This window comes from Lissotriton helveticus, chromosome 1_1, assembly GCF_964261635.1.
Source record: "Lissotriton helveticus chromosome 1_1, aLisHel1.1, whole genome shotgun sequence".
Lineage (NCBI taxonomy): Eukaryota > Metazoa > Chordata > Amphibia > Caudata > Salamandridae > Lissotriton > Lissotriton helveticus.
Genome location: NC_136057.1, coordinates 1,769,076,740 through 1,769,365,097, shown reverse-complemented (window position 1 = coordinate 1,769,365,097; position 288,358 = coordinate 1,769,076,740). Strand labels below are relative to the sequence as shown.

General features: G+C 44.6%; 1 protein-coding gene across 1 annotated transcript; it reads left to right on the top strand.

Annotated features, from left to right (window-relative positions):
* Positions 1-81,062: 81,062 nt before the first annotated feature.
* Positions 81,063-287,651, top strand: ANGPTL6 (angiopoietin like 6). Its single transcript, XM_078640069.1, has 6 exons — positions 81,063-81,577; positions 114,244-114,908; positions 137,646-137,892; positions 200,338-200,531; positions 213,982-214,252; positions 284,808-287,651. The coding sequence occupies exons 2-6, from the start codon at positions 114,285-114,287 to the stop codon at positions 284,993-284,995; spliced, it is 1,524 nt and encodes a 507-aa protein (XP_078496195.1). The 5' UTR covers positions 81,063-81,577; positions 114,244-114,284; the 3' UTR covers positions 284,996-287,651.
* Positions 287,652-288,358: the final 707 nt, after the last annotated feature.

Genomic DNA, 288,358 nt, shown 5'->3' with positions numbered 1-288,358 from the left:
TACTTTCAATGGCAGGATTTTATTTAATTTGAGAACCCGAATGAATGAATTGCATCCCAGACCGAGAATAACGCAGTATGAGGCATTAGAGGAATGGGAGATTGAGGCTTTTGAAAGAGAGAAACCCCGGTTGGACAAAGGTCTGACCAAGTGGTACCCAAGGCTGAAACAAGAGACCAGGGACAAGAGGATGAAACAGTGGAGACAGAGCATGATTGTTGAGGGTCTGTTTCCCATGATGCCAGCGGGTGCCCCTTCTGCGGGAGAGAAAAAGACAGAAAAGAGTAAGCACTGGGGAGCGCTTGGGGAGTCAGACGATGAATTATTAGATGACATTTTTACGCGAAGCCCGCCCCCTTATAATGAGGGAGCCCGACCTTCCAGTGTAGGAGAGAATCCCCAGTGTCCATCTATTAAGGAGGAGGACAGATCCCTAATTAGAGGGGGAGGTGGCCAGGTACTGCCCTATTTTGAAAATCCCGGACCCGCGGAGGTACGAAATATATATCCTAGTATGCCCGTGAGCCCGGAGGAAAAATATTCCCGTGAAAGAGCCTTTTTCCCCAGACCTCTTTATGAAAACGAAGAAAAGCCATTAAGTTCAGGAATGCCCTTTTTGCAGCCTCCATATGGGGAGGAGCGCAGGTCATTTGGCACAGGAACTTTGTTCCCAAAACCAAATTATGGTGGGGGACCGAGTGAAACGCATCCTACTGCCCCGAGTTTTACCCCTCACCTGACCCCACAGATAATACCTGACCGAAGCGTAGGAAGAGTACTAGATGAAAGGGAACAAGAGGCCATAGCTAGACAGAGGACAGAAATAATTCAGAAGATCTCCCAGTTAAATGCCAGTCCTGAAGCTTTGACTATTCCGGTAACCATCGGACCAGTGGTTCCGTTGTATGGGAATAATCAAGGAAGTCCGAACCCTCCAGTTATGAACCCAATCATGGCCCCGCCGAGGCAGGAGCCCCTACTGATAGACGATCAGTCCAGTGAGTGCGAGTCCGAAGTCGTGTTCTTGGACCTGCCAAACAAACAGACCGGGAAGGGAGTGCAGAAGAGGCATAATCCTTTTAATGCGAAAGAAATTAAATTAGAATCAACGTCAGGTACTAGGAGTGTTTCTTTGGTAACTCCGGAAGAAATTGAAAATTGGAGTCGTGAATTAGAAAAACAGGCTCCGCAAACGAAACCTTTAGACCTCTACAAGCTGAGGGTAGAAATAGAGGAATTAATGGCAGGAAATGTGGGATTAGACAGATTAAACACCTATTCTGAAGAAGAGTTGCTGTTTATGTGTAAAAGCCTTACCAGAAGTACCAGAGTGCTCCACGAAAAACTGACAGACACCGCAGCTAGTATGGGGGTAGATATTTCCCGATCCAAGCCCTTGCAAAAGCCTTACAGAGCTGAATTCTCAGACAAGGATATAGAGAACTTGAATGTGTCAAGGAAAAAGTCGCAGATTAAAGAGTTGCTTGCAGTTTTGCAAAAATGGGGAGACGTGGAAAAATGGAGAAGCAGGTGGGCACGAAAGAAAGATGAGGCTCGATCCAGACAAGCCACCCCTGAGTTCCCTTTGAGAGAAGTAGACAAGCCCGAAACGTTATGCTCCATGCGTGAAGTACCAGGTGGGAGGTATGTGCACGTTCCATGGTCCAGACAGGATATTGTGTCCTTTACTAACGATTTCCCGAAATTACGCGAGAAGCCAGTTGACTGGTACCGGCAAGTGGAAAGGTTCGTAAAGGTGCAAAAATGCCTGTGGAAAGACCTGGATGGATTTTTCGACATTGTGGTTCCGGTAGATCTATGGACCGAGTGTAAAATTGCCATAGGCTGGCCTAGTGAGGAGTACCCGAGGGACTCTAGCACAGGGGAGCCGTCGATTGAAGTGATGAAAAAATACGAACAAGTAATGCTGCATCTGAAAAATAAGGTGCCAGCAAAGGAAACTGATTGGACCAGGATAGATAGAACAACGCAGGAGAGAGACGAGACAGTGCACTCCTATTATGAAAGGCTGTTGCAGGTGTTTAAAACTTACAGTGGTATAGATAACATCGAGATGAAGGATATGACGCATTTCATTTACAGGTTTGTAAACGGTTTAAGGCCTGAAATTTGTCAGTGGATAAAAGATAACAAAATCTGTTGGCACTCCAAAAAGATAGACGAGGTCCTGCGGTACGCAAAGTACTGCGAGGACGAGATGGCAGAAAAGAAAAAGGCTCTCAAGGAAAAGGTCATGTGGGCTCAAGTGAAGCTCGCAGAACAGCAGGAAAAACAGTTGAGTAACATGGTCAAAAACACTCAGAACCAAAGTCCTGGGGGTGGGGGAGGAGGTAAGCCCCGGCCCAAAATGAGCAGGGAAGAGGCTATGAAGAAATTTCCCTGTCATCAGTGCGGAGAAATTGGACACTGGCGTAACGAGTGTCCTTATTTGCCTGACGATAACCCCAAAACACCTGATTTAACTCCACAGACGCAGAAAGAAAGACCAAGAAAGACTCAACCACAGGTAAAAACGGTCCAGGTGCCCCGAGCTCCTAAGCAAGTACATAAGGGAAAAAGCGCAGAGGGTGATGAGATAGAAGTCTGGGAAAGCAATGAGAACAGAAATGCAGCAACTTCGCAGTATTTATTAAACGATACCTTTCTTTGTGATGACCAGTACTGACGGGGCCTGAGAGGGGAGGACGAGGAGTGCGTACTTGGCGCCTCCTTGCCGGTAGACCAGTCCGGACCATACATTGAAGGAAAGGTTGACGGAAATGATGTCACCTTTCTGTTGGACACTGGCGCTACCCGTTCTACTGTGAGAACAGTGGACGTTCCAAACCTACCCCTCTCGGGAGAAGCCATCCAAGTAGTGGGTGTATCTAATCAATTGATTAGTACTCCTGTTACCAAGCCCATGGAGATCTCAATTGGAAACTTTAAGGAAATGCATGGATTTATCGTTTGCGACACCAGTCCAGTAAACTTACTGGGACGTGATTTGCTGTGCAAAATGAACTGTACCATCTTTTGCACACCAAAGGGTGTTGAAATTCAGACCCCAGATGAAGACGGCATTTATAAATTAATGTTAATCAGACCTGACTCAGAAATTAAACGAATGACCATGCAGGATTTGCCCAAAGAACTCCAAGAAGCAGTGAAGCCAGAGGTATGGGACTTTACTGGGAAAGATGTAGGGTTAATGAAAAACATGGACCCCATGCAGATAGCAATCAAGGACAATGCAGTATACCCCAATACTAAACCCTACAGGATGAATGCAGAAGTGAGAGCAGGTGTCACTCTGGAAATACAGAAATTGCTAGAAGGAAACATCATACAGGAAGTAATGAGTAGCCCATGCAACTCACCGATTATGGGCATCAAGAAGCCTAGTGGCAAGTACAGAGTAGTGCAGGACCTACGAAAAGTCAACAAGATAGTAGTCCCCTGCTGCCCTATTGTCCCGAACCCAGCAGTGATTCTGTATCAGATTCCCTGGGATGCTGAGTGGTTCACTGTGATAGACCTATGTCATGCATTCTTTTCCATTCCCTTGCATCCAGATAGCAAATTTCTTTTCTCATTTGCCTTCAATGGTCACGTGTATGTCTGGAACCGGGTCCCTCAAGGGTACACAGAGAGCCCCTCTATCTTTAATCAGATCTTGAAGAAATGTTTGGAAACTTTGGTCTTACCTGGGAACTCTGTCCTAGTGCAATACATAGACGACCTCTTGGTGGCGTCTAAAAGTCATAGGGATTGTGTGATTGACACCATTGCCCTCCTGAATCACCTGAGTGAGAAGGGACATAAAGTGGCCCCTGACAAATTACAGTTCTGTGCAAAATCAGTGAAATATCTGGGGCACCAGATAGAGAAAGGGGTCAGGAAAGTGACATCAGAAAGAGTGAGAATAATACAAAAGATGCAGTTACCCCGTACTCAGAAAGAGATCAGAATGTTCCTGGGAGTGATAGGATACTGCAGGCAGTGGATTCTGGGATTTGCAGTCCTAGCTAGACCCTTGATAAAAATGACCAAGAGAGGAACACCAGATATTGTAGAATGGAATGATGAGAGCTTAACAGCCTTCACCAAGCTGCGAAATTGTCTGTGTACAGCCCCTGCATTAGGAATGCCAGACTATTCTAAAGAATTTGCCCTATTCTGTGACACTCGCGATAATTGCGCGTTGTCAGTCTTAACTCAAGAACATGGCACAACCAGAAGGCCTGTGGCATATTTCTCTGCCACCCTGGATCCAGTGGCTGCTGGATTACCAGGTTGTCTGAAAGCGGTAGCTGCTACCTGCGCAAGTTTAGAGCAGAGTGAGTCCATTGTCATGGGACATCCTGTAACTGTGTATGTCCCACATGGAGTGGTAATTTTACTGACCAGAACAAAGACTCAGTATCTCACCCCTAGTCGGCTGACTAAATACGAGAGGATTCTTGTGGGTGCTGCAAATGTAAACATTGTTAGGTGCAGTATTTTGAACCCTGCCACTTTACTCCCCGACCCAATGGATATGGAAGGTGGAGTGGATGATGAGCATGATTGCATTGATTTAACAGAATTCAATACCAAGCCACGTCCAGACATTAAAGAAACACCATTGCCTGAGCATGACAAGGAATTATTTGTAGATGGTTCATGTCTAAGACATGAACAAGGAGGCCTGAGTGCTGCCTATGCGGTAGTCTCCTTAACCAAAATTGAAGAAGCAGGTTATCTATTTGATATAAAGTCTGCACAAGTAGCCAAATTGATTGCTATGATAAAAGCCTGCAAAATTGGGAAAAACCTACGCATAACAGTGTATACTGACAGTGAGTACTGTTATGGGGTTGTGCATGACTTTGGCCAGTTGTGGCTACAGAGGGAGTTCCTGACTTCATCAGGTACCCCAATTCGAAATGGAAAAGTTGTTCAAGACCTTTTAGAGGCAATCCAGTTACCAAAGGAACTGGCAGTGGTGAAGTGTGTTGCTCATAAGAAGAGCATGGACACTGTATCACTGGGAAATGATTTTGCTGATCGAGTGGCCCAATGGTGCGCCAGAGATCGATATATCGTAAATCCAAAATGAGGGGGGCCAGGAACCAGCTGCCAACTTCAGGTGTTTGAAGAAGTGCCCACATGGGATGAAGTGAAAGAGTGGCAGCAGGCGACACCTTGGCAAGAGAGAGAGAAGTGGAAGGAGGATGGGTGTAGACCAAGACGTGTGGATGGTGTCATTTTAGGTCCAACTGGTATGCCTGTGTTACCTAGACACTTACTTAGCACAATGGCGAGGTTGATACATGAAGGATCACACATTGGTAGGGACGCCATGATTCTAGTGTTCCAACAGACTTGGTACAGTAAAAAGTTCAGGAAAGTAGCAGAGTCCCTCTGCCAGAGGTGCCTGTCATGTCAAAAGATGAACCCAGGGAAGAAGACTGTGGTGGAACTGGGAAAAATTGGGAGGTCAGGGGGTCCCTTTTTGAGAATACAGATTGATTTCATCACCATGCCCCGTTGTGAAGGGAAGCGATATGTCCTTGTCATGGTCTGTTTATTTTCGAAGTGGGTGGAAGCTTTCCCTACTCCCCAGAATGACGCCAAAACAGTAGCTAAGTGTTTACTGAAAGAACTGATACCTAGGTTCGGGGTCCCAGTCACTATTGAATCAGATAGAGGCAAACATTTTCAGAATGAGGTGATCGCCGAACTCTGTAAGGCCTTTGGAATATCACAAAAGCTTCACTGTGCATACCGTCCAGAGGCTTCTGGAATAGTGGAACAAATAAATGGAACTATCAAAAACAGACTAGCAAAACTGTGTGATGCATCTAAAATGACCTGGGTGAAGGCCCTGCCCCTGGTCCTGATGGGACTCAGAAGTGTTCCTGACCGCAAGACAGGCCTAAGTCCCCATGAAATCATTATGGGAAGAGTGATGAGACAAGCATGGGTGCCAGGAAGCAAACTGTTGAGTATTACTGATGATTTGGTGCTTGAATACTGCAAGAGATTGGGTGACCAAGTGCGTTCTATCTCTCGCCAGATCGGAGAAGACGCCATCCTCAATCCAACGACTCCTCTCCACAAACTGGTCCCGGGAGATTGGGTCAAGATAAAGAAGCATACTCGGAAGAGCTGCCTGGAGCCAAGGTGGGGAGAGAAACGTCAGGTGATCCTGGTAACTACCACAGCAGTAAAGTGTGCAGGGGTTCCACGCTGGGTACACGCAAGCCACACCCAGAAGGTATTACCAGACCGGGAGCCTGAAGAAGAAGGGCGTCCAGCGGAGGACTCTGCAGGAGCCAGACCAGAAGTAGCTGACGACGTACAGCCCAGTACCAGTCGAGCTGCAGAATCAGCAGACGTTGGCCTAAGAATAGTTGATAACGAACTACCAAGAGCCCAGCCTGCTGAAGGGGTCCAAGAAGCTGAGCCAGAAGTAGCTGAAGACGAACTGCCGAGCATATGGCCAGAGGAGTGGATTCCATTGATTGATCTCACTGAAGACCCCATTCGAACAAGTGAGAGACTTTGGGAAGGTAGAGAGTGGACTAGGGAGGAAAAGCAAGGCACAGGCGAAGAACCTCAGAATCTTGAGATTCACATCAAAACTGAGGAAGGAGAAGGTCAGACAGGGACAGAACAAGTGATTGATACAGAACAAGTGAATGATACAGAGCAAGTGCTCGATATTGAACAAGTGAAGGATACAGAGCAAGTGCTCGATACTGAACAAGTGAAGGATACAGAGCAAGTGATTGATACTCCTCCACTGACTCCTGATGTCGGGAAGGGACAGACTAGACATAGCGTAATAGTTCGAGCAGAAGAAAGTCCAGAGATCGAAGTGCTTGAACAGGATCAGATAGGATTAGAAGAACGTGTTCAGGAAACAGAAACAGAGACATTTGAAGAGCAAACTCAAGACTCTCCTGAACAAGGCCAGATTAGTAACCAGGCAGATGAAATAGATGCAAGTCCTGGAACTAGTGAGGTAGGAAGGGACGAAGTAGCAGAATTGCCACAAACTAATGAAAACAAGAGGGCAAGAGAAGAAAACGAAGTCCAAGTGCCAACTAAAAGACTTAAGAAAAGAAAGCACGTTGAGCCTGGATTTGTCAAGAAATTGAGGCTAAGGATAAAAACGGTAGAAGAAAAACGTGCAGAAGAAAGGAGAAGTGCTCGCATAGCTAAGCAACAAGAAGGTATCTCCAACAGAAGGAGTGATCGAATAAAGAGACAAAACAAAAAGTACAAGTCACCTGAATGGACACTTGTGTTGGAAGACTTTGAAGATCTTGATATAACTGACGAGAGCGACGGAGAACCCGTCCCTGAGTACTCTGCCGAAGAAGAAGACGAGCCACCGTGAATTTGCACAAAGTAAGCTACTCGTGTAAAGTCACAAAGAGGGGTCGAGAAACTTCTTCTGAGCCAAAATGTCTGATTCAAACGTGAGTGGTAGACCTAGTCGCAGCTGTTGCAAAACTTGCTGCAAGGTATGTGTCTGTAGTATAGTTGTCCTGATATTAGTTTGGATAGGACTAACAATTTTCATTCCCTTTGCTGTAAGCAAAAATACTAATATTGTCCCTACTGAAATTGTAAATACTGACAGTGAGGAGCTGACAACACAGAGTGTAGCAAGACATGAGAGAGCACTGAGACAAACAAAACAAGACTTAGAAGCATCAGATGAGGGAGGACTACATTTTCATGGAGTTAAGAACAGGACACACTTAAATGTTTTCGCAAACTTGTTAATACACTATGTAGAGACTATGGAAATTGAAGATTGCTATGTCTGCATGAAGCTACCTACTTCTGTAGCTGAAGGCGTGACATACCATCACTTGCCGCTGACATATGGAATCTCCTGTAGCATTTTAGCTAGTTTATTTTACAAAAGAGGACCGTTACAGTACTATTACTCTAACAATGACGTGATCTTTTCTGAACTTCCCATACGTGGGAACTTGAATCCTGTACATACCAAAAGTGACGTAATACGATATATGGGAGACTGCTTTCTGACTATAGGTAATATCGACATAGCTGACGCACACAGAGATAACTTGACTTGTTCTTTGCGTGAGCAGGAAAAGATGTTCCTGAACATGGCAGAGAAAAGGAGAATTAAAATACAAAAGAAGGCAAATGACGAAAGTCAGAAAAGACCAAGGTGGGCAGAGAACTTGGAAGGCACCTCAAATGGTGGGGCGGGTCCTGCTCTGTTGCTGGATTTTGAAAAGAAAGGCAAGCTATGTCTTCACCGCGAGAAGACTAGCTATTATAATAACATTTTCATTGGTTCCAGTGAATGCGAACATAATTACAAGGTAATTGGAGGTTGGGGTTTCAAAAATGGGTCAGAGTCTGTGTTTCCTGGAATTTATTATATTTGTGGGGACAAGGCTTATTTCAAATTGCCGGATCACTGGTATGGAAGCTGCTACTTTGGCATTGTCTTCCCGAAAATATACCATGTGAATGGAGTTGCTGGAAACAGTGAAAATACTAATGGCTTAGTGCGTAGTAAAAGAGAAAGTGTAGGTGAAATAATGGGTAGTATTTTCAGTGCACTGATACCTGGAGTGGGAGTGGTTCTGAACACTCACAGAATTTGCAAATTGTCCACTATAGTGGATGTGTTGTCTACTGACACAGCTCATGGATTTCTGCTGGTCAATACCGAAATGGTTGCGATCAGATCAATGGTTTTGCAGAACCGACTTGCTCTTGATACCTTATTAGCGAAAGAGGGCGGAGTCTGCCGGATGTTGAAGGCGCAACATTGTTGCACTTATATTCCGGACAAAAGTGTACAGCTCAAAAGATACGTGAAAAACATTACTAATTTGGCAAAGGAACTCAAACCACTCAAGGTTGACAGTGCCTGGAAGAGACTGGTAGATGGTCTCTCAAATGTAGGTCATTGGCTTGCTAGCGTAGGTAAAAGCTTATTGTTCAAGGTACTGATGCCAATTGGAATTATAGGTCTCATCCTATTCTTCATATTTGTCTGTTGCAAATGTCGTAAGCATACCAGAAAGCATGAAGTGAATGCCAGAGGAGTGAAACGAAGTGTGGATGAGCTTGAATTGGAGGAGATAAATAATCAGATCTACAAAAGGGTGAAGAATTCTCACCCTACAAAAGATGAGAAAGAGAAATTGAATCGTTTGCTGGAAGAAATAGAGCTGTATAAGGTGTGAGAAGTTGGCATCTGGTTCCATTTATTTTTGTGATGATAGTAAATATCATCAAAGAGGGGATTGATGAAGCAAAGCTTCGCATTCGCGACGTGCTTTATTCATGAACCTCGCCCGTGTGTAATCCAGTAATAAGTTGTACGTCTTACTAACATTTATTCTATGTTTAAACGAGGTTCCCCGACGCTTGCCTATGTGTTTTACTAAAATAATTAACTCGAGTCTTTTAAAATGGCCGCTGCTTGGAAGTAAGTGTCTGCGCATGCGTCAGTCACACGTGTCCTGATGTATTTGAAGAGTTGGAGGGAAATAGTTGCGCATGCGTAATGCATAGCTTTGCCAATAACGTGGTACTGCTCGTGCCACTGCTCTTGTATCTGTTTATATGTAGCTAACATTTAGACTGCATAAGTATATTTCTTAGTGATAAGTTGAAAGTACAAACGCTGTGATGTGTTTTCATAATGTTTTTTCTATGTAGTAATTTGTTCTCGCTTACTTTTCATGTACCGCGGGGAATGGGGGTCTGACTGAACTGAAAGCCATCTTGGAGGGTACTTGTGCGCAGACTCGCCGAAAAGTCATCACGGCATTGAATAGCTGCCAAAGAAGGTTGATACCAGAAGCAAGCCTGGGAAACAGCACCTTCGCCCCGCAACGTCATGATATTGTTCTAATATGTTGCAAAAATGTATTCTTTGCCTGTATTCTGCGCAACTTTCTCATGGGAACCCCAATCTTGCTAGGCGGTACCCAGAGATGTAAATAAGGCCTCCAAATAGTGGTGCCGCTTTGCCCCCTTGGCTGGGGGACAGGTGTGTGACATTGCTGAGGAGCTTGGAGCCGGGCGTGGGAGCGAGGCGCTGCGGGGCTGCGAGCGTGTGCAGGGACTCCATTGCCCAGGAGTCCCTGCGTGACCTGCAAGACCTTCCGGTCCGCTCTCCCCGTGGCCCGCCCACCGCCCACAGGAGGGTACTTTACCTTCTATCGCCCACTAGCTTCTTGGGACACCCATTGCCGCTGATAGCGCTGATCCAGGCGCCCTTGTTGGGAACTTTGCAGCCTTCTGTTTCCTGTGGCCACTGCTCGCCGCACCCGCTCCGCGGGTGCCGCTTCGCCTCCTTGGCTGGGGGACAGGTGTGTGACATTGCTGAGGAGCTTGGAGCCGGGCGTGGGAGCGAGGCGCTGCGGGGCTGCGAGCGTGTGCAGGGACTCCATTGCCCAGGAGTCCCTGCGTGACCTGCAAGACCTTCCGGTCCGCTCTCCCCGTGGCCCGCCCACCGCCCACAGGAGGGTACTTTACCTCCTATCGCCCACTAGCTTCTTGGGACACCCATTGCCGCTGATAGCGCTGATCCAGGCGCCCTTGTTGGGAACTTTGCAGCCTTCTGTTTCCTGTGGCCACTGCTCGCCTCCTTGGCTGGGGGACAGGTGTGTGACATTGCTGAGGAGCTTGGAGCCGGGCGTGGGAGCGAGGCGCTGCGGGGCTGCGAGCGTGTGCAGGGACTCCATTGCCCAGGAGTCCCTGCGTGACCTGCAAGACCTTCCGGTCCGCTCTCCCCGTGGCCCGCCCACCGCCCATAACGGTCTCTATATCCAGGTACGGGTCTCCCGCAGCGCGGGACGCAGCCCGGGGCGAAGACCGGGCTAAGAGCGGGCCGTTTGAGGCCGTTCGAGGTCTGAGTGCTCTGGTCTGGGCCCCTTCTCTTTCACCCTCTCCCCGTTACTTGGTTTTTGTTGGTATTTGTGATTGTTTTCCATTATTGTCCTGGTTGCTAGTCACTGTTAGTCCACATGTGTACTCGTGTAACTCGCAATAGGGCGGCCAAGGGGGGGCTGGCACAAAATGGGCCCATGGATGATTTCATTACACGGACGAACATTGCCATAGACCAAGAAATCACCAAATTGCAAACCAGAGTGTCTCTTGACCTAGAAGCTGCTAGGAAGCTGTCACTCGAATTTGCCACCCATAAGAAATCCTCCCTTGGGCACATTGCATCTGCTATCACTCCTACTCGCGCTCACAATACAGAGGGAGCCCAAACGAAGGCTGATGTTCATGATATTCCAGTCTCACTTATCCCCTCCGCACCTCTGTACCCATTTGTCTTGCCTGAGGGTCTGCCAACTGCTGTGGGTAGTCCTCCTGATCCCCTTATTTCTATCTCAAACTCCTCAGATATCTCTCTTGCCTCCACTTCCTATGGAGGACTAGATAGTATTCCAGCCAATCCAAACAAAAGAAAACGTTCCCCCAGTATAACTTCGCCACATATAAAGACCTTAAATCGGGGTGGTAACTTGTCCAACATTGGTAGTACAACAACAGCTGATGGTAGTACAGGAACGCTTTACACCGCCCCACAGGCTTCTTGGAGCGCTAACAACGTGGGGATAGCTCCTGTGGCATCTGGAAGTATTTTATCAACTGGGAGAATAGACCCTGTATCAAATGACCAAGAAGGGATGGAAAGGGAATTTATAGGAGTGGTTTGGGATACCTTAAAAAGTCTTTTGTCTCCCCTGGATTTAAGGCTCTCTCGAATAGAGAACAACCTCCTAGAGATGGAGAAAAGCATTATTGCTTTGGCCACCCTTGGCCTGAGAGGCCTTGAACACCAGGGTCTGATAGACAACAATACGGTTGTCCAGGCTGCTACCCCCTCTCCCACAGCCATGCCCGGTTTGTCGTCTAACCCTACTGTGCCTTGTTCCACCCAGCCCATCCCCAAACCACGGACTAAGAGAGTCGTTACTACAAACCCGGCTCTCCAGCCTAGGGCTAACACCTCAAACGCCCCCACCACTCAACCACATATTCGTACCAACTCGGCTGCTACGAGACCACAGAATTCCACTAGCTCTAGTCTCCGTCCTGCTCATACCTCCCAGAACAAACCTTTTACCCGTTCTTCTGGGGGTCCTAGCTCTAAGAGTAATTTCCGAGGGGGATATATCGATCTCCCTCCTGAAGCCAATGATTATGTGGTAGTTTTGACGGGTGTTCCGGAAATAGAGAATGGCCACCACGAACACCAGCATTCCCTTCATAACAAGGTCATGCATTGGCTCAATACCTACAGACCTATCCCTAATGGTAGGAGGAGCAGAGTTACAATGGTACGCAGAGTCCCGTGGGTGGGGACAACAAGGAAATTAATCCCAGGTGACTGCATAGTCGTAACTTTTGATGATGTCTTTACGGCCAACCACATCTGCTCCTGGGTGAGCCAAGATGGGGGCTCTTCTATTGCCCCGAGGCCTTTGTCATTTTTCTATCCACCTCGTATTGCACACTCTCAGGGGGGTAATTGGTCTATGGTCCCCCAACAGTTCAGCTGGGGGTTTGTCCCAAAGGAGTATAATCCAACTAGAGGCTGGCTTGGTATTACAACTTCTAACAGGTTTGCCAGCCTTGAGGATGTTGATTGACTCCTAATGTCTCCAGTGCCGGTACCATCAACTAAATCCAATACCTCGCAGGTGGAAGTTGAGTTCTCCCCACTGTTGACTACCTTGGACATGGGGAGCACTGTCCTTCCGATTCAGGCAACGTCCCAGGCTGCCCCTGCCCAGGGCTTGCTGCACTTTCCCTTGCCTAATGGCAATGCCAGTACTCCCACAGAAGCGAGCTTAATAGCCCATGATTCGTTGCCACCCTTGGCTCTTCCTCAGCCTTCCTGGCTTGACGGTATTCATGCTGTTTACCCAGCTACTGCCGTCCAACCCGGTAAAAGCTCGGTAGACAGTCCCTCGCTTAAGATTCTAAGCTGGAACGTGGCAGGGCTTGCGCGAAATTTCAATAAACCCGACTGGAATTCCTTTGTGGAGCCTTTTGGGATTTGTCTCTTACAAGAAACCTGGTGCTTGGAGCCTGTGCACAGGGTTGGTTTTGCGACGTATCATGTGCCGGCCTCCAAGTCCAAAGGCAGCAAAGGCCGCCCTTCTGGTGGCCTCCTTGTCTGGGTCAGTATCTCTCTGGGGCTCACCATAAAACACATAAACACCCAATCTCCAGATCTCTTGAGACTTACCATTCGGTGCCCGGGGGGTAGGATCTTAGAACTGTTTAATCTGTATCTTAGGGGGGGCCGGGTGGGGAACTCTTCTCCTCTATCTTCCACTGGAGTTGAAGAAGAGCTCAGTGGTTGTAACATTGACTCCCTTATTGTCTTGGCTGGTGATTTTAATTGTTGCTTCGAACCACTGGCCTGCGAAGACATTTTGGATACCTGGGAGGACGATGCCAAGAGAGGCATCCCTTTGCTTGCTCTTGACCCCATAAAAAAATGGTCACAGAATGCCATCGACATCAATTCTCTTTGTTTGGAATATGCCCTAAGAGCCACAAATGGCCGTTCCAAATCGGACACAAGGGGTGCGCACACCTTCAATAGGGTGGGCCACACCTCGAGAATAGATTATATATTGTTAAACCATAACCTGTGGGAGTATCTACTCGATATGGATGTCCAACAAACATCGGACAGTGACCACAACCCCTTGGTCTTATCACTCGCTCTCCCATGGGAGACAGGGGATCTAGTATCGCCCCGGCCCACTTGGAAATCATCTAATGAAGTTGTCCCATCCAATTGTGGGAGGCGTTTGAAATGGGCCAAAGTAGCTCTAGATGAATCAAGAATGGTCCAAGCAAGAACTATAATGATGGAAGCCATGGGTATATTAGGTACGTTGGACTCCGATGAAGCCGTTCTCACGACTTTTACCGAGACCATTGTATCACTTGGCAACCTGTTTCTAGTTCCCCAGGGGAGGGGCGGGGCTAAGCGGAGAACTGTCACCAGGGGTAGAGATCAATGGTACTCCCCCGCCTGTCGCCTGGCTAAAAGCAATCTTATCCGGGCAGTAGGCCTGAAAGACCCTGTTCTGATTTCCCTTGCTAGGATAGAATATAAAAAAGCCCAAGCGGTGGCAAGGGCTACTCATGAAACCAATTTCTGGAGTGAACTAATGGATGCTGGGTCCAGAAAGGATTCAAGGGCCTTCTGGGCCTTGCTTAGAGGCAGGGATAGGCCAGTCGACTCACTGTTGACATGCAACATCACAGGGGACGCCTGGCTGGCCCACTTTTCAAAACTTTATACCAATTCCCTGGGGGTTATGGGTCAGTGTAGGGGCGCTAGTTATATAGTTCCGGATAACAGCCCACACCGTGCCCCTACTTTTTTACCTAAGGAGGTGGAAGTAGCGATCAGGTGTATCGTGCCCAATAAGGCAGCGGGCCCAGATGGAGTCCCTGGGGACTTGCTACGGATCAATGTAGAGGAGTGGAGCTTACTTATTGCTAAACTCCTGAATGAGGCCTTGGAGGGCGGAGGATTTCCGGATTCATGGAGGGGCGCGGAAGTTGTCCCTATTTTTAAAAAAGGGTGTAGGGACGATCCTGCCAACTACCGACCTATAAGTCTGCTTGATTCCACTCAGAAGGTAGCAGGGAAGGTAGTTCTAGGGAGGATCCTGCAATGGGCCGAGGAAGCGCAGGTTTTGTCTGACTTTCAGGCCGGCTTCAGATCCGGTACTGGTACGATCGAGCAGACATTTCGCTTCCTCATGCTATATTGGAAAGTGGTCAAACTGGGCAAAGGCAGTCTGTACCTCGCCTTTATAGATCTACGGACTGCCTTTGACCTAGTCCCACGCAACCTATTGTGGGCTGTTCTTGAGGGTCTGGGTATGCCCGTTTACTTGTTGGCACTAATTATTAAATTCCACAAGAGTAATTTTGCCCAAATCAGATGGGGTGCGCAGGGCCAAAAAACACCTCGCATCTCTGTAGACAGGGGGGTCCGCCAGGGGTGTGTGCTAGCTCCCACTCTGTTTTCATTATATCTAAACGGAGTGGTGGAGCACCTGCTCCAGTTACCAGCAGATGCCCCCTCCCTGGCGGGCAGGAAGATACCAACACTCCTGTTTGCAGATGATACCCTCCTGATTTCGAAATCCCCGGTGGGCCTCCAAACCCTGCTAACGAGGTTCCAGGGCTTCTGTGCCACCAGGGGCTTGGTTATTAACATCAGCAAAACCAAGTTCCTGGTGTTGAATCCCCCCAGGAAGACAGTCCACCCTCCATCCTTGGACTCAGTTCCTTTAGAAAGGGTAAGGGAATTCGATTATTTAGGAATTCGACTCTGTGACAAGCTGTAAGTGCGGCACTGTATGGGGCGGAGCTGTGGGGCACCCAGAAATTTGATACTCTATCCCATCTTGAGAACAAATTCCACAAAGACCTAATGAGGCTTCCTCATAGCTCCCCTACTCTCCCTCTCCTATTCGACACAGGTACACGATCCATAGCCGAGCAGGCGAAGTTACGCCCCCTTCTCTTGTGGGCCCGTATATGGAATGTTCCTGAACTTTCAAGCTACGCAGATGCTCTACGCGAACTTCTCTCCACCCCGGGTTGGTGCAAGATCGGTTGGCTCTCGGAAGTAAAGCGTTTGCTTTGTGATCTAGGTCTGGATGACGCCTGGGCCAACAGATCATCACCACCCAAACAATTACTAAAGAAACTATTTTGGGCGTGGGTGGATAATGAGAGAGTGAAACAGTCCAATTTATGTAGATCTGCTGTGGAGTTTCTGTTGTTTAAAGGCCGCCCCTACAGAGAACCCTACTTGGATGTGATTTCCAACCCAACAGATAGGACGCTGTATTTTAAATTCAGGGTAGGTGTTCTGCCCCTTGGATCATGGACAGCAAATTGGAAATCTCCTTGGCAAACCATAACAACTTGCCCTTTTTGTACGAATAGTGATGAATCTATTTTCCATTTAATGTTTGTATGCCCCGCATATTTATTTATTTATTTATTTAGCGATTTCTAAAGCGCCTGGTGACCCAAGGGCATCCCCGCGCTGTGAGGGTTGTGATCCTGATGAGGGGGAGGGCGAGGGGAGAGATATTTAAGGGGGGATTCTATTTAGGGAATAGAAGTGCCTTCAATTTCTTGCGAAATGGCAGGTAGTTGGGTTCCAGTCTCAGGGAGCGGGGAAGAGCGTTCCATCCAGCGGCAGCTTGGACGGAAAATTGTCGTCGTCCTGTCCGAGATCGTTTGAATCTAGGAACGCTAGCCATGTTTTCATTCTGGGATCGTAAGGGTCTGGCTGCTGTATAGGGAGTGATCATTTTACTGAGGATCGCAGGGCCAGATCCGTTGATCAGCTTATGTGTAGTACACATTGCTTTAAATTGCACCCTTTGGCGCACAGGGAGCCAGTGCAGGGCCTTGAGGGCCGGCTTGGCGGACATTCTGGAGGGGGTATTGGTGAGCAGGCGCGCCGCCGCGTTCTGTGTCCGCTGGAGCTTCGTCAGTGTGGCCTCAGGGGCTCCCAGGTAGACCAGGTTGCTATAGTCCAGGCGGGACAATACCAGTCCCTGGATAAGTAGTTTCCTGGAGGTAGGTGGCAGTAGGGGGAGAATCTTGCGGGTCGTGCGCATCAGCCCGAAGCAGGTACCCGAGGTTTTGGTTGCTTGAGTTATCATAGTAAGTTCTGGCTCGAGCCACACACCAAGTGTCTTAATTTCACGTTTCGGGGGAGGGATTTCCCCAAACACGTCTGGCCAAAGTGCTGGAGGGATAGTCGTCCATTGTTTTCCTAGGAGCATCACCTCCGTTTTTGACCCATTTAGTTTTAAGGATGAGTGGTTCATCCAGTTATGGATTCCTGTAAGACAGTTGGTCAGGTTTTCTGGGTGGTCGATCAGTTGGGATAAAGAGACGACCAGCTGGGTGTCGTCGGCATAGTTTACCATTTTTATGTTGAATGGTGTTACCACATCCTCAAGAGGGGCCATGTATACATTGAAAAGCGTCGGGCTCAGGGAGGAGCCCTGAGGGACACCGCTTGTGAGTGGAAGGATGGATGAGTGGTGGTTTTCATCCCACACTTGGAATGTGCGCCCTGTAAGGAAGGACTTAATCCAACTGAGTGCCATCCCGGTGAGCCCTGCATCCGCCAGTCTGTTGAGAAGGACACGGTGGTTAACCGTGTCGAAGGCTGCGCTTAGGTCCAGGAGGATCACTGCCACTGATCCTCCTGAGTCCAATATGCGCCTTGTTTCTTCAATGACGGCGAGAAGTGCGGTATCTGTACCATGGCCCGGGCGGAAACCGGTTTGGGATTGTCTGAGCAGATTGTTGGTTTCAAGGAACTGGGATAATTGTGTGTTTACCAGCTTCTCTGTTATTTTGCTAATACCCGGGAGTAAGGATATTGGACGGTAGTTGGACATATCCGCTGGGTCCAGCTGAGGTTTTTTTAGAAGTGCTTTTACCACAGCTTTCTTCCAGTTGTCAGGGACAGATCAGTGGGCGAGCGAGCTGTTGATGAGTTCCGTGACAGTGGGTATGATGACTGAGGTTACGGTTTTAAGGAACCTGAGTGGTGCTGGGTCCAGAGGTGATCCGCTTTTTATTTTCGTGAAGGTTTGTTCAACTTCTAGGCTGGTTACTGGCCGGAAAGTTGATAGTATGGGTCGAGGGTTACTTTCTGCCTGGTCTAGGGGTAGGCGGCTTTCCATGTGACTGGTGGAACCGGAGGGGGGGAGGGATGTTAGGATACGAGTGATTTTGTCATTAAAGTAATTCGCTAGCTCATTACTTCTGTCGACTATAGGGGTAGTGGGAGAGGGTGTGATGGGGACTTTAAGCAGCTCCTTTACAATTAAAAAGGATTCTCTGGCTGAGTTAGCAGATTCCTGTATCCGCGTGTCGTAATGCGAGGTTTTAGCTTGTCTGATGGCCTCTTTGTAGAGTCTAACTGTGGTCTGATAGACTTTTTTGTCGGCATGCTGCCAGTTTCTCCTCCAGAGCCGCTCGGCTTTTTTGCAGTTTTTGCGTAGTATGCGGAGGTCCGCGGTGAACCATGGGGCTGACCCAGGTTTGCCATTTTTGTTTTCCCTAGTTCTAAGTGGGAGTACTAGGTCCAGGGAGGAAGTAATCCAGTCCCTGAACTTTTTGTCTGCGATGGCCGGGTCTTCTGTATAAGTAGGGGTAGTCCTTTCGAGGATATTGGCCCATTTTTCCGTGGAAAGTCTGGACCAGGTCCTGTCCTTGCTATAAGTGGGGAGTTTTTGGGGTTTCCTGAGAGTGTCAGGTAATTGGAAGAGGACTAGGAAGTGGTCTGTCCAGGGGAGGGGAAGGGCCTCCTTCGCTTGCATCGCGGGGGAGCTGGTGAACACCGGGTCCAGTAGGTGACCCCTGATGTGGGTGGCTCCGGAGTTGAGTAGGTGGATGTCAAGTGCCGCCAGATCAAGGATCAGGTCGTTCGCCATCGTGTCTACCGGGTCTTCCAGATGTATATTCAGGTCACCTACTATCATAAAGTTGGATAGGGAGTTAGCCTGGGTTGTGACAGAGTCCAGGAGGGAGCTAGCGAAGGGACCTGGGGGACCGGGAGGACGGTACACAAGTATTCCTATTAGTGAGTTAGTGGGGTTCAGTTTAATATTAAAGTGGAGGCTTTCTGAGTCCGTGATCTGCGCCTCACTGGATTTACAGTGGAGATAGTCTCGATGGATAATGGCGACGCCTCCGCCTCTGCCTAGCGGGCGGGGTAGGGACTGGATGCAGTAGCCCGGTGGGGTTGCTAGTGCCATGTCAGATTGTGAATGGGGGGTAATCCACGTTTCCGTGAGAAAGAGGACATCTATCTCAAGGTCTTCTATAAGATGGTTGATTTGTGTTGAATGTTTAGGAAGTGAGCGACAGTTTAGTGAGGCCAGTTTGAGGGCTGCGGGTTTGTAAGGTTTTGAAGGGAGCGAGAGCTGAACTGGCTTACATAGAGAGCAGCGGGTAAAAGGTCCGTTTAGATCATGGGTGTACTCGCAAGAGGGTGAAGGGGGTCTGAGACATAGGAGCTCTCTGCGTGAGTACCTTACTTTAGGATTGGCTGCTTTGGGCAGGGGTTCTGGCCCTGTGCCCGGTCGAGCGCGGACGGGCGCAGACGGGCTTACCCTGGGCGCGCCTTCGGCGCGCAAACGGCGCTCCCGCTGCGCTCGTCCGCTGCGCTGGTATGGGCGGCACATTAGTACTCGTTGGGAGGGGGCGTGGCCTCGCAGAGGGCGTGGCTACCGCCTTTGGGCGTGTCCCTGTTCAGCGCGGGGTCGCTGTCTCAGGAGTGGTCGTGGCGGGCTGTAAAGCGCCTTTAGATCGGGCTTTTTTGCAGGTGAGCTCAGCGAGGTTTAAGATCAAGGTAAAGTGACACAAGTGAAATATTTAAAATACACAGAGTTGAAATACGGTTCTCCGGCTTTCCGCCTCAGAGAATAACAACACACTAGAGAGCAGCACGTCACAGGGCACTCCTTGCGGTTTTCCAGTGTAAGTCGTAGAGGGGGGACCTCGTGCAGCGTCTCACAGTGCTCCTGTCCAGGTATTCTGTGTATTCGCTATGGGCAGTCGCCGCTGCAGAGTGCAAGCGTACAGCGGTCAGTTCAGAATGGGACTTCAACCAGCAGCCGCGTTGAGGTCCCCTCAGTTAAGTCGCCAGTAATGTCTCCTCGTGATCAAACACTACAGCCCTCTCTCCTCTGCCAACCAGTGCCTCCAATCAGTTCAGTATGCAAGTGTCTGCGCCACCAATGTGGAATTCACTATATCAGGTACAGGTCCCGATGCATGTAGAGCCAGTCCGCCATGTTCCTATGCAGATTATGCCCGGGGTCAGTGCTCAGTCCAATGCGCCACATCCAGCAGCAATCGTAGCCCTCCTCAGCCACTACATGCACCGCTAACGCCTGCCAGCAGCAAACGCGATCTTATGCATATGCTAGTCCTCGTCGCAGATGGCTGAAACCGCTTTGCCTGAGGCTGGGCACCCGGTCATATTTGGAGGCCCTACATCTGCTAAGATCAGACCCCCACCCCTTGCTTGCTTGTGGCTTGGCGAAATACTTGGGGTGGGCTTGGAGGATAAGATCCGCGAGGATGATGATCCTCCAGTAAGGGCTCCAATTCACATTCCATCGGCCCCCTTACCTATTGTTGTGTCCCATTCCTTCCCCTATGGATGACTAATTATGTGTCCGCATGAATGTTCTAAGATGGACGTTTTTTAGCGTTGTTGTATATTTTATCCTTCTTAATGACTTTTTGTCTTGATGCCTAAATTGTATAACTGTTTTTATTCTTGTATCTGTTTTTACTGCAATGCTTTTATGAAATGAAATATTTCGAAATAAAGCTATACAACAATCAATAAAGAGACACCTTGCATATGTTGATCTTTCCATGCTTTTGCTGAAATTATTGAAACGAAAAGTCATTTGCATATTTTCATGACATATTCCCATGTTACCTTACCTTTTAGAAATCATATTTTGCATTGTAGTTTGTCATTTTCTGATATGGTCTAGAACGGCCTTACTTAAACTGTCTAAAGAATTTTTGCCTTAAATTCATAACGTTTCCTGTTTCCATCTCATATTAGCATTTCCATGATTACCCTGACTTTATTTCTCTAAAGTTATGTACTTTTCATTATCTTGATTATTGATTGCCTTATTCTTGTAAACTTGATGCTTAATGAAAACGAACTTTAGATAAAGCTTTTAAAACTTCCAGTTGTCCGTGGTCATTTTACAACAGTATTGAATGTCATTTGAGTTGGTATTTTGCTGCCTTTCCTTTTACAGCTAGCTCCCTGATCCGTTGAGGTCATAGGTACCCGTGTCGGTGGATGGTAAGTCGGGTACACTGAGTAATAACAGTAGGGAATTCACACAAATTGGTAGCAGCCCGTGAAGTCACCCTGTCAATGAATAGTGTGAATTGAAAGTAAATGGGCCCGAAGCCGGAAACGGCGAAATTATTGGCTGGGTGACCTCGCGCGCTCTATCACTTCTGAGGTGGGTGAAATGGGTACCATTGAGTTAGAAAGTGATAGTTTTTCTATCATCATTTGAAGGCTATTTATTTAATGTTTGTTATCTTAGCGTAATTTGTATTATTAATTTGGCAACTCAATCTTTTTTTCCTTATTAAAGCTCTCCTATGTGATAGCTTAGTGATCCAAAGTATCGAGCCAGGGGTATAGAATCAAGTGATCAAATCTAAGAATCGCTTAAGCTATGATCTTTTTGAGGGTGGTAGGATTGAGTTCGATTAATTATGCCTTTATTAACAGTAGGTGTCGATTCGGTTTAGCATGATAATTTACCACAAGGATTGTTAGTATTTCTTTGGCGCTTCAATAAGTTGTGCATATAATAATGTAATATTGTTAATATATTATTTTTAGTGTGGTGTGTGATAACTAAGTAACTAAGTAGGCTAGAGCATCCCTTGCAGGGATCTGAAAACTGGTGGATCGAGGGATCAAATTCAGGCACGATCACAAAGCCTGATATGCTTTAGTGTGTGATAAAATAAGTGTCATTGAGGTGGCTAGTGAGCATGGCTGTTATCAAAGTTTAAACCTGATTAGTTGTATACACTGGCAAATTAAAGGTGAAAATTATGGTTTTATTGTGCCCTGAAAACCTGGCCTTATTTGTCCAAATTAAAGCATGGTACAGTTAGGCCCCTAATAAGAAGTCTATTGTGTGCGCATTACTGATCGACTAATGCCCCAAATAATAATTTTCAATGTGTGCCCTCATTATTTCAGTTTGTGCCCACGCTATTGGTCATACTGTGCCCAAAATAGCCAGGGTATGTGTTGGGTGCTGGATAAATTGTTGGATGACGACCTGGGTGAAAATCCCGCGTTTCTTCCTGGTCCTCAGCAAAGCACTTTATCGCTCTGTACCCTATTCCACTCCTGTCATAACATTTGAGGTGCCTCGACACAGGCTGTCCTGAAGGTGTCTTGAACATTATATACAAAACTGACACCCCAGGGGAGTAACACTGGTCACCTGCAGAGCGGCAGGCGCCACCCTTCAGGGGCCCACTAACCTTCATACGCCAAAGGACAAAGAGGCATGGGAGACTCGGGGGATTCTCTTCGCATTCTGGGGGGCCGGGGGGGGGGGGGGGGGCATTATTTGCGTTACATCACTGCATGCATCTGCCCAGCGGCATCATGACACGTGGAACACCTTCAGCTAGTCCTAACTTTTTTGGACCGCACTTTGCATGCTGTGACTTGCAGTTTTCTATCAACGATTTTCACTGTGGGTTCAAAATTCACAGCGGTCAGTGCTAATGGTCAAAAAGACTAGGCTGCCGGATGCCGTCACTTGTGGCATGAGACCAGTTGGCAATCAACGATTTTCACTGTGGGTTCAAAATTCACAGCGGTCAGTGCTAATGGTCAAAAAGACTAGGCTGCCGGATGCCGTCACTTGTGGCATGAGACCAGTTGGCAGCTGGAGATGTGGCGTGAAAACACTGCCGCGGCCATTATGAATCCTGCAGTGTCTTATCTCTCCCACCCCCATATTCTTTTCTTGGCTAATTTAAGCGCCTGTGTTTGTGCACGGAATGTGCACCCTTATCTCGGATGGAAACAGCTGTCCCAGACTTGTGCTCTGGGTCTGCTATGTCTCTCGATTGCCTTTTGTTTACATCGCCCCTGATTCTTCTGTACACAAATTGGGGGTCAGCGTCCCTCGGTCCAGTCCCACGGCCGGAGCTCCCGGGAAGGGTCAGCAGAGTCTCGTATCACGTGCTACATTACACTTTTCCGTGCGGAGATTCACAGGGAACGGTGGTCTAAGCGCTCTCTCCGCTTCAGTAAACCTGCGGCTCTGAATTTACTGGTGCTGGTACAAAGCGCTCCAATACCTGCGGGTCGAGATCGCGCTATATAAATCTGCAAAAAAGTAAGATATAACAAGTGCTTATTCATCAGGAGCCCTCAAGTTACACCGGAAAACGTGCTAAATGTACGTATTTTTAGGGATCTCAGACTACTCACCGTGTTTTACTGTTCAAGTCATCTTTAGTTAGGTTTCTCTATTTGTAATTGTGAAGGTTTTTTTGAACAGTTTTTAGCTCCCACCTACACAACCGTATGCTGTCTGCTATTGAAAGTCCTACTGTGAACCATTCCAAAACTTCCAGTGAGCTTTGGTCCAGACCATTTCTTATCCTAAGTTGGCTCTCTTATCACTCTCATTTTTATCGCTTCTTATTCAATTGCGTTCCTTCCACTTCTTCCGTTTGTCCCTCCCTTGGACCAGAGCTTCTTTACCATCGTTTTTATTAGTGAATGGGCTTGAATCCTGCCACTTCTCACAGCCAGGGAACGATTTTTTTAGTCTGGTGTCAGCCAAGAACCTTGATTTTACTAAAATGATATACCTAATATACTTATTTCCATGACTTCTCAGGCAGCCCTCTTCATCCATTGGTCTGCTTTTGTGTCATTCACATTTTTCTTCAATTCACGACAGAATATAGCATGAGGCCTCTTCAGCCACTTGATAACTTCACTCTGTGTGTCGTCACTCTGCTCGGTCACAAGGCTCACATCTCCACTCAAACTAACCCCCCCCCATTAAGCGCCAGGAACTACTACATTAGGTTTTAAAAAAAGGAGAATTATTTTTCCAATTTATTTAGAGGGCCTTGTAACTGCCATTTGCCGCAAGGCTGTTACATTTTAAAGACGTACTTTTGCTCAAGTTTAGAGCCATTTTTTTATTTTACCACTCCAAGTGGCGCCTGCTCTCTTGGAACAGGTGAATAAAAAAAGTAATAAAAATGACACGCACGTGGAATGCCTTATGAGTGAATATCTCACCACGCTGGGCCGTCATGATATGCATATGTCGCCATTCTGGGCCATCAATGCACATGCATGTGTATAGTTCCTCGTGCTATTTTTCTATACTTTTTCTTTGGCTAGTTCTGTACAGCATTTTCTGAAAACATTTCTCTAAAAACATTGGCAAAGCAATAGGTTGAAAGGCAAGGCCGATTCGATAGCTCCCTCTCACTCAGGGCGGCCAAAGCCTGGAATGCCCTTCCCTAAGAATTACGCAGCACTCAAGACCATAGGCTGTTTAAAAAGCAGCAAAAAACTTTGCTTTTTAATTAACATCCTCCACGTTCCACACCCTCCAGTCTCTGTACTACTGGCTTTCGCACCAGGACAATCTTGAGTGGATCACTGACACAATATCGATTGAAAAAATATCGACCTACAAAAAAATCGACGTTGGAATATCGGAGACAAGAATATCAACAGCCTATCTACAACATGGTAAATACAAAAATATCGAAACCAAAATATAGATGTTAAAAATATCGTAATTAAAAATATCGTTAAAAAAAAAGTGTAAAATAAAGTAAATAATAGTTATAAACCAAATAAACATAGTTAAAAATATTTAATAATGTTTATAATTAATAAATAATACATATACAATAATATAACATTAATTAAACATATACTTAAAAATTATAATGTATACTTACTTAATAATAGGTTTTAATAATTATTTTATTAACTTATAAATTATTAAAAAGTATTATAAATTACAAATACATCTACACACATAAAAATATAACATAAATAAAAAGTAAATAAGTATATTTAATAAATAGAAAATATATATACTTTCAATATTTTTCAAATTAATAATATACTACATTATCAAAAACAATAATAAACATATTAAATAGCTAAATAAATAAAACTACTATTCAGAATCCAAAAAAAACTACAGTAATGATAACATTGGATAGCATAACACTTAAAATTACTATTCCAACTTCAGAAAATGCAACAGTAGAGAAAGCGTTGGATAGCATAGGGGTTAAAATTACTATTCCAACTCCAGAGGGTGCAACAGTAGGGAAAGCATTGGATAGCATAGGGGTAAAAATTAATATTCCAACTCTAGAGGGTGCAACAGTAAGGAAAGCCTTGGATAGCGTAGGGGTAAAAATTTATATTCCATCTCCAGAGGGTGCTACAGTAGGGAAAGCGTTGGATAGCGTGGGGTAAAAATTAATATTCCAACTCTGGATAGGGCAACAGTAGGGAAAGCATTGGATAGTGTAGGGGTAAAAATTACTATTCCAACTCCAGAGGGTGCAACAGCAGGGAAAATGTTGGATAGCGTAGGGGTAAAAATTACTATTCCAACTCCAGAGGGGGCAGGAGTAGGGAAAGCGTTGGGTAGCGTAGGGGTAAACATTTCTATTCTAACTCCAGAGGGGACAACAGTAGGGAAATCATTGGATAGCGTAGGGGTAAAAATTACTATTCCAACTCCAAAGGGTGCTACAGTAGGGAAAGCGTTGGATAGCGTAGGGGTAAAAATTACTATTCCAACTCCAGAGGGTGCAACAGTAGGCAAAGCATTGGATAGCGTAAGGGTAAAAATTTATATTCCAACTCCAGAGGGTGCAACAGTAGGGAAAGCGTTGGATAGCGTAGGGGTAAAAATTACTATTCCAACTCCAGAGGGTGCAACAGTAGGGAAAGCGTTGGATAGCGTAGTAGTAAAAATTAATATTCGAACTCCAGAGGGTGCAACAGTAGGGAAAGCGTTGGATAGCGCAGAGGTAAAAATTAATATTCCAACTCCAGAGGGTGCTACAGTAGGGAAAGCGTTGGATAGCGTAGGGGTAAAAATTAATATTCCAACTCCAGATAGGGCAACAGTAGGAAAAGCATTGGATAGCGTAGGGGTAAAAATTACTATTCCAACTCCAGAGGGTGCAACAGTAGGGAAAATGTTGGATAGCGTTGGGGTAAAAATTACTATTCCAGCTCGAGAGGGTGCTACAGTAGGGAAAACGTTGGATAGCGTAGAATTTAAATATAACATACTTATAAATAATTTTTGTACTTAAAATAATAAAGAATTAAAATTTTTAATAACTCTACATCATTTACAAATAGCCATTAATAATTATTAAAAACATAATTACAATTGAATAATTAATTGACAATAAATTAACAATAAATACCAACAAATATTAATTATTAAATATTAGTCACCAAATAATACATATTGAACAATAAAATATTTTTCCTTACAAAAAAAGATGATTTATTTAAAATTAATTCACAATAAAAAAATTGTTAAACAATACAATTATTTTTCATACCAAATAATACTTTTTATGAAACATTGATTACCAATCAATGAAAAATATTTTCTAATTAATACAAATTAATTACCAATTAAGAATAGTAATTGCCAATTAACAAAGTTAAATACCAATTAAAAAAAGAATTACCAAGTACATTTTTTTGCCAATTAAAAACATTAATTACCAATTTTTTTTATCAATTAAAATAATTAATTGCCAATTAATAAAAAATTACAAATAAAGTAATTATCCATACCAATAAATTAAAATAAATCATTAATTCAAATTAAATTACTACCCGCCCAATTCCCCTATAAACCCACAACCCGCTATAGAAATAAACACAAAAATTAATTAAAATTAATTAATAATTTCTAAAAATTAATAATTCATTTATTATATTTAAATTACTTCCCACCCTATTTCCCTATAAACCCACAACCCGCTCCGGTACTAAAACATAACATTTACTTAAAAATAACATTATTAATATATAAAAATAATACACATATAATTTAAAACAAGTAAAATACTTAACAAAAAAAATATTACACATACATAATAAAATACATAACAATAATACAAATGTCTATATTAGTAATTTTGATATTACTTACATAGATATACAAAAAATCGATATTACTTACCTTAGGGTCGATATTCTGTCCAACGATATTCTTGACCTCGATATTCTGTACCTTAGATATTTCCAACTCGATATTTTTGTAGGTCGATATTTCAAACTCGATATTTTGACTGTGCACCTCTTGAGTATCCGTGCGTATTATAAATATATAATAACAATTTGTTAGCCTTTGTTTGAGGCTACCTCAGTCCTCATATTGTGACATTCTGCTGTGTACAGCTTCGCATCCCATTCTGATAAGATCGCTAAAATGAATACCCTTTCATTCTTCAGAATTACAAAACGGCGATAAGCTTGATGCATTACTCGCTAATACATGTATTCACTAAGATACACTTAATAAGTCAGTTATACAATGAAATTTACAAAAAAAACATCAATTTAGACACTTATTTACCCATTTATTCTTCCATCGACCTTTAGATATACATATATAAAAATATTTATTTTTCAGAAAGACACACATTCAGTGGATGATGTCATCAGTGATGTAATTTGAGATGTCATCAGTGATGTCATGAGTGATGTCACTGACCATGTCATGAGTGATGTTATATGTGACGTCATCAGCAGTGCATTGCGGGCCCGCAAGTTATAGTTAGCTGAGCTAACTATAACAGAGGAATTTCAAAGGTTTTGTATGAGAGAAATGTTCAGCTAACTATAACGTGTGAAAACTAGGGTTTTTTCAATGAATTTGCATGGTTTTTTAAATGCTAATTCCTAACTATTACGTGTGTGAAACCTATGGTTTTTTCAATGAATTTGCAAGGTTTTTTAAATGCTAATTCCTAACTATAACGTGTGTGAAACCTATGGTTTTTTAAATAAATTTGCAAGGTTTTTTAAATGCTAATTCCTAACTATAACGTTTGTGAAACCTATGGTTTTTTCAGTGAATTTCAAAGGTTTTGTAAATGATAAGTTATAAATGTGTTAATTATTATGTCTTTTTTTTTTTTTGGGCAGGAGCTACGCTAGCAACCAAGATGGCCGCATAAGTTCCCGGCTCCGCCAACCTCCGCCAGCTGCTCATAAATCCTGACGAATATCCTGATTTCGCACCGGACTCCCTTGCAGCTGAGGTGTTACTGACTCTAAAGGTGCAATCTCAGAATTTTTATCTGCTCGAATAACGAAGATACACCGTGTTCCATTCTCGGCCTAACCCAGAGTTGAAGCCGGGGCCTCGATTTCTAACCCAGCCGGGTTGGAGTTGAATAACATCGGCCGCAGGACGTGGGTACCGTCCGGTCTCCCGAAGTGGAGTGTTTCTTGACCGTTTTGGATGGTGGCTCGGTGGCAGTTTTATCTCGCAACTACAACGGTGCTACGCATCGATTGCTGTGGTCGGGGGTCCGTTGCCCGGAGGCCCCGTTGGGCTCCCGTGGTCGATGGGCTTGGATCCTCGCTGGCGGCGACGGTGTTGAGATCGCGCTTTTGAGAGTGCCCACAGTTGTCATCGGATTTGCCTGTGCCTGGTACCCCAGAGTAGTCGACCTCCGGGGTTCAAAGACCTGCTCGGTCGCTTCGTGAGAGGCGATGGAGCGGGTGGAATGTATACCGTCGCTGCATACTGTAATGGCCGCCATTGAGGAGCTCCACTCACAGGTCACCACCATCGTCCAGAGGATGGTCGTATCGGTTGATATCATCTGCCGGAGACCGGACTCCGACCCTTCGTTGATTCCGGAACAAGCTGTTTTACCCGCGGAACAAGATGTGTCTGAGAATGAGGGCCCCTCGCTGAAGCCAATCTTGGTATTTTTTGTCGACCCCCGAACGACGGCTAGCAAGCCCAGGACTATCGAAAGTATATCCTGCCCTATGCCGATACCGCCCCAGAAGGACATGGATGATCTTATATTTCAGGGCGAGTTCTCCAGTGTCTGTCGGATTGTTACCTAACCCCCTTTCTCCTGGATGGTTCGACAACGCTTTAGCGACCTATCTTTGGTGGACAGTGAACATCGTTTGACTTTTGGACTTTGTGTACTAATATCCTGGCTTCAATCCTTCCATACTGACTTTGAACTCTCTCAACATTTTGATTCTCTCATTGGGATGGCGGACAGAGCGGACGGGGCTTGCATGAAACATCGCAGTGGCCAGGGTTGACTTTGACTGGATGGGTTTGAAACATGACTTCATTTGATACGGGACTTTTAACCTATAATGGCGCGGGAGTTGGGTGGTTCTGATAAGCTCCCCCTTCGGATTTTAATCGTTGCATTGTATTATTCTGGATATGTGTGGGGGCGGTCTGCTAGGGAGACCGGGGGTCTGTTTGATATTTCCTCCTCCACTCTTTCTTTCCTACTTTTAGGTTTAGTTCCGGGGCGACAGGCACACTGCTAGTGGGGTTGGGCCGAAGCCATTGCAGGGGTGCAGGGTGGGGGGATAGGGGAGGGGTTTGTTATTTTGCCTTAGTTTAGTTCTATGGCCTTTTTCTCTTTCCTTTTTCCTTTTGCGAGAGATGATTATCCTGTATCGATTTTCTTATGTATCGGGGTGTCTAATTTGGTCTTCATTATCCTGAACTATGGGTGGGTGAGCCCTGCTGGCTGTTGCTTCGCTGGATTGTTGATCGTACTTTTCCTCATTAATGTACCTAACCAGGTTGACGTTGCATACTTCTGTTAATAGATTTTTCCACATTGGTTTTATTCGCTCACCTATCGCTATATTGTATTCTATGTATGATGCCCGATATATGTAAATTCTCTCTTGTTTCTTCAATAAAACCCTTTTACACAAATTTCTTATATTTTTAATATAAATATTTATATGTATTTAATTTTTTAGATTATATTTCATATTCTTATAAAATAATAACAAAACTAAATTGCAAAGTAATTTTTGGATTAATTATTGCTTGACTTCGGTTGCAAGTATAACACAACTCCAGCAATGCTCTGGGACCTTATGCTCACAAAGCTGTATCAATCCTTACACCTGCTTCAAGCAAGTGCAAGGTTTTGACGCAGCATAAGCTCAAAAGTGACTGAATGATATGTTTTACAGTCACTTTTAGGAGGCGTTGCTGCACCCCCTGCTGCACAGGAAAGCCTCTTCTGGTGCAGGGCTTTACAACGTAATGCACCCTCCAGATGCGTCACATTGTTAATAGCACACACCATGGCACATCTTTTGCACCACCGCTGTGTCACAAAAGTGACGCAATGGCTGTGTAAAAGAGGCACAAGGTGATTGTAAATCCGCCCCTAACACATAAAAATTCACCCAGGCAGTTTCACCAGCAGCGCAAATTGAAGCATAGACTTCTAACATATTTATGTACATATGTTACATTCAAGTGCTTCGCACATACTACAGTGTACTATAGGTAAACACCGTATAGATTTATGCTGTAGCACTTCCTTATAGCTCTGCACTTTCACATTCTCCATACACTAGTAATATATTCATTCATTCATTTATGAACTACACATTCATTCTGACAAACTTTTACACACTAACATAGAAATATAGTTCTTTCTTTGACCAGTGAAGGTAGTTCTAAAATGAACTGTTTTTTTTGTTTGGTATTTTTTTTGTGTTTTCTCAACAAATTCCAAGCGGAACAAACGAATGAAAAAAAGAACAACTAATGTCGAGGACAGCAATGATCCTGTATCCTGCGCTTCATCAAGTCTATAGACTGTTCCCCATAACACAAAAGTTTATCGCAATAAATGCAAAGAAATTTAACTTTAGCAAAGTCAGAATCAATATGTGGGTGTGGACTGCTTGCTGAAAATGCTGCCGCAGTTAATGTGCTTGGTGTAGCAGCAGGTGGGTTCTCGTGCAACCTCTGTCTTTCAGCTCGAGCAAAGTTCTTGGGATGCAAGTTCTTCACGTGTCGCACCATATTTGCTGTGCCAAAGGAGTATTTTTTACATGGATCACCCCTTGAAAGAGTTGTTTGGCAAAGTTTACAGGCTACTTTTGCAGCATTAACCTTTTTTTGACCTTCTGGAAAAGTGAAAACATTCCAAATTAGAGCTTCTTTCCTCTTCTTTGGAGCTTCATCAGGAATTAAATATTCCTCTGAAGAACTGCTGGAAGATGGCTCCATTGCTCCTATTATGGTGATCTTCCTTCTATTTGAGAAGATTCTCACAACAAATGCTTCTTCTTAGAAAGTCAAAGTCGAATAATTATAATGGGACGGAACTTTCAACACTCGCAATAGGAAAAGTTACGAACCAATCAAATCTCTACTTTTAAAGTCACATGGCTTTGCGTACGATTATGATGCGCTTGCCCAGCTCTTTCAGTACGAGTACGCATGATGTTCTACCGCGATTTGTGTAATTCTTTTTAAAAAATATAGGATTATTAAAAGTATTTTTTTTAAAATCATAGTTATCCCAAATGTCTGCCCTTAGTATCTACATTAAATACATACATGTTTTAAACCAAGTAGAAACATTGCCCCCTTTCGCGTACAGAACGCTGTACATGACGTCACACTGAAGCTTTAATGCGACGCGTAACGTCAAAGCATATTCGTACCGTATGCGCGGGTATACGCTGAGTATGATACGCAGTACAAACTATGGTGCGATTACCCTCTCAGTGACAAATCAGACCTCAGGGCGCGCTAAGGACAATGATTAGAAGTGCTGACTCATTGCAGATCCGATTCTGGGCCTGCCTCTGCGTACATTATAACACCGCCCCATCTCTCTCTGTTGTTAATTGTTGGTGCACACACGCATACTTGCACATGCGCTGTGCAGGCCCGCCCACACTACCCACATGCCACCACCAAGCATGCTTGCTATCATTTAGCCTGGAAACCAATACATTAGCCAATGTGATGTCCCCCAGGGCCATCATTCTTATAGACCACGAAAACGCTACCAATGACTGCCCTGGGCTTGGTTTGGTCAGCCCCCGCGGTTCCCATATAATGCGGGCACCGACGTGAGCACGCTCTCTTTTGCCTGCCTCTGCTGGGATGACAGACAGACTGTCGAAAACACCGCAGACTCAGCGAAACCACAGCCTTTCAAGACACGACAAAAGATGACAGAAACAAAGGTAAGAGAAGACGTCACAACATCAGCCTCCACGGTAAATTGTATATGCATAATACTATTTTTTTATCCTTAATATGGCTTTCCTACCCCTCAATGGTTTTAAATTGTTCTTACATAATTGAAATATTTATTTATAAGTCACGAGGTCCTATACACACACCTCTAATCTTAAAAATTGTGCGTGCATACATTTCTTTGTCGTATTTCTGTACTACGCCACGTGCTTAGGCCTCTATTATTATTAATTGTGCGTCCATGATAGTATTTTTTTTTCTGCGTCACGAGGCCGTCCCAGGCCTTTATTAACTTATTGATCTTCCTTTGTTTGCTGGAGCTGCAACAGTCTTAACTACGGAATATTAAGAACCCACATTAAAATTCACTTTTGATAGTAGTTACGCAACTCAGTTTCAATGACTAATCAAAATGTCCTTTTGTTTCCTTCACCAAACATCGTTCAGAAGCAACCACGGCCTATCGAGCAACAGCAATGGAATTCTCTGCAACTTATTGAATATACTTTGACGTATAGAAGCAGAGTTCAAGTCGAGTGGTGAACTCCGGTGGCCGCACTCTTTATACAAGGTAAGCACAGCAGCCTAGATCTACAAAGCCTTCATAGCAATGCATTAGAAATAAGTCGCCATAACGGGCGTCAGTAACGCAATAGGCACTTCCATATAGACACCACTTGAACGCGGCACTTTAACAGAACAGGACTATACGAGTCACACTGCACACGTAAAACTGTAGAGCTACCACAACTTTTAATGCTTCAACTCATTTACTCACATCTACATAATTCTAAACTCTAATTTTCTTTTTTATTTTGCAGATTACCAATCGGACACCTTTTGGAATCCATTTCACAATTTCTTTATAACATTGTTTAACTTATTTTGCCAGTTCTAATATAGTTATAATTGAGTTTCGTTTATATTTATTATTTACTAAAAGTTAATAAAAAAAACCTACATACTTCTTTTATTTTGAGGGGGAGGGGTATGACGGTCCACAATAAAAATTATGTTGAAATACTATAGTAAGATATTCAAGACTAGGATTGAAAACTACTGAGTTCTAACTAACTGATATAATAAATACAACGGTGAGAAACTACTAAAATGGCGGTGGACGTAATCAACGTTTGGTGCCTCGGCACTACCTGTCAAACAAATATATAAAAAATATGACTATTAATACTGAACAAAAGTACAGCACCGGATGAATCACACGAACCGGGAAAAGAAAGCGACAGATTTACTAACTGATATAAAGAAAGGTTTGCTTGTTGAACTTGAAGAAAAAAAGTGAACTTTGAAACGAAGCTGAGCATGCGAAGAGAGTACAACTGATACACCAAAAAAAAGGAAAGCTTTACATACAAAAGGTGATACATTATCGCCGCTTTTATCGACAGGAAACTGCCGATAAAGCGGCGATAATGTGCTTGATAATAGGCCCTTGTAACTTCCCATAGCAGCCCAGGTTCTGATCCTAACCTAGGCTGCTATGGTTATTCACAAGTACATATTATCAAGCCCATTATCACCGCTTTATCGGCAGTTTCCTGCCAATAAAAGCGACGATAATGTATCTCCTTTTGTTGATAATATGGCCCAGTGCTCTTTTTTTTGACCAGTAAACTTAGGTGCATATTATCAAGGACCGGTGTTAAAATTATCGCCGTTTTATTGGCAAGAAACTGCCGATAAAACGGCGATAATGAGCTTGATAATACGCCTTGTTATTTCCCATAGAACCCCATGTTAGCATCAGAACATAGGCTTCTAAGGGAATTAACAAGGACGTATTATCAAGCCCACCCTCCCAGCATTAATAAAAAACTCCAGACAATGCAGATACCCGGTGCTGGAAGGTCATTTTACATATAACTGCCCCAGAAAGGTGGCGTTCCCTGCGACGTATACGGGGAAAGAGAGAGAGAGCTCAAAACATATATATTTTTTAAAAGACCCGAGGGGTGCCGCTCCCAGAGACTGCGGGAAGTAGGACCGTAACCCCCCCCGCATACTTCAAAATAAAACCAGAGGAATGCCGTTCCCCAGTGTTCAAGGCACCTTACAAGCCCCCTTTATGTAGAAAAATTGCCCCCATAATTTACCCCAGGGACCTAATGAATAAAAATTGCCCCCGTAATTTACCCCCCGGGACCTAATGAATAAAACGGATTTCTACTTTTTTTTCACCTTTTCCACCACGTACAAGTACTGCACGAGTACCCCGCCATTTTTTTTATTTTTTATAAAAATTGACCCTAAAGATCCATGTACCACCCCCTGACCAAGACTATAGGCTCAGAATGTTTCTATCCACCCCCTTTCCTTATTTCTCAACTTTGTTTTACTGTTTTCTTGTGACTCTGCTCTTCCGACAAACGACATGGCTGCCAACACTTCCTGGTTTGGAGTATTGACACCCAATCAGCATGCAGCTCCTGTTCGTAATTGTAGGTATTTACATACGCGTATGCCGCAATTTTTCTTTAAAAAAAAAAAATAGAGCCTAAACATCCATGTACGACCCCCTGAGCAAGCCTAGAGGGTCAGAATATCTCTACTCTACCCCCTTCCCTTATTTCTCAACTTTGTTTTACTGTTTTCTTGTGACTCGGTTCTAGCGAGGCACAAGATTGCCGCCAACACTTCCTGGTTTCGAGTGTTGACAGACAGTTCACAGCCAATCAGCATGCAGCTCGCGCTCGTAATTGAACAGATTTCAGTACGCGTACTGAACTCCGACTCTAGATATCGCTATGATTTTAACTTGCAATTTTAACAAAAATCACAATCTGCGAACATAACTCTACCTCTCTGCCAAATTTCGTGCAATTCCGTTCAGCCGTTCGGGCTGCAGCCCTGGCTAAAGGTCCCTATGGAAAATTGCATGGGGGAAACACATTTTGGGACCCCCTTTTTTCTCGGCCCCCACTTGACGAATCACCCCCTAACTTTCAGGGAAGGAGCAGAACCGAGCAGGCAATTTTCTGGGATAAATTCACAAAGATTCGTCCACCGGCGCCAACGTTATTCCTAATAGAATGTTGTGGATTTCCTATGGAAACTAGGTCCTAACTATAACTACCTACTGGCGACCGCCAGTAGGTAATATATACATATATGTGCCTATGTGTGTACGCATAGAGAGAGGTAGAGAGAGGTAGAGGTAAAGAGGTAGAGAGAGAGGGAGAAGTAGAGAGTAGAGAGAGGAGTAGAGAGTAGAGAGAGGAGTAGAGAGTAGTAGAGTGAGTAGTAGAGACTGAGTAGTAGAGGTGAGTAGAGAGTTGTAGAGAGTGAGTAGTAGAGAGTGAATAGTAGAGCTGGAGTAGTAGATAGTAGTAGAGAGTGAGTAGTAGAGTAGTAGAGAGTACTAGAGTGAATAGTAGAGAGTGAGTAGTAGAGAGTGAGTAGAGAGTAGTAGAGAGTGAGTAGTAGAGAGTGAGTTGTAGAGAGTAGTAGAGTGAGCAGTAGAGATTAAGTATTAGAGAGTGAGTAGTAGAGAGTAAGTAGTAGAGAGAGTACTAGAGAGTAGTAGAGAGGAAGGAGTAGAGAGTGAGTACTATAGAGTAGAAGAGAGTACTAGAGTGAGTAGTAGAGAGTAGTAGAGAGTGAGTAGTAGAGAGTAGTAGAGTGAGTAATAGAGATTGAGCAGGAGAGAGTGAGTATTAGAGAGTGAGTAGTGAAGAGCAATAGAGAGTGAGTAGTAGAGTGAGTAGTAGAGAGTAGTAGAGAGTGAGTAGTAGAGAGTGATTAGTAGAGGGTAGTAGAGAGTGAGTAGTAAAGAGAGAGTAGTAAAGAGAGAGTAGTAGAGAGTGAGTAATAGAGAGTAGTAGAGAGTAGTAGAAAGTGAGTAGTAGAGTGAGTAGTAGAGAGTAGTGGAGAGTGAGTAGTAGAGAGTGAGTAGTAGAGAGTAGTAGAGAGTGAGTAGCAGAGAGTGAGTAGTGAAGAGAGTAGTAGAGTGGGTAGTAGAGTGTAGTAGAGTGAGTAGTAGAGTGAGTAGTAGTGAGTGAGTAGTAGAGAGAGAATAGTAGAGTAGTAGAGAGTGAGTAGAGAGTGCGTAGTAGAGAGTGGGTAGTAGAGAGTGAGTAGTAGAGAGTGAGTAGTAAAGAGTATTAGAGAGTGAGTAGCAGAGAGAGAGTAGTAGAGAGCAGTGGAGAGTGAGTAGTAGAGAGTAGTAGAGAGTGAGTAGTAGAGAGTGAGTAGTAGAGCATGAGTAGTAAAGAGTGAGTAGGAGAGAGTAGAGTAGTAGAGAGAGAGTAGAAGAGAGAGAGAGAGTAGTAGAGAGTAGTAGAGAGTGAGTAGAGAGTGAGTAGTAGAGAGTAGTAGAGAGTGAGTACTAAAGAGAGAGTAGTAGTGAGTAGTAGAGAGTGAGTAGTAGAGAGTGAGAAGTAGTAGAGTAGTCGAGAGTGTGTAGTAGAGAGTAGTAGAGAGTGAGTACTGGAGAGTAGTAGAGAGTGAGTAGTAGAGAGTAGTAGAGAGTGAGTACTAGAGAGTAGTAGAGAGTGAGTAGTAGAGAGTAAGTAGAGAGAGATATTAGTAGAGATAGAGTAGTAGAGAGTAGTAGAGAGAGAGTAGTAGAGAGTGAGTAGAGAGTTGTATAGAGTGAGTAGTAGAGAGCAGTAGAGTGAGTAGTAGAGAGTGAGTAGTAGAGAGTAGTAGAGAGTGAGTAGTAGAGAGTATTAGAGTGAATAGTAGAGAGTGAGTAGTAGAGAGTGAGTAGAGAGTAGTAGAGAGTGAATAGTAGAGAGTAGTAGAGTGAGTAGTAGAGATTGAGCATTAGAGAGTGAGTAGTAGAGAGTAGGTAGTAGAGAGAGTACTAGAGAGTAGTGGAGAGGAAGTAGTAGAGAGTGAGTAGTATAGAGTATAAGAGAGTAATAGAGTGAGTAGTAGAGACTAGTAGAGAGTGAGTAGTAGAGAGTAGTAGAGTGAGTAGTAGAGATTGAGTAGTAGAGAGTGAGTATTAGAGAGTGAGTAGTAGAGAGTAATAGAGAGTGAGTAGTAGAAAGTGAGTACAAGAGAGTGAGTAGTAGAGGGTAGTAGAGAGTGAGTAGTAAAGAGAGAGTAATAGAGAGAGAATAGCAGAGAGTGAGTAATAGAGAGTAGTAGAGAATAGTAGAACGTGAGTAGTAGAGAGTAGTGGAGGGTGAGTAGTAGAGAGTGAGTAGTAGAGAGTAGTAGAGAGTGAGTAGTAGAGAGTGAGTAGTAGAGTGAGGAGTAGAGAGAGTAGTAGAGTGGGTAGTAGAGAGTAGTAGAGTGAGTAGTAGAGTGAGTAGTAGAGAGAGAGTAGTAGAGTAGTAGAGAGTGAGTAGAGAGTGAGTAGTAGAGAGTGGGTAGTAGAGAGTGAGTAGTAGAGAGTGAGTAGAGAGTGAGTAGAAGAGAGAGAGTAGTACAGAGTGAGTAGTAAAGAGTATTAGAGAGTGAGTAGTAGAGAGAGAGTAGTAGAGCATGAGTAGAAAAGAGTGAGTAGGAGAGAGTAATAGAGAGTGCGTAGAGAGTGAGTAGTAGAGAGTAGTAGAGAGTGAGTACTAAAGAGAGAGTAGTAGTGAGTAGTAGAGAGTGAGTAGTAGAGAGTGAGTAGTAGAGAGAGAAGTAGTAGAGTAGTAGAGAGTGAGTAGTAGAGAGTAGTATAGAGTGAGTAGTAAAGAGTGAGTAGTAGAGAGTGAGTAGTAGAGAGTAGTAGAGAGTAAATAGAGAGAGATATTAGTAGAGATAGAGTAGTAGAAAGTAGTAGAGAGAGAGTAGTAGAGAGTGAGTAGTAGAAAGTAGTAGAGACCAGTAGAGTGAGTAGTAGAGAGTGAATAGTAGAGAGTGAGTAGTAGAGAGAGAGTAGTACAAAGTGAGTAGTAAAGAGTATTAGAGAGTGAGTAGTAGAGAGAGAGTAGTAGAGAGCAGTGGAGAGTGAGTAGTAGAGAGTACTAGAGAGTGAGTAGTAGAGAGTGAGTGGTAGAGCATGAGTAGTAAAGAGTGAGTAGTAGAGAGAGAGTAGAGTAGTAGAGAGAGAGTAGAAGAGAGAGAGAGTAGTAGAGAGTAGTAGAGAGTGAGTAGAGAGTGAGTAGTAGAGAGTAGTAGAGAGTGAGTACTAAAGAGAGAGTAGTAGTGAGTAGTAGAGAGTGAGTAGTAGAGAGTGAGAAGTAGTAGAGTAGTCGAGAGTGAGTAGTAGAGAGTAGTAGAGAGTGAGTACTAGAGAGTAGTAGAGAGTGAGTAGTAGAGAGTGAGTAGTAGAGAGTGAGTAGTAGAGAGTAGTAGAGAGAGAGTAGTAGAGAGTGAGTAGAGTTGTATAGAGTGAGTAGTAGAGAGCAGTAGAGTGAGTAGTAGAGAGTGAGTAGTAGAGACGGAGTAGTAGAGAGTAGTAGAGAGTGAGTAGTAGAGTAGTAGAGAGTATTAGAGTAAATAGTAGAGAGTGAGTAGTAGAGAGTGAGTAGAGAGTAGTAAAGAGTGAGTAGTAGAGAGTAGTAGAGTGAGTAGTAGAGATTGAGTAGTAGAGAGTGAGTAGTAGAGAGTAAGTAGTAGAGAGAGTACTAGAGAGTAGTACAGAGGAAGTAGTAGAGAGTGAGTAGTATAGAGTATAAGAGAGTACTAGAGTGAGTAGTAGAGAGTAGTAGAGAGTGAGTAGTAGAGAGTAGTAGAGTGAGTAGTAGAGATTGAGTAGTAGAGAGTGATTATTAGAGAGTGAGTCGTAGAAAGTAATAGAGAGTGGGTAGTAGAGTGAGTAGTAAAGAGTAGTAGAGAGTGAGTAGTAGAGAGTAGTAGAGAGTGAGTACTAAAGAGAGAGTAGTAGTGAGTAGTAGAGAGTGAGTAGTAGAGAGTGAGAAGTAGTAGAGTAGTCGAGAGTGAGTAGTAGAGAGTAGTAGAGAGTGAGTACTAGAGAGTAGTAGAGAGTGAGTAGTAGAGAGTGAGTAGTAGAGAGTGAGTAGTAGAGAGTAGTAGAGAGAGAGTAGTAGAGAGTGAGTAGAGTTGTATAGAGTGAGTAGTAGAGAGCAGTAGAGTGAGTAGTAGAGAGTGAGTAGTAGAGACGGAGTAGTAGAGAGTAGTAGAGAGTGAGTAGTAGAGTAGTAGAGAGTATTAGAGTAAATAGTAGAGAGTGAGTAGTAGAGAGTGAGTAGAGAGTAGTAGAGAGTGAGTAGTAGAGAGTAGTAGAGTGAGTAGTAGAGATTGAGTAGTAGAGAGTGAGTAGTAGAGAGTAAGTAGTAGAGAGAGTACTAGAGAGTAGTACAGAGGAAGTAGTAGAGAGTGAGTAGTATAGAGTATAAGAGAGTACTAGAGTGAGTAGTAGAGAGTAGTAGAGAGTGAGTAGTAGAGAGTAGTAGAGTGAGTAGTAGAGATTGAGTAGTAGAGAGTGATTATTAGAGAGGGAGTCGTAGAAAGTAATAGAGAGTGGGTAGTAGAGTGAGTAGTAAAGAGTAGTAGAGAGTGAGTAGTAGAGAGTGAGTAGAAGAGAGTGAGTTGTAGAGAGTAGTACAGAGTGAGTAGTAAAGAGAGAGTAATAGAGAGAGAGTAGCAGAGAGTGAGTAATAGAGAGTAGTAGAGAGTAGTAGAACATGAGTAGTAGAGAGTAGTGGAGAGTGAGTAGTAGAGAGTGAGTAGTAGAGAGTAGTAGAGAGTGAGTAGTAGAGACTGAGTAGTAGAGACTGAGTAGTAGAGAGAGTAGTAGAGTGGGTAGTAGAGAGTAGTAGAGTGAGTAGTAGAGTGAGTAGTAGAGATAGAGTAGTAGAGTAGTAGAGAGTGAGTAGAGAGTGAGTACTAGAGAGTGGGTAGTAGAGAGTGAGCAGTAGAGAGTGAGTAGAGAGTGAGTAGTAGAGAGAGAGTAGTACAGAGTGAGTAGTAAAGATTATTAGAGAGTGAGTAGTAGAGGGAGAGTAGTAGAGAGTAGTGGAGAGTGAGAAGTGGAGAGTGAGTAGTAGAGAGTAGTAGAGAGTGAGTATTAGAGAGTGAGTAGTAGAGCATGAGTAGTAAAGAGTGAGTAGGAGAGAGAGCGAGTAGAGTAGAGTAGTAGAGAGTAAGTAGAGAGAGATATTAGTAGAGATAGAGTAGTAGAGAGTAGTAGAGAGAGAGTAGTAGAGAGTGAGTAGTAGAGAGTAGTAGAGAGTGAATAGTAGAGTGAGTAGTAGAGAGTGGTAGAGAGAGAGTACTAAAGAGAGTAGTAGTGAGTAGTAGAGAGTGAGTTCTAGAGAGTGAGTAGTAGAGAGAGAGTAGTAGTGAGTGAGTAGAGAGTGAGTAGTAGAGAGTAGTAGAGTGAGTAGAGAGAGAGTAGTAGAGAGTGAGTACTAAAGAGAGAGTAGTCGTGAGTAGTAGAGAGTGAGTAGTAGAGAGTGAGTAGTAGAGAGAGAAGTAGTAGAGTAGTAAAGAGTGAGTAGTAGAGAGTAGTAGAGAGTGAGTACTAGAGAGTAGTAGAGAGTGAGTAGTAAAGAGTGAGTAGTAGAGAGTTAGTAGAGAGTAGTAGAGAGTAAGTAGAGAGAGATATTAGTAGAGATAGAGTAGTAGAGAGTAGTAGAGAGAGAGTAGTAGAGAGTGAGTCGTAGAGAGTAGTAGAGACTAGTAGAGTGAGTAGTAGAGAGTAGTAGAGAGTGAATAGTAGAGAGTGAGTAGTAGAGAGTGGTAGAGAGAGAGTAGTAGAGAGTAGTAGAAAGGGAGTAGTAGAGAGTAGTAGAGATTGAGTAGTAGAGAGTGAGTAGTAGAGAGTGAGTAGTAGAGAGAGAGTAGTAGAGTGTAGTAAAGAGTGAGTAATAGAGAGTAGTAGAGATTGAGTAGTAGAGAGTAGTAGAGAGTGAGTAGAAGAGAGTGAGTAGTAGAGAGTATTTGAGAGTGATAGAGATTGTGTAGTAGAGAGTGAGTAGTAGAGAGTAGTAGTGAATGAATAGGAGGGAGGGAGTGGTTGAGAGTGAGTAGTAGAGAATAGTAGAGAGTGAGTAGTAGAGTGAGTAGTAGAGTGAGTAGTAGAGAGAGTAGTAGAGAGAGAGTAGTAGAGAGTAGCAGAGAGTAGGAGAGAGTAGTAGAGAGTGAGTAGTAGAGAGTGATAGAGAGTAGTAGAGAGTGAGTAGTAGAGAGAATAATAGAGAGTGATAAAAATTGAGTAGTAGAGCGTGAGAAGTAGAGAGTGAGTAGTAGAGAGTAGTAGAGAGTGAGTAGTAGAGAGTATTTGAGAGTGATAGAGATTGTGTAGTAGAGAGTGAGTAGTAGAGAGTAGTAGTGAATGAATAGGAGGGAGGGAGTGGTTGAGAGTCAGTAGTAGAGAATAGTAGAGAGTGAGTAGTAGAGTGAGTAGTAGAGTGAGTAGTAGAGAGAGTAGTAGAGAGAGAGTAGTAGAGAGTAGCAGAGAGTAGGAGAGAGTAGTAGAGAGTGAGTAGTAGAGAGTGATAGAGAGTAGTAGAGAGTGAGTAGTAGAGAGAATAATAGAGAGTGATAAAAAGTGAGTAGTAGAGCGTGAGAAGTAGAGAGTGAGTAGTAGAGAGTAGTAGAGAGTGAGTAGTAGAGAGAGAGTAGTAGAGCAAACCTGTGTCAAAGAATCTGCAGATACTAACCGACTAATCACTCCTCCCCTTAATAAGTGGTCCTAGGAAGCCGCTCCCTCCCTCCGGGCTTCCACCCTTACTGGGAACACCACAAACACAAAGGATTGCCATTTCACATAACAGACACTTTTACACCATAGGCCCCCTAAATTGAAGACAGACTGAGGCGATCTAAATGTGTCCATGTGGATCTAAAAGAGTAATCCTTAAAGGACTTCTTGGCGACCCTGTGAATTAACAGCCAGGTATCCTGCGGCGATCCCAGCAACACTCAACAGGTCCATACACAGTCACATTTCAAAGACCTATGACAGTTGTATTATTCATACAACAGTCACAACATCCTCGAGAGTTAACAAGAACTCTGCGTCACAGGAGAAGCTTAAATATTGATTACAGTTGTACAGTGTTACATGAAAGCAAGCAACAGTAATTGCGCTTTGAGGTATAAAAAAACGTAATGTTTATGCACCTGTAAATATACCCTAATTTGGCAACAAGGCTCGTAATCATAACAAACCTAGAACGAAAGAAAAAAAACAGCACTGCACATTTCTACAAACCTAGAAACAAGGAAAAAAATAATAAACAACAGCATTAGGCATACAGTTAACAAAGTACCCCCTTCCTCTCCCACCATCTGCAGAGAGTAGTAGAGAGTGAGTAGTAGAGAGTGAGTAGCAGAGAGAGAGTAGTAGAGAGTGAGTGGTAGAGAGTGAGTAGCAGAGAGAGAGTAGTAGAGAGTGAGTAGTAGAGAGTGATAGAGAGTGTGTAGTAGAGAGTGATTAGTAGAGAGTGAGTAGTAGAGATTGAGTAGTAGAGTGTAGTAGAGACTGAGTAGTAGAGAGAGTAGTAGAGAGAGAGTAGTAGAGAGTAGCAGAGAGTGAGTAGTAGAGAATGATTAGTAGAGAGTAGTAGAGAGTGATAGAGAGTAGTAGAGAGTGAGTAGTAGAGAGTGATAGATAGAGTGAGTAGTAGAAAGTGAGTAGTAGGGAGTAGTAGAAAGTGGCAGAGAGTAGTAGAGAGTGAGTAGTAGAGAGTGGTAGAGACTGAGTAGTAGAGAGTGAGTAGTAGTAGAGAGTGATAGAGAGTAGTAGAGAGTGAGTAGTAGAGAGTGAGTAGTAGAGTGTGAGTAGAAGAGAGAGAGTAGTAGAGCAAACCTGTGTCAAAGAATCTGCAGATACTAACCCACTAATCACTCCTCCCCTTAATAAGTCGTCCTAGGAAGCTGCTTCCTCCCTCCAGGCCTCCACCCTTTCTGGGAACACCACAAACACAAAGGGTGGCCATTTCACATAACAGACACTTGGCATGCAGTGGAGGTAACAGAAAATGAGTTGTAATTATTTTTTCTTACACCTTAGGCCCCCTAAATTAAAGACAGACTGAGGCGATCTAAATGTGTCCACGTGGAGCTAAAGAGTTTTCCTTCAAGGACTTCTTGGCGACCCTGTGAATAAACAGCCAGGTATCCTGAGGTGATCCCAGCAACACTCAACAGGTCCATGCACAGTCACATTTCAAAGACCTATGACAGTTGTATTACTCATACAACAGTCACAACACCCTCAAGCGTTAAAAAGAACTCTGCGTCACAGGAGAAGTTAAATATTGATTACAGTTGTACAGTGTTACACAAAAGCAAGCAACAGTAATCGCGCTTTGAGGAATAAAAAAACATAATGTTTATGCACCCGTAAGTATACCCTAATTTGGCAACAAGGCTCGTAATCACAACAAACTTAGAAATAAATTAAAAAAAAACAGCAATGCACATTTCTACAAACCTAGAAACAAAGAAAAGAAAAATAAGCAACAGCATTAGGCATACAGTTACAAAATATCCCCTTACTCTCCCACCATCTGCACATTAAAAAAAAAGTGCAACAAGCAAACAAATAAACCTACTGTGTCACGCCGCAGGGCGTGGATAAAAGGAGACAGGGTGGCAACAATGAGGGAGTGACATGCCTTCAGTGCAATCATTGCACTGCCTTTGGCATAATTCGTGGCTCCAAACGACGCGCACGAATCATAGCTGAAGGCGGAGCTTGGACGAGGCTTCTGGTATTGTATCGATTCCAAGAAGCCTCATATGACGAGGGCAGCGCATGCGTTGCCTACGTCAGTCCGAGACTTTAAAAATAGTGTTCTAGCTTTAAGTTAGCTAGGACAGGATGTGCTTTATCTAAGCGGGAAAAGGTGGCACTGTCTCCAGCTGGGCTGCGACTTAACTAGAGTAACTTGAAATAATGTATAAGTTGTGAAACCTCTGTAACTAAATACATGTACATACATATGTGGCCTCGAATCACATTGGCCTCCTCCTCCTTCTGGTCCTCTGCTTCCATTCTTCTGGTCCTACTCCTCCTCTTCATCATTACCTTGCTGACCTTCCTGATTTTCCTGATCATCCTCATCTTCTCCTCGCCCAACCCCGGACCCAGGTCATGTTCCAATTCATTCAGGTCTTCATCTCCAAGCTCCAAGACTAGGTCCTTTGGGTCCTGGTCCTCCTGGCCCTCCTCCACCTCCTGTCCTCTTGTTTATGGTCTACGTCCCCCTCCTCTCCTCCTGCTAGTCTCCTGGCCCTCCTTTGCATACTTGTCCTCCTCCTGGTGCTCTACTGGTCTTCGTGCTCTTCTAGTTTCTCATCATTCTGGTCCTGGTTCTCATTGCATTTTTGATCATATTCCCCCAGTCTGCGTGGTCCTGGTCCTCGTGGTTTTGGTCCTCTTCCAGGTCCTGCCATTGGTACTTCTGCTCCTGCTACTTTTTCCCCTTGAACTGATCCATCTGCACCTAGTTGCTATACTCTTCATTCTTCTTGACTGTGTTTTCTGGGTCATTTTGGGCCTGTTCCTCCTGACTCTGATCATTTTCTCATTCTGGTTTTGATCCTCCAGGTCTTCATCTTCGAGGTTGTGGTTTTTCTGATCTTATTCTTGGTACTCTATGTACTGTATTTGGCGCTCAATGGCCTGGTACTTTTTCTTCTCCAATTGTTCCTCCTGGTCCTCTTCACACTTATCCTCTTGATGATGGATCACCTGGTGCTGGCCTCATGTATCGGTTCTTTCCAGCACTGGTCCAACTGCTTCTTGCCCACCTGATCTTCCTAGCTCTGGTCCTGCGCTCCTTCTGGTGTACTTTGTTGTCTAGTCCTAGTCCTTGAGGTTTTACTGGTTTCAATAATCCTGGTCAGACTTACCCCAATCCTCTTGATCATCTTTGCCATTACCCTCCTGGTTCTGATTCTCTTGTTTCTAGTTCTTTTGGTCACCTGGACTTTTTGGTGGTGCTGGTGTTTGTAGCGACATGAGTTACCCACTCTCCTTTTCCACTTCCACTTCGTACTAGGCCTCAAAGCAAGTAATTCAGGTTTTAATATCTAGCCTGACAACACATCTGTCTTCAGATCTTCTATGATAAACATAAAAAAAGTTTTAAGAAGCACTACTTAGAGAAGGACTTTGGCTCCACCCAGACTGATTACCTTGAGAAAATATATTTTGATTGGGCATCAGCTGTATGCATCCACTGAAAAATATTACGTGAATTGCATGCAATGTCTGATGTGAATTGTGAAAACAACGGGGTTAACCCTGTGTCCCTCAGAACCTGGGTACTTAATAGTTCAAACAAAATCGGTTCTGTCGGGTATGGACAACAATTTCTTTGTCATAAACCTCTGAGTTTACCTTGATTATTTAAAAAACAAACTAAAGAAAACACAACAACAACAGCTCAAACCCCCTCTGAAAACAAAAGGCAATTTCTCACACTAAATGAAAGAAGAAAAGCCTTTTACGTGACTATATGTTCTCTTTATATATTTTTGTATAAGTCACATTTGTACAAAAAACCTTTCTATATGACGACTGTCAATATCTACAATATAGTGCAAAACAGTGAAAACAGTGAATGGTGATCACATGTGAATATATACAAAATTAATACATTCAAACACAAATATACACATTTACAATATTCTTAATTTACAATGGCCTCCCTTTTATTATAAACTTCCTGAACTCTTTTAATTTCTTTTAATTCAATGGAGTTCTAGAGTTGTGGGGCCTGTAGGGAAATGTCGACGTTTCGACCCTGTAAAGCGCCAATTTGTTGGTCGCGGCGGGTCTTTCTCAAGACGAATATGAACACGACAGTCTGCAAATGAATTAGAATAAGGATAATGTCAGGGGGGTTGTTGTGTAGTTTAACGATTTAGCTCATAGCTAGAGCAGTGGCCATACTCACCCTAGCATCAAATAACATATATGTCAACTGGAGGCACGATGATTTAAACGTCCTCTTGTCTGTAAAGTGAGGAAAGAGACTGTGTCAGTCTTTACAGAAACCTACCATGTCGGGTTTGTAAGGCTTTATAGCGTGCATTTACAATGACTAAACAGATTATGTCTCTCTAAATACAACTAACTTAACAAAGTCGGAGTACATAGACCCAGTGAAGCTTAATTAAGGACGATTACATTTTACACGTCCTGTGCAGTGTTACATTGATTTATACGGACTGCTTTTAACATTTTACATTGCACTATTTAAGCTTAAGGCAAAAACGAAAACGAAGAATCATCCATTTAAATACCAGTGTTACAGCGTACTGACACTGTTTTCTTTAGTTTGTTTTTTAAATAATCAAGGTAAACTCAGAGTTTTATGACAAAGAAATTGTTGTCCGTACCCGACAGAACCGATTATGTCTGATGTGAAAGCGTATGCGCAACACAGCAGATATGTTGTTTATTGTGACAAGTTATTGATAAAGATTACAGGCCTGATCTGCTTATTTTGAAAATATATTACAAAGTTAATACAAACATATTTATAGTGAAAAGCATACATTAAAGTCAATAAGCCATTAACAGCGGATTGTCATAACACAGTGTTATAGCATGTAGGAAGGTATTTATTAATTCCCATGCAAGAAAATGGCTTTTGGTGCTGGGCATCAATTGTTCTTGGTAACCGTCTTAGGAGTTCTTGAATATTGTTTCGCCAACTATAATTTTGTGCACATTTATAATCTTCTGACTGCATGCGGGAAGGTTGCCTTGTGACAAAGCTTTTGCAGAATTCAAAAGGTGTTAAATTAGTTATGACGACACACCAACGATAAGACTACAGGCCTGATTGGTTAGGTTAAAAAAATGCCATAGGTCTAACATGTTTATATTTAAGACAAAGGAAACAAGTCTGCCAAATTGATTGTGAAATCTGTGTGTTAAAGTCAATAGGCCTTCAAGAGTGGATTGTCATCACACTTTGTTAAAGGCTGTAAACAGATATTTTGTCACTTGGAACATCATAGATTAATGTGTCATGCAATGGTTATTCCTTCAAGGTGACAATGAAGATGCACAGTGTGGTAATCCTTGATAGCCTTTTCCAAAAGAGTTGTGTGATGTTTTCACAACTGTACTTTTGTATGTACTTATAACTTTATGACTGTGTGCCTGATTGTTACCAGTTTTTGTGCAATGCAGGAAGCTTATTATGTTATGGTATATACTTTATAAAGTGTGACAAGTTCCATGAAGGGTGTCCTGGTGCTCATGGACAAACAGCAGCAGGTCTAAAGATCCACTAGAAGAGACACATTTTAAGTCTCTTCTTGAAGATGATGGTACAGGCTACAGTGCCAAGAGAGGACAGGAGGGTCCCCCCCAGTGGGTTATGGTGACAAGTTAGTGAAGAAGGCCATGGGCTTGATTGTTTTCTTGTGAAAAGTTATGTCAGATGCCATAGGTCGGATCTGAATATTATGAAATGTAATAACAAAGGTAGCTGGCTTGACTTATTTACTGGGAAATGCATTTATTAAAGCCAATAAGGACTTAAGGATAGATTGGAATTATACTGTGTTGAAGGCTGTACCCTGGTATTTGCTACATGGCATCTCACAAATTAATTTAGTAAGCAAGGGGTTTGTTGTTGGTTACACTCTTGGATAAACCCTTTGAAAAAATGTTACGCACTGTGTTAATCCTTGCTAAATCTTTTTAAGAGGGGTTAAGAGGGGTTGAATATTGTTCTGCTAACATTCATTTTATACATATTTATAATATCTCTGACTGTTTGCCTGATTGCTGCCTTAGGAGAGAGCTGCTGCTCGACATAGTTGGCCGGAGTTTGTGGTGGTCACAAGCCAATGATAAAGGTTCATTTGAGAAGGCTATGTCAGATGCTTTAGGACTGATCTGACTATTATAAAAAGTTATAACAAGCGCAGTAGGCTGCACTTATTTAATAGGAAAAATATATGTTAAACCCAGTAGGGTTTTATGGGTGGATTGTGAATACACATATTTAGAAAATGAAGAACGGTATTGTGTTTAACCCGTTCCATGCTGATGACGGAACCGCTCCGTCATCAGCTACGGGTGCGCTGTGCTGATGACAGAGCGGTTCCGTCATGGCCCGCCCAGCTCGATAGAACGCTCATGCGCGGCGCGAACTCCGCGCCTGCGCTGAGCGTTCCATTGAGCGGGGCGGGCCGTGACGGAACCGCTCCGTCACGAGCACAGCTCAACCGACGCTGGTGACGGAGCGGTTGCGTCACCAGCATGCGGGCGCCGCGCGGCCACCCCGCCCCCTTAGCACTGCGGCGGAATAGCCGCCGCAGTAAAGGGGTTAATGGAGTCTCATGCATTAATGCCAGGCCTTTGGTGTTGGTTATTCCATGACAAAACCTGGAATAGATATGCACTTTGCCTGGAAAAATGCAGGGGCCCCCTGTATATAGGATAATACCCTAACAAGGAAAACAACTTTTATGGAAAACAAATTTGCACCGGGCACAGTGCACAATAATAAACTGTGTAGCAATTAGACCTTAGACCAGTGATTGAATTATGCAAGCGATACTCCTGTTGAATAAAAATATATTTTTCTTTTTTATTTCACTTCTTTTTATCTTCTTATAGATTATATCAAATATTAGAAAAAACATACATACATACAATCAATGATTCCTTTCATAAAATGCACATTCTAGATCCTTCTATATACATATTTAAACCACAAGTTATTTGCAATGCATGATATACCTAATTGGCACACAGTTTATTATTGTGCAGTGTGCCCGGTGCAAATTTGTTTTCCATAAAAATAGATTTGCACTTTGACAATTTTAGTTTTAGGTGCTGTATATTGATTTGCTAGTTGTAATTGGTACACATTTGTAATTTTATGACTGTATGTCGATGATTGACAACAAAGCTTGTGCTCAATACAGTAGGATTGAGTTTCGGATGGTGACAAGCGAGTGATAAAGACTACAGGCCTGATTGGTTTATTGGGAAAAGATATGTCAGATTCCATAGGTCAGATCGGTTGATCGTGAAGTGTTATGACAAAAGGAGTTGGTCTGACGTATTTACTGTGAAAAGCTTTTATTAAAGCCAATCGGCCTTTAGGGGGGACTGTTTTTACACTGTGTTAAAGCCTGCAAAGAAGTGCTGCATCACAAAGATGGTCTTATAATAGGCTAGGGTGTTTGTGTTGCGAACATCCATGACCAAAAAATCCTTTGGGTAGATTTGCTCTGTGAGAACCCTTCTTTTTGCCAATTTTAATTTTTTAGAGTTTCTGACTTTATACTTCATAGTTAGCTTGTAGGAAGCCTTATGAGCAGTACCAGAGTTGGTTATGGTGATGTGCCATTGAAAACCGGTGCAGCAAATTAATTCTCCCCATTTAGTGTAACAGGATTTTTCCGTTTTGACCACCCTGTCTATGGACTTTTACTGTGGGTGAGTTTCACTACCTGAGTCTCCCCCATGGTAAATTCACAGTAATTGAACTGAGTGTGTTAAACACTAATGTCTGCCTTTTAAGATAGGATCCCGGATTCATAACTACGGTATGAGGCACTGGGAAGGCTACATGTGAACATGTGTGCATGCACGTTTGCAGGCTGCACGTGTGGGACTACAGTCAACGCACAGGCTGGCATCTGCATATGGTTAGCATGTTGCAGAAGGGAGTTTACCACAATTTAGGGTTTAAAGAAATACTGCATGATGCATCACTTGCTGGCACCTTATCACTACTGAGTCATAATGTGCAAATAAAGTCCTGATGGAGGTCTAGTTTTATTTACATTTTTTTTAATACAGAGAAAACTTGAATCTATGTCTGTTGTGATGCTTTTCCAAATATTTTGAACTTTTAAATTAAAAAACATACAAATATGGACATTTCTCAAAACAGCTGCCAACATTTGTTTCGGGACACACTCCCCTTCTCAAGGCAATCAATCTCATGACTTGTGCTTTGTTTGCAAATTCTTAGAATTTCCAGTTTTAATACAGTCCATTTTGGGGGATTTTGTGTCAGAACGTCTATTCAGGGGTACTCAAAGTACGGCCCGCGGGCCGCCAGTGGCCCGGCAAGCCTTCCTTGGCGGCCCACGGACCTTTCCGACATCCTACCTGTGTTTTTAAAAAATAAATTAAAGAGTGTCCGCAAACACTGCGGTTGCAGCAGCGCTCTATGGGGGCCGGGCGATTCCAGCGAAGGTCAGAGTGATGCAGGGGCGCTAAGAAGAGGCGAAATACAACAAAGCCTCATTAACAAGTAAGTGGTCTTTTAAAGACCTGTGAAGTACTCGGGTGCGGCCGGCAAGCTGCCTCAGCCCCTGCTGACACACACGCACGCCAGGTGAGGTGACAGAGGGAGGTAGACAAAGTGAAAGGGATGGGGGGAGGAAGGGAGAGAGAGTCAGAGGGAGGGAGGGAGACAGAGTTACTAGTGAATGTGGGTCTGCAAAACTGCCCAGCAGCGCTGGCCGTGTTTGTGCGAAGTTTATTTAAAGCACATTATTGCTCAATGTGATAAGGGGTCAAAAAGTAGTTTGCTGTGTCAGTGCTTAAGAGATTTCTTTTATTCTCTGCCATATGACTGCTGAGGAACAGCACCGCCTGGCACTGAGTGAGGAAATACTCTTGGTGCATGTGTTAAATGCCTGACAGGTGACCAGGCGTGCTGAATGAATGAAAGAACACTAGGTCTTTCTAGATTCCAATTACTTCTAACCTCTGCTGTGCCAATGATTCCAGCAAGGAATTCATTTGAAAATGAGCATTTAGAGCCAATGCGATGCATGCCACCAGCATTACAATTAAGTTTCTTACTTTTCTCACTGTTAGAGGCTGTGACATGTAGTAAAGAAGAAACAACCATAGTTGCTTGGTTTAAGAGTAAACCTTTTCCATAATTAAATTGAGAGTTGCATCCAGAAAATTCTGTATTTGCTAGGAATTCAGATGTGACTTTTTGACCGTGGTATTAAAACGAAGATTGAGTAGCAAAGTTTTTGAGCCAGTAAATGGCATTTTTGAGCTGTGCTCTCCTACACCAGCTATCTAATTATGGACTATATATGAGCACTTTCACAATGTAAATGTGCTGCAACCACTGCCAAACAATTTGTAAACATCCATGTAGTTGACATTATTCCGCAACGCAAGACTAAATTGGGAATATGTTCGCTTGCCACAAAAGAAGATAAAACTGAGAAATGAATGCACTGCAATGTGAAAATATGCATCATTTAAACCAGTGGTGGTCGTGAAGTCCCTCTCCAATCTCCTTCAATACAGGATCACTTCCTGAAGGGCTATCATTTAGAAGTGTACTGTCTTTACATAAAGGTTTACTGGACGGAAGTCTATAAATGGAGACAGAGAGGGAGGGAGACAGAGCGGGAGGGAGACGGAGGAAGGGAGACGGAGGGAGACAGACGGAGGGAGGGGGAGACAGAGGGAGGGAAACAGAGGGAGGGAGATAGGGGGAGGAGGACAGAGAGTGAGGGAGACAGAGGGAGGGAGACAGAGGGAGGGAGACAGAGGGAAGGAGACGGAGGGAAGGAGACGGAGGGAAGGAGACAGAGGGATGGAGACAGAAGGAGGGGAAACAAAGGGAGGAAGGGAAACAGAGGGAGACAGAGGGGGAGGGAGACAGAGGGAGAGTGAGACAGAGGGAGAGGGAGACAGAGAGAGGGAGACAGAGGGAGACAGAGAGAGGGAGACAGAGAGAGGGAGACAGCGAGAGGGAAGAAGCCAGAGAGGGAAGGAGACAGAGAGAGGGAGACAGGGAGGGAGACATAGGGAGGTTGAAAGAGGCTGACAGACAGAGGGAGACAGAGAGAGGGAGGGAGACAGAGAGAGGGAGACAGAGAGAGGGAGTGAGACAGAGGGAGGGAGACAGAGGGAGACAGAGGTAGGGAGGGAGACAGTCAGAGTGAGGGTGACAGAGGGTGTGAGAGAGAGGGAGAGAGAGAGAGAGGGAGTGAGACAGGGAGAGAGAGACAGTCAGACTGAGGGTGACAGCGGGTGAGAGAGAGAGAGAGAGAGAGGTGTGTGTGTGTGTGTGTGTGTGTGCGCGCCGAGTCAGGTGGCTCAGTGGACGAAGGCGTCCACTGCAGAGACCTGTGTTCAACCTCATGGTCACAGTTTTTACTTTGCTCTAGACCCGCCCCCCTCCCCCACTGACCTCACCCCCAACAGTGCGGCCCTCGGCCACAAACCACACTGTAAATTTGGCCCCAGAGAGAAAGTTTCTGAGTACCCATGCTCTATATTGATTCTTTATTATCAGCATCATAATCTTAAGTATTTGTTTTTAAAAATTTCAAAATGAATGACCTTCTGAGGTGTAATCAGTAAATTTATAGCAACTCTCTACCGTATTTACAGAATCAAGCGTTGCAGAAGGAACTCTGCAGGGACTGGTAATGAGCCGGGGTGCGCTGCATAATTGTAGTACGCATTCATAGATAGGTCAATACGGCTTTACTGGAAAATCTGTAGTACTTTCACTGTAGTATAGATAAAATCTGCCCTAAAGGGCAGTTTTGCTCCATTGAGGCCTTGACAGTGCAACAAGGTGTCAAACAGAGGTAAAACATGCACGCCAAGTTTGATTTTGCCTTTCCCAACCCAATATATTCACATCTTAGGATACTTCAGGATTTATCATAGTTCTCTGGTTCAGCTCATAATCATATTCCAGGCCTTTGTCCCTCCTACTTGGCCAAGTTAACTACTCTGCTCCCCAATAGAGGAGGCTCTCCCAAACAATACGAGCAATCAACAGTGATTGACTCAATTTATGGGAACAGAAGAGATGGGGAGAAAAATCAGTGTCTGATAATTCGTTTTTTACTCTATACCTAGGCTGGGGCAGCCCAGGCCCATTAGGACAAAAGTGGGAGCACCGACCTCTGGAGCCAACACAGTAGATGCTCTCTTTTTAGGTTTTAGTGGGAAGGGCTGAGGCAGTGATGTCAGCTAGAGGCAGAGCTGAGGCTCTGACGAGCTCTTTCTGGAACAAAAATTCAAATTTCATCGTTGATTGTCCCAGTAAGATGTGCAGGAGTGTTAGAACAGGGGTGGAGGGATGATGTGGCATCCTCCGATTGGCCAGGAGTGACTGGCATCTAGAACTTTCCACCGCCACTTAAAAACCCTTGCACCAGGGAGAGAAAGATGAGGGGACCCTGAACCTGGGAGGCAACAGCAGCAGAAGAGCTGGAAAGAGGAGTCACCTAATGCCTTGCCAGGATGGACTAAGAATGTTGTAACCAGTTGACAGCTAGGACTTGGTTAGGGCTCTCCGGGGCCAGTGGAGCTGACCCTTTAGGCACCAGAGGACCAGATGAAAAAAAGGCCCTGTTCTCCAATGCACCCCACCCAGGGTACTCTGCAAGACAGCCAGGATGCTTTGTTGCCTGGGAAGTGCAGGGAGGAGGGTGTTCTACTAGCTGGTAGCAGAGGGGCTGTGTAAGATGAGCCCACCAGCAGGAGAAGAGCACCAGCAGGAAGGCATAGGAGAAAGCTGGCCCATGGAGGCAGAAAACCCTACTCCCTGCAAAGTGTACCATTTTGGAGGCCAGGATGCCTGTTAAAATGCTTCCGGGGACTAACCCCGGTCACCAAGAGCAAAACGAGAGCCGTCAATGAAGAAAATTGGCGCAAAGGGGCTGGAGATTAGCTACTCTAAAGACATGCTTTTGAAACAAAGAAAACAAGCCGCTGATAGTATGGCACTCTGTCCAATCACTGTTTCAAATGCCAGGGGTGGGCTAGTGCCTGGTGCACAATGATTTTTTTTTATTAATCTAAAGGGCATGTGTGGGGCCATCTTCCCCTGCCTCCAGGCTGCTCCAGGGGGCACCATTTTATTGGAGGCCAGCAAAGGAAGGTAGGGCCTGGGGATCCTATACCCAGAGGCCACAAACCTGCCCCAATTCCAGTGTCTGGGTGATGGCGGTTCACTGTGGCCTTCCAGCTTCCTGCCCATGGTCACCGTGGGCAGGGGACCCTGCCCATGTCCTGCCGTAAACTGAAGCACAAGAATGTCTTGCTCCAGCCAAGAGGTAGTAGAAAGAGAAATGGCAACTCCTACATGAGGCCAATGAGGGGCACTTGTTCCTGTGCGGTAAGTAGGCTAGGGTCATTAGGCCCTCGGATCCCCGCAACTCCCAACTAATGGATATGGCTGTGTAAAGCCCAGATGGTACCAGGCCACCCTAATAAAAAATGAAAAAAGCAAAAACAAAATTCAAAACACAGGATTCGCGGCCACTCTCACCTTCCGGGCCCAGTCATTTGATACTCATGGAAGCAAGCACAGGAGCATCACATAATGCCATGCATGGGCTTTACATTGCATGTTTTCTTTCCCTATGTTGCCACAAGGAGAGACAGAGGCAACACCAATGAAATGTTCAGGTGTTGGGGGCTGCATTGAGTGCAGCAGCCCTCTGTGGGTTCAGTTGAAAAACTAACCATAACTCTCCTGGGGCCCTGCACCCATAGCCCCTGGAGAGGTTTCCATTGCAATTAAGCACTCCTAAAGCTACAACTTTCGCTCTGGTGTGTGAGAACTCCTCGTGGTTGGTCATTTGGCTGCATTATGTAGCTGTCACTTGACCAGTGTGAAAGAAAAACTGTAACACTTATGTTTGTGGTTGATTTGAATTGCATCCTAACATGATCGACTACTGTTTTATCAATGTGGTGGTACACTGGCAAAGCAAGTAGGCCTGCCTTATGTCCACTGGCACCTTCTTAAAATGTGATATTGCATCTAGTATAAGTGGCGGGCATTGATATTAAGAGATTCAGGACCCTCTAGGGGTGAAATGTGATTTGAGGGTGCCCCAGGTATTTTTTCTCTACCTGAATGTATATATTTACAATTTAATGCATAGTGCTTAGTAATGTGGGTGTAATAAAAGTGCTTTTCATGTTTTCAAAGTATTGACTAGACAATCATTTATTCAGTGTTACTGTTGTGTGCCTGCAGATTGGGATTGCTAGCTCACTTCACCTCCCCATAGCAGGCCTTGGACTGCCCTGTTTCCCTAGCCTGCGAGAGTCAATTTCTAGCATGAGGTGCTTAGTTCCCAATAGTAAAACAATTGGGAACCTTATACTTATGAAGGACTTACACCCTTCCCAACTAATAACCATATTTCTTACAAGAGGTAGAGGCCTGATTGGTTAATTAGTAAAAGTTATGTAAATTACCAAAGGTCTATCTGTTTATTACAACTACTGCAGTAAATCTGATATTGTTATTGTGAAAATCGTACTGTAAAGTCAATAGGATGTTAAAGGTGGTTAGATATTACATTATGTTAATGCCCACACACCGGCAGTTTGTTGCATAGAATCCCACAGAATACTGTAAAAGCAAAGATCTTTGTGTTGGTTACTTCCTTTAACAAACCCTGAGGGTAGAAGATTTGTACTGAGTTAATCCTTTGAAGAATCTTTTATGAGTGCTCGGCAGGCATAGTTGTCTGCTAACACCTTGTAATTAAAAAAATAACTAAAAAAGCTCTCCATACATATAAATATATAAGGGGTCTTTGGATTAGCCATGTTATGTCCGTTTGAGTGTCATGCACATACCGCTTCTTGCCATGACAGCATACTGCATGGAGCAACTGGTTGCATTGGCTTTGCCACCCTATGAGTAACTGCATTTTTCATTATCGCACATGCACATTCGTCTGAAAATTAGTGCGTTGGTGTCTGGTCTGGTGGCCAGTCCTTTATTTTTCCATATTTTCTTTTATAAATCCATTTCAATTTCTTTCCTCTTCCCTCTTTTAGAGCATCATGCAGCTACCCAGACAGTCCTACCAGGTCACTCGCTAGCAGTTCAGTTTGCCTGCAGTGTGCTGCACTTTGCACTCTGCACTGTCACTATTTCCAAACTGGACAGCCATAGTGAACTGCCATTCTTAGTGTACGATTTTACCTTGCCAATATGGCACCTCACTTGGAAACCTTTTGTTGGCTACTTAATCTCAGTATAACAGTGATACACTGCCCAGACGATATATACGTGTAAAAGTTCGAAAATAATGAAGTGATACTACCACAAATGCTACATATTATGCCACCTAATGTATCTTTCTTGCTCTGAAATTTAGTCAAGCTTGCTGCATAATTTGATGCTTCCCTGTGGTAAAATTCTAGTGGCCCTGCTTATTGAGTAACTAAACTCATTAGCAAATAAAGAGCGTTGCCAGTTCTTGTGTTCTTGTGTTTTTATGTGCTCCATTTTTAGGTCTCACCTGAGCCAGCATGCAAGCACTGCTTTGCAAGGCTTCTAGTAAGGACTTTCAACTCGGACCACACGTGTGCTTTTTTTTTTGCCCACATGCTATTGGCCTTTGTATGCGTCTTTCTAAGAAAGACAGCACGCAATTGGCCAAAGGCAAATGCATGTCCCGCCTTCTCTCTTCCCTGGCCTACGGAGCTCGGGAGCAATCAGCAACCCTGCACTCACTCGAGTGCATCAGAGGCCGGTGTTTGTTTGCTAGCGCGAAAACTACTAAGCCAAAAACACATGGCCATCTCTTTCCAGTTAGTTTGTCACCACCACCACCCACCCACCCCCAGCATGCCTGCAGAGGTATTTCTTTTCTATATTTACACATTGTACTGGATCACGATAGGGCAATATAACCACTGCACCAGAACCCGTTCCAGAGGTCGGCCAGCTCTGTACTCCGCAGATCGCCGGATTGAAGAACCCTGGAACTTGTGGGCTACAGTAAGCTGTGGCCCCCATCTACATTTCTTTGTTCCTCTCTTTCTCGGACAACTTTACCTTTTTTCATTGGGCCTTTAATTAACTTTTCCTGTCTGCACACACTTGCTGGCGTGTTGGCAACTGACTCCATTTAACTAATGTTTCTGAACTTTAGCCAATGCATTTAAATGCATCTTTTTGTGGGAGCACTCCTGCCTACATTTCTTTGTTTCTCCGATACTTTTACTATTTATTTGAGCCTTTAATTAACTTCTCTGCCTTCACACATCTCTTCGCGTCTTACCATTAGACTCCATTTACCTAATCTATGCATACTTTGTCCTTGTATATGAAAAAATCTTCTTGTGGAAGCACGCACGGCAACATTTGTTTGTTTGTATGACACTTGTATTATTTTATGGGGCATTTATTTAACTTAACATGACTGCACAAATTTGTTTGCGTACTTTTGCTAATTTTCTCTGTTTGACCAGCAATGTATTACATGTAAGCTTGTTAATAACAGACAACAGGAGCATTATTTTCTGGCTACATGTACCCACCCACCCGCCCCCCCTCCCCATGAGAGGCACTTTCAATCAAACAGCAAGCATTGCAGTAGTTTTCCTTGTAGCGCAGCTTTTCACTCAGTGACAAGAGAGTTAAAAGGTCTGAACAGCCTTGTCTCTGCAGCTGGTTTTGAAAGCGACAGCATGGTCTTAAAAAAGCATTTGCAATGCAATAGGTCTCGCATTTATGTGAGTTTAAGCTATTTCCATTGTAAATGACTTGGGTCCAGATGTAGGTAATTCATATTTACCGATTCATAAATACCGAATTTTACCGATTCAGTATTTATGAATCGGTAAATATGAAGGTGGGAGATGTAGGTATTTCTAGAAATAGAAATACTGAATCGTTAATAGTCGGTATTTACCGATTCGGTAAATACCGAATCGGTATTTCCTATTGATTCCTATGGGCTGTGAAGCCCATAGGAATCAATAGGAAATACCGATTCGGTAATTACCAAATCGGTAAATACCGATTCCTGCAAGGGTGCTGGGGGTGTCACTTTGACACCCTCTAGCACCCCGAATTCAGGCACGTGTGACATGTGGCACACAGACATGCCCTAAGGGCATGTCTGTCTGTCACATGGCATAGGTGTGCATGCACACCTGGATTCGGTATTTTACCACCCAATTGGATTGGGTGGTAAAATACCGAATCTGAGAGGCCTTTGGGACTCAGAAGAGTCCCACCTACATCTGCAACTTACCGAATCGGTAAAAATACCTATTCGATATTTTACCGATTCGGTAAATTTACCGAATCGGTAAAATAGGGCCCCTACATCACAAATACCCATTTACCGGTCGGTAACGGCCGAAATCGGACGTTACCGGTCGGTAAATGGCCACCTACATCTGGCCCTATATCTTTTATTTATGTTTTATAAACCAAAACCAAAATAAAAGGCATAGCCATTAATAATGCCAATGGCTCAAACTTGCATAACTGCGAGACCTATTGCGTTGCAAATGCTTTTTTTTTTTTAGTTTTCAAGATTTTTAAGCATGAGGAGAGCCAATTAGATATCCTTCTCAACATTTTGCCAGTGAGCATCGACAGGACCTGCCCACTCAAATCACTTGGGTTAAGGTAGCTGCTGCAGAGATTTGTGTGTCCACTAGAAAGCGAGTAATGTGCATGTCTGTTTTGTACCGCTTTTGGCCGCCATAAGTGTGGCAGGGTATGCTCAGACGTGAGTCCCTTGCTCACTTTGCCACTGAATTCAAGCAAGCCGGGCTGAAGACGGCTGGAATGCCAGAAACCGGTCCTCGGAAGCTTGTTTCCGGTCCAGGGAAGACATGGCTTGGCAGTTCGGGCTGGACTGTTCCCATGAGGCACAGGGTCAGACTGATTTGCATATAGCCATGTCTGAACTGGGGTGGCAGAGTGGGCTAAAGAACGGTGATGGATTAAACCCAGATCTTTTGACTGGGTGTGAGTGTTTGATTGATTCAGATGCTCCGTCCATCACCACCCCCTTTTGTACCGCTTTTGGCCGCCATAAGTGTGGCAGGGTATGCTCAGACGTGAGTCCCTTGCTCACTTTGCCACTGAATTCAAGCAAGCCGGGCTGAAGACGGCTGGAATGCCAGAAACCGGTCCTCGGAAGCTTGTTTCCGGTCCAGGGAAGACATGGCTTGGCAGTTCGGGCTGGACTGTTCCCATGAGGCACAGGGTCAGACTGATTTGCATATAGCCATGTCTGAACTGGGGTGCAGAGTGGGCTAAAGAACGGTGATGGATTAAACCCAGATCTTTTGACTGGGTGTGAGTGTTTGATTGATTCAGATGCTCCGTCCATCACCACCCCCTTTTGTACCATGTCTGTTAAACCTGGCATACTTGGTGTGATTTTCCCTGAACTTTTTGCCTTCAATCCTCCTATTTTGCTGACTTGCTTTTGCTGGCTTTAGCACTCTGCACACTTTACCACTGCTAACCTGTGCTAAAGTGTTTTGTTCATGGTTAAATTGGCTTACACCCAGTTGGTCTATAATTAATTTACTTGTAAGTCCCTAGTAAATTGGTATTACCTGTGCCCGGGCTTGTAAATTAAATGCTACTAATGGGCCCATCGACTGATTTTGGAGTCACCGGATTGCCGCGCTGAGAGAAAAAGAGAGTGGTCCTCGACCGAGAATATTGGTGTAATTGAAAAACGCCGCTTCTAGACAGAACACCCGAAGCAAATCCCGATAACAGGAACTAAAGGCTGCGAATAATTATTAAGGACTAACGCCGCCAGTAGCAACAGAATAATTGTTGAAGAATATTGTGAGATCAACACTCGATTTTTTGAGGACAAAAATTAAAAGAAGCAAGAGACAAATCTTCAAAATATTACCTGCGGACCGGCGGCTGCTGGGATACAGATGAACTTAAAAAAAGACGGAGCCCTGAGGAGAATCCGTCAAGTGACTAAACCGGATTCGAAACGCGTCGGCATACAAAGACAGACATCAGTTGCCCAATAAGCCACACAATAAATTTATGGTTTATTTTTGTATATATTAATATACTCTATTTTGGCTGCATTTATTTGCTGTTAAGTTAGATCTTGAGTTCAAAGCGTTACTCTGGTCTTTTAGAGAAAACAAATACTTGTGTATAAACTTAAGAAAAAATATTTGTGTAAAATTTGTGTAAATATAAATGTTGTATTCGTGTTGTAGAATTGTATAGTCTTTATGTGTAAATGAAACTGAACGTTAGAGCGTCCCTTTTTTACATGTAAATATTCAGAAAATTGAAAAATTAAAATTAAAGGGTAAGAGTAAAATATACCCAAACAACCGAGGAGTTTTTACTTGGTTTGTTCCTTAAAAATTGAGGATATAAATTAATGTGTAGTCGGCAAAGCGCTCTTTGATATATCATTTATGGTCCAGCCAACCACACGTCCCAGGATCTGACTCCCCCGTGGTTCAAAACTAATGGGCCCGCAGCACTGACTGTATCGCCCACTTCTGTAGCCCTTTAAATATGTCTCAGGCCTGCCACTGCGGCACATGTGCATACTATTAAACTGCAATTTCAACCGGGCAAAATAAAACTTCTGATGTAAAAAAAAATGTTTCACTGGCGCACGCCTTAGCTTGTCAAAAATCTCAGTGTATGAATTTTGACTGAACTTATTAAAAACTGCTTTGCGCTACACTGTATTTAGAGGCTGCTGGTCCCCCATTCTGAATTATCGACAAATTGTTAAGGTAAATATGTACCTGAGTAACCGTGTGCACAGCTGTGTACTTTAAGCTAGTTTTCCAATCTATACGTACAAGTAACCCAAAATATAACCACGTAATTAATCAATATTTTCTTTGAATTTTCATTGTTCTCAATACACGTATTTCATCATTACAGGTCATCCGTAATGATTCAATTCAATTCCATTCAATATACAAAAAATAAAATAAATAACAATGTACAAAATCATATTGCTGATGAACACAGTTTTCCTCAATGTAACTCCGTTTTATTCATATGGTGCCCTATGCATTCCGGGACTCGTGGTCCCTTCTTCAGGGGTCTCTAAAAAGCACATGATTAAATGAAACCATACCTTTAATCAATGTCCATGTTTAAATCTTCACAAGCTATCAACTACTTCCTTCAACCTTACTGGTAAATTGCAAAGTCCATGCTGCCTTTGCCACAAGGAAAAAAGCTGCCACAGATAGTGTCCACATTTACTAACATTAAGCTCTTGGTGTTAATACGGGAAGTATACCATTATAAATCAACTGCTAAATCACCTGTGTTTCTAGGTAGTGCACACGCCACCGTAACTCTTTGGACCTAGATATGGACAAGCCACGTTCACATCATGCTCCCCTCCCGCACTGTGAATTTCAGCAAAATGTACTCACTGCCACAAACGGAATGGAACAGGTTCAGATCTCTAAACAGAAGTATCACGCACTAAAGCCCTAAAATACAATTATCAAGAATGTCATCTGGTTCATACTAAGCTTACTGGTGAAATGTGTGTGTGCCCCACACCATCATATCATCAATCTCTGCTGAAGTTTAACCCCTTCCGTGCGGGGGTAATTCCCCCGCTGTGCTGGGTGGCGGGGGCGCACGCAGCACCCCCATGCTCATGACGGGCTCAGCTCGTCATGAGGCACGGTGCTCGTGTGCTCATGACGAGCTGAGCTCGTCATGAGCAGACCCGTTCCCGTGGAACGCTCAGCACAGCAGGGGAATTATCCCTGCATGCGAGCGTTCCACGGCTCATGACGAGCTCAGCTCGTCATGAGCACCGGAGCGCCGTGCCTCATGACGAGCTCAGCTCGTCATGAGCATCAATGTGGCTAAACCATGGAAGCATTGAAAAACAATGGGGTAAACCCAATAAGTCAACAGGACCTGGGTACTTGTGTTATATATAAACCATGGAAGCAGCACCTCCATAAAGGACCAACGATTGTTCAACACAATTAACTTAAAACAACATCTGGTCACTTAACACAAGCACCTGCGCATACATGTTCATACATGGTTGCAACATTAGGCTGGTTATTGATCTAACACATGAAGGGTTCACCTTGTATACTAGGTTTGTATATCAAAGAAAAATAATGTTACTTTTTGTTCGTTAACTGTTGTAAATACTACCGACTGCACATGAGATGCTAATGCATATCGAAATGTCTGTATTGTATAAACATAGGCGGGCATGTAGGTGATGTGAGTAGTTAGGTTTTTGCAAGAACAGTGGTACTGATATTGTTAACATTATTCTGTTTCAAAATGGTCACCACAGGAATCAGTCACTGAGTTCATTTTTGCCACAACTTAGAGGTCTGGAGAGCAAGAACCATGTATAATTGTTTGGGATTTTACTGTGGTGAAACATTGGTGAAGAATAAGTGGTTGAAACTGGTGGAATCTTAATAGTATTAGGAGTATACAGGGGTAACACATAGTGTTAAGATGAGCACCGTAAGGCACGGGAGCAATAGTATGTGGACCAAGAGGGCAGAGCTAGTCCGCTTTTTTATACCTTGTTTCACGGGAACTGCAATAGATTACTAGTGGAGTATCGGAGGAAAGGATACAGGCAGAAGAGAGTTAGAGCACTGGTTATACACGCATTCAGATTACCGGGTAGGTAATCGATGAGATTCACAGTGCGAATGGTTCTGTGCGGGTGCTTGTGTTAAGTTAGCAGATGTTTTTTTAAGTTAATTGTGTTGAACAATTGTTGGTCCTTTATGCGAGACCGTGAGGGGAGCAGGATATGAACCTGGCTTGGCCATATCTATGTCGAAATTTTTACAGTGGCGTGTGCACTACCTAGAAACTCAGGTGATTTAGCAGTTGGTTTATAATGGTATACTTCCAGTATTCAAATAAACAATGAGGACTGGCCCACTGTGTTAGAGTAATGGAATCTGGTTAGTATTCCATGTCACCTGTAAATGTAGCTGTGTCAGCTGGGCACATGCAGTCTGTAGTACATAGTAGTAGGTTATCATTCTAGCTATTCATAGAATATTCAATGTTAGTGTTCTGTGTTCTGTATTCCTTATATTCTGTGTTCTGTATTCCTTATATGTGGATTCTTCTGTGTGGCAGTTGACTGTTGCTACCGCATTGGAAGGTCTGCTCTTTCATGACTGCTTATCTGCAATAAAGAACCTATTTATAATCTCCTCATCTCCGGTCTATTTACTACAATATTTTGGCGACACGACGGATTTCAAACGAACCCATCGTCTTAGAACCGGCAAGTCAAAAACAGAACAGAGCAGACCAAATCGGGATGAAACTGACGAAAAGGACATTCTGAAGGAACACAACTGTGTACGGAGTGCATCTGCTACGACGCCTCGTCTTCCTCTTCTCCAAAACGGCAAGTGGAAAATAACTAATTAATGCTCCTATCTACCGTTATCCGCTTACCTTACTTGGGCTCCTCGCGCTCCAGCCACATCTTACTCCTATCGCTCCGTCTTCAAATGTGATGACGTACTAGAATGCTGAAGGGAGTTAGCGATTGCTTCAATGACGTAGCCAGCCTGTGCGCTCTATCTGTGTAAGAGTCTCTGCTCCTGCGATTCTTCGCGGCCAATACACGTTAGCGCTGCAGGTTACGCTTGTACGTCAGACGTCCTCACGTTAAAGTGGCCATCTTGAATCACCATAGTTACCAGTTCATCTCCGGAAAAGCAACGACGATGCGCACGTCTTTCGCGCATTCCTAGCAAGTAAACATTTATTTTTGGCAAATTTTAAAAGCGGATACTTACTTGTGTAATGTGCTTCAGCATTGACTATTGACTATATATATTCAAAATCGACTGTGTGAAAGTTCGTTTTTTTTCTTCGTTTTTTTTCTCTCACTAACCTTTTAACAGTCATTATATGAATATGTCAGAGCAGATAGCTCCTCATAGTGGTGCTGTAGTATTACCGCCCAGCTTCCTATCTAATCCAGGCCAACCCAGTGTATCATGGGAGGATTGGTTCCCCATGTTTGAGAATTACTTAGATGCCTTAGAAGCACAAGATTATTCGGCAAAACGAAAAAAAGCTATACTTCTAAGTTCACTGGGTAAAGAAGGCCAGCGTGTTTTTAGGTTCTTGCCACAGGCGCTACAGGCTGGTGCACAAGCTCCAGTTGACGAGTATAAAGAAGCCATTTCTCGTCTCGAAGTTAGGTATGCAAAAGAGGAGAACCTTGTAATGAACAGATACAAGTTTTACACCAAGAGCCAAAAAACAGGAGAAACTATAGACGACTTTGTTTCAAGATTGCGAGAAATGTCTGAAAAGTGCAAATTTGGTAATATGACAGACAAACTGATTAGGGACCAGTTAATGGTACAGTGTAATAACAAGAAAATACAGGAGCGTCTATGGGCGGCAAAGAACCCTAATCTTCAGACAGCAATTGACTTAGCAAAAGTTGTGGAACAGTCTGAAGGTTGTATGAGAGAACTAGAAAAGAGATCTAATTTGAGTGATGTGAGTGAAGTGTCTTGCCTTTCTCATAATTATTCTCCGCAGGAGGATGAAGAGCAAGATGATGTTGCTGTTGTCAAACAGAAGAAATTGTTTAACAAGAAGACAGTGAATGTCAAGAATCAAAATAATTTTAGATCTTTTCCTTCAAAACAGTGCATTAGGTGTGGTAGTGTGGGTCACACGTCTGACTCGAAATTTTGCTTTGCGGCCAAACAGGAATGCATGAAATGTGGTAAGATTGGGCACTATGCTCGTGTGTGTAGAAGCAAAGCTCGTCCATCAGTCTCTTGTGTAAATGACATTTCTGATGATACTACTGATGAAAATGACAAAATTTTAGTTGTAGAAAGTACTGAATGTTCACAGCGTGAAGACTACAAGAGAAAGAATAGACCAAAAGCGCTTTTCATTATTAATGATAAAAGTGTACATTTGATGGTAGACACTGGTTCGAGATACACCATTGTACCTAATTCTCTTTTCATGGATACGTGGGGATCATCCTCACTTCTTCCGAAAGATATTTCCCCTGGTGGGTATCAGGGAGAACCCTTAAACATTTTAGGCTACTTTGAAGCAGACATTAAGTTTCTCACTAGACAAATTTTTGGGAAAGTTTATGTTTCTGAATCTGGCCCAGCTATACTAGGCTGGGTACACCAATATGACCTCTACATAATTGTGAATCCCAGGGCAAATCCCCAGGTCATGGTAGTGGAGGATATGGAGTTACTTCCCTTATTGTCAAATTTTAAGGACGTCTTTGGAGAAAATTTGGGTCGACTCAAGGGCTACTCCCATAAAATAATACTTAAACCAGATTCAATTCCTGTACAACACAAAGTGCGACGCATCCCTATTGTCATTAGAGATGAGGTCAAGTCTCTTCTGGATGATATGTTAGCGTCAGGTGTTATAGAACCTATAGAGGCGTCCCCTTGGGTTTCGCCTATTGTCGTCACCAAGAAATCCGACGGCAAGCTTCGGTTCTGTGTGGACCTCAGGTCGCTTAATCATTGTGTTATAGCCGACACTTTTCCTCTACCAAATATAGCTGAATTAGTTGCCACATTGAATGGTGCCAAGTACTTCTCGAAGCTGGACTTGAGGAGTGCTTATCACCAAATCGATTTACACAAGGACTCCAAGAGTTTAACAGCATTCATCACTCCTTGGGGTACTTATCAATTTACCAGACTCCCATTTGGACTGAAGTCAGCAGCGAGTGTGTTTCAACGTTTAGTATCGAATCTTTTTGAAGGCGTATCTAAAGTTGTTTATTTCCAGGACGACATATTGATATATGGACTCACTGAAGATCAGCATAATTTTACCCTTAAAGTTGTCTTGGAGAAACTGTCCAATGCTGGTCTCACTCTACGCAAAGACAAATGTTTGTTTGGGGTGAGTGAGGTGGACTATTTGGGATACACCATCACTTCTACTGGCATAAAACCCAAAAGAGATTTGTGTGAAGCTATTCGCTCTGCACCTGCCCCTTGTGATAAAGACCAGCTACGCTCTTTCATGGGTCTAATAGAATACTATTCAAAATTTGTGAAAAGTTTTTCTGATAAAACTGCATCCATAAGATCCTTACTTAAACGTGGTGTTAGTTTCATCTGGGGGACTGAACAACAAGATTGTTTTGTAAATATCAAAAATGAGATCTGTGATGCTGCTATGTTGTCTCCTTTCAATGTTCACAACAAATCAATACTCACGGTGGATGCCAGTGCACATGGTTTGGGTGCCATGTTATCTCAGATAAAAGGAACATCAGAAGTTACAGTGGCTTTTGCTTCCAGAACACTCACTGACACTGAGAAAAATTATGCTGTCATTGAAAGGGAAGCGTTAGCTGCATCTTGGGCTGTAGAATATTTTCGCACGTATCTGTGGGGCATGAAGTTTACATTAAGGTCAGATCACAAACCACTCATTAAGGTTCTCTCACCTGGTGGAGCAGGAAAAGGCTCTGCTCGCTTGATGAGGCTTGCGGCCAGGTTACAAGAGTTTCAATACACGTTGGAATACATCCCTGGTTGGAGGAATGTCCAAGCGGACTGCCTCTCAAGATTGTCTCTAGATTGGCGTTCTTCCAGTAGTATGGTGGAGTCTGTGGAGTTAGAGGATGTTGCTGTGGCGTCTGTTGAAGATGCTGTTTTTGTAGGTGAAGGTGCTTTCTCCTCTAGTGATTGGTCTAGGGAAATGAGCTTGGACGCCACTCTTCAGGAGGTCATCAAGTTAGTTAGATTGGGGTCTAGGCGTGAACGTTCTGTCTCAGTTTCTGTCAGGCCCTATGTCAAAGTTATAGATGAACTTTCTATTGATGGTGGCATTCTTTTCAAAGGAGAAAAATTCATTCCACCCTTTGGTTTGAGAAATAAATTACTGGCGTTAGCACATGAAGGACATATGGGCCAAACCTTAACTCAGAGGCGAATTAAGGACCACTTTTGGTGGCCCGGTGTAGACTCTCAGGTTGTTAATTGGATCGAGAATTGCCCCCTATGCACAGAAGGTGAGAAACGTCTGAAAACTGGACCGAAAGTTGTTCCTGATGCACATATTGCAGGTCCTAGCTTACCCTGGCACACAATCAGTCTTGACTTTATTGGCCCCATGGGTGAGTTGAGTGAAAATGATAGATTTGCCATTGTTGTTGTGGATATTTTCACTAGGTGGTTGGTTGTGCATTTTACAAATGACATCACTACTTTGAACACTATTAGATTTTTGGGAAATCTGTTCAAGGAGGAAGGTTTGCCTTCCGTAATAATCACTGATAATGGTCCACAGCTCATGTCCAGAGACATGCAGGATTACTTAACAGAATGTGGAATTTCCCATCACCGCACGTCATTATATAACCCTCAAGGCAATGCTGTCTGTGAGAGGGCAAATAAAGTTGTAAAGGGTATAATCCAGATGGCTTTCAGTGGTGGACACATAGTCAGGAAAATGGTGAATGAAATGTTGTGGGCATATCGTACCACTCCCTTGGCTGTTGGTGACTTGTCTCCGTTTCAATTAATGAGAGGACGTGACCCTGGAGTAAAATTGTTTCCCTCTTGGATGAGGCAGGTTGTCACTTTGCAGTTGCATGGGGATATGATGAGTGCTCAGCAGAAAGAGGTTGAGGAATTGCTTCCGCAGGACTGTGTCAAAAGTCCTCCTTTCTCTGTAGGAGATTTGGTCAAAATTAAGTTGGGTAGAATACAGAAAGGCTTATCCAAGTTCAAGGGGCCGTTCAAAGTTAAGAAAATTCTCAACCACTGTGTTATACTTAACAATGGGGAGTGCTGGAACTTTAGGAGGGTTGCTCTCTATAAAAGAGAGAAAGCAGTTACTTCTCAGGGTGGTAATCCTTCTACTCCTTGCATTTCTGATGTTCACACTGCAAATAGTGGTTATGTGTTAGCTGATGATAAACTCACTGACTCAACTGTTCAAAATGAAGTAAGCATTTCTGGAGGAGGTGATGCTCCTTTTTGTTTGCAGACCTTTGCTCCTGTTCAAGATGGTGTCATTTCAACACGTCCTTTTAGGTCTAGGAAGCCTCCAACCTATTTGCAGGATTTTGTGTGTTGATTGTGCTTTTGTTTTTTGTTCAAAAAAAAAAGAGAAAGGGAGAAGATATGTAGTACATAGTAGTAGGTTATCATTCTAGCTTTTCATAGAATATTCAATGTTAGTGTTCTGTGTTCTGTATTCCTTATATTCTGTGTTCTGTATTCCTTATATGTGGATTCTTCTGTGTGGCAGTTGACTGTTGCTACCGCATTGGAAGGTCTGCTCTTTCATGACTGCTTATCTGCAATAAAGAACCTATTTATAATCTCCTCATCTCCGGCCTATTTACTACACAGTCTTTGTTTAAAAACCCCTCACACACCAACCTGGATGGTGTCATGCTTCATCATCGGGGTCCAACCAGGCAGCCGAGTGCCGCCTGGTTGTGCTTCAATGCCTGACTACAGCGGAGAGGGTGTCGTGCGATAGTGTGAAGTGAATGAAGGTGAATGTTAAAATGCACCTCTGGGAATCCTTGCCTAGTGATTTATTCGTGGCGGCCCAGGGTGTCAAATAAAAACTATGTGCTGCAACTAGTAGTAAAAAAATTATGATTACTAAGTTGGCTTAACAACGGTCTACATGTTTCAGTCCCTGTAGGGTCTGGGCGGGACTTTCTTCAGGACCAGGGTGAGTGAGTGGCAAAAGGAAAGGCCACGTGTTTAAGTCCTACACACGCGCTAAGGTGTGTGGAAAAAAGCGGTGGAAGGCGTGCCTGTGGGTTACAGGCTCCTTCAAGCAAGTGAAAAAATCATCGCTACTTGGGAAGGTCCAGAGAATCGGGACACAGGGGGAGGGGGGAGTCACTCCAGTCACTATTTGTGAATGCAGAATGCTCCGCAGTCAACCTATGCGGTAGTCCTCCGTGGCCCGCCAGTGGGCCACGGAGGACTACTGCATAGGTGACTGGAGTGACTCCCCCCTCCCCCTGTGTCCCGATTCTCTGGACCTTCCCAAGTAGCGATGATTTTTTCGCTTGCTTGAAGGAGCCTGTAACCCACAGGCGCGCCTTCCACCACTTTTTTCCACACACCTTAGCGCGTGTGTAGGACTTAAACACGTGGCCTTTCCTTTTGCCACTCACTCACCCTGGTCCTGAAGAAAGTCCCGCCCAGACCCTACAGGGACTGAAACATGTAGACCGTTATTAAGCCAACTTAGTAATCATAATTTTTTTACTACTAGTTGCAACACATAGTTTTTATTTGACACCCTGGGCCGCCATGAATAAATCACCAGGCAAGGATTCCCAGAGGTGCATTTTAACATTCACCTTCATTCACTTCACACTATCGCACGACACCTGCTCCGCTGTAGTCAGACGTTGAAGCACAACCAGGCGGCATTCGGCTGCCTGGTTGGACCCCGATGATGAAGCATGACACCAACCAGGTTGGTGTGTGAGGGGTTTTTAAACAAAGACTGCTTGTGCCCAGCTGACACAGCTACATTTACAGGTGACATGGAATACTAACCAGATTCCATTACTCTAACACAGTGGGCCAGTCCTCGTTGTTTATTTGAATATACCTCAGGGGTAGGGACTCGCCCCTCATAACCCTTGCTCTCCATTTCTGTTTATCATACTTCCAGTATTAACACCAAGAGCTTAATGTTCGTAAATGTGGACACTATCTGTGGCAGCTTTTTTACCTGTGGCAAAGGCAATTTACCAGGAAGGTTGAAGGAAGTAGTTGATAACTTGTGATGATTAAAACATGGACATTGATTTAACGTATGGTTTCATGTAATCATGTTTTTAGAGGCCCCTGAAGAAGGGACCACGTATCCTGAAATGCATAGGGCACCGCATGAATAAAACGGAGTTACATCGAAGAAGAATGTGTTAATCAACAATATGATTTTGTACTTTGTAATTTATGTTAAAGTTCGTATATTGAATGGAATTGAATTGAATCACTACCTGTAATGATGAATTACATGTATTATGTACTGAGAACAATGAACATTCAAAGAAAACATTGATTGATTATGTGGTTATATTTTGCATTACTTATACGTATAGATTGGAAAAATAGTGTGAGGTACACAGCTGTGCACATGGTTACTCAGCTACATGTTTACCTAAACAATTTGTCAAAAATCAACCTTTTGCCAGGACTAAACCTTCCTTTTTAGTACATATAAGTTATCCCTAGGGTACGCCTTCAACTGCCCAGAGGGCAGGATGTCGTGTATATAAAAAAGTAGGATATGTACTTTTACATTTTACATGTCCTTGTAGTGAAAACCTCCTAAATCCATTTTTCACTACTGCAAAGTCTTTCTCTTCCATAGGATAACATTGGAGTTACCTTATTACATTTAATATGCTGTAACGTCCAATTGGGAGCAGGTAGATAGGTCAAGTGTGTTGTTCTAAGAATTGTACTTAAAAGCTCTCTTTAACAGCAAAGTCAGATTTTTAATCACAATTCTAAAAAAGCCACTTTTAGAAAGTTTGCATTTCCTTGTCCTAACCATTTGTTGCCTGCAGCCTGATCCTAGGTCACGTGACTATGTGTAGCTGGCAGTTGGTCTTTGCGTATTGCTCCCAGACAATGAAAAAGAAGGGAAGATAGGTGTTGGCAGGATGGGCCACTCTCAGTTAACAAGTGGGAGGAGCTATGACCTACAACTCTTGCACATCATAAAGTTCCTGCCTGAGCACTCTCACAAAGGTTTTATTACTAGTCTTTGTGACCCCAGACAAGCTTGGGCAAGGACAGTGAGGAAGGGAATGCCTGACACCTGGGCGTGGGTGTGGAATCCTCTAGAAGATTCATCCACTTCAAACTGGGCCCCTGGGGCAGGCTTAAATAAAGTGCCCTGTGGGTGCAACAGGCGTTTGGGCCCGCTTTGTGCCACCCTAGTATACCCTGGCACCTTGAGACCCTCACGGGTGAGTAGCACACTTACAGTTCCCCTGATTTATTTATTGTTTATAGAAGGGGCTGCAGATGCTTGTGGGCCCCTTCTGTAATATCGATGGTGTTTGTGCACATAAAGCGCCTGCGCTATCTTCAGGAGGTGTTCCCTCATTTGCATGGCGGCATGCCCCATGCAAATGAGGAGAATTCCTACACTTCTGATCCTGCGCCATAGTACAGAAACGGACACAGAGGCAAAGTAGCTCTCCGGACACACACTGTGTGCCACCTAAAAGGTGGTGCTCCGTCCGTATGCCATATGAGAGCAGCCCTATGGGGGGTGGAAGGGGGTCCAGACATCCCTTTGCCAGCGGGTGCAGTTACTGTCTGCACCCGCCTGTAAGAGGATGTCTAATCTCCTTTAAAAGTGCAGGCGGGGGCGTGGCCAAGCAGCATGGCCGACAGGACGTGAGCTCCACCAGCTCCGTCCCGAGGACCCGTAAATCCTGAATAAAAATCCTGCCTGGGCTGTCGATTCAAGCGGGAAACGAGCATGAAGTCTTCCTGAATCGCCTGTGACCCCCACACTGAAGGAGCACTTCGTGGACCCCCCCGAAACAGAGGCGGCGGCACTGTCGGCATCCGGAGCCCCGAACCGAACTACGCGACACCGTGGTCTGGGCCTGTAGCGAGGTATTGAGCTGCAAGTGGCCCGCCCAGACGAGGCGATTCACAGCTCCTGGACCGGGCGCGTCCCTGATGAGCCCCCCCGTGCTGCGGGCTGCGACTGGCGGACATCTGGAGGTGGTTGGAGGCCGCCGGGGGACCTCGCGACATAGGCTGACCAGCGGGGGGAGATCGCGGCGCCCGCCCTCCCCGTGATGCCCTCCTGAAGTGGTGCTGCGGCACGGGCGCCGTTGCCCTCGGTGAGCGATTGACTGGAACCCCAGATCCTTGGGGGGCTTGGGGAGTGTGGAGGCGGACAGGGTTACTATTGCCCAGGCCCTTGTTGGAGGCGGCGACTGAGCGGAGCCGCTTCAGCACTATCGGACGGCCGGCCTGCCCTGCCCCGTTTGCCGCGAAGTGCGAGGCCACGGACCTACCCCTCCCCCGAACCATTGCCTTAACTAGACCTCCCGCCAGGGGCTGGATGTAACTGTACAAACCTGCGGAGACCCATGTTATGGCACCATAAGGGACACGTACAACTTGGCGCCCCTCCCCCACTCGCCCGCCATCTTGACTGAGTGCCGGGGCGCGCTACACAGTGGAGGCACGCGGCGCGAGAGAGACTCCTGGCCCTAATTCCACTGCAATTGTGTGTCCCTCTGGGGGGTCGTCCCTGGAGCCGTGGGGGTCGTGATTCTGCCGCTTGGAGGCGAGGGGAGGGCCTTGGAGTGCCCGGGTTGAAGTGGGACCTTGCTGCCTTGTCGCGGCCGAGCTGCCTGGACTTCGACCTACAGGCATAACTACACTGAGAGAGAGACGTGGGGTCGCTGCCCCGACATTGCTCCGCCTCGTTGGTCAACCCGCCTGATTTGGACACTACCAGCATTGCAATTACTTTGGGTTGCCTGGGGCGATCCCATCGTTCCTGTTGCTATCAACCTTGGCCCACCCTTACATCCCATATCTGGCCAGCGGGGCCTGGGGAGAACTCTTTGAAACACATTGGGTAGGCACGGGACCTGCCGCTCCCAATGGCGACACGCAAAGATAGATCCTCGAAGTCCTCCCACCCTAATACTATAGTACAGTATACTACCCCGCGTCTGCCTTCTCAGAGGATCGCACGGCAGACGGGTCCGGAGGACGGAGGGGACGGTCCAGCGGAGCCATCTAGAGCAGAGATCTTGAAGGCTATTCAGGGATCCCACTCTGCCCTGGAGAGGCAAATAGAGACTGTCTCCATAGATGTCAATCTACTCCAAACGGATCTCCGCAAGGTAGCAGACAAAGTTTCAGACGCAGAGGGTAATATTACCCAATTGCAGGGTGAAGTGGCCTCCCTGCAGAAGTCAGTCGCACAACTTACATCCACTACCCGTGCGTTGGAGAGAAGGGCTGAGGACGCGGAAGGTAGGGCCCGTCGGAGTAACATCATGGTCCTAGGAGTGCCGGAACGATTGGAGGCGGGGAATGCTGAACGCTTCCTGGAAACCTGGATACGCACCCACCTGTGCCCCACTGGACTGTCCAGTGTCTTTATTGTGGAACGAGCGCATAGGGCCCTCGTCCCCCCTCCACGGCCGGGCGAGCCCCCTAGAGCTCTAATTGCAAAGATCCTGAACTACAAAGACCGCGACTGTATTCTGCGGGTCGCAAGGGAAACGGAGTCCCTCACAATTGAGAACAGCCGCGTTTCCATTTACCCTGACTACACCCAACAAGTGCAGGAGCAGAGAAAGTCCTATTTGGGAGTCAAACAAAAGCTTCGGGAAATGAAACTCCAATACATGCTTTTATACCCAGCCAAGCTTAAGGTCCGTTCCCAGGGCCGTGCTCACTTCTTCGAGTCCCCGGCAGAGGTGTGGGAGTGGCTCGAGATTCGGGGAGACGACCTGCCCCCGGGTGAGCATGGTGGCCCCCGTGAGTCCTGGGGGACCAGACCCCAGAAGAGGCGTCGAGGTAGAGGACGGGGCCGTTCTGGATCCCGAGGTTCTTCTGAGAATCGGGTTACAGTGGGAGCAGATGGCGCACTCCATATGGGAGCATCGCCGACGAGGACGGCTCGGAGGTCTCCTGGGGCGTCCGTCCCTGGTGAGATTTTGGTCCCAGACACCTTGTAGGAAACACTGCCGGACACGGACTCCACGGCTCCGGTGATCCCGGAAACTGGCCTTTCTGAACCAAGGTTGGAGTAATACCTTATCCTGAGATACTGTTTGATTTACGCTCTGTGGTCCTTCGAATTGGGGGACTTCCTATTTGAACTCTGCTGGCCCAATGCTGTTCCTAACTGGTCCTAGAGGTTCTGGATACCTGGCTACAGCGGAGGACTTGCACCCCAATGGACTGAGGTATGGGGCAGGGGGTCCTTTTTTCCCTGAGTGGGTTGTCGCCTGTACTAATAACTGACTTTAGTAGACATGCCCGGGAACTGTTCTAGACCACTGGGTCTCTCAGGGAGCTGGGGGGGAGGGTGGGTGGGTTTGGTTTGTTGTGTGTGAGTGTGAGTTGAGTGAGTTGTATGGGGTGGCTGTGTACGTCCTGGCACTGACAGGGTAAGAGCGGGGTGGCGTTTTTCTTTGTTGCTATCCTCTTGCTCGTGGGTGGGGGTGGGGAAAATGTTTTTGAAGAAGTTCCGAGTTTTGGGGGTTTTGGAGGGTGGAGTGGGGTTGCTCTAGAGGTTATTGCTGGCATTGTATGCATGATGAATCCGACGTATGTGTGGCTCATTGACAGGGCTACTCCTTCCGGTCTACCCGGGGTGGGGGCCGGGGGGCGGCAGGACATTTTGTACGTATACTATGGCCCAAATGGGCGCAACCATCGACCATGGGTTTTAAATTTTTAACTTGAATGTGCGTGGTTTGGGTACTTGCACCAAGAGACACAGAGTCCTTTCCTTCCTTAAACGTCATGGGGTCTCGGTGGCCTGTTTGCAGGAGACCCATTTGGATGAAGACGGCGCACAGCGGCTGTCTAAGAAATAGAGAGGTCAGATCTTCCACTACTCCTTCTTCACATATGCCAGGGGGGTCCTCATTTGGGTGGCCCCAGGGACCCCTTGCGCTGTCCAGTATGTCGAGGCGGACGTTGAAGGCAGGTATCTCCTAGTGCGGCTTAAATTGGATGACAAGGACCTATTGCTCCTTAACTCCTATGCACCAAATATCGACGACCCGTCCTTCTTTTCTCGTATCTAAGATCTTGTAACCTCGGATCTGGATGCGCCCTTCCTCTTGCTCGGGGATTTCAATTGTGTGTTGCACCCTGAGTTGGATAGACATCCCCCTCGGTCGGGCACGAAGCCTCGTATGACGGCGCGGCTTTGGGAAGTGATGCACAATTTGGGGGCGCTAGATGTTTGGCGTACTAGTTATCCCACCCAGAAACTGTACACGTGTTATACTCCGATGCATGGTACCCATAGCAGATTGGACAGCGTCCTTGCGGCTAATCTCACCCCGTCTCTCACCCTGACGGTTACGCATCAGGCCCGATACCTATCGGATCATGCCCCAGTGACGTGCATGGCGCAGTGGGCTGATCGAGCTGCTCGTCCCCGCACCTGGCGAATGCCCACTGACATTATCCAGGATCAGGTGGGTAAGGATCATGTGGTGACTGCTCTGTCGAATTATATAGATCTGAACTGGGGGGGCGATGATCTACCCTACTCTACTAAGTGGGAGGCCCTGAAGGTAGTGGTGCATGGAGCCTGCATGGGCCTCACATACGGAGTCCGGAAACAATTGTTGTCTGACTTGCATGATGCGGAAGTTGTGCTTCAACGCACCCAATCCCAACCAGATCCTGATGCCCTAGAGCAGCAGACGGAGAGGGAGGCACAGATGTCGATACACAACATCCTTACCCGACTTGACAAATTCACATTAGGCCAATACAGGCAGCGACTCCACTGCGAAGGCGACAAATCTGGTCGCTTATTAGCCTGGATCCTTCGTCGTGAACTCGCGCCTGAAAGGATAGTTGCCTTACGAAACTCAAGTGGTGAAATGGTCCATTCGGAATCAGATATCCTTGAGGTCCTCCGTTCCCATCTACAGACTGTGTACGCGGCTGACCCCTTGGTCACGGAGGACCCCTATCGACCATATCTTCGAGATTTGGACCTCCAGACGCTGCCAGAGGCGGCGATGAAGGAACTTGAGACCAAGCTGACACTGGGCGAGATCGGTGCGGGGCTTGCTGCCCTCCCACGTACTAAGACCCCTGGCGGTGACGGATTCCCATCCCAGTTTTATCACACTTTCGGGAAAGTTCTCGCTCCCCTCTTATTACAAGTTTACGATGAAGCTCTAGACGCTGGCCTCTTCCACCCACCATGAATCAAGGGGAAGTTTGCATGATCTTGAAACCGGCGGAGATAGTTGCGATCCAGCAGCATTCCGTCCTATTACCCTGATTAATACGGATGCAAAGATCCTCACTAAGCTCTTGGCCACTTGCCTGGCCCCACACATGACTCAATTGATTCACACGGACCAATGCGGATTTATCCCAGGCCGTAACACGGCGATGAATCTACGCCGCCTTAATCATGTCCTTCATGAGGTCCGGGGGAGAGAAGGTCCTCACATGCTGGTGTCAATTGACCTAGCTAAAGCCTTTGATACGGTACATTGGGGGTATCTGATGGAGGTGCTTCAGAGAACGGGGTTCGGACCCAAGTTTTGCAGTTGGATCCGTGTGCTCTACGGGCGCCACGTGCCAGGGTTCGGCTGGGATCGGCCCGTTCGGAGGAATGGTCCTGGGGAGAGGCACCCGTCAGGGTTGTCCTCTCTCCCCACTTCTGTTTGCTCTAGCGATCGAGCCCTTTGCAGTCTCTGCCCGAGCAGACTTACAGCAATGGGGAATTACAGTGGGTGACACTCTTAATGTGATCTCACTCTATGCCGACGACGCACTATTCTATCTAACTTCCCCCTCCGAGGCCCTTCCCACTTTGATGCGGACCCTGGACCACTTAAGTGCGGCCTCTGGGCTGCGTATCAACCTCGGTAAGTCCCTGGTTTTCCCGTTGGCAGGCTGTGATCCGGACCCAAGCGTGGATATCCCATGTTTAGGTCTACGTTGCGAGCAGGAGGCGTTCCGCTACCTGGGCATTCAGGTGGCCGCAACTGACGAGATCCTGTTGGCTCATAATGTCGACAGAGTACTCCAGGCTCTCCGCAACTCTGTCACCTTTTGGAACACACTCCCTCTCTCCCTTATGGGGCGATTGGCGATCGCCAAAATGGTGATGCTTCCCAGGATCTTGTACGTTTTGCAGAATACCTTATATCCATTGCCTCCCCGAGTGTTTCGCACACTCGACTCGCTCCTCACCTCCCTGCTCTGGGTGGGCGGGCGCAGCAGAGTCGCTCTGCGCACAGTGACCCGGTGTTGGGAAGAGGGAGGCCTCGAGGCCCCGAGATTTGACTTATATTATTATGTGGCACACCTTCTCCCAGCCGCAAAGTGGTTCGCTGACGAGGAAAACTGGGAACTGGGACTGCTGGCAGGCACGGCGGACGGGAGGGCTCTGAGGGAGGCCTTGATGCAGGGACGAGGCGCTGATATAACTTTGCCATATGTGGTGCGACACACAGCAGAAATCTGGCAGCGATTCGTCGAGAAGGTGTTAAGAAGGGCCCCGTTTCATAGGGCGCTCCCGGTGTGGATCTTGGCCCCGGTACTCCAGATGGAGGAGAACATGTCCTACAGAGAGTGGCGCTGTGGCGGTTGTGGGACCCTGGCGGACCTCTACCCGAATGACTCTTTTGTGTCCTTTGAACGGGCTACGGAGCTTTTTGGGTTAAGTAGGGGGCAGTACCTCCACTACAGAGGCCTCCAGGATATAGCCAGGACAACGTGGCCCCAGTTCCCGGAGGCGCCTCCGCTGACTTATACTCTTGACATCATTTTATCCTGCGGTAGAAGTAGAAGGCTGATTTCCCTGCTCTACTCGGCCATGCGCTAGGACTCGACCCCCCTGACCGCGCCGGCTTGGGTGGCCTGGGAGGCAGACTTGGGGATGTAGCTGGAACCGGACCAGCACAAACGAATCGGACTCATGACCCGTAAGGTCTCCTGTAATGTCCGTTTCAAACTTATACACTTCAATTTTGTCCACCGTACCTATATGACCCCGGTCTCCCTGAATCGCATATCTGCAGATAGACGACACAACTGTCCTAGGTGTGGTGCGCAGAAAGCGGGATTTTTCCACCTAGCGTGGGAATGTCCTCTTGTCAATGCCTTCTGGAGAGAGGTAGTGGACCATATTGGTCGTGCCACGAAACTTAGAATTGCGCTGGACCCGCTACACTGTCTCCTGGCTTTAGTGCCCAAGCCCAGAAAGAAGAAGCTGTCTTATAAATGTTTACACTTACTGCTAGTCTTGGCTAGGAGGCGCGTGGCTATAACCTGGATGGGTCAAAGGGCTCCCGAGATTTCCCTCTGGCTGAGAGATGCTAGAGAATGGGCCCTAGCTAAAGAGACGCATATGCAGCGCACTCGCCGAGATGGGAAATTACAAGATGATCTGCTTGCTTGGAGGATGTTGTGCATAGAGGGGTTGACAGATGATGAGTCTGATGCCACCAGCGCTGAATTATTCACCCCTGATGAGTCTGGGTCTGAGTGTACTGAGTGGGGAGCCGAGTTGAGGGGTTCAAGTCCTGTGTAGTACCCCACCGCATGCACGCTAATATTCCTTGGTGCGTATAACTGTGATTAGATTTGATCCCTACAGGTCTTTAATGCATACTAATGACTGTGCCTTTCTTGGGCCTCACATAGTTAGCCTGATTCATTAAATGCTTTATTAATAATGCCATGCTCAGGGGTTTGTTTCTTGTTTTATGTTACACAGTATTGAAATGAACACAAAAGGAAAATTAGCGAATACAAAGATAGTTCCGTATCCTTACCCACAACTGAGTTATTCTATACACATGATCTGATTTACGCCGCCCAGTCTCCGGGATGAAGACCTAGATGGCTGTGTGTTGTCCTGGACATTGCATGTCGATACTCTTGCATATAAGTGGTTTGGATGACCATGTATAACTGTGCTGTTCCTGTTGTGATTTCGCAATAAAAATATTTTCAACAAAAAAAAAAGTGCAGGCGGATTGCCACCGGCACAGTGAAAACACAGAGTGGCTTTAAAGAAGTTGCTCTATTTTTCACCTGAATGCACTGCCCCCAGGGCAGCGTGAGTTCGCAGCTGCCATGAGGGCAGCAGAATCATCATCAAATGGTGCATTTTTTTTCAGTGTGCTGGGCACACCTTTTAAAAGGTGCACCCAGTGTGATGAAAGAAAATGCGCCACATATATAATGAGGCCCCAGTTATAAATATTGGGCCATTTGGACACAACTCTTCAGTGCACTTCTGGACCTGTGGAATCTGCCAGGAAGAAAGAATGCTGTGCTGCTGAAAGGACTGTCACCCTACTGGACTGCTGCTCTGAAGGACTGCTGTCCTGCTGTGCTGACCTGCTGTCCTGCTGCTCGCTTGCCTGGGTGAGAAGGACTAGACCTACATCTCTAAACCCAGGACCCTAGAGTGACTGCAAGGGCTAGTTGACTGGCCTCCTGGTCAGAAGCCACAGGGACATAACAGGCTTCCACCAACCTTGAAAACAGCACCTCGACTCTGCCATCTGTGAGTCCTACCCTCCCGAGTGGTGTCACTCCAATTCTAATCCCTTGGAATTGGACCTAGACATCCACTGCCAGTCCATCCGTGGATACAGCAAAACCGACGCATTTCCTACTCAGTGCAGAGCATTTTCCGCAGAACTGGTGAATTGTCTTTGTAGCTCGACGCAACGTCCTTGAGACGGACGCATGCCTATGCTGTGCGGACTTCCCGACTAAAGGATTTTGCATGGCCCATCAAAGCCCATTTGAGCTGATGCATCTCCACGCAGGGAAATTACTTTGAACTTCGCTGCTCTTCTAAACTGCCGCTGAGTGGCGCATCTCCACACCAGGACATCGCCTCACACTTCACAGCTCCCCAGAACTGCTGTTGCATGAGGCACCTCACCCAGACCTTGCATTGTCTCTGCAGCACGACTCATCCTTAACACAGGACTTTGCATCTATTCGCAACCAGGATTTAAGGTCCTCTGGTTCAACAGGTCCAACTGGGTCCCTGTAGACAGCCTGCTCTCCATCGTGGTCAGCCCGAACTTGAGGCTTTACCCCAGTCCAGGGCGACCAGATAACCACAGTTGACGCTTAATGGAGCTATTTTCATTTAAACCTTTAAAATTGTATATCTCAAGTTCTACAGATTGCATTTTTGTTTTTTTGGTCTTGATGTATTTATTAAAATTCACTTTAATTTTCTAAATTGGTGTCATTTTTTTCTTGTGTTGTGCTTTCACTTTATTACTGTTTGAAGTGATGCATAAATACTTTACAGATTGCCTCTAAGTTAAGCCTGACTGCTCTGTGCCAAGCTACCAGAGGATTGGGCACAGTTTAATTTGGGGTTTGTTTGTGACTTCACCCTGATATGGATTTGGTTGCTGCTTGAGTAGGGTTGCACCCCCCTTAATCAGCAACCCAATTTCTTAGAAGGGCACAAATGTATGTTACTTGCAATGGAGCTTAGAGGGTTAATGAGCTTGTTCAGAGATCCTTTTGTTTACCAGCAGGTTCCAAGGTAAAATCAAGGTAAAGTCGTTGAATCAGTAATGCATCTACTTCAAGCAGCACCTGCGACCTACAAAACCTTGCAGCTCTTACCTCAATTGTTTTCCATTTAAAGATTAATAAAAATGGGTTGTGATTGGCTGTACTAAACATTACTAAGTGGCAAAAAGATGTATTTGTATAGTGCTGTAAGTGGACTTACACATACAGACAGAAGTACCTGGCACTGTCACAAAGCATATATAAATATCCACACATACTGTAGGCAAGAAAAAAAAAATTTCAAACTCCGATCTCACTTTACCTCTTAGCAACTGCTGAAATAACAGGTTGATGTATCCCACTTCACCAGGATAGGCAGGCGTTAGGCTCCAACTGTGCTGGAGCAGTTGATGGCCATTAAGAAAGATATTTGCATTACCCCTACATGATGCTGTGCTCACGGGAAACACAAATTTATCATCACTTTTCCGGTGCCAAGTCACCAAAAGAGACTTAAAATTGTGCGAAGTGTTGATTTGTTATTTAATTTCTTTTATGGAAAAGGGTGGTCCATGGGTGGGAGATTGACATTCACAGACAGGGCTTGTGCCCCAAAAATGCCTCTGTGAGGCAGACACTAAAGTAGGAGAACGGTTTTTTCCTCCTAACTTCTCAAACATTGCACGTGCAGCTACACTACACAGCACACAAAGTGATAACAATTGTGAAGTATGTCTAAGCGTAGTATTTATGGACTTGTACTTGGAGGTTACCCTGAGGATGTGGCCTGATGGCCTCACTGCCAGAGGTGCCGACTTCGGAGCCGGGGAATCAGATTCCCTCGGCGTCGATTTAGCATACCGTCATTCTGGGCAAATCGCTTAATCTCCACGTGCCTACCAAAAAAATAATAAAAATGAACGTGTCCGTCTGTAACGCAACTGGTGCTCATGGAAAGCGCTCCGATACCTTCAGGTCAAGTTCGCTCTATATAAATCTACAAATAATTACCCTGAAACCTCTGAGTGTGCACGGAAGGAACTCCGGTTTAACGCCCAGTATGAAACAAAAGGGCAGCCTGGGAAAACTCTTCTATTTGCATTTCATCACCACCTCATTCGCATCTTATGTTCTTAGAAAGAAGCATGTTAGTCCAATGTTAACGAATATTGATCAGAATCGCTTTTAAACTGGGGTCTTCCTGTAGATGTGAACTTCTCCGAAACCCGTCTCCCCTCGAATAACCCTTTACTTGCAACTTTCGAGAACACCTACGAAGCTTTTAGACCCCTAAACAAGAGAGGGCGGAAGCCCCAGGGGTACAGGCTGGCAGCTCCAATTTCCTGAACGGGTCTCCAGGAGGGGCTGGGTTTGGTGTCTGTGAGCCTGCATGGGAGGGGCGTCCTTGCAGCAGCATCGCACGGGCAGAAGGCTTCTCACGGGGGCTTCAGACAGAGCAGAGCCTCTGAACACCGATTTTCGACCCAAACGAAGGGCAGCTTTTTGATCGTGGACACACTGTAAGGCTAGGCAGAAAGAGTTAATTTTTTCTGCAAATTAATTATTTTTCGGTAATTATGGACACAGTCCGCTTGTTTCCCGCCAGGGGATGGAGTGAAAAGTGCATCTGACCGCTGAGTTTACAGGAAGGAAAAAACACACGCACGCTGAAGTCGTCTGACCGGCTGAGTCTCACAACCAGGCGAGTAACACATTTTAATATTTAGAACCAAATACATCTAAGACAGCTTATTCATTTGTTGTTGTCAAGGAGGAGCAATGTCTCGGCTCAAATCCCAATATATTACTTGATGGAACTGTGTGCTCCTGGGCAGAGCGTGCATGCACTGACTGTACCACGACAGTGAAGACGAAGGTGGTCCATTTTAACATGTTAGTTGAAAAGAGTCTCCTAATGATTGCACATTTAGTACCAGAACGCAAAGGAGACATTTATCCTGTCACAATCCCGTTTTACTTCCTTTAGAATTCACTGCTTACTGTCTCGCAGATTTCACGTCACAACAATTGTACAGAAGGAAAAATAGACCTCTAATCATAAGGCTTTGTAATGAGTTTTTATCCACCTACGTGACCTAACCCCTCGTTTGGTTAATTATATTTTTAATAACTTTTGCGCATAAAAACAGAACATGGCAGAAGCCATGTACACGGATCCGCAAAGTGTAATTGCATTTTCTAGGTCACTGTAGAGCCCTGAGTGATTTTAATTATCTGTCTATTATTCAGTCACTTGTAGCGTTCCTGCATCACTAAGTATTAGGGCCCCGTTACTGCAATTCATATTCAGAACGCATCATTAAGTATATAGCAATAAGTTCTACACGAACGAGTCTAGAATAGAGCGCAGGTTGCTATGAGATTGACAGGCGCCTCCCACAATCGGAAGCAACGTTTAGTACATTCATTAACTATATGGGGAGACCCTTTCGTTCAGTAAAATTCAGAAGGGATGAGTTTTGAAGTGTTTTTCATTCTTAAATTGATGTCAAAACATGGTTGCTTTGCGTTGCTATCCGCAGATTTAGCTCAGAGATGTTCAACAATCACAGACATATTTTTGCCCCTTTAGGTGATCATTAGTTTGACATGTTGGACATGCTATGAACGTTTCGATAATAATGGGCTTATTCAAGACTTTAAGTGGGGTGAAAAAACTGGGGGGGGGGGGGGGCTCTCAAAGGGGTGTGGCCGATGCAATTAAAGGTGTGGCTTAAAAACATGTAAGCTAAATACCTGTGCTTAGCATAGTGTGCCGCCTGACTAGTATTTTGTTGCTTCTGTCATTGCATCCAGGTATATTATGCAAGTAACATTACACCTACAACAGGCTAGGACTATTTGCTTTGTCAATGGTTGTTAGTTGCATAAGATAAATAAGCAACAACTATGGCTTCGTTGTATATAATAATGAAAATGCTTCACTTCTGAAATGATGAAACTGCAAAATAACTATACCAAGTCGCTTTGAAGTTACATCACAGTCAGTGGAGGTGGTACTGCTGCAGGGATAAGATTTATTTTATTGCATCCTGAGGGTGAGAGGGCGAAAAATGGAGAGCCCGATAGAGATCCCTCTCAGCACCTGCTTTTTAGAACTGTTGGTACTGAGCACCAGCAGGACCCAGCCCACTTAAAGCTATGGGCATCATATTATTTCTAGTGCCACAGAGTGGGTAGCTTGTTTTGCGATAGACAAAGAGGCATTCTTGCTACTCTTAGCTAACATTCCACTTGTTCAGCTCACAATTGACTTGCACTCCGATTTCCATGGAAACAACCATTTGCAATGCAATCGGTCTCGGTTTTGTGACCCAATATGTTTTTAGCTATGCAGCACATTAGCCTGGGTGCTGAAACATCTACTGTTCTTTAACATGGAGGGAAAGTAAGCACCAAACTGCGTGACACGCCAGGTATGGGAACACACGGAGAGAAATATTGCCTTTCAGTGGGAAACGGTGTAGTCCAAAGTTCTGTTTTTAATATAAAATCAGGGCCTTCGGTGGTCATATCACTGAAAATACAAGATTTGAAAAAAATATTATTGTCTACGGGTGCTCATGGAAGACAATTTTTATGGACTGGAATTTAGAGAATGCTAAAGTGATTCTTGTATTTTTCTGACCTCTGCTGGTCGTTTTCTATTAAGAATGTTAAATAGAGGCAGTTGCCAGAAAAATGAAAAAAAATAAAGTCCCTCTGCAGAAAGCAATTCTGGTATTTTACTGACCACTACTGGTCATTTTCTATAAAGACAGTTAAATGGCACCAGTTGTACAAGCAGAAAGAAATTCTGGTAATTTACTGACCTCTACTGGCCGTTTTCTATCAATACAGTTAAATAGAGGCAGTTGGCCTAAAAAACAAGTCCTTTCAGCGGAAGCAGACAAGTCTTAGGGCTGCTCTCCAGAGTCCACAAAGTACATACACATCTAAGTATATACTAATATATATACAAGAGGTCTTGAATGCTTGCCCTTATAAAAAAAAACAGAAAACAAAAAGACCAGAATCTTGAGCCCTGGAGAAGACTGGAGGCTAAAGCCTGTTGTGTTGTCCCAAGCACAGGCAGGAAGAAGGGCAGCCTGGATGTCTCTGAGCAAATGCAAGTTGTGAATTAGGAAAAATAATCATAGCGGCGGCAGGCTGGGTGCCACTGCCAGAGGGCAGAGAGGGAGATGGGCAGGCCGGGTGCAAAGTACCTAGTGAAGCAGAGATCTCGCGTTCCAGAGTTCCGGTCAGGAGAAGCCTTCCAGTCCAGGTTTTTTCATTGTCTTTCTGTACTTGTAAATCCTTTGTATCCTATTAGAAAACAAGGACTACAATTATACAACTTAAAACGCTAGACTGGATAGACCTGGGCATCTGAAAGCCTTGGTGAGGAAGACTACATGTGGCGTCCTTATGGGCAATCCTAGACTGGAAACGCAGCCTTGGCAACAATTATAAATTATGTCCCCATCTGCAGACGCGCTAGAACCAGAACAACTCTTTGACGTTGCCGCCGTGATCGAGTAACAGAACCACCACTCCTGGAAGCCCAAACCGGCCTTCAAGTGCCAAGACTGGACTCCTGGGCTCCAGCCTCCCGGGGATTGCCTGCTTACTGGCTGACCAGTCCGACCATGCTAATGGGGCCCGGGACCGTGCATCAGGGCGATAGCAGGGAGGAAGAACCAGGGCTGGGTGCACCTCACGGGGATACAGGGAAACCCTAGCTCTGAATAGGATAAAATAAAGCCGAAGACGGAGATTAGGGTGCGTGGAGTATGTGAGTTCACACGCAGCCACCATGGGCTCCAGAAAGACACACGGAAGCCGCATTATTGTAAAAGAGTGCACAGTGTGCTTCATGTGCACGCAATTAAAGGGTCCCCTGCATGGGCTAGAGGGAAAACCGCAGCACAGAGTGAGCAAAGGTTGCAAATGCAGGGTGAATTCCTTGGGCTCTACCCGCTCCCTTCAGCACACCTGTCTCATCTCTCCTCTCAGCTGTGAAAAATGCACGCGCTCGCCCGCACCAGAGCACAAAAGGTAAACACGGGCGATGGGGGGAGGGTGAGAACAGGGGACCGGGGCTGGCATTCCTCACATAGCTGTGGGTGTTAAGGAGGGGCGCGGGGCACCGGAACAAAGGCCCTGGCATTTAAATTCAAATGTTCGCTCCTGTGCCTCTCTGACACGACGTGTGTCCTTGAGCATATCAACTACTCTGAATAAGCATGGGTGCACAGACTGCTGCCCTTCAGAAACATGGATGTATAGATACAAATCATTAGGAAAATAAAGACCAGCAGCGAATAGTCAACTGGTGTACATTTTAAAACATTCTTGTACATCCGGTGGCCAGGCCTACCATACTCCCTTGAAAGAAACTAGACTCTGCACACTTGTTAAAATGTTTGCTAATGGCTTTGTGAGGCAGAATCATGGCACCATGTTAAGGAAGGTATTTGGGTGCACCTGCAAAAGGTGCAAACTGCTAAACACCACTACTTTCAAATCATATTATTCTCACCAAATTGAAATGAACACAAAAAAATGTGAAGGGAGATTTCTTGAATTTCTGCCACCACGCACTGCTGAGACTGGTGTCACAGGCAGAGTGCAGAAACATTTGTTAAAACTAGTAAAACGTTTTTTCTGGACCCGAGTGTTTCCACCATCTTGTAGATTTGGGTCAGACTCTAGAATTGGGTAGTATTCCACCCCATCTGTTCATCTTGTGATTCACAAGATGGTTGGGGGGGAGGGGCGCGAGGGGGATGCGGTTGCATGGTACCATTTCTACTATGGTAGCAATTCTACTAGGGCGACGAGATCTCTCCATGTCAACGGAATATGACTTTTCCATTCCTGGACTTTCAATAAAACCGGATTTGTATATCCCTGCTTATCAGTATTCTTTCGATTTTACATATAATTGTTTTCAGGTCTGTTGATCTAATTGGCTCAATTAAAGTGAACCAAGACTACAACTCCTAGAATGCACTGAAGGATTAAATAAAACCCACAAATGGAGAGGCTGTGTCCTGGTGTCTTGGAGCGCTCCAGTCACCCTCATTTCTACAGCTGTTGTGGCAAACATCTAAACTCAAAGAGGATCACATTTAGCCATCCAGAGGGTGTGGGAGAGGCAGTAGCCAAGCCTGCAAGGGGCGCGGGATATAAGTGGGCTCGAGTTCACAGAATGGAGAGTTCCAGGCAGCTACAGAGATAACACATACACAGCTTATAGTACAGGCATTCCTGCTCCAGTGAAGGGGCCGAGGGTACCAGCCGTTCACCTTCTGTTCACATTGGCCTTCTCAAGTGCAGGGTCCTGGCCTTTGCAAACAGCTGTCGTTTTTTACACTTCACAGCAGTGTGTGGTGATCTTTTATACTACCCGAGAAACGTTCTCCTGCTTCCTGTGATAAGCCAGAATGTATGGCATACAAACCAGTGGGTCACTTCCTGCTGTCACAGTAGGTAAACTCAACACTGGTGTTAAAGGGATTTAGTCCAAAAATGATTAACTGTATCGAGTATTCTGTATAATACCAGGGCTTTCAGTGGGCTGGGTCCTGCCGGTGCTCAGCACCAGCAGATCTAACAAGCATTTACAATGCAACGGTCTCGCCTTTGCAAAAGTTAGAGCTATTGGCATTGTAAATGACACATTTTTTATTTATGTGTTGGTTTTGAAAGCAGATAAATAAATGGCATTGCCATTTACAATGCCAATAGCTTAATCGCTCGCAAATGTGAGACCTATTGCATTTGCAACCACACACACACACACACACATACAGAGAGCCACACACACACACAGAGCCACACATACACACACACACACATGGATGTGGTGGATGTGGTGGGGGTGGATGTGGTGGTGGTGGATATGGTGGTGGATGTGGTGGTGGATGTAGTGGATGTGGTGGTGGATGTGGTGGTGAATGTGGTGGATGTGGTGGTGGATGTGGTGGTGGTGGATGTGGTGGTGGATGTGGTGGTGGTTGTGGTGGTGGTGGCTGTGGTGGTGGTGGCTGTAGTGGATGTAGTGGATGTGGTGGTGGATGTGGTGGATGTTGTGGTGGTGGATGTGGTGGTGAATGTAGTGGTGGTGGATATAGTGGATGTAGTGGTGGATGTGGTGGTGGATGTGGTGGTGGATGTGGTGGTGGATGTGGATGTGGATGTGGATGTGGCGGTGAATGTGGTAGTGGTGGTGGATGTGGTGGTGGTGGTGGACGTGGTGGTGGTGGTGGACGTGATGGTGGTGGACATGATGGTGCTGGACATGGTGGTGGTGGACGTGGTGGTGGTGGTGGATGTAGTGGTGGTGGATGTGGTGGTGGTCTTTTGTCAGGAGAGCCCACTTTGCTCCCAGGCCGGACAAAACGCAATCAAGATTCCACTGACCTCCGGCCAGAGAAAATCATAAGGGCAGGCCGACTAGGGGCCTCACAGACTACCAACTGTACCTTAACCCCCAGCTGACCCTCGGCAGGTCGCCATGTGTCCTACGCATGGCCTGACCACGCCGCGGACCCCCACAAAGCATCTCTCTAAACCCCTAGCAAGCCGGGAAACCTGCCTCAATCAGGCAGCAGCAGCCGCTGTACCAGCCGACTTACTGAAAGGCCAGTCCGCCCTGTCCTGCACAAGTACACGGCCTATCCTGATGCAGCCAAACCGTGCCCGCCCCGAAGCCAAGACATCAAGGCCCCTAACTGTCTTCCGAATGCCCTCTCAATCAGTCCCCGCCTTTGAACCCAAATTAGGGTAGCGGCTTGATTAATCGACTTTGGTAGGATAAATGCTTGCAATGCTCGCAGTCCACTGGACTGTCGGACGCTATTGCCTCACGCACTTAGGTAAAGTCTCAGACACTTCCCAAAGCCGTTGTCTCCCAACTGGAGCTGCCCGACCACTGCACAGCAGCTACCAAGGCCCCCTCCAGGTACCACAGGCAGGCGCGAAAGTCAGACGGTAATGTGGGCATAGAGAAGTCAGACTTACTCCCGCCGATCATTGTATCTCCGCAAACTGATGTGGGAGGAGGCACGCTAGCTGGGGCGTATGCGGCGTTGCAAGTTCCGGGCTGCCTGCAGACGCCTACGACCTCACACCACTGAGCAGATGGTTCTCCCCGGGGCCCCTAGCACTGCTCCTGGCAGCGCAAACTGCTGCCACCTCTGCCAGATGAGGCCTCAGAGATTAGCAACCCGGGGAGGGGGCATCGCGTCGCCACTGCCCCCTCCCCCCGTCATAACGAGGCCTGTGGATATTTGCAGTCCCAAGTGAGGGGGAGACTCACGGAGCCTACAGCTCTCCCCCCACCCGACCTGGGGCCCACACCGACTAAACCCAAGGGCAGCGGAGAGGGGGGTACTAGCCCTCCTCAACTCACGCAACATCCGGCTCAAGCGGGCCAGAGCCCTGAACCCGACCCTGCTGAAATTCGAACGGCAGAGAGTATCCTGGTTGCGTTGCCCCCGACCCCGAAAGAGCCCGCTGCTCCATATGCCCCGGGAGCTGGCTTACCCCCCCCCCAAGACGGACTGCAGCCTAGGCGATGCCTGGGCTCAGCAGCCCTGCCTAAGGGGAACTGGGGGGAGGGGGCAGACCTGTCTGCCCACTTGATGCAGTACTCTGTATATTATATTTTCTCGCAGAAGCCAGCGAAAATTAGCTTGCGGTAATTCATTTAAACCAATGACCAGGCGTCTGTCCTGTTGCACTGCTCAATTAGTTTGTGAAAATGGCGGTCGGGGGAAGACAGCAAAAAAACAACAAGCGCTCGCCATTTGTCTCTAAGCCCCGTCCTTTTCAGACTGGGGGGCATGTTTTTGACTTTCTTTCTAGGAGGTAAACAACAGTTAAAACACGCCCCCAAGTCTGAAAAGGACGGGGCTTAGAGACAAATGGTTCTTCTTTCTATCGAAGCCCCGTCCTTTTCAGACTGGGGGGCGTTTTTGACTGTTGTTTACAGCCTAGAAAGAAAGTCAAAAACACGCCACCCAATCCAAAAAGGACAGGGCTTCGATCCAAAGAAGAACGTAACTGGGACCTCTTCTCCACTGGCTGGCCACCGTTTAGGAGGCCAGCCAATGGAGAAGAGGGGCGGGGCTTAACCTCGCTACTCCAAGTCATTAAATCTCGCCAGCAATACTGCGCATGTGCGCAGCCTACACTAGCCGAGACCTAAAATCAGGTCCCGAGACGGGTCCCTATGGGGCTCTTCATTTTTGCCCTCACCTTCAGGATGAAAAAATAAATCCTACTATGCGGCAGGGCTATCCATCTTCGCCTTTGATGTAACTTCAAAGGGACTCGTTATAGTTCTTTCTAGTCTCATCATGAAGCATTTTCAATGTTCTATACAACGAAGCCACAGTTGCTGCTTATTTATCTTATACAACTAACAACCATTGGCAAAGCCAATAGTCCTGGCTTTTTGTAGGTGTAATGTTACTTGATGTATTATATATCTGGATGCAATGACAGAAGCAGCAAAATACCAGTCGGGAAGTACACTATGTGTTTTAAGCCACGCCGTAATTACATCAGCCATGCACCTTTGAGAGAACCCCCCCAGTTTTTTCATCCCACTTAAAGCCTTGTACCCTTGTATAGTTCTGTCTGTCAGACCCTTATAGGGGTGGGGACTGGCAGAGTGGGTAAGCTCCTTTACCCGAGTGTACCAAAGCGCTGCGAGGCCTCCGGGTAGTTACGCGCTATATAAGTGCAATTTTCATTTCATTTCATTTCATATATGAGGGCTTTAAGTGGGATGAAAAAAGTGTGTTGGTGTGGAGGGTCCCTGAATTGGGCATGGCTATAACTAATGGCGTGGCTTAAACATGTACACCAAAATTCATGCAGTGTGCCACTTTATCCACACATTTTCACAGAATTACAACTTCAACTGGCACAAGTAACCTTGCCCTATGCGCTTTGCAGAGAGGCCATGGTTTGGGAGACCACACATTCTCCTCACCTGTTTGCCCCTGACCGCCAGTGAGAGAAACTCATACTGCCTTCAGTCACAACTCAATTGTGGCCTGTTATAAACACCTGAATGCGACCTAATTCAAATGATGCACTAGACAAGAGTAAAATGCTGTCTGAATAAAACAAAAAAAACATAACACAAAATCTTGGAAAAAGAAAAAAAACATAACACCATACCTTGGAAAAAGCAAACACTCATTGAGAATGCAGGATTAACTACAGCATGTGAAATATAAACAGGAATAACATGGATTACCTTAAAGTGTTTTACACCCATTGTTAAAAAATCAATCCTTTTCTTTGCATGAAAAGTTAGCGACATGACTACAGGGCCCGAAAGAGACCAATTTCAATGTCTGTTTTAAATTACTACCTGGTCTGAGACCTGGAGGTGCCCAATCCACTTAAGCCTTGGTTTATATCTGCATGTGGTATTTCTAAAGCATGTACCTAGCCAAAAGGAAGCGGGGTGCTGTACATGGTCAAAGACTAGCATAAAGTCAACAAGTGATAGGAGTCATAGCTGGTTTGTGACCTGTTAATGCATTTTGATGTAGTGTTCTTTTATCAGCTATGTCTTCAACTCTTTCATAAATCGAAGCAGCATTTGGTGGTCCTGATATATATGGAGATGTTGGTCTAAATCATGGGTGCATAGATGTAAATGGCCTGCTGGCTTGTTTGTCTGCCCTCCTATTGCTGTCCTAACTAGGCCACCTACACTCGTCCCGTACTTGGCTCTCAGGATGGCTAGTGTAAATAACAATGTCTTTATCCTGAGCAAAGAATGAGAATAATGTCCAAGAGTTCGAAGAGTGTAGTAGTCCAAATTCTTCTTCTTTATTTTCAAATGTTCATCACATATATCTTGGCAGTAATATCTACCTACTCCAAGAACAGGTAATTCTAAGTTCTATTTACCCAACCTATATCCTCTTATGTTCCTTAGTAGGGTATGTATTTAAGTATATCTAGTCACAAAATGGCAGAGAGTACTCCATATAGTGTCCGGCTTCTTGTGGATATAGGTTGGGTAAATAGAACCTGGAATTACCTGTTCTTGGAGTGACTTTTTGAAATCGTAGTTATATATTTTACTGCCCTGAGGAAGTCGGAGGGTGATGTCCCTATGACGAAACACGTGTTGGCTACGTCTATCGGCTACGTCTATCATCGTGTTGTGACAGTAACAACCTACAGCACTAACAATAGTAAATGAACTTGACTGTTGGATTTGATTGCCCAGGTATATGCGATGAACATTTGAAAATAAAGAAGTATTTGGACAACTACACTCTTCGAACTCCTGGACATTATTCTCATTCTTTTCTCAGGATAAAGACTGATTGTTGCTTATGTTCTTTTGGGCTTTATAGTCCACAGAAATATTTGGAAACGTGGGTGGTCATTTCTCCTTTATCCTTGTGAGCATACTAGAGGAATCTTAGCGAGTTAATTGGTCTTATGGTTATGCGCAGACTCTAACCCAGCCAAGCCTCATATTTTGTTCTAGCTAGTGTAAATAGTTATAGACTTCTTAGGGAGATATTGTTAGAGGGAAAGGGAAGACCTTAGGACTAATCAGTCAACCAGCAGACAAAATAACGTTTTATCCAGCCCAGTGCTTATATTTTTGTTAAAAATAAAGGGGCATATTTATCAAGGTTTTGCGTCACCCTTGCACCACGCAAGGGCAATGCAAAACCGAAGGGAGATTTATCAGACCTGTGTGGCCCTGCATGGCTCGATACAACTAGAATAACGAAAGGCAGCGCAAATCACTGTCTTGCGTTAATCCGAGGCAGGGAGACATTTCATGGGTGGAGCACGGATGTTCCTATGCATCAATAGTGGATTTTGGGGCATTCCTAGATTTACCGTTAGTGGTGGGCCTGGGAATGTGTTGAAATGATACGCCTCCCCAGGGCAGGTGTAATGAGGAGAAAGAGGTGTCTCTTCCTGCACAAAAACAATCCTGCATACAATACAGGCACACCTTGCAAAATGACGCAAGGTTGCATGTGTTGGCGCTAGGCAGCCAAAAGTGCGCCTACGCCAGGAAATGACAGGAATGTGACATATAATGATTCCCTTTGTGCTGTTCTTGGAGCCACGGGACGGACCTTTGTTTGCTGCTTTGACCCCTGTAAGGAAGCCAGCACCTCGCCATCGCTGTCGGACCTTGGGGCAGAGACTGCACCTGAGGGCTTTTGGACTTCTGCTTGTTGAGCCGTGGGGAGCGCTGATAGGGCAGCAGGGCTGCGAGCTGTCTCACAGGGACTCAACTTCCCAGGAGCCCCTGCGTGAGTAACTGACCCGCAACACATGGGCCGCTCTCCCTGCCTGCCACGCCCCCGCCTCGGTGTTTCAAAATACCTGCATATCGCCCTCACCTGTGGGATTCCCTTTGTGCTGTTCTTGGAGCCATGGGACGGACCTTTGTTTGCTGCTTTGACCCCTGGAAGGAAGCCAGCACCTCGCCGGACCCGCTTTGCCGGTCCCGCATCGCTGTCGGACCTTGAGGCAGAGATTGCACCTGAGGGCTTTTGGACTTCTGCTTGTTGAGCCGTGGGGAGCGCTGATAGGGCAGCAGGGCTGCGAGCTGTCTCACAGGGACTCAACTTCCCAGGAGCCCCTGCGTGAGTAACTGACCCGCAACACCTTGGCCGCTCTCCCTGCCTGCCACGCCCCCGCCTCGGTATTTCAAAATACCTGCATATCGCCCTCACCTGTGGGATTCCCTTTGTGCTGTTCTTGGAGCCACGGGACGGACCTTTGTTTGCTGCTTTGACCCCTGGAAGGAAGCCAGCACCTCGCCGGACCCGCATCGCTGTCGGGCCTTGAGGCAGACTCTGCACCTGAGGGCTTTTGGACTTCTGCTTTTTGAGCCGAGGGGAGCGCTGATAGGGCAGCAGGGCTGCGAGCTGTCTCACAGGGACTCAACTTCCCAGGAGCCCCTGCGTGAGTAACTGACCCGCAACACCTGGGCCGCTCTCCCTGCCTGCCACGCCCCCCGCCCCTCCTCCCTACTTTACTGACTCGTCATACCGCTGCGCGGGAGCACCCGGGGCTAAGCCTGGGCAAAGGGCGGGCCCTCTTAGGCCCTCCGAGGCCCGTAGGGTCTGGTCTGGGCCAGAACTCCTGGTTTTGTTTCAGGTGACTGTATTGTATTCTGCATAATCACGGGGGCCTTTAGTAACGTGAGCAAATCTGTGTGCCACTATTTTTATTTGAGGTATTAAGGAACTAGGGTCTTTGGGTTGTGCTCAGTTCATCCAGGTATTAATCTCCAGCCAAAGTGATGTGCACCCGTGAAACACAAAGCAAAGCTGCGGCTGGAGCTTCTAAACTGACAGGCACACTAGATAATTTCATTGTGCGCACTAACTTTTTAATTGATGAGGGAATTGCCCTCATGGAAAGAAGGGTGTCCTAGGATCTCGCACAAGCGAGAAGGTCCTCACTAGGCCCTATAGCCTCTGCACACACTCCAATTAAATCCCAATGTATTCCTGAATCCAACCCTTCCTCTACCCCCTTATTAGCAGTCTCCCTTACTCCTTCTTTGGTTCCCCCGTTAGCTATTGGCCATCAAGATACGACACTATCACAAAGGGGCATACTGGAGGGTGCTATCCCTAAACGCACCTAACCACATTGTAAGGACAATGGCGACCGCATAGTTATTTATGATGAGGCAGGAGGCCCCAGCGGTGCTGCCAGTACCAGTGGTGGGCTTGAGGAGGGGAGAGCTAATTTGGATAATTTGGGTAATAGTGTCGGGAGAGTAGAGGCGCTTCATGTATCCCGCCCCCTATTGATGGGCATTCCTGACGATACAGCCTCAAATATTAGTGGGGAAAGCATCCTTGAGGCGAGTAGCCTGGATGAAACTTCAGAGGGTACAGAAGATAGGAACGGTATTTTTATGAGCTCCTTATCTGATCTTATTAAGTCTTTACTTTCTCCTTTGGAGATCAGATTACAGGGCATTGAACACCAGCTCCAGACTTTAAGCCGGGAGCTAAAAACCCGGCCTAATGCTCCCACCCAAAAAGCTCCTGGTACACTACCTTTGGTTGGGTCAAAACCGCCTCTATCGACTAAACAGTCTGAAGGGAAAAATCCCACCCCCAAAACGTGCTTGCCCCAAACCCCCACCCCTAAGAGCAATATAAATTGTATCACTAAGTTGCCTTCTAATGTCCCTAGCAAATTGCTGGAAAAAGATGGACCCATTATCTCTGCTCCTAAATTTCCTACATCACTCTCAGTGAATCCCAAGGTATGCCGGAATATTAGTTTACCACTTGACGCCTGCCCTTATGTTATAGTTCTAACAGGTGTCCCCGAACTTGCCCCCGCAACATCAGAACCATTTTGGGCCCTAAAAAACAAAGTCTGCCACTGGTTAGATAGAAACTACCCACTCCCACCTAATATTCATACTAATCTGCTCATGGTGGAGAGAGCACCGTGGGTTGGTGAGAATAAAAAAAACATCCAGGGCGACTGTGTGGTTGTGACATTTGAGGACTCACGATCGGTGGAGCATATTTGTGCTGGGCCCCCTTGTAACAACAACTCTTCAATTTTAGCTAAACCCCTTTCCTATTTTTATATGGTTGCAGATCATCGCAGTAATAGGTGGAGCTGGTTGAGAGCCTCTAAGTATATGAGAGGGGGAATGAGAGGGGAGCCTCTGTTGGATCATAACATTAACCAGTGGGATGAGGGTCTTGATGGAGGATGGAACACAGTACAAAGAAGAGCTGGTGCTAATCAGTTTAATGGGGTATGGTTTGGTCAACAACACAATCTTCTTCCAATACCCTGTTTCAATCGATATAGTGATCTGGAAGTAGTTGATTGACATCCAACCCACTCATCTGGTGATGATGATACGAGGGAGATGGTAACTTCTCCATTGGTTGTACTTGGAAGTGGTAGGGGGGGTCAAGCGAATATGGAAATTATTTGCCCTAGTTTGGGTGAATGTGAATATAGCCTTACAGTCACAGCTAAGGTACCATCTGCACCCCTCACTCCGATTAATATCCTTTCAAGGAACATAGCAGGGCTTAGGAGAAACCTTGTTAACCCGGAATGGAGCGACTTTATTGATTCCTTCCAAATTGGTATGTTTCAGGAAACTTGGTCCTTATCCCCGCAATACAAAAACGGGTATTCTACCTATTTTGTCCCAGCAGTTTCCTCAGGGGAAGGACGCCCCTCCGGTGGTTTGCTCATCTGGGTGAAGGTTAATCTAAACTGCACTGTCATTGCACATAAAGTCTATTCTAATGATATTTTGCACATTTCCCTGAAAAGTCCACATGGGGGTATTGTACATCTTTTTTGTGTTTATGCAAGAGGGGTTCAGGGTGGTCTAACCTCACCAATAATTGAGCTGCTGGATGTTAAGCTTTCAGAACTGCCGCCTAGGTCCCAAATTTTGGTGGGGGGTGACTTTAACTGTACATTTGAACCTTTGGACGATGAGGATGTACTGGGTTTGAGTTCTGAGGATTGGAGACAGACAATTCCCCCCTTAGCATTGACTCCTATTAAGAAATGGTCTGCCAGAGCAATCCAGTTGAATGCCCTCACCCTGGAACACAACTTAAGGGCTCTAAATGGATGGACTATCTCCGATCGTGACGGGGCAATGACCTACAATAGGCTAGGCTGCCCATCACGAATCGATTACATTCTTTTAGATGTACAATCTTGGGCCAGTTTAGTAGACATGGAGGTTAGACAGACCCCAGACAGTGATCACAACCCATTATGTATGAAAATCAATTGTGCTAATGGAATTTGTAAGAGCGGGGGGCCTGAGCTGATCACTAAGGAGGTCTTCCCCTCCAACTGTAATCGGAAACTAAGATGGGATGGGGTTAAATGTGAAGAAGGGAAAATTAACAGCATTAGGGAGCTAGTCACAGCAGAAACCGACAGCCTCTTAGCGGTGGAATTGGCAGATCCCCACTTTTCAGGGTCTAACTTGCTAGCCCAGTACAAAAACCTAACTGTTAAAATAGGAAAGTATTTTCTTAAAAAACCCCAGGGGCCCACTCGAGTGGTGTGGTGTAATCCATGGTACACAGTGAATTGTAGAGAAAAGAGGAAGGCTATTGCCCTGGCCATAAAATCGAAAGACCCTATGGCAGTGAGATTAGCTAGAAAGGAGTACCACAGCACCATAACCTTAGCCAAGAAAAATTGGGAGGAGGAGCATTGGCAACAGCTCAAGGTCGCTGCCTGTGGAAAGAACTCAACTGTTTTTTTGGAAATTAATCAATGTCTTAGATCATAGGGGAATTGACCCTATTTTAAACCATATTAATGAACAGCAATGGTATGCCCATTTCTTAAAATTGTATTGTGAGGATGGTGCCGAAGCTCCCTCAATACCACCATCCGTGGGTAATCAGTGTAACCCTAGATCGGACTTGGGGAGTAAGGCGGATTCATTCACCCCGCGAGAAGTTAGAGATGCCATCTTAAAAATTCTTCCAGGTAAGGCAGCCGGTCCAGACGGTCTGCCTGGGGACCTACTATTACACGATCCCAAAATTTGGGCTGATTATGTAGCATGTTTAATGAACCTAATCCAGCAAGGCCACTCCATCCCGGAATCATGGAAAGGGACGGAGGTGATCACGATACACAAAAAAGGTGATAGAGAGGACCCTGCCAACTACAGACCAATCAGTTTCATTGACACCATTCAAAAGGTAGTTGGCAGGGTCATTATAAATCGAGTAGAGACTTGGCTTGTGGACGATGGTATTCTAACCCACTTCCAGGTCGGGTTTAGGCGGAATATTGGGGCAGTGGATGAGGTCTTCCGGTTTTGTGCGGTCTATTGGAAGTCAGTATTAATTACCAAGGGCAGCCTTTACTTGGCTTTCATAGACCTGAAAACTGCATTTGATGTTATTCCACACGCCAAATTATGGGAGGTTCTATTGGCATTGGGGTTTCCTAGTTATTTGCTGCAATTTGTTATCAAGCTCCATGAGAATAACTATGCAAGGATACGGTGGGGGAGTCTGGGCCAATTGACAGGGAGGGTACCAGTTAACAGAGGGGTGCGGCAGGAATGTGCGATGGCCCCAACACTGTTCTCCCTCTTTATAAATGGGGTGGTGGACCATTGAGGGAGGACCCTGCGGATGCCCCTGTCCTCGCCGGGGAGAAAACCCCCACACTCCTCTTTGCGGACGATACCCTCTTGATGTCCAAGACCCACTAGGTTCTCCAAAAACTGCTTGACCGTTTTTCCCTCTTCTGTAAAGATCGTGGGCTAACAGTAAACACCTCGAAAACAAAGTTAATGGTTTTATCCACACACAGAAAGGTTAGGAAGGCTTATCTTACATTGTATGGGTGCCCTCTAGAGGTTGTGAGTGAATTTGACTACCTTGGGGTAAGGTTGTCCAACAATATGAGCTGGGATTCCCATATATCAAAGATGGTATTAAATCTCAAAAGGGTCTCTGGAGCTATATTAAAGAACCAGCGTCTTTCCATTAGCAGACTGGTGGCCCCTGCGTTGGCAGTCTATGAAGGGAAGGCTCCGAACTATGGGGTGTCGAAAACACCAAGACCCTAGCTACGGCGGAGAACAAGTTCATTAGGGACTTAGTCTCACTCCCAGTTTCAACCCCCTTGACACCACTATTTTTTGATATGGGTAAAAAACGAATTACATATAAAGTCCAACTAAGGCCGCTGTTATACTGGGTGCGCCTTAGAAGGACACAAGAACTAGCACAATACGCTCGAGTGTTGGACGAGTTAATCTCCCTAAATGTCACAAACAAAATAAAGTGGCTAAACAACCTCAAAACGCTGGCAATATCCATAGGTTTGGGAGAGTTCTGGGTCTCACAATGCCCCCCGCCAAACAAGTTGTCAAAAAACTTTATTGGGATTGGGTTGAGGCTAAGGTTAACTCTAACTCAAACCAGGGAACCCTGACGTCCAACTTTTTGGATCATAAACCTTCAAGGAAGTTAGAACCTTTCCTGGATTTTATCCAATTACCTAGAGATAGAACTTTGTTTTTGAAATTACGACATGGTACCCTGCCCCTTAAAAAATTCATGGAAGGGTGGAAGACCAAGGGAGGGCATGACTTGAACTGCCCTGGCTGCCCATGTCCAGAGGAAACCCTCGGCCACTTTATGTTTGCATGTACAGCCTATAAGCATGTTAGAGCTAAATGGTTGACACCAGTATGCAGGGAATTAGGAGTGAAGGATCACAGATCAGCCCTGCATATTATTTCAACCAACACTGTTTCCATGTTTATTATTTGTGGGGTCGCCAAATATCTAGCGGGTGCCTGGCTAATTCGCTCAAGGTTGTTGGGCAATGTTCAACCCTGTCCCTGCTAATAGAGTTTACTCTTGTATACCATGCTTGGCCTGTAAGGTGGGACTACGTGCCAAGTTCACTCAACATGAGGAAGATCCAGCCACCTTTCCCCAGCCTCCTCCTTCGATGGCCACTTTAGATCTTCTTTATGCCTCCTCCTCCCCTAAGAAACTGGTCAATACAATCTATGCTTACACACTAGCGGCATCTTCTATCTCCACTTGCTTTGTTCGCCCTAAGTTGGCAGGGTATGCTCAGATGTGGGTCCCTTGCTCACTTTACCACTGGATTCAAGCTAGCCTGGCTGATGCTGTTAGCCCGAAACCGATCCCAGGATGCTTGTTTACTGTCCAGGGAAGACATGGCTTGGCAGTTCGGGCTGGACTGTTCCCATGAGGCACAGGGTCAAGGCTGATTTGCATATAGGTGTGTCTGAACTGGGATTGCGAAGTAAGCTAAAGAACGATGATGGATTCATCCCAGATCTGTGACTGGGGCTGAGTGTCTGAAAAGTTTCAACACTCCGTCCAACATCACCTTGTGTTTGCTTTGTTCACCCGAAGTTGGCAGGGTATGCCCAGACGTGGGTCCCTTGCTCACTTTGCCACTGGATTCAATCTAACCTGGCTGGTGCTGTTAGCCTGAAACCGGTCCCAGGATGCTTGTTTCCAGTCAAGGAAAGACATGGCTTGGCAGTTCGGGCTGGACTGTTCCCATGATGCACAGGGTCAAGACTAATTTACATATAGCTGTGTCTGAACTGGGACTGCGAAGTAAGCTAAAGAACGATGATGGATTCAACACTGGGGGTGAGTGTCTGAAAAGTTACAGCGCTCCGTCCATCATCTCCTTGTGATTGCTTTGTCCACACAAGAACATACATAAACTAATCAATCAGTGAAAAAGTACTTCCATATTTGGGGGGGAGTGGGCGGACAATTTGCCTTTGTCAGTCCTTGTTTCTCTTATTACGTCTCAAAAACTCATCCTCAAGTCCAGATTTCTGTACCAGGGAACCCTGAAAGAAAAGTACACCGATGTGAACCTTCTGCCTGGCTGGAGGGCTGGACGACTGCCTGGTGCTTTAGAACATTTTCCACTGTCTGGTGATTTTGGAGGTCAGTCTAAAAATTAGGTCACTAAAACAGCAGAAAAAATCCTGCAAGACTCTGGGGTGCTTGCATTAGAGGCCTCGTAGAAGCAGTGAAAAAGTCAGGGGGTCTCCATTTGACCTTATGTGCAACTGTCAAGTGCCATTATTTCATATTTGACACCTTCAGCCAGTCGTCTTTCCAAACCAATTAATACGTTACTTTCCGGGATATCTTTCATTTAAGCAATACAAGTTTGGGCTCACACATCTTAACATGTAAGTAAGTGCTGCTGGTTAGAAATTCCTGGCTGGTTGATGGGGTCACACATACTGTGTTTGATGTTCTTTAAGGGCAATGCAGTATTTGAACCATGTGAATAGCACAGCTAGACAGACTATAATTACAGCACTCTTTGTATCAGGTGCTTGGTAGATAAGCACTGTGCTGGTGTAATCAGTGCAGTTAGAAAAACAGAGACATGTATTTCCAATCAGTGCCTATTGTTAGCTGAACCATGTAGAGAACTGCTTCAATAACCTCTTCCATCTACACTGAAAGTGTTTTTTAACATACCAAAGGGAGTTTTTCTAGAAATATTCATATTTAACTACATACGTTCATATTATCTCACCCTTTTCTGCATATAACTAAGCAGTGTAGTCCACTTTTCAGTTACTGTTTTCAATAAACAATCTGCCAGAAAAAAAACTTTTAAATTAACTGTCCCAAAACAAACACCTAATATAAGACAATGCATAGAGGTTATCTTGTGTAATAGGGTCTTTTATATGTTGGGGATCTGGTGCTATTTACAAACACTCGGCATTCTGCCTCATGGTTTAAGATGTCACTAGACCCCTTAAAAGAAATATAGGCCCATATTACACAGTTACGCTTTATGTAAGTACGTATAGAATACATTACAAGTAACCGTGTAATACGGTCCAATATTGCCATTTGAAGGGTCATGGTGACATAAAAAACCACAAGACTGAAGGCCAATTTGTCTGTACATTTTACCAGCACCCGACATCCTTGCTGCAGCAAGGCAGTCCTTCTTCAATTCTCTTCTCCAGTCCAATGAGATTTGAGTTTTTGGGGCCAGGGGCCTTTTTTCTGCCCAGAAAATGCCCTCAAGAGAGGTCGCAGTCACTAGCCAATGGGCTATCAGGTTCCTTCTCTCCTGATGACTACTTCCTGGGATGTGTGGCATAAGGATTGGGCTTGGTCATTGCTTTAAATGGCAAAGGCAAGTTAACAGTTTTACCTTGCCCCTCCAGTCTGCAGTGCCGGACTAGGAACCAAGTTTAACCTTGTCCCCCTCAGGGTGGCACAATAAGTGCTACAGTCCTTGAAGGGAGACTCTAACTTAGAGGCCATAGGTATCCTAGGTAATAATAACTAGGGACTTACAATTAAGTTAGTTTATGCCAATTGGGTATAAGCCAATCAACGTACACATTTTAAGGGTCAGAGCACATGCACTGAGTCCTGTTTAGCATGGCTTCAGGGCATTTGAGCCATTACACCAGTGCCTAGTACTCAAAATGGGGGCCAAAGTGAGGGTGAACCTGCAAAAAGCCTGTTTCCTTACAATGTCAATACCCCCCAGACACCAGCACAAGGGGTGTGGACTGAGTCAACCACAGTTGGGGGGAGCATGGCGGCACCCCCCTGTCTCCTCTTCTCATCAGGGCCCATTAATGGGGTCCTGGGCCCATGTTTTTCTTCCATGGGGGCTGGTGCGATGGTGCCTCCCCTCTCCTTGAGAAGTCAGAGGCCAGGAGATAGGGTCCTGGGTCCCTTTGTTTCCATCCTGTGGGGCCGATGGCCTTTCGTCCCCTCTCCTTTTGTGGTGGGGGCACAGAAATGGGGTCCTGAGCCCCCCTGGAACATAAACTGGCTAGAGGAATGGGATCACCAGGCCTCCAGAGCTCTGACGAGGTTGCCCCATGCACGCCCCCTCCAGGATTTATTGCATATTAATGATCCATGAAGCGACGCCTGGGCCCATCCCAGGTGTTTTGAAGGAATATATGACGTAATTCCGCATACCATCAGTCCGCATACCATCAGTCCGCAAAAAAAATCCCGCATGTACTCTTAGGCCGCAAATTAAAATAACGAAAACTTTTAGAACGAATATGCCTTTAGCACGCACGCCTTTACAACATAAAGGCATGCATGTTAAAGGTATACTCGTTGTAAAAGTTGTAAAGGTAAGTAAAAATACTCTACCCTACCCTACACTACCCTACACTCTAATGTAATACCCAGCACGACCCCCAACACTACCATAAAGCACTTTACTACCCTACACAAACACTACAACAGTACCTCAATACACTACCCCCAGCATGACCCTACACAAACACTACAATACTACACTAAACCACTACACCCCCTAAACCCTAAAACACTACACCCCAGCATGACCCTACACTACGCAAACACTACAACACTACCCTAAACCCTAAAACACTGCCCCCAGCATGACCCTACACTACGCAAACACTACAACACTACCCTAAACCCTAAAACACTGCCCCCAGCATGACCCTACACTACGCAAACACTACAACACTACCCTAAACCCTAAAACACTACCCTCAGCATGACCCTACACTACACAAACACTACAACACTACCCTAAACCCTAAAACACTACCCCCAGCATTACCCTACACTACGCAAACACTACAACACTACCCAAAACCCTAAAACACTACCCCCAGCATGACCCTACCCTACGCAAACACTACAACAAAACCCTAAACCCTAAAATACTACCCCCAGCATGACCCTACACTACGCAAACACTACAACACTACCCTAAACCCTAAAACACTACCCCCAGCATAACCCTACACTACGCAAACACTACAACACTACCCCAAACCCTAACACACTACCCCCAGCATGACCCTACACTACACAAACACTACAACACTACCCTAAACCCTAAAACACTACCCCCAGCATGACCCTACACTACGCAAACACTACAACACTACCCTAAACCCTAAAACACTACCCCCAGCATGACCCTACACTACACAAACACTACAACCCTACCCTAAACCCTAAAACACTACCACCAGCATAACCCTACACTACGCAAACACTACAACACTACCCTAAACCCTAAAACACTACCCCCAGCATGACCCTACACTACGCAAACACTACAACACTACCCTAAACCCTAAAACACTACCCCCAGCATGACCCTACACTACGCAAACACTACAACACTATTCTAAACCCTAAAACACTACCCCCAGCATGACCCTACACTACGCAAACACTACAACACTACCCTAAACCCTAAAACACTACCCCCAGCATGACCCTACACTACGCAAACACTACAACACAACCCTAAACCCTAAAACACTACCCCCAGCATGACCCTACACTAAACAACCACCACAACTCTACACTACACTAACACAACACTACACTACACAACACTACACTACACAATCACTAACCCACGAAAATATTAACACAAACCCACTTACCTCTCTCGTCATCGTGGTTTTAACAACGCAAATGCATTTACCATACATGCCTTTAAAACGTAATTCGTTGTAAAGGCATGCGTGATAAATGCACATGCGTTTTGAAAAAATGCGGGATAATGGTATGCAAGGTCAATGACCTTGCGGGATAATGGTATGCGGACTGAAAGTCCGCGGGATAAAAAATGCGGGAAAATGGCTGCAAACCGTTTTGAAGACTTGGGCAGTGGAACTCCATGTGCTCTGGTACCCAACTGGGCGGTTCACAGATCAAATCCTTTTTCCTGGCATTTCTCTGGTCCCATTGTGCCAATCTTCATTTCAGCTCTTGGTAGTGAGCCCTAGCCAGCTGAAGTCTCTTTCTCAGACCGCCTGGCCTCCAAGGTGGAACACTATGCAGGGAGGTTGTTCCAAGACTCCCTGCACCATCCTTTTTCCCTTGTCCTCTGGGTCTTCTTTCCTCCTGTGTGGGCACAGATGTCCAGTTCTTCCCCCAACTGGTCCTAATGGAGGGTAAGGGGACCAGTTTCCCTGGTCCTAGAGAAAGACCCACTGGTCCTGGGGTCAACTGTAGACAGAGTCTTTAGTCCAAGATAGCATCAGGGTTATTTTCCTTTCAGCTGCCCATGGCTTCCGCTGTCCGGCCCTTATGTCCATCTCCAATAAAAAGCACTCTATCTCCCTTGTGCAAGAGCTTTTAAGTGTAGGTGGAAAGTTCTAGAACCCAGGCACCCTTGGTCAATAATAGGGTGTTACATCACCTTCGCGTCCCAGCCCTCCTGCACAGCATGCTGGCACATTTCAAGATGATGCCCTCCAGGAATCACTGGTCACATCTCCCTTGGGGTTCTCAGCTCCGCCCCTCGCTGACATCACCGCCAGAGCCTTTTCCACCAAAACTCCAAATAGGCAGCCCCTTCTTTGTTGGCTCCAGAGGTCTGAGCCCCCATCTATGTTTTGTGGGCCTGGGCTGTCCCAACCCTGGCACAGTGTTAAAGCCAATTAACATATGTAGTTTTTCTTCCCCACCCTTTCCTCCTCAAGAGCTGAGAGAGGCACTCCTTATTTCTCCCTTTGTGTGGGGTGGCCTTTGTTCTTTCTGCTGGAGAGGAATGTTTCTTTTACCTAGGAGGGTGACAGAAGATCTGGGTACTTATCCTGAGCTGAACCAGAGAAATATGACAATAATGGATGGCCAATAAGGTGCACATATATCTGCTTGGAATGTGCATATTTCAACTGGGTACACATTTTTCACCCCAGGACTTTCTAGGCAAAAGGGAAGGGAAACTGGACTCTAAAGAAGATTTCCCCCTACGTGTATAATCAAGTGTCACTACAGGCAAAACAGTAGACCACACTGATTTTTCCTATGAGTGTCCACTATTATAAGGTCTAACCAGGTCAATATTTAACCCTGCAGAGTGTTCACATGTAACCAGCCACCTGTCCCTTACCCTTGCTGCGTTGCGGCTTATCTTAAAAGGCGGACACTGACTGTAAACATGTGCTATCCATTTACTGTGTGATTATCGTGGGTGAGAAATCAATTGTGAGGCCAGCCACAGTAAAAAGTCCAAAAATAGTGTAGCGTAACAGAGCGCTTTACAAGACACACAGACATGTCATTTATGAAGTCTCTGGAAGGCTTGGTTTACATAATGTATTAAATACACTGCATGTTGCTTTAAGATCTATGATTTTTGCTTTGCATATACATACGGACCCCAGAGATTATTGCAGAGTGATTGTGCACGAATTATATGCACAGCCTCCTACAAGTATATATGTGGAAGATAGGAGTATTTTTTATAGGGATCTAAGTTAGCTTTGTATGATTTTTGTAATGTTTTGTATTATTTTGTCTAATTTGTGTATATAGAAGGATTTGAATGTTTTATGTACCGCAATTTACAGCAACTCTATTCCAACATGGATTATATGTGAATACTTGGATCCAATAAAATAATGATCTCGTACTTTTGAGCTGTATCTATGATTAATTGATGTAATCATCAGACTGAGTTATAGTTGTATCCTTTCCTGCTTCCCAGTCCTTTTTTTCGAGTTTACAACACACAGAGGCACAATAAATCATACAAGTGTGTAAATCAATGTACAGGAAATATTACATTAGGCGATGAGACTAATAACTTGTAGGAATCACATATCATCCATACTTGTTTACATAGTATGTTAAGAGTGAATAGTTGGGAGAAACTTAGGGGCATATTACCAAGGCCATGCGATAATCATCTCAAATCGCGCTTCGCGCGATTTACATTATTGCTGGATTACATCTCTGTGTTAGCTACGTATCATCAATGTTTTGCTAACAGGAGATGTAATTCCAGCAATAGAGGCCGAATAACAGGATTAGCGCGTGAAATCCAGCGAGGATTTCAAACCGCTAATGAAATGCTTGATAATAGGGGAGTGTGGCCCCAACCAGACGATCCACCTCCCATACAAAACATGCCTAAATCAGGTTTTAATCAGGCGTAAAAAAACAGCGATAACCGTGGTTAGCGCAGCTTTTAATATCGCTTTGCGGTTCCTTGGCTGCGTTGTTAATACCGCGATGACATGTTTGCTACCTTATTCAGGTTGTTTGAAGAAGGAACACCTACTTTGCATCTAATTAGCGATGTGTATTGCTAAGTTGCGAAGCATTACGAAAACAGCAGCTAACATGCGCTAATGCATGTTAGCGCTGCCTTGTTGATTGTGCGATATAAAAATCGCCGCTTTTTTGGCGCTATGTGCCGAAAAAGCAGCGATATGTGTGTTGATAATATGCTATGAAATAAAGTAGGGTGAGATGCACTCCAGGTAATTCCACATTAATCTATATTTAAACCAATGTGTGCTTTCAAACATTTTCGGCGTGCAACGCTTGCTTCGCGCATCGTCCCATTGCGCTGTAAACACTACAAAAGTCAACGACGAAGGAACCCACTTTGGTTCCAGCAAGCATGCACTGCCACATCACAGCCTGAATCCAAAATGAATTAAATTAATCTATTTTGAACTGTTTTGTCATTTTTTCGTTTTTCTCCTTTTCATCCTGTCTTTTCTTTGGTTCAATTCATTTTACTCAATACATGTTCAACAACACTGTTCAACGTAAACTCGGAAGCATGAGGTGGGTTCCATATCATGTTTTATTTATCAAGTCCAATGCATTTAGGGAATAACTTTCCCTTCATCAGGGACGAATACAAACAAGTGTGTGTGCTTTAGATCGTTTCCACCAATAAAGTTTAAACAGCTGATATTACTTTTTACAATGAGTGAAACACTGGCCATTATTCTGACGTATATGCAAACAATTATCATTTACCCACAACATACCTTCTTATTAAAACACATCATTTTCTCACATATTGCTCTAAAACTCAATAACTCTAAACCTTTAAATAAGCCCTCCCTTGTGCGTAGGCAAAAACAGTTCACTAATTTAGAGGCTCAAACTTTTTCAATACTTTAAAACGCTTACCATGACATGCTGTTAAATCTTAAATTTCCGACATCAATTTCATGGAAACTTAATACTTATTAGTTTCTGAGAAGACATAAAATCATTTTCCTCTTTATTGAGTTTAAGAGCAATATGTGAGAAAATTATGTGTTTTAATAAGATGGTATGTTGTGGGTAAATGATAATTGTTTGCATATACGCCAGAATAATGGCCAGTGTTTCACTGTGAGACTCATTGTAAAAAAAATAGTATCAGCTGATTATTTATTTTTTATTTTATAAATATATATATAATCGATTACCCACACACACTTAACTTATTCCCCTACCCTAAAAATATACATGATTACCAACACACTTAAAACAATCTCGATCACCTTCACCTCCTTAAAACTAACCCCAAACCCCCAACCCCTTAAAACTAATCCCAAACCCCTAACCCCTGTTTACTAACCCCAAACACCAAGCCCTCTAAACACGAATTCCCCCACTCTTAAATTACATACTATCCCCCTGAAACCCTAATTTCTAATTCCCTCCACCCTATTTTCATACACGTTCACCCACACACCCCTTAATAAATGTACTCAACCCCCTTAAAACTAATTCCCCCCTCTATGCATCCACTGGCTTGATTCCAACTGGCCACTCACCACCCAGGTATCCGCAGAAATTTTGCTTGCTAGATGGGTAGATTGGGTGGGTTCAAGGAAAAAGTCCATAGAGGGAGACTGCATAATCATTAATTTTAAGGACAGCAGGGCTGTTGAACACATTTGTAGGTGGGCCCAGGTAGGCTCAGTGACCTCAATCCAGTCTCTACCCCTGACCTATTTTTATCCACCAGTATACTCTGCCCCTTAAACAAGTTCGCAGATAGGGGGCTATAGAATTGGAGCAACACTGGGGGCTTAAGGTTGTTTAAGAGATATGACATGTTGTCTGGGCTGGAAGACTGTGACTGACTACCTTACGAAAAAGCAGTGGTCTCCAAGGAGGATAAACCAGATAAGAGCCCATCTCTTCTTGTCGATAAAGCTTGTCTCCAGGGTGGGGCTAAGGGTACTAAGCCCAATGAAATCCATCTAAATGCCGAGAGATTAGCTACGAATCAGATGGGGAATGAGGTAATACCAAAGCAACCATTGAGTGAGATAAACCTATCGTTATCTGAGCCGAGTATAGAGCATGGGCGCCCTCCTCCTATTAGTTGGCTGGATAGTGTTGGTAGCTCTCTTAGTACAAATTGTCCAACTTCACTGGTATCTTGGAATCTAGCGGGTCTGGGTGCGAAACTAGCCTCGCCAGACTGGGCTAATCTTATTGAAAAATGTGATATTTGTCTCTTCCAAGAGACTTGGTCGGTGGATTCTGTTTTTAGGCTGGGTTATCTTAACTTTTATGTTCCCTCAGTTAAGAAAGAAAAGGGTCGCCCAATAGGAGGTTTAGTGATTTGGGCTAGGCAGGCTTTAAGCTGTAATATTCACCAGCTTCCTGTTTTAAACAATGATATCCTAGCAGTAAGAGGTACCTTCCCCTCCGGGGAAAGTATTGCCATCTTTAATATTTATGCAAGAGGTCATCCGCGAGGGAAAAGGTCTGAGGTAATATCTGCCTTAGATGATTTGATTGTGGCATTGCCTAGAAATACACTGCCACTTGTAGCGGGGGATTTCAATACCACCTTCCAGCCATTAGGGCATGATGATCAGAGTTTAACTGAGGAGGAAGACACAAGATGGGGTATTCCCCAACTTGAATTGTCTCCCATAAGAAAATGGACTGAGGCAGGAATCCAATTGAAAGGGCTATGCATGGCAAAACAGCTAATGGCTGCCAACGGCCGTACTCCGTCTGATAGACAGGGTAAAAGAACGTATGATAATGGCCTTAGGTCTAGCTGTATAGATTATCTGCTTGTTAATCTAAAATTCCGGCATTGCCTTGTAAATATGGTGGTAATGGGACACATTTAGAGTGACCATAACCCTCCTGCTTCATTAATTAAGTTGGATATAGTTGGTGCTCTAGCAGCAACCCAGGGTAGATCAGTGCCAGATCTTGCCTTAACCAATGACATGCGCCACCTTAAGTGGAGCAAAGTCATGGATCAGCCAGATACCCTAATCACCATACAAAATGAAGCAAGTAAGGTATTAGTAGAACTGAGGACTAGTGTCACTAGTAAGGATTTCCATCTCCTTATGATCAATGCCCATACTGAACTTTTTGCTAATCTAAAAACCCACTTCTGTAAGTTAGGCCCAGGGAGAAGCAAATCAAGTAAGAAACCCAAAGGGTGGTACAATGTGGCTTGTAGACAAGCACGGACCAAGTTGGGTTTAGCCCTAAAAATGAAGGACCCAAGTAAGGTAAAAGAGGCACGGGTCTGTTATAGGAAAGTACATTCCGGTGTATAAAAAAGGGGACAAGTCTGTCGCAGGCAATTATAGGCCTATTAGCCTAATCGACTCAATCCAGAAGATTATGGGTAGACTGGTTTTGGGTAAGATGCAAACCTGGATGGACGAAAATAATATCCTGAGTCCTCTGCAGGCCGGTTTCCGCCCACAAACAAGCACAATAGACCAAGTTTTTTGTTTCATTACCCTCTATTGGCGGGGTTCGGTGGGGGATGCAGGGTTAGGTGACGGAAACCTTTCCCGTTGAGCGGAGAGTGCGTCAGGGATGCGTTATGGCGCCTACCCTGTTCTCGCTCTTCATCAACGGGGTAGCAGACTTCCTTTCCTTGACCCCCCGGATGCTCAGGTGCTGGCAGGTACTCGTATCCCAATCCTCATGTTTGTGGACGATACCTTGCTTATTTCTAAAACACAGAGCGGCCTCCAGCGGGCCTTCCAGCGGTTCGGAGACTTTTGCCTCCTGCGCGGTCTGGAAATAAATACTGCCAAGACCAAATTCATGTCCTTCAACGAGCACAAATCTTTCAGAGGAAGTGTGTTTATGAATAACCTCCCACTAGAGCAGGTTAGCGCCTTTACTTATCTGGGTGTAAACCAATTAGCCCAGTACTTGACATCTATGGGATGAAGGTTTTGAGTTGGCCCTATATGGAGCCGAACTGTGGGGGTTCGAGAACCTAAAATGTCTGTCCTTGGTGGAGAATGAGTTTTTTCGCAAAGTTACTAGCGTCCCACAAAGCACCCCACCGACACCGCTACTATGGGATTTAGGCAGGAAATCAGTTGACAAGCTGGCAACACTTCGCCCATTACTTTACTGGTGTAGAATATGGAGTACTGAGGAACACTCCCACTACGCCCAAGGCCTTTTGGACATCATTAAAAACGATCCTTTTCATAAAATTAAAGGGCTGAAGGAGATTAGATATCTGCTTGTGAGGTTGGGTATGCCTGAGCTATGGGATGACCCTCTGAATGCAGTCTTTCCTTCTAAAACAATCTTGAAGGAAAGATACGGGGATAAGGTCCTCTCATCAACATTTTTGAAAGGTCTTTCATCCCAACTCACAGGACGATTCCTTGAACCTAAGCCTTGGCCAATGTTAGAAAAGTATTGGGATTTTATTGAAAAGCCCTACGACCGCAAACTGTACTTCCAACTTAGGGTGGGTACTCTCCCAACAAGGTTATTCACAGGCAAATGGGTGGGGTCATCTAATGACAGATGCCTTATGTGCTTGGACCAGCAAGAAACTGTAAGCCACATCCTGTTCTTCTGTCCTTTACATATTGCACCTCGCCGCAAATGGATAATACCAATTTGTCGACAAATGGGCACTCAAAGATATGTTGAGGCTCTGAGAATACTAAGTACAGACCCCAATCCACCCACCGCCATTGCAGTGGCGAAGTTTTTGAACTGGGCTTGGGCAATACGATCAAAAACAATGCTCCCGGTTAGCTAGCAGACAGCCCACTTTCTTATCGTTCTAGGTTCAAGTTAAATATAAGCAATAATAACCTCTTGTATAAGCAAGAGAGGAATGTCTACTCTGATTGCATGCTTGTCACCGTGTTTTACAGAATCACTTTTCATCCAATATTAGTACTACTAGTAACATGTTAATAATGGTATCTTTTAAACTTATACAACAATCATTTTATGCTTATATATTATGCTTATATGTTTTTAACCTGTGTATTCGATAGTCGTTATATAGAATTTAATTGTATCTTATCTATTTATATCGAATGTATATGTATATAACGGTTGCATTTAGATTGCTTAGTTTATTGATGATTGATTTTATCTTGTGCTTCAATGGCTTAACTGTCGAATAAAGTTTATGAATGAATGAATGAATGAATGAATTTCCCCCTCCCTAAAAAATATTCACGTTCACCCCCACCTCCTTAAATCGAGCTCCACAACTTATAAATTAATTCACCCACCTTTTAAATACATATGAACACCCATACCCCCTAAAATCTAAACTCCAACCCCTAAAATCTAACCCTAAACTCCCCCACCCCTTGAAACTCATCCCCTCTTATCTGTTCCTCTGCAACGCTCGTCCGCCCTGCCCGAACACTAGACCGACTCAGCCTTAACCACACACATGTGAGGTTATGGCTGAGTCGTAGTTCAGGCAAGTCGTTGTTCCGCTTGCGTGACTCCGGACCTGTTGTTCCGGAGTTGTCGTTCAGGATGTTTCCCCTCCCATCTATCTCGAACCAGCAGAAATAATGGCTTAGTGCACCAATATCGATGAAGGAGGTGACTAGTGCTATTGATTCCCTCAATCCTAACATAGATCCGGGCCCAGACTTCACTACTAAGTTCTATAAAACATTCGCCTCTGCCCGTAACACCACTCTACTAGCCCTATTCCGTCACTTCTCAGACTCAGGCTCCATCACTAGCACAACCAGTGAGGCCACCATTGTGGTTATCCCGAAAGAGGGTAAGGACCCTCTGCTTATGAAAAACTATAGACCTATCTCACTAATAAACTTAGACACAAAAATCTATGCCAAAATACTTTGTAAAAGATTTGAGCTGTTGTTGCCATCCTTGGTCAATCACTCTCAGGTGGGCTTCATGAGAAACAGACTTTCCAGCGATACCCGTCTTCTGTCACACCTTTTCGAAAGCAAAACTTGTAAATTCAGACACTGTAGCCGTCACTCTAGTCGCTGAGAAAAGATGTGGAAGCTTTGACTTAGAACTGTGCCTGCCCAGCCCTGGCAACAATGCCATTAGTGAAGTACGAGGCAAGACAGCTATCATGTGCACCCTGTTGTGGCCTAGATTCTTATAGCATTGAGTTTTAACGGGGTACGCCCTGAAAACTCATAGACCTGGGCTATTAAGTAAGTACAAAGGAGATACTTATAGCTACATCAACATTATAGTATGTTAAATTAAACACAATGAATGTTTTTACAGCTCTTATTCTGTACTCAATTATTTGAAGGTGTTTTCATACGTGGTAATGAAGAAAAAGACGGATCGGGGAAATAAAATATTTGTCTAAGATCACACAATTGGTTATGTGAGTAAGCTTGGTGTAGTCCCATGTTTTCTGGTTTTACTTCATGCAAATCAGTCACTAAATGGGTATTTGTCTCTCTTTTTATCTCAAATTTCAATACTTTGCTTTCAACTCTATGTATGAGGGTATAGCAAGGGAGGAAGGCAGAAACCACATGAAAGCTCGGCTCGTTTTGAGCAGGGCCGGACTGGGAACCAAAACCGGCCCTGGCAAAGTGCTCGGCCAGACCCCCCCAAGACCCACCCCCCCACCCCACCCCCCTCCCGGGGGTTGTGGGTGCTGCCGAGCTCTTTGCCAGGACCGTTTTTCAGCCCATGTGGCGCACCGGGGGATTGCCCGGGGCCCGCTACGGCCAGTTCGGCCCTGGTTGTGAGCTCAAGGTTCAGGAAGACCTCGAGGTGAGCCTGAGCCAGGCATCTGGCTCAAGTCTAGCTCGAGCTTCCAGTGGCCAGCCCTCCTGTATCTGTACTAACAAGGCTTTATATTCTAAAAGAAACTCTTAGAATAACAACAGATTGAGAAAAAAAATAATTTTATATATATATAAATTTATATATATAATATATAAATACAAAAAAAAAAATACGGATCTAATCCCATTATTTACAGTTTGCATGCAGCTGCTGGATGCCGGTAAATACATCACTGTGCTATATTAGAAGGCTTGCAATTTATGAACTGGAAGTAACAAAAGGATCTCCGTATTAAAAGCCATAGCCCACTTTCATATCTAAATAAAATACAAATCTGTGATCTGCATGTTTCATAATGTGCTTTGCAGCAGGCAAATTAACCATTCATGCTACTTTATTGTTCAGAACTATGACTGGACAAAACACAAAACTCTCCCAGAACGCCCTTAACCACTAGAGTTATCTTACCACTATTATACTCCCCTCAAAATTGCTAATCACACAATGATCTCTCCAGCAGGTGTCTTAACCCTGAAATACAGTGTAAAACGCAGCTTCAGCTTCTTTCTGAGGAATTAAGTAATCTAGTACAGATTCACTGTCACATATGTCTTTGCTACCATTTTTTTTTGTAGCAGATTTTTAAATCCTTTTTGCGATTTCACTGAAAACAGCTGTAGCTGTCTCATAAACAGCATTGTAATCAATACTTCTGTACTTCTCAAAGAGGCCTTCCTGTTTGCTTAGAACTGGACGGCCTCTTGGCATCTTTAACCCTCCTGGATCGATAGATTTTCTCCCTATTCTTGCGTCGTCTCGACACTGGAGTATTTAGGTTTCACTCTTGTTATTGATTGGTTAAGTGTATCCTTCCTCTGCTGTCCTCAGGAAACTTTTAAAAGTTTTTCAAAAATCATTTGTGTTTTAGAACTCTGTGGGTGTGATGTCCCGCCTCCCCCACCCCCACCCTCCTCCCCGCCACTATTGCCCCTAGCAATGAAAGATGCTTTTAAAACTGCGGAGTGATTGGAAAAGCCAATAGTCGTCGCTGCCCATCTTCCTTATGTGTATTTTTTTTATATTTCCAAGACGGTCCCCACTTTGCATGATGCAACGTGAGGACGTCTTTAATGTATGTGTTATTTTATATACCTTCGCAATTACTGCTACGTTGCTTTACACTCGACTGCTACATTGCATGATGGAAAGGTCAGAACTTTATTTTCTTTTTCTTTTTTAAACTTTGTTTATTGATTGAAATCACAGTAGTACATTACATGATTGAACGACATATTGCATGTTACCATTAGAAATTCCAGTTCAGCATCAATCAAGATTATTCAGGGAAATTTATTTTCTAGCATTTCAGGACGACCCCCACATTGCTTCAGCGTGATGGCCATCTTCCAAGAGGGCCAGTTGCATCTAATAACTTTACCAAAGTTGGCTCAATTTAACAAGCACTGGCAAAGCCAATTACCAGAGTTTTTTGTTGGGGGGGGGGGAGGTGCATTGACAATGCAAGACCGATTGGCTCTTTATATAGAGTGTCAGGAGAGATTTCAGTCAAAATTTTGCACAGTGCCACAATTCTGCATGGACATTAACAGGGGTTCTTACATTTTCAGGGAGATTTCAAACAAAATCCTCATCAAGATGACTGCTGTCTAAATCAAAGATGAGCAACTCAATCTATCAGGTGTTCATAATTAAGAAAATCAAGTCTTGGTTATAGTAACACCTTGTAGTTAAAGTTCTATCAAGCCTCAATACAGTGCCAACAACTCTTATTAGCGTGACATGTGGATCACAAACTGAAGTGGTCCGCATAGAGCGTATAGTTTCACACAAAACCGTGAATGTTTTACACTTTCAGTGATATATATAGAGACAATCACAGCGATGCTATAGGGCTTCTCAGAAGTCTTACATGTCTCTTAAATGTATATTATTTTGTTTTCAACAGCAGGAACTTTATACGTGGCTGGCAGCACTACTACTGGAAGAATGAAGACATACACAAGGGTTGTGATAGTGCTGTTGGTAGGTTTAGTACTTTCAGACACTGAAGGGGAAGAAGAGTATGCTGCAGATGCCGAACACCACACCAAAGCTCGCTACAGCCGCACTCCTGACAAACAGAGTACAGGGAAGTGTGCGTACACCTTTATAGTGCCCCAACAAAAACTCTCAGGGGCAATCTGTGTGAACTCCAAGAACCTTGATGGGTCAAGCGTCAACAAAACCGAGCTCCACGACTTGAAGGAGGAGCTTCGGAAGCAGCAGCTGCAGATTGAGCAGCTCAAGCAGATGGTGGATGTGGACGGGAACGTGGTCAACGAGGTCAAATTCCTGCGCAAGGAGAGCCGAAACATGAACTCGCGGATCACCCAACTCTACACCCAGCTGCTGCACGAGATCATCCAGAAGAAGGACCACACACTGGAGGCTTCACAGCTGGAAAACATGGTCCTCAACAGCACTGCTGAAGTCCTGAGAATTGCTACCAAGTACCAGGACCTCCAGGACAAGTACAGCCTTCTGGCGTCCCTCATCAACAACCAAAGTTTGATTATCGCACAGCTGGAAAAACAGTGCCAGCAGAAGGTCAGCGGGCACAGTACAGAGCAGGTATGTTCTTTTCCTCTTTGCATTTGCAGCTAATTTATTTAATATTTTTCTAAAGTTGTAGTAAGCCCTAAAGATGTCAACATGTGTAACATCAAACCAATCCTTTCCAGTCTACTAAATCAAGCCATGCAATATGATACACCCACTTAGCTCTGGTGCATTAATTTGTGTCTCTCAATTATATATGGACACTTGTGTTTAATAAAACGTGTGCTAAATTTTAAATGGGGCATGGGATTAAGGTTAGATTTGTGGCTAGGTTCAGGGTTAGGCTGCATCCGTATTTTACAAAGAAACAAACTGAAACACTCATACCAATGCAGCGCACAGAACTAAAGTGATTTAAAGTTTTTTATATAGGACTGTAAAGACAAATCAATGTTGAAGGTAGTGGGCAAAGCATTCCAGATTTAAAAGACTAACCTCATGAATATCTTACGCGTGGTTCTAATCTTCCTGGGTTTTAGAGACTCCAGCCTCACGATAGCACTGCTCCTAGTTCAAGGATGTGGAATGCTACTCTATGAAGGTTGGATCCATGCCACATTTTCTGGATAATCAACAACTATATAACAGACTATGGCTTAGATGAATTGTACCTTTATGTTTTTTCATACAAATATCTTGACAATCTGGCATGGATTTCACCTTTGTAGAAATAAGTTGGACATCCTTTTTGTTCTATGGCCCACTTTTTATGGACCATAGCACAGAGTACAAAATGAATGAGTTTGAGGGTTAAGGCCGTGTTCCATTTAATATTCTGCCTCTGATCACAAGCAATGCTAGAGTCAGTGAGATATAATCCTATGTGCTGAGATGTTAGAGTGAGTTGCCATTCTCGGACGGTTGAAGGATGCTCCTGGCACTACCGTTCACTCTTCAAGAGAGATGAACTGCTTAACTCACAGAGATATGATGACGATGGATTCTTTGGTCATGGGCTCCTGTTTGAACATGCCTGCTGGCTGCTGGTCAGCACCATAGATAAGATGCTTGAGATGGCAGATTGGATGTAGCAGCTATTTCTGACTAATAAGCCTGACCATTGTCTGCAGAGAAGGAGCAACTTATATGAGGCATATGGATGAAAAAAACACAAATGAGCGTTTGGGGTAAAAAACAGATCTGATGCTGGTCTGCTTCTAGCAGAATATCAAAAATCTCTCATTGATCTGTAGCAGTAGGACCATTAAGTGCATGTTTGATTAAACATTTCCCATTCCCAAGAAGTTGGATGGTTGGCTAGTCAATAATATTCTGCAAAGATTTTCCAGATAAATATAACCTAACATCTCTTTCACAAGTAATAGTCTGAGCAAAAGTAGCTCAGGAGATTGGTACCATTCAGATTTTGCACCCCATCCTATAGAATATCACACGTGAAAAGGAACTCAAAGTCCAGTACACCAAGTCAACTACCTAGGGGGGACTTCAGCGTAACTCCTCTGAAGTAAAGAATCTTCTCAAAGTCCTTGAACAACCACTCTCCCTCGTAGGCTAATTCAAGACTTTTGTGAGGACTTTTTTGCGGCCAAGAGGCATCCAAGGATTGCTCAGCCTCTTTTGCGTCATCTAAGGTAGTATACCACTGTTGACCCTGCGTCCACATACTATACTACCCATAATTGAAAGCCAGACTCTTGATTCCAATGGCGTAGAGTGTGGGTCCACAGGGGCGGTTGCCACGGGCACAAAGTTCTTAGGGGCGCCAAAGTTTAAAAGAAAGTATTGAGCCCCCTAACCCGTGGACCGTGTGGACCGTTAGCAATTCCTGAGCTAATGGTCCACGGGTTAGGGGGTGCAATACTTTCTTTTAAAAGTTTGCCCCGGGCGCTGGCAAACCACGCTACGCCGTTGCTTCACTCACAAGGAAGCAATGACAAAGCAAGATTCCCTCAGGGAGGGGAGAGGGGTTGAAGACTCGAAACTCAACAACACACATAATAGCACTCAATAAATCATTTTCAGTGCTGTTACATTTAAAGCGGAAAAGTACTTAAATGCACACAAAGCTAAATACTATACATAAAATCACAAATATATACACACTTTTTATTAGCTTTTAATTGACATACACAAAATTGCTGGATGTATGGCGGAACAATGCGTGCTTTTACAACGCGTACCGTTACCACGCAGGTTTTACAACGCGTCGTTACAATGACTTGCATTGGGGGCGCTGGATAGTGGAATAGTTTAATTTTCTATTCCAACTCCAGTCCCCGTGGATAGTAGGGAAGGTGTTGGATAGTAAATTAAACTATTCCCTATCCTACAGCGCCCTCCAGCGCAAGTCGTTGTAACGACTTGCGTTGTAAAACCTGCGTGGTAACGGTACCGTGTTGTAAAAGTTTAGTCGTAAAGGATGTTTCCCAAATTGCCACCATCACTCTTTACAACCTGCTCTAAATCATGGCAGCATTCAATCAATCAATCAAACATTTGTAAAGCGCACTACTCACCCGTGAGGGTCTCAAGGCATTGGGGAGGGGGGGTGCTGCTGCTATTGCTCAGAATGCCAGGTCTTGAGAAGTCTCCTGAAGGTCAGTGGGTCCTGGGTCTGCCACAGGTGGTTGGGGAGGGTGTACCATGTCTTGGCGGCGAAGTGGGAGAATGATCTGCCACGGGCGGTCGTTCTGCGGATGCGTGGAACGGTGGCGAGGGTGAGGTCAGCGGAGTGAAGCTGGCGTTTTGAGGTGTAGAAGGTGAGTTGTTTGTTGAGGTATGCTGGTCCGGTGTTGTGGAGTGCCTTGTGAGAGTGGGTGAGGAGCTTGAAGGTGATCCTTTTGTTGATGGGGAGCCAGTGCAGGTCTCTCAGGTGGGCTGTGATGTGGCTGTAGCGTGGTATATCAAGGATGAGGCGCGCAGAGGCATTCTGTATGCGTTGTAGTTGTTTCTGGAGTTTGCCTGTGGTTTCCACTTAGAGGGCGTTGCCGTAGTCCAGTCTGCTGCTGACGAGGGCCTGGGTGACCGCCCTTCTGGTTCCGGTGGGGATCCATCTGTAGATCTTGCAGAGCATGCGGAGGGTGTTGAAGCAGGAGGAGGAGACGGCGTTGACTTGCTGGGTCCTTCATAGCGATGAGTCTAGGATGAATCCCAGGTTGCGTGCGTGGTTGGTGGGTGTCGGAGCAGCTCCCAGTGTGGCCAGCCACCAGGAATCGTCCCAGGCAGACAAGGTGGAGCCCGAGGAGGAGGACCTCCATCTTGTCAGAGTTCAGTTTCAGGCGGCTGTTCTTCATCCATTCGGCAACAGCTTTCATTCCTTCATGGAGGTTGCTTTTGGCAGTGATGGGGGCCTTGGTGAGGGAGAGGATCAGCTGGGTGTCATCGGCAAATGAGATGATGTTGAGGTCATGCGATCGGGCTATGTTGGCGAACAGTGCCATGTAGACGTTGAAGAGTGTCGTGCTGAGGAATGATCCTTGGGGTACGCCGCAGATGATCTTGGTGGCTTCAGATCGGAATGGAGGGAGGCGGACGCTCTGGGTTCTGCTGGTGAGGAAGGAGGTGGTCCAGTCCATGGCTTTGTCACGGATCCCTGCATTGTGGAGGCATGTGCGTAGGGTGTGGTGGTAGACGGTGTTGAGGCAGCCAAAAGGTCCAGGAGGATGAGGGCTGCGGTTTCTCGGTTGTCCAGCAGGGTTCTGATGTCGTCGGTGACAGCGATGAGGGCAGTTTCAGTGCTGTGGTTGCTGCGGAATATTGATTGGGACGTGTCCAGGGTGGTGTTCTCCTTGAGGAAGCGGGTCAGTTGCCTGTTGACAATCTGCTCGATGACTTTCGCCAGGAACACGAGTAGGGAGATCAGCTGGACTTTCTTGAGGTCCTTAGGGTCCGCCTTGGGTTTCTTGAGTAAGGCGTTGCTCTCGGCGTGCTTCCAGCTCTCCGGGAAGGTGTCGGTCTCGAAGGAGTTGTTGGCGATCTTCCGGAGATGGGGTGCGATGGTGGAGCTTGCTTTTGCCGAAGATGTGGTGCGGGCAGGGGTCGGATGGTGAGCTGGAGTGGATGGTGTTCATGATTTTGATGGTGTCGTCGTCGTTGACGTGGGTCCAGGAGCACAGGAGGTAGTCGTGACTTGGGGCGTTGAGTCTGAGGTGTCGGTGGCTGTCGGGGGGGCTGGTTGTTGAAGCTGTTGTGGATGTCTGTGATCTTGCTTTGAAAGAAGGTGGCTAGGGAGTCGCAGAAGTCTTGCGAGGGCAGGATGTCGTTGGAGTTGGAGTTCGAGCTGGGTTTGGAGAGTTCCTTCACGATGTTGAAGAGCTCTTTGCTGTTGTGTGCGTTGTTGTCGATGCGTTCCTTGATGGAGGTCCTTTGGCGGTTCGGATGAGTTGGTGGTGTCTCTGGATGGCGTTCTTGTGGGCAGCATTGCTGTCCGGTGTCTGTTCGTGATGCCGTTTCTTCTCGAGTCTTCAGCAGGTCTGCTTGGATGCCTGAAGGTTGGCAATGAACAAGATGCCTTTTCTGTCAGTGCGTCTGTTTGAAGGTTTTTTGATTGGGCGAGAGCTTTGGCGCAGTCACTGATCCATTCCGGCGGCAGTGTCGGTGTTGTCGGTTGGCGGGTTTTGTGTGAGGGTGGCGATTAGCTGGTCTTCGGTGACCTTGTTCCAGCGGCGGCGGGGACTCTATTGTGGGTGGTGTTGCGTGGTGGGTTTCTTGAAGGTGAAGTGGATGCTGCGGTGGTCCGTCCAGTGGAGTTTGGTGTTGTGGCTGAAGGTGACGTGGTTGCTGGTAGAGAAGATGGGGTCGAGCGTGTGTCCGGCAGAGTGGGTGGGAATCATGACGAGCTATTTTTAGTCCGAGGTTGGCGAGCAGGGTGGTGGAGTTGCTGTCGTTGGTGTTCTCAAGGTGGAAGTTCAGGTCTCCTAGGAGGATGCAGTCCGTGGATGCAAGGGCGTGCGTGCTGATGAAGTCAGCAATGGAGTCGCTGAACTGTGGCCGGGGTCCAGGGGGTCTGTAGATGAGGGTTCCTCTGAGGGTGGTGTTAGGATCGATGTTGATCTGCAAGTGCAGGTGTTCGGCAGCGCTGAGGGTGTCATCGGTGCTGGTCGAGATTCTGAGAGTGTTCCTGTGGACGATAGCGATTCCTACTCCTGCTCTGTTGGTGCGGTCCCTCCAGGTGATCTTTTAGCGATGTCGGGTGCTGAGGAGGAGTTCATCCAGGTCTCCATCAGGAAAGCGACGCCCGGGGAGGATGAGCTGAGTAGGTTCCAGAGTTCTATGGCGTGCTTGTGGGCGAGCGTGTGTTGAGTAGTATGCATTCCACTTTTCGACCAATGTTCAGTATAGTTCTGAGCTGGGATGGGGCAGTGAGCTAAATAACGGTGATGGATCAAGCCCTGATCTTTGGACTGGGTAAGAGTGGTCTGCTTAATTCAGACACTCTGTTCATAACCACCTCCTTTTCTGAATCGTTTTTGGCCACTATAGGTGTGGCAGGGTATACTCAGACATGAGTCCCTTGCTCACTGCTCCATCAGGATTCAAGCAAGCCGGGCCGACGACGGCTGTAATGCCAGAAACCGGTCCCCGGAAGCTTGTCTCCTTTCTGGTGAAGAATTGGCTTGGTAGTTTGGTCTGCCCTGTTCCCATGATGCACTGGGCCAGGGACAGACTAATTTGCATATAGCCAGGTGCTGGGATGGGGCAGTGAGCTAAATAACGGTGATGGATCAAGCCCTGATCTTTGGACTGGGTAAGAGTGGTCTGCTTAATTCAGACACTCTGTTCATCACCACCTCCTTTTCTGAATCGTTTTTGGCCACTATAGGTGTGGCAGGGTATACTCAGACATGAGTCCCTTGCTCACTGCTCCATCAGGATTCAAGCAAGCCGGGCCGACGACGGCTGTAATGCCAGAAACCGGTCCCCGGAAGCTTGTCTCCTTTCTGGTGAAGAATTGGCTTGGTAGTTTGGTCTGCCCTGTTCCCATGATGCACTGGGCCAGGGACAGACTAATTTGCATATAGCCAGGTTCTGAGCTAGGATGGGGCAGTGAGCTAAATAACGGTGATGGATCAAGCCCTGATCTTTGGACTGGGTAAGAGTGGTCTGCTTAATTCAGACACTCTGTTCATCACCACCTCCTTTTCTGAATCAGTATAGTCTACAGCATTCTTTTTCCTCTTGAAGATATTATATAGCCGCTTGTTTAATCGCCTACTTATAGCTACACTACACAAGTGGGTACTACAGAAATCAGATATACTGGACCACAAATCAGTTTAGCAGCTCTGATCAGACATGGTCAGGTGCAGTGGTCAAGGCGCCAAATAGTCAGCTTTGCAGCAAGGACGTCTTGCTTTTAATCCCAGCGACCCTGATTAAACATATTGCGTGCTTGTGTGGAAGTCAGTCTGGCGCAGATTTACAACAGAATTGCGAAGCGCAGTGTTACGCCACAATTAGTAATGCCGCTCTCCAAAATTCTGAAAATTCAGGCATATGCCGTATTTACAATATTGTGGCGCAGCTCTCTGAGTTTTCCCTAGTGCTGGAACTAAATTTAGCTGCCTAGGGCCAGCGCAGGCAACCATGCACCATAGTGCAGGTGCAAGGGTGCATGCTTTGCAGGGAATGATTGTTCATGTGCTGGACGGTGTCCCTTCCAGCACATACACAATCACTAATCGAGATTTTTAACTTCTATGTGTGCTGCAAGATTTAATGATTGTTTATGTGCAGGAAGGTACACCTACCTGCACATGAACAATAACTATAGGTGATTTTCTCTTTCTATGTGTGCTGCATAGAAACAGCAAAAATTAGGAGAAATTAATAATTTCTCCTTGTTGCGCCATGTTAAGTTCAGGTTTTCCCTGGTCTTATTTTTGGCACTGCCTCTTTATTTATGCCAGGCTTGTAAATAGGGAGCAGTGTCAAAAATCAATGGGTGTTGCAGCGGGACGCTCACTGCAACACCCATTGCCTGCCCCTTTCATGCTAAGTGCTGCGTGAATAGGGTCTTATTTACAAGGCGGTTCTATAAAGTGAAGGGGTTATCGCCACCAGAACATCCTAAAAAGAGAAGTTCTGGTGGCAATAACGCCTTGTAAATATGCCCCTCTATTTCATTGAGCCACCCTTACACTATTACATTTTTCATAAAACACAAGCTAAAGTTGGCAGTGAGGCACACAAATTAAAATATACAAGATTGAGACGAAGGAACACACGTACGCGCAATAAATGAAGCAGAGAAGATCCAAGTTTGATGACCGGTTTTATGTGTCACTCAGGGGGCTGGGCTGCTGACTGCACCCTATTGGGTAGGCCCTTAAAAAGACTTGTGTTTCCATCTGAGGTGCAGCACTGCAGGCTGTAGGCGTTGCCAAAAAGCAATTACTGGAGCCTGCATAAACAGTACAGTTATCGATGCCTCACTGCTTTGTAAAGTCTTCAAAATCCACAATCAGAGATTATTCCTGAAAGCCTGGGTAACCACAGTCAAAGTGTAGGGGTACATGAGTGAAGATCCGTGTTGTGCCTTTCTGGGTTGCCCCTGCCTGCACAACTTATCACAATGAAAATGTGGCCGAATCGGTCTGCTCCTAAAATCTCCTTCCTCCCAAATATTGGCGCCGTTAGAAAGCCAATGGAATTGTACGACAGTGTGAGCGCAAACTGCGTGGCAAGCTTGGTTAAATTACACAGCAAAGGAAGGGTACATTAATTATGCGTTATACGATTAAAGGAAAACTCAGAGGCAGACGTCTTGGCATTAATATAGAGCAATTTCTTTTACTGAACCTAAGGATGTCTGTGTTATCGCCCTCTGAAGGATGAAAGGCTGAGCCAGAATTTAAAGCCACACCTTTCTACCAATTCTCTGCAGTAGCAACAATAACCAACTGTGCTTCTTCACAAGCTTACTGCTTCTATTGCTATCGTTGAGGCCTAAAACTCAAAGGGCCTGATTCAGATGCATTGAGGAAGGCCTCCTAACGGCACTTGTTCTGTCCAAATCAGATCGTGAACGTGTCTTTCCAACCGAGGGCCCGATTACAATGCGGTTAGGAAAGTATTCCCACCTAGGGCCCGATTACAACGCGCTTAAGAGCATAGGCTCCTATTGAAGTCAAGGGGAGTCCAACCAAATCGTATCTGGAACCATTCGTATACATCATACTCAGTTGGTTGGACTCTTCCGATCCGATTAGGTTGGAAACCATTCCCAAACCCATTCGGTCAGGAAGCTTTCCAAACCGCATCAGAATCAGGCCCATAGATGGATAAGGGATGGGGTGACCGTCTTGGACCAAAGTCAAAATAGCAACTTTGATCAATATGATAACCAACTTATAAAACAATTATAATTCTGTGAGTAGTTAATGATGTACTGAGGCGAAGATGGCGGCCGCTTAGGACGGCTGGGAAGCAGTGAGACCGGGAGATGTCGGGTCGGAGATAGCGTGACAACAAGTCTTTTGCAGCATACCATTCAGCACACCGTACACCGCTCAAGGATCAACATGGGCAAGAAAGACGGCGGAAGATAAAAAGGCAGCAATAATCAATATTCTACAAAAAGGCTTCGCTAAAAAATAAAACGCCGTATGTTTTTTACCTGCCGCCGGCTGCTTAAGCGGCTTCTATGGGAACCAGCACAAGCTGCGGGGAGGTTCACGTCGGGAGGCGTGTCAGCAGCCGGACTGCTCACAGAGTTGATCGAGCAAGTGCTGCGGAGCTCTCGTAGCAGGCGGAGTTCACTGAGGGGGAGGCGGCGGAGGCTCTGGAAATCACAGCAGGTCGACGAGTCCCAAAAGACGGATGAGAGCATACGTGGCATCCTGGAGGCGACGGTGATTGAAGATTGAAGATAAGTCAGGCAGCTTAGCGCATGGTAAGGAGCAGTTTGGGGACAAGGAAAGGAGGAGGGAAATCATGGCTCCCAAACAGACTGCTAGTTCCAAAGCCGCTGCAAGGAGGAAAGCTGCAGCTGAGCAGGCTGAATCAATGGTTGAGAAGGAGGCAGATGGCAATAGGAAAAAAAAGCAAAACTCTCCTGCTAAAAAAATGGCGCAAATACATGGGACAGCAAAAGGAAATCATGGCACTACCCCGATCTCGGATATCTTTCAAAAACTCACGAAAGATAAAGACTTTAATGAGGTTGTTGAAGAGGTATCGGAGGTATCGGAGGGGGGCGGTAACCCTAAAGGGACGGGTCTGGTCCCAGAAAGTGGAAAGAATACTGAGAATCAGGTGAATTCACCTCTGCAGCTTGTTGATCTTACAAACAAAGAAGAGGACATTAAAGATAAAGCTGGATTAACAGAAGAGATAGAAAATAATATCACTGTGTCTCCAAACACAGGGTCTGACAGACTCCCTCTGGAAGTGGAACTGGAGGAAGAGGCCTGCGAAAGCACAGGCGATAAGAAGGAGGCAACAAACAACAACAAACTTAGGGGTCTAAACTGAGGATTCAACCGTAGTCCTCTACTCTTCAATACCTTGTCAATAGTACAGAGGTATGAATGCAGTATGCTGACAAACCAGATCACCAGATGTGAAGAACCAGTAACGTGAGTCCCCCTTGGTGTAGGATTCCCATCAACGGTCTTGTGATGATCAATATTATCATTTGGTAGTCCTATTCGGGTATTGTGTCTCTAGATCATTGAGACCGGCATACCCCGAAAACCAGATAAGGGGTAGCGACCCACAATCACTTGGTACTACCACATGTTGTTGATGTGGTGGGAAGTGCAGTGTGAAAATTATAATAAGTGGTGATTTTTTAAAAAAGGATAGGGAGCTCAACCCAGAAAACTTTAATAATTGTCTGCCCCTTCCTTACTAAAAACAAGAACAGTGAAATATCGTCACCGCAGTACACACAAATAGCTGCGGGGAGACCAACATGTTTCAGCCACTCAGGGATTAGTCCTTCGGCTTTCGTCAGGGTCTCTGTTCTGTATCAATACTACTGCATCAGTCGTGAATACGGTGTGAAAAATATGAAAAAAACACACAAGTGAAAAGACCAACAAAGGATACAATTTTCCTTCAGTTGCTTCAACTCCTCTCTTCGGCACCTGGTTAAGTGTGTACTATTTAGGGAGGACAAACGTACAGGAAAAACACAATCTATTACCCTGGTCTGTGAACAACAAAATAACTTCTTTAACAACAATGTATATATCAGCTTATTTACTCACCCAGTGTGTCCGGGGAGTGGACCTCACCTCTTCCTGGACCTGGCTCAGGATATGTGAGACCCCGCTCTACAATAACAAAAACCGACTACGTCAGCTACACAACCCAGGCAACCAAGCATGTAGCTACTCTGGTAGTGTTTAGGTCTACGTAATCTCAGGTATTCCGTATATGGAGTCAAATGGCCCCCATCGATAAGTTCACAACACACCTACCCTCCACCTCCCTGCAAACTACAGGCTGAAGCAAACAAGGGTTTGCATCATTGTAAATATATAGCGCAAAGCTCACAGAATAGCCTGCCCAAAGCGACTAGCTGCTAAGGCAGGTAATCATACCTGTCCGTCGGTGTCCCGGGCCGTGACTGAGTCAGGGGGAGGCACCATCCCCACAGGACTCTGACTCCTTCACTGCTTGGCCGGGGGACACTCAACCAATCACAACCAGTGAGGGAGGGGCTGGCCAAATCACAGCCTCCTCATCTGTCACCCTTTTCTTGGTATTGTATAATATAAATATCGCGTACCTCATTATTACCGCACCGCCCTTGATTCCAGGACCAGATATCTCCACTGTCCCGCGCGGTGTTTACTCTAGCATTGAGGCATTGAGAGCGTCCTCTCGCGAGAACGGGCCGGTATGGAACTACAAGATGACATCATGTCATGGATGTTTGTAGTTCCAGTCCACAACGCGGAAAAGATTCCGAATTGTTGCTCCTGGCGTAGCCCAGACTGTGTCAAATGAGCCGCCTTAGCTCCGGACCGGCTGGAAAATAACTCGGCCTGGATGCAGTTGGCTTCCCACCCTGGGGGTAAACATATAATTGAATTATGTCGAGCGCTCGTTCAGCCAATGAAAAAGAACTACTCGATGACATCACGTCAAAAATGAATGTAGTTTTATATATTACTTCTGGTGCAGTGCTCGTTCTGCCAATACACACGAAATACACGCTGACAACATGTCAGAGAAAAGTGTGGTTTTTTATTATTCTACCACTGGTTGTGGGCATCTGAATAGTGAGCACACTTTGCTAATAATCACAGGCAAGACACCAGCGTGTCAGCAGATTTCAGAATGGCAAGTGCTGAAAAGCCAAAACGACTAATTGCTACTTAGACTTAGTCGGACGAAATGCACCACCGCAACTAGGCACATTTTGTGACTGAAAAAAGTTGAAATAGAAATTTATAGACTAGTGAACCAAAATTAAGCGGTTAGTATGCGCACATGACACACCCTGCTCAGGTACTGGAGCACATCCAGACAAGCAAGTGACCAGAAACTATATGATCAGGAGACGGGCTGGGTACCATCCAGGCAATGGCCCGGACATTTGTGTCCGGTCCTAGAGGATAAAGACAGGGAGCAGCTGGAGAATGATATAACCCCAGAGGAGATATTGATTGCATTACAGGACTTAGCTGCAGGTAAAGCCGCGGGTCCAGACGGGATACCTCTAGAAGTATACAAGACCTTAGGGGAGGAAATTCTCCCATTGCTCGTAGACCTTTTTAATGGAGTAATTTGTTCTGGAAAGATCCCTGACTCTTGGAAACAGACCAATATTGTAGTGTTCCATAAAAAGGGTAAAGCGGAGGAAAATCCGGGCTCGTATCGGCCAATATCGCTGATCAACGCCGATACCAAACTGTATTCCAAGGTGTGGGCAAAGAGGCTGGGGGGATCATTGGCCAGCTTGTCTCTCCGTGGCAGCATGGGTTCGTCCCAGGGAGAGGCACTACAGATCATACCTCGCGTGCGATCTCGCTATTTGACGCTAGTGCTGCTACGGGGGGAGAAATGGCCATGATCCTCCTAGATGCCGAAAAAGCCTTCGACCGTGTGGTCTGGGAATTTATGTGGGAAGTTTTGGCCAGTAGAGGCTTTGGAGAGAAGTGCAGGAAAGCAATAAAGGCTATGTACTCAGATCCGGTAGCCAGAATTGTAACTATGGGCCTACAGTCCGAGGAGGTGGTAATTAGAAGAGGAACCCACCAGGGATGCCCCTGTTCCCCTTTGCTTTTCTCACTTTATATAGATCCCTTGATCAGGGAAATTTTAGCCTCAGAAAAAATATCCCCTGTTTTACTAAATGGCCATACCACCAAACTATTGGCCTACGCGGATGATTTGGCAATTGTCACCACTAACCCGCAGACGGCCATAGTAGAACTGAGCCAACTTGCCAATGCATTTGGAACCCACTCTGGTTATAAGCTGAATGAAGAGAAAACTATAATAATTAGCACTAATAACATCCATAAAATCGACCAGAGGTATGTGGAGTCTGCAGTTTATCTTGGGGTGAGAATCAATGCAAACGTGGAGAAAATTATACAAGAAAATTATGTTCCCTTGATCACTGCAATAGATAAAGAATTGAGAAGAATAGATGTTTTACAATTATCCTTGATAGGTAGGGTAAACGTGTTAAAGATGTCAATGTTTCCGAGATTATTGTATTTATTTCGTGCCATACCTCTGCTAGTAGAAGAAGGTCTGTTGAAGAAAATGGAAGCAGTCTTCTCCCAATTTGTGTGGCAATATGGGAAAATACGTCGATCTTTAGCTCGACTATCAGCTCCGTTGGAGGGAGGGGGACTGCCTGCACCAAACTTGAGGCTGTATCACTGGGTCTGTTTAATGATGCAAATGAATGTTTTGTTCAAACATGTCAATATCGCTGGGTCAATAGATATGGACAGAACCCCTACAATATATGAACTGTTAGTAGGGGGGAAAGCAGTGGGGCTCCTAACACGAGAAATAAATCGTAGGTATTTTAAAAGGACTAAAAGCAGGGTGATCCTTAGTGCTTGGGGCACCTGGAAGTCAATAATGAGGTTTCTGAAGATCCCAAAGATTAACAGTATACTGGATTTGTGGCGGTCAAATCCGTTTGCTCATCTTGGACAGAATAGTAATAGTAGGTTATGGAATGAGCTGGGTATTAGCTGTCTGGGGGATGTTATGATTGAGGATGAACTATTAGGATTTGACATACTCCAGCAAAAGTATGGTATACCTGCTAGCCAATGGTTCTTATATAGACAACTGGAGCAAACAGTTAAGTCAATTAGACCCAGGTTTTCAATACAGGAGCCTAACGCATTTGTGAACTATCTAAGGAACGGTGGTAAGAAGATTAAAATTGGGTATAGTTATCTCTTGCAGGGTTTGGGGGATGACATCGGACAAATTGAATCTGATTGGGCAGTAAGAATTGGTGATCCGGATATAGATTTAGACTTTGCTTTAGCACTAAATAAAAAAATATTAAGAGCTTCAAATTTAAAGGCACAGCATTATAAGACTATTTTTAATTTATATTATACGCCTGCCAAGCTATTTAAGTGGGGTAAGAGAGAAAACGATAGGTGCCCCAGGTGTAACCAAGGCCCTGCAGATTTACCCCACTTGTTTTATAATTGTCAGAATCTTACTCCGGTCCTTAAAGAAATTGAAAGGTTTTTAACGGGGCTGCTAGAGCATCAGATCACTCTATCCCCTACTACGGTTCTGATTGGTAGAGATGAAAATCTGAAATTAGAGCACGAAGCCGAAGCATTTATTTTTCTGTGTATGGCTGTTTTTAGGATTTTAATCTCGGCCGGCTGGAAAGATTCTGTAGCTCCCACATTTCAGATGTGGTTATCTAGGCTTCTCGGGACCCACAATATAGAGGAATGTTTGTATGATTTTAAAGGAAAGAGGTCGAAAGAATTTGGTAAGAATATATGGGCTCCTCTCAGGAATTGGAGAGAAATTAGATGAACAAGAGCTTACAGACTTTGGGAGGCGCTGAGAGCATCCCAGTATGTGCTATTTCTCAAAAATGATTTTATCTTTCCTACGACTATATTTATAAGATGTATATTGTATTTTCAATGTCTGATTTTATCCTGATTTTACCCTGTTCATTACTGTATTAATGTAGTAATGTATTAATGAAGTTTCTTGTTTGTCGATACCCGGAACCATCTCAATAAAAAAAAAAAAAAAAAAAAGAGTAGTTAATGATGTATGTGAAACAACTAAGGGGCATATTCTCAAGAACGTGTGATAACCATCGCAAAAGTAACTTAATGCAACTCTCAACATCGACGTCTATCGCGGGAAAATTACGCCTTGTTAACTAAGTATTCACAACACTGCGGTACCATGCGATAGGCTCCAGATAACGCGTCAAATCACCGCGATAAAACCAACGCCACGCCGCAAAAATGCGAAACTCAAAAGCAAAAAAAGTTGCAATGAGGCTAATCGTGATACAAAAAGCAGCAAAAACCAGCGGCAGGTCTGCCAATCCCAGGCGCCTGGCAAGAAAATGCAATATAAAAGCTACAAAAACAGCACACCAGAAACAATCCAAAGTGCGTAGCAACATGGATGCATCCTGGCCGAGCGCAGAGGCCAACGCGAACCCCACAAGCCCCACTAACCACCAGCATGGAACAACGGGGTCGGGGAAGGCCAAGGAGAAGAGGGAGAGAAAGATGGGTTGCAGTCAATTGCACCCACAACGTGCGGGAAGCCAGCTATGGCGTAGATGCCTTGCTTGGTCTCCAGCTGTTCCTACAGAGTATGGGGGAAGTATAGGTACTGGGTGCCAAGCTGATGATGACATCCAGGAAAGGTTTGAGGAACTTTGACTCTGGCACTTTTTGGTTGGTAGGTACCAGAGGCCAATAGGTGCAGCACGACCAGCAGCTTTGTCTACGGTGGGATGTTGGTTGTCCCTTTGAGCCTGTGGTGAGTAATCTCATTCTCTGATGTTGGGTGTGTGAGGTTGGTGCGTTTTCAGGTGGTCGCTGTCTTTGCCTGCGCTGCCTCAGTGTAGGTCCAAGGAGGCGAGGTGACCGGGGGATGGGGTGTGGTCCTCGTGGTGGTGGTGGGTGTTGTGGCCCTCTTGGGTGTCCAGCCTGCATGATCAGTGGCTCCATGGCATCTGTTGCCCTTCAGGTGTGGCTCTGGCCTGGGCTCCCTTTTGTGGTGCAGGCTGTGGACCGACTTTACACCAGGTCCGAGGAGGTGTTAATTTCCTGCTGCTAACCCACCTTATGGCATGTTTTGTGGTCATATCGCCGATCTGGCTGGTCGTTGAGAATGTTACGGAGTGGGGTTATCACAGCTTTTGGCACGGGACCCCCGACTCTGCATCTCATTAGCGATAGTTGCGGGGGTAATCTGTGGCGATATTTTTTGCGCCTGCTATCGCAGGTAAACTGGTGCTATGGGCTGTTAGCACTAGCTTGTGAATGGGGTGATAATTTTATCGCAACTTTGGCTGCGACAAAGTGCTGCTGACTCGGAGATAACTCCTTGAGAATATGCCCAATAATATTTTGTGGAACCCTTCTGGATTGATTTTCACTTTGGTTTTTGCAGATATGCAGAATAAACCCTGCAAAATTTGCGATTGTTACGTTTATTAAAACATAATCGATTGACACCAGAATCATTGCATACCTTACAAATCAAAATATAATGAAAGGATTACCATCATTCAAATCAATGATAACATATCAATCACAAGTGAATTGTAGATCACCAAATAGCATTTTGGTGTGTATCATCCACATAAAAACCCCACTTACTGAAACATAATTCATGAACAATATCTACATCCCAAATTGATAAGGGACTTACCAAACAATGAAAATCTTTGCAATAAAAGAAAGCATCACATATTTTTTTGGGCTGTGAAAGCCGAAGAACAAATAACATTTAAATCAGAAATTTATGGATGATTTATGAATCATAAATATTTTTTAACATCCATCCAACCGATATTAGTCAGCGAGGAAATTTGATTGACAAATCAATAAGAGACACCAAACTCACAAATCAATATGTGACCTCTAAAATCACATATCAATAAATTAAATTCAATAATAAATCAATTAGAAACATTCATATCACAAATCAATAGATTAAATTTAAATCACATTTCTATTTGTCATGTCCATGTTGATGCAGCCAAACTGAAGTTACACACTGCAATGGAGTGGTGATTTTGTTGCTTTTATGACTCCATTAGCCAATTGTTTCTTAAATAAAAAAAAAACTGCCCAGACTATGTTGAGAGTGAAACAAATGGCAAGCGTTATTATACAAAACAGATCTCAAAACAATATCGCACATACACTCTTTTATCACAAACAAAGAAATATCAAGAAATAGATTGAAACTGCAGAGAATCGATCACTTCCAGTCCAGTTCTGAAGAGTGAAGATGTTGTATAGTTCGCAGCTCTGGAGGCCAAAGCTGGTGGACTGTATCCAGTTCTGGCAGCTGAGTAGGGAGCATTCTAGTATGTATTTGTTGCCGAACTACTTCTGAGAATGTATTTTTCTTATGTGTGGCCCCAGAATTTAGGCGCTGCTTATGAGTTAAGTTGTTATATATGACCTGATAAATAATGATACCATGGGGCACGTTATTTATCGGTGTGATAAAAAACACCTTTTTCAAGTTCTTGGAGAATAACGTTTGGATTTTGGAATTTAACGCACCAAAAGCCGCATTGTATGATAAATACTGTATGATATTCCCGCAATAAATTTGGTTGACCTGCCGAAATGCACCTGCAGTGGAGGCATTTAAGGCAGCCGATAATTATTGTATGCATTAAATGCCAAGCAACTCGTGATTCTGCCCCATGCATAAACAGGTGTTTACGACTGGGTCTAAATCTACCTCCTAATCAGGGCCTTAGTATTACATCATGTAATATTGTATGAGAACTCACACCACCAGTCATCAATTTCTCTGAAGTCCCAGGTTTTTACCTATATCCACTCTTTGAGGCTTCTGGATGGTAGTACGCAGAGCTTTAAAAAAAATCCCCCATTAAAAAACAATACATTGAGCACAGGTTTTCATAAAATTATTATTCGTTTTTTAAATGATAAGCACTAGAAAGTAGTAGAAAATATTATTTCGAAGACACTCATCTTATAGTAATATACACATACAACTCTATTGACAAATGAGAAAAAAATACAACCATTATCTACATCACTCAAATTCATTGAATATATCTCATTTAAAATCTATCATCAAAGTACCCTATATCCCATTGTCATAATCCATTCTGGAAACGTCTGAGACAAAACAGCATTTCATTAAATAATGTACAATTGTCACCACATATTTCTAAAAACCCTTTGTTCTTTTGAAACTCCCTCTTTTGAATAAGCAACATATATCTGACAGTTGCGATAATACTATCAAATAGCTTCACAGTAAATAAAGTGACATGTGCTTCACTCTATTGTCTTATACCATACTCCATAAATAATGGACGCAGTGTCTTTCTCTTTTCAATCAAATATAGAGTTTAATCTGGCAGTAAGTGAGTAATTTAGTACTTCATTTTTAAATTACAAAAACAGAATCCATTGCTTTCCAAAACTCTCTTTTAATAATCAAAAATTCTCCAACTACAGCTGATACCAATCCGAAGCTGTAGAATGTCGCACCTCAGTCATTTGTTGCAGACCTGAGACTACAAAGGAAACAAGACCCCTGCTCCAATGTACTCAAAGGATATGGCTACAAAACCTTATCAAATCACATACTGTCTGTCACTGACTGCAGAGCATATCTTAACTCTCTTGTGGAGAACATTCTCCAGCGCACTCACCTTTATAGTGTTGACACCCTTGATTACGTCAATCCTTAGGTCCATTGTTCAAATACAAACATTCATGAGAATTTAGTAGTAAACAGCAGACTATCCTGCTTAGGCATGCAAGATATATTCTCTTTATTCGCTTCTAATGTCTTGTGGGACCTAGTCAAAGCAGCCTGGCTCCGCAGGAACCACCTTTTTACCCTTCATAGGGCTTACTACTCCCCTCAGAGGTTGTCTAAATTTTCAACAGGGGACCCGGTGGCATGTGCCCGCTGTGGTCTAGTGGCGGCCTCTGATGTACACATGTTCTATGACTGCCCACACCTGACGTCTTTTTGGGATCTAATTAGCAACAAACTCACATCCTCCTTTGGTTTTACAGTGGTCATTGATCTTCGGCTAGTAATCTTCGGTGTAATAGATCAGAAGCGAAGTACTGCCAAAAACCTCTTGTTTTACTCTATCTTGGTGGCCCGTAGAGAAATCTGCAGGCGATGGAAAGAGGCTTCTCTTCCTTCTTTACATGACTGGTGTACTTCTATGTTACAAATATCAAAATTAGATTTCGCCAGGGCTGGGAAACCAGACAAAAGAGCTTTTTGGCATCTACTTGATTGGTCTCACTAGTCGTGCTGGTTTTTTTTTTCCCCCAGGTTCGATGATTACGAAGCCATGATATACTCTCCCTGCTAAACAACTTCGCCTTTTTCTTTTGATGTATTGGTGGATATAAGCAATGGTGGTAATTGGCTTATGGTTAGTATCTGTCTATCAAGTAACAAGGTGTCAGGATCGGCAGTGTGAACGACATAGCTGTGGGGTCATGGCAGCGCCACGTACCGTTTCTACCCTTACCAGTCTTTGACTGAGTCAGCATGTCAGCACCACTATATGCCTTTCTTACCTGTTCAGAGGTTTGGCAGATTACAACCATGGTGGAGTTGAGGACAAAAAAAAAAAACATTAATGATAAGCAAATTCCTCTCACAACAAGCATGCAAAATTCCCAATTTCCATTTCAGGCCTCTCGGAGTACTGACCATTAGGACCAGATTGTTGACACATATTTGCAACTGGTATGCACCACAGCTATTTATTTTTTTATTTTTAGAGTTTTATATAGCGCGAACTTGACCCGAAGATATCAAGTATCAGAGCGCTTACATAAGCACCAGTTGTGTTACAGACGGACACATTCATTTTTTTTGTTGGGCACGGTGAGATTAAGTGATTTGCTCAGAATCATAGATGTTGAGCGTTGTTGCCGAGCCTTAAACGTGTTTTCTCAGCTTCAAAGTCGACCGCTCTAGCCGTAAGGCTACATCCACTCCCCATCTTATGGCAAAATTCAATTGTTTCAGGGAGCTTTGATATGAAAAGGTCTTTATTCATAGTTCACATCAAATTTATTGGCTAGGATTCCTAACATATTCAGGTCGACCTGGAACAGAGGACTGGCACTGATTAAGTTGAATCAATTAGTGCTTGGTCCCTGCTCCACAGAGAGGAATGGAAATTATGATAGGTCAGCTTTGACGAATAACAATGCTGTAAAGAAGAGTGCCATGCAAGCCAACAAGTGGTAAGAAATGGTGTCCAAGCCATTTTTAGTTACAAAAGTGTCTCGCATGCGAGATGCATGCGCTAGCGCAGACTCCACCATAAAAACAGAGCATATTCTTTAAAATACTTTAAATTACTTATCTCTCAAGCCAGGAGAAGAGTAGTTACAAATGAGATGCTGAGCACATTCCGATGAGCTTTGGGGGCCATAGTGACGAGGAGGGTGAAAGGAGGACCACATTTTAGCAGTGTAGGAGAGGTGCTGCTTCTGAGCTCATGTTGCTCCTGTGCCTAGGCTGCATATGCCACAATCTATCTCCCTGTCTTATCCCCGCTGCCATGCCTCTGCATGTTGCCCCTGCATGAGGAGAGGTTAAGGGAAGTGCAGCAAGGCCATTATTCCTGTGAAAACCAGCAGACTGGTTAACCCCTGCGGTACCCATCCTGTTCCTCACCTAGTAGACTTGTTGTACAGTAATGTTCTCATTGTGTACTTGCTGAGAGCTGGCGCCTCACTGTCAGATTGGAAGACACCAGCTAACTTTTGAATGAGAGGGAAGGGGGTAGCTCTTTGTGGAATGACCATTTTAGCAAGACATTTTTAGGTAGGTACTAACGGATTTTTGTTTTTATGTGTTGGTGTGGGGCTTGGGCCTGAGAGCAATTTGGGTGAAGAGAAGATTGGTGTTTTGACCACATTTGTACCTGAGTAAGTTACAAGAAGATCAATATAGGAGATGTGAAATTGTGTGAAACAGTGCAGTGTACTAACAGCTTTGTTATTTACAGTGCAGTAATGCTGCAGTATGTAAGAAGTGCTTCAATACCTATGGCATTGCAAACATTCATCATATGAGTTAGAGGAGGACTGTGAAAAAAAGTACAGAACAAGAAGTAAACGAAGAAACAAATCATGTCATAGCGTTGCAATACTTTCGGGTCAAGTTTGTGTTATATAAAAATGCAAAAAACCCAAAAATAAAACAACACACCATGTGCTCTTGGAGAGTGAATGGCCAAAAGTACAAAAAGAACAAAAAGCGTAACGTTTAACATGGCTGATTCATTAAAGGTTTACCCTGCGCGTTTGTGAGCCTGGAGAGAGCTGAACACGCACTGAAGACAGGCAAACAGTGTCTAACATTTGCCCTCAATCTTTGAATGCACGTCAAAAAAGAGACGAGATAAGAACAAGATTTACTGGCCTGTTTACATAGGAGCTCCAAGGGAGTGAAAACAAGACTGATTATGTTAATTGCTTTTCAGGAAAGAAAAAAGTAGTTTGTAAATCAGATGGTAAAATGGTGACCAGCTAATGGGGAGGGCTAAACACAGCAAGAGGCACTATAAATTCATGCCTTGGGCAAATGTGGCGAAAGAATAGCAGTGCCATGATGGAGCCAGCAAATGGAAAGCTTACGGGCGGGCTGAAGTCCACAAAGTATATACAACATGTCTCGAAGAGACCGTGCAACCGCTGTCTGGCTAAGACCTAAAAAAAGGGCTTAGATCTTATGCCCACCATAATTGATTTGACTTATAAAGAATTGTCGGCAACCAATCAGGGCCCCCTACCCGTGATGGTTTCAAATTTGCATGTAAGCATAAGCACTAGATAATTCATTGGCCATTTACCTGAGCTCTGCAAATAAATAAACAGCCAATTTTATCATACAATTGTCTCTGGAAAAACTTCAACAACAAAAAACCCAGTAAATCTTTCTGATGTTGAGAAAATATTTAGATTTTTATCCAAAAAATGTAAAATAATTCTCATTATTTAAAACGAAAAAATTAATATTATTTCACATTTATTGTAAGAAAATTGAAATATTTCTCATTATCAGGAATCTTTGCAGGTGATTTGTTTTTGTAGTTTTTCCAGAGACCATGGGGTATTACAACTGGGTATTTATTTTCAGAGCTCAAGTTAATGTCCAATAATTTAACTAGCGCAGGCTTCTTCAGCTAGTAGCTATTGAGCTATTGGTAGCTCTCCAGGTACATATAAGTAGCTCTCCTGTGTGCACCCCAGCCTAATAAATGAAAGCTTTTGAATGGTTGAAAATATATGTACAACATTGAAAAGTGTTTATTATTGGAGACGAAAATGTGTGTACGTTTTCAGAACTCATAAGGTGATGTTTGAAGCAAAATGGTTGAATTGGCAAAATAATTTTAAAGCGGATAATAGAGAGAAAAAACATTATACAGCGTTGAAGGGACTTACTGCTGATATAATTAATTACATTGGTACCAGAGACATTGCAGCTTTGGCTATTATGTATTACCCACATAGCGGCATTCCACATTGTCAAAGCCTTTGCAACATTATTGCTGGGAACCCTGTCTGATGTGCCGAGGTGATCACTGTTAACCCTCTTGCATAGGATGGACACTAATGTCTGATGTGCTCACTATTACAACACTAATAATATTAGTAGCTCAGTGGGATTTTCATTGAACTTAAGTAGCTCTTATTACAGAAAAAGTTGGAAACTCCTGATAGTGGTTATGCTTAAATGTGACATTGAACCCATATTGTAAGCATTACCAAATTTGGCGGCTGAGGGAACAGAGACGAGAGAAGGTAAGCTATGTTCTTAATATTATAAATTGTGGAAAGTGGGAAAGCAGGGATTACAACTCAGGTCTCCTGATCCTACACTTAATAGCTTTGTCAGTTTACAACATGGTTGAACTTGAGATATCTTTTCTGAAGTCCAAAGTCACCATGGCCACACCTAAACCTCTCTCCACCCACACAGTAATCTTGGTCCAAGATATTTACATTAAATCTTGAGGGTGCAAGGTTTCAGTAAGTGTCCTAATACTTGGCCATAAACTAGATCTATTTGTGGAAAAAGCGACAATATCTCATTAGTAGATAAGTGGGCGATTGGAATTTAACTTTCCAGAATCAAAGCCTGTAGAAAAATCCAAAACAATTCGAAAATCTGAGTCTAGAAACAGTTACTAGAAGTATGAAGTTCTCAATTCCCAAATAAAAATATGGTAAAAAATCTGAAACTCCCTAACGGTCATAGAATCATTCTTATAATCAAGAGCCCATTAAAGACGGCTAAAGGAAGCCAAAAAAATCTGAACAATGTTTTCAAAACAAAATGGTAGTTTCCAATGACACAAACCTGCTTATGTCACAATTCAAGAGCCAGGTTACATGAGGTAAATAAGTAAATTGGGTTAATATCTAAAAACAATACTGTACAGAACACACCAATTCTCACTTCAGCATTGGCATCAAAATTATGCCAATGTTTGTGTTATTTAAGGATTTTTCTGTGTATAATCTGTATTAACACCTTCCGATACAAATCAGCCTTGCTCTTTTTTTTTTTTTTTTAAAGAACCTGGTTCAGCCACCACCCCTAGTCAATGTGGTCCCCAACAGCCTTGTGACGAGCAATGGCAGCAAAAGCAGGAACCATTTTGTCTCCATCAATGAGATCCAGAGAGACCAGACATCAGTGGCGTCTCAAGACAGGAAGCAGCTAGTCCGAAAGGCGCTCCCCTCCACCATACAGTCCATGACCACTGATACACCGGCTACGCTGCCTGTGGTGATGTCGGCTCTTCCAACCAAAAAATCAACTGGTAAGTGACGAAAGAAGTGCAACTATCCCAAACAGGTGATTACGAATGTATTCTAGGTCCCCACAATTAGCAGATAGAAGGAGTCGAATTTCCAGCCAAAGTTGAATAAGATAATAGGTTCTGCCGACAACTGCTAGCCTGAGAAACCTGAGGCAGGGCTATAGAACTAGTAAAAATACTAGATAGTTGTTCTCAAGACTGTGCTTTTTACTATTGTTATAAACTAAAAGTGGCTCATTGTATTTATTTCTCCTCTGCTTATCTTTGTCGCTGGTCTTTCTTAGTCGTCCTCTTCTACATACTTGTAATTTCCAAACAAAATTGTAAACGATCCCTCCAGTAATAATTTTGAACCTACTAAAGGCCTGATTACAATGGCTCCTCATTTGGATGGCGGTCGGAAAGACTGACCGCCACATGTCCGATGGGCTCAAGGAGCCCGTCGGTCCATCGGAGGCTGAGTAATGCAATGGTAGAGTTGCCGACCAGGCACCGTCATAGGCATTACGATGTTCCTTCCTGCCGGCCCTTTCATGGCGATGAACCCACCATGAAAAGGCTGGCGGAAAGGGACATGGAGGCCCATGGTGGGCCCCCTTACCCCCTGTCCCACAGACATGGGACCTAGGGGGCACCATACGTGCCCCCCTTCATATCCCCGCACCATGTGGCAGGCATTGAATGGTGCCTGCCACGTAGTACAGTGATATGTGTGGACTGTTTGTTTTGTACTGCGGTGGGTGCTGCCGAGCCCAGCACCTGCCGCAATACAAAACATGGGCAATGCGACCGCCATGGTGGCAGTCGTATCCTCCTAATTAGCCTTGTGGGACTGCCGCCTTGTAGACGGCAGTCCCAAAAACGAAACAATGGTGGACGGACTGAGGTTCGTCCACTATCATAATCGTGCCCAATCTTTTAATTGGTTTTACAAGGTGACAACTTGAAGATAAGAAAAACAAAGAGAAATATATTAGCAACTAACGGTTAATTGGCTTATCCTCATTTTATTTGCCATAGAGAAGGTTGTAGAACAAAGGGGGTTGCTTAGAGTTTGGAGGATGTCCCATCTGATTGATTTAGAATGTGTACATGGGTATACAATCTAAATAGGGAGGATGGGACCTATTTTTGATGGGTGTCCCACATCCGCAAAACACTAAAACCCACAAACTTTTGTGATTTCACCTCCTTATTATTATTAACTGCAGTGCCATTGATTAAGCACATCACACACTCCTATCTCTGAAGCTGAAGCTGGTGGATAGCGAAGTAAAAGAAGGACATTTTATGTTAGAATGGGGATATCGTGTGCACATGCAATAAACTAGAGATTCATGAACATTGACTTAGCATTGAGACAAATATAAAAAACTAGCATATAAGGGCCACCTGATAAAACAAACAGTCATCCCCCTTTCTTCCCATCATATGGACTCTGATACAGCTGGATCAAGTAGTGGCACAGGGAAGACATGACATTTCAAGGCGAATGTTGATGCATAGAAGGATAAGGGATGGGGTGACCGTCCTGGACCAAAGTAAAAATAGCAACTTTGATCAATATGATAACCGACTTATAAAACAATTTTTATTCTGTGAGTAGATAATGGTGTATGTGAAACAACTAAGGGGCATATTCTCAAAAACGTGAGATAACCATCGCCAAAGTAACTTAACGCAACTCTCAACATCTCAGTGTCTCGGGAAAATTACATTGTGTTAACTAAGGGGGAGTAGGAGAGGATTTGGCCTAACGGCTAGGGCGGTCGACCTTGAATCTGGGGTACTGGGTTCGAGTCTCGGCAATGACGCTGAACATCCTGTGATTCTGGGCAAATCACGCAATCTCCCTGTGCCTAACAAAAATGAATGTGTCCTCATGTAATGCAACTGGTGTTATGTAAAGCGCTCTGATACCCGATTCGGGTCAAGTTTGCGCTATATAAAACTCTGCAAAAAAAAAAAAATATATATATATATATATATATATATAACATGGGCGTATTTGGCTGCTCGAGAGTAATTAAATAATGATATTCGCCTGGACACAGGTGCAGACACTGAGCTAAACATGAAGTGTTTAGCTCAGTTTTTCCAAGATTTGCTTGCAGAGTTATGCCATTACCTAAGATCCAATCAGAAGATCAATTTTTTCACTAATCTTACTTGTGTACTGCAATAACTGTTCGCAAAGCTTGCTTGCAGGCTGCAAGATACGTTCGCTATCCTTCCTTGCAGGCTGCAATATGGGTCTGGTATTACAAAATCTGTCAGGGTTGCTTTTGGCTCCCGGTTCGGCATTGCTTTTTCCCCTAATAAAGTTTAATTAAATGAATGTGAGTTTAAAAAGTGGAGGTCTGAGAACATAGAGCGACGTGACCAAGTAAACTCTGGTTCAAAGATGTTGTCGATTGGAAAGCACGAAACCATCCACATTGTTCAGGCGACCTGCTCGAAACACATGTGGTGGGCATGCCGTGCTCACAACAAAGGGTATAAATTCTCTCTAGGAACTTAGCAGGACTTTGTTCTATAAAAATGTCCAGTGTTGGATGGAGGCTGGCTAGTACGGTGTCCTGTTGAGGCAGTAGGGTGAGGAGTTGCTCCTACATAATTCCTTAGAAATACTTTGCTATTTCCTATAGCAGAATTTGTGCCATAGTTATTTAAAAGCTTTGATCTTCACTTGCTTCAGAAGTCAATGAAAAGTGGATGCTACTTCTTAATTTTAGTAGCGCATCCCTGCAACAAACTCACACTCTAGTTTTACCTTGCCCATGGTCACATTCGGCTCTCAAACCTACTAAACACAGCAGGCCTTATTTAGAGTTTGGCCGATGCGATCTTCCACCAAAAAGTAGCGAATGTCCTATCTGTCCTATTTAGCATGTATGGGACCATTTTCTGGCAGCCTCTCTTTCTAGGGGAATAAGGAACTATTCCAAATGATTCCATGAGCAAGCACTCAAGATGTACATCATATTTTACATGTGCCTCGCCTAGCATAACCTGGTGGGTCTCAGAATCTGTAGAGAAAGTAAGAACCGGAACTAAAAGCAGAAGTTCTATCCCCCCCACTGACACATGTAGTGTGAGAGGTGGCTTGAAATCAGGCCATGGGGGCCAAGTGTGTGGTATGCACTGATGAATGCAGAAGATAACAGAATTTTATTGTATTAAAAATTGGGATGGTTTTCTCCTTCTAAAACTAGGGCCTGGTTCTCACTTCAGGTTGCTTTGTTTGCATGGTCTGGTCATGGAGAATTAGAGCTTAGTACTCATCGCTATAGGGCAATTGAGGATCCTCTGCAGCAAAGAGTCCCACTCTGCAAGGGAAAGCATGTCCAATTCTACCTGGCTTCAAAGCAGCAAACCGTTTCATACTTAGGGGCTTATTTACAAGCCTCTTGCACCACATTTGCGTCATTTTTAAAATGGGAAAAGTGATGTACGGGTGGCGCAAGGGGCTTGTAAATTTGCCCCTTAGTATGGTGGTAGATTACAAATCACTGTAATTCAGTGGTCTATAAACAAAGGGTCTGGGGTCTTTTGTGTCACTGGATGAACCTGCTCTATGGCTGTTTAGTGTAAAACATACAACAATTAAATACAAGAACTATGGAATGAGGGCTGATAAAGGAAAAGGGCCATCTGAAGACCGATACCTTGTGTTTAGGCACGTAAAGCATGGTCATCCATGGCTTGCACATGGTCAACCACGGCCTTACCTTATTTTTCACCGTCCATTTGCCCAAAACACTTTGCTATCTATAATTAACTGCAGGTTGGGGGCAGAGGGCATGGAGAGGTGGGTATGGGTGGATCAATTGCTTGGACAGCACACACCCACATCATCCACTGGCAGCATGCATTCCACAGTAATATAACTGGAGCATCTCCAGTGGACTTTATGATCTCCAGGCCCTACTTAATGGAGGATGCAGCACGACCCAATTTAGTAGGTACCCAGATATCTCTCTTCTGCTTCAGTGTGACCTTGACCTCGCCTTGCCCTTTTGACTCATGTTGGTGTCTGTCTCCTGCCATTTTCCTGGTTAGCTGCTCTTTGTGCCCCTGAATTGGCAACTACTCTTTCTTTGTTTGTGCCATCTGTTCTATTTGCCCCCTGTCTCAGTTTATCTGCTCCTTTTTGCATCCTTAGTTCTCAACTGCCTCTTTTTGTTTCTTTTGCTCCTCTTACTGCCCCATTTTGCCTCTTGGTCTCTTCTGTCAGTTTTTGCCCCCTGACTTGCTCTGCTGATCACGTTTTCCCACCTTGCTGTTCCCTCCGGACTTACCAGCTCTCCCTGCCGGACTTTCTCCCTCTCCCCGCCGGACCTTCTCGTTATTGCTGAGTCCGCCCACCACCCCTCTGTGCTCCTCACACTCTCTGAGGCCCTATTTAATGGAGGCTGCAGTGCTGCCATGCCGCCAGCTCACCAAAGGCAAGCCTGTCTGCACCTGGACTATGCCTACCACAGCTACACCGCTGATGAACTCCTGCTGCTCAACCCTGGATGCCCCCACAAACGCTGCTGCCGGGTCACACCTCAGTCCATGGTGGCCCCTTGGCCTGCTTGCATTCCACTTCACATGCCTCCTCACACTAACTCCCAGCTCCCACTGCCCACACGCACACCACACCTTTCAGCAAGTCAGAACTCAAGACAGACTCTCACACAGCACCATACACCCACTCCGTACAACAACCCTCACTCACATGCATGATCCTCAACACACGCTCACTCTGCAAGCACTACACCGAGATTTGGGACCTCATCAACTTCAATGCACCAGACCTCCTCTTACACACTAAAACCTAGCTCAACCTCACGTCGGCGCCGGACATCGCCGTAGCCGCCCCTATTGGAAACAAATTCAAGCATCAGGACTGACCCCATAAATCAGGAGAACTCGCCATTATCCACAGAGACACCATCAATTGTACCTCTTATACTGACTCAGAAGCCACTGTTATGAAATAGATGCATTTTAAGCTTCAGACAGACAGTTAAACCATTATCAAAGGCACCTTCACATACAGGCCCCCAGGACTTCATACCCACTTCAGCAATCTCCTCACAGACCTCACCGCACCCCTCGTTAAGGCACCAAAGACTTCATACATCTAGGCAATCTCAACTTTCATTTTGTCAACCCTACAAACGCCAACTCCATGGACTTGCTCGAAAGTCTACAGAACCTCGTCTTCGTCCAGCTCGTGTAAGGCCTTACCCACATAGCTGAACACACCCTGGACCCCATCTTCTCCTCCAGCGACAAGGTTAAAGTCAAGCACATCACTCCACCTACATGGATGGACCACTCCATTGTCCACTTCCACATAACAGGGCCACCGACTACCCCTATGGAGTCTAGCAGCACCCTAAGCCACTTCTGAAGAAAGTTACAGAAAAGGAAAGCCTCAATGCTCTCCAATTACACTACCCAGACCCCACCAATGTGCTCATCAAAAACACAAGCAAATGTAACAACTGGATCACCACCTGTGCCACTACCCTGGTGTCCCTGAAAAACATCAAACCTGAAAGATCCAACAAACAAGCTAGCTGGAACCACGCTAACCTCAGAGTGTCCAAGGGCGATTATGTAGTCAGGGACGGGTTTTAGTATCCATGAAGAAAGAAAGGCGCTCTAGCCGTATTAACGTCAAGTCACAGTAATAGCACTTAATCAGACGGTGCAGCAGGAAAGGGATACCCTCAAACCCCTTAATCTGTATAGTGAACACTACACAATTAGAAAATAGGAAAAGAACCCGCGCACACATATATATTGAAAGATTCAATGATCACAATCCTCATCAGAAACAAATAGTATAGTCCAGGCGGTGAGGTCGTTGTACTTGATCTTGTCTGTTTATTAGTTAGATAGATGATCTATTTTGTACAAACAGCCAGCCGACACGTGTTTCGTAGTGGAAAGACAGTGTTCCATAACTCTTCAGGGCTCTGTGGCTGGATCTTAACACCTCATTGGGCCTTCCTCCGGTGATAATTCCAACCTGGCGGGGTAACCAAGGAGGGGTTAGTCAAGCGACGGTCGTATAGTCAGTGAGTAAACCAACTAGAAAGTGGTAGATACAATACTGTGCGCTGAGTAGATCGAATAATAAGATAACGTTCTAGTCCAATTGTTCAGACGTGAAATATCATGATGGGAGCAGAAACAAATGTTCGGAACAATCCCGGTCTAGCACGGGTACGTGCCCTCTTCAAAGTACTATTCTGTGTTGACTACAGTCCACTCGGCGTCTTGCTCGGGGGCTCCTGTGTCCAAGGGCGATTGCAAATAAATGAAAAGGCACCCACGGAACCACCACAGGAAATACCTACAAGGTCACGCTTAGATACTATCAACATCAAGTGAAAGAGGCCCTGACCCTGAGAATTGAATTTAGCTCCAACAACTGCAAGGAACTTTCACCATCATCAAGGAATTCACAAACCCAACAGCTGCAGACAACACCATCACCCCTACACAAGAACACTGCAACAACCTCCCTGACTACTTCCATGAAAAAATTACCAAGATCTACTGCAACTTCAAACCCCAGCCACCACTCATCAACCTTCCCAGTCTGCTAACCTCATCAACCAAGGACTATCAACTGACAGCATTGCACCCTCTATCCATCAAGGACACTACAGCAATAATAAACACAGTCCACTTAGGGGTGCCCTTAGACCCCTGCCACCACTATCTAAAACCTGGGAAGAGCCACGATCAGCACTGCACTCGCCTCCATCTACAACACCTCCCTCAAAACAGCCACTTTCCCAGATAACACTCAAATGAATAGCTTCCTTCCTCTCCAGAAGAACACATCGAGTCAGGCTCACGCTCTTCACATCAGAACCTAAGGACCTCATATACGGAGTCCCACTGGGATTATCACTCAGCCCCACACACTTCAACATGTACATGGCTCCTCTAGCTAACATAATTAGATCCTGCCGGAATCAACATCAGCTCCTAAGCTGACGACACCCAGTCCATTTTTTCTCTCTCAGGCAACACCAGCACCACAAAGACAAACTTCAAACAGTCAACACTGACAAAAGCGAAGTACTACATTTCGGGAATAAGAGCTCACCTTGGGATTCAACCTGGTAGCTTGTCAAACTCGGACCCACACCCACCCGGCCAACCACGCTTGGAACCTAGCCCTCATCCTGGACACCAACCTCACCATGAAGTCCCAGGTCAACACCGTCACCTCCGCATGGCTCCACATCCTCCACATGCTACGTAAAATCAAGTGGTTCCCACTGGACACTAGACGTGCCATCACACAGCCCTAATCACAAGCAGATTGAACTACAGCAATGCACTCTATGCTGGCATCCCAACCCATCTTCTTTGCAGACTTTAAACCATCCAAAACTCTGTCGCCAGACATGTCCTCGACCTCCCATGCTGATCCCACACCACACCACTCCCCAGAGAGCTCCACTGGCTCCCCATCCAAAAGTGCTGCCAGTTCACATATGCATTCAAGTAACTGCCCAACATGAGACCTGCATACTGCAATCACCGGCTTCACTTCCACCAACCCACCAGCCATTTCACTCAGCATCAGTCTCACTCACACACAGACCTCGCATCCACAGAAGCAGAACGGGAGGGTGATTATTTTCCTATCAAGCTTCCAAATCCTAGAACGACCTCCCTCAACACATCAGGGCTTCCTCCTTACTTTTTAAATTCCGCAAGAAGCTGAAGACCTGGCTTTTACAATTAGTCTTCTTGTAGGACCATTGAGACTGCCTCTATTCAGGCCCAGCCTCACCACATGCCTACTCTCATCTAGTCAGCGCCTTCATGGGTGACAATCAGCAATCTACAAATCCACATTACATTATATTACATTGCATATGTGGTTCCATTCTGAGGCCGTGTCACTCTGAGGCATGAAAAGTGCAAGGGATATCAGCCCTCTAGTCCAGCTAGAAATTTGCCTGCTGATGCACTCCCCATTCATTAAAAGTGGATTATTATAACCTGTCACTGTAATGTGGCGTCCACACTAACTGGTCCTATCATTTCTGGCGCTGGCCTTGATCAGGGCGTATATTAACGGGCACTAGCTTTTAACAAATTCAGGTCAGAGCCAAATCCTTTTTGTTCCTAAACTATCTAGAATATATATCATTTTTAGCACACTCAAAATATCCTAATTAGTATGTTTTAAACATTTTAATTTGGTACGCTTTAATACTTTAATAGCTGTTGGGTTTCAACTGATTACTTAATAGCATCACAGACGTTTTAAGGCATGGGCAAAGAGAACAATTGTCCAGGGCCCCCACCTTTCAAGAAGACCACTGGGAAAGTGTACTTTCCCTCCATTTGACCCTTGTTTTTTATTTCTCTATCTAAGTCTCTTTCCCTCCCTAGCTACCTCTAACCAGTGCCCTGAGCAAGACCTTGTTCAACCTTTTTTTTGTGACACTGTTAAACTTTAACATGTACACTATTAATGTTTGGCAGCATTCGGGCTTGAATTAGCAGGAATGGGAAACAACAATCTAATTTATTTCATAATTGGGCCCCAAAATATGTCTTTCCGGGGTCTGCCAATGTCCTATGATGACACTGAGTAAGGTGGCACCCAGTTACATTGCTGATTCAAATTGTTTCAATGTCATTGGCATGTGTAGGGCCCTGTGACCTATCTACCTTTGTTGTGACATTGCAGCTCTTTGCCAGGAGGATGGGAGTGACAGTGTGATTGAAAGGTTTCTATTGCAGACCAAAGTCTGATTCGGTGTGTGAAGATGTGCTGTCAGTAGTGTGAATGGGTTTGTGCCTGTGTAGGGTGTGTGTGTCAGCGTCAAGGAGCTATAGGTGAATATTTTTGGTATTTGTCAGGTGAGACCAGAGGGTTGTACAAAAAGAGAGAGAGAGAGAGTGTGTGCGTGGGGGGTGTTAGCAAGCTCTGCCTGGTGCTGTAACACACAATTAACCGCATGGTTGGCCTGTGTAATTGTACGATGGTGCATGGTTCATCCTGTTGAATAGTGCGGTTGTGAGCACGACGATTATATCCCAGAGTTTGCACGATGATGAATTTTACATTCTCTAGAGTGCCAAGACATGAAATGAAATGAAATGAAATGAAATGAAATGAAAATTGGGTTTATATAGCGCTGCAGTTGCCCTGAGGCGTCCAGGCGCTGGAGCTAAACCTAACAAACCTGGCCACTAAGGCTGTTAGTTGTTAAACAGGAGGGTTTTGAGCTGTTTCCTGAAGCTGGTGAGGTTTGTGTTGTTTCGCATCTGCAGCGGGAGAGTATTCCACAGTTTGGCAATGTTGTATGAGAATGAGCGTCCTCCTGCTCTGGATCTAAGTATTCGAGGGATTGTGGCAAGAGTAGCAGTTGAGGAGCGTAGAGTTTTATTGGGTTGGTATGGGGAAATCAGGGAAGAGTTGATTTCTGGGCCCATTCTCCAGAAAGTCTGGTGGGCGATGCAAAGAGCCTTAAACTTTACTCTATCCCTGACAGGCAGCCAGTGCAAAGTTTTGAGGCCGGATTTTATTGAGGTCCTCCGAGGGATTCCCAGGAGCGCCCGGGCAGCACAGTTTTGAGTGCGCTGAAGTTTTTGTAGAGTATAGTCCGGGGCTCCAAGGTAAAGGGCATTGTTGAAATCCAGCCGTGATTGGATCAGGCCCTGTATGACAATTTGTCTGGCCTCGAATGGAAGGAGGGGAAGGATTTTTTTGATTACCCTGAGAAGGCCAATGCAAGTGGCTGACACTTTGGTGGCTTGAGTGTTTAGGCTCAGCGACTTGTCAAGCCATACTCCCAGACTTTTGATATTATCTTTGGGGAGGGGGGGGGGAGCCCATGCTTGAAGGCCAGATTAACTCCAGAGTGGAAGGAGCTGCTGGGCCAAGGAGCATAAGCTCCGTTTTGTCATCATTGAGTTTCAAACATGAGCTTGACATCCACCTTTTTACGTCCTTCAGGCAGGCCGCCAGGTCAGGTGGAGTCTGAAGACCGCTCTTCTGTGCAAGGGAGACCACCAGCTGGGTGTCGTCCGCATAGGAGATGATATTAACACCATGCGGACGAACAATCCCAGCCAGCGGCCTCATGTACACATTGAAGAGCGTAGGGCTTAGGGAAGAGCATACTAGTATCATGCGTTGAAATTCTTCTACTTTTGAGAAAGAGAAGCAGGGAAATGAGAGAAGAAGCCACTGCGGGGTTTGAAAAGGAGTCACGTGGTTCTTGGCAGAAACAGCATAAACAAATGTTACAACAACTTAATCAGACATGGTGGAGGACATCACAATCAAGTTTTACCAAGAATTCTGCTCTGTGTCTGTTCTGCAGCTGACAGGGGTTTCAAATTCTGAAAGGGGTCTGGCCCAGCTGTTAAAACATGAATGTCACTTGATGTCCTGCCAAAACGGCTGAACATTAGACAAACAAAAAACTAAGCTCGGTTTCTTTTTAATTTTAACAGTAAACAGTAAAAGGAGGGAGACCGAAAGATTGTTAAATCTGATGCAAAGAAGTCAATACAGACTATCGAGGTTTAAACTGTAGTGTACTGATGAGTACCAATGTATTAAACCACCAGCCACCATCCCTCCACCAATCAACAGGCCACGCGACTTCTCATTCCAAAACTAGGATATATCCACAGAACAATCAAGCAATTGACCACAGTCGAATAGTCAAGTTTAAGGTTGAAGTATTGTTTACTTCAAATTATCAACATGAAATCAAATAAACTGATGCATTAGTTAAGCATAGGTTAAATTGCACCATTTTGCAAATTGTTAAAAATGAAACAAATCACTGGTTAACAACATATCACTCTGACTGATCACGATTGTATTACATTTTTGCAAAGAATTGTTCAACACCTACCTTCCGCCTTCATGTGCTAAAGACCACTATAGTAGTCAATTGCTCTGTAGCTCTAGTACCATAACATCCTGGTCACAGTATTTTCTGACAAAACTATTGTATCCTAAGTATCGTCTACAAAACAATTGCCTAATTGAATGTACATTTTCTAATTTGAGCTCCAATCAAACAATAGTTTTCATTAATAATTAGTAGACAATATTTATAGAGAGTACAATATTCACCATACTTTCTAGACGCTATAGTTAAAACAACACAACTCCTGTAGCATGTAGAATAGGTAAAAGCAATAACAACAATAGAAGCTGGCATAACCAATTAATGAAAAACTTCTTTACAAGCCCCTTACGCCGGCGGTGCAGCACTTTTTTTGACGCACCATCGGCGCATTGTGGTGCTCCATATTTACAAGGCCTCGTAAAGCCACCCTGTGTGGCTTTCATGGCCTTGTAAATATGCCCCTTTTCACGCAGCACTTTGCGTGAAAGGGGGTTGCCATGGGTGTTCCAACTCAACACCCATGGATTCGGCCGCATTCCCAGATTTACAACCTTTTGTAACCCTGGGAATGCGCCACAATCCTATACCTCCCGGGGTGGGGGGAGGAGGTGGGGGGTGTGTGTAAGGAGGAGTAACGAAGGGAAATACTTTTATTTCTCCTCGTTTTCTCCTCTTTCTATGCGTGCTGCATTCTGCAGCGTGCTAGTAAGAGAAAAACACCTCTTGTGATTGGTTTATAAAAACATGGTGCAAGGGTGCCTGTAGTGGTGCATGGCAGATAATTGTGCACCAGCGCGGGGGAGAGCGTAGGGATACGTCATATTGTTGTAAACATGACCATCCCTGAGCTCTGAAAGTGACGCAGCACAGCACAGCCAAATGGCTTGTGGCTCTCCAATCACTTTCTTGTAAATAAGGCCCATGATCTTTAGTTTCTTGTGAAAACCCCAGTGATGAAGAATAGCACAAAGAACCAATGGAAGGTTATTCCGGGTACTTGCTACAGAAATATCCCTATCGCCAACATTTACAATCTTGATCATAGTGATTTGCATCAACCATTGGTTGGCAGAGCACAAAGTACACTATCGTTTATAAAGAGTAATGTGCATGTCTTAAAATTCAAGGGAGGCTTATTGGATTACCTGGTGACAGGAAGCTAATAAAAAAACTAATCAAAATTATTGGGGTGATAGGATGTCTTTACATACTACCAGAAATGAGTCTTGCTGACATACTGGGAACCATCTGCAGCCTTCTTATTGGTTTGCCCAGGAGGCCAAGGTAGATTGAATTATTATGGTCCACCGTGAATTCATCCTGGCTACAAGCATATGACATTCTGCATCTACAAGTTGTAGAATGTTAACGAGGATAAGTGTATAGATCAGCTCAGTGTAACCAGCATAATAATAGAATTATATTCCGGCAGAATCTAAGAAAACCCCAGTATAAACATGGACATCTTAAGTAATAGTGGTAATAAACACAGAAGGGGGAACAATACAGTTGATCTTTTCAGATGCATATTTAAAAGTGGAAAAGATAACAGATTGCTCCCTCTTGGTCAGAAAACACTTTACCCACTTATGTACAGTGTCTCTGGTTTCTGTTCCTTGAAGTCTAGTAATGAGAAAGGAGGTATCAATAGTGCCAAAGGTCGTGGAAATGCCTACAAGAAACAGTGCTCAGACACCACCACCCTCCACCATTCTCCATTAATCATCCAGGACTGCACTGCATTGGTCTACAGCCTGCAACACACAAAGATGATGGACGGCATGTTGAATATTGTCAAACCATCACCCCCAGTCACAGATCTGAGTTTGATCCATTGTTAATTTGATCGCCACGCCATTCCAGTTTGGACCCAGCCATATGCAAATCAGCCTCAACACTGTTCCACAGGGAAAGACCAGCTCAAACTGCCAGGCCAGGTCCTCCCTGGACCGTAAAACAAGCATTTGGGAACTGTTTCAGGGTATCACCATTCATCAGCCAGGCTATCTTTTTTTTAACATAAAAGTTTATTAAAGAGAAAAGCAGAGTCAGTAAATCAGTCACAGGCAGTATGATACATTTGATTCAAGATACAAATTAAGCAAAAAATCAATCAGCGTACAATTCGTACTATGGGTTCGGGTCGGACTATGGCTAGCTCAGTCACAATCAAGACAATACAGTGAAGTCAAAGTACAGCGTAGACAGAAGAATAGATTAGCGTACAATTCGTCCAATGGGTCCAGCTCGGACCATGGCCAGCTCAGTCGTCAAACATTCGCAGAGTTCACCTCAATATTTATTCCAGTGTCCCCGCTTCCTGTCCCACTTCTTGGGGCAGCCTCTTATTTTGTACACCGTCTTCTCAGCAATCATACAACGGTCCATCTCAGCCACCCAACCCACCAGTAGTGGCCTCTCCCAGGAGCCCCATTTCATCGCAATGGAGCGTTTAGCTAACAGAAAGCCCAACGCCGCCCACTGCAGTTCCAGTTCATTCAGGTCCGTGGCCCCCCATATATTGAGAAGACATTCTGTGGGTGACGGTAGGAGTGGCTTACCCAGAGAACTGCTCATTTTACGGGTCGCGCCACCCCAGAAGTGTTGCACCGCTGGGCACTCCCATAGGATGTGATAAAAGGTGCCAGGTAGGCCGCAGCCGCGCAAACACAATGTGTCGGGGCGTCTACCAATTTTGGCCAGTGTAGGAGCGGACATGTAAGCTCTGTGTAAAACCTTCAGTTGGATTAATCTGAACCTATGGCAGATAGCCGATTCCCTAGGGGACATTAGGGCCGCCTGCCAGTCCTTGTCGTCTAAGGGACCCACGTCTCCCTCCCATTTGTTCCGCAGGGACTGGAAGGGATCAGGGAGGTTGTTACAAAGCTTGCGGTAAGTGTAGGAGATAGCTTTCGTAGGGAGGGTTTCCGATAACAGCCTATCCTCCAGGGGGGAAGTCTCAGGTATAGATGTGAGGTCTGGGATGGCGGCGAGGATGGTGTGTTTGATTTGCAGATAACGGAAGGATTCTGTCAAAGCAAGGGAGTATTTGGCTTGGAGATCAGTAAATGTCAGTAGCTTACCCCTACGAACAAGGTCTCCCACCGTCGAAATCCCTATTGTGTCCCACTTGTCGAATCCCTGAAGGAAACAGAGGAAACCCAAGCGTTGTGACGACCATAGCGGTGTTGCCTCAGTGAGTTTATCTGACCATCCTAGACTCAGCCAAGCTATCTTGAAACTGGGGGTGTAGCGAGCACGGGGCCCAGGACTAGGCATACCCTTCCCACTTAGGATGAAAACACAACACAAAAAGACGATAGACGGAATATTGAACATTGTCAAACGTTCACCTCCAGTCAGTCCGTCCATCATCTTGTTGTGTTTTCTATTTTCGCCCTAAGTGGCCAAGGGTATGCCCAGACGTGGGTCCCTTGCTCGCTGTGCCACTGGATTCAAAGCTAGCCTGGATGGTGAGGGGTAATACTTGCTCTCATCTTGTGCAGAAGGGAGGCAATGGTTCATCTGCAGTCAGAACTGGCAGCATTGCTGATTGAGTACAGGCGTGGATGGGCTCACCTTTGGCACCAGCGGGGCTCTCACTGCAAAGTTGAATGCAGCTTGATTAAATAGTCCCCTGGTACCATGCACCTCACTTGAAAGAGGAAGACCAAACAGTGAATCTCAAAAATGGCTGCTCACTATGGATAAACAGATTTTATAGCCAATATGGCTTCCATTGATAGTACAATATTTTGAATGAAATTTCTCTTTATGATATTCTGACTTGCACCTCTTTTAAGTTTGGTACCAAAATGTCGCTGTCAGAATGTCATGTCATAAATATCATGCCCTAAATAAAAATCTACAAAAATATTGCCCCATTCAAGCTAATAATAGAAAAACTAACCCCAATGGGACAAATTTCTGTAAACAATATTATTTCATATGATAACACACAATGCAGGGCTGCAAGCAAAGTTGCTGCATTGCGTGAAAGGCAGACATCAGAAATGCACCATATCTACTAGAATGTGATGCATTTCTGCTGTCTCCTAGTGCTGGCGCACTGAGTGCTACCTCACTCCAATGAAGGCATCCTTGCTCCATGGTGCTTGAGGTCCTTCATTACAGCCAAAAGTAATTTTCTGCAGGAAGGGACACCTTCCTGCCAATAAAACCAATCATTAAAGGCATTTTCATCTTTCTATGTGTGCTACAGAATGCTACACACACAGAAAGAGGAAGTAAGTAGGAGAAATCAAGCTATTTCTCCTCGTTCCGCCTGCTTGAGGGAGGAGCAGGTTTTTAACTTACTCCCACTCTTGGTAAATCTGGGAATGCATCAAAATACATGGATGGATGCATGGGAAGGACTATGTTCTACCCATGTAATGTCTTCGCAACTAAAGGCAACGCAAGGCAGTGGTATGCACAGGCACAAATATGGTGACAATCACATAGAGATGCTGCAACAAGCACCTCCAGAGAACAAATGTCAGCAGATTTCACGCGAAACATACAGACCAGGTCAGCCTTGGAGTGGAACAGCCACAACCATCACACGCCTTTTGCGTGTGTCTTGCTTTACTTTGTATTTAATAAAGCACAGAAAGCCACGCAAGGTGGCTTTGTGTGGTTTCGTAAATGCCAAAAAGGATTTTGCTTTGGGGTTATTCCATAAAAGTGATGCAACCCAAAACCTTGGTACATTTGCCCCCTAACCAGTGTATATAAAAGACTGCATACCAAAAGATAAATAAAAATACGACCATATGATTCAAAAGTTTAGTTTACTGTTTGTGCACACGGAAGCCGAAGTTGGGAATCTCTAAGGCCAGTAGGTTGGAGCTTGTCTATGCCTTGCCAGGTAGGTGTGGCTCTTTTAAAACCAGCGTCAAAGAACCAAAGCCTAATGCTTCATCCGCACCTTAGCCCAGCAAATTAAAGGGCCCTTAGCCTCCATTTTATATACATCATCCAGGTAATGTCCAAGTAAGTCCGAAAATTCCCATTGGGCATGTTGTGAGAGGCTAAGGGTGTCTGTATAGTCCCAGTTTGTGTGTCGGAAAAGTCTGAGCATGTCAAGGCTAGAGCCATCTGGAAATGTTCAGTAAGTCACAAAAGTCTTATTATGTTAGGGAAGTCAAGTCATGTTATAAGAGTCTAAGCATCTAGAAAAGTAAATGCATTACAAGGAAGACCAAGCAGGTCAGGAAAGTCTGGGATTATCAAGAATGTCTGAGCACGTCAGGAAAGTTTGGGTTTATCAGAAGACGTTTTAGTAAGTCACAAATGGTCTGTTAAATTGGGGAAGTTCGGGTATTCCAGTAGAGTCTGAGCATGTCTCAAATGTCCCAATTTCTGTCAATTCCATAGCATGATAGGAAAGGCTGAAAAGAAAAATGTTTATGTAGGCTAGAGCTTTTTCCAGAAGCCCAGGAGGAAATCACTGAAAGTGCTAGGGGTTCAGCAGATAACCTGATCACTGGCATGCGACATTGGCGGGAGCAGACAGCCACTTGTGCAGTTCAATGCACACCTGCATTGATGCAAGGAGTTGAGTTTCTACCTCCCTGCGACTTGAGGGAGCAATAACTTCACACAAGCTCCTTCAGTAGTTTAAGCCTACTGAAGCAGCCCCGGATCTGCATTTTTAACAAGGGTTGTTAATTACAGTGAAGACAAGACATATCTCGGATAACTTGGCATTCAGGAAGGTGTTAACTACCTGGCATATCAAACAAAAAAAAACACTGACCAAAAAATCGTTTCTATCCTCAAAATAAGGACAGTAGGACTTCAGATGACTCTGGTCTGCACCACTTAAGAACTAGAATGTACGCCCCCTCAAAAATGGTAGGCACAATCACACGCACAACTGTCTCTGTCTCCATCGTTCCACTGCAGGTAGAAGTGATGCAATTTTCATGCATCAAATATGAGAATTGTAATCACTCAACACCAAAACACTTCCCCACAAATCACTTTCCAAACACAAACCCTTCCAACCTCACAGCCCAGTGCATTAATATAAGGTAGGCGTGGTATCCCTCATTCCTCTTCACTACTTGCCTAAGCGCAACAGCAGACGAGAGAATTATGCATAACACGAAAACACTTCCCACACAGATCACTCTCCTAATCCAAACTCTTTCAACCATACAGCCCAGCACATTAATATAAGGTGAGCGTGCTATCCCTCATTCTTCTTCTCAAGGTAAGCGTGCTATCCCTCATTCTTCTTCTCAAGGTAAGCGTGCTGTCCCTCATTCTTCTTCTCTACTTGCCTAAGTGTAACAGATGATACAATTATGCATGACACCAAAACACTTCCCACACTGATCACTCTCCTAACCCAAACTCTTTCAACCATACAGCCCAGCACATTAATATAAGGTGAGCGTGCTATCCCTCATTCTTCTTCTCAAGGTAAGCGTGCTATCCCTCATTCTTCTTCTCAAGGTAAGCGTGCCATCCCTCATTCTTCTTCTCTACTTGCCTAAGTGTAACAGATGAGACAATTATGCATGACACCAAAACACTTCCCACACTGATCACTCTCCTAACCCAAATCCTTCAAACCATGCAGCCCTGTGCATAAACATAAGCGTGCTATCCCTCACTCCTCTTCACTACTTGCCTAAGTGCATGAACAGACAAAAGAATTGTGCATGATACCAAACCACTTCCTGCACAGATTACTTTCCTAACCCAAACCCTTCCAACCACACAGCCCAGTGCATTAATGTGAGGTAAGCATGCTATGCCTCACTTCTATTCTCAACAGCCGAGAGAATTATGTATGACACCAAAATACTTCCAAAACAAACCACACTGCAATCCAGAATTCTTCCAACCAAGCACAACGTTCAATATACAGCGCTGCGTGTCTGCTAATGAACTTCGGCAACCCATCGGGGGCATGAAGCGTAATATATATGCAACTATGATAGAATAAAATTCAATGTTTAATAAATTGCTACCTTTTACACTGGTATTTTTCATTAGAATAATCACTCACCATTATGATGCACTAAACGAGCTATCTTGCTACATTTTGTTCTCAGATGTTGGAAGCTGCACTCGTTTGCTCACCCTGTGCAAAATGAAACACTCACATGCCCTAGACTTGACTCTGAGAGGGGGATTACTGGGTTTATGGGTGCCCATTAAAGTAGGAAACATCACTTAACACTTGCTTTTTAAGACCAGGGAATGGGCCTGGCCAGCTTCTCTGTCTGGGAATTGAAGTCAGACAAGTGTCTGGATGCCGACATGGCTGTGGGAGACATCTGTCATTAATCTGCTGGATTGAGACAGAGACCTGGGGTCAGTGAGTTGGGGTCTCCAAAGATACTTCTATACTTTAACCTGTCTCATGATTTCTACCTCCAAAACACTCTGGACCACATTTATGAAAAGTGACGCATCGCTGCAAGAAAACTGCGATGCGTTACTTTTCATTGCGCCCTCCTTGCAACAACAATGATGCATCATATTTACAGTATGATGCATCATGTCGCAAGGAGATACAGATACGTCAGTATTTCTGATGTATCTGTAGGCCCAAAAATTACGCAATGCTGGAGTGTGTCACAAAAGTGACGCAACTCCAGCAATGGGTTATTACACACGGACAAGTCCCATGTTAAATGTGCCTGCGTCAGTCGTATGCCTGCCATGAGGCAGGTGTAAGATTTTGACGCATTCACTTCTACGTCCCTTTCTTCTTTTGGAACGCCCCCCCTGCATACATTATACCTGGCGCAGGTATAATGTGGCACAGGGGTTTACAAAGTGAGGCAGCTACCTAAATGCATCATTTTGTAAATATGACGCAACATGGCGCATTTTTTACACCGCTGGTGTGTCACAAAAAGTGACGCACCGGCAGCGTCAAAGTGACACAAGGCCTCATAAATAAGGCTCCCTGTAAATAGGTATGATCTCTATTATTGGGACTAGCGTAAACCAATAAGGTAGAAAGAAGCAGTGGCATAGCGCAAAATGTTGGTGCCTCCAGGACAGAATGCGAGGAGAGGCACAAGCAGCCGCGGCTCACACAGGTAAATGCTGTGGGGGGGTGAGGCGGGGTAGGGGAGGGGGTAGTGGAATCGGACACGTAGCAGCAATGTGAAAATGAACCAAATAAATAAATAAAAACACATACCTTGCGCTTGCCGCATCGTTACAGTCTGAGATGCGGCGAGCGCAAGGTAAGTGTTTTTATTTATTTATTTTGTTAGTTTTTACTTTGCCGTCGTATGTCCGATTCCACTACTCCCCGCCCTGCCCTGCCCGCACTGCCCCACAGCATTTACCTGTGCGAGCCGCGGCTGGGCCCATGTCTCCTGTATCTCACAGATATTCATTAGCCTTGAGCTGGATGGGGCCGCCTGAAGGGTTGAAGGGGGCCCTCAAAGTTTGGGGGTCCACCTGCACCGCAGAACCTGCAGAGGCCTCCGTTAGACCCCTGGACAGTGGTGTAGAAGCAGGTAAGCAGAAACTGTTGAGAAGAGATAGACAAGAAAAAGGATGTATCCAGAGATATGTATCTCTTTATAAAAATATGTATAATAACTTTGGTTTATAAAATATATACATATTTTTTTATATTACTTATGGTTGAATATATGTATTATTCTATTATTAACATATTTATACGTCACTGCATAGTTCTTATATGTTATTTGATTAGATGCTTATGGGTCTCTGTTGTATTTATCTATCACAATATGCAAATATTATCATAACTAGTTTATCTACAAGTGCTTCACTATGGAAATATTGAGGAAAAGATCAAATTACTAAATAAAATTGAGTTATAAAATATACACAAATGTATTAGCTTCAGTACTGTAAAACTTTAAAGTCTGAGTTTATACAATACAAATTTAAATCTCAATATATTATCTTCATTTTACATGTATACCCTTTCGATGTGGTAATGTCTTTATATATCTATTACTTTACTCCTACTGTTGAGAAAGGGAAAAAACGTTCACTCTCTCAATGCACTACTCTGTCTCACTCTATATCTCTCTCAGTATGTCCTCTACCTCCACTCTCTTACTCATCCCAAAAATCATTCTACTGCTATGATCCACAAAATAACCCTTCCTAGACTCTTGCCTCCTCTATCCCTCCTGGCTCATCCCCAACCCCATTTTACTACTATGATCTCCCAAAGAAACCTTTCTAAATGTTTTCCTTGTGTACCCCTCTTTTGACTCATCCCAAACCTCATTTTACTACTATGAGCTCCCTAATCTCTTCCTATAGACTTTTCCCTCCTCTAGCTCTCCTTTTACTCATCCCAAACCTCATCTTACTACTATGATCTAACTAATAAAACTTTCTAGACTCTTCCCTCTTCTAACACTCCATTATCCAGTTCAATCCAACTAACAGATTCACATGTCCGTCGCTCAAATTAACTCATATTTTAACTTACATTTCCCGATACTAATCCACCACTAGTCTTTTTGGGCTCCGGAGTAGCGTGGTACTCACTGAAAAACGATTTGATGCCTTGCCAGGGGTAGTAAGCGCTAAATAAATACAATTACAAGTAGAGTTCCATTAGATTGGAGATTTCAGTGGGAAAGCAGCACATGAGCGAGACTACAAAAAAAAACATGCACTCGCATGGAGCGCTGAAGAATAAAGTAGACCCTGAATGTAATGGAAAGATACAAGTCATCCCATCAAAAGAATGTTAATGAAATCTGTGCTCCAGGAGAGGGACAAACAGAAGAAGAGAAATAAAGGACATCAAATAAGAAACAAAAAAATAAGATTGATGAGAAAACCTACCAAAGTTGTAGGCTAACCCAAAGCACACCAGAAGTATTGATACTGGCCACTAAAGGTATTTGACAGTGATAGCTAAAAGCAGTCGTAGGTGAGACCTAACAAAAGGTAGCACAGGCACAAGCGTTGCAGTTGATCTGTGCAAAGTTTGAGCACTCAAACATAGGTTAAATGAGACAATCATATGCAACGTTAGAAGAAATGAATTATCATAAAAAATATTTTTTGCATCAATAAGCAGACAATGGAAAGACTAAAAATAATTCAGCTTATAGAAAGTAACAAAAATGTGTATGAAAAATGCTGCTTTACTAAGAAGTACAGAAGGAATGGCCATCATATTGAAAGCAACATAGAACACATGCTTCATTTGTAGTTTGACTAGTCACACCTGTCTGTTTTTAATAGGTACAAGCCCCTCTGCATATTCCTGTCAACTAGTGTTCAGTTTGGGCATTACAACTTGTTTTTCTTTGAAAAAGCTTCTAGTCACAGAATGTATTATGACTCCTCACGTTGGACGTATTCAGCAGCAGCTCTGAGATCGACAAGATCTTCTTTGAGCCTAACTGCTCCGCTTTTCAATACTGATAACTCAGATAATATTTATTACTTGATTGACCTGTATTCGAAGGTTCTCCTGACTTGAACACCACTCTAATCCCATTTACCACTTCGCTTTGACATCCTGGTACTCTAGTCTTCGAATTGTTTGAGTCTTCTTCGATCTCCATGGAGCTCGACCCAAAGAGTGCAGAAAGGAAGGTACTCCGGAGCCCAAAAGGACTAGTGATGGATTAGTATAGGGAAATATGAGTTAATTTGAGCGACAGACATATGAAAACTGTCAAACATGCTACCTCTGATTCACAAGAAAGGGGGCTGATTTTTTCCAGAGGAGCCTACCTTTGATGCATTTGGTGAACAAGAGACAAAAGGAACAAGCCTTTTCAATGCAATGGTTTCGACTTTGGAAAAGTTGGAGCTATTGGCATTGTAAATGTCAAAATTTGAATTTATGTGTTTGTTTTGAGAATAGCAAAATAGATGGCATTGTCATTTACATTGCCATTAGCTTAATCTCTTGCAAATCTGAGACTTATGGTACCCTACGGATGAGCTCAGCAGACAGCAATAGACTTGTTGTAGGTGCAATGTTACTTGTACCATATATCTGGATGCAATGACAGAAACAGCAAAATACAAGTCTGGCGGCACACTATGCTAAGCACAGATTTTTTCACCTATGTGGTTTTAAGCCACGCCCTTAATTACATTGACCACGCCCCTTTGAGAGACACCCCCCCCCGTTTTTTCATCCCACTTAAAGCCCTGGCCAGGCCCATCCAGACTGCTGTTTAAAGAAGGTGCCAGGCCCCTCCTGTCTGTGGTTAGTTAAAGAAGGGTTCAGGTCTGCCTCGAAGCATTAAACAAAATCAGTGAAAATGGAATCTGTGTTGAACACACTGAAGCGTGTGATGGGCAGGAGGCATATACCACAGTCAGTAGTGCTACTACAATAAACAAGTGTAAAGGCTAGTGATTCCCCTGATAATCTTACTGTGCAAGGGGGAAAGGCAGCACGAACTGTGCGAGATAGGAAGGGAGCGTGAAATAATGAGGGAAAAGCAAATAAAATCCTACCTAGGACAAAGGGGACGTGCCGTGGGGTAATGGAAGATAAATAAAGGGAGTGAAAGGACATCGAGACCTCAGTGCCCCGTGATTTGAGGATCACCCGTCGTCTCAGATTTTTCAGCAGAGAGCAGTAATACTCCTAAGTGTTGTTTCTAAACGGAGATCCCGAACAGGTACTCCGTCAGGGGCCACTTGGCTGGGATCGCAGGCAGATCCTGTTTCAGCAGCGTAACAAGGGGGTGTGTGGTCCGCCCCAGGCGGTAGGTGTTTTGGTGGCGGCCTCCCTCCCCCTTACATTCGACCGCCGCAGGCGACAAACGCAGGGGCCGTGATGGGTGCCTAAGGCCTAGCTATGCCACTGTCCTGTTGAAGGCAGGCCCGGGCTCCCAGAAGAGGGGTTTCCTGTTCTGCCGGCTCAGGAAAGCCGTAGCCCCGAGCCACATTCACCGCATTCTTCGCAGAGTTTCCACACGCTGCCTTCGGAGAGGAGGCAGCGGAACACTTGCTTGGGACTGCCTGCCTGTCGGGGAGGGAAAGAGAACCGAGAAGTGAGGGCGGGGGAGGCAATGGCGTAAGGAGCCTCGGGGAGAGACCATGCTGGAAAACGACAAAAGCGAAGTCGCATACAAAACAGAGCGAGAGATGCTATATGGGGGAAAACAGAAATGAAAGGGAGAAAGATGGGTGAGGGGATGGGGGGAGGGGGCGAGACAGATAGCAGAAGGAAAAGAAAGACAGTGCGAAGTGAGACGAATTAAAAAATGCACTCACCTGGACTTCCTCCAGCCGCGGAATGGCCAAAACAAACCTCGAGGAGCAAAAAAAAATAAACCCCGCCCACCGCCGCACTGACGAGACAAAAGGGGCCGGATGAGAAAAACATCCCAGGAACGCCCACGAGTCGCCTTGCAGGATGACGGACGCCTCTGTTTGCCAATGGCTAGCGTCCATTTATGGAGCTAGCCAATGGGAAACAGAGGCGGTGCCGAACATCCATACTGTTGACAAAAGTTTTCGCCCTGGGCGGAGCACTTCGTGCTCTCGCCAGGTCGAAACCTAAAAAGCAATAAGCTGTCCTCTCAACCTACCTCCTCCACCACCAAGATGCCCATGCTCACCACCCACTCTTTCCCCCCTTCAGAATCTCCCAACAGATCAGTGTAATCAGATTCCAACCAAGGTAGCCTTTACAAGGGGAAAGACACTTATGACCAGCCTGCTTGGGCAGGGGATGGGGACAACCCCTGGGACTGCTACAATATTGGAGCCATCCCCAGTTAAATCACCTCAATTGGATGATAACACTGCATATCATACTACCATTCAGAGGGACGCCTGCCATGACAAGTCACACCTTTTTCAAAGAGAGAACATATCCTTCAGTTCCTGCCCATGCTTAAAGGCTCCAGACAATTTCAAAGACCCTGTCAGGACAGCGGTAGTCACACCATAGGTTGAGGTAAAATGTAAAGCTTCTCCCAACTGCCCTACAAAAATGAAGCCATCGACTTCTTGGACCTTACGTTCTGAGTGGATGAGGGTCTCCTATACTGTGACCTATACCGTAAGCCTAGAGAAAGAAATACACTCCTCAAGTATGAATCACATCACCCATGGAGCTTGAAGGACAACTTACCATATGGTCAATACCTCAGGCTCAGGAGGAATTGCACATGCAGGGTGGAGTTCTTTAAAGAAACCGATATCCTCACAATTCGTTTGAAAGAAAGATGCTATCCAACAGGATTACTCAAATGGGCCCGAAAATGAGCTTGTACTGCCCACAGGATCAGTTATTCCTAACAAAACAAAAAAAGACGAAGACGGAAAACATTGTTTGTGTGACCACATTCAATAACAAAAAACCTCAAAAAGTTTGTTAAAAAGTATTGGAATCTGGTTGCCAACGACCTTAATGCCACAGAAAACCCAGTGTTTGCTTTCAAGAGAGGCAGGAACATCAAGGACAATGTAGTCAAAGCCTACCTCGAGCCGTCCAAGCCACCTGACCTGAGGAGCCAACTGGGCCTACCACCATTAACTGAACATTACAAATGTGGACAATGCAAAGCGTTCCCTCTGACCATTGAAGGAGGAACCTTTACACACAATAATCGAACACACAAGTTACCACTATTCACCAACTGCAATAGTACTAATGGGGTATATACCATTCGCTGTCCATGTAATTTACTCTATGTAGGACAGACCACACAGAAGGTAAGAGCAAGAATACTGCAACACATGAGCAGAGTCAGGTGTAAACTACAGGGAGCCCCTCTGGTTCAGCACTTTACAACCCACAATTACCCACCAGCGAGCATTCGATGGTGGGTAATTGAGAACATCTGCCCCATCCAAAGGTGGGTCCTTGGCGGTGACCCTAAACTTTAAGGAATGTAGATGGATCCATTCCTTAAACTCAGTGACAGAGGGACTCAACAAACTCGAGGAGACCTCAAAACAAATGGGCCAATTATAACGCACATCTCTATTGGTGCACCCTTAGTTTACATCATGACTGTACTACAATCACCTGTGATGTTCAAATTTGCTTATGAATGATACTTAATACCTCTAAGATTATACGAGTGGCGCCCCAGGACATCAACCATGCCTTGTGTGATCATAAACTCTGTAAAGAAATATGCTATGTATAAGTTGTGTAATTACCAATTTTCGTAAAGTGAATGCATTAGAGGAAATCAGGAATTGAGACTTACCATATCCTCAGTTATGTCTATTAGATTACAAGTGCGTTACTCATGTTTGTAATTGTCCTTTGAATATGATCCCTGACATGGTTAAAATGCCTTTCCTCTTCACATCAGGGTGGCACATGAGTTCCATCTTCATATAATGTGCATGAAATGCCCGTGGCCTTGTAAGGATAATTGAATGTTTTATTATTAGCCGTTCCTGAGCAATTGCTGATGTGCATGAAATGCCCGTGTTATTGTGCATGTAACGGAAAGTTTCACCATTAGCCTTGCCCGGCTAACTGTTTATGACTGGTAGAAATGGGGATCTCTAGTTGGTAGCGGCTGGCGCCGAGGTCCAAATATGGATCCTTCTTCCTACGTCAGAGTAAAGGGGCTATACCCTTTGATAACCCCATCTCAACCCTGTGGTAAGGTAGCACCAGCAGACAGGCCTATCTCAGAGGCAGTGTGTGAAGCATTTATGACCATACACCATAATGCAGGAAGGACACTACAAACGGACACCACAAGTAAGTATAGAACAATAGTTATCTTTATATAGACTGAATACAAGGCTAAAAAACGCACAAGGAGCCACAATGCACATAATTACAGATTCACTTCAAAGAAATAAAGGCACTCAAAAAGCGCGTGGAACGAACTTAGTTCGAGGCCGGGGTCCACACGACCCGGTGATGCACAATGTACCTGATATTTAAAGGGGCACGGCACGCAGCCTCACAAGGAAGTCGCGGTGATGACAGGCGGACTCACAGCGGCCACACCTCCTGGCTGTAGTGGTCTACGGCGTGCACTCACGATAATCATGTCACGGGGCTTAACAGCGGGCACCCAGTGGCACACGCAGGTGATAAGAAGATCCTCGTGACTAGTGCGGGCACTCAGCGGCTCAGCTCCTCAGCTGAAGCGGCCCACAATAGCGATAGCGATGATTCTCCAAGGACGACAAATGCAGGCACTCAGAGGCAACCTCTCCTCAGCTGCGGCGGCCCACAATAGCGATAACGATGACTTTGGTAACACAGGTGAATGCGGGCTCTAAGCAGCAACAGCTTCCTCAGCTGTGGCGCCCCACAATAGCGATAACAATGACTTTGGTAACACAGGCAAATGCAGGCTCTCAGCGGCAACAGCTCCTCAGCTGCAGTGGAACACAATAGCGATAACAATGACTTTGGTGGGGAGGAGCTACACTAGGAACAAAGATGGCTGCTTAGGCTCCCGGCTCCGCCGACCTCCGTCTCCTGCCAGATGATCCTTTACTAAATCCTGTGTTTGCGCCCTCCCTCCCTGTGGATGAACCGGAGAGCTGTCTGACGGTGCAGTCCCGGAAACTTTACCGGCTTGGTAGACGGAGTTATGTCGCACTTAAGTTTGAGGCCTTACTCAGCTTGGGAACTGGGGCCTCGAGTGCTGCCTTAGCCGGGTTCGAATTGAACAACATCGGCCCTGAGAGTTCGATAGGGTCCGGTCCACAGCTGTGGAGGTTGGTTTTTGCCCGATTTAGACGGCGGTCCCCTAAGCTTGTACCATCGAAGGAGTGGCGACGAGGCACGACTGAAGCTGTGGGCGGAGGCCCTTTACCCGGGGATGCTGTCTGCCCCCCTCCGGTGTTTGCTGGGATGGGGTCTTCGCTCGCGGTAGCGGAGAGCGGATAGCTGCAGTGACACTTGATCGGTCACCCTCCACAGACGTCCGTACCGCTCGTGCCTGAGCCCCCGGAGAGACCAGGCTCTCTAGGGGAAGTAAAAATGGTCGACACCGAGCGAGGAGAGATGGGACGGGCCGAATGTGAACCATCGCTGGGAACTGTAATGGCGACCATCGGGGCACTCCAATCGTATGTGGAGGCCCTCGTGCACAAAATGATTGCTGTCACTTTTGAGACAGGGAGAGTTGGACCGGACTCTGCTCCATTGGAAGAACTAATGCGTGCTGTACCACCCGCACTGGCCATGTTATCGAAGAAGGAAGGTCCTGTGCAGCGAGAGGTGTCGCAGCCACTATGTAGTGTGGCTGCTCAGAACTGCGAACTTGGTGCTTCGACCGGATCGTTGTACCTATCATCACCTTTTATTGTGGAAAGATCGATCGGTGCTCCCTTCCCGGAAACTCCTGTCTGGAATAATCTTGGGCTTGAGACAGTGTCTCTCCCCTCATCGGCAGTCTTATTACGATTGCGATGGAAACAAGTTGGGAGTTGAGGTCGGTGAGGGGTGTCCTTAATGGAGATGGGGTTCTTATTGGCTTAACATCTTTGATTCGTCTGTGGATGTACTTTGTGGAACTCTATACACACTTTGACTCTCCTGCGGAGGCGGCTGTTCGACCGGAAGGGTTTCGCATGACTGATCGTAAGGGCCAAGGCTGAAACTGATGGACTGGACTCTGAATTGTGGCACCGGTGAAAGTAGGATTTGCTACTGTTGTGCCTACGGGAGGGTGGGCGGTGTTTTTGAGCTTCCCCTGTGCTGATCTGTAAAATTTGTTCGTAAAATGAAGGGACCGTCATAGGGGTTGCTCGGCTCTGGTGGGGGCATGGGGGACCGGGGCCCATACGAGGACGATCCTCCTCCATTTTATACGTTTAGTAACTTAGTTTAGATGGGGCGACAGGCACACTGCTAGTTGGGGATAGGCGAAAGCTACATGCAGGGGTGCAGGGTGGGGGGAAGTGGTTTTTGTATTGTGTGTGTTTTTGTATGTTCTCAAAATCCTATCAGAATCCTGAAGTTGGGTGCCTTACCGAAAAATACTTCTGTATTGTGGGTAGACGGGTTCTGAGTACCGTACTGATTGAACTGCCTCTAGCAATGAGTTGAGTTTTATATTGTTGCGATTTGGTTTCAGTCGTTGCCGAGTTCCATTGAATTGCTGCACTCCATTTCTCCCCCTACTCGAAATATCTCCCTATGACAATCCTGTTTTTCTTGGGGGGTGGAGTTAGTGGGCTTTGACGAATGTTCGTATATTACACAGCCGCAAGCTTTTTGCAATTCATGGCAGTTCTAGTCTTGGTGATCATCCGTTTATCCTGCATTATATGTTCGTATATTATCCTGTTGTTTCATGATGTATGGCACCTGATGTTGATCCTTGCTTTTATGTTTTTCTCTTTTAATAAAAAGACATATAATTTTTTTTTTTTTAAAACAATGACTTTGGTGACACAGGCAAATGCGGGCTCTCAGTGGCAACAGCTCATCAGCCGCGTGGCGCACAGTAGCGATAGCGATGATTTTTGCAGTACGGCAAATGCAGACACTCAGCAGCACAGCTCCTCGGCAGCAGCGACCCACAATAGCGATAATGATGACTTTGGTGATGCAGGCAAATGCGGGCTCCCAGCGGCATCTGCTCCCCAGCTGTGTGCGGCCCACAATAGCGATAGCTATGATTTTCGTATTACGGAAAATGCGGGCCCTCAGCAGCACAGCTCCTCAGCTGCAGCGGCCCACACTAGCGATACGATGACTTTCAGTCCACGTTCTCCGCAGTAGAACCAGAGGCCCTGGAATTCTCAACAGAGGCCTCACTTGCGAGTAGCATTCCCCTCAAATAGGAATCCGGACGGCTGATGTATGAATTCTAATGTCCACGAGACCTCAGCAGGAGGCAAGCTCAAATCAGGCCCTTGGGTAGTTGCTTCAGCAAGACGGATGAAAGTTTCAAAGTTCTTTCCCTCTCGTTACATGGACAGAGGTTCGTTTTAACATCCAGAAGAAACACACCATGTAGGGGTTTTAGCACCGATCTTTATACCCTGAAAGTCTTTGTTCTCAAAATGTGTCGTCCTGGAGCACTTTGTTTACAAGGCTGCATCCTGCCTTGCAGGAAGAGGGGGTCTGCCATCAGACGCACAGTGGGAGGTGGAGCCATCATTCACCTTGCCAGGCACAGCCCTGCTCAGATCAAAGGGTCACCCCTCCCCATACTCCAACTGCAGATCTCTCTATTCAATCCAGGTAGGGCTCAGCCCGCCCTGTCCCTCCAAAACCAGACAGCTAACACACATAACAGCAGAGCACACTGGAAGGCTTAGGCAAGAAAATACCCACTTTCTAAAAGTGGTATTTTCAGCCACAGAATATAACAAGCATTGGCATAGCCAATAGGTCTCGCTTTTGGGACCTTATAAATATTTAGTTATGCAGCTCAATATTCTTGGTGCAACAACATCAACTGTTGCATGGCTAAACACTTATAAGGTCCCAAAGGCGAGACCTATTGGCTATGCCAATGCTTGTTAAACAAAGTTGCATGTCATTAGCCCATTTGTGCATGCCTAATCCTTGGTAGCGCTGCAGATAGAAATATTTATCAATTACAAACTGATAATTAGGACTATGCAGCTAAAAGTGAGACACATATAAAGAAGCGTTCATTGTGACTGAAATTAGAGAAAGCGCTAGGGTTTGGCGGTTTATACAGGAGGGGCCCAAGTACTAACATAGTTCCAAGACTACTGTAAGCCATGATTGAAGCCTCCCCATTCCTGCACTGCAAGTGTTAAGCAAAGGGTGTGGACAATGACGCCGCTGTTGGAGAATTGGCGCTCACGCTCCTGTCTTGGTGACACACTGAGCCGAGACACGAGCGATGCTTCAATCATCTGAAAGTTTATATAACTGTGGCATGAAAATAGGGAGCGCCCTCCAATCATTCACAGAACGTATTAGTTAATTTGGAATATCTTAACAACTGTGTGTGAATGCAGGCCCTGTTTTAAACCGAGCTTACGTGGAGCCACGCTTGTAACAGCACGAGGAGGTCTGCATGCCACTGCTGTTAAAATAATAACAATCAATTAAAAAGTATGAAATTACGTCTGCTTGATATAACTCGCCTTTACTGGTTTGCTGCACCAATAGTTAAAATGCTCTGTAGGCAGAAGTTTAACAAGTAACCCAGCAAACACACAACACTGCCTGCTGTCAAAATCTGGTCATGATGACAACAAATTCATTCGAGCTTCCCTCGCTTCTCATTTCATGGCTTGGAGCTCAGCAGGCTGGCAGGTCTAGCGCGAATAGTGTAAAGCAAACTAATGATTTCAGCTCTCCTACGAGCGGCTTGCTGCTGGGTGCAGCTCTGCTCTCAGGACCTGATCATTATTCTTAGAATGGTCTTGAAAACAAGCCAAATACACAAATAATAGACTGAAATTACTCCACTGCTGTTTGCAAGGATAACAAGAACACAAGTACGGTTGTAACATCAGCAACACTGACGGGCTAACACAATGGGCAAAGCCTCGCAAGATGAAAACATTTCTTTTTGCTTTTGTGAGGTTCTCCTTAGTGACTGGCGCATGGGACGGGGGAGGGAGTGTCAAATAGAGAGTGGATGGAGTGCTGAGAGAAGTGAAAGAAAGAGTAACAAGTACGGGAAATGCAAGCGGCGGGGCGGGGGGGTGGGTTGGGTTCACAAGGGAGAGAACAACACGAGTGGTGGGGAAAAACCACGAGGGAGACAGCAACACAGCAAGAAGTACACAAAGGAGGCAGCAACGAGAGAAGCACACAAGGGACACATGGGGGAAGCTGGTAATTAGGGGAGGAGAAGCCGCAGAGCGCACGCTGGGCGAAGCCCTTTGATGTGCTGTGCGGCCGTTAAAAAAAATGCAATTAGGAGGGAGGGAGGCTGATGCGCGTGCTTGTTTGGTCACGTGATTCACGTGAACTCAAACAAAACCGCAGCAAGAAGCCCTTGGTTTGACGAGGATTTCGAGCACTTGAATGCGCTCCGCTCAATGCGCGCAAGCGAGACCTAAAAATAAGCTTGACTACCAGATGCACTTTAATATGGTGAGCTCAGGCATACTAAATTCTGCTTTCCTATCATGTTCCTTGTGTCAATTAGCAATATAGAATGTAAAATAGTCAATTTACAATAGGGAGCATTCATGCTGTGGCACTGAATGTCAGTGGCACAGCGCCCAGAGCATCTAACGCCAGCAAACACAGAGAAGACAAAAGCGAAAAATGGAAGGGAGGCCCAAGCCAATGGTGCCAGGTCTAACAATGACGTGGTGCGCTACGCTGAGAAAGTCCTCGTGCTCCTCTCCTCCATCAATTAGGCATACCCAGTCTGTTGCCTAGTGACAGGGTCGGTCAGCATCTAGCTGCTGCCTTCTCGAACGCGACGTACACGCTGTCAATATGTGCGTGCTCCAGCCTTAAATCACAGTCTTACACTACCGAGGAGGTTAGCTGACGGACGGCTGCAATCGCACAGGACACATTCCTGTTTCTGCACGGCAGCTCTGAATCCTCCTTTGCTGCCACATCCAAGACATTTAGGTAAGCGCACGAGTGGGCCAACATAGAGATGAGCTTAAACTTGATTGCTTGTCACTGAACCGCCCCATTCTAAATCGACCTCCGATATCCTCTTAATCTGCAAACTCACTACTCTGATGATCTTTTGACTCGGTGAGTGTTTCCTGAATAATGTGAGGGCCAACAGTATTTAGTATATCAAATGCCCTACCACTTGGGTATTTTATACTATTCACCCCGCCTTGATGTTTTCATCACGCTGGCAATTTTAGCTGCGGTCTTTTTAACTTGTGGTCTTCAATATCACCTAGCCCTACATTCACTAGCGGGCTCTGGGCAAATTAAAGCGTGTACAGTTTTCCCCGTATTTTGCCCAGTATATCAAGTAAACTGATCATCCCGCATTTATAGATTTTAGCCTCACTCTTAGCAAGCCTCACATTCACAAGCAGGGTCTGTGCACACGCAAGTAGGTTTGATTGGAATTGTGCGCCCCATTTATCTTTGAGATCCACATTGCCTGGGCCAAGATTATTCATGATCTAACCACCAGGCACCACAAGAAGAATGATTAACCACGAATCACTCTGGTTCTTTGTGGGTGAGTACGGTCATCCTGTCTTCGCATTCGTAATACCTTCAGACCCAGCTATGGAACACGCCTAATCTGCGCTTTCTTCATTTATAGGCTGTCACCCCCGTTTTTGTCCTGCTGAAGACCCGCCTTGACTACTTAATGGAGCATAGTTTGGGTTAAAACATCGATGACCTCTAATGGTCCAGATTGACCAAGGCTCTGCGTGCAGAAGATTAATTAATATACAGCAGAGTCATTGTGTTTTTCCCTAATATTCTGGCCTATTCTTTCCCAAGTACATATTTTAACCACGCTGTACATATTGCGCACTAAACACCAGCACTGAGCACAAATGTCACTTGATCACACATCACTTAGAACCTCACCTCGTAATGACAGCCTTGTTTACAAATGTGTAAATATATATGAATGATTCAATTTATATAAAACAAGAGAGTAGTTAGCAATTTGTGTCACTTGTGTTACTATATGCTATGTGTTCCATATGTCTATATAGCTGAGATATGAATGTTTGAAGACTACAAAATAGTATATTGACACTAAATGTAATAAACGTGTAAACCCAACAGAACCATTAATTTTGTTTACTTTGCCTCCATGGCCAGGTCCTCTAAGATGTCCTGGTGGCACACACATAAAGAAGATGGGCCTTGGCTCAAGCAATGGGGACACACCTGCCTGATACTAAGCACAAGTGCATCAATGATCCTGACAAGCGATTGGTGGTTGGCACAACCACCAATGGCGTATTGCCGGTTCAGTTGGCTAACTGTTAAGCTGTGACAGATTTCCCTTAGGAGTAGGAGTGCTGGTGCAGCACCTCCCTGAGAACTAAAGAAGGTGGAGGGAGCCAGTCACTGAGGAGAAAATTATTTTGAACTTGAACATTTGCTGCACTCTTGACGCTGCAGCTACTGTCTCCCACCACATAAACACTAGTAATAGAGGCAAGAACAGCGGGTAGAGGTGGTTGTGCTAAAGAAACCTCAGCTCCAAGGACCTGATTCGACCATGCCCCCTTCTCCGATCACACAATATGTGTCAGAGGGACACCAAAAAATTGTGACTCTTGCTAGGAGCAATTCACCTCAGTTCATTGTGTGTTAGTGAAAGTTCAGCAAGACTACTGCTTAAATTCCACACCCCCATCTCAACATGCCACCACATTGACACATGCTCAGCCAACACCACCTCACTCTCCTAGAGGAGGAGGTCCAAGCGCTCCTCTAAAAGTGAACACTACAGCTCATGCCCCCAAACTGACAGGCCAAAGGCATCAACTTACTGTACTCCATTATTCCAAAGAAAGATGGTTTCCTCCAGCCTATCTTAAACCTGAGGCCAGCTAAATCACAAGCTGCTGACCTGCCAAAGGGACTTCATGATGGCACTAGACCTCAAGGACATATACGTCCACATCCTCATCCACCATGCCCACCATCAGTACCTTCTGTTTGTGGTACATGGACAACACTACCAATTCACAGTGCTACCCTTCGGAGTCACTATGTCTCCCAGGGCACCCACGTCTTCCTGTATCTCAACATGTGGCTGATCAAGAGCCGGAAACAATGCTTAGCACACATTTAGGCAGCTCTAACCCTGCTCCACTGCCTAGAGTTCACAGTAAAGAAGTCTCACCTCCAATCCCAACAGATCTAGCCCTTCCTGGACTGGATCTTAAAACACTGTTACAGGGAAAACATATCTCAACAAGCAGGCAGTGTTGGCATTTCAACAGCTCCTGCTTCTTTTTCAGTCCACTTGTCTGCTTACTGTAAGAACTGTAATGAGGTTCTAGGGTATGATGGCATCATACTTAAAAACTGTGCTGCACACCTGATTACACATGCGCCCACTCCAACAGTGGCTGATGAGGCAATGTTCACAAGCCGAGAGTCAGTGGAAAGATCTACTGTCGATTAAAGCCAACATTCAGCTCTCTCTGCAATGGTGGCATTAACATGTTGACCAGCAGGCCTCTCTTAGACCCTTTCACATGTTTCACCATTATGAGGCACAATCTTGGTGACATGGCTTTGCTAGGTACTTGGAATCCCCACCAGGGTCGACACATAACATTCAAGACATTTATTACATACAGAAACGGGGAGTACCATGTGTTGAGTCAAACTCCACCTCAGGGGAGGAATCTATCCCAATGGCATTTTGTAAAATTGAGTATAGGGCATCATCAGATATGGGGTTGTGGTTTAAACCATCACCCTCCTTCTCACCATTAGTGTTTGCATCATCAAGCATGCATGCTCCAGCATAATGACACAGGTGTCATTGTTACTTTTTTATTTACCAATCCAATCCAATCCAATCCAATTCCCCAAAAATGTATTTCGGCCTTCCAGACCATAAAAGATACAATAAAAGCATTCGACATTTAAAAGACATCCACATACAATAAAAACATGCCAAAGTACATTTCATACAAATTCATTTCCTTGGGGAGTCTGAAAATGGGTAGGAGTTAACATCACATTTCATATCGGTGTTCAATCTTTTGCTAATTTTCTCCTTATCTGCCAGATAGCCATTATAAACTTGGCAACTGCAAAGACTGTGGGGCAGGGTGCTTGTTTTCAGTATTCTGTATGAGTATAAATAATTCCTTGTGCCCAAGTTCCTGCATAGTGGCACTAGCCAATATTTCCTTGGTCTATTATAGGCTGGGCAGAAAAACACAACGTGAATTTCCTCCTCATCATGATTACTGCACCCTGGACAGATTTTGTCATCCCTCATTGTCCATTTACAAGTAAAGGTTTTGATGGGCAGAGTACCTAACCTCCATTGGATAAACAATTTTCTTGCTAAAATGGGAAAATGATGTCCATAAAACCTTCACATTGATAAGAATTTTTGGAATCCAAGAATTGTTCAGTTAAAATGCCATTATTGGGTGCACACACCAGAGAAAGTAGACTTTTCTCCTTGTATATTTCGACCAGTTTTTTGCGGGAAACCTTTGACAACCTTGTTCAGGAAACTCCCATAACTCAGGGAGTCTCAGACGGTACAATTCTCTCTTTATAAAGGCCAGCCAGGGGATTCTGTCACGCTGGTTCAGATTTATTACATGGATAAGGTCTTACCTATAATGTGCAAGCTCGCCGGTGGTCCAGAGCCTGTGCCAAAATCTTAGCGGTTTTAGTTCCAGATCCACGCCTATCGAGGGGAGACCCACATCTAGTCTTAAAGGAAGCAATGGTGTGCCACGGGGGAGGGCCAGGAGACGTCTGAGAAAGTTATTTTCTACTCTGGCAAGTTCTATCCCGGCCTTATGCCCCCATAACTCACTACCGTAAGATGCGGCCGCTTTGGCTTGTGCTTTGTACATCTCTACTGCCGGACTAATGGGTTTGAAGGTAGATGTATTTGCAACCTTCAATATTGCCCCCGACAATTGAGACAACTTTAACCGGGATCTGGCTATCTGAGGGTCCCAAGATAAATTCTCATGGAGGGTTACCCCCAGGTACTGGAACGTTTTTACCCTTTCCAGTCTTGCTGAGCCCAGTGTTGGATTAGGTCTGCTTTTGGGGGAGGGGTTGAATATCATGAATTTGGTTTTTACTGTATTGATCTCTAGACCGTGTTGTCTACAGAAAACACCAAACCCATCTAATATCCGTTGGATCCCCATCGGGGATTTGGAAAGCAGGAGGGTGTCGTCGGCAAACAAGATAGCCGGTACCCTCCTGCCTGCCAACAGGGGAGCGTCATTGTCTCTGACGTTGTCAAGATGGGATATGACACTGTTGATAAAGAGGCAAAACAGGGTTGGCGCCAGAACGCAACCCTGTCTTACCCCTCTAAGAACTGGGAACCTAGATGATAGCGCTCCATCCCTCCCACACCTAACCTGAGCAAAGTTGTTATCATGGAGCCTAATTATGGCATGTAGTAGATGGGTAGGAACACCCAGCTCCTTTAAGACCTCCCATAGTTTCTTGCGGGGAACCAGATCACAGCCGGACCTCAGGTCCACGAACACCATGTACAGCCTCCCCCCCTCGATCCTCACAGTTTTCCAATAAAGGAGAACGAGGCGGAAAATCTGGTCCATGGTGGACGTGTTTTTCCTGAAGCCCGCCTGGAGAGGACTCAGGATCTCATTCTCCTCCATCCAGTCTAAAAGGTGGTCCAGGAGAAGGCGAGAGAATCATTTTTGGGGGACGTCTATAAGACTGATCGGCCTGTAGTTGGCTGGGAGCAGAGGAGAGCCCTTTTAAAGATAGGTACTATCTCTGCCCCCAGCCAAGTACAGGGGATCTCCATACCTCCCACGATGGAATTAAAAAGGATTAGGAGGTACGGGCCCCAGATCTCTGAATGATGTTTAAAAAGATCGCCAGGCAATCTATCAAGTCCCGAGGCCTTCCCCGACGCCAATCTCCCTATTGCACTAACTACCTCGCCCAGAGTAAACTCTAGTCCATCTACTGGGTCATGTAAGGCATCAGTGGCCATATCATTAGCAAATTCAGGGGTATCTTTTTTTTTTTTTTTTTGAAAAGACGTTTATTAGTAATCAAAAGAGCATTACATATAGCAGAGCCTACAACCCCGTGGGCCGGCTGCATCATCGTGTTGTCATGGTGGAATAAAGGAGCATAGAGGAGGGTGTTCAATTCCCTCAGTCATATCAGCAGTAAATGATCCGTTAAGTACCAATTTCCAGGCCACATGTGCTCAATAGTCAGTTACTCTGTCAAATGACGTCTTGCTTTATCTTTTTATATATAAGGAAACATACTAACTCTGGAAACAAAACAACTCTCATAGGTGTGTCTCAATCTGCGGCTACTCCTTCGCACAATTCTCCGGTGTCTACGACACCGAAACCCATGGGTTGTGACAACAGACCATGGAGGTGCGTCAATGAGAAAGGGGTTAACAGCGCATATGTTCAGACTGTCTGTGTCGTGATGTGAGATAGCCATGGTGAGCGGTGTGGCCCAACGGGCTGTCAACGAACTGTGTGACGTGTCAGACGGGCAAATAGTATAGCCATGTTGCATAGTGGGGAGACGTCACCAGCGTCCAGTCCCGAGGCCGGACATGTGGCCAGGTGGGCCTTCCGGTTGTGGCTCGTGAGGAAGACAATGCTGTGTCTGGGAGACAAGATTCCGAAACTATGAACATGGGTGTGAGTGTAGGGGGGGAAGCGGCAGGGGGGAGCGTGCCTGTGGGTACGATGCTACGAGTAAGGATCTAGGAGGATGTGTCAGCATATCGTGAAGCAGTGGACCCCCGTGTGGGTGGTCATCTAGGCTTACAGCTAGCTCATCGGATGCGTTGTGGAGCCGCCGCGGGGGGCATCTGGGGGGGGAGGTGGGCCACCTGGTGAGCGCCAAGAAAGGGGGGGGCCACAACCTACGTCATTGTCCTTGCCACGGGCACCCCAGCCGCGTCATCCCAACTGAGGCGGTCCCTGAGCGAGCCCCCTATTTGAGCCCTCCCCCTGGAGGGAACCCAGGATGTCGTCCCAGAGCTGTGCAATCGGGAACTGTCGTAAGCCCGCTAGCTCCTCCCGGTGCAGTGCCGTGCTTTCTGCTCTAGCCCAGTTAGTAAAGGACGCATACCAATATTTAGGGGGTGGCGGGTCTTTTTGTTGCCAATGTTTGGTGAGCAGCCGTTTAGCCGTGATAAGGCCGAGGTCCCAGAATCTAGCTTGTGTCTTATTGATTTTGGTTCTGGGGTATAGCCCGAGAATGCAAGCCTCCCATGTGTGTGGCAGCCCCGGGCCTGTGCTATGTGTCAGGAGAGAGGTCACCTCCCCCGAGTATGTGTCTAGAGAGGGGCAATGCCAAAGCATGTGCAGGATGTCCGCGCCCAGCAGGGCGCATCTGGGGCAGGTGGCAGTGTTGACCATAAAGTACCTATTGATTCTGTCCGGTGATAGATATGCCTGGTGCAGTATGTAGAACTGAATCGTCCGGAAGCATGAGTTGCGTGGGATATTCACAGGGCCAGCCAGTATTTGAGTCCATTCCTTGTCCGTCCAGTCCCTCCCTCGGTGAGCCGCCCACTTATCCCGAATCTGTTGTGTTGACCTTTGCGTGTGCATGAGGAGGGCCTGCGCCAACCAGTGTACGATGTGGGAACCGTCGCCCATGACATGTAGGTATTGCAGTAGGTGGTGTGTCGGCGGCTCTTCGTGTATGTCTCCCCAGGAATCCGTGTACGTCCGTAATATAGATGCGTGGAGCAGGAATTGCCCAGCTGGTAGGCCCGTGCCTTCCGATAGTATCACAAATGAGAGCATGGTGCCATCTGTGTAGAGATCGCCCATGGTCTCCACCCCAGCTGCTGTCCAGCTCTCCAGGACGTGTGGTGTCACCGTTCCACCCCTCCGGGGGGTGCCCAGCAGGGGGAGCGCGGGGGCGTAAGGCCTGACTCCCTGGGTCAGTTTCAGGCTGCGCATGAAGCATTTACGGGCCACGGCCACGTGCAAAGGCAGAGGGCGGGGTCCCTTGGTCAGAGGGTGAAACAAGGCGCACACCTGTGTATGGGTCCATTGATAGTCGACGGTGGCCGTGTTGTCTAGGTGCGAGCCGCTGAGCCAGTGGGTCACCCATTGCAACTGCGCAGCCAGGTAGTACAGCTCCATGTTAGGAACCGCCAGCCCTCCCTCAGCAGTCGGGGAGTACAGCTTTGCCAGGGCCACGCGGGGGCGCCCTGTGTTCCAGATCAGGCCGTGGATCATCGACTCCAGGTCGCGGAAGATCTTCGTGGGTACATACAGTGGAAGGTTTGCGAAGTGGTATAGCAGCCTAGGCAAAGCTATCATCTTGGATAGTGCAATCCTACTGGGCATGTTTAAAGGCAGAGTCTTCCAGAAGGCCATCTGGGCTCGCAACGAGGAGACAGCGCGCACCAGGTTGCCCTCCAATATAGTTTGCGTGTCCCTATATATGTACATCCCGAGGTATTTAAAGGTTGTAGGATACCATGTGAGTCGAGCACCTCCGAGGCGTACGTCGCATTCCCGCAGGTCGGGGCTGAACGAATACACTCCGGACTTCGACCAGTTGACCTTAAGGCCCGATACTCTTTCGAATGTCCTGAAAATATCCGACAGTTCATCCGGTACCGCGGTCAGGTCCCGTACATATAGCAGGAGGTCGTCCGCATAGAGCGAAACTATATGCACCCCATCAGCTAGCGGGATCCCCCATCCTGCTCCCCTGTCCCGCAGCAGCGCCGCCAGGGGTTCCATGGCCAGAGAGAAGAGCACGGGCGACAGGGGGCAGCCCTGTCGAGTGCCCCTACGCACCCGCACCACCTCCGAGAGCAGCCTGCCTGTCCGCACGCGCACGCTGGGTCGTTGGTAAAGTAGTTCGACCATATCCGTGTAGGCATCACCCAAGCCAAATCTTGCCAGTACCGCCCCAAGATATGGCCATTCCACGGAGTCAAAGGCCTTTTCAAGGTCCAAGACCAGGCACCCCGATCTCGGCCAACGCAACGTGGCGGCCTCCTGAACTCGGAAGAGTCGGCGTATGTTGCGGGAGGTGCTCCTTGCCGGCATAAAGCCATTCTGGTCATTGTGGACTAGACTGGAGACCTCTAAGGTTAGGCGTCGGGCCAGCAAGGAGGTAAAAATGTTATAGTCAGTATTCAACATGGCCAGTGGTCTGTAGGACCCCAGGCATGTAGCTTCCCTGCTGGGTTTCAAGAGTGAGACCAAGGTAGCCTCATTAAGCGTGTCCGGGAGCGCTGAGTCCTCGATTGCGGCGTTATAAACCTTGAGCAGCTCCGGGATCAGAATGTCTGAACACGCCTTGAAAAATTCGGCAGGTAGGCCATCCGGGCCAGGGGATTTGCCATTGGAGAGCGCGAAAATAGCTTCGCGCATTTCCTCCTGTGTGAACGGTGCCCCTAGGTCCCCCTGCTGCGCGTCCGTAAGGGAAGGCAATGGTATAGTCGCGAGGTAATCTGTGATGTACGTCGGTGAGACCCTCAGCTGTGACTTGTATAGGGCTTGGTAATGACTCACAAAAGCTTGGTGAATTTTGCTCTGCGTGTACACCACCTCCCCCTCAGCCTCGCGAATGGCGGACACCGGCTCCGCGCGGTTCTCTTGCCTAACTAGCCAGGCCAGCAGCCTCCCAGGCTTGTCACTGTGTTGGTGTACGCGTGCCGAGTGAGCTGCATAATTAATGTGTCTCAGTCTTTCCAGTAGGGACGTGTGTTCCGCTCGGGCCGCATTCAAGCGGTCCCCCGTTCCTACCACCGCTTCCTGCTCCAGGCGGAGCAGGTCTGCCTCCACCCTGCGCAGTTCAGTCTCTAGTGTTTTCTGCATGTTCCCCTGCGTGCCCAGACAGTGTCCCTGTACCACCACTTTAAATGCGTCCCATTCAACCTGTGGGGAGGATGCTGTGCCGGAGTTGTCTATGAAGTATTGCATTACGCAAGCTTGTAGGGAGTTCCTAAAGGGGGCGTCCAGTAGTAGGGCAGGCTGGAAACGCCACGTGGGGATGGGCGGATGAGGGCGTTCCCACGCCAGGTGTAGTGTGTGTGGATTATGGTCCGAGTGTGTCCGGCCAAGGTATTGAGAATCTGTGATGTGTGGCAGCAGTTCTGAAGACACCATGTACCTGTCGAGTCGAACATGCAGCGCATGCGCCCCTGAATAATAAGAGTAAATTTTGGTGTTGGGGTTGTGAGTGCGCCATGCATCCTGCAAATCCCACTGTGCCGCCCACTGCATTAGTGCCCTCGTGGCCCCTAGAGAAGCTGCATCCGGCCTGGGTGGGGCCGATCGGTCCAGCAAGGGATTCAGCACTGTGTTATAATCCCCCCCCAGTATCCAGGGGACACCATGCCAAGGCGCTAGCTTCCCCGAAAGGTGTGCTAAAAAGCCTCCCTGGTCCGTGTTTGGAAAGTAAACGGATGCCAGAACTACTGGCTGCCCATCCAAGCGGCCTTTCACCAACACATACCTCCCCTCCGGATCTGTGAGGACATCTGTCATTTGGAAGGGGGTACCCGGTGTCACCCACAGTAGCGTCCCACGGGCAAACGAGGAATACCCCGTGGCATATAGTTGCCCTCTCCATCTGCGGCGCAGCGCGGCCACCTCTGCCCCGTTCAAGTGCGTCTCCTGTAGGAGCGCTATATGTACCCGTTGTCTTTTCAGATAGGAATATATTTGATAACGGCGCGCTGGTGTGTGCATACCTCTAATGTTCCAGGTGCATATTGTTATCGCAGCCATTCCAGCAGTGTGAACTCCTCCCCAACAAAGTCACGAGCAGCAGCCCAACGGGGGTCCACTGCACCTCCCAATCCAGCTCTCCCATAATCACCCCCCCAGCACACTCAGCAAAGTTCAGGAAGACATTAAGGAGGGGAAAAACAAAAAACAACAATAACCAACAGGGGGTAAACCCCGTTAAAATACCAAAAGGGCAGTGGCAAAACGAGCCACCGTCCATACTCTCGATCGAGAGGGACAACCTTTCAAGTCCAGGGGGTATCGTGCGCCAAGCACAGTTCTGGCTGTCTAGTTGAGCAGTCAAGGAAGGAGATCTAGGTCCCTCCCTGAGCCATATGGGACAGATAACAGGTAGCCGATGGCAGTGGTTCGGAATGCAGCGCCATTTGCCCCATGGGAGGCCCCGCTTCAGTCTATCATGACACGGGAAGGGTATAAGGAGGTGTAGTTTGTTTCTCGGGACCCAGGCAAGAAGGGCCCCCCCCATTAGCCATGGCCTGCGGTCAGAGGCGGTATAGGAGGAGGACGGGCCAAAAGACAACCCCACCACCCCCACACCCCGCCTCCATCCGTACCGCTGGGACAGTACTCACAGTTCCGATTGTCCACTGTCCAGGTGGCAGGTAGGGGGGGAAGAAGATGTTCCCTGCAGCATCGGGCACCAGCCTCGCCTCAGCGTCCAGTCGGGTCCCTCCGCCATCCCCCCCACCTCGGCGGGTGTCTCACAGATGACTTGCACGGAGTCAATGAAACAGATCTGCAGTTTGCGGAGTGATGTCCGGCAGGTCCATCGAGATCTGCGAGTTTGGGATCCCATAAATAGCTTCGTCATCATCACTGGGGGCTGTCCGCTGGCCGTCCCCCAGGGCCGTGTCCTGGGACGGCGAAGTACTCAGCTGGGAGACTCTCCGGAGTGCATCCTGTTGTTCCTGAAGCATTTGGTCCATCGGGGGAGAATGCCGTGCCGCCGTCTCCGGGCGTTGGGTTGGTTGTACTCTGTTCCTGCGGCCTCGCCTCATCGCCCTGCGTCTTTCTAGGTGCCGAGTCCACGCCCTCGTCCAGCCACTCGCCAACCTCCGCAGGGGTGTTGAAGAAGTGGGTCTTGTCACCCGCCACGACCCTCAGTTTTGCGGGGAAGAGCAAGGAATATTTAAGGCCTGCGGTGCGGAGCCGGCGCTTCACCTCCATGAAGTCGTGCCTTTGAAGTTGCACTTGAACAGTGTAGTCCGAGAAGAACATTATTGTTGCATTGTCAATTCGAATTTCGCCGAGTCGTCTGGCTTCCCGCAGCACCGTGTCGCGGTCCCTGTAATTTAGTATCCTGAAGAGCAGCGGCCGTGGATTAAGCAAATTCAGGGGGTATCTTGGTACAATTTGCTAAAATGAGCTTCCCAAACAGAAGCTGCTATGTTTGGCTCCACTGCAGTTTTTGGTTCTCCTGAGCCGGAGTTAACCAATGACCAAAATTTTCTAGAATCCCGCGCTTCTAGTGCTAGGGAGAGGTCCTGCCATCTATTCCAGTCCCACTCAGATTTTGCTTGTGCGATGGCCTCCCTGTATTTCCGCCTAAGCTCAGCTACATTGCCCTTATTGGTACCTGATTTTATTGTGGCAATTAGCTCTGTCTTTACCTTTTTACAGGAGGAATTATACCAGGTTGGGGTTCGAGTCTTTTTCTTCCTTGACACCACCACCAGGTAAAAAACCTCTCCTAGGGTTCCCACTAAATCTGTATGGATTTGGGCTAATTTCTCATTAAAATCTGGGGGTCTAGGCTGATTGATGAGCCTGTCCAATTCATCCAGCTTGGGGAGCACTCGTTCATAGATTTTGCTTATACTCTCTTTTGAGTTTACCAGTTTACCCATCTTACCCATCGTCTGTTGGAGCTAAGAACCAGATTCCCTGGGTCTTCACTGGGATCGGTGGATAGTGGCCCAACAGCAGGTGCAGGGTGAACCATGTCTAGTAAAAGTGCGTTGTGGTCACTATCTGTTCTTTCAATGACCCTAAAATCCTGAACCTTAGACCACAGGCCGGTGTCTACAAAGATGTAGTCCAGGCGCAATTCGTGATCCTTCCTATTGAAGGTACACGATGAAGGGATGTCAGATGGGGTGCGCCCATTACAAGCCCTTAGAGCAAAGTTCAGGGTCAGGGACATAATTTGCACTGCAAGAGGGGACCAAGATTTAGGATGAGGGGATTGGCATGGCGGGACCCCCCAATAATCATCTTCAGCAGTTAGGGCACCCTCCTTCAAACCTTCCAAGGGTTCAAAGTGACAATTAAAATCTCCACCTATCACTATCTTAAAGTCGATGGGGAGTTGACCCAAGAATGCCAAAAGATCGTCGAGTGTAGATGATTCCATGGACGCGCTAACTGGGCGAGAGTACACATTAATGATTACCAGATTGAAGACATTGGGCCATTTAAGTAGAACACATTGTATGTCCTCCGAAAAAGTACGCACATTCTCTGCATTACACCCAATATGACTGGCCACCCAGACCGCCAGACCACCCGAAGGCCTCCCTTTACCACTCCACTTAGCTTTAACTTCAAAGATTGCGTAACCTGCTCTATGCAGGGGTTCCCTGGCCCAGGTCTCTTGAAAGAGACAGATGTCACTGCTGCCTACTAAGGAATCCCAATCATTTGTATCTATTTTATTGGCAATACCCGCCACATTCCAGGAGAGGACCTTCATGATTCCTTCTGGAGTTTTTGATACCAACCCCCTGATCGTCTCAGGAGCGGTACTCAACGGTGCAATTTCGGGCCCTTGCAATGTTGTTCCCAAAATAGATGGGGCTACAGATGCTAGATTAGGACCAGGTGGACTCGGAAGTAGTTTATTTACTCGGCCCCGGGAGCAGATAGAAATGAAGCTCTCCCGGGGGGATGCATGAGGGTCTCGAGTGGTGGTATCAATCTCATCTCTCCCTGTCCCCTGTCCTACAGTTTCATCACTGATACTTTGGGTGTACCCGGAAGAAGCACCCTCCAAGAGTCAGTCAACCTGGTCAAGGCAACTGAATCTATTGGGGTGTACATAGTTGCCGTGAGCGGGGATATCATTGCGGGTGGGCCTATATCTTGACCCATCAACAGCAAATCCCACCCTTGTCCAACCATCGTCCCTCCTCATGTTCAGATCTCGTACATTAGGATCGAAGAACAACAGGGGGACCAGTTCTATGGATGTATTTCCTGAACTCCCAAGCCAATTACAAATGTACGTAACAACCTGTGGACTCTTAAAGCTTACAATTATACAATCCCCCACATTTTTCTTGACCGTGTAACCAACCCATGGGACCCTTCTAACCATAAGTACTTCTCCTCTTAGGTTTGGTGGTAGGGGCCTTTGGACATTTAACCAGCTAATTACTTTGTTGCGTAGGGAATCATAAGATTCCACCACGTTGCTAGAAAGCTCCGGAACCCCCATCAGAATCACAGTATAGGCCGCCGCCTCAGGGGGCCGGTTGACTGCTTTTCGCCGGTTTAGGGTGCTAACTGGCCAGTTTGGGCAGTTAGCTATTTCACTAGGAGGTCTCTCCTGTCCGGATGAGCTAGCCAAAGTAGGTGGCTTCGACCTCCTGACAGTTGGTACCGGAGGCAGTTGCCTAGGGAGGGGTACAGGGGGAGGTTGTGGTGGGGGGATTGTGGTGGTGTTCTCCCGGGAAGGAGCTGTTGGCAGAATTGGACCCACAGTAATTGTAGCAGTAGGGGAGAGAGGGATCCCAACATTAACACCATTAGCTCCGTTAGTACTTACTCGTAGCCCTTGCTGATCGCCACCACTACCACCTAAACTTTCTAAAGCTAGAAGTCTAGCCTCAATACGGTCTAGTTTGTGGGAGAGAGGGTCCAAAAGACTTTTGAAAATACCAGTAAGTGAGCAGATGATGTGCTCTGAGGTGTTAGAAAGTCCCCCTCCAAAGATGAATGGACCGGTGTGCGTGGATATAGGGTTGGAGGTAAGGGGTAGAGGACTCGCCATTTCAGTAACATTCCCCATGGTGGAGATTCCGGGGGCGTCCGTGCTATCTTCAGCAGTGTTTGTTGTGGGGTCTACTTTAGCCCTTTTAGCACCTTTGGACTTCCTCGATCTTTTCCTTTTCGGGGCAGCGTATTCTCTTTGACCCGTACATTCCAATACAGTAGAACCGTCCCCCAAATCCCTAGATGGGACTAACTCTACAGTAGGTATTGGATGGTGTCCTTAGCTGCTGTAGGACGGACTCTATGGTTAGATCAATGCTGTCCATAAGTGATAGGTGTGTAGCATCGAGCAGTAGCGACGATCTAGCGTTGGAAGATAGCCCCGGTGGACCCAGGTGCGAGCTTTCTATTCCTTCTGCTATTTGCTTTTCTAACACTGTGAACCCCTTGTTTACCACGGTATTTGCCTTTGCAAGGAAATTGTCCAAAGTACCTGTAACCATAGTGGCTGCCTTGCTTCTTGTATCCCTCGTTGCCATTTTATTCGGGCCAGACTTCTAGGTGGCCAGGCGGGTGGATAAAGGAGACCTGGGAGACCAATCGTTAGGGGGATGGCCCGTTCCGGTCTCTACCGTTCTCTAACGGCCTCAAACGGCCCGCCCTTTGCCCGGGCTTCGCCCACGCGCGTCCCGCGATTCGCGGGTATGGTTGGAGTTATGTAGGGAGGGAAGGGGGCGGGGCGGGAAGAGGCTCCAGCTGCGGCGAGTCTCCAGCCGCTGAGGGTGCTGGACCTGGCAGTCCCGTGCCCGTCCTGTGTCACTACTGCTGGCCCAAAGCGTCCGTGTGCCCCACAAGTTCCAAGGCGTCTGTGGACTCCAAGATAAAAAAGGGTAAATCACCTTTCACCACCTACGGCATACAAGCGGCACCCAGTGAAGCAGGAGGCGCGAGCCATCTAGTACTGCAGGGGGGCGGGGCGGGAAGAGGCTCCAGCTGCGGCGAGTCTCCAGCCGCTGAGGGTGCTGGACCTCGCAGTCCCGTGCCCGTCCTGTGTCACTACTGCTGGCCCAAAGCGTCCGTGTGCCCCACAAGTTCCAAGGCGTCCGTGGACTCCAAGATAAAAAAGGGTAAATCACCTTTCACCACCTACGGCATACAAGCGGCACCCAGTGAAGCAGGAGATGGCGGATGACAATTTCTATCTGTAAATTAAGAAAATGAAAATGCTCTATTTATTATGGAGCGTCTGGGCAGGAAATGGCAGGTGTCGAGCCCCCTCATAAATAAATAAATAAATAAATAAATAATTTGTAAAAAAAAAATTGTGTCTTGGGGAAGCAGGGGTGTTGATGGGAGAGGGATACAATTGGGAGTGAGGCAGAAGGAAAGTAAATAGAAGCTAAGGCAGAAGAGGAGAAGGGAAATGCAGCACATGAAGGAGAGAGCAACATGCAACGCTTGCGGTTGGCTGAGAGAGTATACAATAGAGAGAGAGAGAGAGAGAGAGAGAGAGAGAGAGAGACAGCAGCATTCGATGGAGAGAGCAACAAGGGGCACATGAGGTTTTTGGCAGGGGGAGAAGCACATGATGGTAGAGCTGAAACAAACATGCACTATCATGGGGTATGTAACTGAAAAGGAAATGTAGTTCCATAAAAATGTGCAGTGGAAATATACAAGTCAACTGATCAAACTGCAAATGTTAGAGAAAGTAAATCCAACCAATGGTAAATAATAGACAGGATCTAAAACCCACTGTAAGTTTTTGGTGAGCCCACAATTGGTCTTTCATAACCAGACAATGTGCGCTGTCTGTTAGGCAAGATTAAGCAGGCGCCCCCCATGCCTAGGGGAGGGGAGCTCTTAGTAGTGCCACAGGGGTGAGCCTCCTCCAGGGCCCTGAAAACGGGAGGGCTGGTTATGGAAAGGCTGGCTGTGTTGATGTCATCCCTAGGTGGCACAGAGAAATTTAACATTATTATTATTATTATTATTATTTTGTACTTGTATAGCGCACTTATCACCCCTACAGGGGTCTCAAGGCGCAGTACGAATACCGCTGTGGAACCCTTCCTGTCTTTCCCTGTGAAGTGCCCACTCCTGGGCACTCCCAAGGTGAAGCCAGGCATCCTAGCATTGTTGAGGCCGTTGTGGAGATTAAGCAAGCTATTGCCCAGAGTTGCAGAGTGGGAACCCATGATTAGAGTAGGCACCGAGGCGAGAATTATCGAGTCCGCGGACATTTGAGCCCAAGACCCTGCCGTGTCGGGAATTGAATCCTGGTCCCGGGCCTGACCTCTGCCTCAGGGTCTGCCGCTCTAACCATTGAGCCACACAAATAGCAGGTATTTAAGGCTGTGCCCTGCGTGTTTCGTTCTCTTTGTCCATTGAACTTGGCCGTCTCGGCCCATCAATATCCCATTCTGCTGCGCACATTGTGCCGTCAGGCCCCAACACACTACAGCCAACAGTTGCATTACTTGACATCCAGGGCACCGCATACCGCACCGGCCCACGGGGTACCTGAACACAGGCAGCCTCCACAAGATTGTACTCAGTCCATACATTGTGAGTTAGTTCAGTTGAGTCCAGGACTACCGGCAGGTCAGTCCCTCCTCCCCGCCTACCCAATGCACACGTGGAATGTACCCCCTCCTATGGTCCATCGAATTGCTGCACCTCTATTGTTATGCATCCCCCTTTGTTGTTCACTGTCAGCGCTTCTGAGTATTGCGAACAAATCCATCTACAATATGGGAGCTGTTTTTAATAGCCAAAGATCTATAGATGCAGATCTCTTTTTCGGGAAACATCCTTTACAACGCAACTTTTACAACGCAATGCCTTTACAACGTGGTATTTACAACAAATACCTTTACAACGCAATGCGCTGGGGGGCGCTCTAGGATAGGGAATAGATTTAGTTTACTATCCAACACCTTCCCTACTATCCACGGGGACTGGAGTTGGAATAGTAAATTAAACTATTCACTATCCAGCGTCCCAAAGCACTATGCGTTGTAAAGGTATTCGTTGTAAATACCGCGTTGTACAGGCATGCGTGGTAAAAGCATGCGTTGTAATGTCATACATCCATCCCTCTTTTTCATTTCAGTGTCAGCGGGACTGAGTTTTTTCAAATGCATTATGGAACACTTTGTATGTTTGTGGCGCTTTACCACTAGTGGGGAGATTGCGTTGCTTCCGGCCCAGATGGTATTTATTTAACCTATATGGGGTATCGTTAACAGGTTGCTTACAGGTGCGAGCTGCCATAAATATGGGTGGTCTATGCATATCTTGCTTCAGTTCCAGTGCAACTGTCTAGCTTTGCTGAGGTTGCTAACGTGCCTACGCTCAGTCCTAAGTGTCCATAATAGCCAGCACATGTACAGTACAAGTTGGCAATCTTGGGGATTTTACCTGTGATCAGGTATTCCGGTGGCAGTGCTTCGTTAGTAAAAGAATGAGGAGAGGAGCCCAAAACATTCTTCTGCTCAGAAGCCCAATATTGAATATAGGCACTGGTCCCTGTAGATAACTTAGTGGCCGGTATTGCAGAGTAGGCCAATGCAGTATGCAGTGCCCCTCTTCATGATGACGGAGGGAATGTATGGGTGGTTAAGTTGTCACATTAATTCTTTGGCAAACTCCCCTTTTTGTATGGGCAGGGATGCCTTAGGTGAATCCTGAGGGAAATGGTTGTTGCACAGTGAATGTAGCAAGAAGCATGTACTCCCCAGGTGGGGGGAGAAATTGGACTTAAATTGATGTTGTCCTGCTTATTTTGGAATGGGGGCACACTGCACAGCGGCTGGCACACTCTGCTCTGTGGAGGTCATAATAATGGGTGCTGGATGTTCTCGGAAGGGAAAGAGTGATAGTTCACTCAGGTATTCAGCTTCCACCTGCGGGTGGGTAACGCCAGCGGTATGGGCCGGGGGGTGTTCCGGTCAAAGCAATAAACACATTCTTAAACAGCTGAACAAGTGACAACTCAATCAAATTGAATTTAACAGGTTCCACAATGGGCACAATTGGAACACTTAGCTCCACTCAGGATTTAGGCGTTATTCGGTAGGATTAATGTACATCCGTAGGCAAAGGGCAGGAGTGCCATACAGGTAATGCTGGGACGTATTGTGGAGCAAAGTCAGCACCAGAGGGGGGGAGAGCGAGTGCGCCAGGAAGCTTCTCACCCTGTGGCGGAGCGCTGACAATTAACAACAAAGGGGGATGCACAACAATAGAGGTGCAGCCATTTGAAGGACTCCAGGAGGGGTAGATTCCACGTGTGCATTGGGTAGGCGGGGAGGAGGGACTGACCTGCCAGTACTCCTGGACTCTACTGCCCTAACCCACAATGTATGGACTAAGTACATTCTTGGGGAGGCTGCCTGTGTTCAGGTACCCCGGTGGGCCGATGCAGTATGCGGTGCCCTGGACGTCAAGTAATGCAACTGTTGGCTATAGCGCGTTGGGGCTTGCCGGCACAATGTGCGCAGCAGAATGGGCTACTGATGGGTCGAGACGGCCAAGTTGAAATGTTCTGCCAATTTCTAGTGTAAGGGTGAGTTAAAAAGTTAAAGTATAATGTCATTCATAATTTCCTTACTGCTGTTCACATGTTGATCCAGATAAAAGTGATGCTCTGAATAATGGTTATATACCCAAGAAGGATTCTTTCTCTGGTGATGGTCTGTGGTGAATAACTTGGATTGATGTGGATAAAAGGCTACACCATAGACAACATACCCTGATTCTGTGAGTTCTTGGGGGTAGCAGGGCGGTAAGGTGATGGAATTTGGAGGAGGAGGGAATTTCACATTGTGTGCATACTATTAAAAAGCGGAACTATTGAAAGGGGAGAGAGGATACTTTGAAGGAAAAGAGATAGCAAGATGTGAGTGAGACATAGAGAGGGGAAAAAAGAGAGACAGCAGAAATTCTGAAGCAAAGACAGTAGGCAAGACACAAAAAAGTGGTAAGGGCTGACGGATAAAAATAAAAAGTAGAAATTTGTGAGTAGAGAGGGGATAAGAAAAGGGAAATGGGAGATTCCCAAAATTGCCTAGGGCAGAGAAATTGGGAATGTATGGGGCACTCAGTAGGAAGAAATGCTGAGGAGCAAGGAAGGGGGATAGAAAAACTGGGGGATAGAATGCGCCGCAGAAGAGGCATGGTGGTCGGAAGGGAAATGGGGAGAATCAAGAAATACTGAGAGAGAAAAGCAGAAAGAAGTGAATGGGATACAGCATGAACTGCATAGGAGAGAGAAAGACTGGACTGTAAGAACATCTGAGGGGAAAAGGCGGGTCAAATCAAGGAAATGAGGGTCAATAAGATCTCTTGCGGGTAGAGAGGGGCAGTGGCGGGATGGTAAAAGCAGAGATATAAGAGTGGAGAAGACCAGAAGGATAAGAATTGAGAGGGGCAAATATTAGGAATGGCAAGAACTGCTGAAAGATGGAATCGACAGAGGCCAGGATACAGGAGAGACAGCAGGCAGAGAGTTGAGGGAAGGCTGAGGAGAGAGAGAGTGTCAGGGATATGAAGGATGAACAACAAAACTGATAGCGAGAGAGCAGGACCGGGGTGAAGGCGAGGGACCAGGGAAAGCAAGCCCTGCTACTCGGAGGGAGGCTGGGCGTGGAAAAGGGAAGAACAGAAACTGCTGAAGAAGCGAGGGGAGAATGTAAGAAGAGCAGTAACTTCCAAGAAAGAAAAGCCCGGGTGGAAATGGCTAGATCAGTAACTACAGAGAAGAATGTGTAAATATTATGTTATGTCAATTTGTATAGCGCACTATCTCCCGTGAGGGTATCCGGGCACTCTGCGGGTGGGTAGACAGCTGTCTCCTAGGTGAGATTATTCGCTGAGGTACACACAGCAGAACTGGATGAAATTCAGGACTGAATGAGACATTCACATCAAACATTACTGTAAGAATTAGTTTATAGGATGTATAGAGAGAGCAGGAGACATTACACTAAAACCCGATATTTTTCCAAGAACATCCAATATCCACGTAGTTAGTGACCGTTGAGATTGACCCAAGTATTTTTATCAGCTACCTGGTGAAATCTCCTCCAACCCTGGCCCAAATGTCTTCATTCCGTTGCTGTTTTATTTTTACAACAAACCTGTTCATTGCTGGTTTCCACACGAGACCAGAGGGTGCACCATAGCAAATGCGCGAGGAACCATGGGATTGGCATGTCAGCATTCCAAACACAACCACAAGATGGCGGGACGATGTACCTCACGTGAATCTTTAAACATTCTCATCAAAACTGAGGGACTCTTAATCTATAACATAGCCCTTTCTAAGAACTGGACTGGAGCACTCTGTCCACAATAACATTCTAAAACATTTTTTTGTCTCAAAAGAAGACAAGGCCTGGGCGGAGGAGATCGTTTTTTTTTTTTACTCAGCTGTTAGTCTGCATTTCTGTCTCCTACCCTCGGGCTTAGAGCGATGCGATTGAAAGCGAAGTGTGGTTACCAGTGTTGAGGTCTGTGGAGCTGTTTTTGTTTAGTCGAGGAAAGCATGGTTGACTGCAAACAATTCTGTCATGATAAGCATCGCTTGTAAAAAGCCTGCTTCCTCTAAATTCGATCAAAGCGTCCCATGCTTAGAGGCACATCATTTGGCAGAGAATGAGGTATGTTCTCAGCGGATTACGCAAACTTTGTAATTGACTGCAAACGTATTTGGAAACTTGGACGGCATTGCGTGCAACAGATAAGCGGCGCACATGTGTTTTTTACTCAGCCCCTCCGTCTTTGCCCACAAACACCACGTTCACCGGCGCGACAAGGCAAGGCCAGGGTAAGGTAAAATAGTCATAACATACTGCAACAAGCATTTACAATGCAATGGTTTTGCCTTTGTTAAAGTTTGAGCTATTGGCATTGCTCTTGACAATATTTTTATTTATGTTTTTTTTAACATAAATAAATGGCATTGTCATTTACAATGCCACTAGCTTGATCTCTCGCAAATGACACGCACAAACACCCACAGAGAGCCCCCCCAATACACACTCAGAGGCCTCCCCACACACACACCCACACAGAGCCCCCCACACACACACCCACACAGAGCCCCCCCACACACCCACAGAGCCTCCCTACACACTGCGAGCCCCCCCACACACTGCGAGCCCCCCCACACACTGCGAGCCCCCCCACACACTGCAAGCCCCCCCACACACTGCAAGCCCCCAACACACTGCAAGCCCCCCAACACACTGCAAGCCCCCCAACACACTGCAAGCCCCCCAACACACTGCAAGCCCCCCAACACACTGCAAGCCCCCCCAACACACTGCAAGCCCTCACACACTGCGAGCCCCCCCACACACTGCGAGCCCCCTCACACACTGCGAGCCCCCCACACACTGCGAGCCCCCCAACACACTGCAAGCCCCCCCCACACACTGCGAGCCCCCCCACACACTGCGAGCCCCCCCAACACACTGCAAGCCCCCAACACACTGCAAGCCCCCACACACACTGCAAGCCCCCACACACACTGCAAGCCCCCCCACACACTGCAAGCCCCCCCCACACACTGCAAGCCCCCCAACACACTGCAAGCCCCCAACACACTGCGAGCCCCCCAACACACTGCGAGCCCCCCCACACACTTCCAGAATTCCTGTATAATCGTGTCTATTCCTCTTAAATAAAATGCACTGAAACGAAACGCAGTTGTATGAAATACTGAATCGCATTTGTTCATGTCATCTGAGTGTCGTTTGAAGCATTGGATTACATGATGCTAAGAGACGTATTAAAGTTGTCATGTGCTAATCAATACATGCATTCACCCTTATAGCAGCACCTCACCCATCTCTGCCTTTATCTCCAGTTCAAGGATGCGACAACTTGACGCTTCTCAGGTCTCACAGGATCCATTCTATTTCGGACATACGAATAATGCAAAACACACCCAAGCAGTCCCAAAGCACCCAGCACAACTATCATATAGGTGCTGCGGCTAATTCCGCGGCTTCCCAGTTATCTAGGTCAATACTTAACACGGACTCTTCACAATACGCCATGTACCTCAATCCTAAAACAACCCACCACTCACGGCTGATCCACTTTCGCCACTTCTACATCAAAGCCCTTCCCATCCCGCGCTCTTTCCTGCTTTAATTCAGGCACACACAGAAGATATAGACGAGCACGGTGAGGATGAGGAAACAAAACACCCCATAAATCCTTACAATGAAAGCTGTGCATTCCCAGGTGGAGTGAAATACTTGTAACAGCGCAGGTGATTCATCCGGCACTGGGGCTCAAGTGATTGGTCCCGTGGGACTGATGCCAACTCTTCCTCGCTGCTCAGAGTGACTGTCAAGTGCTGTCCGCGGGGAGATGTGCTGCGGAGCGACCAGCCGCGTCCTTTTTGGTCGCCATGGAGACAGACTAACATGCAAGTCCTTCTTCTACTAATGTAGCCTCAAGCTCATATGCTCAGTGTTATTACAACAGCGCCACCATGTTTCACTGCTGCATTGATCGTGGTAGCCAGTTTCTCAATTTTACACAACTAAAGGAGAAAATAAAATGTCAATAAAAAAGCCTTATTCATCAACTACGTTGTTTTCTTTCTACGTGTTTACTTTGAGTACTATCTAAATGTTCTAACCCTTTGAAATATTGTGCTCATAAAAAAGTAGTATAGCTTCCATCCGCTTTAACACTTATTCAGATAGCTTGCTCCTAAAATAAGTATTACAGGAGAGGAGTTATGCAGTCTGTCTCCTTCCTTCCTTTCTTTTTCAGGGCAGAGTGACCAAGTTAAAATGGCCGCTTTTTGCAATCCAAGATACAGTTAATGCAGGGCATTAATTCCCGGTGTTAAAGTCAGGGAGGCAGCTTCAGTGTGCCCCTGACATTTCGAGTGATGCTTTTTATTTTGCCTCACCCGTGTACAAGCATCTATGGGGAAAGCACGCGGGCACACGGGTGTGAGACATGAGAAAACCTATGCGCGTGTGTTTTTAACTCATATCATTGTGGGGACAGGACATGTTTGCACAGCGTGGTGAATCTGATCCAGCCCTGGATAACATCACATAACAAGCGGGAGGGGGCGGGAAAGGGGGGTGGAGAGACGCAGAAGTGCCGGCAATGCCGGACCAGATTCGGGGGCGTTCCCGGCTTTCGGCTGACGTCGCGTGACGTCGGCAAAAGCCAAAGAATCTCGGGAACGCCCCCGAATCTGGTCCGGCATTGACGGACAGGCCCCTGTCCAATGGCTAGGCTCCATTTATGGAGCCAGCCAATGAATGACGAGGGCCGACCCAAACCCACACTACAGTTCTCATCAGGTTTTCGCCTGCGCGAAAAAGATGCGCAGAGCGCATCTTTTCGCCAGGCAAAACCTAAAAAGTGCTTCAAATCTCTGATACAGAGATAGTTTATCGCAAAAACTGGGTCTCCTCTAATTATTCAACCTATGTGTTTGGAGTTTTCACAGGTGCGGTGCAGGCACCAAAAGTTATCGGACCAGTGGACCACTGTAAAGCTGTATGAATAACTGTCGAGGATCGGTTTCTAAAATAGTATATCATTGACAAAATTCGTCATTTATCTCTTGCTGAGGATGTTCACGGGGAACAATAGTTTTTTTTTGGTTTTTTTTGGGAGGGGATGTATTTAAAAATAAATACATTCTATATCGGCACCGGACTTGAGAGCTCACCGGAGAACGTGACGGAGAAATGTTTAGTGGTACTGTTGTTGAGGTTACCACACACATTACAATTAAAGTAAGAAGTATATGAAAGAGTCGGTTGTAAGTTTTATGAGGTTTCCAACTTTTACTCTTCGCAAAGTTTGCGAAGTTTCCTCAATTAATTTTCTTTGCTTGAGCATATTTTTTCACATTCTAATGTAAATTTTATAGTACTGCAAATAATCGAAACCCACTCGAGCTTGAAAGGGATTTCAGACTTTCTCTACAAGTTTATCTTTTGCAGTTCTTTTCTACATACAATAATAGCAAAGGTTTGCATGTTTTTTCTCTGCGTAATAATATTTTGCATATTTTTTTCTTTGCAAATTGGCACTGCATGGGAAGAGAATACAAACCGTTTCCTGTAAAGTACATCGTATTCAGAACCATTTGTTAATGGTAAATAATGATATATAGCAGAGATGAACCTTTGCAAAATTTGCACATTTTTCCTTAGAACTTGAGAAGTTTACAAAAAAAGCTTTGCTTTCCACACCCTTATTTTTAATATACTCGGCATGTTCAAGTTGCACACATTCTCACACGGAATTGAGGCAGTGGACTAAAGGCCAGAAGTTACATAAGGCGAGAGGGAGATTTTGTGGAACGTGGGAACAGTGCGTAATGAGACGACTCGATTCATAAATCTTTCTTCAAGAGCCGAAGTAATTGACTGCTGGATGTTCATGACTTTTTGTGACTTCAGGTCAAATTGCTTTTATTGTGTGTGAACAAGAAAACATTAATGAAATATGCATTCTGGTGGATGTATGACGGTACAACGCGTGCTTTCACAACGCGTACCGCTACCACGCAGGTTTTACAACGCAAGTCGTTACAACGACTTGCGTTGGGGGGCGCTGGATAGTGAATAGTTTAATTTACTATTCCAACTCCAGTCCCCGTGGATAGTAGGGAAGGGGTTGGATAGTAAATTAAACTATTCCCTATCCTACAGCGCCCTCCAGCGCAAGTCGTTGTAACGACTTGCGTTGTAAAACCTGTGTGGTAATGGTACCGCGTTGTGAAAGTTTAGTCATAAAGGATGTTTCCCCATTCGGGTGGCCTCTATTGCTATCCTGTGGATTGTTTGGGCACTAGGCACATAGGAACTGCCATTCATAGTAATCCTACGAAATGGCTAAAACTTGGTGGCTGATGGGATGGGTGGGCAGCCTGGGTGTGTGCAGTTGTTAAAGGTAAGTAGGCGTCATATGCATGTACAGTCCACCTCACACTCCTGGTCTGGCTCAGGGGGGCGATGAAGGGAGTTGCATGGGGATGAACTGTAGGGCAATGTAGGTTAAAAAAAAGTGCTAATGAACCGTAAATATACCTCAAAAGCAATTGAAATGGGCAGTACACACCTGGTCTGCCCTACACTCTAGACCTGCCAAATAGCTATAGACATGTAGCAGGGAAGGGAAGGAGAAGGGGCTAGAGAACAGAATTCTACAGATTAAACAGATTTTGATATCAGTAGGCAAATATAACTGTGAGATGGTGCATCCAAGAAAGGAATGTTACAACTTAACCATATACCGAGAGGCACTTCTATAATTTCAACATCACAATTTGGGGAGGAGACATGGCCTAGTATTTAAAGCAGTGAATAGTTTATCTAGAAGACCTAACTTCTAATCTTGGCTTCCACACTTGTCCCTGGCTGTATATTATGGGGCACGAATACACAGCTCCATTTGTCACAGTTCCCATCCCAGTAAAATTAAAGTGTGCGGAAAAGCAAGGCAGGCTGGTTGAAAACTCAATAAATACTTCGAGGCTTACAAAGAATGTCTTTGAAAACCACAAATCTTTAAAACAAAAGGTAACAAAAATGTGGTTTATAGTATCAGAAAAGTTGTCAATCATTTCAGTGCTTTACTTAAGAAAATGTAAGGCTGTGGAACACCCACTTAAAATAACCTTGGAATAAAAAGTGGACCTAGTTCCCGTGCATATTAGAGGATATTCACGCTTAAGGTTAAAGGCATGACCTGAGGATGGCTGATCAGGTAGAACAAGCACTGGTATAGCCAATAGGTCTCGCCTTTGGGACTTTATAAGTGTTTAGCCATGCAACAGTTGATGTTGCACCAATGATAATGTGCTGCATAATTAAATACTTATAAGGTCCCAAAGGCGAGAACTATTGGCTATGCCAATGCTTGTTCCTCTAGTCGACCCCTCCCCCCCTTAGGCCTCCAACACCCCTCCCTTCCTATTCGTTTTCCGTTACACAGGATGTTTTTTGGATTGTTTGTTCCCAGCCCGTTTGTTTGTTCTTTCACTTTGACTGGTTTGTCCCCTTGAAGTACTTTCCCCCTTGCCAGTCTGCCTGACTTGATATGCATTCCTTACCCCTTTTTACCATTCCCCCTCTACCTTCCATGCCCCGTTGGACATGTGTCTTGACTATGTTAGGCGCTAATAACTCATGTTATTGTTTAATCACAGTTTTTTCTCCAATGTTATACTTTGCTCCTGTAACCAATGTAATTTTTTTAGGTTACTTGTAACTTGCTAAACCTCATGTAAAGCGCTCTGATACCTCCGGGCCTAGCCAGCGCTATATAAAACTCTGCAAATAAATAAAGAAATAAGCAGGAAACGCCTGGTGAAAATGATAAACCAATGCTGATCTGTCTAACCATGTCTAATATCTTCTCAGCCTTTGTACTGTGCAGGTTTCACATAGACTACACTTCCGCTTTCAGAACCCAGCTATGTCATAGCGCTTATTCCAAGGACCTTCAGCCATGCTAAACAGCAACTGTGCTGCTATACAACATGGCTAAAGGACATTGACAATACCAATAACTCTCGCACTGCTGAGACCTAATGACTTTGCCAACACTTGTTTTTAATGGAATAGCAAATGCAGCTGCTAAATTGTTGAGCCCGCAAGCAGTTTTCAGAGTAAGTTAGTCAAAAGGCATGGTTCACATTTTGCTAAAGTTTCATTAACAGGTGTGACGTGCTATCATGCTATTGTTCTGCTGTGTACCACCTATGGAGGTCCACAGGATCTACCCTTTCTCCTAAATGTTTCAGTCTCCTTGGCTTGGGAATCCAGGGTTGTAGTTTGCAGACTCAACTATATGCTCACCGGGCAAAGATTGTGCTTAAACTTTAGGAGATCTCCATAATAACTATAAGGTGCTAGGTTACCTGGGCAGGATACTGCATTGGATGCAAACAGCTTTAGGTCCTGGTAACTAGTGACATCATCCTCCTCCTAGGTTGTGATGATCTTTGTTCACTGTCATTTTCCTGCCCATAACAATTCTGTCAAGCTGCTTGTCCCATGGATAGGTTACGAAACTGAGGGTGGCATAGGTCTGACGCCACAACACAGCTGTCTCCAATACCGGTTTTAAAAATTCTTTAAAATATATAGAGAGTGGCCTTTGGCTCAGGCTAGAGAATTGTTTCTCTCTCACCTCATGCACTTGGCCATTTAGTGCATTATCTATCCCATCTCCTTTGAATTGTCTACATTGCACCGCATTAGGGACTGTCCACACCTAAAGTACTATGAATCATCACAAATGAAATTACCTCGTAGATGCCTTGTGTACCGGAAGCAGTCGATTTTGTTTTGTTTTGTCTTTTCTTCAGCGCAGTAGACTTTTTTCTTAGTGCTTTACTAAGGACTCAAAATGAAAGCTACCACTATTGGCTTTGCTACTGCTTGTTTTGACATTTGGCTCTCAGGTTTCAAATATGCCTGAAACTGTTCAACATATACTTGATAAGCTGTCTATAACCTTTGGACAGAATTCTGCAGGAAAAAATTTATATAAGCTTCTGTATCAGAAATTCAATTTGGTATGTCAGCAACATTAAGCATCTGTAGGTAAGCTATAATGCTGCTCAACTGTAAAAATGTATTACAATTGTGTAATAACACCATAATGACTGTTGTCAGAGCCGGTGGCCTCGGGAAAGGCAAGACAGAGAGCATAATTAAAGCTGCAGTTTAAACAGCGAAAACGAAACCTGGCTTTTACTGCTTCTGTTTTTCTCTGGATGAGCAATGATTCGAAGAAAGGAGATATTTTTGGCAACAAGTTTATTTTTTGCTGGTTTTAGATAATTTTAGGAAAGACTGAATCTATGTGTATTTCTGCCCACTCTGAGCAACAGCATTTTCTTTAATCCAACTTGTATTAAACTGTATATATTTTGCAACAAATATCTACCTGCCTTATTGGTGTGTTTAATTTTGCACTAAAGATTTAATATAAATTAATCCCTGCCATAACCTGGGAGTTCCATAACCTTTTAAAGAAATTTGGCCTTCAGACTCGTTCCTTCCTCTATATCATCAGAGCACTCATTGGTGATTTGCCATACCTTTAAAATGTATGGCGGGGATACTCAATCCCATATAGAACGTACAACATATACCCTAGAAAGGTCTCAAAGGGCTGTAAAAGATTAAAGTACAGAAGCTAAAAAGTGACAAAAAGGCTTAAGAAATAAAAGGTCTTGTCTTCGGTAGTTTGCTAAATGTAAGGTTCATCCATTAATTTAATTCCACTTCTAAAATCTTTTCACTGGGAAAGATTTGAGACCTCTTTTCTCCCAACAAAATTTGGGAACAAATCGTAGTAGGTCAAAATTCCACTAGGAACATGTTTAACATATCAAATCATAAGAAAGGGGTTTAGAATGTACAGACAATGGCAGAGAATTTGTCACACATCTGCTCTAGCATAACATTGTGGCATATATGAAGTTTTTTTCACTGTATATTTAGTACCAAACTTCTGGCATTTATTAATATTTGGTAAAACTGTGCATGGACATGTTAGACACAAGACACAGCAACCAGGTGTAGGTCGGTTAAGACGGATGTATGACATTACAACGCATGCTTTTACATCGCATGCCTTTATAACGCTGTTTTTACAACGCATGCCTTTACAACGCATAGTGCTTTGGGGCGCTGAATAGTGAATAGTTTAATTTACTATTCCAACTCCAGTCCCCGTGGATAGTAGGGAAGGTGTTGGATAGTAAATTAAACCTATTCTCTATCCTAGAGCGCCCCCCAGCGCAATGCGTTGTAATGGTTTGCGTTGTAAAAGTTGCGCCGTAAAGGCACTGCGTGGTAAAAGTTGCGTTGTAAAGGATGTTTCCCGTTGAGACACATATGACACTGGAAAACTATTAACAATGGCCAGACAATTGCACAATGATAGATGGGTTTATTTCTGAGAGGGGAAATCCTGTTCTGTGCTGTGGTGTCTGTCCAAAAATGCGACCCTCTCTCCCGCCCTAAAGATTAATTCCCAAACCTCTCTGTCACCAGAAAGAAACAAAACAAAATCCTACATTAAACACGCATGCGTCGAACACTCCAGATGGTGAAAAAGCTGGATTTCTGCAAAAAACACACATAATGTTACTTCAGACATGCCGGGCTCATTTTAAAGCGCCCCTGGAATCTAAGTAAGTCAACAATCACGAGAAAACAGAAAAAAATGCCGGCTGTCCAGGGGAAGGGAGGGTGGAGCTATTTACCTTGTAGGGAACTTATTACTGTCTACTGGCACAGCCAACCAAAAAACTTCCAAAATAACCAAAGGGAGGCTGGTGATGAAAAGGGGTGTCTGTTTACGTTGGCGAGTAGAACAAGCTAATGGGCAAGCAGTCTTGTGGGAATCGCGGCAGGGACACGCAGCATTTACCTTGGGGGAGCGAGTGCGATAATTACTAACACATGGCGCCGCTCGCTCCCGCAAGGGAATCGCCGTGCATGCGTTGCCATTTAAAGCAATTCAACGCGTGCACGTTTTTGCCTGAAAACCTGGAGCGATTTCTAAAGGCCTCTTTCCTATGCGACGCATCAGCGCTGCGTAGGCGAGAACTAAAAAGGTGTGGGTGCACCAGTGGCAAATCCAGTCCTTGCGATTATGAGGCTAACAGCAGTACAGTGCCAGATTCGTCACACCTGACAGAGCCTCAAAATAAGCAGCTTGTAACATTCAGTATTTCCTCTTAGAGCTGGAGTGGGGCTTTTCTCTGTATCATTAAAGAAGAACAGCACATCCCACGCTTTATCTTTTACAGATTCTGGGAAGATCATATGTACCTTATAAAGAGCAGCATGGAGGCTGGGTTCACAATGCAGTAAAATACCCAACCTACATGGACTCCCTCCTTATAATCTGCAGCCAATGGTGCAAAAAGACCTTCGAACATCATGTTAATCTAATCTTCATTCATGCCTGAAGTACTGCTGCAATTTACTCAAAAGTGATCGCAATTTGAGGTAATGTATCCATCCAAAATAAATATTGCATTTTTTTGTAAAAACTTCCTGTAAGAAACACATAACACTAAAATTGACCACTTTTCTGGACATGCCAGGACAGGCATCAGTTTTTAAGTACGGGTTTTGACAGCGAAGAGTCACAAAAGACCAATTGCTTTAAATATACATAGATTGGGTTTTGGGTCTGCTCCTTTCAACCACTGTCATTTTACGACCAGCCTCTCTCAGCTATAGGCTTGAGATATTGTTATTCGCCTCTTGGGGCAGCCCAGTAATCAACTCTCACCTAATGCTTTTGGATGGTTGGGTGTATGCTTCTGACTCCTCCTCAGGACTTGCATTGTACTGCTGATGGATTACTTAACAACTTTGGACCCTTCAATAAAGTCTGCCTTTCATTTCTTTGTTTTTCTTCTTTTCTACATGTGTTTATTGGGATTTTTGGTTACATATCATACGTGAAAAGTATGCAGTCAACTGAAAACAGACTGAAGGAAGGGGTGAAAGTCTTGTGATATATAAAAAACGCAGTTGATCCAATATTCCAAATTTCTCGATATCTTTAGTTTCTTTTCTGGTTTTTAAGTGTGTTTGTCTTTTGTAACCTTTAGGAAAAAGGTCCTAACCTATATCAATTCGTTTGCTGCTTTACCATACTTTTTTCTATTCTCACTATGCATTTGTTTCCAAATTCAATAGCAGGAAAAGAATCTGAAAATGGCGGCTACGTTGTTGTTCATTGTGGACTTTGGATTTAGGTCATGAGTCACTTCATACTGACTGAGTCGATACCCTAAACGAAAATGTATGTGAATGTGCATAATGAGGCAGTGTAGAACTCTACTCAAGAAAATCCGATGCAAGTTTTGACGAAAATATCAATGCCTGAAAAAATTATCACGGTTTGACGATTTAAAATAGTTGATGGAGACTACGCTAATACAAACTTTCATGAGGTTAGAGGTGCTCAGGGTGCCTCAGCTAAAAGAACTGTAGCAATACCCAAAAGGTATACAATTAAAATTAACTTCATTCATAAGAATTTGGCAGAAAAAGCAGAAGAGATACAGACTAAGGGTGAACATTTAACAACAAAGTGCATACCTTGAAAATTGTGTGTTGGCCTACATTTTGCTGAGATAGGTTGGGCCCTGCTTTTAATTCCTAAGCTACTAATTTCAAATCCTCTTTCATTTTGAAGTTTTGTCTGTCCTGTGACCTGTTCCTTTGCCTCTCCTTGACAACAGGTCCTTGGAAAGACTGTGCAGAAGCCCTCGAAGGCGGCCACCCCACCAGTGGCATCTTCATCCTAAAACCTCTGAATGTCAATCAAATGATGCAGGTCTGGTGTGATCAGCAGTATGACAAGGGTGGATGGACGGTGGTCCAGCGACGGCAGGATGGCTCAGTCAACTTTTTCACCACATGGCAGAACTACAAGGTGAGGTATGGAGCAAGACTGGGGCATGAAAGTGGCATCCTCATGTCATGTCTGCCAAACAGGAGAGATCTTTACCAATAGAGGGTACACCTTATAGTACAAGAAAGGGCTCCCAGTAGCGACAGAGGATCAATTATTGGTAAGGCTAGCCATATAGCTCCATGCTGATATACTCTGTGACTGCGTCCATGCCAACAACATTTCACTCCCAAATATGTTGTATTTCTGGTCCCATGCCACAGAACTCTCTGCTAATATAGCATTATAACATGCTGCCAGTTACTAAATGCTCTGAACACAAGTTATAGTAGAGGAAGACGGCCTTTAACAACTGGTGAATACAAAGGAGAAAGGATATAATGCCAATAGAACATTCCACCCACTGAGAAATGAATGTTCTAAATAAGGAAGAAACTAACAAAAACTAAAATATTAGAATGTTAAAGCAAAACATGAATTGTCCTGAGCCACTCCAATTTCTTCAATGACACTCCCAATATTCTAATGTTCTAATTAATCATCCCGTGGTCAATGGTAATTCTAGCAAGGAAGTAGGCCACAGAAGCACACATATACACTCACACCCATTCACTCACACACGGGCACACACATACCCATTCAAAACACTCACTCATAAATACATGTATTCCACATGTGCACACCCACGCACCAAACATTCAAAAACATAAAACTTATCTGTGCTTCAGCTCGGGATGGAAGTCTCGGAGGTCCCAGGAGGGTTGGGACTGCTGTTGTTTTTCCTTAATGAGGGAAGGCAGCAGTCCCTCACTCGTCAGACTAGGATGGGGTCAGTGAGACGGTTGACCCAACCCGCTTTGTGACAAGGTATCACTGATTGACACTAAGTCCTGGGCACTTCAGGGCTTAAAACTGAAGCGTCCAGGTTCAAGGCAGTCAGTGATGCTCCACCTCATCGCAAGGAGCATAGCCTTCAGGCACTTTTGCCGGGCTGAGGAGGTCATGCCCACAGGGCTATAACCTCCTCAGCCCGGAAAAGTTCAGCTCTGACAGCCAGGCACCTATGCATTTGGCGCATGTCTAACTCTTGGCTATCTGACCTAAACAAAAAGAGTTCCTATCAGACAGAACTTTTCCAAGCCTGAAAGATACTCTCTTATTTTCGCGGAAAAAAGACCCCTCTGCCCAAACGGCCGGGCTGAGGCTGTAATCATCATAGCCCACTGCCAAGGGCAATAACAATTGTTAAAGGCCTCAAGCCCACAGCTCGGGCCTACAGTGAGGGTGATAGCTATAAGGCTACTAGAACATTCCACAAACTGGAGGTGGAGCTTCCAAAGTTAAAGAAGGGAGAATCAGAAAGACAAACATTGGAAAGTTGGAGCAGAATGTCTGTACCAGCTATTATGGGCTCCGAAACACTCCATTGTCTTCAAAAGTGTTCTCAATATTCCAATTTTCTAATATATGTTCTATCGTTGATTTCACAGATCTTCTTGCTGATGTGTGATGTATTTTTAGAAGTCTAGTTATTTATTCATTTTTAAGTATAAACTCACAAAAACATAATTGTGTCATGCTGAGGTACAACACCAGCCAATGGTTTGCTACTGTCACGGTTAGAATCTATCTTATATCACAACATTGATATTTATCTCAGGAAGTATGACATGTAGTATCCCATTCACTATAACCATTCATCTGGTGAACACATAGTCACTCATATGCATGGATTCTTGCAACAAATATTTAGTTCCGTGTCTCTGGCATTTAGGGTGGTCTTCACGGCTGATGAAAACAGAAGTGCTTGTACAAATAGTTTCCAATCAGGGCAGTCATCTTATAATGTCATCAGTTCTCATTTTACACATTTGTACAGCTTCAAACTTTGACAGCCATTCCCCCATTAGTCATACCCTTTCTCTCCCCTTCCATACAATGGCAAGCCCCCATTTCACTAGCAATAACATCAGCAGTGCAAATGTTCTAACTAATTTTACCTTTTTGATTTGAGACCAGCATCAAGCACTTGACATTTTTAGTACGCAGAAACCAAGGCTGTCATTTATTCTGTCAAGCACTTCCATCCAGAATTTTGCAATCTTAGGGTAGTTCAATAACACATGGAAAGTACTAGCTTATTCATGTTAGCGTTTAAGACACCTATCTCACCTCGTCATCAGTTTTGCGCAGCTTTATGTATTACAATAAAAAACATTAAATTGTAAAAATGAATCTTGCGCTTGAGGATGCTTTTTCACGAGGCCATATATTGTCCCATTCTCTAGCACTGCATTCCAAACCCAAGAGCCCCTTTATGCCTAGCTTTAATCCTCAGCGTGGTCTTCACTGTGTCTGTCATTAATGTTCTGTGGAGGAAGGAATTATATTTACCACCAGTCGCTTATCCCAGCACGCTCTTCACTATATTAGTCCCCATCGGTCTATCCCAAAAAGAACCTGATGTATCTCCATCTGCCTTTCATAACCTCAGGCAGCATAGAAACTGTTCTTCTAAAATAGCAAACCATTCATTAGTATCAAAAAAGTTTTGTAATGTTCAATTAAAAATTAGTTGCCCGACGACATCAGGTTTCCTCCTTGCAATTTTGTCACACCCGTATTGCTGAGTGAGTTCCAGAAATAAGACAAAATCCTACACCAGTGATTGTACAACGAATTACTCAGCATCCTTTGTCTTTGTTTGAATGAATGAATGAATACGCACTTGTATAGCACATGGCTACCCGAGGGCATCCCAGCGCTTCCTGTGATAGGAAGCGCTGGGACCCTTCCAGACATTTCTCGTTATTATCTCAAGTATTGTAGTCAGTCATCACATACAACATCATTTTAAAGTCTTTCTTCCATGGGCCTATTGCCATGCATTCTCTTCTAAAGTAACTTGAAGTGTTCCTGTACTCCTTAATCTGCCACATGCTGGAGATGAAACGCCAAGCAATAAGAATCTAAGTTAGGCAGACCCAAATCACCTTCCTTCAGCAACTCCCTTTTCATCCTGTCAACAGCTGGCTGAATCAGTCTAGCCAACAATCAGTAAAAGTTCCTTATTTTTGGACTACTGCTGATTTCATGCCAAAGACCTCCTTGCTAATGAATGTTCTATTGCTGATCGTGTGCTACAGAACTTCCTGGTGGTCTCTGTTCTATTGGTGAACCCGTGTCACAGAATGCCCTGCTAATGTATGTTCCATCTTCAAATCTTCCGCAAAGAACTCCCTGATAATCTACAATCTATCACTAAGTGCATTCCACAGAACAAAAAGCTCCTAGTCAATTACAGGTTGTACATCTGCTCTCATATCTTACCCTGTTGCTATATGTTCTATCACTGAGCCCACAGCATTGAACTTAACCTGCAAAATTTCTGCAGATCTACTTATGCCACTGTACATATGGTGCCTGCATACATTATCATAAAGAGAAACTCACATTACCTGCTTGTCATGAGGTGGAGAAGAGACTGTGGCAGCAACATACATTTTTTTAATTAGTGGAGTGAAAAGTATTAAATAGTGAAGCAAAGTAGCACATAAGGCCCAGCTTCTACCCCACACAAAAAAAGAATGTTGAAAACCAAGTGACTGGAAAGTTACCTACCTCCCTACTAGCCGTCTTTTTAAATGAAATGCTTTGCGCACCCCATGTAGATTGCTAGATATTATTGTACATTTCATAATATCATTACTTTAATATCAATATTACCCCTGTGATTAATTAATCACAAGCTGCCACTGAATATGAAAATGCAACAAAACTTTTCATCTTCGGGTGGACAGTCAAAATACCCTTTTTTCAACAACGCTTTGCCAACTCAGTGCCCAATCAACAAATATTAGGAGGCTTTGGCACTCAGGCACCTTAAAGGGTCAAAGGGGCCTGTAGTAGAAAGACACCATCATATTCCAAAGGAGCATCTCCAGCTACAGACCAAATACATATGTCTTATCAAAGAAACAAAGACACTTCTGTTTATTTGTCCCTACGTTCCTCATTTACATCCTAGTTCATCAGTTTGATTACCACTTAGCAAATATTTGATATGCATTTGTAAAATGCAAATTTCATAATTCAAGGTTTGCCATTTGCACAATACATCACTATTTATGTCCATATAGTTAAGTATGGTAATATTTGTCCAAATGTATAAATTTTGTCAACAATTTAGAAGAATATCCGGTTGCCTACCCTCACGGAGGCAGAACGGGAGACTCTTGAGGCGCCGCTCACGACTGAAGAGTTGGGCCGAGCCATTAGTGATCTCCACTCGGGAAAAGCCCTGGGACCTAATGGGCTGCCTATCAAGCTTTTCAAGCTTAAATCTGATGGCCTAAGCCCCTACCTGAAGCGGATGTTTGAAGAAAGCAGGGAGAGGGGTCTGCTGCCCCGAGATCAGCGCATAGCCACTATAGTGGCCATCCCCAAGGAAGGCAAACCAAGAGACTTGTGTGCCTCTTATAGGCCTATCTTTCTACTGAACGCGGAGCCCAAAATATTGGCCAAGGTGCTGGCCAATAGGCTCAGACCCGTCCTACCGACACTGGTCCATCCGGATCAGTCGGGTTTTATGCCCCATCGCAACACAGCACTTAACCTTTGCCGGTTACACGGAGTACTGGGGCACTGCCACACCCTCAGGGAGGATGCAGTAGTGGTATCGCTTGATGCCACTATGGCTTTTGACACTTTAGAATGGCCATATATGATGGCGGTCCTCCAGAAACTGGGCTTTGGCCCTAAGTTCATCTGGTGGGTACGTCTCCTCTACGTTGAGCCTTTGGCCCAGGTAACGGTAAACAACAAACTATCCGAGGTCTTCGCTTTAAAGACGGGGACACGACAGGGGTGTCTCCTCTCACCCCTGCTTTTTGCCCTATCCCTGGAACCACTTGCGGCCTGGATCAGGCAAGACCTTTCCCTGAAGGGGCTCCGGTGGACCGATGGGTGGGAGGACAGGATTTCATTGTATGCGGACAACATCCTTCTCTATCTCACACGTCCTTGTCGGCCCCTGATGGAAGCCATGGACATCTTTACTAGTTTCGGGAGAAACTCAGGGTACAGCATTAATTGGGGCAAGTCTGTAATGTATGTCCTTCACGGAGACCCTCCAGTGGTCCCCCGGAACTGCCCGATTAAGACGGCCATAGATGGGTTTAAATACCTGGGGATCTTTATCTCCAAAGACAAGGCCACCAGATACGAAAGGAACCTCCTGCCACCACTGCAGTGTTTCAAGAGGGACTCGATCTCCTGGCGGAAACTCCCGCTGTCCCTGCTCGGCAGGGAGTCACTCTTTAATATGAAGGTGTCGCCGAGATTCTTAAATGCCCTGCAGAACTATCCAGACCTGGTTAAAAAAAAATAAAAAAAAAATTTAGAAGAATATTTGAAGCCAAGTTACTGTACAACACTAGTATGTGCCCTAAATGCAAACATACTCTTACTTTATACATGTTTGTAACCTGCTTTAAAAAAAAAAGACACATTAGAGCCATGTGACACTCTGGAACCCATACATCTAAAGTCAGTGCTACTAGGCGAAAAGAATGGTAGATGTGTGTTATAAAATACACAGTGATCCCAGGTAGGCTCAGATTCCAAAGAGTTTGTATATCTGAACGAGATCTAGCAAAACCAATAGGTCTCCCTTTTTAGGTCTCGCCTAGGCAGCGCACATGTGCCTTCAGCCATCGGTCTTCACTTTTCAAGCACTGCATTCATGCTTGTGTCGGCATCCACCTTGCGGGAGCGAGCAGCGGCGTGCCACAAGCACGAGTGCAGTGCACTCACACACGCACCACTCCCAGCATTTCCCTTGCAGGAGAGAGCTTTGGCACCATCTGTTTGTAATTATTTTGAAAACAGATGGTGCCCCTGGTTGCTCCCGCAAGTGAAACACGGTGCGAGTCTCACTCGATGGTTTATGCAGAGGTACTCTTCTTCAAGCAGAGTTATATCCATGGTGCTCAGCTTCCTTGTGCTGTCAGCAGCAGGCTCTGCCGTCGGAAAGTGACTCACCGACAGAGCGTGTCCCATGCATTTGCAGACTTTCACCATTTGCTCCCACAAGGCACTCAGAGGCAGACAGCAGCAAGACACCATCTCCGCCTCCATTGTTTATGAAGTGCAAATAATGTTTAGAACATTGAGGAACAATCTGAGCAAAGTACATTTTCCCGCCGGGCACACACTGCTTGCTCTGAACGTCTCTCAGTGTTCCCTCGGTACGGGGTTGTTCACTTGCGAGCATCAGACGTCAGGCTTCCTTCAAAATCATATCAGACTGCCCTGAGCTTCCTAGTTAAGAAACAATGATAAGTACCATTCGGGGACTGCTGTTGACATTGGGCTGAACACACAACTCTTCGCCAGGTAAATGCAGCAAAATATAAACCGGCCTTGCATGCGGGAAGGAACACACACAATGGGTGCGTTCAAATTTTCACCTCGCGCCTGTTTGTTAATCCGGACAAGCATGTTGGAAATCTGTACTAGCACACGCAAGAGAAATACACTGCTATGCCACATCCACCACAGGTGTATATTTGTGCAAACAGCCTTATCTTTCTAACATTTGGTGTTATGCCCGTGATCCTCGAAGGGCACCTAATGCACGGGGTTCGCAGCATCCACTCCAATATTCTTCTTCTCGGGGACAGCAGTCGATCGAAGGCATTTGTGTAGCATTCTTCCGGTAAGTGGTAGCCTGCATCACTGGACGAGTTTCATATCTTACCTTCGGCAGACCTTTGAACTACCTCCCTTCCCCGGCGGAATCTTGAGTCAAAAGGGACACGTTTAGGGCGGATAGTGATTTTTTTTTTTTATAAATAACTTTATTGGAACTTTCATATTTGTACAGTTTACATTTTCTCTTGTGGCGACAGTATTACTTATTCTTCAGCCACTTAATGTTCACTTATTTCAGCGAACTACGTAGCCACCTTATATGTCTTGGCTGGTTTGTGTATACCCTGCAGGCACCTCTCGATGCTCCTATGCCGTCCTCCCTGTAATATGACGTAGTTTATCGCGCCCTGTTTTCTCAACAATGTGCAGTACGGGGCAGCTCCCAAGCATATGTTGCAAGCTGGCAGTTTCGCTTCTGCTCTTAGGGCAGGCCGATGGTATCATGGGTACATTCGCCCGATCTTGTATGGTATAAGCTATACCCTGTGCAAATTATTAAACGTAATATTCTGAAATCTAGTGGTTAGGGATACTTTCTTAACACCTTCGCTGCAGGGGTAATTCCCCCAAGGTGCGGGGGGGGGGGGACTGTGGGGTCCACGGCGCCACGGTGCTTGTGACCAACCCAGTTCGTCATGAGTCACAGTGGAGCTGTGCTCATGACGAGCTGGGCTCACTGATTAATTCTCCCACACAGGCGAGGAATCAATCGCGTGTGGGCGGACCGCGCCTGTTATGACAAGCCCAGCTCATCATGAGCACAGCTCCACTGTGACTCATGGCGAGCTCGGCTCGTCATGAGCACGGAAGGAGTTAAGGTATTCATGCGCTTTATATGTGCACTGATTACGTTTCACAAGGACACATTCATTTTGTTTTGGTAGGCACAGGGAGATTAAGTGATTTGCCAAGAAACACAGGATGTGGAAGCGACCCCGAGGCTCGAACCTTCATTTCCCAGCTCAAAAGCCTTTACATAGCCATATCGATAAATAACACACAACTAACAAATCAATCTATTTGATTTTAAAAAGCTTACAAAGGACATTAACTGCATCACACTAGGCACATAATTAATATCATTACAATTGTCTTTTGGAGGGGTGTAAACTCACATATACCACCAACATACACAGAAGCAAAAACACTACACACATACATACCACCAACACACATCATGTCTGGCTTCCGTGCCTCGTATAGCACGGAGTCCGCTCTGCTTGAGGTTACTGAATCGATTCGGGAGTGTCTTGATGCCGGCGGGAGAGCAGCATTGGTCATGCTTGATCTCTCGGCGGCGTTCAACACGGTGCCTCATGCCATGCTCCTAGATCGCCTTTCTGAGATAAGAATTTCGGGGTTGGCTTTACAATGGATCAACTCTTTTTTGGAGGGAAGATCGCAACAGGTTTAGCTTCCTCCATGTGCCTCTGTGCCCATGAGGTTCTCCACTGGGGTGCCACAGGGGTCATCACTTAGCCCGCTGTTATTTAACATCTACGTGACTCCACTGATTTTCTTGACGGAGTCTCTGGGGGCTAAGGTGATGGCCTACGGCAATGATACCCAGCTGTTGTTCACCTGGAGCAAGGAGGAGGACTCGGTCAAGAGACCCCATCAGTGCTTGTCTTCGGTCTTTCACTGGCTGGCCAATGCGCAGCTCAAATGTAATGAGGGAAAGTCTGAAGTTCTGCTGTTCGGCTCTTTTGCTCCAGACTTCAGAGAGAGATTTTGGCCGCCCGGTTTTCCCTGTCCACCTGAGAATAAGGGTGCGGCCAAAAAAACCTTGGCGTCTGGTTCGATGAGAACCTGAATTTCGGGACACATGTAAAAAAACTGTCTGGCACCTGCTTTGGTGTGCTGAAAAGTTTGAGAAAGTTTCTGCCCTTCCTGCCGAACTCGGCTAGAGAGACGGTTGTTCGTGCACTGATTCTTTCTCGCTTGGATTATGCCAACGCCCTCCTTGTCGGCAGCCCAGGCTATCTTGTGAAGAAACTGCAAGTGGTCCAAAATTCGGCCGCCAGACTTCTAGGGGGGCTGTCTTCCAGGCACAGTGCCCGGGCTCTTCTACGGTCATTGCATAGGCTTCGGGTTGAAATTCGCCTGGTATTTAAAATGCTTTCTATCGTGCAACGGGCCCTTTACGGTCTTGGTCCCAGTTATTTGCAGAAGAGACTCGCCTTTTACACCCCAGTGAGACAGCTGCGTTCTTCTTCTCTGCTGCTAATGCAGACGCCGAAGTTTAAGCGCCAGCGATTGGGGGGAACTCCTTTGTCCGCAAGGCTTGTCTGGTCTGGAATGAGCTGCCCTTGGCCTTGAAAGCCACTCCTGACCCTCTTCTGTTCAGGAAAGCCCTAAAAACCTTTCTTTTCTAATTTGGTATCTGAGCTTCTCCTGCCTTTTTTGCTGATAGCACCGGGACACTTCCGAGTAGCTGTGCGCTGTATAAATTAAAATAACATAACATAACATAACATCATATCACAACTCACCACTACATTCCACACCATACCACAGCACTAACTTCACTACACTAAACACAACTTGCACACAAAATTTACAGTATTGAACACAGCAGCTACATTGCTCTACAACATACCTTAAAAACATTGCCAATATCTCTGGCTAAACACTTACAGGTCTCAAAGGCGAGACCTATTGGCTATGCCAATGCTTGTTTAAACATTCATTGGGAAAGCCAATAGGTATGGATTTTTGTTAGGGGAAGTGTTTGGTAAAAGTTGCTGACTTTGTGTTTGCTGCTCCGAGTTGGTCTACAAAGAAAATACCACGATAAAGCAACCCCTTGAGTTCCAACAATATAAAAGCTGAAGGCAGGGTTCCTTTGTTGAATAAACTGAATTAGCAGAGGTAAGCGGTACTCTTAAAGAAAAGTGATTGACGTTTGCTTTCTAAATGGTGAACTGGAACGATGTAAATAGGAAAATACTGCATAGTATATACTTCTAACAATGGGCCAGTATTTGTGGTGCATTTGTTAGAAAGACAATGTGTGCACGTGTCTTTTTTGGTAAACTAGAAAGCTGTATGTCCAAAAACAGGTTATCACGACATCAAAGTAAAACAAATGAAAATGCGATTATGATTAGTGAACAATCTTAGGCTTTCTATTTCAAATACTTTTATTGGTTTTATAATAATACAATATAACAATGTAAGAGAAGCAATCATGGATTGTGATGGTATTTATGTTTGGTATATTGATAGTAGTAGGTAAGTAATTAGTATTTGCGTAATCCCAATAGGCTTGATGAGTATTTGGGATAACAATGTCATTATAAAGTGCAACTTGTCATAAGGAAAGAAAATCAAGGCAGTAGGAAGGGGCCTTGAGACCGACAGAGAACTGAGAGGCAGAGGAGAGGTGATCACAAGAAGGGGGTAGGTATTCTGCTCATTTAGGGCCAGATGTAGGTAATTTTTATTTACCGACCTCTTAAATACCGAGTCACACCAACTCGGTATTTAAGAGGTCGGAAAATAAAAATACCGAGATGTAGGTAATTGCAGATGTGCAATTACCGAATCGGAAACAGTCGGTAATTTCCGATGTGGTAAATACCGACCAGTTAATGACCATGCATTCCTATGGGCTTTGAAGCCCATAGGATTGATTGGGCATATACCGTTCGGTATTTACCACATCGGAAAATACCGACTGTCACAAGGGTGCAGGGGGTGTCACTTTGACACCCTCTGGCACCCCCAAAAGAGGCTCGGGTGCCATGTGGCAGGCATACCTGCCCTAAGGGCAGGTCTGCCTGTCATATGGCATAGGTGTGCATGCACACATGTGCATGCACACCAGAAACGGTATTTTACCATCAAGTAGTATTTGATGGTAAAATACCGATGTGGTACTGCTTGTGGGACTCAGAAGAGTCCCACCTACATACCAATTGTCCGGAATCAGTAATGATACCGACTCGGTATTTTACATACTCGGTAAATTTACCTACCGGTAAATTTACCGAGTCTGTAAATTACAGGGACCTACATGTCAAATTGCTTTTACCGGGTGGTAACGGCCGAATTCGGCCGTTACCACCCGGTAAAAGCCTACCTACATCTGGCCCTTAATGTTTTACATCATATATTATCGATTGATGTAAATACAGGGATCTGTATCATCAACTACTTATTGTGTGAAAGCTGTTTGTGTTGTGGCCTGGTGTATATCTCTGCGGTAAAGGTAGGTTGTAATCGTCAAGTATCTCTGCAGTTTTATTTTTTCTATGTATAAGTTTAATTTCTACCACAGTTGGAGAGTCTTTGTTCTAAAGTTTTCGATACATAATATTGTCAGAACTTCTAAAAAAGTAGGCCCACGTTCACCATATGTGATACAACATGTTGAAGTAAGTTTTCCATTCACAGAGGATTATTTTAACCCCTAGTATTAATAAAATATCCAAAAGGAATTGTGAAATGTTGATAGGAGGAGATGGTAGTGATCACCCAGGGGGCTAGTGTAAATATAGTTTGGTTAAGTTGTATACAAGTTTGGAATATCTTGTTAACTGTATGTCCAATGTCAAACCAGAAAGAAAGAGTTTACTGATTTATAGCAGATGCTATGTTTTAGGTCTCCTTTAACTTCATTGCAATTCCAGCAAATATATGATTGTAAAATACTGGATTTCAATAATTTGTCAGAGGTCCAAAACGACCTATGGGCAGTATAGAATTTGCACTGGATTAATACAGGTAACATTTATTTGGTTATGTATTTCCATGGGCCCCTGACGGGTGGTTGGGGGTTGAAGGTTTAGTATGATACAGGCATCCTCACACTTCTTCTGTTACTGTTTGTGTTATTGGTGTTTAAAGGTTTATATATTTTGAGGTCATCTGCCCAGTGAGGTAAAGTTGTCTATTTATATTTATTGAGTCAGGTGATTTGAGGTAACGTGCCAGAGTTTTGCTGTTTTGAATTCCCACTGTTTCTTTGCTTTTAAACTGTCAACCCATCAGCGAGCTCTCTCACTAATACTTTTTTTGTAGTTGTATTTGAGAGTCTTTAATTTGTCTAGGATGTTTTTATGGTTGATATTTGTTAGTTGTTGTTTGAGTGTCTTAATCTCTTTATCTATGTCATCTAGTTTGCTATTTATGGTTCCTTTCTTATTTTCCATACTGCTTATCATGTCACTCTTAATTGTAGCCTTCATAGCACTCTATAGGGTTTTAGAGCTATGTTCGGTGACATGATTTCTTTGAAGAAATTGGGAATTCTGCTTATTACATATGCCTCAGAGATCTGATCTTGTAGATTCTCCTCATTCATTCTCCAGATTTTTTATGCCACAGGGAGATTTAGATATATTAACATATATTGTTGTGCAGGCATGGTCAGAGATTGTTATATGTTCTGTTTGGGGGTTGGAAAAGTTAGGGGTGATAATGTTGTTGGCTAACAGATAGTCTGTTCTTTGGAATGTATTGTGAGAGTGAGAATAGAAGTAACTTCTCTTTTGTCGGGTAATAAGGTGTCCAGATGTCATTCATTCTGCTGAAGAGATTTATAAAGTCTACAAAATAGGATCACTTCCGAAACAAATCCAGAAACCAGTGATGAAAATGTCTTTTTGTCAGTGAGGCATATAATTTCCTAAACACAAAACCCAGATCCCAGCAACTAAAATGTCATTATGTCAGTGAGGTATATAATTTCCTAAAAACAAAACACAAAACCCAGCAACTAAAATGTCATTATGTCAGCGAGGCAAATACATCAAATATAACTTACCCTGACTCTGAATTACAGGCTACACTTTATATTGCTTGCAAATTGACTACTTCAGTCCATAACCAAAACCCAGTTGAAACACAAATAGGATAATGTAGACATCCACAAAAAGTCATAGCCTGTATCGACAAACGACCTGGCAAACCATGAAAATGTACGAAAACCTATGACTGAAGTGGGTAGACTTAATTGCCCCTCTCTCTGTACTACTTCTTGGGTGTATCTTTTTAAAGGGATTGGCACATAAGGTCTCCCCCAAAAACTAAGCTGTTTGCAGCAAGACCTAAAAATGGAGATAAGAGCTTTGCTCTCAAACTGTATTGTGTACATTTGAGGTACTGGCAACCGGGCTGAACCTTGAACATCTATGCACTGTCTGTTATTTGTAAGGGCACATGTTACTGAACCATCTGTCTTGATGTTTGTATCCATTAACCAGCCATTTAGAGATTTAGTTCAGAACGGTTCTTGAACGAAGGTGCAGGGCTGGAAAAAGACTATTGGGCATACAAATAATAAAAGGAGTTGGTATGTTAGGATAGTTTTCAGGGTAACGAATGCTATCCTATTGCACCATGACTAATTATTAAAGCTCATTTAATAAATGACATAAGCAAACGTATTGAACCACACTAGAGTTGGTGATGCCAAGGAAAAACTTCCGATTGCATTGGAATAGATTACTGGAGGAGGAGGTGAGTGTACCCAGGACACCAACCCAAAACGCTTTCATATGCAGGTATATTTAGAAACACAAGACAACCTTCTTAATGATTGTGTTGGAATTTCTTTTAGATATAAGTTAAGAAAATACCAAGGGCGTCTTATACAAAGCAATGTTACCTTCGGAAAGGCTACAATTCATAAAATCAAGCATATTCCATTTTAGAAATTGTAAATAGTGATTCGTCATATGGAGCAGTTTTCTTAACTGGAATTTTTGTACATGATGGCCTAAGTCATTCAACCTATATCTCTTTCTCGCAGCAAGGTTTTGGTAACATGGATGGCGAATACTGGCTAGGGCTGGAAAACTTATACTGGCTAACCAACCAAGAGAGCTACAAGCTGCTGATTTTGATGGAGGACTGGCAGGGACGGCAGGTGTTTGCAGAATACGACAACTTCTCAGTGGAACCAGAAAGCGACTTCTACAGACTGCGACTGGGCAACTACCGCGGCAATGCTGGTGACTCCCTTTCCTGGCACAACGACAAACAGTTCAGCACTTTGGACAAAGACAGAGATGCATATACAGGTAAGTGTATATAAGAGCTGCATAGCATGATTCGTGTCTATCACACTAGTACAGATGACGCAATAGCATAGAGAAGGGAACCAGAAAATAACGAGGTTTCCCAGGCAAGGTATAACCCCCTGTTTTAAGGGTGTTTGCAGAAGTCTAAATATACTACATAAGGCAAACCTAACACCTTCAACACCTAAAGACTTGAATGAGATCTGATACACATGATGAGACAAATAAAAACAGTCTATTGCCTACTTTAATGACAATAGCTCAGTTTCCTTATTGGCTACAGGCCACAAGCAAAGTAAGTCCTAGACCAATCAAAAATAATATGAGAACAGTTCTCATATGTGCCCAAGAAAGACGTGAATAACACTTTTACAACCAAAGTTGAATCACTACTCAGTGCTACCCTTCTGTTTCACTGAGGTACCAAGCATATTGGAACTTTCTTTTTAATGACATGTTTTGGAACAAACCCAAATACCTTCTGTAGCTATGGGATTATGGAGGCCAGACAAAAACAAAACACTTTCTGCTGCAGCTGACTGGTGGCTCATTGGAGGACATGACTTAGGAGGTTAGTGCAAGCAGCTCATAAACAATCCCCGATGACCGAAACTGAATTGAGCTGCTTGCATTATTGTGCTAGGTTTCAGAGAAAGTCTGCAGTTTAATCTAGTTTATATCTGTGCTTTGTACAGAGAGGCCTGCATTCACACTCATAGAATGTCTGCACTGCTTCAAAAGTGCCTTCTTTTCTATTCATAGACTTTCAGCATCTCATTGGATAAGGGGCAGAAAGCCAACTGGTCTCCTGAGAGTTTTAGTTTAAACAAAATAATGGGTGGGGGCAGCTTGCCCGGACATTGGGATATTCTCCTAAACTCTAAAGGTCAAACAATCATTGGAAGATTAGCGGTTACCCACAGTCTGCCCTCTCTTGAGAGTAGACTGCCCGATAGGTACCAATGATTTAAATTAATGGAGTGGGGAATGTCCACCCTGACATCGGGCTTTACCTCAACCATCTGAAGGCCCAAACAGTCTCTCTGCCCCCAGGATGGTGCACTGTGGAGGTCAACCCCCAATCTTTCCAAAGGCCTGGAGAGCAGAAGCCCAATGAGTGCTGGGGGTGATTTCTATGATTAATTTGTTTTAATGTATTTACTGGAATCAGGCCGCAAATCATGCCCTAAAATCCACAACAGCCTTTCTGCCCCTTGGGCATGTAGGATCTTCATGCCAAGCAAGAGAAACTTTGGATGCTTTTTATCATAGTTTTGGAACATGGGCTGGCAGAGAGTGGGTTAAACCCCACCTAGTCAGTCTCCCCAGGTGGCAGAAATCCTCTGGTGCTTGGGGTGGGGGTGCTGTGCAGTGCCTAGGTGAAACCCCCACACAATATTCTATTTCTCATTTTTTCTCCTGATTGTCTGGTGGGCTTTCTGACTCCCCTTAAAAAGTCAGACGAGTGGTAAACATCCTAATCTTCAACCTAAGGTGGCTGAAAGCCCACCAGTTTACCTGGGGGGGAAGTGAGAAAAGGAATTGGGTGGGGTCATCTTGGCATTGGTACACCTGGCACAAGTCAACATTTCTGTCCTCAGAGAGGTGCAGGTGAGAGAGCAATAACCTCCATCTACTGGTCCGTATGTCAAAGCTGTGCCCAAAGAAATCCAAATTTCCTATCACTTATCATTGTCAATGGCTTCATTAGTCAGGCTCTCGGTCAGCCATTAACCAGAGGGGTCTACCAACAGTGAGCATTTCCGAAACCTAGGCGGTTTCATTGAAGTATTCTACTTCGAAGCTGGGCGGGTTGCATGTCATACCTGCCCCCGCTCCACTGAATCCTGAGTTTGGCGGCTGAAGCGGTTATGGGGACCCGAGGAGGCACTTTGTCATTCTACTCTGCAGGATACCGGCATCACAAACATCTAGCCCTGCAGTCCGCTAATCCACTTTGGGACTAGAGCTGATCAAACGCCCGGCACCACTTACCTGGGAGAGAAATGCATCCTGGGAACTGCAGTCCATCACAACATCACGGACTGGGTTAGGTGAGCTGACACTGGAGGGGCGGAGCAGACACTCACTATTGGTGACCAGCAGGAGGGATTTTGATGTTTTAGTCAAGCACCCTGAAAAGTATATGGCGCTGACGAGAGCCGGAAAGGCCGAAATGCATCCGCCATCTAACAAATAAAGATGCTTCCATGTCTCCCCTAAGAGGCCTCTGCTCGTTCTTTTGAAAGAGGTTGTGGTGATATTTATGCGCGCGTGCCAGGAGTGCGCTACAGAGGCCCCCGCTTTGCAAGTTGCCCCGGTCCTTCGCTGGCTGCTGCTCTCGCAGGTTTGAATGTTTTCCAAGTGATATATATATATCATTTATATATATATATATATATATACTCCAAATGCTGTCCCCTGCACCTCCTTACGGTGAGTACAAAGACAACGCGAATCCAACGCTTCTGGCACACAAATTTTATTTCATGGAGCTGCCAAATCTGACGCATTTCGGGCGTCCGTCCTTGTTCACAGATTGTCAGTAAAGAGGCTCACCATTTTCTTATATGTTTTTTTCTTCTTTTTCTACACCACATGTGATCACAAACATAGAATATGTACTATTAGCAACTTCCTTTACACTTTCTTCTTTTTTTTCCTCTCTCGTTTTTTTGGGTGTTTGTTTGCGCATTCAAAAAAAAAACTTTAAGCAAATCTTTTAAATGCCGGCCGACAAATGACAATCAGTGAAATTAAAACCACATAAAATCATTTACGTCGACATTTTAAAATATCGCTGCATAAATGCACATAGATTTGAAAAAAACTCTAAATCTTTAAACCACATGCTTTAGAAAATAGAATACAGTTTATACGTTAAATTACCTAGATGCAGATAAAACCAATTCAATATAAAAGTCAGAAAACTGATGAATGCTGAACTATTTTCTCTCTCTTGTCATGAATATTTTTGTGCAAACAACGCAATAAATATGTGCAAAATAGATAATTCTTATCACAATAGTGCAAATTATGCAATAAAGTGCTATGTAGAATCTAATATTTCTTGTGCAAAATATCGCCAGAAATTGTAAACCATCATACTCATGCATGTGCAAATAACGCATATAAAGAGAGAAATTCTTTGTATAGCCAAGCTCATTGAATGGCCAATAGTCAGTATTTCCACAGAAAGTGGTATATCTGCCCTAATAATTGTCTGTATAAATGCAATATTAAACATTAATAAATCCAAACTGTGTCGCATATGGAAAAAACGGAGCCAAAAAAGAAATGTATTCAATGATTGATCTAACTAACCCGTATATTGGCCATTGAAAAAAAGGGGAAAGGACAGAAATGAATACTCATTTTGTAAAGAATCTCTGTGCTATAGTATCTATGTTATACTATCTATGTGCAAAAAATATATCTTGAATAGATTACCCCCAAAAAACTAATTAATATAGTTCTACAATAATTATAAAAAAGAGAAAAAAGAAAATAGGAATATCATATCTAAACTGCAGGGAGGCAGTTGCGAAGATGCTATGTATAACTCCAACTATTTAAAAAAAAATTAGCTTTCATAGAAAGTAGTGCATATCCTCTGTTGTATTTAGCCCATTAGGAAATTTCCTGTCTAGTTCAAGAATTGTTTGTGACTCTAATCTCCTCAATATCTTGTCCCTATCTCCTCCCCTCCGTGGCTTGGGGACAGATGCTATAACAAAGTATTTGAGGCACTGCAAGTCATTGTTGTGCATTGACTTGAAGTGCCTAGCCACTGGGTAGGCACCGTCGTTATTTATGATGGCATGCAGATGCTGAAGGATCCTGACATGTACCTGCAGCTTCGTACTTCCAACATGTCTCAAGCCGCAGGTACATGTCAGGAAATAGACTGATATATTCAGTCTTACAGTTGTTAGAACCCTTGATATTATACATTTCTGGACTCAAGGGAGTGGAGTATTGGGTGGTATTAACTCCAAATCTGCATGCTCTGCAGCTGGAGCACCGTACAAATCCCGGCCGGGACAGTAACCACATTTGTTTTTTACTCAACTCAGGAAAGCTTCTACTAATTTGCGATCTCATGGAAGGTCCCTGCCTATATGTGATCGTTGGACTATCCGGTAGTCTTGGGGCCAAAACAGTATCCGTTTTCAAAATGGGCCAGCCTTGCGTAACAATGGACCTCATTTTCCTTTCTTGGCGATTGTAAGTAGTTACAAATCTTGGAGCCAATGAAGGGTCTACAACCTCTGTTTCAGTGCGGGTAGATTCCTCGTGCTCGGACAGAGATTCTCGCGATCGAGCATTCATTTTATTTACAGCCTGTTCAAGATTCCCTCTTTGTACCCTCTCTGCCTAAATCTCTCTAGTGGCGGAGAGGTAAAGAATGCCAGATCTTCTTTCGTGCTGCATATGCGTTTCATCCTCAACAGTTCTCCAAAGGGAATATTATTGATGACATGCCTAGGGGGAGCACTGCTGGCATGTAAGGTGCTATTTCCAGCAGTGCTTTTCCTATGTAATTTAGTTGCCAAATGCCCCCTATGTGCAAAAATATTAACATCCAAAAAGTCCACCTCATACTTATTTATCACGGATGTAAATTTAAGATTTTCCTGATTGTTATTAATTGCTGCAACAAAAGCATTGGCACTGTTTACATCACCCTTCCATAAAACAAAAACATCATCAATAAACCGCATCCACTTTAAAACATGGCTGTTAAAAACTGCATTGTGTGTGGATGAGGACCTGCTCCTCCCACCAGCCTACGTGTAAACACGCATAGCTGGGGGAGAAGCAGGCCCCCATCGCCACACCCCGCTTTTGCAGATAAATATCATTGCCAAACATAAAAAAGTTGTTATTAAGGCACCATGATGTTAATTCCAAGACCATTATGATTATAGCTTGTATTGGTCTTTTTCCTAAGAAATGTTCCAGGGCCCTCAAGCCTGTATCATGTTCGATACTTGTATAAAGCGATTTGAAATCCAACGCTATGAATACCAAATCCTCGGTCCATGGAACATCTCTGATCTTCTTTAGGAAATCGCCGGTATCCTTAATGTTTGTTGGCAAACTTTTTTACTAGGTCCTGTAAAAAATAGTCAATATATTCAGTGATATGTTCAGCAACACCTTGAATTGCAGATATAATGGGGTGCCCTGGAACAGGAAAAATGTGTTTATGCACCTTAGGTAGAAGATATATCTTTGGTAGAACAGGGTTTTCAACATGTAAAAATTAATGCTCTTGCGTAGATATCATCCCCTCCCTTTTCCATTTGAAAAGCAGTTTTTTGAGCTGATCTCTTGCCAAATTATACTGTTTTAACGTTGTCTCCGCATAACAAAAAGGATCACCAAGTTGATGTAATGCTTCTGCAATATATTCCTTTTGTGGCCATATTACAACGTTACCACCTTTGTCTGCAGTGGTGACAATAATCTGGTGGTCATTGCTCAATTTCTTTATTAGGGATGTATATTCCTTTTCCTATTCACTTTTATATCTCCTTCTGTGTTTGACCTTATGGTGCAGCCTTTTAAGATCCTCCTCAATTACATCGTGGAAGATATCGATGGCGTCCCTTGGCATGTTTGGCATAAAGTTTGATTTGGGCTTAAATGGACTTGTGTGAGCCCCAATTTGTATAACTGATGCAGCCCTTAATTCTTGTTGGGTTGACAGTTCTTCCATATCCGCAATAGTGGTATTATGTTCAAGTTGATGCATAGTGATATACATTTTTGTATCTGCTGCTGAGAGTTCCAAGCCGGTTTGATTCTTTGATAGTAAAGAATTTACGCAACTTCAATTTACGTATATAACAAAAGATGTCTACTCGGGTTTTGGTGTAATTGAAATCCGAGAATGGGCAATAAGTTAGACCAAGTATCAGAAGCTGGTTTTCTACCTCGGTTAAAGTTGTTGTTGAGAAATTTATAATTGTATTCTCATTTATTGCTATTTGCGCCAATATTGCCTTTTGGGTTTTATATTTGGTTTTTCGCTTTTTGCGGCGCTCACACCTTCTTTTGTTATTTCTTGACTTTTTTTCTTCTGTTGGTTGTGTGGCCTAAATGTTTGTTATCAGTCTGATACTAAAAAATCCACCTTCTCTCCCAAATCCAGCACTCTTGATTTATCCACTGATGTCGTTATTGTGGAGCTTCCCTCATCTGATGATAAACCACTTGTTAAAGAATCAATGTCACTATTATCCGTCATTGGTTCTTAAATATTGGATACAGATGCTCCCATTTGGCTGGTTGATGGAGTCGGTTGATTTTGTTTACTGAACTTGGATTTTTTCGCATTTTTGTATTTGCGTGTAAATGTGTAAATTCGCCCTTGCGCGTAATCCTCCTTGTCACGCGCACATTTATAAATCTTACCAGCCTTGATTTTATCCTGCTTGGTAAGCCTCTCTTGTATCTCCTTGCGTAATTTAGTTATCAAATCACTTGGTTCAAACTTTGCCAATAATTCATTGATTTTGTCAATTTCTTTCATTAGCTTGTCTCTATCAATTGTTGCATATTTCACTAGAATTTTGACAAGATTGGTCGATGCTTCCAGATTGCTTTGGCCCCACTCCTTCAGCATTTCTAGGTTTGGACTCTCGTAACTCGGGGCTAATAAAATACGAAGCCCCCTGGGAACCCGCCCCTCCTCCAAATATTTGGATAAGGACTTATGTTCCCACCATTTTGTAACTTCTTGGCGCATACATTTTTCCAAGCACTTCAGCAGTCCTCCTATTTGGCTTTCACTAGTGTTTTCACTGATGACGGGCATCGTCTTAGCCACCCCACCCTTGTCCATTACTTTCGGCAAGTTGGAGAAAAGAGCATCGGCGGCCGCCTCCCTACCGCGTAGTGTTTCTGCTGACATGGTTTGGCAGACTCCTTGTTTAAAGAGTTGATATTAGAGCGGAAAATATTGATCGCAAAATTATCAACTCTCTACACTTAAAAGTATATCGACTCAAAAATATTAATGTAAAAAATATAGATGTAAAAAATATCGGCTTTAAAAAATAACATAACTTAAGTTAATTAAATAATATTAATATTATTAACAAAATAAATTAAAGTTAATATATATTTTAGCTAATTATAACAAATAAACTTAATTTAATAAATACAAACACAAAAAATGTGTACATATACATATATTTACTTAAATACATTTTATTAACTATTATCTTTATTTAATTTATTAAAAAAATTAATTATATAAAAATTTTATATACACATATATAAATTTAAAATAAAATATTCTATATTTATTAACACATTAAACTATTTAAAAAAAATACATACATTTAATAACAAAATAAAAACATTAGTAGTTAAAACATTGGATAGCTAGGGGGTAGATATTACTATTCCCACTCCAGTGAGTGCAACAGTAGGGAAAGCGCTGGATAGCGTAGGTGTAAAATTTACTATTCCCACTCCAGTGAGTGCAACAAAAGGGAAAACGTTGGATAGCATAGGGGTAAAAATGACTATCCCCACTCCAATGAGTGGAACAGTAGGGAAAGCGCTGGCTAGAGGAGGGGTAAAAATTACTATTCCCACTCCAATGAGTGCAACAATAGGGAAAGCGTTGGATAGCTTAGGGGTAAAAATTACTATTCCCACTCCAGTGAGTGCAACAAAAGGGAAAACGTTGGATAGCATAGGGGTAAAAATGACTATCCCCACTCCAATGAGTGGAATAGTAGGGAAAGCGCTGGATAGAGGAGGGGTAACAATTACTATTCCCACTCCAATGAGTGCAACAATAGGGAAAGCGTTGGATAGCTTAGGGGTAAAAATTACTATTCCCACTCCAGTGAGTGCAACAGTAGGGAAAGCGCTGCATAGAAGAGGGGTAAAAATTACTATTCCCATTCCAATTAGTGCAACTGAAGTGAAAGCGTTGGATAGCGTAGGGGTAAAAATTACTATTCCCACTCCAGTGATTTCAACAGTAGGGAAAACGTTCGATAGCGGAGGGGTAAAAATTACTATTCCCACTCCAGTGAGTGCAACAGTAGGGAAAGCCCTGGATCCCAAAACAATTAAAAAAACATAATTAATATATACATTTAAATATATTATTAACAAAGATAATTAAAAATAATTATTTACACATTATTTAACACTATAATATCCACAACACACACCTAAAATTAATTACACAATTAAATTGAATAATTACTAATTAATTAATGAAAATCAATTTATTATTATTTATTAATGAATCAATAAAAAAATAATTACTTACCACTTTTCACACCATTTACACATATAAACACCACAACACACACCTAAAATTAATGACACAATTACAATTACTAATTACTAATTAATTCATGGTAATTAATTAACAAAATTGTAATAATTGATCAATTAAAAATTAATTACTTACCACCCTTCACACCATTCACACATATAAACACCACAACACACCTAAAATTAATTAAACAATTACCATAATTCATTATTAATTGAGTAATTGAAATTAATTAACAACTAATTATAAAACTATTATTATTAATCAATTAATACGTTAATTATTCAATAAATGTAATATAATTAAATTACTTCCCACCCTATTCCCCTATAAACCCACAACCTGCTGTGGAACTAAAAACGCAAAATTCTAATTTAAAAAACCCAAAATTAACTACTATAAATTATTATTTAAATCTATATAATTAAATTACTTCCCCCCCTATTCCCCTATAAACCCACAACACGCTACGGAACTAAAAACGCAGAATAAAACTTAAAATAAATTAATAACTAGTAAAATTCTAAAACGTGTAATACAATGACAAACAATTCTCATTAAAACACTAAAATACATAACATTATTAATAAATCGATATTTTTGTAAACTATACTTTTGTAAACGATATTTATTACAACAACATTTTTGTAATTGATATTACTTACCTGTCAGTCGATATTCTTGTCAACTATATTTTTGTTGTCTGCATTTCTTCCCCACGATATTTTTGAGGCAATATTTATGTCCCACGATATTTCTCAGTCGATATTCCTGCTCTGCACCTATATATCATGCCAAGGTGCCTCTAAACATAAGGATGCCACTCCGCTGGTGCAGGTTTACAAACTCATTTATTTTCAGAAGCTGCACATTATGTCCGGTTTCTTTAAGCCTCCCCGACGCGTTTCAAAGCTCCTGCTTCTTCCTCATGGGGCCATAGGCAGCACGTGACAAAATTAACTACAGCTGTCATTTATAATCCATTAGTTGCATACTCTCTCCAGTGAGGTATGCTGGGGGCTGTTGTTCGATTCTTGCCCTTCAGTGTGGTCCGTTATGTGCCATGATTCATGCCTTTAAGCTCATTTTACGGCCCTCCAGTGGGCTCCAGGCATCCGGTGCAGCAACTCAATTTTGAAACACCAAGGCTGTTTTCAGGCAGAGCGATCCCCGCAGTACAGTCCTGTTTCGGTAAGTCCTGACAGGGGGTGCATCCTCCACGGCTGAGGCCGCCACGTTAAACATCATGCCAAGGTGCCTCTGAACATAAGGACTCCACTCCGCTGGTGCAGGTTTGCAAACCCATTTATTTTCAGAAGCTGCACATTATGTCCGGTTTCTTGAAGCCTCCCCCGATGCGTTTCAAAGCTCCTGCTTCTTCCTCATGGGGCCATAGGCAGCATGTGACTGAATAAACCACAGCCGTCATTTATAATCCAGTAGTTGCATACTCTCTGTAGTGAGGTATGCTGGGGGCTGTAGTTCGATTCTTGCCCTTCAGTGGGGTCCGTTATGTGCCATGATTAATAGCTTTAAGCTCATTTTACAGCCCTCCAGTGGGCTCCAGGCAACCGGTGCAGCAACTCAATTTTGAAACACCAGCACTGTTTTCAGGCAGAGCGATCCCCGCAGTACTGTCCCGTTTCGGTAAGTCCTGCCAGGTGGTGCATCCTCCGCGGCTGAGGCAGCTGCGTTAAACATCATGCCAAGGTGCCTCTGAACATAAGGACTACACTCCGCTGGTGCAGGTTTACAAACCCATTTATTTTCAGAAGCTGCACATTATGTCCAGTTTCTTTAAGCCTCCCCCGACGCGTTTCAAAGCTCCTGCTTCTTCCTCATGGGGCCGTAGGCAGAACGTGACGGAATTAACCACAGCCGTCATTTATAATCCAGCAGGAGCTTTGAAACTCGTCGGGGGAGTCTTAAAGAAACTGGACATAATGTGCAGCTTCTGAAAATAAATGGGTTTGTAAACCTGCACCAGTGGAGTGGCGTCCTTATGTTCCGAGGCACCAAGGCATGATATATATATATATATATTTATGCAAAAAAGAAGGAGAGAACTCTGGGTAGGTCTCAGTTTAGGTGGAAAGCAGCTGCTGTTAGAGCACTCTCAACACCAGCGACACTCTAGATCTGCTCACCTCAAATGTCTGTTTTTCTATCAAAGTTTTTAAGCATAGGATTAGACAGTGCTATCCATGCCGAGATAGAAAATGACAAAGTCTTTCGCCATTTAAACAGCAAAGTCTTTAAGCATAGGACTAGTACAGTGCAGTCCTTGCCGAGCTGTCAAATAACAAAAGCCATTTATCACTCCAGGCACAATATTACAGCTTTGAATTGGTAACTCAAGCCAACCTGAAATGATTAAAAGCAACCCCTGACACAGTGTTTCGCTCTAATTAGAGCTCTTCAGAGAGGTATAGCTTTGTCCAGACACAAGGGAGCACCCAGTATTAAGTCAAAACAAAACCCTTTCAGGCATAGAGTGACGCATAAATTATGCAAAAAAGAAGGAGAGAACTCTGGGTAGGTCTCAGTTTAGGTGGAAAGCAGCTCCTGTTAGAGCACTCTCAACACCAGCGACACTCTAGATCTGCTCACCTCAAATGTCTGTTTTTCTATCAAAGTTTTTAAGCATAGGATTAGACAGTGCTATCCATGCCGAGATAGAAAATGACAAAGTCTTTCGCCATTTAAACAGCAAAGTCTTTAAGCATAGGACTAGTACAGTGCAGTCCTTGCCGAGCTGTCAAATAACAAAAGCCATTTATCACTCCAGGCACAATATTACAGCTTTGAATTGGTAAAATACCAACTCAAGCCAACCTGAAATGATTAAAAGCAACCCCTGACACAGTGTTTCGCTCTAATTAGAGCTCTTCAGAGAGGTATAGCTTTGTCCAGACACAAGGGAGCACCCAGTATTAAGTCAAAACAAAACCCTTTCAGGCATAGAGTGACGCATAAATTATGCAAAAAAGAAGGAGAGAACTCTGGGTAGGTCTCAGTTTAGGTGGAAAGCAGCTCCTGTTAGAGCACTCTCAACACCAGCGACACTCTAGATCTGCTCACCTCAAATGTCTGTTTTTCTATCAAAGTTTTTAAGCATAGGATTAGACAGTGCTATCCATGCCGAGATAGAGAATGACAAAGTCTTTCGCCATTTAAACAGCAAAGTCTTTAAGCATAGGACTAGTACAGTGCAGTCCTTGCCGAGCTGTCAAATAACAAAAGCCATTTATCACTCCAGGCACAATATTACAGCTTTGAATTGGTAAAATACCAACTCAAGCCAACCTGAAATGATTAAAAGCAACCCCTGACACAGTGTTTCGCTCTAATTAGAGCTCTTCAGAGAGGTATAGCTTTGTCCAGACACAAGGGAGCACCCAGTATTAAGTCAAAACAAAACCCTTTCAGGCATAGAGTGACGCATAAATTATGCAAAAAAGAAGGAGAGAACTCTGGGTAGGTCTCAGTTTAGGTGGAAAGCAGCTCCTGTTAGAGCACTCTCAACACCAGCGACACCAATTCAAAGCTGTAATATTGTGCCTGGAGTGATAAATGGCTTTTGTTATTTGACAGCTCGGCAAGGACTGCACTGTACTAGTCCTATGCTTAAAGACTTTGCTGTTTAAATGGCGAAAGGTGTTGAGAGTGCTCTAACAGGAGCTGCTTTCCACCTAAACTGAGACCTACCCAGAGTTCTCTCCTTCTTTTTTGCATAATTTATGCGTCACTCTATGCCTGAAAGGGTTTTGTTTTGATATATATATTTATATATACATACACACACATACATATACATATATATATATTTTTTCAATAAAAAAACAAAGGGTACAGGGACGTTTTAGTTAAGTTTAGATTTTCCACATGCAAAACCATAGAAATTCAGCAGTTTTAGTCTGAATTATCTCAAGTAACTATAACTCATGCCCTAAAGTAACCATAACTCAGGCCCCTGCCATGCACAGTTTTCTTATTCTATTTTTACAGGAATGTTGCAGTGACATTATCAATAATAAGTGGGGTAATTAGCAGTTACCTTAGGGCAAAAATGATAGTTACTAAATATAACTCTAACTGCTGAATTTCTGTGGTTTTGTGTGTGTACAGTCTGAACCTAACTGTATCGCCCCTGTAACCTTTGTTTTTTCAGTGGATTTCTAATTATTTTTTTTATTCAATCTATTAACTATGACATTTAGGTAACCTTTGCTTTTTTCAGTGAATTTCTATGTTTTTTATTTCTATTTCCTAACTACAATGCCCTAGTAACCTTTTTTTTCCAGTGAATTTCTAGTTTTTTAATTTAATTACCATACATTCAACTGCGGGTGCAAACAGCGGCCAGGCTCTGTGGTCAACCCCCTGCCATGCATGGCCTATGGCAGTACGAGGTGGGCTGGATACAAGGTCTGGCCTGCAGCCAAGCCAAGTGGCCAACCCAGGAAGGGGGCATGCAGCCCATCTCCCGGCACCGCTTTCAGCCCAGGGAAACCATCCCCAGGGCCTGGTACATTTTGTGGGTGAGGGGGTATATGTCCCTCTCCCCGGGGACCCCATTCCCCAAGACCCACCAGTGTAATTATTGGTGGGGGCATATAGCCCCCTCCCTGAGCTGTTTTTGGTTCGGGGGACCCCGTCTCCCGGCCATATTGTAAATGGACCCCCTCCCTAAGCTGATATCGGCCCTGGGGTTTTCTCATCTAACGGGGCCAGGCCATTTAGTAAAAGTGGAGTCAGGCTGCATGGCCCCCTTTCCGGGCTGAGTTCCAACCCGGGGACCCCATCCCATGCAGCACCCCTTTCTGGGTTGATTTTGATCCTTGTGAACCCAACCCCCAGGCCCAGCCAATAAAGGGAGGGTGCCCTGGTACCCGCCCAAGGCTCCCACCATCTCCTTGTTGTAGGTCGCAGGGGTAGCCCCTCGGCCCCCGCGGCCCCAGCTGGCTCCAAGCCTCAAGAGGGAGCTGACATTACTCCTGCCCACAGGGAGCAGCTAAAAAATATGCTCCCTGTGGGCAGGAGCAATATTTTCATCTGTTATGGCAAACAGTTGAAAAGTCTTCTCCCAGCGGGCAGGAGCATTTTAATGTTTGCTCTCGCTTGGCGGGAGCTTTGAAATTGTTCCCACCAAGCAACAGCAAACACAGGTTTCCCTGCCCCTACCAGAGTGGGCATGAAAATCGCTATGTCCTGGGGTGGGTACCCTGGGACATTGCAGGAGCCGGCCCTGGGAGATGGGGTCCCCAGGCTCTTTAATGGCTCAAGGAGGGGGGCTCCTCTCACCATTTAGTGCATAGCTGGGCCCGGGTAATTGGGTCCCTATGGCTGAAATTGGCCTGGTAGTGGAGGAAGGGGGGGGGGGTGCCCCCTCCCAATATATTTTAAAGGCTGAGCCCTAGGAGATGGGGTCCCTGGGGCTGAAATTGGCCCGGTAGGGGGCTATGCATCCCTCTCCCAATGTATTTTAAAGGCTGGGCCACGGGCGATGGTTCCCAAGGCAGTGTGATGTTAGTTGCTTGTGTGGGGTAGGCCACAGGGCCTAGCACAGGCCAGGCCTTGTGACCAACCCCCCAACAGTGCACAGCTAAATGACATACACAGCCTGGGGTTGGCTGCATGCAATGGGCTGGTCAGGCTCTGTGGCCCACCCCTTGCCATGCACGTCCTTAATTAAATAATATTTTACGTTAAAAAAACTTCTAGGAATTCACATAAATAACCAAAGATTGCAGGGACATTATAGTTGAGAAATAGCATTACAAAAGTAGAAACTCACTGAAAAAAACAAGGTTGCAGGGATGTTATAGTTCCGAACCAGGATTTTTAAAAACCTTAGAAATTAACTAAAAAAACAAAGATTACAGGGACAATATATTTAGGTGAATATTTCAGTGACAACGTTTTGAACAAAAAAAAAACACAGAAATTCACCAGTTGTAGTTAGCACACCTAACTGTAGCTTGCGCCCCCACCATGCACTATTTATGACGCACACATTACATCACTCATGACATGTTCTATGACATTGTCTATGACATCACTGATGACATCTCAAATGACGTCATTGATGACTGCGTCCGGAGAGAGCAGTTGTATTCTGCCTCGGGAGAGGAGAGGGCTTGTGGCAACCCTCCCTCGTTTTGAAAAATCTGAACCAGGGAATGGGGTCACTTCGGCCTTCACAGACCCTTCCTCCCCTTTTTGGTCCTGGAAATGTGGTTCCATGGGCAGCACCTCCTCCCCTTAATTAAATATAACTGGCCCCGGGGATGGGGTCCCCTGGCCCAAAATGGGCTGGGGGCCTTACTCATGCCTCCCTCCCCATATGTTCAATAACAAATATGGAGTCTCGCAGGATTGCAACAAAAATGGACAATTCTTTTTAATTTTTTGCCCAAGGGGATTGCCTCTGGGTCTCCCCGCAAGGCCTAAGGGTGCAGGGTAGGCCTACCCCCTTTTGGTATTTTTTTCACACTTCAGGACAGGGCACTAAGTCCCTGATTCCTGTAATGGCTGCCAGCAACATTTTTCTGATGTTGCTGGCAGCAAATCAGAGCACTCACAGGAGCAACATAGGCCACAAGAAAAACCCACTTCGCCCACTCCGAATGTTCTATTTTTGAACCGGCACTCCAACGAGGGTGAGACTCTCGCAGGAGTCCCTTGAACTTAAACATCCAGATATGCAAAGATGTTTTAACCTCCATTTTCTTAAAAAACACTGAACTAATTTACACCAAATCACAAAAAAACACAATCTGTGAACCAAGATATAGCGTCCTAATAAATTGGGTGTAATTCTGTTTAGGTGTTTTTGCAGTAGTACTGCCCCTCCTTCTTTTTCCTCAGCCCCCCTTGACGAATCACTCCGAATCTTTCCAGAAGGGAGCTGAGGTGAATTTGCTTTTTTTGGGAACGTTTTATGAAGATTCTTCAAACAGCGCAAAAGTTATTAGCAAAAGAAAAAATAGTGTTGTTAACTCTCTAGCCACACTACCTGAACTATATCTCTTCCTTTTACTATGCACATTGTTCTCATGAATGGTGCCATTTCAGAGGCCATGATTTCACATGCTATAAGTGATATATGAAAGGTTATAAGCAATGCATGGGGACGGCGGGAGTTTTAGTTCATATAGTGTGGCTAGCGAGTTGACAACACTGTGCACAGATGTGTGCGAGTTAAAGTACATTTCGAAAGGGACACTAATTATAACTGCAAGTCATAACCATAACTGTAGAATTTCTAATGTTTGTGTAGTTTAAGTTGGATTCATACACAAAAAATTAATGAAGTTTTCATACCTATAACTCCTCGTTAGCCTTTGTTTTTTTCATTAAACTTTAATTTTATGAAAGGGCTTTTAATCGTAGTGCGGAGTGTCGTTGTGTGAAGTATCGTAGAGTGTCAGAATGTAGTGTTGTACATTTGAGTGTTGTAGAGTGCCGTTTTGTAGAGTGGAGTGTATTGTGGAATAGAGAGGCATAGATTGAATAGGCATACAGTGGAGAAGAGTGTTCTAGAGTGGAGTGACCTAGAGAGGAGTAGCATTTCGTAGAGTCGAGTGGAGTGTCGTAGAGAGGAGTGGCATAGAGTGGCGTTTCGTAGTGTAGAGTGGAGCGGCATGTTATACAGTAGTGCAGTGGTTCCCAAACTTTTTCGAACCACGGCTCCCTTGACATATTGACCATAAGCCATTATGTTATTTTTTTTTAGTGGGTGGTGGGATGTATGCCCTGGCTTCGGGATAACTTCCATTTTTCTTGGTGAATGAGCTGATGATGGTATTATAATCAAAGATGCAACTTAAGAAATATATAACAGTTGTTAATAAAATACTTTTATTGGTTTAGTCAAAGTGCATTCAGAACAAAGTTAACCCTACAGGCCAGAGCAGGCAATGTATTGTGATGAATGCCCAAACAGGTCGCTTAATAATAGACCTTGTACGACCCTGACTGCTCATGGGTAGCAGGCAATTAACCAAAACTCTTTGTTATTTAATCATATTAAATATTTGTCTTTAACTGGTAAAGTTCAAGTATGAGGATACCTAAATAAAAAAGCTGTACTGTGAAGGGAAAAAAATAAAATATCTTTTGGGACTAGATAGTGCAAATATTGGTTCAAAACGATTGTTGCAGCCAAGAAGTTATTTAAAGAATTGGGGGTGGGGAAAGTCTGCATCGTAAGACTTTGTTTGCTGCAAGATGCACGTCTCAGGCAATCGTTTGTGGAGAGAGAAAAAGAATGCAGAAAGATGAACAGTGTGTTTCCAAATATTCCTGCCTGCTCCGTTCTGACACAGAGGTGAAGGTGGCAGGGTTAGGGTGATGGAGAGCGGTAATTTCTTCTGGTAGTTTCTCAATGCAAAACCCTCATGCTACCTCTATTTTACCGCTCAAAAGGTGTTGGGCCCTTCACACCATGTATTACCATCAGGAGAAATTTAAATAAAGATGAACAGTCAAAATGCAATTATTATTGTAAGCCAATAAAGAGAGTTGTTGATTATTTTAAAGGGTTTTATTTTCTAGTCAAAAAGTTAATTTTTCTCTGACCCTTTATTCATTAGTAAAATATCAATTAGGTTACAGAATTTTGGAAAACAGGAAAAATATCAATAATACAGAACACATTACAGTCTGCATATAAGCATTACATGTAGTTATGAAAATGTGGCGCAAAATTTCAGTCACAATTCTTAAAGAGTTTCTAAAAAATAGTCTTGCAAAGCTAATCAATAATTAAATAGTTGGCAAAAAATCTCCCATTAAGAGAAATAAATGCATAAGACAAATAAATCTTTTAGACCTAATTAATTAGTCAAAACATGAACTTAAAGTTTAGCATCTATCCTGATCCACTGCACTCTCTGTCTGTCCGTGTCTAAAGAGGAAAGCAGCCCCTCCTTCACCAGACCTCAAAGGAATGCGGCATGAAGTGCCAAGATATGACGTGGAAGCAAGAAACCTCCCCCTGAATCTCCTCGGACGCAAACCTGCCCTTCAGCAATCTCCCGAGACGTTTCTCGTACCTAACCCATAGAAGCCAGCTGAGCTGAGAAAAAAGAAGAAGTGGCAGCTCCCATCCATAGAGGACAGTATTTATACCATAATTATTGGCAGAGTACACAAAGATGTAACATTTTTCAGGAGAACCTTACGTGATTGGTCAGTCATAAAGGCATGAGGTCACACTTCCCTGACTCATTCTAAAAACCTGACTTCACTAGTCTTAACAAAAGAAGCATACATGAATAACTACATTTATAAACATTGCAACATTTACTAGGAAAAATGTTTCAATCTAATTCATCTTTTCCTTCCTTCTCAGCGCAGTAGATGGACACTTTTAACTAACTGGTACATTGGCAGAATGACAAGAATTCAGGTTGTCCTTGACTTTTTGTCATGAGGAAAGCTGCCACAGTCTGCGCATGCTCCCTTCTCATTAAATTTCAAGCCATAGTCTTGATGGATTCACAGGCAGCCATGTTTTGTGTAGGCCCCAAAAATAAAACAAACACAAAGATAATATTAATTTCATGTAAATCAGTCCATTATGTGTCCCAAGTGCATTATTAATTCACACACATTATAAAAAGAGGTGTTATTAACTGAAAATGTTTATCAAAATGTGCAACAAGTCAAAGTCTATTAAGACAGGAATGATACATTTAGTTTACATGGATGTGCTGGGAAGAGAGAAACACATTCTATTAAAAATCTTCAAAGGTAAAAAGGCCACTTTTTCTCTACATTGCAAAAAAAACACATGTTAATTTAATTCAGCAAAAGCATTTTCAGTCTGAAGTGAATAGGCCTCACTTTTCATGTTTTTCATGTGCCATGTTTTTAACCTGCACCAAAATGTGCGTGGCAATTTAAATGCAGCCTGTCTGAAGCACAAAAAATAAAACAATGCATGACTGCAGATGAAATCTGCTCCATCAATCCACCCTCTTGATAATTCAAATCATAATAAAATGATTTATAATTCATCACACATATTTCATTTCATAAGTGACAATTTTTTTTTTTTTTTTTTAAATTGCAAAAGCTGAGCATATAAGAATGTTACTTCTATTTCTAAGGCAAACACAAGTTTGGTCTGTAATCAGATCATATATAGCCAAGCTCAAATGTTTTAGTGCAGAGATCTGTAAGTAGCTTCTTGGAACAGTTAGTCTTCTTTAAAATAAGTAACTAAAATAATAAAAAAGGAATTCAACAGGACAGTTTCAGCATTTCTTTACTCATTGTCATCAGCTTGTCATCAGTATGGCTCATACTTTCCATGCAAATTGGACTATTTAGGTGCTGAGAAACTCTGACAGAGCACCATCAATCCTTTGCACTTTTTCAACCAAGGCCTTTCACTCTTATTTTCACTTTGATCAGATTCAGATGTTTCACCACAACATCTCTCAGATCAAAACCGTTGCACCATCCATTATGCAGATCTTGTGTAGCAGCTGCAATCTGGTGAGAAACTGCACACTGTACATCAACCAGACCTACACAGCAATGGCTAGTGTTCTCCTCAGTGTTTTCCACAAGTGCATTTGCATATGCATTTTCAAGCCACTTTGGTAATGCTGAAAAACAGTCTTTTGCAAAAGGTAACTCTGTGCTGCCATTGTTTTGCTTTATTATGCGTGACACTTCAGGCAGATAGCTACAATCCATTTCTTGTCCAATCTGTTGTTCTGCACTCATTATCTTTGAGACCACATTATGATCTGATTTCAGAGAAACTGGCAATTTATACCTGGGCATCAGTCTTTGCAATAACACATTTGTCACTTTGCAGTTGTCATTTTTCTCAAAAACAGTTCTGATACAACCCTGTTGTGCTGCTTCAAAAACATTTTCTTGAGCCTCTTTAAACTTAACTGTGAAGATTCCATAGAATGTATATGCTAACAGAACACAATTTTGTGCAACTGAATTAGCATTTCTCTCTCCCATGACAACAGTGACTCCCAATTGAGCAGATATACTGCATGTTATGGTAAGGGCAATCAATTTCGAATTTTGGGCTGGGGTAATTACTAAAAGCCATGAAGCTTTGACAACATCATGTATAAGGAGCACAGCATGTGCTGCTTTTAATGTGTCACCTTTCAAACATGGGCCATCTACAAAATGGACATTGTTGGGCTGACTCAGATGTTCATCCTTCAAGTCTGAATTTGGCTTTATGCATATTTTCATGATATTTAGACACTCATTTTCAGTTTCATCACAATCCAATCCATTTGCTGACATTTCTGTGAAGTTAGGGCCAAGGGTCATTGGGCAATACATCACAGACCTTTGAAAACATTCATCTTTTTGAATAAGCAATGAGAGAGCGCAGCCCTCCCTCTCGCTGCAAATTAGTGTATTTTCTTTCAAATAAACTTTCATTCCTAGTGCTGGGGCGCGCCATTTTTTCTCTTTCAACTCTAGGAATGCTTTTGTGCAATTGTTGTCCAATGGAAGCGGATCAGACACACCTGAGTGTGTCAGCCTCAGTAAAGGCTTAGCCACTAGGGAACTGTTTATTAACCACTCTCTACAGCAGCTAACCATTCCCAAAAATGTCCTGACTTCTTTCTGAATTTGAGGTGGATTCATCTTGGAAATTATTTCCACCTTCTCTGGTGACACCTTTCTACCTCCCTTTCCAATTTTGTGTCCCAGATATTCATCTTCTTTTTGACAGTACTCCTGACTATTCTCATGCAATGGCACTGTGACATGAACTTGGCAAAAATCAATAAAAGTAAGCCATTCTTCACCACATGGAATGTGAAAAAATATATTGGCTGGATTCGGTACCACAGGACAACATGGAAAAAATATGCTTTTAATCTCCTGCACTATTCTGTTCTTTTCATTTATTTTCTGTGAACCTATGATCAGAAAGTTACACAAACTTCCAATCAGTTCCATCAAAAATCCTTTTATTGGTAAAATTCCTGCAACTGATTGTGTTCCTGAATACATGTCATCTGGTTCAAATTTTAATAAGACATGTTCAGCACATTTTATTAGCCTGGCATCCTTCTCTGTGAACTCTCTTATTTCTGTGTTTAATATTTTTTCCAAAGCAGAAGGTAATTTTTCAACTGTCTTTTCTGAAAACAATGCTACAACTGTCTCTTGATGGGCCCTTTTAAAATGTACATCCTCATCAGGAATCTGAAAAATAGCATTATCTGGTGTACAGTAATCTGTGCTGCTTAATTTGCAAAATAATTGTTTTCCTGCTAGGCCTGAGTCACAGACAACAGTTTTGCAATCTTCCTCAAATGGGCCTAATTTTGGTGCACAATTTTCTAATACTTGGTTTGTAATTTCTTTCTTTAAAACTCCTGCAACTAAATCTGGACTTTCCACTGCCCTCACAATGGAATTGGTAAATTCAGAATTGTGAGTGTTAAAACTCTCATTTGCAAAAAGAGCAACCTGTTGGACTGGGTTCTGTTTTTGTCTCTGGAAACAATTCACATTTACTCTGGGCAACTCATTTAAATTAATTTTAGCATTTTCCATATTTTGTGGGACCATCTGTGCTTGAAAAATTCCTGCCATAGGTACCTGTTTCTGAACTGACATTTGCATTTGCTTAACTGGCATATTTTGCATCTGCAATTCTCCATGTTTTTGTGCATCATGTTTAAATTTATATTTCTTCTTCCAATGCTCAAATCTGTTATAAAGATGGCAAAAGGACACATTTTCCAGCAGTACAACATCCATACCTGAATTTGCACTAACCAAAATACCTTTACTTCCATCCTGTGCTCTTTTAATCTGTACCCAATCAACATCCTTTGCTGGCACTCTGCCCTTCAGGAAAATAATCACTGCTATATTTTCCTCCATAACAACAGAAAATGATGGTGCATTCATGCAAACCATTTTCACTGTCTCCTCACCTGGCCCTTGAACAACAACGTTAGATTCAAACCACAATTTAGTCAGCATGGCAATATAAAAGAACATTTCCAAATTAATGCACAACTCTTTCAATATTTCATCAAATCCATCAACTTGTGGGTACCACAGCATAAATGTGTCTCTCAATTGTGGGATTGTGTTCAGAAATGCTGCAAGTTCACTTTTATTCTGTGGCATATGAACATGCACTTCTCCCACCATTTCTCTCAATGAGTAAGCAAAAGCTTCTCCCTCATTCTGCTTATTATTTTTCTCAATTATATCTGGTGGCTTCTTTTCCTTAGCCAGTTTCCTTTCTAGGTCTGGTTGTTTCTTTTTCTTCTCATGTTTCCGTGCCCACTTGTCTCCTAATTGCTCAAACCCATTGCATTTGAAAATATATTTTATTTCTGTAATGTGCAATTGCATTCCTGAAGAACACATTTTCTCATTTGCTTCATCATCCATGTGTACCCTAAAACTTTTCTGAAATGGAAAACTTCCTGAAACATCAGTTTCATATTTTTGAGCCAAATCTGTCAGTCCATTATGAGTAATTAATGAACATGTAGCTGTTTCCTTACTCAGGGAAATTAATTCTTTTTCTTGACACTGGTTCACATTTTCATTATTTAAACAGCAGGGACAGTTAATTTCTTCATGTTCACATGTTGAATTTAAAACACTAAGCTGTTTCTCTTTTTCAGGGCCTGTGTTAATATGTTCCCCCATGTTTTCTATATTTTTAATCACTGCTGCTTCCTCAGAGCAGGTTTGAAAAATCCCATTTTCAAATATATTTATTTTATCCTGGGCTGCAGATGTTGTAAATACCATTTTTCTCTCACCTTTCAGTGCTTGGTGTACTTTCTGTTCAATAATCTGTGTGTTCTTAGTTTCTGAAATAAACCCTGGCAAAATCACTGATTCTGCAGCTCTTTGAACTTTTTCAGTAGGGATCATATTAATTGGGACAGTCATAATTTTTCTAGGCATTATCTGTGCATCTGCAGTTTGCCATTCTTGGACTAAATCAGGCACATTTAAAGCAGTAACACCTGGAGGTATCACTGTCAGTACTGAATCAACAGGTAATGGTTCATTATAAAATGTCTGCACAGTTCTCTCAGTCTGTATTTCTCTCTGTTCAACAGAAGCAGTAGCCCCTGTAGTATTTACTGGTGCACTATTTTCAGTATTTTTCATGGGAACCACATAAAGTGGTGGACACTCAGTTAACAATGCATCCATTATTTCATCCCCTGAATTATTATTTATTTGAAGCTCTTTTTCAGCATTAATTCCCTTCTCCTGTATATGGTGCTTTACCTTTTCATCCTCACTTGCTTTCTCTCTTGCTGCTTTTTCCCACAGGCTTAAGGCCTCAAATTGTGCAGCTTTAGATGGTGTCTTTATTTCACATAACACTTCCCTTAATTTGTCAATAATTTGCAATTCAAAAGTACCATCTTTTGGAAACCTCAAAGCACCCTCTTTTTCAGTAATCTTGCACCATTGTTGAACCCACATACATGTGTTTTGTCCCAAACTGGTAGACATAAAATGCACAGGTGTTCCTTCAGGAGCATCACCAATAAAAAACGAATTTTTCACTTTACCTCCTAACAGCTTCTTTAAACCTTCAAACAGTTTCATTTTTGCAATAGTTCAATGCAATTTCTTTTCTCCAAAGCTGTCAGTCTCAATTTTAGTCAGTTTTACTCCTACCACTGACCCTCCACAAATCTTACTGCAATATTTCTCTTAATCAATAACTCTGTTAGTAACAACATAAATACATTCGCTACTCTGTCTGTTGTGCTAAATAAAGGATAGATTTATATTCACTGCAAGTAACACATTCCGCTTACCCTTCACAAAGTAAGACTTTCCGTTTACTCTTCAAACACTACAGGCAAATCCCTTCCGCTTACCTTTCACTCAAGCTCAGAAGAACCTGCTACTCCTTTGGACTTATCCTTCAGGATATATCTTAGTCCAAAGTTTCACCAGCGAACCCTTTTGCTGTCAATCAAGCTCAGAAGAACCTGCTACTCCTTTAGTGTGACCCTTTCTAGGTGATATCAGACCAAAGTTTCACCAGCGAACTCTTTGCTATTAATCACTCACACAGAAAATAGTCCCTAATTTAACACTGCCAGCCCTACCTAGCTTCTCAGGGTTATTCCAACAGACGAGTAACCTCAGTGCAGTGTGGCTTCCATTTACCACCCGCTATTCCTTCCCGGGATTCCACAGGTGTACATACCTGCGTGTTCCAGACAACATAGAACAAGACACTAACTTAACATGAAGAGTTAAAACATGTAATCAATAACCAAAAAAATATGTCCTATGAAATTACCAATATAATCAATAACACCATCAATTCAAAATGAGCAAAATGTCACCAACAGTAAAAAATCCTTACTATTTTCAACACTTCAAAAATACATGCTAGCATATTAACAACATTTCACAACCCTATTGATACTCACACCTCTTCTTGCATCACCTGCCAGTACTGCTTTGCCAGTCTTCAGGTTCTGAGCATTGGAGTCAGGAATCAGGACTTGGACATTTATATAACTTGGGCAATTATTTTATTTCCCTCTTAAGGTCAATGATCCATTAGTTGAGTAGTTGATGGTGAAATCAATAATTACTAATCACCAAACTAATCAATAATAACCATCCTCTGCTTACCAAAAACTGATGGAGAGCGGTAATTTCTTCTGGTAGTTTCTCAATGCAAAACCCTCATGCTACCTCTATTTTACCGCTCAAAAGGTGTTGGGCCCTTCACACCATGTATTACCATCAGGAGAAATTTAAATAAAGATGAACAGTCAAAATGCAATTATTATTGTAAGCCAATAAAGAGAGTTGTTGATTATTTTAAAGGGTTTTATTTTCTAGTCAAAAAGTTAATTTTTCTCTGACCCTTTATTCATTAGTAAAATATCAATTAGGTTACAGAATTTTGGAAAACAGGAAAAATATCAATAATACAGAACACATTACAGTCTGCATATAAGCATTACATGTAGTTATGAAAATGTGGCGCAAAATTTCAGTCACAATTCTTAAAGAGTTTCTAAAAAATAGTCTTGCAAAGCTAATCAATAATTAAATAGTTGGCAAAAAATCTCCCATTAAGAGAAATAAATGCATAAGACAAATAAATCTTTTAGACCTAATTAATTAGTCAAAACATGAACTTAAAGTTTAGCATCTATCCTGATCCACTGCACTCTCTGTCTGTCCGTGTCTAAAGAGGAAAGCAGCCCCTCCTTCACCAGACCTCAAAGGAATGCGGCATGAAGTGCCAAGATATGACGTGGAAGCAAGAAACCTCCCCCTGAATCTCCTCGGACGCAAACCTGCCCTTCAGCAATCTCCCGAGACGTTTCTCGTACCTAACCCATAGAAGCCAGCTGAGCTGAGAAAAAAGAAGAAGTGGCAGCTCCCATCCATAGAGGACAGTATTTATACCATAATTATTGGCAGAGTACACAAAGATGTAACATTTTTCAGGAGAACCTTACGTGATTGGTCAGTCATAAAGGCATGAGGTCACACTTCCCTGACTCATTCTAAAAACCTGACTTCACTAGTCTTAACAAAAGAAGCATACATGAATAACTACATTTATAAACATTGCAACATTTACTAGGAAAAATGTTTCAATCTAATTCATCTTTTCCTTCCTTCTCAGCGCAGTAGATGGACACTTTTAACTAACTGGTACATTGGCAGAATGACAAGAATTCAGGTTGTCCTTGACTTTTTGTCATGAGGAAAGCTGCCACAGTCTGCGCATGCTCCCTTCTCATTAAATTTCAAGCCATAGTCTTGATGGATTCACAGGCAGCCATGTTTTGTGTAGGCCCCAAAAATAAAACAAACACAAAGATAATATTAATTTCATGTAAATCAGTCCATTATGTGTCCCAAGTGCATTATTAATTCACACACATTATAAAAAGAGGTGTTATTAACTGAAAATGTTTATCAAAATGTGCAACAAGTCAAAGTCTATTAAGACAGGAATGATACATTTAGTTTACATGGATGTGCTGGGAAGAGAGAAACACATTCTATTAAAAATCTTCAAAGGTAAAAAGGCCACTTTTTCTCTACATTGCAAAAAAAAACACATGTTAATTTAATTCAGCAAAAGCATTTTCAGTCTGAAGTGAATAGGCCTCACTTTTCATGTTTTTCATGTGCCATGTTTTTAACCTGCACCAAAATGTGCGTGGCAATTTAAATGCAGCCTGTCTGAAGCACAAAAAATAAAACAATGCATGACTGCAGATGAAATCTGCTCCATCAATGGCACATCATCTGCTGCTCTGTGCGCCACTCCAACTGTTTTCCCAATAACGCTTTGCAGCCCGTGGTGTGCCTTTTGGCAGTGAATGAAAAGTTATTTATTGCGTTGTTCTGAGGTTTCTTTTAAAGTCATTATCTCACAGCTTTAGTAGCAGACCCGTATAGTTCTGAAGAAAAGGTCAAAGGTCTTCACAGTGGTTCCCAAACTGTGTTCATGGCCCCCCTGGCTAGTTTTGATGGCGCACCAGGGTGCCGCGGCGCACAGATTGGGAACCACTGCAGTAGTGTGTTGTACAGAGTCTTACAGTGGAATGACGGAGAGTGGTGTGATGTAGAGTGGAGTGGCATAGAGTGGCATACAAAGTGATAGTGTAAATCGGAGTGGCATGTCATAGAGTAATGTGGAGTGGTGTGTCAGAGTAGAGTGTCATATGGTGTCGTACAGTGGAGTAGAATATAGTGGAATAGCGTAGAGCTGAGTAGTGCAGAGTGGAGTGGGGTAGAGAGGTATAACGTGGATTGGAGTGGTGTAGAGTGGCATGGAGTGGAGTGGCATAGAGTGGAGTGGCTTAGAGTGGAGTGGTGTGTTGTCGATTAGCGTGGTGTATCATACAATGGAGTGCAGTGTTTGTGCACATTCCATTGACTTTTTAGAGAGATGTAGCATCTAAATAGGTGAGTTCTTGATTTCTATGTGAGCTATGCCATATTAGTAAATTTTGTAACCTATAGGAAGACATAAGGTACTTTATATTTATGTGAATAGTTAGGGAAATGTGTTTTTCTTGTATGTATTTTTTAAATAAGGTAACAGAGTAGCACAGTACTTTCATGGAAGTACTGTGGTATTTGTTGAAATGTAAACAAGGAGTTGCAATGCAATAGGTCTCTCATTACTGAAAGTTTGAGCTATTGGCGTTGCAAATAATAATGCACTGCCAATAGCTCAAACTTTCAGTAACGCAAGACATATTGCATTGCAAATGCTTGTTGTAGTAGCATCTACCTTCTGTATGACTGGTGATCGAGGGTAACGTCATATATTGGTATTATTAATGAGATTTTTCCATCCATAATCTTTTTTAAGAAACATAAATATATTCAGCACGTAATGGATGAAAACCTAGCCTTTGGCACACAAAATGTAAAATGCGAACTGCGTTTGCCGTCATCTGCAAGTGCGTAGCGTTTAAATGCTGCCACTCATGCCCTCTGGGTCTGCGACTTTCTGTGCATTGCTTATCCGAATGTCGTACCCTTTAAAGCTATGGCTGTTTCCTTCCCCTCCAGCCAGAGACAGTTGCAATGTCAATGGGGAAGTAATAGTGCAAGGAAACAAAGGGATAATTCAGATTTAAGACATGCTCCCCAGTACAGACATCTCCCCCAATAAAAAAAGCAAGTTTTGTAAACTTGCATGTACTGCTCTGGCTAAGAGCTGACCAGGTGTTTATTTCCCTCTTTTTTAAATATGAGATAATCTTTTGATTGCTTTTCTCCCACACACCCTTCATCTTAAATCAATTGAGACGTAAAACAAACTTTTAGTGAATTATTCCTACTCTTGCTCTCTCTCCATCTTTCCCAAGAGGCAGGGAGAGGTTGAAATCTAGCAGAAAATGAACAATAGCTTGAACACAAGGGAGGCTCCCAGAAGCGTGGTGCTGCGTGCCATGTGGACATGAAAGCCTCTGCAGGGAGAGAGGTGGGACAAACTGTTCCTGGGGCAAGAGCACATCTGTTGTCAGGAGAGCAGCCTGCTGCAGGGAGCGGTTTCTAGGAAAGCAGCATGAGGTGGGGCGGGGGAGTTCACAGAGTCATCGTTAAACACCTCCACCACGCTTCTCATCAAAGCCTGCTTACAATAAACACCACAATGCGCAGTTGACAGCCAGGACAGATAATGCAGCAGCACTCTGCAAAATTACAAAATTATCATTCTGCAGCGAGGGTTAAGAAGACAGATTTTGCCATTGATGTGAGTGAGCCAGGTTGTATCTGAGGACAGGAAGCTCAACACTCCCCATATATAGAACTGTGAATTTAACATGCACGGGAGAGCATAGACGCGATGTCACCTTGTCGCCTTCTGAACGGGAAGCTTGCCATCAGCAGTCACATTCATAAAATGCACTCACCGAGACAATCAAATGTCGTCCTACCACATTGAACAAAAACCAAGCAAATGGAAATGCAACCTGTCTGGTCCTGCCAGCCCTGCACACACGCTCAGAGGCTGGAGGAGGGTGTGGGTGGGCTTAAGCGAGGAGAGGCACCTTAAGCTGCCATTACGAGATTTTGCAAGCCACAAAACAAACATGGACAACACGAGTGAAGAAGGGAATTTACAACTTGCACAGCATGGGGAAGGAGGGGCTAAATGCAACACAACATGGACATCAGACACCGGGTGAATGAAAAGTGGGCTGTGGTGTATGAAAAGAGTAGTGTGCTTGGAGCAGGCAATTAACATTTGAAGCTGAGGCATTAGAATAAGTAGCACGCAACAGTAAGTATAGGGCTCACTGCAAAATAATGAATGTAACATGGCGTGAGCAAAAGGAGGGACAAATGTAAGCTTGTGACAAATGAAAAGCAAGGATTTTTCACAAGCACATTAAGAAGCCAAACACAAGCAATGGGCATTCTGAATGCCCATACACCAGATACAGCATGTCTCGAGAGACAGCACATGCGCTGCCTAGGCGAGACCTAAAAAGGAGTTATGTTAAACGATATAGCAATAATTTTGTATTGCTGCTTATTATTGCTCGATTATTTGTAATAAATCATTTGTTTATTTTAATTTCAAAAGGTATTACAATACTTCCTAGATAGAACTGCAGTACTGTTTCCTTTTAAAAAAAATATATAAAACAAAAAAAATACTTTTCCCCAACTACTCACACAAATGTAAAGTGCTTCATGCTTTCCTACCAACACATAAAAACAAAAAATATAAAAAACTTAGCAATAATGCATATCTGATGTAAAAGCCCAGAAGACAGCCAACGTGTGGTAGACAGATGTAGTGGCAAAATGGCTGAGATCTTCATTTCTATGTGAGATATACCTTATTACTATGCTTTTTAACCTATAGTAAAAAATAAGGCCTTCTATCAAAGTGAGAATAGCTAGGAAAAAGTATTTTTATTGTTGTATATATTTTTTAAAAAGGTAACGGAGTACCATGGTCCACTATCTTGGAAGTACTGGGGTACATTTTAAATTATAAAAAAACAAAGATTTCTCACAAACAATAAAACAATATTTTTTTTTGTGGTTTATTACAGTTTTATTGACTATATGTATTTTTTAATTTCAAAAGGTACCACAGTACTTCCTAGGTACTACCACAGTACTCCATTTCATTTTATATATAGAAAAATATAAATACTTTTCCCTAACAATTCCCAGTTGTATAAAGTGCCTTACATCTTTCTATATATATAAAACATATTACAAATGTAAATTTCAGGTCCAACCCAGAACTCAGCCACAGTGTAGTCTAAACAATATGGCTGCCTTTTTCTTTTGTAGAGGCAGTCATTAACCAATAATATTGAATTTTGTCCTCACTATGTTATGCATATAGTGCGAAAGTACTGAGGTATACCTTCAGTCCCGTACATCACAGCATTTTAGTCCCTTGTTCTACAAAACTATTGAACAGATTTCCATACAATACAAAACAAGCATTAGAAATGCAATCGGGCTCGGATTTATTTGAGTTTGAGCTAATGGCATTGTAAATGCCAATGTATTGTTGTTATGTGTTATGGAATGTGTTCATGTGGTGTGTACTGCCAGTGATCTCCTTGTGAGTGTGAGAATATTGCACCGTTACTGCCTGTGATGTCCTTCTTGTGAGTGTGAGGAGCTTGCACCTCTGCTGCCTGTGGTCTCCTTGTGAGTGCAAGAAGATTGCACTGCTGCTGCCTGTGATGTCGTTCTTGTGAGTGTGAGAAGCTTGCACCACTGCTGCTTGTGATGTCCTTGTGAGTGGGAGAAGCTTGCACCTCAGCTGCCTGTGGTCTCCTTGTGAGTGTAGGAAGCTTGCACAGCTGCTGCCTGTGATGTCCTTCGTGCGAGTGTGAGAAGCTTGCACCGCTGCTGCCTGTGAGTATGAGAAAGATTGCATTGAGCATCTCTGTGCTGTGCCTGTTCTTTGTAAGGGACTCTTGCTCTGTTGCTGCTGCTGCCTTGGCACAGTACCTGCTGTGAGTGTGTAAGGGAAGCTTGCACCACTGCTGCTTGTGATGTCGTTCTTGCGAGTGTGAGAAGCTTGCACCTCTGCTGCCTGTGGCCTCCTTGTGAGTGTAAGAAGCTTGCACTGCTGCTGCCTGTGATGTCGTTCTTGTGAGTATGAGAAGCTTGCACCGCTGCTGCTTGTGATGTCCTTCTTGTGAGTGGGAGAAGCTTGCACCTCAGCTGCCTGTGGTCTCCTTGTGAGTGTAAGAAGCTTGCACAGCTGCTGCCTGTGATGTCCTTCTTGTGAGTGTGAGAAACTTGCACCGCTGCTGCCTGTCAGTATGAGAAGGTTGCATTGTGCATCTCTGTGCTGTTCCTGTTCTTTGTAAGGGACTCTTGCTCTGTTGCTGCTGCTGCCTTGGCACAGTACCTGCTGTCAGTGTGTAAGGGAAGCTTGCACCACTGCTGCTTGTGATGTATTTCTTGCGAGTGTGAGAAGCTTGTACCTCTGCTGCTTGTGGTCTCCTCGTGAGTGTAAGAAGCTTGCACTGCTGCTGCCTGTGATGTCGTTCTTGTGAGTGTGAGAAGCTTGCACCGCTGCTGCTTGTGATGTCCTTCTTGTGAGTGGGAGAAGCTTGCACCTCAGCTGCCTGTGGTCTCCTTGTGAGTGTAAGATGCTTGCACAGCTGCTGCCTGTGATGTATTACTCACTACTCTACTCTACTCACTACTCTGCACTCACTACTCACTACTCTGCACTCACTACTCACTACTCTACTCACTACTCTAGTCACTACTCTGCACTCACTACTCTACTCACTACTCTACTCACGACTCACTACTCTACTCACTACTCTACTGACTACTCTACTCACTAGTCTACTCACTACTCACTACTCTGCACTCACTACTCACTACTCACTACTCTCCACTCACTACTCTACTCACTACTCACTACTCTACTCACTACTCATTACTCTGCACTCACTACTTTACTCACTACTCTACTCACCTCACTACTCTACTCACTACTCTACTCACTACTAACTACTCAACTCACTACTCTACTCACTACTCTGCACTCACTACTCACACTCACCTCACTACACTACTCACTACTCTCTTCTCACTACTCACTACTCTGCACTCACTACTTTACTCACTACTCTACTCTACTCACCTCACTACTCTACTCACTACTCACTACTCTGCACTCACTACTCACCTCACTACTCTATTCACTACTCACTACTCTACTCACTACTCACTACTCTACTCACTACTCTACTCACTACTCTACTCACTACTCACTACTCTACTCACTACTCTGCACTCACAACTCACTACTCTAGTCACTACTCTGCACTCACTACTCACTACTCTACTCACTTCTCACTACCCTACTCACTACTCTGCACTCACTACTCACTACTCTACTCACTACTCACTACTCTACTCTCTACTCACTACTCTACTACTCTACTCACTACTCTACTCTCTACTCTACTCACTACTCTACTCCCTACTCTACTCACTACTCTACTCACTACTCTACTCACTACTCACTACTCTACACACTACTCTGCACTCACATCTCACATCTCACAACACTTACGACTTGAAAGCGCTGCAACAAAAGATGTTACAGTTAACCAATGAATTGGTACGCAGTTTACATACATAGGAAGGATGGACATTTACGTTGGCTTTGCTTGTTCTTCCTATCAAAACCGATGTTCGCAGCAAGAGTTTAACTCAGTGAGACATCTTGCTGTACATTATGCATGTTAGTGCTTACAAACTACTGTATTCAAACTACGTTTTGAAGTGTTCTGCTCTGCAGTGCCCTGTATGACCTCTGAGCCCTCCATTGCCATTTGACCCGCACTAAAGTGCACAGGTGCACATCCCCTCCCTGGCCCAGGGCCTGGGTTATTGCCCTGTGTCCTTTATGTGCTGCGTACAAGTGCCTAGATCTGCTTGCGTCCGTTCTGCCGTGCCATGAATAGGCGCTGGAAGGAAGCGTGTCACCTCTACATTCATTGTGTAACAGTTTGTTCTAGCCTAGGCAGCAGTGTAGCTCACTGTATGTCTTGTGCTGTGTCATGCTGCACTGCATTCTGCAGCATTGTCTCCCATCTCATTGTCTCGCCTAGCCGGCTTTTCAAATTTTGGTTATCCATTTGTTGTTGAAAGTGATTCTCCCCGCCAAACCTCACAGGTTATTTGTTCGTCGCTGCATATTTGTTCTAGTGCGGAGAAGGGATGTTCTTGTGCAAGATCCTTGTCGATAACACCTACATCCGGTCTTCGTCCGGCTTTCCAGTTCTGCATCTGCAGTCAATGCTATTGGTCTTTGTCTGTCTTTTAGTTTTCCCAACTCTACTTTAATGATAATCAGCATTTCATCTCGCCACCGTTAGAAACATAGTTGGTCTCGTTCATTATGCAAATATCCACTTTTCTGTGTTTCATGCAGCCGCAGCCCGGTCAGCTTGGCCTACCCCAGGTGACAGGAGAGGGGGGGAGGGGGAGGGGGAGGGGGAGGATGGAGGGGGATGGAGGGGGGTTGAGGGGGGAGGAGGGGGGGGGGGACTGGAGCACTCTCAACCCAATGGGCTTTGCATTATTTCTTTGGTGTTTTTTTAGCTGATCTGAGCCATAGTTTTCATCCGTTTATAGTGCCTGGTGCGTTTCTCAGTGAAAAGATTTGTTGTAGTTATTAGTTTTCACAGGTGCTCGGTGTGAGCTGCTATAACGCATATTTACGTGCTCCGACTTAAAGCATTTTTTCCTTGTAATACCCTCTAGAAATGTCCTGGCCTTTTTGACATAATCCGCGAACTCCTTTTGGCCCGTGTTTTGGCAAGATAAGAGTGTTCCTGCTCGAAATAGTGTGTTATAAGAATACATAATCCTTGTATCCCACCTTCTTAAAGATTGATGGAGTTTTGGCAGCGCAAATCACGAACAGCTTGGATCCGTGTGCTGTTTTGTGTTTACACAGGCGCTCCTCGCATTGTGATGCTTTACAATTTCAGCTTGGCAAACCGGTGCAGACTACAGCGCCTCGCAGTTCGGTGCTTGTGCTGCCGCTGCCCTGCGCGTGCCCATTACCCAGTGCGGATGGGCTCGGGGGGCATACGGGAGCACAGCGGCGCTGCTGCTGCCACTTGCACGTCCCCATAAACTGCAGAGAGCACCGCAGCACATATACTGCTCCTGGCACGTGCCCATAAACTACACACTAAATCAGGCGGGGAGACGGGGGGTGAGCCAGAGAGCGGCAGAGCAGCTCCCCGGGCCGGCAGGAAGGAGCCGCACACGGCGTCTATGCCTGTGTGCACGTGAGGAGGACGCGCGCCAGACAAACACACTGCTAGATGGTGAACGCGCGCACACCATCTGGAATGCATTACACGGCCACCCTGACAGCTCCTAATTATAATTAATGTACTTCTTTGCGCGAGCACGAACGAAATATGCCCAAGATGGCGGAACAAAACTACATTTACCCTATCACTTCAAGCCTATTAAAACGACAACACAACGAAGACGAATCACTGGCCAGATGACAGAACACGCAAAGGAATGTGTGGAATTTTTCTCGGCCAAAGCCCTAGGAGATACTTCTTTTTTTTCTTCTTTAACATTAGTTCTCGAAGCTCCTCCCACTTTCAGTGGGGAGGAGTCCGAGCCCTAAAAAGGATCCTTTACAAACTATAATCTATATTCCTTCCATATTTCATGAAAATCCCATCAGAGTTTGAAATCTATTGTTGGAAAAATGCTTTTTCGGCCCCCCCCTTTTTTCTTTGCACTCTAATAACTAATCACCACTAAACTTTGCATCATCAGTTAATGTAGAAAAAGGAATAGGTCTGCAAAGTTCCATGAAGATTTGTTGAATGGTGGCAAAGTTATTTATATATATTTGTAAAAGAAGTAAAGGGGACACAACAGAACCGTTGAGGGAGTTAAAGTCCCATAAGCCACACTTCCTGCCAGAGGAGGAGGGTGATGGAGGCGGGCCAAGCAGCGACATCATCGCTTTGCGGAGGACACAAGAGCACCACTGAGGGGACTTCAAGTCCACTGCCAGCGAAGCAGAGGTGGTGGAGGCAAGTGCAGCAGGAACATCAACACTTTGCGCTACATAATGCTTCAACATTGTTGCTGGAAACGCACTGAGCAAGGGCAGGCCTGTCTTTGCCCAGATCAGGCTGGACTGGGCCTATACTCTTAATTTGCTCCAAGGGTAGGGGACGCACTGCAACCAGGTTCTTTTTATAATTCCAGGCTACTGCATAGTTTAACCCTTTACTTACCTGGTCTGACATTTGGCTATAGCTGGGCCTTTTACGAAGGTTCACACATTTAGTCATCTATTGCCGATGTAACATTGTCTGGGGAACAGTTTAATCTATTCCACTATTGTGGGTAGACATTCTGTGTTATTTTTCAACCAGAAATCTTTGAGAGTAATGAAGAATGTTGCAATGTCAGGAGGTTGGGGAACAGGGAGGGTAAGATGGTTGTGTGGTAAATGTTACTACATTGGGAACACAACTAAAGCTATTGGTTAGAGGTCACCATTGCTGTTTTTCCAGTCTTAAAGAGGTTATTGACCTTGTTATTTCATGGAATTCATCTTCAGATTTAAAACAGTTGCTGGTAAATCTGATTGACCAAGTTTGCCATCCTAATTGTACTCCTCATTGCTTTGCAACAACTCCAACCTGAGGGGCGCTCAAAATAGTGATCCAAATTGCAATTGCTCTCGCTTGCATTCCCCAAACAAGCAAGGTGGGTTGTTGTGCATGAGAGATCACTCAACAGCTTTAAGAATTTCAACTGAAGGGAGAAGATTTAGGACCATATGTATCATTCTAAATTGCGATCGCAAACGGTGAAATTCGCAGAATTTTGGCGTTTGCGATGGCAATTTGGCTGAGTGGTATGTATGAAAGCAAAACTGCCTCGCAAAATAAGGAATCGCAAAATTTGCGATTCCTTATTTTGCGATTGCATTTAAGGAATCGCATATTGCTATTCCTTAAAAGCATGTAAGAAGTACAGAAAAGTGCAATTTGTCCTTAAAGAATCGCAAATTACCACCAACTTCGAGTTGGTGGTAAATTGCGATTTCTTTGAAAAAATCACTTTTTTGCATTTTTCAAAGTGCCATGTGGCGCACATGCATATTTCAGGGGTGCAACAGGGTGTCCTTTTGACACCCTTGAAATTGCATTCTCAGTTTGCGATTCTCTCATTGAGAATTGCAAATTGAGAATGTCTTCCCATTCATTCCTATGGGCCTCTAGATATTCCTTAATTGCGAATTGCAATTTGCTATTCAAAATTAAGGAATATGTAGGATTTGCAAAATTATTTGCAAATCCTACATAATTGGCATTTTGCAATTCAAAAATAGCGATTCTCTAAAAATCGCTATTTGAGAATTGCAAAACCTAAGTTTCATACATATGGCCCTTAGGGACCCAAGACCTGACCCATCTTATGCTGATTTTGAAAATCAAGAGGACAGTGAGGGAGAGAAAGGGTAGGGGTCAAAACCTAAGCCCAGGCTCTTTACAAACAAAAGCCCAGCACATAGTAAAAATATTTGAATTCTATGGTCAGGAGTACCTTTACCTGGTATAGTTGTAGCTATTCTACTAGTATATGTTCACATCCCAGAGAGGGCTATACTTCTTTAAAAGAAGCCACAGTTTATATGACTAAGGTGCCTAAATAATGAATAGGTGAGCATGAGAAGATTTCTTCATTGCAGAATAAGATTGTGAACTCGATTAGGTTAGCAGTGTTACTTGGTGACCTATAGTGACATGGTGGAGGTTTCTCGCTTTCCTGGACCCTACAGGTCATTGGGACTAAGATAAGGTCACCCTCAAAGATGCTGAGCTAGAATAGGAGCCTTGTTATGTTGGCCTTAAGGACTGAGCCCCTCCTAAGGTTATGAGATTCAGCTTAATCCATTACCCCACCATGGCTCACAAGAAACAAATCTGAGTCATGAAGATGACAGTAAGAGACTGAACCATATGAGTTGAGTTGAAATGAAATGAATGAAAGTAATAATTGATCCTGGACAGAATTAGCACCACTGATACTGTTTAGCACTTCGAGTTGTGGAATATAGGGAAAAACATTCCACAATATTCTAAGCAAGTTGAAGCAGGATGATACTGTTCGGTTGTACTGTAAGTCATCCACTATGACGCCAAGACTTTTAGCAGCTTTCACTGGTAAGGGCAAATTTTTCCATAATTCAGGCCACCAATTTCTGTTCCAAATCGAAGGCTGACTTCTAAAGATGATCACCTCTATCTTCTCAGCATTCAGCTTAAGGCAATTTCCTCTTATCCAGGGGAAAATTGCTTTCATACAGTTATTAAAGTTGATGTCCCTTGCAGATCCATCCTTGTGATAGAGGTGATCATCTTTAGAAGTGCTAAACAGTATCAGTGGTGCTAATTCTGTCCAGGATCAATTATTGCAACATCATGTATCTGAATATCAACAAGTTCTCCATTACGAAACTGCAAACGGTACAGAATGCAGCAGCAAGGCTCATTTTAGACCTACCCAAGCATCAGTCGCTGACTGCTGAACTTCTCAAGCTCCACTGGTTGCCCACTAGTACAGTGGCGTCACTATGGGGGTGCGGGGGGGTGCGGACCGCACCGGGTGACACCCTCACATGGGGGTGACACCATCTGGTTGCGCCCCCCCCTGCCCCCCCAGCAGGCCTCTGTACATGGCACCCCCTGCACCGGATCCGCTTTAAAAACAAAAGCGAACAGAGATATTTTCTCACCTATTCGAATGAAAATGTTCTCATTAGTTAAAGTTTTAAAAGTGCAGCAATGAGGGGCCCCCGCCATTTAAATGGAAATTAGCTTTTACTTTAGCTGTTTCATATCTAATATTGTCACATCTACAAACTCGCTGGTGCCTTGTACACAGATTTCTTTTTGCATTTTGAAAAGCATTAAAAGAGAAACCACATGAAAGCGGCAGAGAGTGTAAAAGGGGGGGGTCCTGCCCCCCCCCGTTTAATGTGCGAGAGAGAGGGAGTAAGAAGACAGAGAGAGAGAGAGGTAGAGTGAGAAAGACAGAGAGAGAGGGAGATAGAGTGAGAAAGACAGAGAGAGAGGGAGCTTGAGGGAGTAAGACTGAGAGAGAGAGGGAGCTAGACAGAGAGAGGGAGCTAGGGGGAGTACGATAGAGAGAGAGGGAGCTAGAGGGAGCAAGACAGAGAGAGAGGGAGCAAGACAGAGAGAGAGGGAGCTAGAGGGAATAAGAGAGAGGGCGCTAGAGGGAGCAAGACAGAGAGAGAGGGCGCTAGAGGGAGTAAGACAGAGAGAGAGGGAGCTAGAGGGAGTAAGACAGAGAGAGGGGGAGCTAGAGGGAGTAAGACAGAGAGAGAGAGGGAGCTAGACAGAGAGAGGGAGCTAGGGGGAGTACGATAGAGAGAGAGGGAGCTAGAGGGAGCAAGACAGAGAGAGAGGGAGCAAGACAGAGAGAGGGGGAGCTAGAGGGAATAAGAGAGAGGGCGCTGGGGGGAGCAAGACAGGGAGAGAGGGCGCTAGAGGGAGTAAGACAGAGAGAGAGGGAGCTAGAGGGAGTAAGACAGAGAGAGAGGGAGACAGAGGGAGCTAGAGGGAGTAAGACAGAGAGAGAGAGGGAGCTAGACAGAGACAGAGGGAGCTAGAGGGAGTAAGACAGAGAGAGAGGGAGCTCGAGGGAGCTAGACAGAGAGAGGGAGCTAGAGGGAGTAAGACAGAGAGAGAGGGAGCTAGAGAGAGCTAGACAGAGAGAGGGAGCTAGAGGGAGTAAAACAGAGAGAGAGGGAGTCAGAGGTAGCTAGAGGGAGCAAGACAGAGAGAGAGGGAGCTAGACAGAGAGAGCGAGCTAGAGGGAGTAAGATAGAGGGAGAGGGAGCTAAAGGGAGTAAGACAGAGAGAGAGGGAGCTAGAGGGAGTACGCCAGAGAGAGAAGGAGCTAGAGGAAGTAAGACGGAGAGAGAGGGAGCTAGAAGGAGTAAGACTGAGAGAGAGGGAGACAGAGGGAGCTAGAGGGAGCAAGAGAGAGGGAGCTAGAGGGAGCTAGACAGAGAGAGGGAGCTAGAGGGAGTAAGACAGAGAGAGAGGGAGCTAGAGAGAGTAAGACAGCGAGAGAGGGAGCTAGACAGAGAGAGGGAGCTAGAGGGAGTAAGATAGAGAGAGAGGGAGCTACAGGGAGCTAGAGCGAGCAAGACAGAGAGAGAGGGAGCTAGAGGGAGTAAGAGATAGAGAGGGAGCTAGAGAGAGCAAGACAGAGAGAGGGAGCTAGAGGGACCAAGCCGGACAGAGAGGGAGCTAGAGGGAGCTAGAGGGAGTAAGACAGAGAGAGAGGGAGCTATAGGGAGTAAGACAGAGAGAGAGGGAGTAAGACAGAGAGGGAGACAGAGGGAGTAAGACAGGGAGAGAGGGAGCTAGACTGAGAGAGGGAGCTAGAGGGATTACGATAGAGAGAGAGGGAGCAAGAGGGAGCTAGAGGGAGTAAGAGAGAGAGAGGGAGCTAGACAGAGAGATGGAGCTAGAGGGTGTAAGACAGAGAGAGAGGGAGCTAGAGGGAGTAAGACAGAGAGAGGGAGACAGAGGGAGCTAGAGGGAGCAAGACAGAGAGAGAGGGAGCTAGACAGAGAGAGGGAGTAAGACCGAGAGAGAGTGAGCTAGAGGGATCTTGACAGAGAGAGGGAGCTAGAGGGAGTAAGAGGGAGCTAGAGGGAGCAAGACAGAGTGCGAGGGAGCTAGAGGGAGTAAGACAGAGAGAGAGAGAGCTAGAGGGCTCTTGACAGAGAGAGGGAGCTAGAGGGAGTAAGAGAGAGAGGGAGCTAGAGGGAGCAAGACAGAGTGCGAGGGAGCTAGAGGGAGCAAGACAGAGAGAGAGGGGGCTAGAGGGAGTAAGAGAGAGAGAGGGAGCTAGAGGGAGTAAGAGAGAGGGGGCTAGAGGGAGTAAGACAGAGAGAAAGGAAGCTAGAGGGAGTAAGACAGAGAGAGGGAGCTAGAGGGAGCAAGACAGAGAGAGAGGGAGCTAGAGGGTGTAAGAGAGAGAGAGGGAGCTAGAGGGAGTAAGACAGAGAGAGGGAGCTAGAGGGAGTAAGACAGAGAGAGAGGGAGCTAGAGAGAGCTAGACAGAGAGAGGGAGCTAGAGGGAGTAAGACAGAGAGAGAGGGAGTCAAAGGGAGCTAGAGGGAGCAAGACAGAGAGAGAGGGAGCTAGACAGAGAGCGCGAGCTAGAGGGAGTAAGGTAGAGAGAGAGGGAGCTAGAGGGAGTAAGACAGAGAGAGACGGAGCTAGAGGGAGTAAGACCGAGAGAGAGGGAGACAGAGGGAGCTAGAGGGAGCAAGAGAGAGGGAGCTAGAGGGAGCTAGACAGAGAGAGGGAGCTAGAGGGAGTAAGACAGAGAGAGAGGGAGCTAGAGAGAGTAAGACAGTGAGAGAGGGAGCTAGACAGAGAGAGGGAGCTAGAGGGAGTAAGATAGAGAGAGAGGGAGCTACAGGGAGCTAGAGCGAGCAAGACAGAGAGAGAGGGAGCTAGAGGGAGTAAGAGAGAGAGAGGGAGCTACAGGGAGCAAGACAAAGAGAGGGAGCTAGAGGGACCAAGCCGGAGAGAGAGGGAGCTAGAGGGAGTAAGACAGAGAGAGAGGGAGCTAGAGGGAGTAAGACAGAGAGAGAGGGAGACAGAGGGAGCTAGAGGGAGTAAGACAGAGAGAGAGAGGGAGCTAGAGGGAGTAAGACAGAGAGAGAGGGAGATCGAGGAAGCTAGACAGAGAGAGGGAGCTAGAGGGAGTAAGACAGAGAGAGAGGGAGCTAGAGAGAGCTAGACAGAGAGAGGGAGCTAGAGGGAGTAAAACAGAGAGAGAGGGAGTCAGAGGGAGCTAGAGGGAGCAAGCCAGAGAGAGAGGGAGCTAGACAGAGAGAGCAAGCTAGAGGGAGTAAGATAGAGAGAGAGGGAGCTAAAGGGAGTAAGACAGAGAGAGAGGGAGCTAGAGGGAGTACGACAGAGGGAGAAGGAGCTAGAGGGAGTAAGACGGAGAGAGAGGGAGCTAGAAGGAGTAAGACTGAGAGAGAGGGAGACAGAGGGAGCTAGAGGGAGCAAGAGAGAGGGAGCTAGAGGGAGCTAGACAGAGAGAGGGAGCTAGAGGGAGTAAGACAGAGAGAGAGGGAGCTAGAGAGAGTAAGACAGCGAGAGAGGGAGCTAGACAGAGAGAGGGAGCTAGAGGGAGTAAGATAGAGAGAGAGGGAGCTACAGGGAGCTAGAGCGAGCAAGACAGAGAGAGAGGGAGCTAGAGGGAGTAAGAGAGAGAGAGGGAGCTAGAGGGAGCAAGACAGAGAGAGGGAGCTAGAGGGACCAAGCCGGAGAGAGAGGGAGCTAGAGGGAGCTAGAGGGAGTAAGACAGAGAGAGAGGGAGCTAGGCGGAGCAAGCAAGATAGAGAGGGAGCTAGAGGGAGCAAGACAGAGAGGGAGCTAGAGGGAGTAAGAGAAAGGGAGCTAGAGGGAGTAAGACAGAGAGAGAGGGAGCTATAGGGAGTAAGACAGAGAGAGAGGGAGCTAGAGGGAGTAAGACAGAGAGGGAGACAGAGGGAGTAAGACAGGGAGAGAGGGAGCTAGACAGAGAGAGGGGGCTAGAGGGATTACGATAGAGAGAGAGGGAGCAAGAGGGAGCTAGAGGGAGTAAGAGAGAGAGAGGGAGCTAGACAGAGAGATGGAGCTAGAGGGAGTAAGACAGAGAGAGAGGGAGCTAGAGGGAGTAAGACAGAGAGAGGGAGACAGAGGGAGCTAGAGGGAGCAAGACAGAGAGAGAGGGAGCTAGACAGAGAGAGGGAGTAAGACAGAGAGAGAGTGAGCTAGAGGGCTCTTGACAGAGAGAGGGAGCTAGAGGGAGTAAGAGAGAGAGGGAGCTAGAGGGAGCAATACAGAGTGCGAGGGAGCTAGAGGGAGTAAGACAGAGAGAGAGAGAGCTAGAGGGCTCTTGACAGAGAGAGGGAGCTAGAGGGAGTAAGAGAGAGAGGGAGCTAGAGTGAGCAAGACAGAGTGCGAGGGAGCTAGAGGGAGCAAGACAGAGAGAGAGGGGGCTAGAGGGAGTAAGAGAGAGAGAGGGAGCTAGAGGGAGTAAGAGAGAGGGGGCTAGAGGGAGTAAGACAGAGAGAGAGGAAGCTAGAGGGAGTAAGACAGAGAGAGGGAGCTAGAGGGAGCAAGACAGAGAGAGAGGGAGCTAGAGGGAGTAAGAGAGAGAGAGGGAGCTAGAGGGAGTAAGACAGAGAGAGGGAGCTAGAGGGAGTAAGACAGAGAGAGAGGGAGCTAGAGAGAGCTAGACAGAGAGAGGGAGCTAGAGGGAGTAAGACAGAGAGAGAGAGGGAGTCAAAGGGAGCTAGAGGGAGCAAGACAGAGAGAGAGGGAGCTAGACAGAGAGCGCGAGCTAGAGGGAGTAAGGTAGAGAGAGAGGGAGCTAAAGGGAGTAAGACAGAGAGAGAGGGAGCTAGAGGGATTAAGAGAGAGAGAGGGAGCTAGAGGGAAGAAGACAGAGAGAGGAGCTAGAGGGAGTACGACAGAGAGAGAGGGAGCTAGAGGGAGTTAGACAGAGAAAGACGGAGCTAGAGGGAGTAAGACCGAGAGAGAGGGAGACAGAGGGAGCTAGAGGGAGCAAGAGAGAGGGAGCTAGAGGGAGCTAGACAGAGAGAGGGAGCTAGAGGGAGCTAGACAGAGAGAGGGAGCTAGAGGCAGTAAGACAGAGAGAGAGAGGGAGCTAGGGAGAGTAAGACAGCGAGAGAGGGAGCTAGACAGAGAGAGGGAGCTAGAGGGAATAAGATAGAGAGAGAGGGAGCTACAGGGAGCTAGATCAAGCAAGACAGAGAGAGAGGGAGCTAGAGGGAGTAAGAGAGAGAGAGGGAGCTAGAGGGAGCAAGACAAACAGAGGGAACTAGAGGGACCAAGCCGGAGAGAGAGGGAGCTAGAGGGAGCTAGAGGGAGTAAGACAGAGAGAGAGGGAGCTAGGCGGAGCAAGACAGATAGAGAGGGAGCTAGAGGAAGCAAGACAGAGAGGGAGCTAGAGGGAGTACGAGAGAGGGAGCTAGAGGGAGTAAGAGAGAGGGAGCTAGAGGGAGTAAGAGAGAGAGAGAGGGAGCTATAGGGAGTAAGACAGAGAGAGAGGGAGCTAGAGGGAGTAAGACAGAGAGGGAGACAGAGGGAGTAAGACAGGGAGAGAGGGAGCTAGACAGAGAGAGGGAGCTTAAGGGATTAAGATAGAGAGAGAGGGAGCAAGACAGAGGGAGAGGGAGCTAGAGGGAGTAAGACAGAGAGAGGGAGCTAGAGGGAGCTAGACAGAGAGATGGAGCTAGAGGGAGTAAGACAGAGAGAGAGGGAGCTAGACAGAGAGAGGGAGCTAGAGGGAGTAAGACAGAGAGAGAGGGAGCTAGAGGGAGTAAGACAGAGAGAGGGAGACAGAGGGAGCTAGAGGGAGCAAGACCGAGAGATGGAGCTAGAGGGAGTAAGACAGAGAGAGAGAGGGAGCTAGAGGAAGTAAGACAGAGAGAGGGAGACAGAGGGAGCTAGAGGGAGCAAGACAGAGAGAGAGGTAGCTAGACAGAGGGAGCTAGACAGAGAGAGAGGGAGCTAGAGGGAGCTAGACAGAGAGATGGAGCTAGAGGGAGTAAGACAGAGAGAGGGAGACAGAGGGAGCTAGAGGGAGCAAGACAGAGAGATGGAGCTAGAGGGAGTAAGACGGAGAGAGAGGGAGCTCGAGGGAGTAAGACAGAGAGAGGGAGACAGAGGGAGCTAGAGGGAGCAAGACAGAGAGATGGAGCTAGAGGGAGTAAGACAGAGAGAGAGTGAGCTAGAGGGCTCTTGACAGAGAGAGGGAGCTAGAGGGAGTAAGAGAGAGAGGGAGCTAGAGGGAGAAAGACAGAGTGAGAGGGAGCTAGAGGGAGTAAGACAGAGAGAGAGAGAGAGAGCTAGAGGGAGCAAGACAGAGAGAGAGGGGGCTAGAGGGAGTAAGAGAGAGAGAGGTATCTAGAGGGAGTAAGAGAGAGGGGGCTAGAGGGAGTAAGAGAGAGAGGAAGCTAGAGGGAGTAAGACAGAGAGAGGGAGCTAGAGGGAGCAAGACAGAGAGAGAGGGAGCTAGAGGGAGTAAAACAGAGAGAGGGAGCTAGAGGGAGTAAGAGAGAGAGCGGGAGCTAGAGGGAGTAAGAGAGAGAGTGGGAGCTAGAGAGAGTAAGACAGAGAGAGGGAGCTAGAGGGAGTAAGACAGAAAGAGAGGGAGAAAGAGGGAGTAAGACAGAGAGAGAGGGAGCTTGAAGGAGTAACAGAGGGAGAGAGGGAGCTAGAGGGAGCAAGACAGAGAGAGGGAGCTAGAAGGAGTAAGAGAGGGAGAGAGGGAGCTAGAGGGAGTAAGACAGAGAGAGAGGGAGCTAGACGGAGTAAGGCAGAGAGAGGGAGCTAGAGGGAGTAAGACAGAGAGAGGGAGACAGAGGGAGCTAGAGGGAGTAAGACAGAGAGAGGGAGCTAGACAGAGAGAGGGAGCTAGAGGGAGTAAGACAGTACCTAGCACCGTACATTTCCGACAGAGGTGGTCCATGCGGTAAGTCGTGAGGGGGTGACACCATGAGTTACCCGCACCGGGTGACACCAACCCCAGTGACGCCACTGCACTAGTAGGAAAGTCACCTTAAAAGCCTTGTGTATTGATAATGGTCCAGCAGTGTCGCCGTTTTAATAGTGTCCCTTTGTCTTCTTGAAAAGATTTCTTCCTTGCTGCCATATTGGCCAATTTACTTATGCTTGCTTTATCCTTCGCGGATCCCATATGGCTTCCAACTCCAGCTCTTTTACGCAGGTTTTCAGGTAGTTTCCCCAGGAGCACGGCGTTCCGGTCTCCCCTTGATTTTTTTTGTCTTCCCAGTTTAGCCAGTCCATAGATTCCGGGTCTGCAGATCTAAGTTTGTAACACAGTTTTACGAAGCCGCTCATGCTCCGGTATTTCTGGTTTTGCAGACTAAATTCCAGCCTGACTTGCGAGGCTGAGGCACATCTTGGAAGATTAAAAACTGCTTTGTAGATTTTGGTTTGGAGATCATTTAGTAAATCTGTTTCCTTGCCACACCAGGTGACAAGACCATAAAACAGTGAGGGTAAAATTTGTGCCGACATGACTTTCAAGAGCTGTTTATAATTTGGACAGTCCATTTTTGTTTTTAGTAGACGGTAAGCGAAAATTAGGGTTTGGGCTTTTGCGCGTATTGCAGCTTTGAGCTCCGATTGTTTTGTGCCCTGAGATATTGTAATTCCAAGGTACTTGTACGACCCTTGGTCTTTCACCTTTGTCCCGTTCACCTTCCATGTGTATCTTAGTTTTTTTGGGTCTACTAGACGGACCACTTTTGTTTTTTCTTTGTTTAGGTCCAGACCCTCTTGTTTTAAGTATGCTGCAAGTATGTTTAGAGCTCTTTGTAGGCCTATTGGGGTTTTACTCAGCAATACTATATCGTCTGCATATTGCAGGCAGGGAATTCGACGATTTGCCAATGAGGGTGGGTGAACTTCGTCCGTCTCCAGCACTATTGCGAGATCGGAAAGGAAAAGATTAAAAAGGGTGGGTGCTAAAACACAACCTTGTTTTAGGCCCTGGTACGTTGGTATGTTCCTCGTGGTATACGCTCCATTTCCCAATTTCACCTTTGCCCATGTGTCTTGGTATAGAAATTTTATTGCCTTTAACAGTTTGGTCGGCGTCCCCCAACGCTGTAGTTTGCCCCATAAGCGCTCTCGGTTAACTCTGTCGAAGTCCGATTTAATATCGACAAAACAGGCGTACAACCGTGCACCCTTTGCTGCCATTCTGTCCGTTAATAATGACAGGAAAGTTAAGTTGGTGATAGTTCCCATTTTCCGCCTAAAGCCTGTCTGGAACCAAGGAATTATGTTTGCTTCTTCAATCCAGTCTTGCAGCTTTAAGAGGATGCAGGAGGCGTAAAGCTTTGCTTCTACATCTATCAAAGATATAAGCCTATAGTTTGTTGGATTACGATGGTCGCCATGTTTAAATATTGGGTGAATGACGTTACCCTTCCAAGACGCGGGTACCTGGGCACCATTATAAATATGATTGAAAAGTGGCGTTAGGGTTTCTGCCCAGAATTCCGGATCATGTTTGAAGATGGCATTGGGCAGCCCGTTCGGGCCTGCTGCTCCTGCAGCCTTTAGTCTTGTAATGATTTCACAGAGTTCCCCTCTAGTGGTTAGGTCCGGGAATACCGTCTCCTCTTTTGAACCCTCCTTCTTCCCTGGTCCTTCTGTACCTGTGTTGTTAATTCCCGTCTGATTCTCCTCAATTAGATTTGTTGTCCGTATGTCATGCGAGAGACCTGCTGTTGTGCAATATAGGGATTGTACATGCTGGGACCAAGAGTCAGCTCCTACTCCTGCTTCCTGGTGGAGTTTAGATCCTTTATTTAGATCATTAATAATGCCCCAAAAGTCTTGACTATTTGGATGTATTCCTGCACTTAGGAGTTTATTCCATAGCCTTTCCTTATAGGAAGATTTTGCGATGCTTAGTGACTTTCTGTAGTCGCTTCCGGCTTCAATCAGGTCTCCCTTGTTTATTTGTAACCCCAGTCTTTTTTGTCGTGCTAGATCTCGGACCTCTTTAGCTACCCTCCTTTTTTTTGTTCTTAGTTCCATATAAAACCAGGGCTCCTTTTTGAGGGTAGACTTATTCTGTTTCCCTGATGTTGCTGAAAATTTATGGAGAAGGTCCAGGACCAGTTGCTCCCAATTTTTTACGAGGTCTTCCTTTTTTTGCAACCCTAACTCGAGTTTTCGGGCTGTGACGGCGGTCTGAATTTTATCCAGCCCCTCTCCTCGCCATTTTAATTTCTTTAGGTTGAATTTGGATGCTTGATGAAGTAAACAAGACATGTTCGGTGCCAGAGTGGGCGCAGTATTTAGGGAAGTTATTTGGGGGAAATGGTCGCTTTCTGGCCGTTGAGCAATTTGGAAGGTCTCGATGCCTGGAAGTAGGTCGTCACTTACTATTGTATAATCTATTGTTGAGTGGGCCCTTCCACACAGGTACGTAATACCTGCTGGCCTGTCCCCCCTCGTGTTGCCGTTCAGAATCGTCAGACCTAATTCTCTTAGGTCGGAAGCTAAACTCGGACCTCCGTTTGGCGGTGTCATGTTTCCTTTTGCCCTGTTTTTGCCGATTAGGTCGCAGTTGAAGTCTCCAGAGATTAATAATGAACATCCTGAATAGGTTTTTTGCATCAGTTTTATCAGTGACGTTAGGCTAGTTTGTTTCTCTTGGTGTGACTTCCGTTCCGGGTGGATGTAAACATTGAGAATTATGATTTGCCACAGTTCAGGCCCAACTGACGGAGTTTCTGTGATTCTGGTCACTTGCACCCAATTAAGACCTACGTCCAGTGGTTCCGATGTCCAATTGAATTTATGGGTTATGTGGATTGATAGGCCTCCCCGGGGGTGCCCAAAGTTTGAGAGTCTTTCTGCCAAGATGTGGTGAGCCTTGAATCCTGGTATTACTGTGGGTGACAGTTTCCATGACTCCTGAATCAGAATTACATCTTGTTGGGAAAAGAAGGCTTGTGTGTCGTGGTCCAGCTCCATTTCTTGGAAGCCGTGTACATTCCAAGAACAAACTGAGAGATTTGTTGGTTTTTTAACGATCTGCGTTTCCTCTCTCCTACATGGAGTCATTGAAAAACTTTTCTCCGTGTTAGAGACCCTTATTGCTCAAGACCGTGGGAACCCAGGACCAATCTATTTTGTCCCGGCCGTGCTGACTGATTGGTTGCTTAGTTACTTTCAAGGTTACCCCGTCCATTGAACTTGCTGCAGCTGGTGAGGTGGCGCGTGCACTTTGTAGACAGAAGGGAGAACCTTTTTTTTTGTTCCCCTTTGTTTCATTGCGAGTACTTTTTTGTAACGGGAATGGATATCTTGGGCGTGTGTTTCGTACAATCGATATTCCCCATCTTTCAAAATGGTCTTTTGTGGAGAATATCTTATCTGCGAAGGCCTTTGAGGCCCAAGTTGTGACGGTGTCTTCGGAGTCTGTGTTATGACGGTTTCTTAGGAATTCGACAACCAGAAGGTCCTGTGATGTTATCTCACTTAGTGCTGGTATTTCGTGAAACAGTTTTAGCAGATTGCCTCGGTGAGGGTATCCTGTAGCCCCTTTGATGGATATTCTGGAATAAAAGTTGGCTTGTTGAGTGGAGATTCAGGGTGATGAGGGAGTTCGTTAGAGACTTGCAGGAAGCCTGTTTTGGTCAGTTGAGGCTTCGTAGATTCATTAAGGTTGCTTCTTTTGGAGGGGGGTTCTCGTTCCAGATCCATTTTCACTGGCTTCGTTGAATTTATTGTGCTTTGATTTTGTGTCCAGGGTTGTGATGCTCGATTGGCACAGAAATGTGCTGCGTTTGGAGTAGGGCGCAGGTGCGCTCATTTTCCGAAACAGTGACGCACATGCGGACAGGTACGGTGTTCGGCTTTGGTCCTAAAGTTCCTCCTGTATTTTCGTTTAGAGATGTTACCAATTTCAAGGGGCTGAACTGTGTTCTGATGGAAATCGGACCGTGATAGTTGACCAATTTAGATGGACATTGAGTGCCAGTGTTTTCTCCCATGGCTTGTCTGGGCTTTATTTGCTCAGGGCCTCCGTTATCTATAATATAGGTAAAGTCAGTAATTCCTTGCCTTGGGTTGTGGTCTTTCATTAGGGCTGAACTTATTTCTCTTTGATCACTATGGGCTGTAGCTGATGCGGAATTCGTTGTGCATGATTGATTAACAGGTATTGTTGTCGCTCTCTGCCTTGATTCTCCTTCCCTCGAGAGGATTTGGGTGTCTAGTTGGTCAGTCGGCTGATTTGGTCCCTCCTTACTGCCTTGCGGCGTGGTCAGTAAAGAGGAGTTGGATTCCTGGTGGGTATTTGCTTTAAAGATCGGAAACAAGTGGCCTAGTTCTGTGTTTTGTTGCTGCTTATACTTTAGTCTGGCTTTCCTGGCCTTTTTCTTTTGTCTCTTGGTTACTATTTTTTCCTCTTTAAAGGATTTTTGAGTGAGCTGTGTTATTTCCAGGTCTTGTGCCGATCTTTCTGGCCCCACTTCCCTCGGGTTATGTTCTGAATCCTTTTGCTGATTGCTACTTAAGTACTCCTTTGTGCTTGACCTGTGGAGAGAGTGTGATTTTTCTGAAAGATGATTGGTTGATTTTTCAGCCGGATTGCGGGAGTGTCTTACCTCCCCTAAGATGTCCATCAGGATAGCCGGCAAGCTTGATAGTTTTTCGATTATAAGACCACAACCACAGCAACACTGTTGTTTGTTGGGGCCGGTGTGGGCATCTGGTTTCCCCTGATTTGTTAATAGTGAAGAGAGTGCGTCCAATTTTGTATTTATGCCCGCAATATGGCCCGCCACTAAGGTGATGAGGTCAATCTGCACCTCCATTTTATTTGATTGGTAGTTCAGGACTTTTATAGCTTGATCTAAGGAACTTAATAAGGTCCTGATCCATGTGGACGACTGATCTCCTTGTGTCTTGTTTGGATCTTTGGTGTCTGTGTCCATCGAGCTGCCTGATGAAATAGTTATTGGTGCGGTATGATTTGTGTGAAGGTCATGTGTTGCCATGATGTTGCTGTTGTTTATAGTGAGGTTATGATGATTTCGTTTATCCACTGGGCAGCGTGGGGTAGACATCGCCAAACCTAGACTCGGGTGCTGATTTTTCGGGCTTGGCTCAGCTCGTAGTGCTCTGCCTTGAGTATCTAGGTACGTGGAAATTCTTTCCGTTAGTTCTTCCCGTTCGGAGTCATTCGATAGAAACAGCGGTTTTTGCCATGGATCTCCATCACGTAGGGATACTAAATGTGAATTGCTGTGGCTTGCCGGTCCCTCATTGCGACTTGTTGGACCTTTGAGATCCATTACTTCAACCAAGTCGGTGAGTGTTGTGCTGTTATTTATATTCCGACTGCAATCCTTTGTGATGGAATCAACCACGGTGTTCTTTAGGGTTTCGGCGTGGTCTTTTTCCCCTAAATGGGGGTTTGAATGATGCACTTGTGCAGTAACGATCGCTGGTGTAGGGCCCTTGTGTTGTGGTTGGGGATTTGGCCCTTGTTGATCATCGATCTTGCTAGGCGGGCTTTTATCCGGTGTGGATAGTGCGTTAATAGGGAAAATGGGGTTTGGCAAGTTGCTGGCCTCAGCTGTTGGCACGTAAATTGCAGCAATAGGGTCCTTTAGATAAAAGAATTTTAGGAGCCCCGATTTTCTTGTGAGGTTTGAAGTCATTTCGGGGGTTGGTGCTGAGACCAACCTCTCCCTTGGACTAGATTTGGCCCCTGAGGGATTGTCTTCTGCGTTTAACTTCTTTAGTTTTTTTGGGGGGTTTTTGTTTTCCACCGGGTGTCACGTTCTTCCTGATCTCATGTTTCCCCGGTTGGGGCTCTTTCCGCTCCTTGCCCCCTGCCCCCCTGCTCCTTGGGGAGGTGCTAGGGTCTTGGCGTCTTGGCGTGGTCCGATACGGGTCAATACGGGTATCGTAGCAGCACGGCAGTGAATGGGGGTTGACGCTTTGCTCTTGATCTGTGTGTGTTCCCCCTCCCCCAAGCCCCCGGCTGGTGCTTACTGTCTGGCTTACTGTCTGGCTGCCTTGATATTGACTCACCGGCTCACGAGTCCTCTTGTCCTCCGGCTCCGGCTCCTGCTCCAGCACCAGTTCTCTCTCTTGCTCTCCCCGGGGCCCTTCTCAGCTTCAAGCTTTTGGCTCAGCTTGTTGGTGACCGAGCCGCTCGGGGGGACACGGCGCTCGCACAGCGCTCACACCTGCCTGCGGCACTTCAGTTCTCTTCTTATGGCAGAGTTATTGTCTCAGCGCTTGGGGTGGCGCTCACGCCCATCTGTAGCACCTTGCTCCTTGTGCGTTGTGTTATGGTGAATAATCGTAGTCAGAGCTTATGGATTATTCTTTATTGAGCCAAGAAGTGTAAGGAACAGGTTCCTGGCTCGAGGCACAACACTTTGCTGGGGACTCGCGATGGAGGTGGCGGTAACGGTTGCAGTGGCAGAGGCGGTGTTGTTATCTCAGCGCTTGGTGCAGCGCTCACACCTGCCTGCAACCTGCCCGCAGCCCGCAAACCGCGGTGCCCCGCCCTGCCCCTGCTCCTGCTCGCGGATTACTGTGCTGTGCAGCCTGACGGACCTCGTGGTCGGGCTGCGGCGGGTCGAGGCCAGCGACCGGCCCGGCCCGCTCCGCTGTTCCTCGTACTTTCCCCTGGGTTCTTTCCCCGAGTCTTATCCTCGAGCCCCGGATCCCACAACGGGTGCGGTGGGTGGAGGGGGACGGCAATCACCTGCGTCCATCCGTCCCGTTCGATGGAGTTGGCGTTCTGGCGTTCTGTTGTACTGCGACACTCGGGCTCCCTCCAGTGGTCACGCAGACCACTGGATGGTTCTCTTTCTAAAAGCTGTGGACTAGTCATCACAAACATTGGGAAGAATGTGAAATGGCACAACATTATTAATACTCCCCAAATCATTGAGTCTATAATAAAACAGCTTAAACTCTGGAGTGTTTTACAGAAAGTTTAGCCAACCCCTTGTTATTATTGAAAGTACATAACCAACCTTTTGACCTACTTAGGAATTTGTTTTGTTAGAAATTCCTTTTCAATCCAAGATCTCCAAAAATGAAATTAATGGTTCAATAAGAATTGTATTACAAATCAAAGCTTGTAATGGTAATAAAATAGGGGGGCAGTTTGGCAGCAAAAGCCTCTAGGGCAGATTGTAGGCAGTCTATCAAACAAGCTAAATTAGACTGGGATCTTAGAACATGGGAAGAGCTTCTTGACGACACTAGGCATAATGATAAAATAACTTTTTGTTTAGTAGCCCGCTGTGCCCGGTGTCTACTATATAAATCAGAGGTTCAAGTCTAGCCAACCCAAAGGGTTAAGCATTTCACTGCCCTTTATAAGGAGCAGTAGCAACTCAGGCTTCTAACCCTCTACTTAAACTATGCATGGATAGGCGTACATTTGAATCAGTGATTCCACCTTTTGTTCACTGCAGCAAGCAGAAAATAAGGCCAAAGTTCCTGGTTTGAATAAAATACCTTCTGATCTTTATCTTTTTGAACTGGACATCTGGGCCCCCATTATAAACACAGGGGCTTATTTACAAGGCACTTGCTCAACTTTTGCGTCACTTTTTACATGTTAAAAATGACACAAAAGTGGCATAAAGGGCCTTGCAAATCTTCCCACACAGTTTCAAATGCAATTGTTTCTGGGGCTCCACCTCCCAATGCTTTAAACGGAGCTGACATAGTGCCAATTTTCTAGAAGGGCGGCCGCACTGATCACAGTAACTATCGACCGATAAGTCTTCTTGTTAACTTGCAGAAAACATTTTGCAAACAGGAGTTGGACAAACTTATAGGCTAGATGACTGATAATAACCTCTTGTGTCAGTTTCAAGCTGGGTTCAGGCCTAAGACAAATACTATTGACCAGGTCTTTAGTTTTCTTTTGTTAAGGTGGAAGGTCATTGACATAGGAAGAGCCTATACACCACTTTTCTCACCTACAAGTTGCTTTTGATAAGGTCCCAAGAGAGAACCTATGGGAGGTGTTGGCTTAACTGGGAGTTTCCTGTGCTCTACTAGATGTAGTTAGACACTTACATACAGGCAATTGTGCCCAAATGGAGAGCTGACGGAAAGGATGAAGGTAAAAAAGGGTATAAGTCAAGATTGTGTCTTGGCACCCACCCTCCTCCTACTTTTTTTATAAACACTTCCACTGATTATCTAGCCAAATGCGAGAATTACTTGCCTGTCTTTGCAGACATGTAGCAGACGGCCCTATTATTCATGGATGATACTGTACTCCTCGCCAAAACTCAGAAAGGCCTAGAAACCTTACTGCAAGAGTTTGTTACTTTTTCGTAGTTTACAGGGCTTGGAAATAAACACACAAAAAACGAAATGTATACCATCTAACCTGCATAAAGATTTTAGGGAGAAAATAACATTTGGTAACAAAACTCTTGATAAAGTAACTGAGAATGACTATTTGGGTGTTAAATTGTCAAATTCTCTTGCGTGGCGTTGACAGATTGTAAAAAGTTCATCATTGTTAAAACTTATGTCAAATGCTTTAATCAAATTCCATAATTGTGGCAATACTTACCCTGTATAGTCAACCCTTGAGATATATAAAAGAACAGTCTTCTAGCAGAGCCCTTCATGGATCTAACCATATGTACATTTTAATATGGATATCCTTGACAAATTAAATGTTCTCGTAAGGTCTTTGATGAATCTCTTTAAGAGTGCCCCTCTAGTCCCCATTAGATTAGACCTGTGCCTGAAATCAATGTTTGAGAGTGCTGAATTGCGTCCTGTCCTATTTTGGATACGAATATGATCAATGGATGAGCTTAAAGCCTATAGAGAAGGCTTACCTGATGTAATTTCATAACTGCTAGTGATAAAGATCCCATGAGGGAAATTTATACAGGGATCATTAACTAGTGTATGAGTTGGGTAAGGTTTGGGAAGTACTGATACAATAACTCATGTATTACCCATTGCATTTATCATGCAGTAAAGGAAAGTATTGTTATTGCACAATTGAGAAATTGTTAACCACACATATAAAGTGGGGCATGTTAAAACTAAATTCCTAAGGATGAAATGAGAATATAGCTTTAAAGAATACATAGATTTTATATTATCTCCAGAAGGGCGAAGTTTATAGATTATGATTAGGATGGGGACCTTTTGTTATTTGGTTTTAAGAGCACGTGGTCAAAGACTGACTCTGCAAGACATGTCCATGGTGCATATCTGCAGATGAAACTGTTGTACATGTTCCCTTTTTTTGCATTGCTTATAAGAAAGCAAGACAGAAATTGATTGAGCTGCTCTGCTTACATATGGTGATAATAGTTTTAAGACAATACCTTCTTGCCTTGAGACATTCAGGTCGTGTATGTAATTTCTAATTACGTTCAGTCACTTTGGCACATAAGGTCGAAAGAGCGAAAATTGTGATTGCAAAAAGTTAATTCCTCTAATACGCCTTATGGATTGGTTTTTGTGTTTTTTAAATTGCAATTTAAACAGTAATTTTAATTGTTTAGCAATTTTATGTGATTGTGTCAATGGATGTTTTGCATCTGAACTGACAAAGTAAAGTAAAATAAAGAACAAAGGAAGTTCCCAAATTCTAAGAGGAGAACAGCTCCGTTATATGCTTTAGATGAAGCACTCTACAACAACACCCGGGCTCCAAATTGAAGAAGCACAGCTCTGGATCTGCTTGGAAGGATGTTGGCAAGAAGGAAATTGAATCAGCCAGTAGGTTGTCAATGGGGCCATCTACTGCCACTGAGTAGCTATGGAAGCTTCTTTCCAGATCTAGTCTAGCACCTAGGAAGATGCATAAGGTGAGGAATATGCAGGTAGAACTATCCATCAGAACCCCTGAATACAGATTCCTCTGCCACAATTATTAATCTCTCATAGCCTGGATTGAGAGGGTCTGGCCTAGGTATGGGCAAGTCCTCCTGTAGACACTTTTGCTCTGCACAATATGGTAGCGTGGCGAAGTGCAGTGCCAGCAAGAAGGAATACCAAAATGAGAGGAAAATGAGATGAAGAAAACAGGGAAAAAGAACCCCCGGGAGCAGGCTAATGGAGCATGGACAAATGACAGCAATAATTGCTGATGGCAAACATGATTACAAGCTGAACACAGGAACAAGGTGAGAAAACTGAGTATGGAACTTCGACTGCTTGACAATGCAAGGGCAAGCAGATCATAAGGTCTTATATAGAGCTGAAACAGGAAGCAGGATGCTGTCACCAGGAAGTTCTGCCATCTTGAACTGATAGCTATAGGAAGCTTCCAGTACTTTCTGGAAGGTTAAAGAAGGTTCCAAAAATTACTTAATGGTGTTTAAGAATTCTATTGCACAGATTATAAATCCCCCATAGCTATTTAAATACAGGTCTTCCTTCAAGATGTAGACTTCTGGTCTTCTTCACAGATTTCCAAGTATTTGACTGGCCCTGAAGTGACTGGTACATAACACAACATGGTTAAGGGAGCAATACCAGAGTATCCCGAAAATAGCCCAGGGAATAAAGCCTCAAGGTACAACTAATTGCAGCCGGTCTCTCTGCTGTTTTTGATCCAAGCAGCACACAGTACACCCTTCCCATCCGATCACCTTTAGAGCTACTGGTTTCTTGGGAAAGGTGCACACAAATCTACAGATTAATGTGGTAAAATTAAGGAGAAAGCCAGAAACAAAGATCTTTCACTAGGTGGATAGCCTCACCACTGAATTAAAAATAGGAGTTGACCTCATAATATATGATATGAAGTCACAAATCTTTTCAAATTCATATTCTAGATGATCTTCAACCAAGAAAGCATCTGGTAAGTACGGTTTTAATTTTGAAATTAAAAAAGTGGAAGAACTTTCCAATAAGAGGATAATTTCGGATGGTTAGTGACTGGATTTATCTTTTAATCCATACAAAACAGACCAAAGAAACAAGGTCTCAGATGGATTGGAATATAGTGAGAACGCAAAAAAAGGAGACAACCATACTTTATCACCAGGTTGAACTCTGCTGCTGGTTTTCGTGTTGATCTGCTTGACTCTTCATTGTCAGTCTGGCTTTTGTTAGATTCTTGGAAATCAGATTTCTCTGTTTTTGAAGATATCTTAAAAAATCAGAGGCTGCTGAGACTGAGGGCTTTATTTATGGAGAAGAATGAAAAGAGTGATAAGGGAAACTTTGAAGACAGAAAAAAGGGCTTTTACTAGCTGAGTAAGTAAGTGAATTATTATAGCTAAGGATAACATTTCAGATCACTTAGCCTGTGTGGTACTATTTTAGGATTGGAGATACTGCTCCAGTAAATGGTTCATCCTTTCAGTCTGTCTGTAGTTCTGAGGATGAAGCTATGAAGATAGTTATTGTTGAATTCCAACTGCTAAGTATGTCTCAAAAAATCAGTACTGTGATGCAGTATCTAAGATGATATTTCTGGGAAGGACAAATACATGAACAATATCCTGGATAAAGTGTTTAGTCATATGGGTTGCCGACTTAATGGATTTGAAAAATGGGAATTGAGCCATCTTAGAAAAGCAATGGCTGTAACTATTATTACACAATATGCTTTGAATGGCACAAGATTGGTCGTAAAGTCTGCAGATATGGTATGCCATGACTGTGGAGGGACTGGAACGTGTTGTAGACATTTGAATGTCTTATCATGAATAGCTCTTCCTTGGGCACGTACTGGAAGCGGCACACATATAATTTTAACATCTTCAGATATTGAGGACTGTCATAAAATCGAAGAACAAGATCTAAAGTGGACTTCTCTGATCGATGACCAGAAAGGGTATTATGACAGATTCTGGAAATTTTCTTCTGTAAGTCTTGGGTGGGTATGAACAAAGTCTATTGATGAACATACCAATCAGTGTGGACGTTGAAAATGTTTACGTGAATTTACCTCAAAAAAATGTAGAAACATGCCTTAATGTTAATGCTGAAAATGTGTGTCTATATAGTGGTTAGGTACAATGTGCCTTTATTAAACGTGCAAAAAAGAAAAATGCTGTTAATTTTTGCAGAAAGCTCCCATTTCTATTGTTCTTTTACTGCTGGCCTCAATTTGTTTATTTATTCTTTCCTTTCCCTTTAATAAAATAAATGTATTTTTGTAAGTGTTGATTTAATGTTATTGAACAGCAGAATTTAAAATGTTCGTAAATTGTTGTTTGCTGCAGAATTTCTTTCCTCACACCATTTGACTTCATCGTATTTCAGATAGTTTTCTCTGTCATATGTTTATAAACAACAAGTAAATTGAAGCAAGAAAATGCTTGCTATGGATCTGAATTTCATGCTCTAACTAGGACATGCAAGATATTAATGTTTTATTACCTAGAGCAGTCCATTGCTGCACGACGGGACACAGAACAGCTAACAGATTAGGTTTTCAAAGGTTCTCATGAGAACCTGCCTAGATGTATCATTTTGTAATACACTGTAGCCACATTCAAATAACATCATGTCAACATGGACATTTACAGTGGGAATTGAGATAGAAGGTGATGGACCATCAGAAGATCCTGCTTCATTGGCTCAAAATGATTTAAGCACCTGTTTTTGCAACATATGTTTTGTGTTTTCTATATAGTACATGTTCCTTGTTAGAGTGTTATGGCATTCAATGCATTCTATGCACATTTTCCCTTGCCATGCCCTCTATCACTTGAATGTGCTACTCTTGCCCGAAATTGCTGTGAACCACTGCTAACGCTGATTTTCTGTTATCCTTATACCTTTTTGGAGACTTTCTCCATGCTGATCAAAGCTACTGTTGTGATTATTTCCTTCTACCTGTTTTAACGGTTTCTACTGCAGCTGTCAGGGAACTCGACTGAGTGTTCAGAACTTCTTTTTATTTCGACCTATTATAGCTATTAGCCTAATGCTCCACATTTTCAAATGCTCTTTGTGGATTCTGGCTGGGATAGGTTAGGATTGTTTGATTAAAATAGAGACTAATTCATTTATAGAACATACTGTTATTGTATATGCCTTTCAATTTGAGTGCAGACTTTGAATACTGTCTCTCACTCTATCCTCCAGCACAGGATAGAGGCTCTAGGTATCACAGTCAATGTGCTAAATTAGTGCTTTTTTGGTAAACAGAAGTTTTCAGGTCAGAGAAGGCCCTTGTCTGTCAGAGGTCAATCAGCAATCAGCTTAATGTTGTGTTCCTCAGGGCTCGTCCTTGAGCCCTACTCTCTTTAATATGTATGTGCGCCCCTTAGCAGATATTATTTGGTTTTATAATGGTGTCGTACGCTGATGACATACAGATCTTCATGTCCCTGGCATCTAACATCCACCAAACTGTGGCCAATTTATCTACTTGCATGGAGCAAGTGAACAAATGGATGTCAATCAGTCACCTTAAATTGAACAGCAAAAAGATGGAGGTCATGGTGTTTGGCAACCACCCCTCCCTTTGGGACCATCTGTCTAGGCCTCTATGTCTGGGTAATCGTCCCTTTCTGAAAAAGGAAATTAAAAGTCTGGGAGTTTACCTGGACAAAAATCTTACCATGGCCTCACAGATTAAGAAACTGGCAGGACAATGCTTTGGTCTCCTAAAAGCTGTCAGGAAGACAATCAAGAGGCTTCCAGTGGAAACCCCAGAACAGTAATACAGGTTCTCATCCTGCCACGTCTATATTACGGCAACTCGCTCTATCTTGGTATCCCTTTGTATGTCACCAGAAAGCTGCAGGTCATTCAAAATGCTGCAGCCAGAATTCTGCAGAAAATTCCAAAAACACAAACGGCGCTATCTGCTCTGACCAGTCTTCACTGGTTACCTGTTAGGAAAAGAATTGAATTCAAAACTCTCTGTATCATTCATAAAATAAAACATGCCCAGAGACAGCATACATGAGTCAACGTATTGTTCCACATAATAAAAAGCATGCCCTTCGGTCCAATAACCACTTCCTTTAGGCCACTCCTAGAATAAACATGGCTAGAAGTGGAGGACGTTCTTTTGCCTACTCGGCATCCAAGCTTTGTAACTCCCTTCCAGTTGATCTAAGAGCAAACAGAAATTTGCTCAGCTTTAGAAAACAGCTGAAGACTCATTATAGATAAGTAATACATTATCCTTTCATGATTCCTGTCAGCACTGGGAAACCGCTCTGGGTAGCCATGCGTTATATAAACTGAAAATAATAATAATGCTCATTCTAACCAAATGTTTTCTCAATATTTCTGTAAATGGATTTCTCTGACTAAACTCAATAAAAAGACAAAAATATAAACTAATCTCCTAATGAGAAAATAGAACTTTTAACACTTCATCAAACCTATCATCATTGACTGAACATCAAATACTGTAAGTTGATTATTATTTTAGAAATGTGTTTGGGTTGTGTGCCATTCAAAAACAGTGGCAGAGACTCTTCACCGTGAAAACGCTTGTATATTGGAGCTTCTCTTAGTACGTTTCAAGGGGGAGCGGTTTATAAAACTTTTATGAGATTTCTGCGCTCCAAATCTGGTAGCAGAGGATAGGTTGAACACCCTGAATGGAGCTATAAGATACTAATCAAAAATCAATCTTACTTGAAATTCCCAATTCCTGAATCCAATGTCCAGAACTTGAAGTTCTGACAAAGCAATTTTCGGAGATATTTGGGGTTTTAAATGTGTGAGTATTAATTGGGCAAATGCATTGTGGTTGCGATTGTACCTTTCTTCTGGTTTGAATGTTTGACTGGAATGAGTGGATAAGAAGTGATCAATAAATGGTTGCAAAGTTGTTCGAAGAATTCTGACTTGTTGTAGTCGAAAGATCCCGGGATAACATCATAATTGAAACTTGTTTGCAGGATTGAGGTGTAGTGTGTGAGGTACCATCACCTACACCAGTGACCGAGGCTTATTAGGTTGTTGTGATTGATTAACATTGATCGGTGTTTGTTGAACCTAATTGTGCAAACAGGGGAAAATACATTGGTTTGGGTGACTTCACAGTGGTCGAGATTTCACTTGCAATTGTGAAGTGTATTCTTGAATGATTGAAATACTTATTTTCTTAGTAGAGCAAAAAAAAAGGTGTTTTTAAAAATCGATAATACAGTTGTGCGAGTATGAAGAAAAATGTAAAGGAGGGTGAGTTGCTGCAAGGAGTGAGGTTGTGTGTCACGGTGTTTTGCACTGCGATTGGTCGGTGTCGGTTGGTGATGCTGCAGTGCCCCAGTGGGATTGGATCCCTAAAAGTGTATACTGTATATTTTATCAAGAACTGTGAAAATAGTAACTATATTTAAATGGTTCAACAGGAAATTGACATCCAAGTAACAAAATCCTAACAATTGGTTCAATTGTATTGCTTCAAATTGATCTTTCATTATGTAATCTTTCAGAGAAATTAAGAATTTGGTGAAAGGGAATGTTACAATTCCAGTACGCAAAGAGGAAGCAGAACCTCCTGAGGGTACACCTGCATATATTATCACTACTGAGCATGATTTAAATACGCATGCTTGGCCTTGCCAGTGGGATAGAATCAAAGAGAAGGAGGGTGCATTGAGCTTTCCTAGATTTGAGACATTTAATACTAGAATTCTTGACCATTTGAAGGGAAAATTGTATGAAATGATGCCACCACCTAGACCCCTTCAGAATGAAGCATTTAATGCTGGGTAAAGCATTGCCATGGGGAGAGGGAACAATACCAGAGAAGGACTAATAGGGCACTGGAAAAGTATACAAATGCCTGCTGGGATGAAGAGAAGTGTAGATGGAGAAAAGGTATTGTAGAAGGAACTAGATTATATCCAGTACCTATCTCAAAGGCTGTTAAGAAAGGAAAGGACAAAGATTCCTTCAAGAGAGAAGGGGGATGAGTCACATACCAATTCAGGGGATGAAATATTGGAACAAATTTTGACATCGAGACCCCTCCACCACATGCAGAGCAAATTGAATCCGGCACTAGTAACAGTTCAAAAGTGAAATTCGCTCCCACAGGTTAGAAATTGTTCTGTCTGTTTTACAACCAAGAGAAGTCGTTCTTAAAAAAGAGAAATGTGAATTCTTGAAAAATTAGGTAGAGTATCTGGGATATGTAGTCTCGAAGGATGATATTTTCCCATGTCCGAGTTAGGTTCAGGCCAGCAAACATGTCATTCCTTCCACTCACAGTTTTGAAATCATTCCTGGGCTTATGCGAGATCTAGTCATGGCTTCTACCTTTGTGCATGTGATGTCTTTCCAACATGCTGCAGAAAGATGTTCATGCAATTGCATCCAAGATTGTGAGAATTCATTTGAATGGGTAAAAGAGGAGTTTGTAGGCGTCATGGCTTTTAAACCCTATGATCTGTTGTTATACTATGTTCTCCCCATTCATACCACCAGTGCTGGATTCAGGTCTGTTTTGTCTCATGTGTTAGGGAAGGATGAGTTCACAGCTGGTTCTGAATCTCAAACCTTCAGAAAGACTGAAACATTTATTTTGGTAATTGAGAAACAACTTTTGAGTTGTTTATGGGCTATGGAAAAGTTTTAAATGCATTTGTGGGGAAAGAGGTTTACCATTTTAACTGATCACATGCCACTCATTTTTAATCTCAAGGGTGAGCATATTAAACGTTACCTTCATATTTGTCCTCAAAGCTTCTACAATACCAGTTTGATATTCATCATATTCCTGGTGACTAGATTGCAGGGTGCATTATGGTTTCAGAATTCCTCTCCAGACTGATAATGAAGTAGAGGATGAAGAAGAGTTTGAAAATTGTTTGATGTTGAAAAGCATAGTGCCATAGCTGAAAGTGAGTGGATGGGTGCTTCTGAGGACAATTCACTATTGGAAGAAGTTACTTGGGTCATGCAGAGACAGTGGCCAGTGTACGATGTAGTCTTTTATCAAGGTGTCTGATGAACACTGGAAGCTGGATTGTTGATGCATGCAAACAAGCTGGTTTCTCCCGGGAAACAGAGGTCAACCATTGTCTCTAAAGCCCATGGGGGGCATATCAGTGGCAAATGGACAAAATGCAGAGTCCCTTATAGCTTTTTGGTGGCCAGGAATGCACAAAGATGTTAAGGATGTGATTAAACATTGTGTAATATGCACTGATGTGATAAAAAATGTAATCTTCATACTTCTGCGTCGACCTACTGAGTTGCCCTTTGGTCCTTGCAGATAAGTTAGGAATAGAGTTGATTGGGTCTCTAAACTTGATATCATCATGTCATTGAAATGCAGTATTCTTAATTGACTCCTATTCTAAGTTACAGGAGGTCAGATTTTTATTGGATCCCAACTTTTTGAATGTTGTTGATTTATTTTAATATTGTTTTTTTCAGCAAGGTTTTCTCAGAATTCTTAGTGTAAGACAATGGTGACAGTTTATGAGTAAGGAAATAGAGTGTTTTCTTAGATCTGCAAGTGTCAAGCATTCGAGGAGTTTGCTTTATCACTCCAAAACTAATGGTTTAGTTGAATGGATGAATCGGGAGTATTGTAGCAAGAGTAACTTGGACTATTTTATAGTTCTATTGGACCACACTACACACCACACAGATGTTTCACTTTTCCAACATTTGAGAGGAAGGAAAATCGAGTCAAAACTTTGTCCAGCATGGATGCCGAAGGTAGTGGCTAAAAGTGGTGAGATCTCAGATTTTGATCATGTGGTAAGGACTAATGTTAATATGGCTCAGGCCAAGGTGAAATGAGTACCAAAGGTAAAAGTTTTAATGTCAGAAAAACTGGTTGCTTTGCTAGAGGATGTTCCAAATTTGGGGATCCGATTGCAGTTGTCAATGTCTCTAGTAATGCTGTGAAAGTCAGTGCTAGTTACTGGTGGATCATGGAGAGGTTGGTAAAGGTGGAAGGATGTTCTGACAAGCGGTTTGTGAAGATGAGAATTTGCATCTGGCCTCCACAGCTGATATCGTTCCAAGCCACCAGAGCACACGTTTACGTAGCTCTCATTCTGGTTCAGGTGTTGAGGTTATTTTTCATATGTGCTATTTACTATTTTACCTATTGAAAGGTTGACAAATGATGAGCCTGATGGGGTGTTCCAAGCCATTATCAGGTTTAACTTCACCGGTCCTAATGTTTTCGCTAAGCATCAGACTGGACAATACATTGTCTGATATAATCTGGATATCGTAAGATGGCAGCTTGAGTGAAAGACTTTTTACGGTATTGAAATGCTTCTCCTGTCTCTTCAATCCAATGAAATCCACTGGATAGACTTTGAACTGTCTGAAAAAATTTGCTAAACACATTAAACATACTTAAAAGTTGTAGATGGCCATTCGTAAATAGCAGAACCTTTACTGGGATTCATGGCCAGACCTTAAGCACAAAGAATGCCGCCCAGATACTAGATGTTAGTTCTTTCAAATTCACATTTTTCTGGTATACAGTGCAGATGGTGTAAACATAGTGTGTTTTAAATGGAAGTGACATGTTCCCTGAAGGATTTTAATCATTGAGAGGAATATCTAAATACACCTCTACATAATGGTTGGAAATATCTTAGGAGATATGATCCATGAATTGCTGTAACAATGCCAGGGTGTTACATAGTCAAAGCAGGATTACACAATATTCATAATGGCCAAATGGGGGTTTCAAAATGCCATTTTACACTGACCTTCATTCTCAGGAGTTGGTAGATCGCGTGAAAGTCTAATTTCATAAAGTTGGTTGTCCTCCAACTGATTCTAAAATATCTTTAATAAGTTGCAAATTATATTAGACCTTCATGGTGAACTAATTAAGACCTCTATATTCAATAAAATGATGCAGCCCTTTCAGTCTATTAGCGAACGAAGATCGTGAGAGCTCTAGTCGTACATGAGGATCGAGCAATGAGACCATTTTGAAGATTCACTTCATAGTATTGTTTGAGCACCTGTTTGCCTCACTTTGGCAAGGAGTTGATTCTGTCAAGAAGTACTGGCTTGCTGAATAGTTGGTATAGCACAGTCAAATTTCCAATGAGGAAGAGTAGTATTCTCCATGGGCTTCTGAAACACTTCTAAAATATGACAATAGGTTTTTGCAACTGGTTCCACAGTTGTGATAACTGATAGAAAAGTCTATTCTTCAGTGATTTCCTATGAGAGGGACCAAAACCCTAGAAAAACAGTTTTCATAGCAGAATTGAGATAATAGTTAAACTGTCATAGGTCTCCTTGAGTGGACCAGAAGAAAGGAGAGAACCATGAAAATCTGAACCTTATTTGGAATTTCTTTTGATTGAAGAGGAATTTTATAATTCTAAGCCCAGTCTTTGTACAGGTACAGTCCACAAACTCTGGAATGTAGTAAAACAGTAGACAATATATTTGGATTGCCAGAGAATTGGAACTGAGGTGGAATGAAATATAGACATTAAGCAGCCTCAGCAGAGCAATAGGATTGGTTGAGGGAATTTACTCTAATGCTGTCCTGCTCTACATCAGTGAATGGAATTTGGAGTTTTCCTGACTTCTGACCAGTTGAACTGGACAATCATTTAACAAGTACTTTCGAATGGTGCTATACATGCACAGTCCAACCTTTTTTCTTCATCCCTTCTCGACATCAGAAAGAAGACCACTAATATTATCAATATGCATAGTGTTCTCAGTGCAACGAGAGACTGGAGAACTCACTGGGGCAGAATGTCTAGAAAAAATAGTTGGAGGCTGTATTTTAGGAGCGAACCCTTTAGCCTTTCTTCTTTCACAATACTTTTCACTCAGTGCTCCGTCATCGTGACCAGCTTGATTAGTTCCCACAAGTTCTTAGGCCAATACATCTTTTATTTCATTTTCAATTCCCTGTGAAACAGGGTCATAAATGGCCATAAGCTGTGTCTCAACTCCGGCCATTTCAGCAGTAAGTGGCCAGATTCGGACAACGCGTCCATACCTTCCAGCACAATATCAAATTCATGCCCGACAAGAAGAAGAAATAGGGCAAACTGTCTGTATAACAGTGTTCCAAACAACTTCCACTGCAGCTCGAAAGCTACCAAGTAAGGGAGAAGGGCACTGCTTTTCAGTCTTTGAAAAGCATGTAATCTACAGGAGCACATGCTGCAAACAGAAAATGTTACTTAGCTTAGCTATAACAATCAGTCTGAAGCTTGTCATGTTGTAGATTCACATGCACCCTCCTGTATACCTGGATAATAGTTTCATTGTATAGTATTTGAAACTGTCATTACCTCTCAAATACGTATTCACAGTCCACCAATTGACATATTGGTGTTCTTTGTAAAGTAAATAGGAAGAAAACTGACATAACAGTACTGTGCAATGGGGATCCAGTAAAAGGTTCTCGCCTTCAGGAAGCAACTCAAGACCTGGCTATTCGAGCAGTAGCGACCCCCCCCACCCCCCCCCCCCCCCCCCAGCGCCTTGAGACCCTAACGGGTGAGTAGCGCGCTCTACAAATCCCTTGATTGATTGATTGATTGATTGATTGATTGATTGAAAGTGCTATGTGGGGAAAAATCTACTTCAGATGAAAAGTCCTGCTCACATCACCACACTGGCTTTCACTCACTTTTCTGGGGGCATTGTGGGTTTTGGGAGCATTGTGGGTTTTGGGAGAGGAGTCACAAATCACCTCAGAAATCGGAACCTCTACTTCTGGGAAAAACAACTTAAACGTCGGTGCCCAATGGCAGAAGCATGCAATCCACCTGATCTACTGCAGCACATGATGTAAATATGAGATTTATTAATCAATACTTACACAAAATATTGTCTGGGCTGAGTAGCGCTTGGATGAGGATGATGATGCACATGCTCAGAGGCACAGGTACAGGCTCAGAAACACCAATTCACAATGAAATTAAAATATGTGTATTCACAGTCCCATTTAGACTAAGACTAAATGGCATCCATGAATAAATATTCTATTCTCAAAGCAAAAAGGACTTGCATGAGTATAAATGCACACTCTCTTTTTTCTTTTTTCCCCCCAATCCACACAGATAATAAGAGAAACCCTTCTCTTACACCATACCCATTTTGGGGGAATTTCCTTCCCATTCCACCCTCAACTAGTTCCAGGATGGGTAATGACAGAGAATATATTTCTCTAAAACCAAAAACATAACTGCAAGTTTGGGCACACTTCCATGGCACTTCAGCCCTGAATATGTAATTCCTCGTCCCAAAGGAGAATATTTACTCCCACTTTAATAATATCACTCATTAGAACTTGAGGAAGGGGAATGTGGCTTGTTGATGGCTGGGATAGGCAGGCCAAAGACAAGATTCCATCAGCTTGAAGTTTGGGAACCTGAAGGAGTTGCAGAGGTGTCTAGATGTGGCGTAACTTGTCAAACTATAGAGGGATGTGATTTGCCATGAAAGGCTTGGTACAGAAAAGCAGTAAGGTTGCACTACATCCCTTACCTGCTGGACATTTGTTCTACTTGGTGTCAGTAAAATTCTGTGTGGGATTGCCTGGACAGGTTGTAGATTGTGCAAAGTAAATTAGTAGAAAACTGACATAACAGTACTGTAAAAGGAGGGCTCAGTAATAGGTTCTCCTGAAGGTACCACGTGGAGACATATCTGCTTAAGGTGAAAAGTAAGTACACCTGGAAACAGCTTTCTTGATAAGGTGTTGATCGCATGATTTTTGTGGCTTGAGTTGGAATTACTGGCAGGATACTGCCATCTTGAGCGGTTAGCATTCTAGCTTCTCTCCCTGGGGCTATAATTTGTCACACTGACACGAACGAGCAGCGCTACCGCCTGAGACAAAGGTGCGTTCAACGCTTGCCAGCTGGTGAACTTACACTTTCTGCTTCATTTGAATAAGAATTGCTTTTATCATCCGATCCTAACTGTTCGGGAACTTGTTTATTTTAACTCCTGCTAATTTGCAGAGAGAGAGCACTGGGCACTTTATTTTTTGGCACTTCGCGCTGATCGCATGATGTTTGTGGCTTGAGTGGCAATTACTAGCAGGATACCACCATCTTGGGCAGTTAGCATTCTAGCTTCTCTCCCTGGGGCTATAAATTGTCATGCTGGCGCGACCGCGCAGCTCTACCACCTGAGACGAAGCTGCGTTCAACGCTCGCCATGCTGATGAACTTACACTATTTGTTTCATTTTAATAAGAATTGCTTTTATCATCCAATCCTAACTGTTTGGGAACTTGTTTATTTTAACTCCTGCTAATTTGCAGAGAGAGAGCACTGGGCACTTTGTTTTTGGCACTTCGCGCTGATCGCATGATGTTTGTTGCTTGAGTGGGAATTACTGGCAGGATACCGCCATCTTGGGCGGTTAGCATTCTAGCTTCTCTCCCTGGGGCTATAAATTGTCACACTGACAATTCTGCTCTTGGAAACCTTTTAAAAGTTTCACTACCTGTACCATCCTCTAACGTAGAAAAAGCCACGACCTTCTATACATATTGGGTGGATTCTGCCTGCAAGATATTGGTGCTAGGCAAATGGTGCATCCTCAGGCGGGCATCACCATCTGCCCCGTGGTACTCTGAAAGTTTAAAAATTCACAAATTAGATTGCAAGAAACTGGAGAGATCATGAAGGAAAAAGTATAGTAACTCCGATATTGAGGCCTACAAAGTAAGCCGTGCCAACTATAAAAAATTGCTTTGTGACACTAAAAAGACTTATTTTGGGGAACAAATTAGAATTGCTGGACCCTCATCTAAAGCTTTGTTTAAAACTATTTCCGTGCTTACTACCTCTTCTAGCCCCAAGACAGAAAGCAACGCAGAACTATGTGAGACTCTAGCTGCCTTCTTTTTACAAAGGTTGCAAACATTTTTTCCTCCTTTATTTTCATGTCCACTGTCATCAATGAGTCAGTGTCAACGGGGCTCTCTGAGCACAACGGGCCCTTTCCCATATTTGACCATTTTACACCTCTGGATCAGCAAGGAGTCACCAAACTTTTATTAGAGATTCGATCAAGCTCCCCTCTGGACCCTTGTCCAGCCTCAGTACCGAAAACGGTTCCAGAAATTAATGGGGAGGCTCTTACCCCACTGTTTGGCTCCATATTCAATACTGGCCACTTCCCGGGTTCCTGGAAAACAGCATCTATTCTTCCCTTGCTCAAAAAACCTAACCTGGACCCAAAGGAACTGAGCAATTACAGATCCATCTCTCGTCTTCCTTCCCAGGTAAGATGATTGAGAAGGCCATGAATGGCCAACTTAGCCTGTTCCTTCAGACCAACTCTCTGTTAGATACCAGGCAGTTTGGATTTCGTGTGGAACATAGCGCTGAGCTGGCAAGAATAAAATCGACAGATGAGATCAGAGAGGCCCTTGATCAGGGCGGCGCCGCCATACTCCTTATGCTGGATCTCTCGGCCGCATTTGATACGGTCCATCATAAAGTCTTGATGGACTGTTTATCTGCGGTCGGACTCCAAGGCAAGGCCTGGGACATCCTGAAATCATTTCTGGCCAGCAGAACACAAACTGTGGAACTCGACAGAGATAGTTCTAAGCCCTTCTCTCTCCCTCGTGGAGTTCCACAGGGCTCTTCGCTCAGTCTGACATTATTTAACGTATATGTTGCTCCGCTGGCAGCTCTGATCGGATCCTTTGGTTTCCAGTTAACCTCTTACGCCGACGACACACAAATTGTGTTGTCAATTCAAAAAGGGTATGAGGCTGAGACTGGTTCTAAATGTCATAACTGCATGCAAGTGATCTCAGCATGGACGGCATCAAACTGCCTTAAACTTAATGCAGGGAAAATGGAGGTCATTTTATTCGGGAACACCACCAACCTTTGGACACCGGATTGGTGGCCAAATACAATGGGCATGTCTCCAGTCCCGGTGAAAGGGTGTAAAATCTTGGAGTGATCCTGGATTCAAAACTTGCCTACGGAGATCAGATTAGCAGGGTCATCTCATCTTGCTTTTTTATTCTCATAATCCTGCTTAAAATTAAATTCCTCCTCCCGGAAGACAACCTGAAAACAGCAGTTACGGCGCTCATTCTGTCACGGCTGGATTACTGTAACAGTCTCTACATTAACATCCAGAAGAGACATTTGATCAGACTCCAGATCGTGCAGAAAGCAGCAGCCAGGTTGCTTACAGGTACACCCAAGTTTACTTCGGTGAGGGCTGGTCTCAGAACCCTTCACTGGCTCCCGGTCGAACTACGGATTCAGTTTAAGGCCATTTGTATAGTCTTTAAAGGCCTTAATGGCATCGGCCTGACTTCCTGAAACATTCAATACAGTGGTATGTTCCGGGAAGAGCCCTACGCTCTATGCAAGCCAAACAAGCTATTCTCCACTGCTATAATAAAACTAGCTGGGGTGGCAGGAGTTTTTGTCATTGCGCCTCTAAGGCATGGAATAGCCTTCCCTTCCTTCTTAGAAACTCAACGGAGCTTCTCCCTTTTAGGAAGGTATTAAAAACATGGCTATTCTGGCTACAAGATTAACTGGATGAAATCGGTGCTCTTCATGCTGCATGGGACCCCGCCACGTCTGGCGGAGGATTGCCCCTTGGTGTTAGAGGCTGTCTCCTTTCGATATCTAGGGATTCGGATCGCGCGAGATCCTGTGACCTTTCAAGACTTGAATCTGAGACCGCTGCTCGACAGATTGAAAGCGGACGTGCGCCACTGGATGGCGCTCCCGCTGACACTATTGGGCAGAGCGGCGCTTTTCAAAATGATGGCGCTGCCCCGGTTCCTCTATGTTTTAGAAAGCTCGCCGGTGATAGTACCGCCTTCCTTTTTCAAACAGATAGCAGGGCAATTGTCGGGCCTGTTGTGGGGAGGCGGACCGGCGAGGGTAGCACAGGTAAAACTGATTAGAGATTGGTACAGTGGGGGAATTGCGCTCCCAAACCTGGAATTGTACTACTGGGCGGCACACCTTAAGGTGATCAACCAATGGCTGCATGCACCGCAGGACGACCCGGCATACTTAGCGGATAGACGGCAGCTTGGCACTACTACACTTCTGGCCCCGCTTTACAACAAGGGACTTATGACAAAACTGATCGGCCCGACTAAACACACAGTCACATTGTGGCACAGAGCTCAATCCCGTCTGAAATGGGGGGGGGGGTGATTACACAGCTCACGCCACTATGGGACACTAGATCGCTTGGTAACCTGAGACGCAGTAAGGGATTTGATCACTGGGACACAATAGGGATTTCCACGGTGGGTGATCTCTGGACTAATGAGGGGGTGGTTCCATTTGACACGCTGCGAGAACAGTATGAGCTGAACACCACTGAGACATATCGATACATACAGATTAGACATGCTTTACTGGGAGCGCTGACACCAGGTACTCAGGTCCCGGCTTCGGCCCCTTTGGAAGATAGGCTGCTCACTGACTACATGGAAACTAGCGCTACATCCTTAACGTATCGCAAATTGGTGAATAACCTGCCTGACCCACTACAGAAATTGAAAGGGAAATGGGAAGAGGATGTTGGAGACATGGATGAGGCAGAGTGGAATGCCGCAATGGCATCGCCTAAGGAAGCGGGAATCTCAACAAGATTCCGTTTAGTACAATTCAAGATATTGCACCGAGTGTACTACACACGCACCACCCTACACAAATTCCACAGGGCAGATCACCCGTATTGTTTGCGAAATTGTGGAGAAGAGGGCACGCTGTTCCATACCCTTTGGTCCTGTCCGCACATAATCGACTACTGGAAGCGAGTGGCACGCACAGTCGCCCAAACACTACAGCTCTCATACACTCCCGACCCGAGAATTTGTTTGTTAAATGTATGGGGCCCAACCGACCTTACACCACATGGGCGGAAATGGGTGGTTATTGGGATGATGCTAGCGAAACGGGATATAGCGCAAAGGTGGGGGGCATCTGAGTTACCGACTTTGGCACAGTGGTGCAGGAATATGGATTTGCTCATGATGGTGGAGCGGGCGGTCTATCAGCAGCGGGCCAATCCTCGTAAATGGAACAAGATATGGTTGCCATGAAACACCTACAGGGGGGGACCTTGTGAACCACTAACAGAAGAAGAAGAAGTGGACAGTTCAGAGGGGGAGGATGAGGTAGACTAGAAATGGGACTACGGGTGGGATGGGGTGGCGCGGGAGCGGGCGGCTTAGGTCCTCCATTGCCCGTCAGAAGTAGCCGATGGTAGAACTACCTGTGGATGGTGAATTCTGGCCAGCTGGCCTGACATAACTAGAACAGATACTGTACAATTAACATGCCTCTGTAAGCCCAATCTGTGCACCTGAATGTTGTTTTTGGTTCAATATTACAAAAAATATGAAACTGTTGCGCTTTAACTTAATTTTGGCGGAATGTTGACGCCACGTCTCTTGCTACTTACACTGCTACGTATGTTTACTTGCTGCAACAATAAAATTATTTTTAAAAAAAAACAAAAAAAAAAAACATGGCTATTCACTTAAATAGCTATCCTGCCAACACTCACAGTTTCTTTATTGGATGGTAGCGTACAGCGCCAGGACACCCCAGGGTAACAGAGCGCTTTAAAAATTCCAGTAACATAACATAACGTAACTGTTAGTATTTTATTCCCTAATTTTTTACGTAGCAAGAAAAAAAACACAAGCATTTCTGGACACAGCACATTCTTTTTAGAGGTGGAACTAGACATAAATGAGAAGACGACTTTCTTCTTAAAGCACCTATAAGTATTCCCATTTGTTCTGCTGGGAGTATTCGCCTTATTATGGGTTGTAAACATGATGTGTACACAAGTTATCTGGTGGTCAGCTTTGTAGATTGCATCTGCCACTCTGAAGATCATAATGACCCATTAGCAGAGCTTGTGAAAACTATATGAAAACCTTTCCATATATTTCTCTTGTGCTTAAGACGTTTTTGTACTTTTTTTTACAACACAATTAAGACAACTTAAATTTTACAATCAGAGACTCTACTGTAATAATATATGATTCATACATACATACAATTTTCCCAATTCCCATTACCAGTACAGTGAATTTTGAATATTATGTGTCAAGAATGTCAACCAATGCACTTTTTTATCTGTGTTTTAGGAAACTGTGCCCATTACCAGAAAGGTGGCTGGTGGTACAACATGTGTGCACACTCTAATCTCAACGGTGTCTGGTACAAAGGAGGGCACTACAGAAGCCGATACCAAGATGGCGTCTACTGGGCAGAGTTTAGGGGAGGGGCCTACTCCCTGAAGAAGGTTGCAATGATGATCAAACCGAGCAAATAGTCTGGCACATCATGCCGCTAAACCAGGTAGCAGTCAAATCTGCAAACATATGAACAGTAGTATGAATACACTGGTTGGACAAAGAAGGGATGCAAATGTGGTCGACTGCCAAGTCAAATCTATAACATTTCCAGTGATGTGTCATTCACACTCAAGATGGATGAAGAGCTTTGATAAATACAGAATCAGGATTGTTCGGTTAAACTAGCATTATGTAGCTTTAAGGTTTTTTTAATATAGTGATCAACTACTCAAGTGTCAAAGTCAACACCATAAGACAATATGTTTAGCTTACATGGGCTAGTAAATGAGTCTTCAGGTTTAATTGAAAAGAGAGTAGAATGAACACCACTGTTCCAAGTACTAGTGGGAATCAAACTAGAGCAAGCTCCACTATTTAGTGGGTAAACTACTAAGATCTAAAGATGTCAGAGTTTCATTGTCATGTTTATTCAGAAGTTACTCTTAGTAAGAGAGATCTCTAGCATTGAGCTAACATTAATGCCCAAAAGTATTTTTTTACCCTACGCTTGGCTTTGACAAGACCCAGTTGAATAATTACATGGCTATACCTTCCGAAAACTGACCTTCATGTCAGGGGCACATCTTTACTTACTCACTTAAGTAAATCAAATATATCCTGTCCATAAAAAGTGTAAATAAGGGCCACTTGATGGCTGCAAAACTACTGCAAGATTTGTGGGAAGAATTAGAGGTTGCTGATACCCTTCAACGGCATTCCATGATATCTTTTTCTCAAAATCTTTAAGTTACTCAATTCTGGTAGGGACAAAACACTTACCACTTCTGGCCTAGGATTACAAAGAGTTTACGCAATGCAGGGCAGGAAGCACAGTTGTTGTGCTGCCTGATCTGGAGAGAGCAGAACTGCACTACATCTACAAAGAAGGGGCACACCTCTGCTCTCACCCTATGCAGGGGCACTTTCAGGAGCCATGCACCAATGCATGAACCTTGTGCCATAGTGCAAGGGTGTCTGTGTTGTGATCAGCATATTTTATTGTCTCTTTATTCACAAAAAAATTGTTTTAGGGGCAATTGCCTCTTGCATGTGTTCTGCAAAGCGGGAAAGACGAGGAGAAATACAAATATTTCTCCTTGTTATGCTAGCCTCCGGGAAATTAAGGATTTTGGTGCAAATCCATGTCTACAATTCTTTGTAGATATGGATCTGGCTCAAAATCCAGGGGTGGAAGCATGAGAACGCCAATGTACCACTCCTGGAATGCCCCCTTGACTCAAAGTAATGCAAGGCAAGGCTGCACACTGACCTGTGTTGTTTTACTCTTCATTATAAACCAACACAAATCTGAATTTTTGTTGGTTTATAAATAACAACTTGGATTTTGGTAAGGTCTGTGTTATAAAAGTAACGCAAAACCACACAAAATCTTTGTAAATCTGCACCTATGCTTTTACCCCACAGCTCCAAGTAGCCTATCCACCAAACGATGAAAACTTTCATATGTACAACGCCATTTTTCTTCATCTTTTTTGATAACCTTATTCAACATAGATATGTTTTGTCTTCTTTAGGAAAATAAAAATAATTGAATTGAACGATTACAGCTAAATGTGTCGGAGTGACTGCTTATGATGACCAGAAAGGTGTATTTTAATGTGTACCCACTTTCCACCTATCCTGATAACCCCAAAGTCCTTTATGAATAACATCTAAAGCAGCCCGATGCCCTCTTCAGGCATCTTTCCCTTCAGCTAGCGTGTAACACGTATAGCATCTTGCGGCCCCATCATATAGATCGTCATAGAGTCCTGTTAAAGCTGAAAAAGTGAGGAGAGATAAACACCTTAAAAACTAAGATGACCTGTGAGTCCTATCAGTAATAACCAGTAGAGTTATAAATATTAACTAGAATTATAATGGCTATAGTATTGGTAAGAAGGTGCATTATTAATACAGTACCCCCGGCTACATTAAAGATGCACAAACTCTACAGGATGCTACAAATAAGTTGCATGAGAAAAAGTAGGTCTCTTGAAAGTTCTTTCTTGTCTATTCTAAATATTGTATAGATACATTCCAAATCTTTTTTCAAATATTTGTATTACACATGTATAATATTGGTAGAAGTAATTGGCATATATCATGCCCACAATTAATGTGAAGAGAATAACGACACCAACAAGAGTGAAGGAGCATGTATAAATCAACAATTTCTCCTAAAGCATCAGACCTGCTAAAAAAAAGTTTCTAATTTTTGTAAAAGGACTATTTTAAATTTGACATATTTGAGAAATGTATGTGTAGCATTTACTACCTACCACAGAATACATTTCAAAAGCACAAAACAGGTTATGAAGAAGAGGCACATGTAAAACCACATAGTCCCCGTATGATTATTAGAATAGATATTTTCACACCTTTGTCACTATGGGTTCTGGTCCCAAGCATCAAAACCAATACAATATTTTCTAATTTGTATAAAAACAATAAGCGTTCCTGGAGCTCCTCTTCACAGAACTAAGATAGTCATAATGTTTTGTATATTGATATGTACCCGTGTGATATTTTACTTGAACATGCACGATGAAATGAAAACCTGCAGTGTGCAAGCACAGTACTTTCCACCTCAATTTCAGTTCCCTAATAAAATCTGTTTACACATTTAAAAAATTCAAGGGTATTATTTTATCCCTTCCATTACTTCACAGCCTATCAGTCAATACGACAATTCTTCAGGCTGTATTCCGTAAAGGTGCCTTTCATTGGTTGGGCTGGGCGCACCTTTTAAAAGGTGTGCCCATCGCAAACAATGAAAACGCACCCCATTACCACGAATGCACCGCCCTAGGCGCAGAGCATTCAGGTGAAAAACAGAGCGGCTGCTTTAAAGCTGTTGCATGTTTTCACAGTGCGGGTGGCAATCCGCCTGCACTTTGAAGAGGGATTAGAGATCCCCTTGCAGGAGGGTGCAGTCAGTGACTCCACCCGGCTGCAAGGGGATGTCTGGGGGGGGTCCATAAGACTCCCTTTACCCCCTGCAGAGGGCTGCTCTCACGAGGTGCACTAAGAAAAACCAAAGGTGGTGATGGACGGAGCGTTGACAATACAAACACTCACCCCCAGTCAACTGATCTGAGTTTAATCCATCACCGTTCTTTAGCTCACTCCGCCACCCCAGTTCAGACATGGCCATATGCAAATCAGTCTGACCCTGTGCCTCATGGGAACAGTCCAGCCGAACTGCCAAGCCATGTCTTCCCTGGACCGGAATCAAGCTTCCCAGGACCGGTTTCTGGCATTACAGCCGTCTTCAGCCGGGCTTGCTTGACTCCAGTGTGGCATTACAGCCGTCTTCAGCCGGGCTTGCTTGACTCCAG

Excerpts from the sequence above, each read along its gene's own strand:
- ANGPTL6 (XM_078640069.1), top strand. The coding sequence starts at position 114,285 with ATGAAGACATACACAAGGGTTGTGATAGTGCTGTTGGTAGGTTTAGTA. Across the intron at positions 114,909-137,645 it reads GCGGGCACAGTACAGAGCAG|AACCTGGTTCAGCCACCACC; the intron begins GTATGTTCTTTT and ends TTTTTTTTAAAG. Across the intron at positions 137,893-200,337 it reads TCCAACCAAAAAATCAACTG|GTCCTTGGAAAGACTGTGCA; the intron begins GTAAGTGACGAA and ends CCTTGACAACAG.